A 243,650-nucleotide genomic window follows, 5' to 3' on the forward strand; every position below is an offset into this window, starting at 1 on the left:
AAGCAGCTAGAAAGAAAGAATTCAAATGCCAAGGAATTGTAGTCAGGATCCCACATGATTTAGCAGCCACAATGATAAGGTGCTAAGTGTTTGGAATACCATATTCTGGAACACAGAGGATACAGGTTTGCAGCTAAGACAACTTCTCCAGAAAAACTAAGTATAATTTCATGTGGGTAGGAGGGGCCAGGGGGGAAATGGACCTTTAATGAAATATAGAACTTCTAAGTATACCTGTTGAAAAGACCAGAGTTGTGTAGTAACTTTTAAAGTTCAAACTTATGAGTTAAGAGAAACCTTAAAGATAAACTTAAATGACCATTGATAAGGACTATAAACAAAGACAATCTGCTTATATACTAATATAAGATGATATATATGCCCCCTCTGAATCCTATCTCCATTAGATGTCATAGACGGAGTCTAATTAGACATAATCTGAATAGTTCTATTATGTCTTGATGATCTTAAGAAAAGAATGGAAGGAGAAGGAAAGTGAAAAACAAGGTTGTAGTGGTGGGTGCAGGAGAGGCAGAAGGTTAGGGGGAAATTACCTCATATAATCCGAGTGTGAAAGTAGACAGCTATACAAAAACAGACAAGGGAATTAGATGACATTTGAACCTCACTCTCATCTGAAGCATTCAAAGGATGGAAACACACGTGCATGCGCACACACACACACACACACACACACACACACACACACTCCCTTTAATATATTTGGGCACCAAAATAGGTTTCACTCAACAGGAAATAAGAGAGGAAAGGGGGAAGAGGGAAGTAGAGGGAGGATGATTTAAGGGAAGACTTAAGTCTAAGTAAAGCAAAGCCACTAACGATATATAGAAGTATTTAAAGCTATTCTTGAGATGGCAAAGAATAGGAATGTCAGAGGGTGCTCTTAAATTGGGGAATGGTTAAACAAGTTATTGTATACAAACATGAAGAAATATTATTATGACATAAGAAATGCTGAAAGGGATGGTTTCTTTTTTAATCTTTATTAATATTAGTTTTTAGCATTCTGTTTAAAAATTTGTATTTCGGATTCTCTCTCTCCTTCCCACTCCTCTTCCACCTACTAAGAAGGCAAACAAAATTATATCAATTATATATATGAAATCATGCAAAACATATTCCCAGATTAGCCATTTGAAAAAAACTAAAGTGAGAAAGTGCTTCAATTTGCACTCAGATTTTATCAGTTGTCTTTCTCCCTTTCTGGGGGTGAATAGCATTTCTTCATCATGAGTCCTTTGGAATTATCTTAGATTATTGTATTGATTAGAGTAGCCAAGTATTTCATAGTTGATTATCATAACAACATTACTGTCACTATGCACAACAATCTAGTTCTCACTTCACTTTGCATCAGTTCATATAGGTCTATGTTTTTTTCTGAACCACCCCCCTCATCCTTTCTTGTAGCACTATAGTACTCTATTATAATCATATGTCACAACTTACTCAGCCATTTCCCAATTGATGATCATCTTGTCAATGTCCAATTCTTTGCCACCACAAAAAGAGCTGCTATAAATGTTTTTCTTTGATCTCTCTAGGATATAGATCTAGTAGTGGTATTGCTGGATCAAAGAGTAAACATAGTTTTATAGCCTTTTGGGCACAGTTTGAGATTGTTCTCCAGGATGGTTAGACTAGTTCACTAGTTCAACCAAGAGTTCATGAATTTTCCCTAATTTTTTTTCCTATTTTCCCTAATCCTCTCAAGCATTTGTCATTTCTTATAGTTGTGAGGTGGTAGCTCAGAGTTGTTTTAATTTGCCTTTCTCTAATCCATATTGATTTAGAGTATTTTTTAATATGACAACAGATAGCTCTGATTTCTTCTTCTGAAAACTGCCTGTTTGTATCATTTGACCGTTTATCAATTGGGGGATGGTTCTTATTTTTGTAAATTTGACAGTTACCTATATATTTGAGAAGTGAGGCCTTTATCAGAGAAACTGGCTGTGGTTTTTTTTTAATATTACTTCATTGTCTATATGACTTTTTAGCAAAATGTAGTTTGATTATCTCTTTCACTTGGGTCTATTTTTGTTTTTGCTTTGTTTGAGATCACAGATGTCACCTCTGCCCTCTTCACCTCAGCTGAAGCATAATAGATTTTGCTCCAGCCCTACATTTCAACTCTGTGTGTGTCTTTCTGTCCCGAGTGTATCTCTTATACAACATATGGCTGGATTCTGATTCCCAATCCACTCTATTATCTGCTTCTATTCTATGAGTTTGGCTCTTTCCATTCAAATTTGTAGTTATGATTACTTACTGAGTATTTCTCACCATTCCATTTTTCTCTGCTTATCTTTCTGTCTTTTATTTATTCTGTCATTCTTCAAAAATGACTTGCTTCTGACTACTGTCTCCTCCAATCTGCTCTCCATCTTATCATCCTCACCCCTATAATTTTTATACTCTTCCCCTCCTATCTCCTATTAGGAAACATTGATCACTCTATCCAACTGAGTGTGTATTATATGTGTATACATACATACATACACATATGTACACATATACATATACACACATATACATATATATTGTCCCCTTCACTACACAAAATTTTTGCTGTGCTTCTCCTTTATATGAGAAAATTTGCCCCATTCTATTTCTCTCTTCCCCTTCTCACATTGCTTCCCTCCCTCTCCCCTATAATTTTTTTTTTAGATCATCCCAATGTAATTGATTCAGACCCATGTCCTCTGTCTATGCAGAGTCCTTCTAACTGTCCTGATAAAAATAAAGTTCTTAGGAGTTACACATATCCCTTTCTCATATAGGAATGTAAACAGTTTAACTCCATTGAGTCCCTTATGATTTCTCTTTCATGTTTACTTTTTTGTGCTTGTTTTTTTTTTTTAATCTTGTGCTTAAATGTCAAATTTTCTATTCAGCTCTGGTATTTTCATCAAGAATGCTTGGAAGTCCTCTACTTCATTAAATATCCATTTTCCCCCAAAAGGATTATACTTACATTCACTTGGTAGATTATTCTTTGTTATAATCCTAGTTCCTTTGCCCTCTAGAATATCATTTCCAAGTCCTTTATTCCTTTAACATGGAAGCTGCTAAAGCTTATGTGATCCTTATTGGCTCCATAATATTTTAATTGTTTCTTTCTGGCTGCTTGCAACATTTCCTCCTTGACCTGAGAGTTTTCATTTTGGGATCTTTCAGGAGGTAATTGTTGGATCCTTTCAATTTCTATTTCCTCTCAATCTAAAATATTAGGCAGTCTTCCTGCGAAACAACTTCTTGAAATATGATGTCTAGGATATTTTTATGATCATGGCTTTCAGACAGTCCAATGATTCTTAAATTATTTCTCCTTAATGCATTTTCCAGAGCAGTTGTTTTTCCAATGATACACTTCACATTTTCTTCCACATTTTCATTCTTTTGACTTTGTTTTATTGTTTCTTAAAATCTCATGAAGTGATTAGCTTCTACTTGCCCAATTTTAATTTTTAAGGAATTATTTTCTTTAGTGAGCTTTTGTACCTCCTTTTCCATTTGGCTAATTCTACTTTTAAAGGAGTTCTTTTCGTCAGTGAATTTTTGTGCCTTCTTTACCATTAGGCCAATTATGTCTTTTAAGATATTTTCTTCAGCATTTTTTTTGTTCTTTTATCAAGTTGTTAATTTTCTTTTTATACTTTTCTTGTGTCAATCTTATTTATTTTTTACCAATTTTCTCTATCATTATTATCTCCTTAACTACTCCAGGAATTATTACTAGCCTTGGTTCCAATTCTCATTTTTATTTGAGGCTTTGCTTGTAATTATTTTCATATTGCTGTTTTTTTCTTAGCTTATGTTCTGGTCTTCCCTATCACACAGTAGTTTGCTCATTTTCACAGCCTATTTCTTTACTTTGAACTTTATGTTAAAATTGGGCTTTGCTCACCTGGTAGTGGGATGGCACTGTGCCAAGATTCATGTTTTTTTCCGGCTGCTATTTTCAGAGCAAGTTCTGAGGATCTGCAAATTTTGGTGCTTCAAAGGCAGTGAAATAAATCCCAGGAAAGCTAGGGTCACTGTTCTTCAGTCTGGTCTTACCCATGAAGTGCCTTTGCTCAACTGAAGCCACAAGTACTAGTGCTCCTCTTGGTTCTAGAACTGTAAACTATAGCCTTTGCTTCCTTGTTTCTAATCAAAAGCACCCCTTTCTATCCTGGAACTGCTACCCAGAATTGTTTATGGGCAACAGAGTTGCCAATCAGTGCCAGCTGCACCCAGTGCCAGCAAAGGGTCCTCTGTAATCTACTTCTGACCAGTTGTCTGACCCTCTTACCATCTCTAGGCTGAAAGCTCCTAAAGTTGCAGGTGATATTATTGAGATCCTCTTCAAAGCCCACTGCTGGTGCTCTTACTGAGTTCTGTGCCTAAGCCCACTCTAAAGTTACAGACCTCTCCTATAAACCTACTAACTTGTCTTAGGCTGGAAAAATGTCTCCCTCTGACTATTTGTTTCCTCTGCTGCTCCAAAATTTGATTTGAGGTATTATTTTATAGTTGTTTGGAGGGGAACATTGGGTGAGTTCATCTGGGTCCCAGCCTGTACTCTACCATCTTGGCTCTGGCCTTGAGATGGTTTCTTATATGAAGACTTATATGAACTGATGTAAGGTGGAATTAATATAACTAGGAGAAAATTTATACAATAGCAATATTGTAAAGACAAACATCTTTGAAAGAATTAGGGACTTTGATGAGTGTAGTGATCAATCATGATTTCAGAGAACTAATGATGAAACATGCTAGCATTCGGATAGAGAGGTAAAAAAAATGTTTTGCTTGACTACAAATCTATGTAATGGGGATTTTGTTTTTCTTTCATTTTCAGTGGGGGGGGTGGAGATGAGAAGGAAAAGAGGTGTATTTTTGCTGATTAAAAAAATGAAAAAGTATCATTGAAAATTATGACCAAAAAAGAGTCTAGACATCACATATCAAAAAATCATAGAAGAAAATTGTCCAGAGTTCTTAGAACTTGATGGCAAATAGTAAACAGAATCCATTAAGAGGTAGTTATCTCTTGGGAGTAACTGTAACATAAAACCTCCTTATATAGCCAAACACTATAGCCAAAATCCAGGGCTTATAGGCAGATAAAAAGAATGAATTAAAGTACTAAGGAACCACAATCAGGATCGCACAATTTAGTAATTACAAAAATGAGTGAAGCTCCTGGAATATGATATTATAGACAGGAAAAGGAAAAAGAACACGCTCAAAGAATAAATTATTTAGCAAAACAGTACAATACTACAAGGGGGAAAATGGATTTTTAATGAAATAAGGGACTTCTAAATATTCCTAATGAAGAAACCAAGGTCACAAAGACACTTTGAAATATAAACACAAGAGTTAAGTGAAATATAAAAAGGTTAACATGAATGAGCAATCCTAAAAAGATTAAGCATGGATAAACTGTTACATTCTAATATGAAGAGGTGATATACTTATTTGAGGGAACACATGTTCTCTCAGAACCCTAACATCACCAGGGGATGTAGTCTAATAAGACAGAATATCTGGGAATGTATTTATTATATTTTAATAGTCTTAAAAGATTAATGGAAAGTGACAAAAAGGAAGAGAAAGAATTGGAGAAATTACCTTATCTAATTGGGGTACATAAATAGAAGTCTTATAGATGAGTAGAAGACAAATGAAGAGAATAAGGTATTGGGAGCATTCAGCACCTGAACCTCTCTTTCTCTTGAACTAGTCAACAGATGAAAGAATACATACACACACATTTGGGTACAGAAATACATTTTACTCAACAACAACAACAACAAACCTGAGGAAAGGAATAAAAGGGAAAGCACAATAAGGGAAGGGGGGAAAAAACTCTAAGTAGGGTGGATCTTAAAGAGGGTTTAACAAAAAAGAAAGAAAGGAAAAGAAGGTTTGATTGGCTCTGGGTCAAAAAGAGAAAAGGGAAGGAAACCCAAGACAGATTGAAGCAAACCTAGAGTACTAGTGTTAAACAAACACATTCTTTCTTACCATCCTCTTCTTTTTAAAGACAGGGTAGGAATTGGCAAGCAGGAAAAGTGTAAGAGAATAGATTGGAAGGAAATATACAATAATAATCTTAACCATAAATGTAAATGGAATTATTTGTTGTTGAGTTGCTTTAGTTGTGTTCAACTCTTTGTGACCCCATTTGGGGTTTTCTTGGCAGAGATACGAGAGTGGTTTGTCATTTCCTTCTCCAGCTCACATTATAGAAGAAAAAAAAACCCTGAGGCAAACAGGGTTAAGTGACTTGCCTAAGGTCATACAGTGAGTGACTGAGGCTAGATTTAAATTCAGGAAGATAAGTCTTTCTCACTCCAGGCATGGCACTCTATCTATTGTGCCATCTAGCTGTCCAATGGAATTAACTTAACCATAAAACAGAAGAGAATGACAGAATGAATTAGAAACCAGAATGTAATAGCATGCTGTTTAGAAGAAGGACAGATATATCATAAAGATACAGAGTGATAAAATAAAAGGCCTGAACCAATATCTTTTACAATTTTATTGAAAAAAGAAAGGGATAGCATCGATGATCTGAGACAAGGTAACAGCAAAAATAGGCCTAATTAAAAGGGATAAAAGAGAAAATTGCATTTTGCTGAAATGTAACACAAATAATGACTTACTATCAGGAGGAAATATAAATTCAACTAACATTTAAATTCTTTAAGGAAAAGATTCAACAATGGAGAAAAAAGTAGCAAAACTAGGATAATGTGGGATGTCAATGTTCCAGTTTCAGACCAAGATAAATCTAAATCAAAACAAGAAAAAAGTTAAGGACCTGAATATAATTTTGAAAAACTTAAATATGATAGATGTCTAGAGATAATTGAAGGTGGATAGAAAGGAATATAATAAATTTGTCAGTTGTGCATAGAACATTTATAAAAATTTACTATGCATTAGAGTATAAAATATTCACAGAAAAAAATCAGAAAAGCAGAGATATTAAGCACATATTTTGTGGCCCACAAAACAATAAAAATAATATTCAATAAGTGGGACATGGAAATAATAACAATGTAAATTAATTAGAAAATAAATAACAATTAAAACTATATTCAAATATTTCTAATGAATATTAGTGCAAAAATTTTAAAATATAATTTTAGCAAGTAGATTTCAGTAGGATATCATAAATATTATGTACTATGACCAGTTTGGTTTTATACCAGGAATTCAGAGCTATTTCAATGTTCAAAAAGCTATAAATATAACTGATATATTAATATCAAAACTAGAAATTATATGATTATATCAATTGATATGGAAAAGACATTTGAGAAGATAAAATTCCTATTTTCCCCCCACTTAAGGGTAATTATTTTTTCCAATGACATGTAAAAAATAGCTCAGCAATCACTTTTATGAGATTTTGAGTTTCAAATTTTTACTCCCTCCCTCCTCAATATGGAAAGTAATCTGACATATAGTTTATACATGTACAATCATATTAAATATATTACTATATATCAATATATCATATATACACACAATACTATATTAAATATAATAGTATATGATCAATAAATATTAAATATAATAAATATATTCATGTTGTGAAAGAAGAATCATAACAAAAGGAAAAACCCCCAAAAAAGTGAAAATAGTATGATTTAATCTAAATAGTATGATTCGATCTGCATTCAGACTCCACAGTTCTTTGTCTGTATGAGGATAGCATTTTGAATCCTGAGTCTTTTAGAATTGCCTTAGATCATTACATTGATGAGAAGAGCTAAGTCTATCATAGTTCATCATGGCACACGTTGCTGTTACTCAGTACAATGTTCTCCTGATTATGCTCACTTCACTCAGCATCAGCTCATGTAAGCCTTTCCAGGGTTTTCTGAAATCCATCTGCTCATTATTTCTTATAGCACAGTAATATTCCATCATAATCATACACCCTAACTTGTTCAGCCATTCCTCAATTGTTGGACATCCCCTCAATTTCCAATTCTTGGCCACAGCTGCTATAAATATTTTTGTACATGTGGGTCCTTTATGATCTCTTTGGGATACAGACCTAGTAGTGATATTGCTGGATCAAAGGATATGCACAGTTTTATAATCCTTTGGGCATAGTTTCAAATTGGTTCTCCAGAATAGTTTGATCAATTCACAACTGCACCAACAATTCCAACTTTCCGACATCTCCAACATTCATCATTTTTTCTTTTCTGTCATATTAGCCAACCTGACAGTTGGGAGGTGGTACCTCAAAGTTGTTTTAATTTGCATTTCTCTAATCAATAATGATTTAGAGCATTTTTTCATATGACTAGATAAACTTTAATTTCTTTGTCTGAAAACAGCCTGCTTATATCCTTTGACCATTTATCAATTGGGGAATGACTTCTATTCTTATATATATAGTTCTCTATATATTTTAGAAATGAGCCTTTATCAGAAACACTGGCTGTAAAAAATTACTTCCCAGATTTTTGCTTTCCTACTTATCTTTGTTGCATTGGATTGTTTGTGCAAAAACTTTTTAATCTAATGTAATCAAAATTATCCATTTTGCATTACTAATGTTCTCTGTCTCTCATTTAGTCATAAATTCTCCCCCTTTCCATAGATTTGACAGGTAAACTATTCCTAGCTCTCCTAATTTGCTTATATCACTCTTTATGTCTAAATCATGTACCCATTTTGTCCTTATTTTGGTACACAGTGTGAGATGTTGTCTAGACCTAGTTTCTGCCACACTATTTACCAGTTTTCCCAGCCGTTTGCCCCCTGGAAGGTGGGATCTTTGAGTTTATCACAGAATAGATTACTGTAGTCATTTACTACTGTGTCTTGTGTAACTTATCCACCACTCTGTTTCTTAGCCTGCACCAAATAATTTTGATAACTGTCATTTTTCTTTTAGTATATCTCTCTGTCATTCCATAATTTTTTAAAGATATTATCCCGTCAATAGTCAACTCACATCTATGCCCTCTATGTATACTCGTTCTAACTACTCTAATACTGAGAAAGTTCTTAGGAGTTACAAGAATCATGTCACCATGTAGGAACATAGTTTAACCTCATTGGATCCATTAGGATTTCTCTTTCATGTTTACTTTTTATGCTTCTCTTGAGTTTTGTATTTGAAAGTCAACTAAACAAAAACAACATTAAGTAATCATGATAAAACATTCCCTTGATTTACCCATACATCTTATTGAAAAGGTCTCTAGTTGATGTCCTTTCCAGATAGTGCTGGCTTTTATTTTTAGAAATATATTAGTTATCATTCAAAGAAAAGGTTGTTTTACTCCTATTTTTTCTAGTGTTTTTAAGAAGAATAGGAGGGAGCCAAAATGGTGGAGAGAAGTCAGTAAGTTCTCTGAGCATTCCACAGTTTCCCTCAGAAACAACATTAAATCAAGCCTCTAAACAGATTTTGGAGTGACAGAAGCTACAAAAAGATGGAGTGAAACAATTTCTCAGCTTAAAATAACTTAAAAGGACTTCAGAGAAAAGGTCTGTCTCACTTGGGTAAAAGGGGAGTGCAGCCCAGCATAGACGGTATCTGGGCAAGCCAGGGGAAGGCTTTTAGCCACAGCAACAGATGAGCAACAAAGGCCCATTGCTCATGGTTCAGCAGGCCAGTGGCAGAGCGGGCCAGCTGTGAGGCCTATAGCCCTAGTACAGGAGGCAAACTGCCAGCCTTAGAACCCAGGCAACAACACCAGCAACTGGGCCAGGCCACCCCTTACAATAAGCAAGTGGCTAGCACCAGAGGCCACAGTGTGTAAAGTCAGTGATCAGGCCCCTAGCCCCAAATTCAAGAAGCTTTGGACTGTGCTTCCTGTGCTCAAGGAGCAGAACTCAACTTTAAAAGCCCAAAGTAGACAAGAAATGAGCAAGAAACAAAAAAGAAGCTTGACATAGAAAGCTACTATGGTGACAGGAAAGATCAAAACACAAACTCAGATGAGGACAGCATTGTCAAAATGCCTACATAGGAAACCTCAACAGGGAATGTGAATTGGTTTCAAGCAAAAAAAGCCTTCTTAGAAGAGCTCAAAAAGGATTTTAAGTTGAGTAAGTGAGGTAGGGGAAAAACTGGGAAAAGAAATGAGAGGTAGGCAAAAGAGAGTTAATAGCTTGGAAAAGGAAGGACAAAAATTGACTGAAGAAAACAATTCCTTTAAAAATGCAATTGGCGGTTCTGCTTCTGGGAGCCAAGATGGCAGAGTAAGAAGTAAGTTGCTCTCACTATCCCCTATTAACCTCTGAAAGCCCAGAAAATATCACCCCAGGAAAAACCCTGGAACAGCTGAGCCAGCAGAAAGATGAGGTACATCAGTCTGGTAGCCCAGGTAGCTTGAGGGATTGACAGGAAAGGCCCCTTTTGCCTTGGGGAATGGGAGCAGTACAGAACAGGAGGCATCTCCTCAAGCTAGTGGAAAGCCCCACCTCAGCATAACCAGGGGGAGATCCTGAACCCCAAGTGGTGGAGTAGGTAAATACCAACACCAGGACCCTGGAGTGCCTCAGTAAGGGCAGGAGAACCAGCAGAAATTGGCTCAAAAACAACCATGTGCCTCAGTGTTCCATAGCAGTCAAGTCTCCCAGTGCCTCAGCAAAACTCTGGGAAGTACTCCAACAGTTCCCTCCAGGTGGAGAAACATCCTGCGGTAGTGAAACATCTATCAGAAAGGAGTTGAAGAAAGCCAAAAGAAGAAAAGGTCTGGGTGAGCAGGCAACTTCCAGGGCCCAGGCTACCCAATCCTACCCCTAGAGTTCCAGTGTTGCTGATTCCAGTCCAACACCAGGTAAGCTGCCAGAACCCTACAGCCTCCGACTGTCATGAGTTGAGACCCCAGCACACAAAGCCAGTGACCAGGCCCTGGGCTCCCAGCACAAGAAGCTTGGGTCAGTGTCCCTTGATCCCCAGCAGGAGAGCTCAATCTTTTTAAAAGCCAGAAAATAAGCTAACACTATGAGCAAAAAATATTTACAACAAAATAAATTGCCCAGATTAACAGAAGAGTAATATACCTAAAACCTTCAGCAAGCATCATATGTAATGGGGACAAGCTAGAAGCTTTTCCAGTATGATCAGGGGTGAAACAAGGCTGTCCATTATCACCACTGTTGTTTAATATCGTACTGGAAATGTTAGCTTTAGCAATAAGAGAAGAAAAAGAAATTGAAGGCATTAGAATAGGCAAAGAAGAAACAAATCTATCATTCTTTGCAGATGATATGATGATATACTAAGGGAATCCTAGAGAATCAAGTAAAAAACTACTTGAAATAATAAACAACTTCAGCAAAGTTGCAGGCTATAAAATAAGCCCACATAAATCATCAGCATTTCTATATATTACCAACAAAGCCCAACAGCAAGAGACAGAAAGAAAAATTCCATTTAAAGTTACTGTAGACATTATAAAATATTTAGGAGTCTACCTATCAAAATAAACCCAGAAACTATATGAACACAATTACAAAACACTTTCTTCACAAATAGAGTCAGATCTAAATAATTGGAAAAACATGAGTTGCTCATGAGTAGGCGGAGCTAATATAATAAAAATGACAATTCTACCTAAACTAATTTGCTTATTCAGTGCCATACCAATCAAACTACCAAAAATATTTTATAGAGCTAGAAAAAATAGTAAGATTCATTTGGAATAACAAAAGGTCCGGAGTTCAAGGGAACTAATGAAAAGAAATGCAGGGGAATGTGGCTTAGTAATTCCAGATTTTAAATTGTATTATAAAGCAGCAATCATCAAAACTACTTGGTACTGACTAAGAAACAGAGTGGTGGATAAGTGGAATAGGTTAGGTATGCAAGAAACAGTACTCAATGACTATAGTAATCTACTATTTGATAAACCCAAAGACCCCAGCTTCTGGGATAAGAACTCACTATTTGACAAAAACTGCTGGGAAAACTCGAAAAGAGTATGGCAGAAACTAGACATAGACTAAAATCTCACACCATATACCTAAAAAAAGTCAAAATGGGTCCATGATTTAGATATAAAGGCTGATATTATAAGCAAACTGGGAGAGCAAGGAATAGTTCACCTATCAAATTTATGGAGAACAGAAGAATTCATGAGCAAACAGGAGATAGAGAACATTATGAAAAACAAAATGGTTAACTTTGATTACATTAAATTAAAAAGATTTTGCCCAAACAAAGCCAATGCAACTAAGATTAGAAGGAAGGTAGAAAATTGGGAAAGAATTTTTAGAACCAATGTCTCTGATAAGGGCCTCATTTCTAAAATATACAGAGAATTAAGTCAAATTTATAAGAATACAAGCTATTCCCCAGTTGATAAATGGTTAAAGGATGTGAACAGACAGTTCTCAGATGAAGAAATTAAAGCCATCTATAGTCACATGAAAAAATGCTCTAAATCACTATTGATTTGAGAAATCCAAATCAAAACAACTCTGACTACCACATCACACCTATCAGATTGGCCAAGATGACAAAACAGGAAAATGATAAATGTTAGAGAAAATGTGGGAAAATTGGAACACTAATGCATTGTTGGTGGAGTTGTAAAATGACCCAACCATTTTGGAGAACAATTTGGAACTATGCCCAAAGGGCTATAAAAATATGTATACCCTTTGAGTCAGCAATAGCACTTCTAGGGTTGTATCCCAGAGATCATACAAATGGGAAAAGGACCCACATGCACAAAATATTTCTAGCAGTTTTTTTTTGTGTGTGTGTGTGGTGGCATGCCCATCAATTGGGGAATGGCTGAACAAGTTGTGGTATATGAATGTAATGGAATATATTGTGCTATAAGAAATGCTGAGTAGGCGGACTTCAGAAAAACTTGGAGAAACGTGTATAGACTGATGTGGAGTGAAGTGAGCAGAACCAGGAGAACGTTGTACACAGTAACAGTCATGGTGTGTGATGACTAATGCTGATAGACTTAGCCCTTCTCAGCAACACAAGGATCTAAGACATCTCTAAAAGTCTCCTGATGAAAAATGCTATCCATAAAGAAGAAAGAACTATGGAGTTTGAATGTAGATTGAAGCATACTATTTACTATTTTTTTCTTCTGTTTTATTTTGTTTTCTCTTTCTTGTGGTTCCTCCTACTGGTTCTAATTCTTCCTTACAATATCGCTAAGGTGAAAATATGTTTAATAGGAATGTATATGTATAGCCTATATCAGATTGTGTGCTGTCTTGGAGAGGGAGGTGCAAAGGGAGGGGAAGAAAAATTTAAAACTCAAAAGCTTATGGAAGTGATTGTTGATAAATTAAAATAAATTAATAAAAAATGCAATTGGCCAAATGGAAAAAAATCCAGTGGAGAAAACAATTTCTTAAAAAGTAGAATTGGCCACATGGAAAAAGAGGTACAAAAGTAAACTGAAGAAAATAATTCCTTAAAAATTAGAATTAGGCAAGTGTGAGCTAATGACTCTATGAGACATCAAGAATCAATCAAACAAAATTAAAAGAATGAAAAAATCAAAGAAAATGTAAAATCCCTCATTGGAAAAACATCTGATCTGGAAAATAGATCCAGGAGAGATGATTTAAGAATTATTAGACTACCTGAAAGTCATGATCATTGAAGTAAATTTTCTCACATAAAAGTGGCATACAAAAGAGCTTTTACAGTACATGAGAAAATGTGGAGGTGGTGAACTATGCTTGAACCTTACTCTCCTCAGTATTGGCTCAAAGAGGGAATAACATATATTTTCAGTTGAACATAGAAATTGATCTTACCTTACAGGGAAATAGAAGGGGAAGAGAATAAGAGAAGGAAATTATCTAAGGGAGGACAGATTGGGGGAGGTCATTGTCAGAAGTAAAACACCTTTGAGGAATGACAGGGTGAAAGAAGAGAAAGAGTAGGATAAACAGGGGGAAAATAGGATGGAAGGAAACACTCAGTAATCATAACTATGAAAAAATGTTTACAATAGATTTATCTGATAAAGGCCTCACTTCTTAAATATATAGACACCTGAGTCAAATGTATAAGAATACAAGTCATTCCCCAGCTGAGAAAGGGTGAAAGGATATGAACAGGCAGTTTTCAGATAAAGAAATCAAAGCTATCTATAGTCATATGAAAAAATGCTCCAAATCACTATTAATTAGAGAGATTCAGGTTAAAACAACTGTGTGGTACTACTTAACATCTGTAAGTTTGGCTATTGACAGAAAAGGAAAATGAAAAATGGAGTGGATGTGGGAAAATTGGGACACTAAAAGCACTGTTGGTGGGGTTCTGAACTGATCCAACCATTCTAGAGAGCAATTTAGAACTATGTGCAAAGAGCAATCAAACTGTGCATATCCTTTGATCCAGCAATATCACTACTAAGTCTATATCCCAAAGAGATTTTTTAAAAAGAAAAAGAACCTACATAAACCTATAAGTTTAAAAAATGAATGTTAAAAATTGTTTTTATGTGTCATTGGAAAAATTAAATTATTTAAAAAATAAAGTAGATGCAATCCAAAATGTAAAAAGAAAAAAGAAAATGGGCAGCATGGTTTCTTATAATGAAGTGAAAGGCTAAATAAAAGCTCCTTTTAGTTGTTATTTACTAGCCCTTATTTTTTCAAATAAATATAAGACTTCAGAGTAAGTATAGATGGAAGAATTTTTTTTAATTAATTTTTAGTTATTTAGCTGGAACAGTACTACAAACTGGATAGTAGGAGAAATTCAGAGGATGTTGTCTGTAATGTGGGGACTCTTTCTGTATCTCTGCAATGTGACAACATAGCACATACTTCAGCAGTGTTCAGTAATTCTCTGAGGACTCTATAAGTTGCCTGCACCATGGAGGAATACTGAGTTGTGTCTGGTGTTTGTTGTAATGGATTCTTTTCAATGATCACCAATGAATAAATCATTAGAGAGGTTAGGGCTCTGCCCAGGAAACTCAGCTGACTGCTGGTTGAGAGCATTCAGCTTTTATGGACAATCTGTTATCCAAATTCCTTCAAACTGGTTCTTGAATAACCCTTCTGAGAACAAGTCAGATATATGTGAGTGTGAATGAGAATTATAAGGCCTCAGGTAGATTTGCCCAGGGTGCAATCTAGATTTTAGATGTTGGTGAAACACTTAGGAAAGCAAGTTACCATTTAGAAATGTCTTGCTTTTGGATATACTAAATGACATTCTTAATGACTAGCAAGAGTTAACAAGCCTCACAAAGGATTTGATTTAGAGCCAGGGAGTAAGGACACACTGGTAGTTCAATCATAGTGAATAATAAATACTGCCTGGGAGTATGAATGCACTCTCCACACATAACAGGGCTTGGTAAGCTCTCCCAGACCACAAAATACAATGCCTCACCCAGATACAAAATGACTGCAGAGATGAGATCATCTTCTTTCTATTTTATTATCTTACCCTTTCTTCAGTAAATGTAAACCACTGATGTATTTTCTCTGCATGCAGGACTGTGCCAATAGCTTATCAGTTATCTAGGCTATTTTTTTTTCAGATTTCTCACTATTTCTCACATCTCATCTCCTATGTTCTCTTGTGACTTAGTAGTTTTGAAAAAATGTCACCTCCTAGCTGTACGTAGCCCTGAATCCCTTCCCTCTTCGGTGAGAATTTTAAGAAAACATAATTAGTTTATATTGGTTCTAGTAATGATAGGTTCCAGATTCAGAACAAGAGATTCTCAAATCATGTGATATACATGTATATAGGCTTCTAAATATTTAAATGGTTCTGTGATGTAAAGTCCTTCCAAAATGCAGCTTGCAACCTATTCATTCTGGTCTATCCTATATGACTCATGTCCTTGTCCTCTCATAGGTTTTTCATAGAGATTCCTTTCAATATGTCCAATGCCTTCTTCACATCTCCCCCAGAAAGATGAGGTGACTTGCCTGAGATTACACAAATAAACACATATGTACCAGAATTGGAATTCAAACCCATGTCTTTTGAAGCCAGATTGGTTCTCATTTCTCTACAACATAGCTGTCTCCTGAACCCAATTTAGTTCAGTCTGTTTTCATAAGGAGCTATCATAACAACAGATCCTATCTCTGATGAGATTATAGCATGAGATGGGACATCTCTCTTCTCCTTTGTGATCCAGAAAAGGTAACAGCAAAGGCAAAAGCCATATTTTATCTTTTTTTTTCCACATTTAAAAATTCATAAATTGTTACCTCATTAGAAAAGAAATTAATTTAAAGGATTTCTGCTTACCAAACTTTTTAAAATGGTGAGTAACATAAAACATCAAGTAGTTGAAATTTTAAAGCAAAGAGTAGACTGAGAAAGAATTCAAAAATTCTTGAAGGAACTCTGATAAGAATCCTTCATTTTATTCAAATTATAGCCATTATTGTCCCCCAGAATGTTGCCAGTCTCCTCCATGAGTCATTACCCTGTTTTCCGGGAAAGGAGAATTTTGACTTATTGGGCTCGCTCTGATGAAGAGGAAATAAGAAAATTGCAACTCCTTTTTTTTTCTTTTAACTAGCCATATACCAAATATAGCAAGCAGGTGGATGCTAAATCAGGCTTTCGCCTTTAATTAAGACAAGAGGGGTTGAGATATATGACTTCATTGTAAATAAATACTCCTGATCAAAAAGCCATCTTTTAAAGCTAATTTAAATAGGTATCCATTTTAATTAAGGTGAATATGGAATATGAAAATAACTTCCCTTATTGCCTTCCCCTCCCTTTTGGGTTTCACTGCTGCCACTTAAATACTTTCCCAAGGTATATGGAAAACCAGTATCTGGCAAATCCTTGTCAAGGCTGAGATGCCAGATGTAGGGCCATTGTGTTCCCAACACCTTCCAGGGACAAAGCAGGGCAGTAAGGAAGCTGAAATTCTGATTAATGGGCTATGGCAGTTTAATAATTTATTAAAGCTCCCTTAATTACAAATCTACCTGACTCAGCTCTGTGGAGGAAGTGTACACTCTCTAATAGAATTGAAACCATAATTAGAAGGACTCAGAAAAGTTTGAAGTTTTACAAAGCACATTATTGGAGAAAATATTTTGCTCATGGTCTTATCAAATTTTCTCAGAAATCTTGAGACATATCTCTTGAAATGACAGTACTGTCTATCTGGGAAAGGACCTAAAGAGAAGCCATTTAGTAGTTTACTAACAATGAAATAAGCCTCTGCCTGACATTACTAAATAGAAAAATCAACAATGAAAGTCAGGCAAAAATCATCTGGCCATGAGCAGAGGCCTAAAGATTTTAAAAAAAACTTTTTCCTGGGGCAAAAACAATACTGGAAGACAGTCTTCTCCCTCTTCTATCCCTCATGACAATGTGCAGAATCTCAGAATTTTAGATGCAGAAGAGACCTCAACAGAATACCTCAAGTCCAATCCTTACCTGAAGGAAATATCTACTATAATGTAGCCAACAAAGGTTATCCTGTCTCTACTTGAACACTTCCAATGGGGGAACTCACAACCTATCAAGGCAACTTACTTTGGACCAGCTCTAATTGTTAAGTAGCTTTTTCCTCACATGATGCACAATTTCCAACAATTCCTTCTGTTTCTGCCCTTTGGGGGTTAAGAGAACAAATCCAATCCTTCCTCTTTTTCTTTTTCCCTTTAGAATATAAGCCTCTTGAGAGCAGGGATTGTCTTTCTTTTTGCTAGTATTTGTAGTTCCAGTGCTTAACCTAGTGCTTAGAACACACTAAGTGCTTAATTACTTAGCAGCCCTTCAAGTTCTTGTAGACAGTTATCATGTACATGAAATCTTTTCTTCTCCCAGCTAAACATTCCTAGCTTTTTTATTTTTAACCAACAGCCATATGATGTAAACTCAAGACACTTCACCATCCTAGTTTCCTTTTTCTAGGTGCTTTCTCTCACTTTTCCTTTAACTAAGGGCTTTAAAGTAAAAAAGGATGGGGGAAGGAGACTTGCTATTTCTATTCCCCAAGTTATATAAAGAAGGAAGACTACCTTAAGAGGAGGCAACATCCAAGAAAGAAGCAAAACCCATGGCATCTTGTCTTCACATAAATTCCCAATGTTTAGGCAACAAACAAGAAGAACTAGAGGTCCTTCTTAACACAAGGGGGCAATTGTGACCTCATAGGTGTCATTGAAACTTAGTGGAATGAATCTTATGATACCTTATCTAAAAATTAAGATAGGTAAAGAGGTGTAGAATGAGGTAGCATATGACATTAAGAAGGTACATACATATGAGTATATCCAAAAACTAGAAAAGGGAAGCATTACAGAGAGTATTTGGGTAAAGGTCAGAAATGGAGAAACAAAAAGTACACTTTTATTGAAGTATATTACATATCAACTGGACAGAAAGAAAATAATGAGGAGCTTGGGAAACATAATGAGGCAAAGAGACATGATATAGTAGTGATGGGAGATTTCATTTATCCAGACATCTCAAAACACTGTACCAAAATAAGAACATCGAATGACTTCTTGACAGGTGCGAGTGATAACTTCATTCTTAAAAGGCAGAGGAGCCAACAAGACAAGATTCCATTCTAGAACTGATTCTATACAACAGAAGGAAGTAGTTGCTAGGGTGGAAATGATGGGAACCTGTGGGAAAGTGACTACTCCACTGCAAATTTTGTGACAGAGGAGAGGAAATCTGGGTATATTTTAACATGCTTCCTAGATTTTGGAATAGCAAGAGAGTTCATAAAAACGATAGATAGGATCCCACAGACTAAAGTGCCTCAGGAAATGTCAGCCCAGGAGGGATGGAAGATGTGCAAGATTGAAATTCTGAAACAGAGAAGCAATTCTAATGATAAGAGGGGAAATAGATTTGTTAGAAGAAACTAATATAGACACCCAGGCTTTGACCTTCACTCAAAGACCTTCTGTCATACTTTCCTTTTCTAGTTCCTGGATTTCCTTATATGTGTATGCCTTCTTAATACTCTATGCTACTGCACTTCACCTCCCTTACTTCCCTTATAAAGTATATCCATTTAGAGCCATAGTCTAGTCATGGGTTTCATCCCATGAAGTCTCAGTGATATCTTTGAGGTCAAATTTATCTATTTTGTGCTAGGACCTTTAGTTCCTCTTGTTGGTTGCCTAAACTTTTGACATCAAATATGGAAGATATTTTTTTTTCTCTTTTTCTCTTCAGTGTCTCTTGAGCTTATAAACCTATTCAGGTGTCTCTAATCCCCAAAAGAAGGCCTTTCTTCATTCTTTCCAAACCATTTCAAATCCCAATCTATTTCTTTCTCCCCAACCCTAACCCCTTGTAGTTTATTTATGTCCCTAAACTTAGTCAGCCAGTTAATCAGAAAACATTTTTGTGCACTTACTATGTGCAAGGGACTATGTGAAAGAGTGGCTATATAAAGAAAGAGAAAAACACACAGTTTCTTCTCTTCAAAAGCCCACATTTTAGTAGAGAAGAAAATATGTGAATAACCAAGTACATGAAAAATATATATATATAGCATTCATGGAAGGTAGAGGAAATTGAATTAGTTGGGACAGTATGGGGAGGAAAGGAGAATGCCTCCTGCCCAAGGTGGAATTTGAGTAAGTCTTGAAGGAAACCAGAGAAGCTAGAAGTCTGAAGTAAGGAAGAAGGGAGTTTAAGGCATTGAGGGTAATCAAAAGCATAATTCAAAGGTACAAAGTTGGGAGATGGAATGTTGTGAGTTAGCAACAGCAAGTAGGTCAATGTGCTTGGATTGTAGAGTGTGTGATAACAAAGTATAAGAAAACTGAAAAGGGAGAAAGGGACCAGGGTATGAAGGACTTTAAAAGCCAAATATAGGACTTATATTTGATCCTGGAAGTGAAAGCAGCCACTGGAGTTTACTGAGTATGTATGCCTGGAGGGGTTAAGGGAGGAACATGGTCAGAACTGTGCTTTAGGAAGTCAAGCATTTATTAAGCACTTATCCTGTGCCAAGAACCATGTTAAGAACTGGGGATACAAGGAAGGGAAAAAAGACCACCTGTGATCTCAAAGATTTTAAATCCTGTTCTGATGGGGAAGACAACATGTAAACCACATGTTGGTGGGTGTTCCTCTGTGTGTGTGTGTGTGTGTGTGTGTGTGAGAGAGAGAGAGAGAGAGAGACAGAGACAGAGAGACAGAGAGAGAGAGAGAGAGAGAAGAGAGAGAGAGAGAGAGAGAGAGAGAGAGAGAGAGAGAGAGAGAGAGAGAGAGATTAGAAATCTTAGAGGGGAAGGTATCAGCAGCTAGGAACCTAGAAAGGTAGATGGGATTTGGGTGGAATTTTGAAGGATGTCAGGAAAACCAAGAAGCAAAAGTAAGGAAGGAGAGCATTAGAGACATGAGGAACAGCTCCAAAGTCATGGGAGATGGGAGATGGAGTGTCATGCCCAGAACTGAAGGCAGACCAGTGCTGCTCGAATGTAAAGATTAGCAAAAGAGACTATAAGGTAGAAAGGGGCTAGTTATGAAGGGCTTTGAATGCCAAACAACATACTTGTTTATATTTCATTCTGAAGGTGTTAAGGAGCCACTAGAGATTAGTAAGCAGTTAGTGACACAGTCAGACTTACATTTTAGAAAAAGTCATCTTGGCAGCTGAGTGGAGAATAGGTTGGAATATGTAAAAATTTGTGGCAAAGAGAACAGTTACAAGGCTATTGTATAATAGCCTTGTATGATGAGGACTTGAACTAGAACTATTGCTAAATGAGCAGAGAGAACAGGATACAAAAGAATGTAGAAATAACAAGATCTGATAACTGATTGGATATGTAGGGTGAGTGAGAGTGAAGAGTGGAAGGTGCAAACTGTGTAAATGAGTATAGTGGTGCCTTCAATAGTAATAGAGAAGGTGGAATTGGAGATCGTTTTAGCAAAAAAAAAATAATGTATTATATTTTAGAAATGTTGAGTTCGAGATTCACGGAAGACACCCTGTTCAAAAGATGTCTAAGAGACAACTGATGATATGAACTCTAGAGTTCAGGAGACAGCTTAGGGCTGGATGTGAGCTATCTGCATAGAGATGAGATAGTATAAAGGGAAAAAGAAAAGAAGGTGCAGGGCAGAATCTTGGGGAATATGGTCACTGTGGTGAGTGGGAAAATGAATTAATTAGGGAGGTGTAAAATGACTGCCTTGCTATATTAAGAGTTCAGTAACAAATTTGTAGTGCATGTTTCTAAGATTTTTTTGTTCTAGCTTTGTTCAGTAGCACATGAATAGAAACAAAAAAAGCAGATAGTGGGAGTAATCCAAGATTGGGTTTTAGCAAAGCATGTTCAGTGATATAACAAGGAGGCAAGGAATTACGGTTTAGAAAATAGTGGCTTTTTTTTCCTTTCACATCCTTCATATGCATGAGTTATCCCATTCTGCCCATCTCCTCCAGTAGATTGCCCCCTTTATCACCCTTTCTCATTCTTTATTTTTATTTATTTCTTTTTCTTCATGTCTCTGTAGCCTTTGACTACAGAAGATCACCCTCTTCTCCTTGATACTCTCTTCTCTACATATTTTTCATGACACTACTCAATCTAATTCTTCTCTTTTCTGCCTATTTCATCTCAGTCTCATTTGCTATATCTTCATTCAGGTCATACCCACTAACAAAGATTCTCCCCAACCTCCTCCCCAAGGCTCTCATTTGGGTTCTCTTCTTTTCTCTTTCAATATTGTTTCACTTGGTGATCTCATTAGCTCCTATGGATTCCATTACTGCCTCTATGCTAACGATTCTCAGATCTACATATCCTGCCCAACTTCTGGACTCATATCTTCAACTCCTTACTGGACATTTCAAACTGAATGTCTTGTAGATATGTAAACTGAACTTGTCCAAAAATAAATTCATTACTTTTTCCCCTCCACCCTATGCATCCCCTTCTTGGTTAAGGACAACACCATCCTCCCAGTTACCCAGGCTCCCAATCTAAACGTCGCTCTCAATTCCTCCCTTCTCTCACACCCCTATCTAATCTGTTGCCAAGTCTTGTCAGGTGTATCTTTGTAACATCTCTCATATATGCCTCCTTCTGTCCTTTGACATTACTACTACCCTGATGTAGGCACTCATCACCTCATCCCTGAACTAGCCTGCAGATTGATCCCCCTGCCACAAGTCTATCACCACTCCAATCAATCCTCCACTCAGTTGTTGAATCAATCTTCTTAAAGTATATGTCTGACACTCGTCCTACTCAATAAATCCTAGTAGCAACCTATTAGCTCCAGGATCAAATATAAATATGAAGTCCAATATAAAATCTTCTGTGTGGCCTTTAAAATCCTTTATAATCTGCCTCCTTCTATTTTTCCAGTCTCCTTGTACCTTAACCCAAGTAGCCTGTGATCTAGTGACACTGACCTTGTTTTTCTTCAAACATATTACTCTATCTCCTGACTCTGGCCATAATCATTGTCATCTTCTTTTTCCAATCAGGATTCAGTGACTTACCCAGAGTTACACATTGGTGATGGGGGGTGGAGTTGGAACCCCAGGGGGGCATCTGGCACCTGGAGGATTGGGAGGGAGTGTGTACAGGGCGATATTCAGTAAAATGTTGGGGTAGAAAATCAACAAAAGAGGGTATAGAGTGATGGACCGTATAATCAGGGACATAGTGAGGGAGGGATCCTACCACAGGGCAGTGTGCTTTTTGACACCTCCAATAATTAGCATTGTTTTGATAGTAAGGCATAATGGAAAAGAGGAATCCATGAAGGAAGCTCTATAAGGCAGTGGAAGAAAGTACCTAAAAAGCAGAGCCTAGAATCCATACCTTGCAGGTTTTGATTACAATGAAGAATACAGAGAAAGGGGAGACCAGATAATTATAGGAGTCATGAATCAGAGAATGAGGCTTTAGAGTAAATGGAAAGAGAAAGTAGATAATGAAGAGAATGAGAGAACTCCTTTTTGGAAAAGGGAGCACAAAAATGAAATTTAAAAAATAAACAGGATTAGCTAAAAGAAAGGACAGGAAGAGGAAACCTACTTGATTACCTTAAATGAAAAATGAGAAGAAATAAATATATAGCCATATAATAATAGAATAGAAAAAGGAACTAATAAACTATATTATTAGGGAAAGTGGTAACAAATAAGAAGAGGGGATGAAGGGCAAGAGGAAGAGAACCAAGGGGAACAGGGCCACATTAAAAAAGATTAAAGTAAAGTAACTGAAAGAATAAAATACTGTGCTTACACTAGAAGAGGAAAACCATAACTTAAAAAAAATTTGGAGACAATTGGAAAAAAAAATGTAAACCTAACTAGAAGTGAATGGATTGAGGAATCAATAAAATAAAAAAGAGTGAAAGGTTGGTTAAGAAAACAAAACCGTACAATCTATTCCTTACAAGAAATATTTTTGGGGCAGCTAGGTGGCGCAGAGGATAGAGCACCGGCCCTGAAGTCAGGAGTACCTGAGTTCAAATCCGGCCTCAGACCAAACACTTGACACTTACTAGCTGTGTGACCCTGGGCAAGTCACTTAATTTCAATTGCCTAAAAAAAGAAAGAAAGAAAGAAAGAAAGAAAGAAAGAAAGAAAGAAAGATTTTTAAAACAAAGGCATACACAAAATAAAACTGAGAGGATGGAAAAAAATTAACTATCTACCAACTGAATCCAAAAACGCAGGAGTTACCATCATGGTATCACACAAAGCAAAAACAAATATTTTTTTTAAAAAAGGGATAAACATGGAAACTATATTATACTAAAAGAAACAAGAGAATGAGGGTCTAGAGTTAACAGAAAGAGAAGGTGGGTAAGAGTGAAAGAAAACCTTTTTGGAAAGGGGAGTAAAAAATGAAATTTAAAGAACAAACAGGATTATCTAAAGGAGAAGAAAGGAAGTGGAAATCTACTTAGAGCTATATAACCAGATTATAACAGGAGCCAAAAAGGTACTAATAAATCCTTTTATTGAGGAAAATGGTAACAAATGAGAAGAGGGAAAAAAAGGTGAAAGGAAGATAAACTTTCTCGTAAGAAACAAATTTGTATAGAACAAACCAATATCAGTAATAAACTTATATGCTCCAAATGACTCACAATCTAAATTTATAAAAGTGGTATTAACTTAGCTTCAAGAAGACATAGGTATTGACAGGAGACTTCAATATCCCTCAATATTTGTATAAATCTAATAGAAAGATAAAAGGGAAACATTTAAAAAATGCTGGAGAAATTAGAATTAAAAATGCCTTCTAATGGGACAGCAAAAAATGCATATTTATCTGCACCTTATGGAACTTAAAAAAAATTAGCATTTACTAGAGCACAGAGGTATTTCAAACAAATGTAAAAAAGCAGAAACAGTTAATACATGCTTTACAGACCTTAATGTAATAAAAATAGAAGTTGGCTCTGAGACCCTAAATTAAAGATACAGACCCAAATGGAGACTTAACAGTGAAATTTCAAGTAATGAAGGGGTAAAACAACAAATCATAGAAACAAATAGCAACTATGAAAAAAAATAATGATGACGAAACAACATACCAAAACTTCTAGGATGCAGCCAATGCAATCTTTAGGGAAGGGGGGGATCATAAAATTAAAATCATGTATTAACAAAATGAGAAAAAAACTAACAAATAAACACCTCTCAAAGAACTGAAAGTACTCACAACTACATGAAAAATGTTTCAAATCATTAATAACAGGAGAAATGCAAATCAAAATGACCCTGAGGTTTCACTTTATATCCTGAAAATTGGCAACAATGACAAAAAAAAAATGAGCCTCAGTCAACGTTTGAGGGGTTGTGGAAAGTAGAGAGACTAATACATTGTTGGAGAAGCTTTGAAATGGAACAAAGACAATTTGGAATTATGCAAACAAGTGATTAAAATATCTGTAGCTTTTGAACAAGAGGCTCCATTACTAGACATTTGTTCCAAGGAAGTCATTGATAAGAAAGAAGTCTTCATATACAAAAAATATTTATAGCAGAAATTTTTGTGATAGCTAAAAACTGGAAACAAAATAGACGCCCATTGTTTGCAGAATGGCTAAACAAATTGTGGTACATGAATGTAATATAATATTACTGTGATATAAGAAATTGTATATGTGATGAATACAGAGAAGCATAGAAAGACCTATATTAACTACTGCAGAGTGAAATAAACAGAGTCCAGAAAAAAATATATATATATATATATAGTTACTACAACAACATAAATGGAAAGACCAATGACACACAAAAATAAAAAATAAATTTAACAAAATTATTACAACCAAACAGGACTAAAATGAAGAGATATGAGAAGAAACCCCCAAACTATACTTTCATGTAAGGTCCCTTCCAATTCTGTACTCTATGATGTCCTACTTACTCCTTTGCAAGGCTTGAGATTGAGTAAATCAATTAAGTCACTCCATCCCATCTAAAGTAATAAAATGTTACACCAACAGGTGCAAACACACACCAATTAATCAATAAATCAATCATAGGCTTTAGACTAAGTGTGAAAAACTTCTTGATCAATTATCTTTATTTTTCCCCTCCCCAAAGAAGGCTACAATTAAGTGTGTGTGTGTGTGTGTGTGTGTGTGTATACACACACACACACACACACATATATATATATATATACACACACACATACGCATATATACACATATATACACATATATGTGTATCTATGTTATGTAGAACACAGATATACACGTGTCTATATATAATATACAAAAATATATACATACATGTATGCAGATATCCACAAGCATACACACATACACTCAAAAGCATATATGTAAGATTGTATTATGCTTATTTCCACTTGTCATCTATTTCTCTGAAGGTGGATAGCATCTTCCTTCATAAGTCCAAGTCTTTCCATAGTTTTCTAAATCCACCAGCTCATCACTTCCTACACCACATCAATATTCCAACACAATCACATTCTATCTGGGAGATTGTCTATTTTTCCCCTAATTTTCTTCATTCCCTCTATTCTTGGCTACATAGGTTTTATTCATACAGGAAATATTTTATTTAAAATAATCAACATTATCCATTTTACACTTCACCATTGCTCTCACCTTATAATATGATTTAAGGTCTGATACAACTGAATTTAGTTCCTTTGCATCTTTTTCTTGGGTTTCCTTGAAGTTCCTGAACCTTTGTTCCTCCAAATGAACCCTGTTATTATTGTTTTTTTGGACTCAGTAAGATAATTTTAGTAATTTAATTGGGATGGCATTACATAAATAGAATAGTTAGGTAAAATTGTCATTGTTTTATTACATGATCTTTACCTACCCAGGCACAATAAATATTACTTCAATTATTTAGATCTAACTTTGTATAAAAGGTATTTTGTGTTTATATTCATATAGTTCCTCTGTCTGTTTTGGCAGGTATACTCTCATTTTTTTTACTGTCTAGTTATTTTATACGGTCTAAAACTATTGATTAATATGGCTGACACTTAGTGTAATTCCCCTATTTTTCTCTTTTGGGTAAATCTGATTTTAACTTGAATTTTGTCCAAGATCATGATTACTACCCCTGATTTTTTACATAATAAATTCTACTCCTTGTCTTTATTTTGTATTTGTGTGTATTTCTTATTTTTATAGCATTTCCTGAAGGCAACATATTGTTGAATTCAAATTTTTAATTTGCTGTTAGTTTCCATTTTATAGGTAAATTCATCCCATTCACATTTTAAACTATAATTATTTGTTGTGTATTTTCCTCCTTCCTATTTTCCTCACTATCCTTCTCATCCTATTCCTATCTCTCCTCACTCCTCTGCTTTACTTCTACCCTCTACCTTGCCCTTCTATTCCTTAACCTTCCCCTATTCCAAGAATCCCTCCCTTATCCATTCCCTCTACCCTATCCCCTTACCTTATTTCTTTCTGAATATAGTAGATTTTTATGCCCTTCTAAATATATACATATTATTCTCTTTATCCCATTCCCATTAATCTACACACCCTTCTACACCTTCCCCCTTATCCTATTCCCTATCCCTCCTTTATCCTCCTCCCCCTTCCCTATACCTTTACCTTCTTATTTCTCTCTGAATTTAGAAGTCTTTTCTACTCTTCTAGATATATATGTATTGTTCTTTCCATTCCTGATGAAAGTAGGGTTCTAGAACTACCCACCCTCTTCCCCTAATTCCTCTGTATCACTTCTTCCTCTTGTACCTCATTTGTATGAGATAATTACACTTTTCATCTTTGCCTAAATCACTTTGCTTTTTAGAATCACATCATACTCAGCTCTACCCCATTCCTTCTAAGTACCCAATTACTGACAATCTATATATAAAAAGTAAACAATTTGTCCTTATTGACAATTAATCTTTGATGCTTACGTTATTTCTTTGGGATCTTGTATGACAAATTTTCTATTAAATTCTGGCCTTTTTGTGATAAAATCCTGAAAGTATTGCAATTAATTGAATTTCCTTCTTTTTAATTCAGGATTTAACTTATCTTTGCTGGGTATGATATTTCAGCTGTAACCCCAGTCCTTTTGCTCTTCGATATATAGTACTCTAAAACCTTCAGTCTTTTAGTGTAGATGCTGCTAGGTCTTGAGTAATTCTAACTGTGGCTCTGCCATATTTGAATTTTTTTTCTTGTTGCTCATAATATTTTCTCCTTAACCTGGGAGTTTTGGAATTTGGCTATGATATTTCTGTAGGTTTTCCTTCTGTAGGTTTGATCTCTTTCAGGTGGTGATCAGTGGATTTTTTCTATTTCTACTTTCCCTTCTTGTTCTAACACTTCAGGATAATTTTCTTTAATTATTTCTTGTATTCTTGAATCTTTTTTTGATTATAGCTTTCAGCAGTTATATTATTCTAATGTTTTCTCTTCTTGATTTGTTCTCCAGGATCAATTGTTTTTCTTATAAGATGTTTCACGTTCTCTTACATTTTTTCATTCTTTTAATTTTGTTTTATTATTTCATGGTCTCTTATAACTTTGCTGGCTTTCCCTTGCCCAATTCTAATTTTCTTCCTTCAGATTCTGGATCTCCCAGTTGATTGACTTTTCATAATCTTCTTGTGTTTTCTTGGAACTTTCATACTTTTTTTTAAATTCCTCAATCTCTCTTATTTGATTTTTAAAGTCTTTTTTTGAGTTCTATGAATTCTTTTTGGGCAGGTGACCATTTGACATTATTCTTTGGGGAAAGGGAGGCCTTTTTTTTGCTTCAGTATCCTCTGAAGATGAACCCCAATCTTCTCTATTCCCACAGTAACTGTCTATGGTTGGGTTCTTTCTCCTTTACTTCCTCATTTAAAAAAAAATTCTTATCACTTGTTATTACAATCACCTCTAATCCTGGGGTATGGAGGATGGTTCCTCTGGTCTTTCTTGCTCTTATTTTTTGAGCTTTGTCCTGTGGCCAACCTCTGGACAATATGCTGGAAATACTCTTGTCCCTGAGAACCGTCCAGTGGCTATGACCTTCAGTTCTCTTCTCTGGCCTGGAACCAAGAACAAGAACTCAGATCTTCTTATAAGTGCCCACAACCAGCAGGGTCCTTGTACCAATGTTTCTGCACTCAGCAGGCATGTGCTGGTTCCTTCTGGCAGCACTGCTGGGTCTGGTGTCCCTTGTAAGCAGAGGTTCCCTCAATCTTCCCCCACTGAGACACCTTACTCTGCAACACTTTTCCAAAAGTGAAAATTCTTGTAGCTGAGGTTGAGGTAGCCTTTCAACTCAGTTGCCTCCAGGGCTCCTTGCTTGTCATTTCAGCCGAGTTAGCCTGGAGGAGTTTACACTTCACTCAGGCTGAACCTCTATCCTGGGATCTTTCTTGGGATCTTCTCCATCATCCCAGGAAGACCACTTCTCTGCCCCAACTCTTGTTTATTTTTGCCACTCTATGTTCACCCTGAGGAGCTATTTGTCTTGTTTGTGGAGGAAACTTGGAACGCTTAGAATTTTCTGACCTACTGTGCCATCTTCCCAGAATCCTTTCTCCTCTTTGATCAACTTTCATGACTTTACACAGGAAGGATGTTTGGATTGGCTGAGGAAACTTGATAACACCCTTTGGATCCTTGATGCAATGAGGGAGCTAATTTGTAACTCAATGTGAGGCTGGGTATCCTGGACAATTCGGATTAAAGATTGGTTATAAAGAAAAAAATCTTATCAAGGTACATGTTAGGCTTAACACTAGGCTCAGAATAAATTAATAAAGACTAATAAAAGTACTAAGTCATATTTAGTTGATTTATTTTTAACTGTAAATTTTAAATATTTTAATAAATATATGTTTTTAATATGTAGAAGTCTAGAAATTTTATGATTGAATACGGTGGGTTCAAAATCTTTTTACTTCAAAATGGACATACATTTCTTTTTTCCAACCACATGCCCATGAAACTGTACCTCATAAAATAAAACCTCTAATTCACATTGTATATTTATTTAGAGATTGACGATGCCCCTGGAAAATTTTAAGAGATAGTTGTTGTCATTTCCATTTTACAGATGGAGAAGAAATTGAGATCTCCCTTAAATCTCAATCTATGGTTCATTCTATGAGAGTCATCCATTAAATAGAGTTGAAAGAACACTTAAAAAGCTGTTTTAAGCTCCTGGTAGTGCTTTGATCATCCCAGTCTATTTTTATAGCCCCTCCTGACAAATTAAAGGTATTGCTTATCAACTGACTCGTACTGTGTATAGTGAAGACTAAAATCAGCTTCTAATAATAAGTCAATTCTTGCTTAGCTGCATGTACCCATTTTTTAAAAATTCAGGCTGTTCAGAAAGGTGTTTATTTTGATATGCAAAATCCAGAGATGAGAACCAGACATTTTATTCTCTATTATACATCATAGGAGCAATGCTAATATTCTTCCTTTTGTTTTCAAGAGATAATTCAAAAGTGGCTTATTAAAAATTACAATTGTTCTACATGTAATTGTATACTGCCATGAATAACAAGCACTTGTGCTTATATGTGAGCAAAATATGCCAAAGGAAGATAAGTCACAGTCAATCACGAGAAATACTAACTGAGCTCCTGAAAAATTTATGATTGGAAAATTTGCACTCAGGTGTGATTGCTAAAGAACTGACTAATTAATAAAGACTGAGATATTACTTTTTAAGAAGTTTGAGTTGTAACAGTGACAACTACTTTTAAGTGTTCCCAATACTGTAGACCTCTTCCTGTCTTGAATCATTTGATGAACTAGCCATTGCTTCAGATTCTTCAGATGGAGTCTGCCAAGGTAGTACATAGGGTTTGGTTGTCTTGTGTATTTTTTCTTCCCTTCTTTTCATCATTGCTCGATAGTGCTCTAGCTCCTCTTTTCTTTTTTGTTTTTTTTCTTGGGCCAGAAGTATCTCTTCTTCCTGAAGTCTAATCTGCTGGTCCTTCTCCCACTGTTGCACATAGAAAATTTGCTTTATTTAGGAGATTGATATAGGTGCAAGAACTATGTCAGAAAAAACTACTTTCACATTAAATGAATTATTCTCTGAGTATTTCTCAGACTATTAACAGTGACAGACTGGGAGGAAAATTTCCCTATTTTCAGAGCATAGGTTCTAATAATAGAGATTGACACTTGAGAAGGTGACACTTTTTGACAGTAAATGGGGATGTTTCAAGTGAGAATGAGTGCATTTCTTTTCTTTTCTTTCTTTCTTTTTTTTTTTTGAGGCAATCAGAATTAAGTGACTTGCCCAGGGTCACACAACTAGTAAGTGTCTGAGGCCAGTTTTAAACTCAGGTCCTCCTGATTCCAGGGCCAGTGCTCTCTATCCACTGTGCCACCTAGCTGCCCCTGCATTATTTTGATTTTAAAAAATCCTAGTCAATTTTAGCTTCTGAAAACTTTCTATTATTTTCTTAAGGAATTTTACACAGCACTGCACTATAAAAATTAAAGCAAGTTTAAATTTGGTTAGGAAAGCATCTAGATGCTTAGAAAGAGAATTCATTTTTTACTTTTTGTAAAGAATGAAATCATTCAATGGAAAAAAGCTGTATTTGGTAGAGAGTGGCAATTTTATATTTCTATATCCCAAGCCTTAGATAGCGATTTTTCCTATTTTTTTCTCAATGGTAATACTTGCCTAGAGGGAAACCCGGTAGAACTCATAAAAAATGTTGAAAACACTAATCCAAGTGACAAAGTAGCACCTAGTAGTACATTAATATGTAATGTTGAAGAGAAAATTGTAGAGCAGAGCAGACCTATATTTATTTCTCAACAACTTTGTTAAAGCAGCCACTTGGGATCACTTCAGTTGGTTACATACTTTTTATTGACAGTTGCAACCTGGCTTCTGGAAAATCCTTTGGGAACAAGACATGGAACAAGTATTAGACAGCAGAACCTGCACTTCGTTCCCAACATTGGGAAAAGTTTCTTTAAAAATGGATTTGTTGGCATCTTCTGTTTTTATTTCACTTTCCTTTCTAAATATATCCTTCCCCCGCCCTCAACCAACCCTTGTAACAAAGAATCAAAACAAAAAGGATAAAGATGAAGTTTCACAAAACCAACAAACGCAAAACCCAAGTCTGACAATATGTGTATTATTTTACCACGGTAGACACCCAAACATAACATTCTACAATGGTCTTTCACCTCCACAGATAAGGGAAGTGTATTTTCTCAACTTGTATCAAAGTTCCTTTTAGCTCTGAACACCAGGTTGAAAGGAGGAATGACTAATCCTGAGGGTTAGGGGTTAGACAGGCTGCATGGATTTTCCTGATAAGTCATGGGGAATTGGTCATGACCCTGGTTTTTGGTGACTCTCCATCCAAAATATCTAATGAAAGTGGGTCCATGCTACCTTGTAGTGAGAGATGATATTAATCAAATTGAGTGTAATAACATGGTCCTGAATTAAGTTAATAGGAATATATTGGTATTTCATTGTATCCATGAATACTTTTTTATAATTATGGTTACAATCTGCAATTTGGGAGATCCTTTCTTAGTATGCAATCACACTGTAGCACTGATACATAGCAGAGAAGAAAAATTTCCCTAGCTCACAGCTAAGTGCTAGGAAATGTTTATTATCTGAATTGGCTACTGGATGTATCCATCAACTCATCTTAATCAAAGTGACTAGTTAAACACAGAATCATCTGGAAGCAAAGTTTAAGGATAAGAGAACAAATTTGTTTGGGGCAAACATTGGTGGAATCAAGAGGCTCATACTTGGAGTATGAGTGATGGGACATTTAGGTTATAGTATACCTAGTCTAAATGGAAGACATTGCTAGTCCATCAAGAGCTGAACTAGTCAAAAGATTTTACTCAGAAAATTTACTTAAACAGAACAGCTAGAAATGGAAAGATAATAGGGCAAACAACTTCTAAGAGCTACCGAGAGGGTGAGGGAAATCCTAAGGCTTGAAACACGATGGAGGTAGTTTTGGGTCTAACATTGGAAAGATTATTTTCTTGCTAACAATTTGTGGACAGACAGTATAGGACAGAACATTTCAATATGATCAATAGGTTGAAGATGGAACACAATATGACAGAGCTGAAGGAACTTAGGGGGACATGCTTTGACCCAGGGTTTTGTATGCCATAAGGGCTAAGGAAGTAGATTTCAGAAAGGCAGTTGATGCCACCTAGTTCCACTAACAATAGGACTAGAATTGAATTGCTGTAAAGGTCCAAACTAAAAAGAAGAATGTGAGGTAAGAGGGAGATAAAGAAAGGGACAAATTTCCTACAACTGGTAAAGGACCAGAGTCAGATTCTAAAAAAACTTTGTAAATTATGGAATGTTAACCTTTTCCACCTGCCACTGTCCTTATTCTTCAGCATCCCACCCCTCTGTAGTATCTATCTCTAGAATGCTTTATAGAAAATACTAGTAAAGTATTTGGGACATTGGTATATTATTGGGGAGCAGAGGAAGGAAGAAACCCTGGGAGCCCTGTAGAATGAAGGGTTCCTGAAGTTTAGAAAGGCTGTTAAACAAGTACAAGGAGTCTCAGCTTAAGAACCTAAAAGAAGACAGTCACAAGCCAAGATCAAGACTTCTTGGTGGAAAAAATAGTGGGCTTACAGAATAGAGAAGGTTTCTCAAGTTCTACATTGACCTTATTGATTTTACTTGTGATTGATTAGTTGTAATTGATTGAGAACTCCTGCTTTTGAGACCAATGATGTAAAAATATTATTCATATACCTTTTTTCTGGCATGTATAGAAAGTCCTAAAAAAGACAGTCTCCTTCCCTCTTAATCAATCAACCAATCAATATATATTAACCACCTACTATGTGCTAGGTACTAGATTTAGCCACCCAAAAATAATTAATCCTCTGAGAGAGAGAGAGAGAGAATGATAGAGAAACAGAGGAAGATGGAGAGATAGAGTGCCAGGGGGTTATTGATAAGAGACAAGGACAACTTTGTTTGAAATATAAAGAAATTGAGGCCAAAATAATCAAGAAAATTTAGATGCAACTTGAAAGTTATGCTTCGTGAAGAAGCTGACAGATTTTGTGACATGCTTTAAATTATCTATACACACACACATACATACACAATCTATATCATATATAAACATTCACACATATGTGTGAATATAGGCTATATAGAATCTATATAAATATATTATTGATCTTACAGTATTTCTTTGATTGAAAGGACTTATTAATGTTAAATATCTAATGAACTCATAATATTTTGTTTTTATAACCAAAAACAATAATGTGTGATGATAACAGAACCTGTCCATAGAGAAAATTCAGACTTTAGATTATAGGAAGATTTCAAAATAGTTAAATGGTAACTCAGAGTCAAAATGGCAGTATGAGAAGAAGCAGTATAGCCCAGCTCCCCATCGTCCCTTCTCTACAACATCTGGGAAAGTGAGGAAAAAGTCACAGTGCGTTATTTTTCCAACCACCTAAGGTGGTTTAGAGAGACAGACAGAAGTCTATAGACACTGGAGACAAGGTCTGGCCAGGAGTACATGTAGAATACACGTAGTCTGGAGCGCTGTAGTTCCTAGGGGACTGAAAGAGGTTTGAGACTAGCAACCAGGGCAGGAAGTACAGGGCACAAAGAGATCCCAGAGTATCTCTAAACTGGCACTGGGTGCACAAAAAGTACCACCCAGCCACTCTTGTCTCCCACTACTCACTCCTAGTCCCAGATCCAGGGTGAAGAGCAGTGTTCCCAAGCATGGGCCCTGGCTGTGTACTGATCAAGAACAAGTTCCAAAACTTAGTTGTGCGCTCTAATCCCAGGAGCAGATCCACGATTCAGCTCTAGCCTTTCAATCAGCATGTAAGCCTGGTGCAATAATCAGGGATTGCTAGAAGAAGGCAAAGATGCTTGGCCTAGAAAAAGGAAAGTAAAGAAACATAGATACTTTCAAGTATCTGAATGGATGTCTAGTGGAAGACAATTTAGACTTCTTTTTCTTGCCTGAAGAATAGAGCTATGATCAATAATAGAAATTGCAGAGAGGAAGATTTCAGACACACTAGACAGAAGTATTTTCTAACAATTAAACCTGACTAAAACTACCTGAGGAGATAGGGAGCTCCTTATCATTGGAGGTCAAGTGAAAGCTATTAACTATTCATCAGGGATGTTGTAGAGGGGATTTCTATTCAGTTATGGGTTGGACAGAATAATCTTTGAGGTCCCTTCCAATTTCAGGATCCTATTATATAGAAAGCTGAGGAGAGAAATATGGGAAAATGAATAAAGTCTTGGCTTGGGGAAAGTAACACTACCAACAGCATTTCCCTCCCTGACAAAAATGCCTAGGAAACCACAAAGAACATGAATAGTGATAGAAATTGGCTTGGTGAGCTACCTGGTTAAGCATCAAGGTCCATCAGTAGCTCTTACTTTCCTAATTAGAGATCCTGGACCTTTTGGAACAAGTAAACAGCATACAGGTAATTGTAAATAACTTTTATAAAATGTTGTTCAGAATAAATTGCTATAAATCCCCTCAAATTACTGCTAGTCATATAAAGAGACCAAAAATGAAACTAATGATATAGGTCCTGGGGTGGGGAACTTTACAGGAAAAAAATATCCTGCCTTTATTATTTATAAAATAAATAGATCCACAACACTTGCCATTATATGTGGATAGTGTATGTGCCCAAGAAGAAAGAGAAAATATGTGGTTATTGGAAGCCACTGGTTTCTAATTGACCCGAAGATACTGGCTCTGATTTGAACTGGCTCTCCCCTGCCTCTTATACCCTCTGCATACTAAAGCTGTCTCAGTAACTGATTTTTGGCAAAATGAGGTTAGCCATTTTTATCTTTGACAAGTTTATAACATTACAAAAGTGTAGAGATCAACTGAAGTGGATGTTATATATTATATTTCATGGAAGCTAAAATGTCTTTGAAGAACTTTAATTGGAATCATAGTGAAGGGGTCTAACCACTCATATTCAGTACATGAATCTCTTTTTAGTTACAAGGTCATCTAGTCTCTGCTTAACTTCAAATGGTATCTAATCCCATTATTGGACAATTGTAAATATTGGGGAAATAGTGATCAGGTTAAACAAAGCTGGAGAAAATTTAAAAAACAACATGCTGATTGGCTCCACAAAGTACTGCTTTTATACCTTCCTAACTAATTCACTATTCCACTCACTACAGAACCTTTTCCAAAGCTTTTCATCCTCTTCAAAACTTCCACAGATTCCCTTAAACTCCCTTTCACCTGAGAACTTTGTCTTTTGTTTTACTAAAAAAACTAAGGTCATTTACCAACAGCTCCCTCTTCTCCACTCCTCCTCTTCCTATATCACTCAGATTCCTTTTGTCACTATCTTTAGACCACTCCTTTTCAGGCTCATTTGCTGGATCATCATTCAGGTTATACCTGCTGAGTGTCCCACAAGGCTCTGTCCTGGGCCTACTTCTTTTCTCCCTCTATACTATTACACTTGGGGATCTCAGCAATACCAATGGATTCAACAATCATCTCTGTGTTGATAATTCTCAAATCTACTTATTCAGTCCTAATCTTTCTGCTGATCTAGAGTTTCATATCTCCAACTGCCTTTCAGATATCTTAAAATTGGATGTCTAGTAGACATTTTAAACTCAATGTGTCCAAAATTGAACTTATAGTCTTTCTCACCCAAATCTCTCCTTGTCCCAACTTTCCTATCACTATGGAAAGTATCACCATTCCCTCAGTCATCTAGGTCTCAACATAGGTGTCATCCTTGACATTTCACTCTCTCTTTACCTCCCTCCACCCCATATCCAATCTGTTGACATGGCCTGTGGGGTTCACCTTCATAACATCTCTTGCATACATCACCTTCTCTCCTCTTACACTGCTACCACCTTGGTGCAGGCCCTTATAACCTCATGCCTATACTATTGTAGTAGCCTGCCATATTCCTACCATAAATTTCTCCCACTCCAGTCCATCCTTCACTCAAGTTATCCTGAAATTAGATAGGTCTGACCATGTTACCCACCTCCCCATTCAATGAATTCCAGTAGCTCCTTATGATCTCCAAAATGAAATATAAAATCCTCTGCATGACATTCAAATCCCTTCATAACCTGACACCTTTCTACCTTTCCAGTCTTCTTACACTGTATACTCTGCCATGGATCTATAATCCAGCAACATTAGCATTCATGATGTTCCCTGAACAAGACACCCTCTCTCTGTATTCTGGGCATTTTCACCCTCTGCCCTCCATGCCTGGAATGCTCACTCTCCTCATGTCTGCCCTCCTGGCTTCCCCGGCTTTCTTCAAGGCCAAGCTGAAATCTTTCCTTTTCCTATCTCGCTTAATTCTAGTTCCATGTCTCTATTGATTATTTCCAATTTATCCTGTACAGATCTTATTTGCACAGAGTTGTTTGCAGGTTGTCTCCCTCACTAAACTGTAAGCTCTTGAGGGCAGGGACTGCCTTCATTTTTCTTTGTGCTCCCAGTGTTTGGCACCCTGGCACATAGCAGATGTGTCATGACTGAGCTAGATGATTCAGTGACCACTCTTTCACTATCTCCTTTACTGGTTCTTCACCTAGGTCATGCCTACTAATTGTGGGGTCACCTAAGGTTCTTTCTTCAACCCTCTCCTCTCCTTGTTTTATATTATTTTCCTTGGTGATCCATCAGCTATTGTGATTTCAATTTTCATCTCTCTGCAGATGACTTTCAGGTCTGCTTTGTTTAGCCCTAACATCTCCCCTGATCTACATTCTTGCATCTCTAACTGCCTATTAGACATCTCAAACTGGATGTCCTCTAAGTGTCTTAAAGATATCTTAAACTCAACACGTCCAATGTTATTGGACATTATCTTTCCCCCCCAAAATACTATCCTCTTCCTTACTCCCTATTACTGTTGAGAGTACCACAGTCCTCCCAGGTACCCAGCCTCACAATCTAAGTGTTATCCTGGACTACTTATTCCCTCCCTTTATACGTATTCTGATGTCACATCCTGATTTTCACCCTTAGTAATCTTATAAACACTCTCTCTTTCCTCTCTCATTGCCATCACTTTGGTACAGACCCTCATCATCCCAAGCCTGAATTATTGCAATAGTGTGCTGGTTAGTCTCCCTACCTCATCTCTCCTCACTCCAGTGCATCTTCTACTCTGCTGTTTAAAACACAAATATGACAATTCCAATCTCCTATTTAATAAACTCCAGTAGCTCCCTATTGCTTCCAGGATCAAATATAAAACCAATTGGTTGGTTTTTTTTATAGACCTTTATATCCTAGCTGCTCTCTATTTACCCAATCTTCTTATATCTTACTTCCCTCCATGCATTCAGCCATTCAGTGACACTGGCTTCCTTGCTCTTCTTTGAACAAGACACTCCATTGTCTGATTCTAAGCACTTTCACTGGCTTTCCCACAAACCTGAAACTCTCCCTTATCTCAATCTTCTGGCTTCCTTATATTCCTTTAAGTCTCAGTTAAAGTCTCACCTTCTGTGGAAAGCCTCCTTAATTTTGGTGCCTTGCCCCTATGACTACCTCAACCTTTTCCTGTATATATCTTGTTTGTGTAAAGTTGCTTTGCAAGTTGTCTTCCTTATCAAACTGTGAGTTCCTTGACACTTGGGACCGTTTTATGTTTTGTTTTGTTTTTGCTTTTCTTTGTATCACCAGCGTTTAGTAAAATGCCCAGAACATGGTAGATGTTTAATAAATGTTTTCTGACTAATTGAGGATGCTATCCTTACAGGACTCATGATGATTTTCTCAAATTGGTCACTTGGGATTCTATATCTAATGCCTATTCTTACAGTAGGCTGCTAGGGAAGTAGCTCTATAGATTAAAGTATAGCTAAATCTAAATGATGTGGATAAGCATCACTTTGGTTTTTATCAGTAAATGCAATAATTTCTTCCTTTCTTTAGGAAGATGAACACAGTTAAATAAAATAAAGGAAAATATTAACCAGGGTCATAAGGTTGTGACTCCACAGCTGATACTATTCTGTTGCAAACCTCAATTTCCAAGTATTGTAGTAAGAACTTACCCATTATAGTTACCACTGTGCCTGTAAGTGCTTTAAAAAAAAAAAGCTAATGAACATTTTCTTCCCTCTTCCTCTGCTCCAAACCCCTATCCCCTCCAGAAATAAATTTTGGAGAAACTCATATACACATAGCACAATAGACAAATGCACTGATTTAACAGTTAGGTCTTTTTCTTCCCTAGCCCATTACATCTTCCAGGGAACAAAATGATTAACAACCTTTTTCATCTGTCAAGGACAAAAGATGGTCACCAGGCAGCTTGTTAACTGTTAAGGATTGGTATTTAGTTCAGAGGAAATCAAAAGAGTTAAAAAATTAGATTCTTCTCATAAATCAGTGCTAATTCAAGAAATAGAGTATGCTAGTATTTTACAAATACAAAAAGGCAAACTTTTCCATAATTTAAGAAATATATTAAAATGTATCAGTAGTATTGAAAAACAATTAAATTAGTAATGCATCTCCATGGTCAGGTTTTGTAATCCCAAATGTTTTCTTTATGTGGGCTGCATATAAAGTTTCATGTCTTAAAACTATACTTTCTCATTCAAGTCACCTTTATAGTACATACATACATACATATATATATATATATATATATATATATATATATAGATATATACATACATATATCTATCTATCTATATCTATATCTATATCTATATATCTATATCTATATCTATATCTATATCTATATCTATATCTATATCTATATCTATATCTATATCTATATATATATATATATATATATATATATATATATATCCATTGCTAGTTTAAGAAAGTGAATATTACCTGCTTTTCAACAATAGTTCTCAATGCCAGATCTGCACAGGTAACGATATCTGGATAGGGATGGACTATTTCTTTTTCTGGATATTTTTCCCTTCAGACACAAAACACAAAGCCCATGAATGTGCATATGCATTATTACTAGCATACTTCTCTGAACTATAACTCACACCTTAATGTTTTAATTACATAAAATAGGTATGAAGTACTTAGTGAATACAGTGTATTCCACTAGACCACAGATGTCTTGTTCAATCCAGTAGCTTCAAACTTTTTTCTGTCCTTATTTTTCTTTCATTATTAATTCTGATATGTGTGGTTTTTGCATTTGACTTGAATTAAATGACAATCAAAAGTAAAGCTCTTAAATATCTAGAAAAATATATACAAATTACCTAGATTTACAGAAAAATAAACTAAATAACCCAGTCTCAGAAGACAGGAAGTTGAATGAGACACCAGTGAACCACCAAAGAGAAAAAAAAAAGAACATATGGATTTATAACTGAGTTCTATCAAGCATTCAGAGAAAAAAAAACAATTGCAATAATATTGTGACTACAAGTAAACAAACAAAAATGGCTGTTGACAATTCTCCTAGTACAAGATCTTTCTTAGTCATATTATAGGATTAAAAAAATGATATCCTAATCAGTTCTGACAAGGTGATAAAAAGTTTTAAAAAGTATAACAATTATTTGAAATGAGGATTTATTTATGCTATTATTAGTGATGAGCCTTGCCCTAAGAGTAAATTTTGCCAGAGATATTAGATAATAATTTTATGAAGCCATCATGATTAGCAAAACTTTTACAAAACTTACCTTTATTGTTGAAAATGATATGTTTCCTATAAAAATTTTATATCTATGAACTAATAAAACTTCTAAATATAAATTTCTGAGTTATTTTAAAATCAAAGAGTTTAAGTGAGTTTTGGACTCATTTCTTTTATTCTTAGATTTTGTAATTTATTTTAATATCTTCAGAATTTCTCTCAGTACCCTCCCCTAATCTCTTTCCAGAAAGCTAGCCTACAAAAATATTTTTAAAGAAAAAAAATAGAGTAAGAGAATAAAAAACCAACAAAAATGATCAAAATATCAAAAAAGCTTGAAAATATATGCAATGTACTACACACATGAACCTCTCAACTGTGTAAAGGAGTAGGATTTTTATGTCTTCTCATATCTCTTCTTTGGAGACTCTTTAACTTCACAACATTCACTGTTGAATGTCCTGTGGTTATTCTTTCCACTTACATTATTATAGTCACTGTGTGTAATGTTTTCTTGGCTCTGCTTACATCATTCTGCATTAGATCATGGAAATATTTCCATGTTTCTCTGTATTTATCATATTCATAATTTCTTTTAACATAGTAATATTCCATGACATTCATATACCACAATGTGCTTAGTCCATAAACAAAGATAATCTACTTTGTTTCTAACTCTTTGCTGCTACAAAAAGTGTTGCTATAAACATTTTGGTGAATATTGGCACTTATTTTCTTATCAATTTCCTCCTTGGCATATAAGTCTGATAGTTAAATCTCTGGATCACAGAATATGGGACATTATTGTCACCTTAATTATATGATTGCTAATTGCTTTCCAAAATGGTTCTATGATTAATAGTTCCATCAATATCACTTTTTTTTGCCTAGCTTCCCTTCCTCTTTAATATTGACTATTTCCATTTTTGGTCATCTTTGCCAGCTTTCAAGGCATGATTTTTCTTATTCCTGATATTTCTGGTAATATTAGCCTTTCCCCTTTTATCTTCCTATTGCTCACATTTTGACTCTTTCCCCTTTGATTACAGGTCTCCTAAGAGCTGGACCCCAAAACTGTCTTAGCCTCCTTTCATACTGAAGAATTCACTTTTCATCATCACTTGTCTTAGCTTGCAGCACCTTCCAATAGCTTACAAAACAACTGATTGACATGAGAGAAGATGAAAGTCTATTAGCCCAATTTCAGCTAAAAACCTTTCCATAAATTGATTGAAAGAAGGATTGTTATTTGGTAGGAGCATTTAATTATCACTTTTTGCTTTTTATTTGTGTTTCAATATTATTGTGTTCTATCTTTTTCAGCTATATCATCATTAAAACCAGACTTTTAAATATCATTTATAGTAAGCACTTTAAATTACAATATTTGTTAAAACAAGCTTTTTCAAAAATAATGGCACATATCCACATTGCTCTCACTAAAATATTAACTATTATTAACATATTAATTTGGTTTAATTGTAAGATAAACTTACTTTAAAATACTATTATTATAGTTTAGTGAGAACAAAACATATTTGTGCCACCAATAAGAGAAATTAATTTCAATAAAATTTTTAAATAAATTCGTTTAAAATGTTATTTATTTTAGTTTTATCTCAGCTTTTGAAAAATTCTTGTATATGTTTATAATGAATGAAATACATTTTTAAATAGTACATTGCATAATTAATGTATTTATATATTATGTATTTTACGTGGATGTCTGTGTGTGTATGTGCGTTTGGCGTGTGTACTCAGAAAAGTTTTAATAATGCAGGTGCACAATTGAAACAGTTTAGAGACAACTGATCTAAAGCATATATTATATTCTAATCTTGTGCAGAGGAGATTGAATTGTATACATTGTATAAATAGCCACATTGTATTGCATACACAGCATATATTGCATACATAGCCACATCGCTCTCACTAAAATATTACCTATTATTAACTAATCTTGTGCAGAGGAGATTGAATTGTATACATTGGACTTCAAATTAGTTCATTACAACATACAGAGTATTATTTTCTAGTATAATGTGATAAAAATGTACTCCCTTGGAAAAATAACCCAACTTTTCTGCATTTCTATTGCCTTATAGGCAACAAGGTGACTCCTTAGTGCACAGAAGTCGGCCTGGAGTCAGAAAGACCAGATTTCAAATATGGCCTCCAGCACTTCCTAGATGTGTGTCCCTGGCAAATCGCTTAAACTTCTGTCTGCCTCTGTTTCTTCAACTGTAAAATGGGCATAATAATATCTCCTATCCCTCATGATTGTTTCAAGAACTTAATGAGATATCTGTAAAGCACTTAGCACAGTGTCTGGCACATAAAACTATACAATAAAGTCTAATCATTTTGGGGTTAAAAAAAGACCTTAGAGATTATCTAGTCTAACTGCTTCATTTTACAGAGGAATAAATTGAAACTCAGTGAGTCTAAGTGAGATAAAGGTACAAGGATTGCATATTCCTGGTAGGGGCTGTAAGGACCATCCCATAGATCATACACTGGAACTTTATTGACAACTTCTGGGGATACCAAGGTCTCAGCACTGAAAGACTTGGTACTTTGAGATGATGAACCAATTCACCTATTGAGCAGAAAGGGTGGCTGACACAAAGAACCTTTCAAATGGAGTCACCCCACCTTTAGTTCTTCTAAGCACAGAGGTAACCTTCAAGCACGTCCCTACATGGATGAAGACAGGGTTGGTGCCCTTTCCTGACCCTGGCAAAAGTAAAGGGAATAGGCATAGTAACTAAAAGTATGTGTGGACTTAAACAAGCCTGAGCCTAGGCCTTGGACTCCTGGATACTGCTTCTGTTTTATTTCTTTTTCAGTGTAGGGGACTGAACTGCAAAACCAAAAGAGAATGTATCCAGTTTTAGAGGCAATCTTGTAAGTTTGAGATGTCCAGACACTCTGGGTCATTTGGCTGGAGCTGAATGGTAGCAGAGGAAGTTTCTTCATCGGAGAGGGTGATCAGAAACAAAGAGAAGGAATTCAATCCATGACCAAGCTTACCAAAAGACATGGGTAGAGAAATGAAAAGGGAATATGTATTTGTTAAGCACCTACTCTATGCCAAGCATTGTGCTGTTGTTGTTGTTGTTGTTTGTGCTTCATTCTCAAAGAGGACCATGGTAGCAGGAAGGGTGATGCCATGACTTGCAAGTGAATTAAATTTAAGCGAGGGAGGGCAAAGTCACCATCCTCACTTTCTCCTCCAGAGCCACCTGGGTCCTGTGGCAATCAATAAATCAGGATAACTGGAGATGGTCCCGGATACAGTGAGAGACGTTGGCCAGCACTTTAAAAATATCTTATTTGATTTTCATAGTAATCCTGTGAGGTAAGTGCTATTATTATTCCCAATTTACAGTGAGGAAACTGAGGCAGACAGAGTTCATGACTTGACTAGGGTCACAGAGATAAGAAGTGTCTGAAACGAAATTTGAGCTCAGGCCTTCCTGACTTCAGGTCCAAGACTCTACCCACTGCCTATGGACTTTAGGGGAAATTATTTGGACAATGCAGAGATGAGCTGCTTATTGAGCAGTCCTAAAAATTTCTACATGCTCTGAAGTTTAAATCTCAACCACCTGAGAGAGTATAACAGTAGTAGTAATTTACTACACACTATTTTACATCTTTTATCAATGTACATATGTGCATCTTTATGTTAAATGTTTATTTTATATGGAAGAAATAAAGAGCTATTCTAATGTAGATTTGTAGTGTATATTGAATACTTTTCTACTCCCCTTTTTGGGGAGACCTTTGATATGAGCCCTAATCTAAGCTTTAAAGAATTTTCCCTGGGTCTTCAAGGTGGGGGTGAAAAAAGTCAGAGACAATGGCAAGAGACTAATGCCTCTCTTTGGAAGTCAAGCTCCCCTAAGAGGGAACCCAGTCCTTTTATGAATGGACCAAGGTTAAAAACATATCCTGGATGGAGAGGGAGAGGGCACAGCAGGCCACTTCCCCTGAACCCAGATGTAGGTTATTGTTACATAAATTAGGAAAGTTTTCTATTGTCAATCATGTATAAAGAGAGGATGTTTGGGAAATTTTTCCAAGTATAAAACAAACTTTAGTAAAAGGGTGGTAGTGTTGTTCATAGGTAGCAACTCTAAGTTTTCTTTCACTTTATAAATTAAAAATGTTTAATTTACTTGTTAAATTTCTAGGGACCCATTTAAGTCACTTTTTCTAAATTTCTCTTTGCTGATTTTCTAACTGGATTTTATATTAGTTTTTCCTGAATTTATTTGATTTTTTAAACTTTATTTTCCCAGGGTTTTTCTTTGGTTTCTCCCTTTAAAAAATCTAGTTTATTATTATAAAGTTAGTTATATTTTGCTTGTTCTTATTTAATTGGCATTTTCCTTCCTTCTTGATTTATCTCATTTAAGTTTCCCTCATTTAAGATTTACGATCGTTTATCAGTGCTTTTTCTATAGCTTTTTTCCTCCTTAGTCATTTTTTTGTAACTTTGCTGAACCTGGTGGGCTAAAATAGTTTTTAAGTCATAAATAGGCGTGAGTGCTATTTGTTTTTAATTATTAAGGACTGCTATTGTTTCTTGATTATCTTTATAACTGAAAGGATTTTATTTACATTGAAATCATCAATTGTATCATCCTGTCAAATGTGCTGCTTTATAAGAAATACACACATACACACTGCTTCAAGTGTTGAAGAACTGCAGGGCTGAATAATATACTACAGAATGAAATGTAACATATTGCAAAAATACAAGGAAATGATGAATTCCTTTAATAACAATTTCTAGCATGTTAAGATTTGCAAGCTGCATTACAAAATCATCTCATTTTATCCTCACAACAATCCTGAAAAGTATGTGTTATTATTGTTGTCATTTTACAAATGAAGAAACTGAGCTTAAGTGACTTACCCAGTGACACATACCTAATAAGTGTTTGAAGTCAACTCCAGGTTCAGAATTCAGCCCACTCTGCCACTAGATGCCTACATTCTTTTGCAGTAGGACAGATGAGGAGGGCAAGACATAGATTTGTGCCATCAAATTCCAGGCAGAAAAAGACAGTAAGTAATAAACCACTGAACCATCACTAATTATTATGTGCATAACATTTAATTTCTTTTTATTTATGTGCTGCACATCCTACCATACATAAGAAGAACTTGGGTCTTATTGTCTGACATCAACTTTATTGATTTTTCATTGACCTTATTTATAGTTTCACATGTTCCCTGGCTACTGTTTTGTTATTAGGTGGCTGTACTTAGTCAATGTATTTTGTCTTAAAGAAGCACATCATAACATGTAATACATATCATAATACATACTACCTCTCTTCTAGAGAGATAACATGAGAGGTATTTAGAAAAACAAAAAGCTGTATGTTTCAAGGACTTCTAACAGTTTCGTCATCTTTTGTGATGTACTTCATATTGAAGATAGTGAACATTGTCTTGATTAATCATATAATCCCTATTTAATGTACAATTGCACATCTTCAAAACTTACCTTTAAAAATAAGATCTGAATTAGCAAAAACTCGTTTTCAAAACTTGTCTACTAAGAAAAAGTTCTACTTGCATAGAGAAAGACATGATGAATATTCCCTGGGAACTTAGTCACACTGCTCCTCTTTCATTCCCATAGAAATACACTATTATTTTTCCAGACTATTTTACACAACTGGCTATACCATCATTAGACTTAATCAATCCCCAGAACTCCACTTTCTAAGTTTGACCTGAGATGCTCTTCAAATCTCTGTTCACTGACTTTGCATCACATAAGTTTGTCTGGCCTGCCACTTGTAGATAACTGAACTGCTGAGGAGAGAGAAGCCTGCAAGCATAAACTTTGAAATTCATACAAGGACAATTACCTCTTCCCTTCACGTAGTATTAAACGAGGCTAGATTTTCCTTATGCCTATGGGAGTAAGCTACATTTGGAAATTTTAGAAAGGAATCATGAGAGACCAGATACTGACTAGTCTGGCATCATGTGAGTGTTCCCAGGCTAATTTTCACAGGCTAGTCATTCCTGCCTATGAGGGGAAGAGAGAGATGGCAAAATATCAGTAGATTTTATTTTCTCTACTCTTCTCTTCTGTTCCTTAAAAGCCTAATAACACCACCACCATGATACAGTGGAAAGAGTAGTGGATGTGATTTGTAGTCAGTGGCCTAGGTTCAGTGGCCTGTTTCTATTACTTTACAAATGACCTTTTCCTCTCTGGGCCTCTCTGTAAAAACAAAGGGTCAGAGGTCTGAGGTCCATTTTACCCAGGAGTATATTGGAGCCAGCTCAACCAGTCCAGGAGAGTTAATTGCTAAAATTTCAGTGTGAGCATTTACACCTTGGAAATCAGAAAACAATACAAATCAGGGTACAACTTGTTGTTTTGTTGAAGTCAGCTTATTTGTGCATCTCCAAATTGTTTTCCAAAATGGTTAGGCTAATGATTCACAGCTCCACTGAAAAGACACTTTGTGTATATACCCCTTAAACTCCTCTAAGATTGACTATTCACATCTTTGTCATCTTTGCTAATTTGCTGGGTGTGTGGTGAAACACTGGTGTTTTGATTTTCATTTCTCTTATTATTAGTGATTCAGAGCCTTTTTTCAAATGGTTGTTAATAGTTTGTAATTCCTTATATTCTTTGACTTTCTTAATTCTCCGGCCTTTGATACCATGGTTTACCTTCCTTCTCCTTCTACAAACCCCTCTTGTTTCATTATTGAGTTTCTCCCAGAACGTCCATTTTAAGAAAGAGCCCAGAATATCCATTCTTCATTTTCTAGGCATTGCGACCATGCTTTTCCTCATGAGTTTCTCCCCTCCCTGCTTTTAAGCTGTGCTATTTTTTTTATATATGCCAGCCTCCCCCATTAGAATACAAGTTCCTTGAAGAATTTGTATTTGCATCCTCAGCACCTAGCACAATGTCCATTACAAAGTAAATATTTAATAAACACTTTTTGACTTGACTTTACCTGTTTATCTATTGTGGAATGGTTTTTGGTTTTAGATATATATGTATAATTATCATGTAATGCAGAACATTATTTTACCATTTAGGTAGTAGAACCCTTTAGGCCATGGAAAACTCCAAATTCCTTAGCAAGACCCTTATCTGGCTGCTCAGGCTCCAGCCCTCAGATCATATCTCTGGACACCTCCAAATTCCTTAGCAAGACCCTTATCTGGCTGCTCAGGCCACAGCCCTCAGATCATATCTCTGGAAGCCTCCATTGTGAGAAAGTTTGCAGAGCATTATCATATCTAGATAGAGGGAGAGGGGTGTCCTTGAAAAAAAAACTCTTCCTCTTGCCAGACTTCAAAGATCCATCCCCCTCCCTGTCCTGTATACTCCCTATATAAACCCTGGCTTGACCCCTGATGAGGGCTGCTTGATTTGGATGTGAATATCCCTGGCAGCCACTCGCTAATATAATAAAGTCCACAATTTAAAATTAGTCTGGGTGGTCAACTCGCTAATTTCTCGGTATAACAATCAGTTCTCTAGAATTTTCTAAAAAATATTGTCATCAATAAACAGGGATTTTATTTCCTCTTTTCCTATCTTTACATCTTTAATTTCTTTCTCTTCTCTTATTGAATTACTAGTATTTCTAGAACTATACCAAATAAAAAAGGGAAAATGGACATCCTTGCTTTATACCTGAACTCATTCAGAAATCTCATGTGCCTCATTGTATATGATACTTAATTTTGCATTAAATAGATACTTGAAATCCTTTTATTAAATACATATTCTTTTATACCTATACTTTGTAGGGTTTTTTATATTTTTATTTCTTTTACCATAAATGAGAACTGTATTTTATCAAAGACTTGTTTTACAACCACTAAGAAAATCAGGTGGTTCTGGATGTTCTTTTTTTTAATATATTCATTGTGTTCTTAAGGTTGAACCATTCTTGAATTCTTGGTATAAATTCAATTTATTTATAATGAAAGATTTCTTGAGTTATTTGCTATAGTCTGCTTCACAAGATTTTATTTTAAAATCATGAATCAATATTCATTAATAATAATGGCCTATAGCTCTCCTTTGCTCAGCCCTTCCTCAGTTTAGGTATTGAGACTACATATATATTTGTCTTAAAAAAGGAATCTGATAAGTTTATTTTCTTTCTTCTGAGAATAATCTGTGAAACATTTGTATTAATTGTTCTTTAAAACTTTGAAAGAATTATACCTTGAATCCATCAGGACCATTAGTATATCCTTCCATTTTCCCTCCCTTCTCCTTTCCCTCTCTTTCTCTCTCTCTCTCTCTCTGTGTGTGTGTGTATCTGTTCACAACTACCCTGGGAGATAGGAACTGTTTTGTACTCATTTGCAGATGAGGAAACTGAGGCCAAAGTTAAGTGACTTGCTCAGAATCACATGTCTAAGGCCAGATTAGAACTCTTCTTACTGACTACAAGCCTTGGGTTCTATTCACTATGCCTCTTTCATAGTTCCATTACAGCTACATCTATTTCTTTTTCTGAGATTGAATTGTTGAAGATCCCTATTTGGTATTCAGTTATTTGACTATTTTATATTTTTGAAAGTATCTTTCTTTTGTGTTCTTAGTTTTGATAGCACATAACTGAATAGTAGGTTCTGATAATTCTTTTTTTTTTCTTGTGATTTTGATGTGATTTCACCTGGGTCATTTTCTATTTTGTTGATTTAACTTTCTCTTCTACTTAATCAGATTGGCTAAATGTTTTTCAATTTCGTTAGTTTTTGCAAAGAACTAGCTACTAGTTTTATCATTTATATAATCTTTTTGATTTCCAATTCATATTTCTCCTCTACTTTTAAATACCTTCTCTTGTGTTTATTCTGGAATTTTAATTTTGCAAATGAATATTCAGTTCTTTAACTCTCTCATTTCCTATTTTGTTAACATATGTTCCCGGGGAAATAATATTTACCCTGAGGTCTACTTTAGTTGTGTGCCAGAAATTTTGACATATTATTTCATCATTATCATTTTTTCATATAATTATTGTTTCTAAAATCTGTTCTTTGACCTAATTGTTCCTTAGATTTGCATTGTTAAGTCTCCATTTGGGTTCATGTTTTTTCTTTGTGCACCTAGATCTATTTATTATTGTGCTATGGTCTGTAAATAATATGTTTACTATAATAATTATATGTAATTATTATAATAGAATACACACAATTATAGTGCCTTTTTATATTTATTTTCAATAGCTCTGGACCTGAACATATGGCAAATTTTTGTCAAGGTTCCAAGTGGTGGTGCTGAGAAATACATTTGTACTTTAGCAGAACAACTTAGATAATACCACAAGTTTTTTAGCTTTAGTTTTTCCAGTAATTGGTTCAATTCTATATTTCCTTTTTTTTAGATTTAGCCAAAACTAAGAGAAGTACATTAATGTGTCCTGCTGTTACTGTGTTGCTACGTCTTTTTATAATTTAGTTAATTTTTTTCATTTTGAACTTAGATGCTATAGCATTTGAAGCCTATGTATTTAATATTCATATTGGTTTGTTGTCTATGGTTCCTTTCAGCATAATTTAATTTCTTTATTTCTATTTATGCTGTTAATTTTTGTTTTTGCTTTGTCTGATAGTATAACTATAATTCCTACTTTTTTGATTCATCTGACGTAATATTTTATCAATTCCTTATTTTAATTCTGTGTTTGTGTTTGTTTTTAGATGTGTTTCTTGTAAGCAACAGATTGCGTCTTTTGGAGGATGGAGTTCTTAGGTTATCTGTCACTCACTTTTGTTATACTGGATTGTTTAACTGGTTCACATTTAAAATTATGACAGTTTTATAATTTCCTCCATTTCTGTCTCTAGTATCGAAGAGTCTTATTCAAGTGGGCTTCGAACTGAAGGTTCCATATTTTCAAAAGCTCTAGAGTTGTTATTGTTCATTTCTCTCTTTCCTGTGAAGAGAGGTATACTACCTTACCTTGTGACCTTTTTTATATGTATATTTCAACATCATTTTCCACAGGTGTTTCAGCATGATTTACAAAGACTCAACAAGCATTTATTAAGCACCTAGCATGTGGCAAACACTGTGCTAGTCCCCCAGGATACTAACTCATAGAATGAAATTATCCTTACTCTAAAGGACCATGTAATCTAATGGTCACTTCAAATTAGGATTCTCTATGTTCCTAATTCCTGAAAGAATTATATGGTCTAGGGTCACAAGATTTAGAACTTAAAGAAATACTTGGTGTCATCTGCTCTAACTCTAGAAGGCCTAGAGAAGTTATGACTTACCCAAAAGATGACAGGTAGTGAATAGCAAAGGAAAATGGATTAGAGAGCAGAATCTGATAATGTTACCAGAAACACATTTGAAACATAAAGATGTATACAGAGTTAAAATAAAGTACTTCAGTAAAATCTATTATGTTTCAGGTGAATTCTCAAAAGCGAGAGTAGCAATCATGATCTCAGGTAAGATAACACAAAAATAGACTCGATTAGAAGAGATAAATGGGGAAAATACTTTAAACTTAATGGTACCACAAACAATTCTTAAAAGATATGTACCAAATTGTGTAGAATCTATTCTCTAGCACTACCTCTGATTGCTAGGACAATTCCTCCCCCTCCTTCTCACAACACACACACACAAGTGAGGGATCAGTGAAAAGCTATAAGACTGGATTCTGTCTTGCATAACATGTTTGAATTTTGAATAGTGGCCTTCTAAAGTATCTTGTTTTCTGTTTTGGAAGAAGGTATACCAGGAAGGTATTCCTCCATGAAATAAAAGCATTACTTAAATAGTAACAAGAATTTTCCTTTTTCTTATTTGGGTTATTAATCTTATCTCCCAAGAAAGGGAAGATTTCAAGGGGAGAAAGCAAAATCTCTTAGCCTCTCTATTAGGCTGGGTAACATGAACTTCATACACGTGAAGATGAAAAATGAGCCTACCATTTCATAGATAACAATGTCCAGGTTATTAATTACACATTTTCTAATGTAAAGGTAATGAATTGATTAGGACTCCTGTGATCAATTGACTTCTGCCCCTATCTTATCCTTCAGCCCAGTTGATCAAATTACAGAAGGTAACAGGGACAACAATGGGTTAAGATCTTAACTGAAATGCAAAATGTCTATATTTTGTTACCAACTTATGAGATGAGATTTTTCTAGAATCATAAGTTAGGACTTGAAGGGACTTAGAGCTCATCAAATCTAAGTTTTTCATTTTGAAAATGAGGAAATTGAGGCTTACAGAGGTTAAGTGACAGGGCTAGGATATATAACTCATGTCTGAGGCAGGATTCAAACCCAGGTCATCCTGTCTTGAAGTATAGCATTCTACCCATTATACCGGTAATGTTTGATGTTAATAGAGGACCTAATGATCTGACATACCTCTGGTGGCCTTTTAAAAAGCAGAACACACTTTCAGTTAAGGCAAGAGGTCTGTGAACTTTGAGTCATTAAGAAAGCCATTTATAGAAAAAGGACACAGCCCTTGAGAGGAAAATGCTTCTTGATTCTTGGAGAAGAGATTTCTTTTTTTTTTTCTCCCTATCTACACTGCCTGTAGCATCTTGCAGTGAAGCTATTCACACTACCAAATAGGCCCAGCTGGTGAAGGCACAAGACAGAGGAACTCTGTTAGTTGAGAATTAGTGCTTGCTTTGGGAAGCTGAGCTGCAGGTCCATGAAACCCAACTGAATAAGCTCCCCAGGAGACACAATGTGAAAAAGGAGAGAAGCATGAGTACATTACAAGAAAACAAAGAATAGCAGGACCCTGCACAGTGTGAGCTACGTGGTGTGCTCTATTATGAGTGCTCATTTTTCTCACTGATGCTGAATGTATTTGTGAGAAAATTTGCCCAGATTGGTGAGGAAATATTTTGCTACTTTTATTCTTACAAGGCCATCTCACTATCTTTTCTTTGAGCTAATAGTATATACTGACTAACAGTCAGTGGGATTCATGAATTACAGTTTTAGCAAAACCAAAAGAGTACCTTGACACTTGAGGTAACTGTTCTTCCCTGGGGACCCAACCCATAAGAAGAATTTTTTGGGGGGTGGGGTGGGAGATTGATGGAGTGGGATACTATATAAACAAATCATCTATCTCTCCTTAAAAAAAATTGTGTGATTGTAATTAAGTAGGAGTAATCAGGAATTTTGTGGATTTACAAAATTTTACTGCCTGAAGGACTAAGACAACTATTCCAATTTAACTGGAAGACATTAAATTTTGATGAGATCTGAAAGAGATTCATATGGTGAACAAATGAGTTTCTTGTGCCAAAAAAAGGGGGAAAAAAACCAGATATAAAGTCATAGAATCTTAGAGCTAGAAGAAACCACATAGATCATCCACCAGGGGTGGGGAACCTGAGGCCTCAAGGCCACATGTGGCCCTCTAGGTCCTCAAGTGAGGTCCTTTAACTGAATCCAAACTTCACAGAACAAATCCCCTTAACAAAAGGATTTGTTCTGTAAAACCTGGACTCAGTCAAAAGGCTGCACCCAAGGACCTAGAAGGCCACAGATTCCCTATCCTTGATTCTAATTTGACTCCCTCATTTTATAGATGAAGGAATAAAAGCTAAAAATGGTTTAAGATAATATAAGGAGCTAATGACAAATCCAGGACAGAGTTCTGGATCTCCTCATTCCCAATCCAGTGCTTTCCTCCCTTTCATTGGTATCTCACTAGAAGGATATTTTCACCTATACTGTCATTTTATCAGGATAAGGAAGAAAAAAAAGGGAAGTAGTGCAAAAAAAAAAGGCTAAGTAATGTTAAAAGACAGGAGGAATCACCTGAAAAGAACAAAAATGAATGATGTCTTCGGAGACAGGGAATGCTGAAAATGGCAAGATGGAGCATATTGTATGACTTATCCTCCAAGCTACTGGATATTTAAAATATAACTCTAACTATATATACATACCAAATTACTATACCTCACTCTACTAAACTCCATATAAACAACTGGAAGGATCTTTTTCAAAGGAGAACATAAATAGAAAAACTAAATCAAATTTGTCTCCTATATGAACATTTTTTCCTTCTATTTTATATTTAACGATTTTGGCTGGTAGCAAGAGCATTAAATCTGTCATATCTAATGTAGAGAGCTGATATTTTTTAAGAGCTGGTTTCTGTGTTCCTCAGACTTAGAGTCTGAAAGATCCTCCCCAATAAGTTCAATTAGGAAGGATTTGGATCTTAGTTCCAGATTTTGAAATTGTTATTTCATTCATCCATTAAACAAATATTTAGTTGAGGCAATTTTGTGCAATTCTCTGTCTTGGATATTATACATGGTACAGAATTATAAGTAATGAAATGCCTTCCTTCCACGAATAAGAGATAAGATCCATGACAGAGGGTATTTAAAATTGTTTCAAAAATCTTATTAAGAGTTAGACTGCATCACAAATAGGCATATAATTATGGGATTCAGAGCTTGTTGGGAGGATTTAGATCACCTAATCCAAGCACTTCATTTCTAAAGATAAAGAAATTGAAGCTGATGGAAGTAATATTGAGGCTCAAATTCACAGAGTAGCATCAGGATTCCAATCCAGGTCTTTATTCCAAATCCACAATCCTCCATTATATGCTGTCTAGCATTATTAAAACCAAGAAGTTTTTTTTTTGCTTGTTTTGTTTTTGCAAGAGGTTCTTTCATTTATTTGTTTGTTTGTCTGTTTGTCTGTTTGTTTTTGAGAGGCAATTGGGGTTAAATGACTTGCCTAGGTTATTTTTGTAAGAAGTTCTTAAACATGATGCTCCGACACTGACTTGTATGTGGCTTTGGACAACTCATTTAACTAGTCAGTATTTCAGGGGTTTTTTTATTTCATAAAATTATAATTCAAAGGAAATATTAACATAGTCATGAAAAATAAAACCCATTATAAAAATTAATAAAAAATGGATTTAGGAATCCAATAAGATCTTGACAGGCTTTTAGAATAACAAGCTAAATCTAATAACATGACATCAATATAGATGAAGGTAAAGTCTCTCTTGGGTTCAAAAATCATCTTCACAAGCACATTAAGGGGGTAGTAAGACCAAAGTTCACCTGAGGAGGGCAACCAAGATGGCAATGAGCCTTGAGCCCATATCATTTGAAGATCAATTAAAAGAACTGGCTATATTTAATATGGAGAATACTCAGAATACCTGTGTCACTGTTATTGGATACCTGTCAGGAAATTTAGGCCAGTGTCATGGAAAGAGTATATTTTGGGGAGTAAGTTGTAAAAATACTGAAATAATAGGAGTGGGCTAGGTTATAAAGGGCTTGAATGTCAAACAGAATTTTGTATTTGATCCTAGAGATTACAGAAAGCCACTCAAGTTTATAGTTGCACCTACACTTTAGGAAAATCACATTGGCTGGAGGATGGACTGGAATGAGGAGAGTCCTGAAGCAGGCAGATACAAGCAGGTTATTGCAATAGTTCACATATAAGGTGATGAGGACTTACATTAGAGTAGGGGCAGTGTCAGAAGAAAGAAAGGGGCCTATTTGAGAGGTATTGCAAAGGTGAAATTTACTGGCTTTAGCAATATATTAGAAATGAGGGATGAGAGACAATAAGGAGTTGAAGACGACACCTAGGTTATGAGACCAAGGGACTGGGAGGATAGTGTTACCTTTGAAAGTAATAGAGAAGGTAGGAGAGGGGAGGTTTGGGGGAGAATGATGAGATCTGTTTTGGATATGTTGAGTTAAGATTCTACTGGACATCTAGCTCCAGATGTTTGAAAGCCAATTGAATATGAATCATCAGAGTTCATCAGAGAGGCTGCAGCAGGACAGGTAGACCTGAGAAGCACCAGTAAAGAGTTGTTAATAAATCAATGAGAACTGATGACATCTTCACATAGTAGTAAAGAAGGAGTATAAAGGTAGTTTAGAGGAGAAGAGAGCTCGGAACAGAAACGGAAGGGACATCTATGGTCTGGATGAAGATCCAGCAAAGAAGATAAAAAGAGTGATCATACTGGAAGTGAGTGGTGTCACAAGAGAGAGTGGTGTCCCAAAAAAACCTAGAGAAAAGAGACTGTCAAGGAGGAGAAGGTGATCAACTGTGTCAAAGACTAAGGAGAATGAGGAATGAGAAAAAGTCATTGGATTTGGCAACTAAAAGATCATTAATAACTTTGGAGAGAGCAGTTTTGGTGGAATGATATGGTTAGCAGTCATATTTTAAGGGTCAACTTGAGAAAAGAACAAGAGGAGAGAAAGTGGAGGCACCTATTTTAGACAGCCTTTTAAAAAATAATATTTTATTTCCCCCAATTACATGTAAAAAAGCCATTACATGTACAATGTTTAACTTTTAAGTTTTGAGTTCCAAATTCTATCCTTCCCTTCTCTCCCCTCTCCCTGAGACAATAAGCAATCTGATATAGGTTATACATCTGCAGCCATGTAAAACATTTCAATATTAGTCATTTTGTAGAAGAAAACTCAAATGGAAAAGAGAGAGGGGGGGGAGAGGAAGAAAGGAAGGAAGAAAAATGAAAGAAAGAGAAAATGCTTTGATGTGTATTCAGACACCAACAATTCTTTCTCTGGAAGTGGATAGTATTTTTCATCATGAGTCCTTTGGGATTGTCTTAGATCATTGTTTTGCGGAGAATAGTTCAGTTATTCACAGTTGTTCACCATACAATATTGCTGTTACTGTGTACAATTTCTCCTGGTTCTGCTCACTTCACTATGTATCAATTCATGTAAGTACTTCCAAGTTTTTCTGAAATTATCCTGCCTGTCATTATTTATAGCACAATAATGTTCATTACAATCATATACCACAAATTGTTTAGCCATTCCCCAGTTGATGGGCATCCTTTCAATTTCTAATTCTTAGCCACCATAAAAAGAGCTGCTATAAATATTTTTGTACAAATAGGTCACCACCCCTTAAAAAATCTCTTTGGGATATGAAACTAGTAGTGGTATTGCTGGGCCAAAAGGTACACGTGGTTTTATAGCCCTTTGGGCACAGTTCCAATTGCTCCCGAATGGTTGAATCAGTTTACCACTCCACTAACAATGCATTAGTGTCCCAGTTTCCCCACATCCCTTCCAACATTTATCATTTTCCTTTTCTATGTAGATGGCCTTTTTAAGGAGTTCAGCTACAAAGTATAAAAGAGTTATAGGATGATATTGAGTGGAGATGGAAGGATAAAGAGAGGTTTTTTTTTTCAGAATCAGGAGAGATGAGGATATTTGTAGGCGTAGGGCTTTGAATTCTGTATTTGATCTTGGAGGTAAATAGGGACCCAGTGGAGTTTATTGATTAGACCTGTACTTTAGGAAAATCATTTTGGTAGCTGAAAGGAGAATGGAGGAAATGAAATGGGATGGAAAGAGATCATTCAAACAGGTAGAGGAGCCTTCATAAGTAGCAAGGCTATCTCATTATGTGAGACAGGGATGAAAAAGGAGATAGTAGCAGAAGGCATCTAAGTGATAAGAGATGAAAAAAGAGGAGAAAAATGAGCTCACAGCAAATGGTTTCAATTTTTTTTCCTGTAAAATATGATGCAAGGTTCTCAACTGAGAAGGGAAGGGAAGGGGAGCCATGGAAGGTTTGAGAAGGGAAGAAAAAATTTGCAAGACCCATTATGGAGAGTGAGATAGAAAGTTGATGACATAGTTATAGGAGGATTGTCTAGCAGTAAGGGCCCAGTTGAAGCTGTGTAGCAAAAATCTGTCATGGACTAAGAATGGCTGAATGATTTTCTCCAAGAGCATTCAGCAGCAGATGAGTAGGAGCAAAGTGAGAGTGATCTAAAGCTGAGGTTTGGCAGGACATATTTGGCAAAAATGATAAGAGGAAGAAGGATTTAAGAGAGGAAGACAGTATAGAGTTGAACTGGTTCACCAAGGGGTCAAGATGGTGGAAAAAAGAAGAGAGAGGCTAACACAAGAGAAACAGCCTGGGACATAACTAAGGCGGTCAAGGAATTGGAGATCACAACATAAACAGAATATAGGATTTTGTAAGGGAAGATAGAGGGAGAGGTTAAAAAAAGCCAACAGACTGACAAGTATTTGGAATTCTTGGACATGGAGGTAGCACATTTGTGCATGATGACAAGATCAAAATGACCATCTTTTTGTGTGACTGAGGTTGGGGTGGAAAAGTAATTCATGGAAAGTGAGTAGCTTGAGGAACTGAGTAGTTAGGGTGTTTGAGGGAAAGTCAGTACATGTATTGAAATCTCCTAGTGTGAGGGCAGGAGTTGTAGAGGAGAGAAAAAATTGTGATTCATGTACCTAACTCATTGAAGAAGGAAGGAAAGTGACATAGGAGGTCTATTGACAACAGCTACCAGGATTTTGATTGGGTTGTAGATATGAATAGCATGAACCTCAAAAAAAGAGAGGTTACTGAGTGACAGAGGTAGGGAAAGAACATGGAAGTGGCAATAGGGAGCAAGGAATATTGCCTTGATCATTGAGCCAAGGAGAATGAAAGTATAGCCAGTGCCAGAAAGGGTGGCCAACGAGGCTGTGTCATCTCTGGGGATCCAAGTTTCAATTTAGTAAGTAAATGCAAGGAATGAAAGAGGTAAAGATTTAGGATGAAGGGAAGTTTGCTGCCTATGGAATAGGCATTCCAGAGGGGACAGTGGAAGAGCTGGGTTGTGTTTGCTTGAAATTTTGGGGTTGGTGGGTTAAGGGGGTAGGAATAAAGGAATTAGAGGATGGGGAATGGGATTTGGATGATGACTTAAAAGGGTTCAGAATCACTGAGAGGTGAAGAGGATGACCGTGTTTAAGAACATTCATCACTGAGTGGAAGGTATCACTCTTCTTTCTAAAAGAGGCTAGAGATGGGACTGGTTACAAGTGCAGTGTGAGACAGGAGGCAGATGGTCAGATGGGAGGCCTTGCTTCACTACTCCTCTTCATTCTAAAACGTAGAGATTAGGAAGGGTTACAGAAGGAGATGAAGTCAGCAGGAAAAATAAGTGCCATTTCCCACCAACTTTCTTTTTCCTCTTGCCTTAAAAGACGGGCACATCAGGAGATGAAAGGCTTGAAGTCAAAGGGAAGCTGCTTCCCTCTTTGCACTGGAGATTCTCTATATCCCTGTTGGGAGATTGGATTGGCAACAGGAGATAGAAGTTGCCTTGTGCTGGCACAGATGAAGTCATTGCTTTGGCACAGATGGAAGGTGATGTACAGGCACCTTGTCGCTTTCCCTTAGGGAATATGCTGCACCCAGCAGAAGATAAAAGACACAAGACTCGCGGTTAGAGGAATGTTTGGCTCCTCTTTTCATCTGAAAGAGCAACTTCTGTTGCATATAGTTTTAAAGTTAACATTTAAAATAACATACTAATAATAAAATTGCCTGGCTTATCTGTCTCCTTCTGAATTACCTTCTACTCCCTTGTGTAATTTTTAAATACTGTTTCCTTTTTTGCCTCAATATCACTATGCATGAATTTTCTATGCTTTCCTTAAATTGAAGTCCTCCCATGTAACCAGTAAGTAAACATCGTCAAGCAAAACAAATCAACACATTCTCTGTCTGAAAAATGTATGTTTTATTATGCATCTCTAGTTCATCACCTCTCTGAAAAGAAATGGGAAGCATGATTAGAATTCTGAAGTTTTTTCCCAAAATTTTCTTTACTGTTACTGTGAACTTGACAAACATAAACAAAATTAACATTTCCAATCAAAGAATGGTAAACAAATACACACATACAAATGAATTCCATTATGTTCACGTTATTCCTTTATTAAAAGTGCATTTTAAATTTAACATAGTACTTCCTACACTTCTATGATTGTGTTGCTTTCTGAACTTGTTGTGTGAGTATTTTAAATGTTTCATTAACAATTTCTTTCCTTTCAGTTTGAAATCACTCAATGTTGTTTTCTTTTACACTATTTTGGTCATTGTGCAAACTGTTCTAGTTTGACTCAACTTGTTCTAAATCAATTAATATTAGTCTTTCCATGTTTCCATTATATGCATCATCTCTAATTATATAATATTATTCCATTATAATTATATACCATCATTTATTCAGTCAAATGGAATTTTCCCTTAATAATTCTTCTGTAGGGCATCCTGAACTTCCCAAACTATTCAAATTTATTTTGTGTGATTGTACTATTCTGCCCAAATAATTATTTTTAATTATCATGATTTGACTAACAGTAAGTTCAGAATTAGAAATTATAATATTAGCCAGAATATTGATCAAACCTTTCTGGGTCTATCAATGATAATATCATCCAATGGCTATGTTATTATGGTACGATAAATGATATAATAAATAATATTAAAATAAGATACATAATATGTAAGTATATGAAATAATAAATAAATTGCTGTATAATTATTACATAGTTGTCATATAATAAACATATATCCAATGGTACTTGCCAAATTTTAAAAAGCCACTGTTTAAAAACTGTTTGCCACTTTTAAAAAATGAAGAATGTGAATGTAATAAAATTCATGTTTTTATATAATCCTTTCCCACTCTTTGTTTGGAAATTTTCATTTTGTTGAATAAATGAGTAATATAAAAGTAAATATTATTATTCACTTAAGAAAAAGACCTCAACCAGTCAGAAATCCTAAAAAAAATTATCATGAAAAGTTCTGTCTTCTAAAACATCTGTATTTTCATTGTTAAATAGCCCCCTTCGCCCCCCAAAAAAACCAATTTCATAATGATGACAAACCACTTTCAGTTTACCATACCAACACCCATTAAATGAATATATTAGAGCTACATGCTCATTTGACTTAATAGAAATAAAATCACTGTAATAAAACATTGTCATGGGATTAACATTTTCTGCTCTGAAAACAAACGTCTTTGGCTTGGTATTTTATTAAGCAGCAGGAGACCATTATCTTGTGACAACATTCTATTTCATTGGCATCTCAAATATATTCTTAATACCCTTTATATTTATGTTTCTGTAATATGGGAGGATTAGGATAGGCATTATTCTCATGAAAAGTAGTTATTATTGCATCCTGAATAGCATTCCAATGTGCATGCTTCAGTCATAAGAAGATATTGACAAGGTTTCCTATTTTTTCTCTATTTACTCACAACGAAGCTGGTTCTGCACCATACCTAGGGCTTTGCTTATTGGAATCATAAGCTTCAGACCAATTTTTGTTTGTTATTGTTGTTGCTGTGCTAAGTCTTACTTCCATTTGTTTATTACAAATCTGATTTCTGAAATCCTAGTAAAATATTTAACAGTGGAAATAATTTTCTAGATTTAATTTGAAATAATAACCATTTATCCAAACTTATTCCTGCACTGGAAAATAGATTCCATTCTTTAATTTAGGAAGTATTGTCTTCAATCTATCAATGCTAAGCACATGCAATGTATGTCTAAATACATACAGGCTAAGTAGAAAACTGACACAGTTATCCACAAAATGGGTAAATGAAAACCACTTTTGTTTGAAATACTCACACAACTGAGGCAAAAGTTCATTTTCTTTTGGCTTGAATTATCTAGATAATGTCCTCAACTCTCTGCTTCATTAAGCCTGTATAGAAATAGCTTCATTGTGTATGCTGAATATTAAAAGAAAAGTGTAAAAAGAAAAGGAAACCTACTTAATTTATTTTTATGGCACTAACAGTGAAAGTCTATGTAAAAGACAAAGTATTAAGGTAGTTTTACAATGTTAATACCATAGCAAGATGTTTTGTTTCCATTGAGGTCTTTCCCTCACTTAAATCCAATTGACTTGCATGTCATAGCATCATCTCCCTGATGCCATGTCCTCTTCAAGAATGAAGGACAAATAACAACAACAGCAACAGCAACAACAAAGTGACAATGTTTACTTTAGTGCATATTATTGAACTGTTTGCATTATGACACTTAGGTAATTAATTATTTTGTCCACTCAAGTTGTAAGCAATTTTGTCTATGCAATGGTAAACATTTTGATTAATCAGAGAACAATAGTGGAATTATTGATTTTTATCTTCATTTATTTGTGGTTTATATCCCAGAGTTAGTGAAATGAAAAATTTGTGGTGCCCCTAGATGAGAATGGATTCAACTGATGATGAAGGAAAAGATCAATGAGGTTCTGGCAGAGTCTATGGATCACCATAGAATTCAACATGACTGAAGGATTTGGCAGGCACCATTTGTCACCACAAGTACTTATGATTATGTAAATAGAGGCAAACCAAAGTGTCATTTTTTTTCTCATTGGGTGTGGTTAGTTGGAATAGTCAAATCTTTTGGTCACCCTGATTCTGTCTCAGTACAATCAGATGCCACCAATCACAGAGGAAGGAATCTATTTTCACCTATTTGTGTTAGATGTTTCCCTCCAGCTATCATTTAATTCCCTTAAAAACAACTGAACTCATTATCTTCTTTCCCAAATCTATTTTTCTTTATATCACTCACATTCAAAATTTGTCATTTGTGATACTCTCTGACATCTCATATGCAGTTACCAAGACCTATTGACTTTACTTTGACCTCTTGTATGTGTATGCTCCTTTCCACTGTCACTCCTCCCACTATAATTCAAGCCCTGATTATCTCTCATCTAGATAACGCATAATAAGTCTACATCCTGACTTGCTTTCTCTTTCAGTCTGTGTTTCTTCCATCCTTTATATTGCTTCCAAAGTAATCCTGCTAATGCACTGATCTGCTTACATTATTACCTTGCTTAAAAATTGTCAGTAAATCTCCCATTACTTTTAGGATAAAATTTAAACTTATCTTGGCATTCAAGGCCCCCACAACTGGGCATTTAATTTTCTTCACATTCTTTTCTTCTCTCTTGTTTTTGTGCCAAGAAATGCTACATACAAAAGGGTCTCATCTAGATTATTGATGGATTTCCCCCCCACACTACTTGCCTTTACACATTCTATATTCTAACAAGCTGGGATTATTACCTATTCTCCCCAAACCATCTTGCCTTTTCACACCTTTGCCCATTTTTGGAAGCCATCTTCAATGTCTGGAACAGAATATTTCCTTATCTTTGCCTGATGATAGCCTTCTTTTAGTTTGAGGTCCACCTGAGGTGCCACATTCATGTCAGGAAGGCTTCTCTGATGGTATCTAGCAGGAAATGATGGCTCTCTCCTCAACTCTCTTCCTCTTCCTATGCTCATTCTGTTTTTATTAAATTTAATTGTGTAAATGACAAGTCCCTCTACTAGATCACACATTTCTAGATGACAGGGAGTACACCCTATACATATTTGTATTCCCAATCACCTAGTAGGTCCTGCTTAATAAACGTTTGCTGAATTAATTTGAATACAATGCACAAGTGATGAAACATTCTCAAAACTTGTTAACATGAATCCAGTAAAATTTTTATTAACTATAAATCCCATACTTTGTAACTGGTCAAATGCACCATCCTGAAATTAGAGTGTTAAATGGTTCACAAAAATGCAGAACTTATATTTCAAAATCATTTAGTTCATAACAGGCTTTCTAATTCTTAGAGATTAAATTACATAGTAATTTCAAATGTATATGATTTGTTTGCAACCGAAGATAAAAAAAAGTAAGAATTCTACATTTTTCCTCTACTTTGCATAAAAAAATCTGGGGGGGGGCAGAGCCAAGATGGCAGAGTAAAAGCAGTGACTAGCTCGAGCTCTCCCCCAAACTCCCCCAAACTACCTGTAAAAAATGACTCTAAATAAATGCTAGAGCAGCAGAATCCACAAAAAGAATGAAACAAATTTCCAGCCCAAGACAATCTGGATGGCTGATGGGAAAGGTTTATTGCACTAGGCTAGGAGAGAAACACAGTTCAGTGTGGGCTGCATAGGCAATGACGAACCTGGAGCAGGGCTCAGGAGACTGAATCACTGACAGCTCTAGTGGTTTCTAGACTTCTCAACCCACAAACACCGAAAACAACTTAGGTCAGTGGGAAAGGTCTGTCGGACCTGGGTGAGAGAGGAGTGTGGTCCAGTCCTGGCCCTAGTATAGCCCCAGGGTGGTGGCAGCTGGTTGTGGAGTTCTTGGATCACAGAGAGTGCGGCAATCAAATGGCTGATCAGAGGAGGATTGCAGGGAGCTTTTTGCTAGTGCTGAAGAAGAAATCTCTTGCTTTGCCTGTGCTTGGATCTGGGTTGCAGTCCTGCATGGTGGTCTTGGTACAAGAAGGAGCACTGGCGTGATAGAGCTTGTGGCAGTGTGGAAGAGGTAATCCTCCTCAGTTCCAAGGCAGAAAAGAGTGCTTGTGGTCACTCATAGACCAGGGCACAGGCCAGGAAAGGAGTAGACACCTCTCCTTTGATCCAAAAACCCTAGAAGAACTGAAAATTTATAAGTCCCTAGAAGCCTCTCTGAAAACAGCTACACAAAACCCCTAAAGCTTGAGACAGTACACCCTCCAAACTGGAAACAGAGCCCTACCTTAACAAAGAGTTTAAAACTCAAGAAATTGGCTGGGAACATGAGCAAACAGTGCCTAAAAGTCAGACCACAGAATCTTACTTTGGTGACAAAGATCAAAACATACAACCAGAATAAGACAACAAAGTCAAAGCTCCTACATCCAAAGCCTCAAAGAAAAAATATGTATTCACCCCAGGCCTTAGAAGAGCTCAAAAAGGATTTTGAGAAGTAAGAGAAATAGAGGGAAAACTGGGAAGAGAAATGAGAGTGATACAAGAAAATCACGAGAAACAAGTCAACAGCTTGCTAAAGGAGACCAAAAATTAAAAAAATACATGAAAATAACACTTCTAAAAATAGCCTAACCCAAATGGCAAAAGAGGTCCAAAATGAGGAGAAGAATGCCTTAAAAAGTAGAATTGCCAAAATGGAAAAGGAGGTCCAAAATGACACTGAAGAAAATAATTCCTCAAAAATTAGAATGGAGCAAATGGATGCTAATGACTCTATGAGAAATCAAGAAATTATAAAATAAAACCAAAAGAATGAAAAAAAAATAGAATAACATGTGAAATATCTCATCAGAAAAACAAATGACCCGGAAAATAGAACCAGGAGAGATTATGTAAAAATTATTAGACTACCTAAAAGCCATGATCAAAAAAAGAGCCTAGACATCATCTTTTAAGAAATTATCAAGGAAAACTACCCTGATATTCTAGAACTGGAATAGAAATTGAAAGAATCCACCAATCACCTCCTAAAAGAGATCCCTAAAAGAAAACTCCTAGGAATATTATAGCCAAATCCAGAGTTCCCAGGTCAAGGAGAAAATATTGCAAGCAACCAGAAAGAAACAATTCAAGTATTGCAGAAACACAATCAGGATAACACAAGATTTAGCAGCTTCAACATTAAGGGATCAGAGGGCTTAGAATATGATATTTCAGATGTTAAAGGAGCTAGTATTAAAACTAAGAATCACCTACCCAGCAAAACTGAGTATAATCCTTCAGGGGAAAAAATTGGATATTCAATGAGATAGAGAACTGTTAAGCATTCTTGATGAAAAGACCAGAGCTGAACAGAAAATTTGATTTTCAAATACAACACTCACTCAAGAGAATCATGAAAAGGTAAACAGGATAGAGAAACCATAAGGGACTTATTAAAGTTGAATTGTTTACATTCCTCTGTGGAAAGATGATTATTTGTAACTCATGAGACCTTTCTAGTATTAGGTTACTTGGAGGGAATATATAGAGGGCACAGGGTGAGTGGAATATGAAGGGATGATATCTAAAAAATAAAATTAAGTGGTGAGAGAGGATTGTACTTGGAGAAGGAGAAAGGGGGAGGTAAAATGGAGCAAATTATCTCACATAAAAGAAGCAAGAAAAAGCTTTTACAATGGAGGGCAAGAGGGGGGAGGTGAGAGGGAATGAGTGAATCTCATTCTCATCAGATTTCGCTTATGGAGGGAATAACACACACTCAGTTGAGTATGGAAATCTATCCTACCCTACAGGAAAATAGGGAGGAAGTAGACAAGAGAGGAGAGGGGTGATAGAAGGAAGGGAAGATTGGGGAATGGGGTAGTCAGAAGTAAATACTTTTGAGGAGGGACAGAGGCAAAGGAGAGAACAGAATAAATGGTAGGGGGCAGGATAGGAGGGAGGGAAATATAGTCAGTCTTTCACAACATGATTATTATGGAAGTGTTCTGCATGACTACACATGTATAACCTATACTGAATTCTCAATGAGGGTGGTTGGGGAGGGAGAAAGGGAGAGAATTTGGAACTCAAAGTTTTAAAAATGAATGTTAAAAATTGTTTTTACATGCCACTGGAAAATGAGATATACAGGCAATAAGGTATAAAAATCTATCCTGCCCTACAGGAAAATAGAAGAGGAAGAGGATAAGAGAAGGTGGGGGTGGAGGGGTTGATAAAAGGGAAAGCAGATTGGGGGAACTGATATTCAGAATGCACCCATGTTTGGGTGTGGGGAGGTGGAAGATGGGGAGAAAATTTGTAACTCAAAATCTTGTGGAAGTGAATGTTAAAAACTAAAAATAAATAAAGAAAAAATATCTGAAATGAGCCTTCTATATAGGTTAGCTTAAGCCACACACATAATGGCATCACAATTTATTCAATCAATCAAACATTTATTAAGTATTTACTATGTACTAGACTCTGTATTCTTATCTGTGTAACTCTAAATGACAGCTATACCCTATGTTTACATGTTATAAGTGTCAACATACAGAACTATAGGAGTTATGAATTTAAATACATAAGAGTAGCCTATTTCTATCCTCTTAATATAATTAGCAGTGGAAAGAGAATCTCTATACATCTGATTCATAGGAGAAATGTTCTCCAAAGATTAGGAAATAAAATGCTCTTTTATTTTCTTATCCTTGTATTCAAATACAGGTAAATAGATCTTGTCATTTCTAACTTTTTAAAATTTTTTAATCCAAAGGGAGATTTTAAAGTATTATTTCAATATAGCCAAACCCAGAACATTGTAGTGTCTCCAAAATGAGAGTTGTAGTAACTCTTAAAAAATTGCCTTAATTGTACACACAGGAAAAAACAAGCAGATGAAAATGAGTATTATCTGATAATGACATGTATTTTGATGTGCAAATGGATAAGTTAAAGAACTTATACATTTAGGGCAGCTAAGTGGCATAGTGGATAGAGCTCCAGCCTTGGAGTCAGAAGCACCTGAGTTCAAATCCAGCCTTAGACATATGACACTTACTAGCTGTGTGATCCTGGGCAAGTCATTTAACCCCAATTGCCTCACCAAAAAAAAAAAGAAAGAAAAAAAAAAGAACTCATCTATTGGTGCTATCTATATCTGGATTTAGATACTACAAGAGCTGAAAATGAAAAATAAGATGGGCTTAGAATTTATTATAATGGATTGCTTTTTTTTGGTAAATAGCTGGGACTTTTAATGACCACAAGCCTGAAACAGTGACCCATCCTTTGAATGTCAATATTCTTATGGTAATTACATTAGTATAATAATATATGTAATTTATATTATTATATATATTATGATTATATAACAATGTATGTAATATAATAAAATACTATATATCATATGACAATATATATATACACACACATACACCCTATGGTGTTCCAAGACTCAGCCATACAATATGATATGATATGATATATAATACGTAGTATTATATAGTACACATAATTACATATTACATAACATATAGATAGATAGATAGATAGATATAGATATAGATATAGATATATATAATATTGTATGGCTGAGTCATGGAGCACCACAGTCTCTGAAAAATTGCAGTTTAGGATCACTTAAAAAGTAAGAAGGAAAATTCTGAGAAGATGGTGGAATAAGACAGGAAATATTGGGCTTTCCAAAATTATCCCACAAACAAGTAAAATATTGCCTCAAAGTGAGATTTGAGTAGCAGAAGAAATTAAAAGTAGGGATAAAGTAGCTGTCTTACTTGAGAAGACATTGGGGAAGACCCAACCTCCTAGGGCAGAAGTTTGGCCTGATAGAAGAGAAAACACCTCCAGGCAGACTCTGCTGAATCAATAAGGAGGTATTGGGGCTGCCACAGCTTCAAGAACTTTCGTCTCATAGTGTGAGAGTCAAATAGCTGAGCAGAGGAAGATTGAAGCACCCTCTGGTGTCACCTGGACACCAGGCCCAGATGTGCTGACCAGATGTAGTCCCACATTGTGGCAGTGGATGAGGAGAAGCTAGCTCATGCCTGGTGAGTGTGGCAGTAGTGGAGTGGAGACCCTGCTGGCTGCGATCACTTGTAGGAGAACAGAGTACCTGGCTTGGTTCCTGAGTAGAGAAGTGAATACATTCAGATTCCATCAGTTCTTTCTCTGGAAGTGGATAACATTTTTCATCTTAAATCCTTTGGAATTTTCTTGGATCTTCCTATTGCTGAGAATAACTAAGTCATTCATAGTTGATAATGGTATAATATTGCTGTTACTGTGTACAATGTTCTTCTGGTTCTGCTTACTTCACTTTGTACCAATTAATGTAAGTCTTTCCAGTTTTTCTGAAAGCATCCTGCTGGTCATTTCTTACAGCACAATAATATTCCATCACGATCTCATACCACAACTTGTTCAGCCATTCCTCAATTGATGGACATCCCTTAAATTTCCAATTCTAGCCACCACAAAAAGCACCATTATAAATATTTTTGTACTTATAGGTCCTTTTCCTTTTTGTTTGTTTTTTTAAAATCTGTTTGAGATACCGACTCTAATATTTTGATTATGTTTCACATCCTGTCTATGTTATTTCCATCTAACCTACTGATGCACCCTTGGTACCACATGAACTCCAAGTCCCTTGGGGATATTGACTACTCTGCTTTGGAATTAGAGCCATGAGGGGGCTAATAAGTGGTTGAATACAAACTGGCAGAGTTCATTATATCTAGGAAGCCTTAGGTCAAGTTTCACATCTCTTCTAACGTCCACTTCAGCCATCTTCTTGCCATTTGCTCTGGTGCACATTTTCCTGTCTCCTCAACTTTCCACTTCTTTCAGTAATCATACAAATCCTATCTTTGCTCCAGGAAAGGGTATGGCAATTGATGGTCCTGTGATTCCACTCATCCTTCCTGTGACTTCCTAGACCAAAAAAGCTCTCTCTATCTACCCATTCCCTTTAGGTGTCAACTACCATGATTGCAATCTAAGTGCCTTAAGGGCAGTGGCTGTCTTACTTGTGTATTTGTATCTCCATTCCATAACACAGTGCCTGACACATAGTGTTTAATAAAAGTTTTTCATTCTAAGCATATACTTGGAACATATATTTAAAATATGTATGTGGTCTGATATTAGGTTTTTTAAAAATTGCTGTTATTTTTCATTTTTATCTGACAGACCTGTGATTTCATTGGTATTAGGAGCTACAAGTGAGGTTTGCCCTTACTCTGTACTTTGTAATGTTGGTGAGCTGCCCGAGCAAAAGGGTTTCAAACAAGTTCCCAGGGTGACATGGTCAGTATGTGTCAGAAAGTAAGACCTGAATCTAAGTCTTCCTGAATCTGAGATTGCCCCTCTAATAAGGTTAAAATGACTTTTTAAAGTAACATACTTTGACAATCCTGAATTTTTTGTTGTAGTAGTTTTGCTTAGGAATTCACCATCTCTGATATTTTTAAAAAATCTATCTTGACAAATATCTATTTGGACAATTGATTAAAAAGAAAGCTATTTCAGAGTAGACTAAATCAACCAGAAGTATCTTTTCTCTAATCCTTGACTGATCAGTATTACAATGTTAGCTAGCAGCTGTTCCAAATGTAGGAATCACATCTGTTTGAGATATCTTTGTTCCATTTTTTAAAGTAAGGAACTACTACATACTGTTGTATCTTAAGTAGCTAATTACTATGCTTCTGTTGTCTGTTATTCTCTGTTGCTAATGAATGGCTCATTATTATTTTATGAAACAGTTGTTCTAATTTTAGACATCAGAATCAACTGAAATGACTCTCCAATCTCATCTTTCTGAATAGGGATGTGTAGTCCTTTCTTGTTTGATTTCAAACGCTAGCTTGCAAAACAGAGCTATAGTAATAGTTTTCTAGAAATCTAGTCTTTTAGAGGCATGATAATTTTCTGTTATTCCTACAGGAAACTTTTCCCTATCCCTCTTAATTCATATGTCTTCTCTCTGTTATTTCCTATTTATTTTGTAAAGAGCTTATTTGTACATAACTGTTTGAATGTCGTCCCCATTAGATTGTGAATTTCTTGCAGGCAGCAACTACGTTTTGCCTTTTTTTTTTATTCCCCCATGTATAACACAGTGCCAACACATAGTAGGTGCTTAACACATGCATATTGGCTGCCTGACAGTTTGAAGGAATAGAATATTAGAACAATAGCAACGAATTCTCCTAGCAAACAAAACAAAAACAAAGTTTTTAGACTGTCACATTACCTTGAAGGAAATAACAAAATCTCTTATTTTACCTTAAACTTCATATGGAGATATTAAGCAGGGCCTGTGTTGTATCTTTGTATCTCAAGGTTTAATACAGTATCTTGTACATTTGATGCTTAAAAATATTTGTTTATTGAATTTAATAATGTACAAAGAAATGAACTAGATTATAAATAAAGAGACCTGGGTGCTATTCTTGGTTCTGCCACAAAACACTAAAAAAATTATTACTTTAGAAAGCAGTATACATTTTGCTGCCAGTAAAACACTATTGGAATTCTTTTGGGGGAACTTTTAAGTGAATGTGGCCTAGAAATGCAATGTTTCAACATCCATTAATTAATTGCATCAGAGAAGCAGTGTGGCATGGTACAAAGTGCACCATCAGGAGGTTGAGTTTGTCATTCTGGCCTACCCACTACCACTATGGGCCAGTTAATTATGACCTCTCTGAGTTACAGCTCCCTCACCTGAGAAATGAGGGTATTTGGCCAAGTGATTTCTAAGATCCTTTTCTACTCTAAAATTATATCAAGTCATCATAAGCAATCTTTGGACAAATACAAACTTATTCATTTTAAAAAATCTCAAAACGGGATTTATTCAATTGTAATGAAGGTACTAGAATATGGCAATTAAGTACAATGGATACACTGAATTTGCTATTAAATGAATCAGACTTTCTAGATTTGAATGCCTAGGTAAAGAAAAAAAGATAAAAAAAATAGGAAATAAACAATTTAAAACCCTCACTTTATTATTTGTTTATGGTTCTGTCAGTCACAAGTTATATTGCCTCAATATAAACTAGGAGAATATGTAGCTTTTATTCAGAGGTTTACTTTATAAAAATATATATAATACTATCATCGATGTGGCTATAGTACTTCCATGCCTATCATGGTCACTTAGGTAGTCATTTTTCTTTTTGCCTATGGCATATTTCTGATGGCCCTGTGATTAGCTGAATCTATATTCAGATTATAATCATTTATAGCACATGCCATATATTAAGCTTTAGAAGTTCATTCATGGAAGCCTTCAGCCATTGCTGTAGTACGGCTATTTCAATCTTCGACATATATTCTTGTTAATGCTGTTCTTAATTATAATGAAATTGATTAACTGGTAAGTTTATTTTTTGCTTTTGTTGTTCTAAAATTCTATTCCTTCAAACTGTTAGCCAATACGCATGTGTTAAGCACCTACTATGTGCTGGGCACTGTGTTATACATGGGGGAATTAAAAAAAAAAAGATAAAACCCAGTTCCTGCCTGCAAGAAATTCACAATCTAATGGGGAGATGACATTCAAACAGTTATGTATAAATAAGCTCTTTACAGAATAAATAGAAAATAATAGAGAGAAGGCATATGAATTAAGAAGGATAAGAAAAAGTTTCCTATAGAAGAGCAGTAAGTCAATAAGTAAGTGGGGATGGAGGTGGAGGGGATGAAGAGGAGGGTTTTGAAGGGCTTTAAAAGCCAAACTGGATTTTACATTTCATCCTGGAGGTGATATGCAGCTGTTTACTGAGGATGGGGATGACACAGTCATACCTGCACTTTAGGAAAACCACTTTGGCAGCTGAGTGAAGGAAGAACTAGAGTGGGGACAGACTTACGAGAAGCAGATCAACAAGCAGGCTACTGCAGCTCCAGGTGTAAGGAGATGAGAGTCTGTACCAGAGTAGTGGAAGTCTCAGAGAAGGGAAGGGGGCATATTCAAAATATCATGCAGTGGGCATATTGATGGGCCTTGGCAATAGATTGAATTGGAAGAGGGGGGAATTGAAAGATAATGAGGAGTAAATATCTTGTCAATTTAGCAGTTTCTAAAAGAAACTAGTCTCTATAGCTGATTGTAATTATTAATTTTATGATAATAATAATAATAATAATAATAATAATAATAATAATAATAATAATAATAATGGCACTGACTTTAATACTTTGAAGACCTGTGATTTCATCAGTGTAGGCATTACCTTCTTTGACATAAATAACAAAAATTCCACAATTTAGGAGATTATTTTCAAGAGTTTTTGGGTCCAAGCAACCCATTTGGTGATCAGTCTCCTTGGGCTTAGTTAAACTAGTCCTTGAACAGCAGACACATATTCTAACACTTGAAGCATTTTTTATCTTAGTAGAATCTGCAAGACAATGTACTTTGTTAGCATGTCTAAGGTCACTTTCCATGCCATTATGAGATATCAGAAAAGGATTTTAATGAAGAAACAGTAATTGCTGATATTTCTTTCCCAAAAGTCCCACACTAATTCTTTTTCATGGAGTAGAGGTAACTTTGGGTTCTCAAAATCTATCAGTGGAGCACAAACTGTGGAAGACATGGTCTTGGCAAGCAGGATTAGTCTGAGTATGGAGAAGTGTGTCACTAGTATGATGGACACTAAGTAATGAATTCTCTAGACATAGAAAAAGACAAATGGCCCTCAGTTCCATATGGCTCCTTCCCATTTTACAGATAGCAAAATGGTTAGAAAAGGGAGAAGAGGACTTCCAAGAGCCAAGATGGTGGAGTAAGCAGGAAATCACCTGAAGTCTCTCAAATTCACTAACAATAACTATAAAATAGGGCCTCAAAATGAATTTAGGAAAGGCAGAACCAACAAAAAAAATAGGGGAAAACAATTTCCACCCTAAGACAACTTGGAAGATTGCCTCACTTGGGTAAAAGGGGAGGGCAGTCTACCACAACACTGCATTAGGTGAACAGCTAGGCCCCTCAGCAGGCCCCAGTGAAGTACCAGCACACACACACACACACACACACACATACACACACACACACACACACACACACACACACACACCCCACCCTGCCCCACAGGACACCACATAGCACCAGGTGAGCAGCCATCCTGTAGCCCCAGGCCCACCAAGAAGATAATTAAAGCTTTGGACATTCTACAAAGAACTTAACAGGATCCTCTCAACTAAATCAACAAATACTTTAATGCTCATTAGAAAAGGAGAGATGAAAAAGAGAGCAGAAAAATATGTATTGCAAATTATAAGTTATGATTAAGAAAAGGAAAAGTCCAAAATCTTGTAGACTTCAGAAAAAACTCATCTGTAAAACAATTGTTTTTTTTTTTCATGAAAAGTGTTGGGAAGCACTGAACATCACAAATGCTCGATAAACAGTACAGAAAATTCAAGTGGGAGAAACCTGAAAATACTATATATATGAACATAATAGAATATTGTTATTTGGTAAGAAATTATGAATGTGAACAATTCAGAGAAACTCAAGAAAATCCAAATGATTGTAAGCAGAATGAAATAAACAGAACCAAGAGAATAGTATACCCAATGACTACAACAATGTACATGCATAGATCACTAGAAGGAAGTCAAATGCTGAATAAATGAAAAAAAAACACCAAAAACAATACACATCCTCCTTCCTCTGCACAGCTTAGGAAATAGAAAGACTAGTAAGAAGAGTAATGTTTACTTCGTCAGATTCTCTTACCCATCAGATATTTATGCTTAATTGCTCAATCTGGAAGATGGGATGGATGTGGATTGGGTGGTATTGGAGAAATCACACAGTACTTAAAACTACCCAAACCTTCCAATAAAAAATAAGTCTTTTAAATACCTATGCTCTTCCAGCAACCAAAAAACAAACAAAATCCCTTGAAACAGTAACAATCTACAAACAATCAAAGTTGTAAGGGTCACAAAGAATGAATAGTGGTCACAAGATGAGCAGTGAATAAGCAGAAGCAGCATATGAGAAATTGCTTGCAAGAAATGGCATGAAGGATAGCATCAATGTAACATTTGACCGGAAAAGGACACTGGTTTGGTCATGTGGCTAAAGCAAGGGAAAAACAGATGGACAGCGTGCCTCCTATGTCCATGTAATATTGAGGTGAGGAGGATTTGGAGGAAGGCCTCAACCACATTAAGAGGACTTGTGAGTGCATGTGGAAAAAGATGGGCTGTGATCCACACATAGTATTCATACTGATGTGACCATAGATTCATTAAGTTCATGATGTTGAAATAGAAATTGAATTTCATTTAATGTTTTATGGCTCGCAAAGGACATTACAAATGGTAATCTGTTTTGATCCTCACAACAACCAATGTAGGAGCTGCTGCAAGTGTTACTGTGCTTATTATTATCTTTATGATATAAATGAGAAATTGAAGTGGAGAACTTAAATGAGTTGCCCATTTTCACACCTACCCTAAGTAATACTGAAATTAACTCAAGATATATCTAAAATGAAATACAGAAGGCTTTATGTTGGAGAGAGGTAGTGATGGGGAATGGAGTGGAGGAAGAATTTGAGTTATGTCTGGAAGCACGAGAACAAAAAACTGATAAGATATGGAGGTTGTATAAGGAAATGTGAGGTTTGGGGTGTCAGGAAGTAAAGGGAATCATGTTCTGTTTTCTTTCTTTCTCGTCTTCCTCTTAACAATTACACTTTAGAAAGCAAGAGTTTAACCAACTAAATAGTATTAAATATAGCTGAGAAAAATACTTTTTTAGCCTGGAGAAAATTTGGATGGAAATGAAACTCCTGGCTGAAGAAAGATGAGAGCATAGCAAGTATCTGGTTTGTTTGTTTGTTTGTGTTTTATTAAATCCAGGAAAAAGAAGGTAGTAAATCTGTGGCTCTTTGAAGTTAATTAAGCCTAAAGTCAAGAAGAGGTTGAAAGGTAGATGAGGATAAACCTCCAGGAGATGTTTTCACAGGTTAAAAAGCGAAGAAAGTACATTATAGAGATGAACATTTCTAATCAAGTTCTATGCACAAGATTAAGATAAGATGTCATCAAAAATTAGACTTTTTAAAAGGATTATTATGTATAGTTTACAGTTTTTACATTAGTGTTAACTTTACTCTAAAAAGTAGCATCTTGAAGATACTGGAGAAAAGGCAGGGGCTAACCTGAGCCTTCCCTAATTCCCCTCCCAACAACTTTTTAAAATACCTCAAAACAAATTCCAGAGTGGCAGAATCCACAAAAAGGACAGCGTTAAACAATTTTTTCAGGCTAAAACAACTTAGAAGGTTGGCAGGAAAGGTCTGTTATACCAGGATGAGAGTTGATTGCAGTCCAGTGAAGGCTGTGCCCCAGTAAATCATCCCAGCAGTCCTTTAGGGCAAATGAATTAGCCCTGGCAGTGATGGCTTCTGACGTTCTCAGGCCACAGACAGTTAAGGTGGTCAGACAATTAGAAAGAAAGAGACAACAGAGGTCCCTTTGCTGGCATCTGTTGCATTGCCTATACTTGGACCCAGATGCAGTACTGGGTCTCAGTCTCAGGATGAGGAGGACCATTAGCACACTAGAGCTTTGGCCACCACAGGGGAACTGGGACCCTGGCCACAGTTCCACAGCATTAAAGAGTGCTCGTGGTCACTGACAGACCAGAGTACAGGAGGAAAGCAGTAAACACAGCAGTCCTTGGTTCATACCACCTTGGAAGAACTGAAAACTTATAGTACCCCTTTCCCCAGAGCTAGCTCTGAAAACAGCTGCACAAAGAAACTGAAGTTTAGGAGAGTGCCCCTCCAACCCAAGAGCAGAACCCAAACATAAAGTTAAAAGTAAAGAAATAGGCTGGGGAAATGTGCAAACAACAACAACAAAATAACCTGACCATAGAAAGTTAGTACGGTGACAGAGGAGATGAAAATACAAACTCAAAAGAAGATAATGCTATCAAAACTGCTAGATCCAAAGCCTCAAAGAAAAATGTGAATTTGTCTCAGACCCAAAAAGAATTCCTGGAAGAGCTCAAAAAGGATTTTAAAAATCAAGTAAGAGAGGTAGAGGAAAAATTGAGGGGAATATGACAATGATGCAAGAAAATCATGAAAGTGTCAATAGCTTGGAAAAGGAGTCACAAAGATACTGGAAAAAAATACTTAAAAAACAGAATAGGCTAAAAGAGGCACAAAAATCCACTGAAGAGTAGAACTACTTAAAAATCAGAATTGGTCACATGGAAAAAGATATACAAAATCCGATGAAGAAAAGAACTTCTTAAAAAACTAGAGCTGGCCAAATAGAAAAGGAAGACCTGAAAACCATGATCAAAAGAAGACCCTAGGCAATACCTTTCAAGAAATTATCAAGGAAAACTAATTTGATATGCTAGAACCAGAGGGCAAAATAGACATTGAAAGAACCCACCAATTACCCTCTGAAATAGATTCTGAAATGAAAACTCCCAGAAATATTAGAGACAAATTTCAGAGCTCCCAGGTCAAAAGAAAATATTGTAAGCAGCCAGAAAGAAACAATTCACACATTCTGTAACCTCAGTGAGGATAATACAAGATTTAGTACCTTTTACATTAAAAGATCAGAGGGGTTGAAATATAATATTCAAGAGGACAAAGGAGCTAGGATTACAAATAAGAATCACCTGCATAGCAAAATTGAGTATAATCTTTCAGGAGGAAAAAAAAAGGATATTTAATGAAATATGAGAATTTGAAGAATTCCTGATGAAAAGACCAGAGCTGAATAGAAAATCTGACTTTCAAATACAAAACTCAAGAGAAATACAAAAAAGTAAACATCAAAGAGAAATCCTAACAGATTCAACAAGCTTAAACTTTAACATTCTTACACGGGAAGATGATTGTAACTTCTAAGAATTTTCTCATTATTAGGGCAGTCAGAAGGAGTATACAGGCAGAGGACACAGGTATGAGTTGACTCTGATGGGATGATATCTTAAAAAATAAAATTAAGGGGGGATAAAGGAGACTGTGCTGGGAGAAGGTGAAAGGGAAAGGTAGAATGGGGTAAATTATCTCACATAAAAGAGATATGAAAGGGCTTTTGCATTGCAGGGAAAGATGGAGAGGTGGCAGAGAATGCTTGAACCTTACTTTTATTGGAATTGTCTCAAAGAGGGAATAATATATAATTATACAGGAAAGTGCAAGGTAAAGGAGATAAGAGATTGGGGGAGGCTGATAGAAGGGACTGGAAGAGGCAGTGTCAGAAGCAAAACACTTTAAGGATGGACAGGGTGAAAGGAGACAGAGTATGATAAAAAGTGGGGAAATAGAATGGATGGTAATACATAGTAATCATAACTGTGAGAAAAATTTTATAGCAAGCTTCTCTGATGAAGATTTCATTTCTCAAATATACAGAGAATTGAGTGAAATTAATAAAAATAAGAACCGTGCCCAAATTGATAAATGGTCAGAAGTTATGAATAAGCAGTTTTCAGATGAAGAAATCAAAACTATCTATAGTCATATGAAAAGATGACTACTGATTAGAGAAATGCAAATGAAAACAACTCTTAGTACCATCTCATACCTGTAAGATTGGCTGATATGACAGAAAAGAAAAATGATAAATGTTGGAGGGATGTAGGGAAATTGAGACACTAATGCTCTGTTTGTGGAATTGTGAATGGATCCAACCATTCTGGACAGCAATTTGGAACTATGCCCAAAGGGCTATAAAATCATGCATACCCTTTGACCACCATTAGGTCTATATCCCAAAAGATAAAAAACCAAAAAAAGGACTTATATGTACAAAAATATTTATAGCAACCTTTTTAGTGTTGGCAAAGAATTGAAATTGAGTGAATGTCCATCAATTTGGGAATGGCTGAGCAAGTTGTGGCATATGATTGTGATAGAATACTATTGTATTATGAGAAATGATGAGCAGGATGCTCTCAGAGAAACCTGGAAAGACTTACATGCACTGATCCAAAGTAAAATGAGCAGAACGAGGAGAACATTGTACACAGGAGATGCAATATTGTACAATGATCAACTGTGAATTACTTAGCTATTCTCAGCAACTCAATGGTCCAAGAGAATTTTGAAAGACCCATGATGAAAAATGCTATCCATCTCCAGAGAAAGAATTGCTGGAGTCTGAATGCAGATGAAAGCATACTTTTTATTTTCTTTCCTCATTTTTCTTTTTTTTGGTCTGTATTTTCTTTCATCACATGACTAATATGGAAATATGTTTTGCGTGACTGTACATGTATAATCTATATCAAATTGCTTGCCTTCTCACAGAAGTGGAAGGGGATGAGAGAACTAGAAACTTGAAATTTTAGAAAATGAATGTTAAAAGTGCTTTTTCATGTAATTGGGGAAAAATTAAAAAATTAAATAAAAAATAAAAAGCATCATCTTTAAGTTTAAAATTTGCTTAAATGTAGAGTTCTAAAAACTTGCATGCAAATACAAAAATATATATTTTATATGTGTGTATGTATATATGTATTTATGGTATGCAAATGTGTGGTTCTGAATCCAAGTTTACTTGAGTTGAGAATCATCATCTTGAATCTGAGGAGCATATGTCCAGGAACTCTGGACCAAGGAAAATCCTTTTCATCATAATAAGCTTACAGTGGAATATCTTGAGAACAATGTGTTCTTAAAATTTCCTGAGTTCTAGAATTGTAAAAACATTTGTCATGCAGCAATAGCTTTATAAAACCCCACAATCTGGGTTTTATATTTCACTGATACCGTTGTCTTGATAAACATCCTGAGCAGGGTAGTATCGGGTAGTATCAGGTAGCATCTCGAGCACTGTAGTATTTCATCTCAATGCTATTTATTAGTACTACCTGTAAATATTTTGGCTGAGATAATAAAATGAAAATTCTTAAATTACATACAAATGCATAAAATTACCTGATTTCAAATTATTACAGTGTCAAGAACATAATAGGCACTAAAAATTATTATTGATTACATAACTTTATAGCTGGAATGGAATTTAACAATCACTTGGTCTAATTCTTTTATTAGGACACAAAGGCAAATTAACTTATTCAAGGTCAAACAGATGTTTCAACCCTTTCCAGAACTCTGCAAATCTCTATTGTTGATTCTCCCTTTGAAAACAGCTTGCCCTCTCTTTGTTAAAAAAAAAATACAATGTAGCTTTATTGAACATGCAAAATAAACCAAGAGAACATCAGGGACTTAGAACAAAAGTTTTACGCCCAGTGGTGAATATTCATGTTGTATTGTTTCTGATCAAGAACAACATGCTCTTTATGCAATTTAAAACTACACTTTGTGATAAAATCCAAAAAATTCAGTCTAAAATAGTTAATTAATAAGAATTATTCTTGAAAATTCAGAGATTCTATTAGAACCCTTTGTTATTTTGCTAGCTTTAGATGCCAATAGTTAGTCTAAGGGAAAATTTCCATTTTTTCCATGCCAAAAATTAGACAAGCATGTTAATTTTTGAATAATAGTTATAATTTTGGATCCTTAAGACATTGCAAAATATTAATGCTTATAATAATGATGTACAAAACGCTGCCCTGATTATTTCATTAAAATGACTGACATGTTTTCAAATTGGACTCTTAAGTAACTAAAAAGTATTTTTATGAATCAAGGCTCAAGAACAATGTTTTTAATTTTTTTAATGGAAGATTGATTTAGGATGCCATCTTGTGGCATATTCAATATTTTCAAAATGGTAAAGCATATTGCAGTGGAATATTTCTGACCTACAACACTACTGTCTTCTCTTACTACAGTTTAGTTCTTTTTAGAATCTTATGAGAGCAAAGTGTCATCCTTTTCTGAAAAATATCTACTCATCATCAAAGATACCAAGGGCCACACTCCACAAATATCTAAATACCACTTCAATTTGGCTGTCCTAAACCTTTGAACAAGGTTCAAAGAACAGAATAATAACACCAATTTCTGGGGGCTTCTTAAATTTGCCTGCTGAGAACCTCATTCCCTTATCATATGAATAGGGCAGAGAAGAAAGAAAAAGTGTAATAATATGAGGAACAGTACATAAGTAGGAATGAAGAGGAAGAAGAGACCATAAAGGAGAGGGAGTATTTAGAAAGGCAGAACAACCAGGACTATGCAGAATCACAGAAATCAAGGAAGAAAAGAGTTTCAAGAAAAAGTTGGTTGCAATGTCAAGTGTAGCAAAGAGGCTGACAATGAGAGTTAGATAAAGAAATCTGATTTGATAAGAAGGAGCTCACGGGTAACCTTTGAAAGAATCAATTCAATAGTGTTGTCATAAGGAATGCCAGATTGTTGTGGGTTATGAAGGGATTGGGTAGTTACAAAGGCAACAGTGTCTTGAGCACTGAATAATAAGTTTTAACATAATACTTATTTATACTTCTTTAACTTTTCCAAGGAGATTAAGAAGCTGGAGATGGATGTCTACTGGTTAGGGTGGTCGTCTCAACATTTCCCACACCTTGATTCTCCCCTGGTGGAATAATCATCCCCAGGTTAGGCAAACTCTTCAGGGAGATCCATTTCCAGGCCCTGATCTCCTTGGCAATATCAAGACAGTGCTATAAAAATCTATTTTATTTTTATCTTAGATATGTTGGTACTTCTTGAATTCAACATGCAAATCTTATGTTGACTTCACACAAATCAAAATTTCTCAAAAATATAGTAACTTGACTATGCAGATTCTTCCATCACTGTGGAGGAGGGCTTTAGAGCCAACCTGTCTGATTGTGTCAATAAACTCAGCTTATGGTAACTCAATGGGTCCTTGGTTTGTATGACTTCATTTGCCCTAAATACCCAGAGAATGTTTATTCATATTCTTCTCTTACTATTTGTGGATCAGCTTAATTTTTGGCCTTCAAATATGTAAAGCTATTAAAAAGATAACCTTAAGAGAAAGGAGCATTTTTTCCTGTTGCTTCCTTTATTAGGCAATCAACCAATATTTATCTAACACAATATTTTATAAATAGCTTCTCTCTAGTTGAGATGAATATTGGCATATGAATATGTATGTATATATACATATATCTAGATATATGTATACGTATATATTTATACATGTACATATTCATACATGCAGCTAGGTGGTTCAGTGGATAGAGCACTGGGCCTAGAGTCAGAAAAATCAGAATTCAAATCTGAGCACAAACACTTACTAGCTGTGTGACCCTAGGCAAGTCAATTATCCTATGTCTGAATAGAACTGGAGAAAGAAATGGCAAACCACTCTAGTATATTTGCCAAGAAAACCTTGTTGGAAATAATCTATGGTGCCCAAATAAACACAGTAAGTTAGACAGACTCAGGATGAGTGAAGCAGTTGAAACTTTTAATACATTTCCTGCAGGAAGCAGGTGTGGAACTTGAGAAAAACACACACCCTTCATAAGTGATAGCAAACCTTATATTCCTATTCCTGGACACAAATCCCTCCTAGCTGACTTTCATTGGTAGAAGTCAGCATAGGTCACAGACTTCCCCAAACACCCACCACATGTTCCCCTTAGTATGTTTTCTCTACTTTTTCAAACATCGCATGTTTAGAAAACGGCATCTTAACCCTACCTGGAGATGGAGAAGCTAGTATTCATGAGCCTATTGTAAGCACACGCACTCTATGAAAAGCTTAACCTTTGTCCTACTTCTAGCCTCTTTAATCAAACAACCAGCTTCACCCAATTTTAGCTGGTTCTAGAAGCTCCTGACCCAGAGCTACTTTCCTTTCAATTTCCTTATATGGAAATATAATCGTTTCTTATTTCTCACAACCCCATGGACAGTTGGTCCACAAGGTCATAGAGTTTGACATGACTGAATGACTTAATAAGAAGAACAATATGTTTATACACACACACACACACACACACACACACACACACACACACACACATATACAGCAAAGGATAAATGTTAAAATAGTGATACAGACTACAACTGAAGAGAACAGAATCATTGGAGTATATTGGTTCCTACATATTTTCAAAATACAATGACAAAACCCACATTGTGGAGGTGGACACTTAGTCCTATACATTTGTAAAATAATTCCAGGAAATATCATTACTGTTAGATATTAGATGGATGGTTCTTTCCTCTTAGGCAAAGTCATGGAAGGACTAACTGTTTCCACAATTTACCAAACTTTTCACATTTCCCTTTATACTAAGGAAAGTTACTCAAAGTATGTTCTACGGACCAGTAATGATTTGTAATTGTCCTGCTTACATACCAAATGGTTGTCTGCTAACCAGTCTTCTGTACTGTTAATATTTTCAGCATCTGTACTGTAGAGAGTCGATGCTTTGGGTTGTTTTTATGAATTAATAATTTACTGATGATATCCCTCACTGGTGTCTCCCCCAAGTAGTCTCATTCTTCCTATTGCCTCTGGCAAACAGAGATTGCTGGGCTGGTGCTTTTCATTTACTTTAACCCTAACAAACTAGTCTATCTACTTCACCTACCAAGCTAAACAACAAAATGCCATAGTGATATGAGCTAAAAACAGATGAGGCTTCTTGGTGATGCAGAACAGTGCTCAAAAGTACAGAACTTAGAGATGGATTCTCAAAATGGAGGTAGGGCAGAAGGTGTTAAAAACAAATGTTATGACTTTCAGGTAAGATAAACCATGAGGGTAACCAAGATCTACAACACAACTCCTGAAAATATCTAAAAAGTGCCCAAGAGAGATGAATAATACAGAAAATTCTCCAAAAGGCCTAAAAGGCAGTATAGACTGTTAGAGGTGCCATGCTTAGGAATCCCCAGCTCAAGCTCAAGTAACACAGAAGTCAATAAAGGAAGGAACAGGAATCATATCAGAGAAGCCTACACAAACTCCAGAAAATGTGCTAAAAGGTGGTGAAGGGAGGGAGTAGAGTTACTCTAGGATAGTAATCTTGACTACCTAGCAAAGGGATATGAAGCCAGCTTGTGCTCTGAAGAGGGGACAGGAGGCTGCAAGCCAGTGCAAAATCTAGCAACCTGTCACTTAAAGCACAATCCTGGCATTGGCTTGTCAGAATATAAGTGGGTACTGCAGGACCTAACCCTGTAATTCCTTGTAAAACTTAGAGCCACAGCAGGAGACAAGGTCATCTCATCACCTGGGTGTGACAGTGACAGTACCAGTGCTAGGGTCTAGGTTATACTGGAGCTTGAGACCAATATGATTTCCAATGTCTCCCTGGGGCCTATCAAGGGCACCGTTGGAGAAAGAACCAACTCCCAATTTGGGATTGTGAAAGGAAAAGGAGATAGAGATTTGCTGAAGTCAGAACCCACAGTGAACAGGAGATTGAGAGAGAAGAAAGAGATTGAGGAACAGGGTGAAACCTCATGCCAACCACTCCATTCTGATTGGGAACAGTAATGACATCTAAACTAGAGAAAGGACAGGACAAAACAGGTCTGTTCAATCCATCCATGAGTGCTGAAAGGGACTGGGCCGAGCACAAAATCCTAATACAAAACTAGAGACTAAATTTATGATTAAAAAAGAGGAAAAAATACTGAACATGATGAAGAAATGTAATGGATTAAAAGACATATAAGAGATGTAAATCTAGGAAAAGAATAATCTCACAACAATTGAAAGCAAAGTAAGAAGAAAAAAAATCTTGTATACAAGGACTGCAAAAATGGCTAGAAAAAATGAAGCAAGAGATAAACAATGCAATTATATGAGAAATCAAAATTCAGGAATTTTTAAAAAATGAAATAAGGATAAATGGTTTAGAATAGGAGATGGAAAATCATACCTAAATAGTCCTGCAAAATAGAAAGGAACAAATGACTGCCTCCATATTAAAAATAATTTTTAAAAACTAGAAAAAATACTTTTGTCTTTGTTGGAATGGGAAAAAAAATGATTCCAATTGACTAATGGAAAAACAACTGGCCTGGATGTGGAGCCAAGATGGTGGATTAGAGGCAGCAACTCAGCCAAACTCTCCCAATATTTCCCTCCAAACAACTTTAAAATAATTCCCCAAATCAAATTGTGGAGCAGCAGAGTCAACAAAATGTCAAGGTGAGACATTTTTCCAGTGTAAGGAAACTTAGGAAGTTGGCAAGAGAAGTCTGTGATACTGATACCAGGGTGTGGAGCCAGACCAGAGTGCATGTGGTGAAGCACCAGCAGAGGGCCTTGCTGATAGCTGTGATAGTGGTGATGACAGCAGCAGCTTCCAGGAACCCTCAGCCCAGAGACATTCTGGATTCATAGTTCTAAGGCAGAGAACACCAACCCTTGCATCTATATGAAAGCAGGGGCCCTAGTCAAAGTCCCAATGCCAAGAGGGCACCAGAGCTCATGGCTACAGGGGATCAGAGGCCTTTCTTGGGTAAAGATGAGGACAGAGACCAGAAGAGTAGTGACCACATCTCTCCCCAGATCACACCACCTTGGAAACTCTGAAAACTTGCAAACTGCTAGAACTCGCTCTGAAAACAGCACACACACAAAAAATGAAGCTTGGGACAGTGCATCCCCACAACTAGGTGAACAGACCCCTACTTTAACATAAAATGAAAAATCAGAAATAGACACTAGGGTGTCAAGGAAGATCAAGACACAGAGAAGACAACAATGTGAAAACCTCTACAATCAAAGCTTCAAAGAAAAATGCTAATTGGACCCAAGGATAACAACAATTACTGGAAGAGTTAAAGAAAGAGAGCAAAAATTGGGAGAAGTAATGCAAAAAAAATTATGAAAAGAGATTTAAGAGCTCATAAAGGAAGCACAAAAAATACTGAAGAAAAGAACATCTTAAAAAAATAGAATTGGCCTAATGATAAAAGAGACAAAAAGTCACTGAAGAAAAGAGCTCCTTAAAAAGCAGAAAATCAAATAGAAAAGGAAGTACAAAAATTCACCAAAAAAGAGAACTCCTTAAAAATTATATTGGGCAAATGGGAGCTAATGACTCCACGAGATGCCAAGAAAAAAATTTTAAAAAGGCAAAAGAATAAAAAAGAATGAATAAAATGTATAGTGTCTCACTGGGAAAACAATGACCTTGAAAAAATTGATTAAGGAGAAATAATTCAAGAATTATTGGACTGTCTAAAAGCCAGGATCAAAAAAAAAGAGCTTAGACAGCACCTCAAGAAATCATATAGGAAAACTGACCTGATATCTTAGATCCAGAGGGTAAAATAGAAATTGAAAGAATCCACTGATTACCTCCTGAAAAAGATCCCAATATGAAAACTCCTAGGAATATTACAGCAAAGTTCTAGGGCTTCAAGGTCAAGGAGAAAATACTGCAAGCAGCCAGAAAGATTTAGAAACCATTCAAATATCATGGAGCCACAGTCAATACCCCACAAGATTTAGTTGTTATGTCCATGTTAAGAAGCTGAGGGCTTGGAATTGGTCATTGTCCATCATTCTCAAAGAGTACTAAAATGATATCACTATGCTAGAGTCAAGTTTTAGCATATCTGACTGTGGCTAATCAGACCAATATGAGCTTGGAATGTTCTACCACAGGTCAGGAACAAATAGTCCATGTAAACCCTTGGGGTGAATTCTCCAAATTTGCACATCTTGTGTTTCTTTTGAGCAACTTCAATTCTGTTGAGTGGTCCTGTGCCAGTGTCTCCCATGTCACATGATTAATTCCAAAGTTCTTAAGAGAGACCTTGAGAGTGTCCTTGTATCACTTCTTCTGACCATGATGTGAATGCTTGCCCTGTGTGAGTTCTCCATAAAATAGTCTTTTTGGCAAGCATACATTTTGCATTCAAATAACATGGCCAGCCTACCAGAGTTGTGCTTAGTTTGAGAAAGGACCTCAGTGTCTGATACCATATTCTGACAGGTGATCTTCAGAATTTTCCTAACACAATTCAAATGGAAGTGCTTCAGTTTCCTGGCATGGTGCTGGTATACTGTCGAGGTTTCATAGGCATACAGCAATGAGGTTAGCACAATGGCTCTGCAGCCTTTCAGTTTGGTAGTGGGTCTAATACCACTTCTCTCTCACACTTCCCTTCAGAGCCTCCCAAACACTGTGCTAGCTCTGGCAATGTGCATGTTAACCTCATTATCAATGTGCACAAACCCTGAAAATACAATAACAAGGTAAGTGAACTTATCCACAACATTCAAAACTCCATTTGCTATAACTGATAGTTCCACATATGGATGGTGTGGTGCTGGCTGATGGAGCACTTGTGTTTTCTTGGTGTTAATTGTTAAGCCAAAATTACCACAAGCAGCACAGAATTGATCCATACTTTGTTGCATCTCAGCTTCAGAGGCGGCATTGAGTGCACAATCATCTGCAAACAGAAAATCATGCACCAATATTCCCTCCACTTTGGTCTTGGCTTGTATCCTTTTCAAATCGAAGAATTTACCACCAGTGTGGTAGCTGACCTTGATGCCCTATTTGTCCTCTTTGAAGGCATTTGACAACATAGATGAAAACATCATGCTAAAAAGCATGGGAACAAGCACACAGCCTTGTTTCACTCCACTAGTGACAGGGAAAGCATGAAAGCACTGTCCATTAACCAGAATCCAGGCAAGCATGCCATCATGGAAATTGACATACAATACTGATGAACTTCTCTGGGCAACCAAATTTTGACATAATTTTCCATAAGTCCTCATGACTGACAGTATCAAAGGCTTTGGTCAGATCTACAAACATTGTGTACAGACCTCAGAGAGAGGAGGGGGGTTTGGAATATCATATCCTGGAAGGCAAAGGTGCTAGAATTACAACCAAGAATAAGCCACCCAGCAAAACTGAGTAAAATTCTTCAGGGGAAAAATGAATATTTAATGAAATTGAGGACTTCCAGCAAGAGCTGAAGAGGAAATCTGATATTCAAACACAAGACTAAACCATAATAAGGTAAATATGAATGAGCAATCATAAGGGACTGAAAAAGTTAAACTGTTTACATTCCTATATAGGAAAATGATACATGTAGCTCCTAAGAACTTTATTATCATTGGGGAAGATAAAAGCAGTCTAGCTAGTCAGAGGGCACAGGTGTGAGTAAATTACATTGGGATGACCTCAAAAAATTAAGGGGTAAGGAAGAGGAATGCATGTTAAAAAGAATGTTAAAAAATAAATAATAAATCTTTTTAAGAGTTAAAACTCGCTTGGAAAACAGGTCAAGAATAGTGTAAGAATTATTGGGCTACCTGAAATTATGTCTAAACAAAAGACCTGGGCACTGAATTTCAAGAAATTATTTTAAAGAGTATCCAGATGCATTAAAATCAGAGAGCAATGTGAAAACAGAAGGAATCCACTGATGAATTCCTTAAAGAAAACCCAAACTGGAAACACCCAGGAATGTCATCCAGAATTTCCACATCAAAAAAAAAATGCTGCAAAATCCAGAAACAGAATACAATCATCAAGGAAATGCAATCAGGATCAAACAAGACTTAGTAAAGAAGAGGAAATCATGGAAATTGGCATTCTAAGATTCAGAATATAAAGGCTTACAACAAAGAACTTACTTACAAAAGTGAATATACATAAGGAGGAAAGAGGATGCAGTGGATAAGTATCCCATGATCTTGTTCTTGTCTAAACTAGATAAAAGAGAGTTGAACACACACTCACACGCATAATTTAATACAGATTAACATTAAACTAAAAAAGTAAACAGGTGGTAATGGAAGATGTAGGAAAAAGAGGAAGGGCAATATAAGAGATCAAATAGACAAGCAAAATAAATTTCAATTTTGAAAATTTGATCATAAAAAGAAATTGAAATAGAGATTCAGGGCTGGACTTCATGAAGAAAGGAAGATCAGAGGAATAGAAACAGACTAATTCAATTATATTTTATTAGGAATAATTAGTTTCCTTTTCTTTCTTGACTGCCTTCCTCTTTTTGAAGAGGAAGAGAGGAAAAGAAAATGGATAAAAGATTATTATATAAGGAAAACATAAGTTTAGCAATCATAACACTGAGTATGAATAGGATGAACTCATCCATAAAATGGGAAGGATCATAAATCAAAATGCTGTAGAAAGAAGCTGTTTAGTAGAATCACATTAAAAAAGATTCACAAAATGTTAAAATGGGGGACTGGAACAGAATTTCTTATAATTGAGGCAAACGTTTTTAAAAAACAGTGATTTAAAAAATTTTTAAATGTGCTTTAAATATCTCTTTAATCAGGGAGAGTGCCTTATATTTAAAGGCATCATAGATAATAAAAAATATAAATACTTTATATATGTTAATTATATGCACAGATTGGCATAACATCTAACAGTTAATAAAACTATAGGAAGAAATAGAAATAAAAATTTTAATAGTGAATGGCAAAGAACCCCTTTCATCCATAGAAAATTTTAATAAAAAGAGAAATAAGAAAAAAGTTAAAGATATGAAAATAATTTTAGAAAAGTTAGATATATCTCTGATAACCACACAATGATAAAATGAAGGAAATACATATCTCTCAGTTGTGCATGGCATCTTCACAAAAGTTGACTATATAGTAGGAAATAAAAGTATCACAGACAAATGCAGAAATCAGAAATATTAAATGTTATATTTTCTATAATAAAATAAATATTATAGTCAATAAATGGACTTTAAAGAAGGTATTTAAATTTAAATTGAGGCTAAACCAATTAACCCTTAAAGATTGATGGGTAGAAGAACAAATCATAAAAATAATACATAATTATATTTTTAAAAAAGACAATATACTAAAATTTTGAGAATACAGCCATTCTTAAAACTTTAAAACATTTTTATCAATGGAGAGGAAAAATACCACAACCAATAAACTGGGCATGCAACTGAAAAATTAGAAAAGCAGCTGTATGGCATAGTGGAAAAGAAAAGAAAAAAAGGCTCAAAAGCCAGGCCTATTTATCAGAGGTCTTGTGTTCTAGGGGTAAAGGGAAAAGAAAGAGGCTTTATGGCTTTTCTCTGTTACTGCATGGTTTTCTAACTGGAGACTATGAAGTAGTCACCATGCTCCCTCAGATGGAAATACTTCCAAAACCCCGGCTCAGACCATTTTGAAGGCACCAATGATTCTCACTATGCAGTCAGTGATAGAAAGGTTCTCACAGCTATGTGATAACCAATGTAGAATATCCATGCATGTTCTAGTACTCATGACTGGAGAGTCTGGAAACATGACTGGAAGCAGTTACAACCTCTCCACATGGAGAAATATCATCTTTCCATATACATGCATATTTTTTTTTTGATATGTTTTTTGGTGAGCAACAGATTATGAGGTTTCCTTTTGTTACCTATTCTGTCCATAGATATGTAAAGTTATGACAGTTAAATTTATTTGTTTCATGTCTGTATTATTGCTTTTAAAAATAAATGAATACATATATCTATATCTATGTGTGTGTGTGTGTGTGTGTGTGTGTGTGTGTATAACTCCCTTTCTACTTTTAAGTCAGTACTTTGTCTCTACTATTAGTTCTATATGAACTATTTTGATACTACCCTATTTTCCACTGGCTTCCTTTTTTACCCTCATTCCCACTTCAATTTGTCAACCTTCCCCTCGTTTGAGGATTTTATTAAAATTATTTTCTGTCTTTTCTTTTCCTCTTTTTAGTTGTTTAAAATCCACCCCCTATTTCACTCTTTTCCTTCATGTGTATGTGTGTGCATGCATGCATGCATATGTGTGTGTGTGTGTGTGTGTGTGTGTGTGTGTGTGTGTGTGTGTGTGTTTTGAGGCAGGGAGGATTCCTCTATGTTTTTCTAATAAGAATTTCTTTAGTCTCATAATTCTCTTATCTTATTTTGTATACTGGAATTTTATCCTCAGATTTTGTGGTTTATATTCTTATATTTTTCTCCTTTAAACTCTTTGTATTACTGGGGGTCAATAATTCTAAAGCACTCTCTTTAGCTCCTTCTTGCCAATTTCTATATTATTGCCTTTATAGATAACTGGTATACTGTCTTTACTTCTGTTACACCTCACTCTCAGAAGTATCAGTTCATTAGCAAAGTAATGTGGATAGAAACATCTCACCATCATAGAAATTAAATCATATCTTAAATTTTGTAAATCTATGCTCTATCCTGCCTGGTATTATTCTCCTTCCCATTCCTATAGCTTCTCATCTCTGGATGGCACCATTTTGGGTACTAGATACACCTAGGAACTTACAGGTTATGTGTGGATAAAAAACCCTTACTCAAATAAGGTGTTCTCCTAATGCAATTCCCTCCAGAATAATCCAGCATTGCAAGAGGCAATCTCCCCTTATAGACATACACCTCTTACCTCATAGAATTGCTCTTCATTGGGATTACCTCCCTCCCATGGGGCTGAGTTCCTCTCTTTTCATTCCCCCTAGTTTCAATCCTTCCCTTTGGCCACCTCTTCCATTCTGCTAGAGTCATTTTTCTTGCTAAGAGTATAGATTATTTCTTCACTGTGCACCAATGGACTTGATAATAAGTTACACCACAAATCCTGCTCTGTCCTATACGTCCCCTTTTCTCAATTTATAGGTTGTCACTCTCTAATTCTGTCCTTAAAAATACACTGATTCACCTTAAGGAATTGTGGGAGTTTAGCCAATTAAGCTTCAGACCCACTCCTTCACTCACTTACACTTCTTCCATTTTTTTAAATCACCTTGTATGTTATTAATCCCTCTTTTCTTACCCCATATGTCAGTCTTTCTTTTATTTCTTTGCCTAAAGAACAGACTTCTAAACATAGAGAAATTTATTTAATTATTCTTTCCTTGGTAAGTGTAATTATATTTATTGTGTTTCTCTTGCTTGGGGATATTTGAATGCTGACCATTTTGACGAAATCTGATTTTATTATTTTTTTTTTGGTAGGGATGCATCTAATGACTCCATTTTGTTGAATGTGTTTCGTTTTCTTTTAATGCTTTTGCTCAGGTTTGCAGGGTGTGCCATTTTGGGTTGCATCTTGAGCTCCTTTTTTTTTTTAATAGAATATTCCTTTCCGTTCTCTGGTTACTAGTGAATATGAAATAATCTTGTTTTATTTGTTTATCATTTCTTTTATGTGAAGGTCTTTCTTTCCCCTGGCCTTTTAACCAATTTGTTATTTGCCATTTTCTTCAATTTTCAATGATCATATCTCATGGAGTTTGAAATGTAGGACCCTTTTTTAAAGTGACCTGTAGATTTTGTCAATGTTGGTTTGATTTCTATATGCAAAAATGCAGGAATGTTTTCTTGCATATTTTCCTTCAGTATAATCTTGAGATTTTTGATTTGTCATATTAGAAAGTTGTAATATCTTTCAGTTCTCACTTTAGTGAATCAGTCAGATGTTCTCATCAGGACAAAAACTGGCTTTGTCAGTAAATCTCTAGTGCTATTGTGGACAATGGCAAAATGCTTCACCTATAATATAACTGAAATCTTAGTAAGTGAATGATTTAAAAAAACATACAATAAAAAACGTTTTATTTCATTAAGCATTTAGGATGAGGTTAGGTTTTCTGGGGCCCAGTGGCTAAATTCTAGCAGAGAAGGGTTGAAATGGGGAGAGTCAAAAAAAAAAAACACCACCACAAGAAAAATAGTTTGGAAGTAAAGGAGAAATTGGATGAAACTTTTTGGTTTCAATTTAACACATAAACTTATAGTTCAATGTCAAAAGAAACAGCAGGTTTCTTCCTCCCCCTTTTAAGAGGCTTCTTTAGTATACATTTACACTTTTAGTTTTCTTGATATTTGATCGGATATATTTAGCTTCCTACCATTTCCCTGAGACAAAAGGCTGAATAATGTGTCACAGAGTTTAGCACCGCCTGTCTGTATGTAGAGATGTACTTTGTTTCTCCCTTTGTATTATAATGAGCATGTGGTATATTGTCAGATCATCTAAGAGTAAAACTACTACCATGCACATGATGTAGGCCAATATAAAATGTTCATACTTATACCAATCCTATTTCCCAGGAACAGGTCCTTGGGGGTTTTTTTCTTATGAAAAGCAATAAGGTATCTTTTAAGTTTTTCCTTAAATTTTTCCTTTGACTTAATTTCATTTTATAAATCCTTCTCTTTTTTATTAGTTCCTAATCTATAGTATTCAATTTCACCATTTTCCTCTTATGATTTTTTCTGTTTTCCTTCTTCAAACTCAGTAACTCTCTAAACCATGCTAAATAATCAGACGTAAAAAGACAAATTCTAAATGTTTTTCCATCATGAAATAATAATAAATATGCAAATATTTGTCATTTCACAGATCAAAATTTAGGATAATTCTTTGACTTATTCATTTTTTTACTTGATGCTTTAGAAATATTTGCAGATTTTTTTTCTTTTTTTTCAATTTGGCTGGATTATGTCTCCATTTGCCAATTGATTATAGTATTGTAGCATAAATTAGACTTTAAAAACTTTAATGAATTTACTGCAGCTACTGCTTCAGAACACTGAAATGAATGGTTGTCAAGCGATTGAATATCAATGAGGAGAAAATAAAGGTGTTAGAAGAAAATAATTCCCTTGATTTCCCAATGCCAAAGGAACTGGATAAAGAGTTAAAGTGACGGACTTTTCAAATGTCACTATTTTTCTTTCACTTTTTTTTTTAGATGTCAAACCCCAGATGCTACATAATTTATAAGCCTGAAGCAATCAGGTAATTTGGAAACAGATTGCCTGATCTATGCTTGTAACCATAAACCAAAATATCTACGTCTAATTTTAGATTTAATCATCTAGACAATGTCACTTCAGTGACTACACATTTTGTGTATTTCCATCCTGTGACACAGACATTTTAAAATCTCCTTTAAAAGGTAGAAATCATGGGGTGGCTAGATGGTGCAGTGGATGGAGCACCGGCCCTGGATTCAGGAGGACCTGAGTTCAGATCTGGCCTCAGCCACATAACACTTACTAGCTGTGTGACCCTGGGCAAGTCACTTAACCCGATTGCCTAGCAAAAAAAAAAAAAGGTAGAAATCATGTAACACTAACAACAAAAGGGAAGTTATAATTGAAAAAATGCTTATAATGCAGATGATTGAATTAAAGGAATGTTAGGACAGTTTTTCTTTGTAAGTTGAAGAAACAAGTTTCAAGGCAAGAGTTGAAAGTGATGAAAAAGTTGTCTGCACTGGATAAGTCTATTTCCTCATAAACCACTCTCTCTTAAAACCCTAAAATCTGGGCACACACTCCAGGCACTCCACTGAAACTGCTCTGAGATCTCCAATGACTTTATAATCACTAAAAATATTTATTTTTCAGTTATCATATTACTTGAACTAAATGCAGCATTTGACATTGCTGATTAGCCCCACGTACCCATCAGATACCCTTTTGCTCTCTTGGCTTCCGAAACACCAGGTTCTTCTGGGTTCTCTTACTCTCTCTCTTAAATAGTTTTTCTGTCTCCTCCCCTTGATGAGTGTTCTCCAAGGATTTATCCTTGATCCTCTTCTCACTCTTCATTTTCCTTTGATAATCCTAATCATTCCCTTGGCCCCATCACTTTTCTGCAAATAATTCCCAGATTTATTTCTCCAGCTCATACCCCTCTTCTAAACAAACATTCAACTGCCTATTGGATATCTTTACTAGTCTCACTGTGATCTCATATCAAAACTGAGCTTATTTTCTCTTCCCCAAAATGTACTCCTTTTCCTGATATCACTGTTTCAGTAGTACCAGTATTCATCTGGTTTTCCATGTTCAAAAGTTTGCTATTTTCTTTTACTCTCCCATGCAATCAATTACCTATTCTAACTAATACAATTCTTATGAATTCTATCTATATGACACCCTCTCCTATTTCCATTGCATCCCCTTATGGAAGCATATCAAAACCTCCTTTTGTGTTCAACTGAAAACATTAAGAAATAATATTTTTCCCAACTTAAAATACATCCCAGACTTTTCCATTTAGGAAAATAAGTAAAACCATTGTTTATCAAGGGTGATGACAAAGCTTACTTAACTTGTCTAGATAAGATCATTTTCTTCCCACTTTCCTGAAGTTATTGACAAAAGGGGGAAAGGGGCATGTGCTGTTAGTCTTAATCAACGTATTGCTCATCTGTCTCTAAGAAATAATCTTCATTAAAAGGTTTGGTTGTTTGTTTGGTTTTTTTGTATGTCAAAACAAAATGTATTTTTCATTTCAATTCAATAAACATTTATTAAGTGCCTGCTTTGTGCCAGCACTGTGCTAAGTGCTGGGGATTCAAAAAGAAGCCAAAGATAGTACCAGCTCTCAAGAAGCTTAAAATCTAATGAGGGGGAAGAGATGGGGGGACACAACATGTAAGCAAATATATACAAAATGAGCTATATAGAGGATAAATAGGACATAATTAACAGACAGAAGGCCCTGGAATCAATAGGCTTAGAGTAGCAATATCATCCACCACTCAACTAGGTCACTGGGGCTCTCTATTCAACCAGGCCCTTCTTACCCATGTTAGGCCATAGTGAAAGCATTCCTGGATTAAGCACAGATATCCTGGCATATACTGCTTCTGGGCAATGTAGATAGAGAGGAAGCATGGGTTAGTAGAAAAAATGCAATCTGAGTTTGAATCTTATCTCCATCAATTACTATATGTGACTTTGGACAAGTCACTACATTTATCTTGGCCTGTTTTGTAAAATGAAGTAGCTGGACTAGGATATCTTTAAATTCTCACTAAGTTTTGGCATCCTATGGTTTCCTTCCCTAAATCTTTATCAGGAGACTTCCTGGAGAATAATCAAATGAAAAGAGAGCCCTTCTTGATTTATGAGAGGTGAGAAATATTTTGAAAACCCTTTCTGTGATTGGTCTGGAAGAGATAATGCAACTCTATTAGCACAGAGATACCACTGAAAGAAATTTGGGACAATGAAGCATTTGTTATTCAGTTGTGTCTGACTCTTCAAGACCCCATGGACCAGACTGTCCATGGGATTTTCTTGGCAAAGATACTGGTGTGGTTTGCATTTCCTTCTCCAATGGATTAAGACAGAGTGACTTGCCCAGGGTCACACAGCTAGTGTCTGCGGTCAAATTTGAACTGAGAGCTTCCTGACCCCAAGCCTAGTACTCTATCCACTGAGCCATCTAGCTGCCCCCAATGAAGAATAAAGCATGTTAAATGACTGATGGCCATTGACTGGTTTTGTATTGAAAAAACATACAGCATGTACTGAAAATCCACAGTGGCTTGATGCTACAGAGAAAAGAATTTACTGTCATCTCTGCATGGTGGATTATCTGCGTTTGTTCCATTCTGCCAGTTCTTTCATTTTCAGCTTAATAGTAGCATCCCTCCTTTTATCTCTGAAAAAAGCAAAAGGCTAAAAAATATAAGAAGCAGTTTCCGTTTGCTAGAGAAGAACTATTAACTGCATGGGCTTATTATTTTTTATTTGTTTTGATTGACCTATGCATAACACCCCACCTCAGGGTTACCTCTCTCAACTTAAATTTATAATTTAGGGTTTATTTAAACTCACAGGAAGGTTTATTTCCTGGGGTTCAAGGTTTTCTGTTGGTCTGCATTCCTAAAACTATAGTATAGAAACTACAACTGATGTGCCTTCAATAATCAGGTAGCTGACATTAACTGAAAGCAAAGGTATTGCCTAAAATGACATAGAACAATAGCAGCATATGCATCCAAAATGATTTTTTTCATTTGCTTTTGTGGCAGCCACAGTAAATGCCCATATGAATGCAGTTGTCTCTTTTGAGGGCTTTCAACAGTTTATTGCATAGCTGCTGCTGAAAGTACCTGTAGGGAGGTGGAATCATGATGGTAGAGCAGATGGAAGAAAATAGCCTAGCTCCACTAACATACCTCCTCCACAAAGCTCTAGAAAATAGACCAGACCAAATCCTAATAGGGAGCTAAGAAACACAGTAAATCATTTTTCCAGCCCAGATCAGCACAGAGAGACAGGCAGAGGTCTGTGGACACTGGGGACTGGGTCCAGTCAGGAGAGAGTCATGTAGAGAATTTCAGTGCCCAGGGAACTAAAAGAGGAAAGAGGCTGTGTACTGGGGGAAAAAAGAACCTGAGCACAAACAGGTCCCAGAGGATCCCTGAACTAGTGAAGGGTGAGAGAAAAGGTGCCATTTAGCAGCTCAGTTGCTCACTGCTGAGTACCTCATAACAAGGCCAAGGCAGACTAAGAAGGAGATATACCCAGATATACCCAGATGGCAGAGAGGAACATTTGTGGTCTCAGGCCCCACCTGTGTACTGAAGTAGAAACATGTGAAAAATAGTTTCATGGCTTTGACCCCAGGAGCAGAACAGGGGCTCAGTTCTAGCCTCTAGGCCAGGTTAAAACCTGCCGTGGAATAACCAGGCAGCAATTCCAGACCAAAGAGAAGCCTGAAGTTAAATTGCTCTGAAGCTGCAGAGCCGTGATAACAGCTGAGTATAGGAGCAGTCTACTGGGAACATCCTAGCGAGGACAAGCCAACAGGCATCTTGCTCAGACACTAATCTGGGTCTGCAACTTGCAGATCTCAGAGTAGAAAGGCAGAGAACAGTGAACATTAACCACAAGTCATATCACCTTGAGAGCACTAAAGCTTGCAGGTCCCCTACCTGAGCTGTCCTACAGATCCTGAAATAACACAACATCTAATAACCCAAGAGAGCAGTAGAAGGACCCAAGAGTTAAGATTAGCTCAAACATACATCAATCCCAGAAGTAGTCAGAGCTCAGTTCTAACATGAAATCCAAAGTCAAGAGGCAGGTGAGAAGATTGAGAAAAAAAAAATCCTGTCATAAAAAGCTGCTATGTTGACAATGATTCTTAATACACCCCCTGAAGAAGAAAATGGCTAAAATATAAAGAAACAAAGTGTTGAAGAAAAGTGCAATTTGGATACAAATTCAAACAGAATTACTGGAAAAGTTAAAACAAGAGTTTTAAAACAAATGAGAGTGGTAAAGGTAAAAACAGGAAGAGAAATGAGAGCTATGGAAGAAAGATGTGAAAATTAGAATTGATCAAATAGAAACAAAGGCTCCAGGAAAACTCAAGAAATATTAAAAGAGTCAAAGGATTGAAAAAAAAATAAAAGAAAATGTAAGGTCCCATAGCAAAAATAAATGACCTGAGAAACAATTTGAGGAAATAATTCAAAAATCACTTGACAATAACAAACAAACGAGAAAAGAGGCCTAGACACATTTCAAATCAAAAAAGAAAACTGGCCAGATCTCTTAAAACCAAAGGGTAAAATAGAAATTGAAAAAGCCGACCAGTCACCTCCTGAATGAATGTCTAAAATTAAAACTCCCAGGAATATCACAAACAACTTCCAGAGTTCCTAGATCAAAGAAAAAATATTGCAGAAGTCCAGAAAAACGTCAAGTACCACAGGGCTACACTCAGGATCATACAAAATTTAGAAGTTGCTATAATAAAATTCTGGGCCTGGAGTAAAGAAGACCTGAGTTCAAATCTGGCCTCAGACACTTACTACATGTATGATCTTGGGCAATTCACTTAATCTCTGCTTGCTTTAGTTTCCTCAACAACAAAATGGAGATAGTAACAGTGACTACCCCACAGGGTTGTTGTGAGAATTAAATGAGATAATATTTGTAATGCACTTAGTACGTTGCCTGGCATATAGCAGACACTATGTAAATGCTTATGCCTTCTATCCCTTCCCTAAAGTAACAGAAAGCCTGAAATACAATATTATAGAAAGTAAAAAAAATGTAGGGAAAATGGACCTCTAATGAAATAAAGGACTTACAAAAATTCCTAACTAAAAAAAACAGAACTGAGTAGAAAATCTGACATAAAACATAGTCAAGAGAAGTATAGAAGGACAGACATGAGAAAGCAATGATAAGGGACTAAACAAGGATAAACTATTTACATTCTTAAATGGATATGATATATGTATCTCCTCAGAGTGCTAGCATCATCAAGAGTCATAGAGGGAATCCAATTACACATAGGGTCTGGGAATGATTCTGTTATGTTTCAATGGTCTCTAAAGAAGAATGGAAAGGGAGGGGGAAAGAAATACACAAAGAGAGGGAAGGGAGAGAAAAAAGGAGAAAATTATTTCACATTATCAGAGTATGGAAGTAAAAGTTGTTGCAACCAAAAAGAGGGAGTGGGGCAAAACTTGATCTTTTCATCAGAACGGGAGAATAATAAGGAATAATAATCTGAGACAAAGCAACAGCAAAAATAAATAAAACAGACCTAATTAAAAGAGATAAAGAGGAAAACTATATTTTGCTGATAGGTGCCATATAGAATTAATTCAAATAAACACTAAATATATGTGTACTAAATAGCATAGCATCTAAATAAGTTAAGTGAGTTACAAGAAAAAACAGAAAGTAAAACTATGATAATGGAGGAAACTCAATTAATCGTCTCTCTGATTTAGATAAATCTAAACCCCAAAAAATGAATAGGAAAAAATACTAGGATGTGAATAGAATTTTAAAATAATTAGATATGATAGATTTCTGATACCTACCTCTACAGATATTGACCATATGTTAATGCACAAAACTTCAGAAGAAAATGTAGAAAAGCAGAAATATTAACAGCATATTTTAGTGATCATAATTCAATAAAAATTACATTCAATTAGAGGCCTTTGAACTTAATCCTAAACAATAGGTCGATCAAAAAAAACATGGAAACTATCAATAATTTCATTAAAAATAAGAACAACAACACAACATGCAAGGATTTGAGGATTCAGCCAAAACAGTATTTTTGGGCAAAACTGATATCTCTAAGCACTTTTATCAATAAATGAGAAATAACTGATCACCAAATTGGGCATGCAAAGAAAACATTAAAAAACCACAAATTAAAAACGCTTAATTAAAGCATCAAAATAGAAATCTTGACAATCAAAGAAGAGATGAAGAAAACTGAATTTTAAAACCTTGAATTAATAAACAAAACTAACAACTTTTTAAAAATTAAAAATAATAAAATAGGTGAAGCATTTAGCTAAATTGATTTTTTTCAAAAAGAAGAAAAGTAAATTGCCAGCATCAAAAATGAAAAAGTTCATAATTAATGAACAAGAAATAAAAGAAACTATAGGAACTATTGTGCCCAATTCTATACCAAATAAATCTGACAATCTGGAAGAAATGGATGAATATTTACAAAAATATAAAATGCACAAATTTATTATGGGAAATAGAATACTTAAATAAGTTTATCTTTGAAAAAAATTGAACAAGCCATAAATGAGCTCCAAAAGAAAAAAAATACTCAAGATCAGTTTGCAAGTACATTTTATCAAACTTTTAAAGGAAAATTACTTCCTATACCACAAGAATTGTTTAAAAAAAAAGGAAACCATGGTGACCAACCCAATTCCTGCTATGACACAAATATGGTTGAGATAATTTAAACAAGAAAGTAAAAATGAAGAAAACATAGACAAATATCTCTAATGAATATTAATGCAAATTTTTAAAGTAGAACATTATCAAAGAGACTAAAGCAACATATAATGTAAAGTATAAACTATTACCATGCTGGATTTATACCAGAAAGGTAGATTTGTTCAACGTTATGAAAACTATAAACATACTTGACCATGTTAATAACAGAAATAACAAAAATAATTTAATTATGTCAAGAAATGCTGAAAAAAAACTTTTGGTAAGATAAAATACACATTCCTGTTTTTAAAAAAAACACTACAAAGTATATGAATAAGCAGACTTTTCCTTAATGTGATAGGAAGTATACATCTAAAGTTAATAACCAGTATTATCTGTAATGGAAATAAACATTCTAATAAGATCAGGGATATATAGCAAGGACATCTCTTATCATTGTTACTATTAAATATAGTCCTGAAAATGTTAACAGTAGGAATAAGAAAAGAAAGGGGAATTGAGGAAATAAGCAAAGGCAAAGAAGAAACAGCTACCACTTTTGCAGGTGATATAATAGTTTGCTTAGAGAACCCTGGAAAGTCAACTAAAAAGCTAACTGGAATAATTAACAAATTTCCAAAGTTGCAGGATATATAATAAACCCACACAAATCAACAGCTTTTCTGTATGTTACCAACAAAATCTGTCAGAAAATGATAGAGAAATTTCATTTAAAATAACTACAGACAGTTTAAAACACTTGGGAGTCCACCCACTAAACACACACACACAAGAACTATGTGAATGCCATTACAATACACTTTTTACACAAATAAAGACTAATCTAAATAATTATTGAAATGACAATTTCTCATAGAGAAACAAGTCCAATATAGTAAAAATGATAATCTAATCTAAATTAATTTGCTTATTCAGAGCCTTGTCAGTCAAATAATCAAAGAATTACTTTATACTACTAGAAAAATAACAAAATTCATCAATACTAGATTTCAAACTAGAATACAAAGCTGTAATCTTTTAAACATTTTGCTATAGGGTAGGATATAGAGAAGCTGATTAGTGGGACAGATTATATACACAACATACAGAAGCAATATGGGCAAGTAGGTGGTACAGTGTATAGAATGTCAGGCCTAGAGTAAAAAAAACTCATCTTTGTGAGTTCAAATCTGGCCTCTGACACTGACTAGCTGTGTGACCCCAGGCAAATCACTTAATTATGTTTGCCTCAATTCCTCAACTGTTAAATAAGCTGGAGAAGGAAATGGCAAACCACTCCAACATCTTTGCCAAGAAAATCCCAAATGAGGTCACAAAGAGTCAGACATCACTAAAAAATGACTGCAAAGCACAATAGCTTAATATCTGATAAACTCAAAGATCCCAATTATTTGGAAGAACTCATTAATCAACAAAAATTGTTGGGAAAACAGGCAATCAGTCTGGCAGAAATTTCATAATAAGGAACATTTCACACCATTTAAGAAGACAAGCTTCATAAGGGCACATGATTTAGATATAAACAAATCAGAGGACCATGAAAGAAATAATGTATCAGATCTATGGCTTCAGAAAAAAATACAAGACCAAATAAGAGACAGCGGTTCATAGGAGGTAAAATAGACAATTCTGATTATACAAAATTTAAAACTTTATGCTCAAGAAAAACCAATACAGCTAAAATTAGAAGAGAAGCAGGAAACTGAGGAAAATCTTTGCAGCAAGTTTCTCTGATAAAGGTCTAATTTCTAAAATATATAGGGATAAGTCACAAATTTTTCAGAATAAGAGCCATTCCCCAATTGATGATAAAAATATATGAAAAGGAGTTTTCAGAGGTAAAAATAAAAGCTATAAACAGTCATATGAAAAAATGTGCTAAATTACTAATAATTATAGAAATACAAGTTAAAACAACTCTGAGATACCAATGCACACTCATCAGATTGGCAAAGTTGAGAAAAACAGGAAAATTATAGACACCAGAGGGCTGTAGTAAAAGTTAAATTAATGCACAGTTGGTAGAACTATGAGTTGGTGGTCCATTGATTCTGGGAGGTGATTTGCAACCATTCCCCAACAGTTACTATATTGTGCATACATTTTGACCCAACAATACCACTACTGGTTTCATACCCAAAAAAATATAAAAAGAGGAAAAAGACCCATGTGTACAAAAAATATAACAGCTTTTCTCTGGGTGGGAAAGAATTGGAAACTGAGATAGTGGCCCCTCAATTGAGGAATGGATGAAAAATTTATAGCATACAAAAGTGATGGAATACTATCATGATATAGGAGGGGATAGTTTCAGAAAAACCTGGGAAACTCATATGAACTGATGCAGTGAAATGAGAACAAGAACAATTTAAACAATATTAACAATATTGTAAAGAAAAACAACTATGAAAGAGTTAGGAACTCTGATCAACATAATTACCAACTACAATTCCAGAGGACTGAAGAAACATGTTACCCACCTTTAGAAACAAAGGTGATAGACTCAGGACAGAGTAAGGAATCTTTTTTTTTTAATGACTAATGTAGGAATTTGTTTTGTTTGATTATATATATTTATAATGGTTTTGTCTTTCTTTTTCAATGGGGCCAGGAGACATTGGCGAGGAAGGTAGGGGGAAATAAAATTGAATTTTAAAGCTTTTAAAAATACACAAAATTATCTATAGATTGGGTACAGCACCTCTCATATTTTCAGCTCTCTTTTATGGGCTAAATTCTCCAACTAGAAGGTAAACAGTTTGAAGGCAAAGGCTAATATCTTGCTTATTATTTGTATCCCCAGCACTAAGCCTACTCCATTGTAAATGTCTAATAAATGCCCTGTCTATCTATCTAACCACCTACTTTAAACAAGGTATCTTCCCATTATAAATGCCTCAAGCCTCCAAGACTCTTATGCTACAGGGATGATTCTGAAATCCAAATGGGAGCACCTGTACCACTCCTGATGATATCAGCTTCTTGATAAAAATTCCCACAAGCTTTCTAAGGAATATTAGCTGAAAGGAAGGAAGCTTTTCTCAGGCTTGAAGTTTTTCTTATTCACATCCTCTCCCCATTATTTCAGGCTGAGGCTTTTGTGGATCCATCTTCCCATATACCACTCTAAGGCCAGGGTTCTGTTATAACAGCAGGAAACCATTTTAACTCTGAGTCAGAATTGGAGATTAAGCCTACCATCCCCATGGCTTAGAAAAGCTCATCCTCACCGTAGACATATGAGATGAAAATAAAGCTGTAAACTGGATAGCATGTAAGCATCTTAAGTTCAGGAAACATTTCACTTTTGTCTTTATATTCCCTGATACATAGTTCGATTTCTTGCACACAGAAGCCACTTAAAATGTGTGTTGGTTGACTGATTAAGGAAACGTCACCTTTGAGTTTCTAGCTCATTTTTGTAACCAAACCTAAACATCTGATATTTGTATCACTATCAACTTGAAATGAGTTTTGGAGCCAGTGAAGCTCCTGAGAAATCAGTGCTTATAAATTACTAATGAGCAAAGAAAAGGACAGGAGCTCATAGCTTCCAATGATCATTAGAGCTTTCCATCAGTCTCTCCCTACCGTATAATTTTTTAGCCTATTCTAACTCTCAGCCAGCTGTTTAATTAGTTTTGAAAATCAAGCTGATCAAAATAATAAAGATAGAGAAGCACTGAGAGAATTGAAGTCTTGATGAGGACAGGAGGAAGTGGGTTATAAAGAAGGACTGAGACTTTGGAGTATGAGACACTTAAGAGAAGGCAAGATGATGATGATGATGATGATGATAGCTAGCTTTTATAGTGCCTACTCGGTGTCAGGCACTATACCAAACACTTTACAAATATCTCATTTGATCCTCAAAACAACCTAGGGAGGTAGATGCTATTATTATCCCCATTTTACAGTTGAGGAAGCTGAGGCAAAGACACATATCTAGTAAGTATCTGAGGCTAATTCTCAACTTCCTGATTCTAAGAATCAGTAGTCTAGCCACGGTGCACCTAGCTGCCACAAGACTGGTTGTAGAACCACAGATGAAAATCTTTGGTAGCAAAGAGTGAATCTCAGGGCATTAGGATTCTAGAACCTGAGAGAAGACAGAATAAGGTAGGAGATGAGCAAATAAAGAAAGGTTTAGAAAAAAAAGCAAAACAATAAACTTCAAAATTCTGTTTTCTTCCAATGCTCGTCTTCATTTTTACCTCCCAGTCAACTCTCCTCTGTTCTCAGACTTTGGCACTGTTCTTTGAAAAGAAGGGAAGGCTAATGACATGATTTAAGGGAAAACTCCCCAAACCCAAAATACTTCCCCTACACTGACTGAAATCCAACCACTTATAGATGCTGGATTATTGAGCAAACAGTTCTGAGAGGGATTGAAGAATGCAACATCCGTTCTAACTACTTGTTCCATCTGCATGAAATTCTAAGCATTATTTTGATTAATAAAATCCTCCAAGAAAAACCTCTTAACACAAAAAACACACTCAAAGATATAGTTTCATATTTAAGTCATTCCTGCATTCACATGTGGACAACGTGTTGAATCTAAACTTTTGTGCATGCAAGAAGCTAGCTTAGAAAGCTTGTCTGCAGAAAACCTCAGAAACCAAAGTGCTGTTCTAAAATGACATCTTCAAAATGTGTTGGTCCAAAATTCTTGGCCCAGAAGGAAAACTAAAAATATCACTGACAAGGAGGACAGACAAATTCTATACTATATTTAAGTAACATAGTTACATCACACACCAAATTTTATAAATCGTTATTTTATGTGACCAATAAATCACCATGATGTTTCTTTTTCACAAACTGATTCTTTTTTAAAAAGGTAATTTAGCTCAGAAGTTCTTAATCTTTTTTGCATCATGGATCCCTTTGGAAGTCTGATGAAACTTATGGACCCCTTCTCTGAATAATGTTTTAAATAAATAAAATACACAGAATTACAAAAAAATCACCTAAAGTGCAATGCAGTTGTCAAAAAACTAAAGAAACAAGTTCAAATACTATGGGAAAGTTCCTCAATTTAGAAAGACGAAAATGTAGATCAAAAAGCCCAAAACAACCTACTTTGTGCTAAATACTATCCACATCATATCCAAGGTAAACTTTCTGATATCAGAGCACATTGTACAAATAATAAAATTACATATGAGAAAACAATACCCATCAAGTGGGGAGTAGGGATAGGAGTTGGCAAACATTCACTGTCATCAGGGAAGTTCCTTTCTTTCTTTTTTAAGTTTTCAGATTCCAGAATTAAATAAATATGCCTTAGGACTTCCAGACAGCAAGTACAATATGTTTTAGCCAGCTAATTTTTAAGCATGACTTCTTTCTTTATCTTCTGATAAATGGTGTGCTCTTAGCTTTCTTTTAAATTGATGGGGGGGTTTTTTAATGTGGGAATGAATTTAGAACAAGTGATAAGACATTATCAGTGGAAGCTTCTAAAGAGTAAAAAAAGGATCAAAGGCCCATCCACACCCTTGGACACAGAAAATCCACTATCAAGCATAAAGCCCAGGTAGGTTACTGACAAAATACTTAGAGTAGGGTTGGTTTGTTTGTTTGTTTTTGTAGCAAAGAACTGGAAACAAAATGTGGTTCATGAATGTGCTGTTCCACAAGAACTGATTAAGAATGATGAATACAGAGTAGCAGTGAAAAACTTACAGAAACTGAAGCAAGGTGAAGTATGCCAGGACAGGAAAAATAAGATACACAATAACTTTAACAATGTAAATGGGAAAACAGAAGCAGCAACAATAGCCACAAAAGAAAAGTGTATGTTGTAAAAGTATAAATAAGCTTGCCCCAAAACAACAGATATGAGAAGATACTTTCCCAGATCCTGTCTTCTACAAGATGCCTTTTCTAAACCCTCTTAATTCCGGTGCCTTTCATCTCTCAATTATTTCCTTTCTCCTGAATACAGACTGTTTGCACATTTTTATTCATTTTCTCCTACATTATAGAATGTGAGTTCCTTGAGGGCAGGGACCATCTTTTGCTTCTTTTTATATCCTTAGCACTTATTATAGCGTCTGTCACATAGTAATTACTTACTAAATTTTTACTGACTGATTATTATTATGTATTGTTCTGGGGTGCCAAAATATTGTGGTGGATAATTAGTAATAATGGAGAAAACAATCCAAGCTATACCATTTAGTAGCAAAACAGGGATAATAAATGGGTCAATAGACTCTCCAGTTAGTCCAAAGGTCTGAATCCAGTGAGACAGATTTTTATGTATTAAAAATAATCAAATAAGACCAATTAATCAAAAGAAAACAATTAACAGCATACAAGCCAGGATACAGAATTAGTTAATCTGATTTCTAATTTGAGGAAAAATTAGAGGTTTTCCAAGTTCAGGAAACAGCGAGTTTCAGGTAAGTTGTGAGAGGGCAAGGTGGGTTTTAGCATCTTATTTTCCCTTGAATTGAGAGATGCTGATTAACTGTATCCACCTGCATTTTTTAAACAATAGATGGCTTATACCATCTAATCTCCCATGGATGATTTACAAAAACTTTTTTAAAAAAGATGGAGGCTAATACATGTGGCAGCACAATACAGAGTCAGTGTTCATGCAATAGAATCTAATTCCCATGCTAAACCAACTCCATTTTGTAACTGGTTGTCACTCCATTCTGTCAATATAAGAACATTGATAAGGTGAAGGCCATCCAAAGGAGAGCAATCAGGGTATGAAGGAGCCTGAAGCCAATGCCAAACGAGGATTGGTTTGAAGAACTATGCATTTTTAAGCCTGAAGAAGAGAAGAGTTGGAGCAGATAGGTGGCACAGTAGATAGAGTGCCAGCCCTAGAGTCAGGACCACCTGAGTTCCAATCCGACCTCAGACACATAACACTTACTAGATGTGTGACTCTGGGCAAGTCACTTAACCCCAATTGCCTCACCAAAAAAGAGAGAGAGAGAGAGAGAGAGAGAGAGAGAGGAGAGAGAGAGAGAGAGAGACAGACAGACAGACAGACAACGAGAACAGTAATGGGGTTCTAAGTTTGACTACTACCAAACTAAGAAGAGTTTGGCTTGTTTGACCCTACAAGAACTTGGAGTAATTGGTAAAAGTAACAAAAACAAATTTGAGCATGATGTCCAGAAAAACTGCCTAGTAGCTAGCCAAAAGTGGAATGGTAAGCCTTGAAAGATGATAGTTCCCCGTTCCCAGAAGGTCTTTGAACAAAATACGTGTGATCCCTTATCAAATATGTTATGGTAGGCATTCCCGTCTAGTACGAGTTTGACTAGATGGACTCTTAGGCCCTTTCGTATACTTCTGAGGGACCTTCTATCTCTAAATTCTAAGAACTTCCTAAAAAAACCTAATCCAAAGGCTTTTTTCTTAGTCTTCATCTTCCTTCACCTAGCTAAAATATTTGACATTGTTGACTTCATTAATACTTACTCTTCTGGCTTCCATAACATTATATATTTCTTTTCTGTCCCTTCACTTGTTCTTCTTTCTGACTCCTTAAATTAGTATTTCCCAAAATTCTGTCTTCAACTACTTTTTCCTGATTTGATTTTTACACAGAATTTTGGATCTGGAAACTGACAACTATAATACTTGTTTGAAGGTCATTTGAGGTTATACAGTTTGTCCCAAAATCTTAGTGCAGTTTTAAGTCTTAATAACTTCTAGAGTATAAAAACTAAAAACTTAAAATGACAAAAATTGAAAAGTTAATTACTGATATTTTAAAATTTTGTTTCTTATTGAAATTCAACATAATCATCATTTTTTCTGCACATCTCTCTAGTTAATTTTCAAACTTTGCAAAATCTCATCAGCTAAAAGGATTGCATTTGTAATATTAACCTTAAGATCTTCCAAGAATGAGGTGTTAGTACATACATGACAGTTTTTACATGACCTCAATCCCAAGAAAAATTATAATGAAGGTAGATTAAGTGACTGAGTTGGCCAAGCAAAAGGACCTTCACTATTGATTCAACAGTCTGAGAAAGTGTCATCCAGAAACTGTCCCACATGCAATGTATAATAGAGGGTGCCCCCATAATGATAAATTAAAATTTTATTATTCAAAATTCACAAAACCAAGAAATATAAAATAAAAATAAAATTTCAAATGATTATTTATGTTTGTAGCATTTATACTTCTGAAAATATTAAAGCTTAAAACTACACTAAAACTATTGGAGCACCCTGCCTATATATGTTTTTTACAACTCATTTTCTATTTTTTATCTGCATTTTCCCCTATTAATGAATTTATTTATCCTACTACTTCAATTAATACCTCTATGTTGATAAATACAGTCTACATATTCAACCATGTCTTTCTTCTGAGTTTAAAACCATCATTCTCAACTATCTCTTGAATATCTCCATATGGATTATAGTTAATAAGCATTTCCTAAGTGCCCACTATGTGTCGGATGCCTAAGCCCCACCCCTCTACATAGTGGCAGCCCCAGAACCTTGCAAGGATGAAATCCTGGTTGGGTTCAATATCTAAAATGCCTCATCTGGTCAATCCTGAGGTTGAAAATTGAATCCATCCAGGTAATTGTGCCACTAGAGAACCTTTTTTACTGGATAAGCCCTACCTCATGAGAGGCTTGGCTACACAGAGGCCTTGAACTTTGTTCCTATATGTGTTCTTGGATTCTATCTGTTGAAAGCCCTGTGGAACTGGGTTAACCATTGGCAATTCTTATATACAGCAGTAGTGTGGTTTTCACATAAGGTGATCAAAGGTTCAGGTGGCAGATGGTAGTTAAAATATGTTATTATGTATGGCCCTTTGATGTTTCTTGAACTAGATGTTTTTCTGATGTCTCCTAAACATTACCTTACTATTTGCAATCTATCTCCTAACTTTGGCTTGTGACACAGTTTTAATTTGCTGTAAAAACTTAATAGTTGACTTGCTAAAACACCCTATGCCTTGGCATGCTCTTACTATCTACTACAATAGGTTACCGTCTCTGGCAAAGAGCCAACATTATCAAGGTGGCCCCCAAGCTAGATACTGGGTGGTCCTTCACACTCTGCATCTGGAGATAAGGCTTAGGGCTCAGATGTTCAGAGGGAAATTACCCATCGACATCAAGAAGAAATGCCCTCCTGTTCACCATAAAATGAGAAAGAATGGATCATCCCCATCCAGATAGAGGAAGGTTCTAGAAAGGGTAATGCTCTAGAAAGGAAATACCCCTATGTAAACCCCACTGAAACCCCAAGGCAGCAGAACAATCACTGACAGTGCCAGTACTGCTTTGTTGTTTCCCACTCTCAGTCGATTGGAGTATTAGATCAGAATACTCAGTACTTGTGGTTAGGCTATGCCAATTTATTTAAAAAAAAACACTATTACTAAAGTTAAGTTACACTTTTAATGCCAATCAAATCATCAAGGGGATATTTTACAGAGCTTGATGAAATAATTTTTAAAAATTTGAAAAAAAACCCCAAAAGATCCAGATTAATAAGGGAAATGACAACAACAACAACAACAACAACAACAACAACAACAACAACAAAAACACCTAGGGATGAAGCGGTAATAGCACTTCCCGACTTCTATCTATATTATAGCAGCAGTTGTCAAAACCATCTGGTAACAGTTAAAGAATAGAGACATGGCTCAACAGAACAGACTACATCAAGACTCAGAAACAAAGGAACTCAATAACCCCATGTTTGATAAATTGGGAAAGAATTCCCTTTATGATAAAAACTGCTAGGTAAACTAAAAAGCAGTCTGGCAGAAATTTGATTGAGACTAATACTTTTCACCATATTCCATTATACATTTTAAATGGACGTGTGACCTTATTTTCATAGCTCATACTATAAGATGAATGAGAAGAACAGCAGATCATATACCTCTCATAGCTATGAGTAGGAGATGTATTCTTAACCAATCAAGGAACGGAGGTAATTACAAAAGATAGAACAGACAACCTTGTGTGTTCAAATTGCATTTTGTTCTGATCCTCCTTACCACTACCACCCCTTTCTTAATCAGTATAGTAAGTTTATAAGTAGTCAGTATAAAGGAGCAATATCAGGAAATAAGATTGCAAAGGCGAACCTGGAAGTCATATACAAACTATCCCAGAGATGAAAGGAGCATAATCTACAAATTTATCATTTATTAACCAAAATTCACATCCTGTTAATGTATGCCAAATCAGTACTGCAGGGTTCTGGTCCTAGGATATGTAAATTCCAGACAAATTCCAGACCCTCACAGTTCCAGACCAGCAGAACATCAAAAAGGTGCTGATAACCTTGAGATAAAGTGGATATGTTAACTTTGAAGTTTGAGATGATTTTGGATATGTTAATGAACTAACCCCATGGTGGCAGAGATAAAAATTAGTCTGTTCCCCTCAAAACCTTACAAAAATGAGACCTCAAATTCCTCCTCCCTGATAGTAAACGCATAGAATTCATTTCCCAAAAAGTTATTCATGCTGACAATGGAAGAAGATTTTTATAAATTCATGGGTGATTTACATAGAATAGGTAATGGAAGATAAGATTATTTTGAATTTGTCTCTAGCCTTTTGAGACTAACATACTATAGTGTAACTATCATATTCTTCCATAATATTCCATGATAACATTGTAAATAGCCAGGGCTTGGTTTGAGTGATTCTGTGGCTATTGCTATGTTTTTAAATAAAAATTATGTGATACAATAATTATAATGTAATACAAATAATAGTAAATAATATCTAATTAAATTAATCAATGAAATTGAAATGAAAATTTAAATAGTTTAAAATACTTATTGGCCAGATTGGCACCTATTATGAATAAAAACTATGAAACTATGAAAAATGACAGAGGACATTGTCACTTGTGAGATATTTCTCCTTAATTTCTACCTTCAGTAGTAATAGCATCTATAAAGTTCTCTCAGGAGATTTTACGATACTAAATCTAAAGAGGTTACTTATCCATTTACAAATCATACCAATGATCACATTTCTAACAATGCCAATGCCACATATTAGAGTGTTCTTCCATCTTTCTACTTGACATAAAGTCTAGATTTGGCAAGATATTCTACTACACAAAAAAGGTAACAGGTAAATGCTAGAAAAAAAAGAAATGACTTTTGTATTTAAATTAAAGGTGATTGTAAAAAATTAAAAACAATTTGCAATAGGATAACTTTTCCTATATCTTTGAAAATAATGAATTTGAAAATAAAAAAAGGAAACCATATGAAACTAATAGCAAAACTATGTGGAAAAAAAACAGCACTATTATTAAAAAAATAGAAACTATGCATTTACTAGAGAATGGTTATATTTTGTTCAAGCACCTTTAAAATACAGCACATAAAATGACCAGAACTATGCAAGTTAAATGAGGCTTTACTATACCTGAAAAAGATGCGTATAACTTTCTTTTCCATCTGGTATTGTTTTGGTGTTTGATACTTCATCTGATTTTGCTCCTTTCCATATCTCTTTAGAAGAAGACTACGTGGGCCAACAGGTGGTAAAAACAGTTTGGAAAGTGCCTGGGCAAGTCTAGATCCTATATACTGGAAGAAAGTTTGGTTCCTTTCAGCTTTTACATTTGAACAAATGAAAGGATTTATGGTGTCATTTAGTTCAGCCTATTGAAAAAAAAAGAGGAAAAATGAGATAGACATCAGTGAAATTATTTGAACCAATGTAACAATCACATAAATTATCAAGAACTATAATCCAGAGAGAAAAGAAGAGAGAGAGAGTTTTGAAGTATGGGATATGTGTTAATGGAAGTAGCACAATGGAGTGGACAGAGAGCTGAATTGAGACCAGAGAACTTGTCTTAGCCTTTTATTAATTATGACCTTGAGCAAATCACTTAATCTCTTGGACCTCAGCTTCTTCAACTATTAAATGAGGACTTTTAATTAGATCTTTAAAGTCCCTTTCAACTTTAAAATCAGGTGATCTTTGCTACTTATAAGTTTTATATATACATATATATGTATATATATATATAATTTACATATAATACTTATATAAATATGAACATTTTTAAATTTTTAATTTTTTATTAATTTTAAGAAAAGCTTTATTGCTATGCTTTTTAGTGTTTTTTTAATTTTATTTTTAGTTTTCAACATTCACTTCCATAATATTTTGAGTTCCAAATTTTGTCCCCATCTCATCCCCCTACCCACCCCAAAATGGCATGCATTCTGAATACCCCTTCCCCTAATCTGCCCTCCCTTTTATCTCTGCCTTCCCCTTCCACTTTAATTTTCCTGTAGGGCAGGACAGATTTCTATACCCCATTGCCTGTTATTTCCCAGTTGAATGTGAAAAAAATTTTTTTTATTAACATTTGTTTTTAAAACTTTGGGTTCCAAATTTTCTCCCTTTCTTCCTCCCCACCTACCCTCATTGAGAAGGCAAGCAATTCAATCAGGTTATGCATGTGTAATCATGCAAAACACTTCCATAGCAGTCATGCTGTGGAAAACTAACTATATTTCCCTTCATTCTATCCTGCTCCCTATTTATTCTATTCTCTCTTTTGACCCTGTCCCTCCTCAGAAGTGCTTGCTTCTGATTACCCCTTCCCCCAATCTGCCCTCCTCTCTATCATCCCCCTGCTCTCTTATCCCCTTCCCCCCTCATTTTCCTGTAGGGTAAGACAGATTTCCATACCCAATTGAGTATGTATGTTATTCCCTCCTTAAGCCAAATCCTATAAGAATAAGATTCACTCATTCCTTACCTTCATCCCCCCCTCTCCTCCACTGTAAAAGCCCTTTTTTGTCTGTTTTACATGAGATAATTTACCCCATTCTACCTCTCCCTTTCTCCTTCTCCCAGTATAATCCTCTCTCACCCCTTAATTTTATTCTCCAGATATCACTCATTCAACTTCAACTCATTCTGTGCCATCTATCTATCTATCTATCTATCTATCTATCTATCTATCTATCTATCTATCTATATCATACACATATTTTTTCCCTCCAACTACCCTATGACTGACAACAGTCTCATGAGTTACAAATATCATCTTTCCATGCAGGAATGTAAACAGCTCAACCTTAATAAGTCCCTTATGATTTCTCTTTCCTGTTTACCTCTTCATGTTTCACTTGAGTCTTGTATTTGAAAGTCAAATTTTCTTTTCAGCTCTGGTCTTTTCATCAAGAATGCTTGAAAGTCCTCTGTTTCACTGAATGACCATTTTTCCCCCTGAAGGATTATGCTCAGTTTTGCTGGGTAGGTGATTCTTGGTTGTAATCCTATCTCCTTTGCCCTCCAGAATACCATATTCCAAGCCCTGCAGTCCTTTAATGTAGAAGCTGCTAAATCCTGTGTTATCCTGATTGTGTTTCCACAATACTTGAATTGTTTCTTTCTGGCTGCTTGCAATATTTTCTCCTTGACCTGGGAACTCTGGAATTTGGCTACAATATTCCTAGGAGTTTTCCTTTGAGGATCTCATTCAGGAGGTGATCAGCAGATTCTTTCAATTTCTATTTTATCCTCTGGTTCTAGAATATCAGGGCAGTTTTCCTTGATAATTTTTTTTTAGGCAATTGGGGTTAAGTGACTTGCCCAGGGTCACACAGCTAGTAAGTGTCAAGTGTTTGGTCTGAGGCCAGATTTGAACTCGGGTCCTCCTGACTTCAGGGCTGGTGATCTATCCACCACACGATAATTTCTTGAAAGATGATGTCTAGACTCTTTTTTTTTATCATAGCTTTCAGATAGTCCAATAATTTTTTTTTTATCATAGCTTTCAGATAGTCCAATAATTTTAAAGTTATCTCTCCTGGATCTATTTTCCAGGCCAGTTGCTTTTCCAATGAGATATTTCACATTGTCTTCTATTTTTTCATTCTTTTGGTTTTGTTTTACAATATCTTGATTTCTCATAAAGTCACTAGGTTCTAGTTGCTCCATTCTAATTTTTAAGGAAGTATTTTCTTCAGTGAGGTTTTGGACATCTTTTCCATTTGCCCAATTCTGCTTTTGAAGGCATTCTTTTCCTCATGGCTTTTTGGACCTCTTTTGCCTTTTGGGTTATGCTATTTTTTAAGGTGTTATTTTCTTCAGTATTTTTTGGGGGGTCTCCTTTAGCAAGCTGTTGACTTGTTTTTCATGATTTTCTTGCATCACTCTCATTTCTCTTCCCAGTTTTTGCTCTATTTCTCTTACTTGCTTCTCAAAATCCTTTTGGAGCTTTTCCATGGCCTGGGACTGATTCATATTTATCTTGGAGGCTTTGAATGTAGGAACTTTGACTTTGTTGTCTTCTTCTGGTTGTATGTTTTGATCTTCTTTGTTACCAAAGAAAGATTCTATGGCCTGACTGTTTTTTTGCACCTTTGTTTGCTCATGATCCCAGCTAATTACTTGAGTTTTAAACACTCTGCAAGGTAGGGGTCTGCTTCCAATGTGGAGAACGTACTGTCCCAAGCTTCGGGGGTTTTGTGCAGCTGTTTTCAGAGACACTTCTAGGGACCTACAAGTTTTCAGTTCTCCCAAGGTGGTATGATTAAAGGCGAGGTGTTTACTCCTTTCCTGGCCTATGCTCTGGTCAATGAGTGACCACAAGCACTCTTTTCCGCCTTGGAACTGTGAGGAGGATTTCCTCTTCATAATCACTACAAGCTCCACTACGCCAGCGCTCCTTCTAGCATCAGGATCACCACCCAGAACTGTGACCCAGATCAAAGCACGGGCAAAGCAAGAGAATCCTGCCTCAGCACCAGCAAAAGATCCCTGCAATTGCCCTGTGATCAGCTACTCGATTCCCCCTCAGTCTGTGGGCCAGAAGCTCTGGAAATAGCTGCTGCCCCAGGGCCAAGCGCAGAGACTGGGGCTGGGACCTAGCTTCTCTCTCACCACAGTCACAGACTTTTCCTACTGACCTTCTAAGTTGTCTTTGGCATTCATGGGTTGAGAAGTCTGGAAACTGCCACAGCTGCCTGTGATTTATTCCTCTGAGGCCTGCTCCAGGTACACTGAGGCCTGTTTTGCCTGTGTGCCCATGCCGAGCTGCATTCCTCTCCCAGCCAGGCATGATAGATCTTTCTAATCACCCATCCAGGTTGTCTTGGGCTGGAAATTTGTTTCACTCTGTCTTTCCATGGGTTCTGCTGCTCTAGAATTTGTTTATAACCATTTTTTTACAGGTATTTGGAGGATTTGGGGGGAGAGCTCAAGTAAGCCAGTGCTTTCACTCCACATATTTATATAAATATATAATTACATATTATGCATAATACATATGTATCTTTTAGTCTTCAATCATGTCATTCTGGCCACCTGTCACATATACACATTATATACTATATAGATATAGATTCATAATATATAGGTGGCCAGGATCACAGGATTGTTGAGTAAAAGCTTGAAGAGACCTTAAAGATTTATACACATAATATACACACAGATACTATATACATAAACGTATGTATATATGCCTTGCATTTATGTTTTCATGTTTTCTTCTACATTGGCAAACACACACAATACACACACACACACCCCTGCACTCACACACACACACACATTCACATACATATGCCTAGATCTGTGACTGCATTGGTATTGGAAGGAACTCTCTTTACTAATGGAAATTAGCAGCTATTCTTCCCTTTATAACCTTACAGAGTTGCCTGCAGACATTTAGAGGTTAAATGACTTATTCAGGGTCACAAGGATAACGTGTCAAAATATATACTCACACTCATGGCTTTCTGACTCCAAATTCAGCTCTTTACTTCTCCATTCTAATGCCTTCCTGTTCTTATATAATAAGTAAGACATTGTGTAATATATACTAAAATATGCTACCAATTAGCATTTTTGTATTTTTATGTTTTTAATCCTAATATATGTATATAAAAGTAAAAAATAATACCACATATCAAATTTGTTGTTGTTGTTACATCTTTTTTTTAGCTATGTCCAACTCTTTGTGACCTCAGTGGGATTTTCTTGGTAAAAATACTGATTTACCATTTCCTTCACCAGGCTTCCCATTTTACAGTTTACAGTTGAAGAATCTGAGGCAAACAGAGGTTAAATGACTTGCCCAGGGTCATATAGCTAGTATGTGTCTGAGGCTGGATTTGAACTCAGGTCCTCCTGACTCTAGGCCCAGCACTCTATCTACTGCACCACCTAGTGTCCCTACATAACAAATCACACACACACACACACATCTTTTGGCATGATATATGATTTGAATAGGCAAAAATCCTGACTTTGTCTTAACAAACACGAATGTTATAACCTTTTTAAAATGCAATGGCCACCAAGGTGCCTTCAAGCTCTAAATCTGCAATTACACTCTTATGACGGCAGATCTATTATGATAAATTAACGCATTGCCATGTATCTCTTTAATTCTTAGTTCTTCAACTCAGAAGATCTGAGTAAATCAGAATTTACAATTAGAAAAGAAACAAAGAATGACACAGAAATGGATGACTTCTGTTTAGGCCCAATCTAAGCTATTCCCAAAGAAGGAAGAAGGAGGAGGAAGAGGAAGAGGAGACAGAGGGAGTGGACGGGGAAAGGGGAGTGGAAGAGAAGGGAGAAGAAGAGTGGAAGGGGGAGGAGGAGGAGAGAAAGAGGAAGAGGAAGAAAATGAAGATCATGTTCACTTGATGGGAGTCTTCTTCTTTCTTTCTTTGGCAGATGTCCGTAACTTATTTTTAAATTATAATGCATATTTTATTGTGTATGACACAATCATCATAACCTGAGTAATTATTTTTAAAATGTCATCTAATGTTCTAATGTATGTTTTTCATGATTATAAAATAATCTACTTACAAATGAATTGCATGCTTCATTCTGCCACCTCAGATTCAAAATGTCAAAGACTGAGTATTAAATATATATTCAGCCTTTTCCCATTCTGTCAGGCTTCATTTTATATTGTCATCAATACTCATCATCCATTCCTGCTAACTACTATCCTGTATCTCTTCTGTCCTTTATAGCAAATCTCCTGGCCATCTACAATAGGTGCCTCTACTTTCTTTCCTCTTCTTTTTCCTTCTTTTTAATCCTCTAATGATCCAGCTCCCAACGTTTCATTCCTCTAAATCCACTCTGTCCAAAGTTATTGACGATGTCTTAGTTGCCAAATCCAAAATCCTTTTCTCAATCCTCATTCTCCTTCATCTCTCTGTAGCCTCTGACACTGCTGATGACTCTTCCACAAAATTTTTTTCTCCTTAGGTTTTCAGGATATCTTTCTCTCTTGGTTTTCCTTTTACCTATCTCACTGCTCCTTCTCAGTCTCCTTTACTGAATCCTCTTCCAAATCAGACCCTTTAACCATGTGTTCCTTAGCATTCTGTCCTGGGCCCTCTTCTCTCCTGTCTGTACTTTACTTTTTTACTTTAACTTTACTTCACTTGGTGATCTCTTCAGTTCCCATGGACACTACCATCTCTGTGCTGTTAATTCTAAAATCTACCTATCTTGCCTCAAATTCTCTGCTGACCTCCAATCTCACAGCTCAAACTGCCTTTCAAACATGTCTAATGAGATGTTCAGTAACATCTGAAACCTGACATGTGCATAACAGAACTAATTCTCTTTCCCCCTAAACCCTCCCCTTCCCACCTTCCCTATTACTGTAGAGAACAATATCACTCTCATAGTCTCTCAGACTCACAATTTAAGAGTCATCTTTGACTCCTCACTATTTCTCCTCCCCATATCCAATCTTCTTGCCAAGGTCTATAGGTTTCACGCCTAAAACATCTCTCACATATGCTCACTTCTATGACACTGCCATCACTCCAATGAAGGTCCTCATCACTTCATGCCCAGATTATTATAATAGCCTGTTGGTGAGTCTCTCTCCACTCCAATTTGTTCTCAATTGAACAACTAAAGTGATTTTCCTAGAGCTCTGTTATCCTCTCTTCCTCAATAAATTCCAGTGGTTTCCTATTGCTTCTAGGAACAAATACAAAATCTGTTTGGCATTCAAAGTCCTTCATAACCTAGCCCTCCAGTTTTCTTACCCCTTACTTCCCAACATGGACTGTTCAGTCCAGTGACACTGGTCTCCTGGCTGTTCCACAGACAAAACATTTCATCTCTTGTCCTTGGGTATTCTCTCCAGCTGTCCCTGATGCCTGCCTGGAACACTCTGCCTCTTTGGCTCCAACTACTGACCTCCTGGCCATACTTATGTCCCACTTAAAATCCTATCTTCTACAGGAAGTCTTCACTAATCCCTCTTAATTTCATCACTTTCCCTCAGTTATCTCCTATTTATCCTGTAAGTGTGTTGCTTTGTAAATGTTTGTTTGTACATTGCCTCCACTATTAGATTGTAAGCTCCCTGAGGGCAGGAACAGCCTTTTGCTTCTTTTATATTCCCAGTGCTTAGCACAGTGTCTGATACAAAAGAAGTGCTTAATAAATATTTATTGATTAAAATAGGAAAATATTCTTTCTTTATGAATATCAACGATACTCTCAGTGATTTTAAGATCTGCTCTCGGAAAATGTGATTATTCATATTACTAAAGTGGTTATCTAATTAAATTGATAAAATAATGTATAGTATAATATACAGATAAGATAATGTAGAATATAATAAGCATTTGAAAAGTAAAAGCTGACAAAATAAAGCAAATAAAAATTGAGAGAAAAATAGCTTAAGTAATAAAGTCAAATAAGATGATTTAGTACTTTCATCTTATTTTATTGTGAGTCATACAGTCAAAGGCTTTAGACAATAAAGCAAAGTAGATGTTTTTCTGGACCTCCTTTGCTTTCTCCATAATCCAGTGAATGTTAGCAATTTGGTCTATAGTTCTTTTGCCTCTTTGAAAACCAGTCTGCTCTTCTGGTAATTCTCAGTTCACATATTGCAGAAGCCTAGTTTACAGAATCTTAATCATAACCTTGTTGATGTGTGAAATAAGCACAACTGCTCAGTAATTTGAACATTCTTTGGCATTGCCCTTCTTTAACACTGGGATGTAAACTGATCTTTTCCAATATAGTTGGAAATAAGTTGCTATAATCCTTTTCTATTTTTTTTCAATCTCTTTAGGGTGTAGACCTAGTATAGTCTTTGGGCATAGTTCCAAATTGTTCTCCAGAATGGCTGGATCAGTTCACAACACTAACAGTTCATTAGTGTACCTATTTTACGTCATCCTTTCCAGCATTTGTCATTTCTGATGGGTGTTGGGTGGTACTTCAGAGTTATTTTAATTTATTTTTCTCTAATTAATAGTGATTTTAGAGCATTTTCTTCATATGACTATAAATAGTCTTTTTCTGAAATATACTTGTTCTTATCCTTTGACCACTTATCAATTGTATAACAGCTCTTACATTTATAAATTGGATTCAGTTCCCTATTTGAGAAAAGAGGCATTTATCAGACAAATTTACAGTAATTTTTTATATTACTTCATTGACTATGGTGTCTTTTATTAAAATCTAGTTTGCCTAATTATCTTTTAATTAGGTCTATTTTTATTTTTACTTTGTCTGAAATCATGATTGCTACCTCTACCTTTTTTGTTTACTTCAGCTGATGCATAATAGATTCTGCTCTATCTCCTTATTTTAACTCCATGTGTGTCTGTTGCAAGTGTCTCTTGTAAATATCATGCAAAATGAGTTGTCTGAGCACTAAGCAGAATTCACTTAAGTGACTTGTCTAGGATTACAGCTACAAATTTCAGAAATAACACTTGACTCCAGGTCTTTCTGACGCCAAGGCTTCTAACCATTATGTCATCCTGCCTTTCTTTATAATACATTGTAGAGGAAAGATGCTAAATATAGAATCAGAGACCCCTGGTTCAAATCCTAGCTCTTGCTATCTTTATGACCATGAGTAAATTAGGTAATCTATCTGGACCTCATTCCCCTCATTTAAAAATGAATGGATACAGGTAGATTACCTTCAATGGCTAATGTGAGTTTCAAAATAGAGAAAACAGTAATAAAATCCTCTTAGAAATAAACAAAACCAAGAATATCAGTGAATATAATGGGATAAAGAAAAATTACTATTATATTATAAATATTAATTATCAGTACTATCTTATACTGGGCAAAAAATGGAAAAGTAGATCAACAGATTTTTTTTTCAAATGAGGCTTAGAAACGAATGTTCCCAATAGTTTTGTGCTAAATAAACCTCTAAAAACAAATTGTGAGGAAAAGGACTATTTATTTTACAAGAATTACTGGAATGGCACAGTGGAGTACTGGCTCTGGAGTCAGGAGGACCTGAGTTCAAATCCAGCCTCAGGCACTTACTAGCTGTGTGACCCTGGGCAAGTCAGTTAACCATGAATGACTTTAAAATAATAGTAATAATGATTTTAAAAACCTGCTGGGGGACACTGGACACTAATTTAGTAGAGAGTAGATTTAAATCAAAATCTAGCTATAAAACACACATAAAATTATGTGCTTTAAACTATAAAACAACAATAAAACACAATAATATAAAAGTATATATGTATAGTATACATATAAAACTATAAAACACTATAAAACACAATAACTGAATAAGAAATCTAGCTATAAAAAAGTAACAGTAAAAAACACTTAGCAGAGAATGGAATCTAATACTTTTCACAGCTGTAGATATAGGAAGAATTTATAACCAGACACAACGTAGAAGAAGTAATAAAAGACAAAACAGAACATTTCTGCTTACATAAAATTTGAAAATTTTTCATAAAATCAATGAAGTTGGAATGGGAAAAAAATATATGAATGGGGGAAATTTGACCACATCTAAAAATACAAAATGTAAACCAAGCTATTTGTAGAAAACAATTCCTACAACACTTATTCTAAGCCAGAAAAAAAAAGTGTTTTTGTCGTTGCTGTTCAGTGATGTTGGGACTCTGTGACCCTCTAAAACATAGTCCTTCTCAGAACAGAATGCTGAGCCTTTGGATTGCCATTCAATAAAAGCTGGTACAAATGTAAACATCATTAACTTAAAGCTGTCATCTCTACTTTTTTAATCATGCACCTCCATTAAAGGTAAAAATTTTTGAGAACTAACTGCCAACATACACACAGACATATGCATAGACACATTTAAAAATTACACAATGTATGTTAACATGCATATTATAAATAATACTTAAGATAGAAATTTTAAAGCATTCCTTCAAGCCAAGGCTTTGCTAAATTGTCTCTGAGGTCAGCCTGACCGCTGCTGCAAACTTTGGGTTACACATTTTTTCTAGCCACATTAAACTAGGTACAAATAATATTATTAAATAATAAATAATGAAGCATTTTCTCCAAGTTCCTGCCTAGTGGAACTTTTAAAAGCCCAACATTCTCAAACTAATGGAAGCATAATTACAGAAATAGAGAACTGGGTTAATATCTCAGAGAACATTCATTAAAATAATCCAATTCATTGGAGACATTCTCTTCACTCCCTATTTTGCCTAGAGCTTCAAAGAATTCCTTTAAGGAAGGGTAGAGGCCAGATTGATGACAAAATTTTCCTAACTTATTCTGGTCAGAGGAATCAATTTGAGTAAGCCTCTTGGGCTTAAACTTATACAAGGAAACAAGCATACTACACAATATAGGGAGATTGCCCAGACATTGAAAACAACAGCAGAAAAGAAGGCATATGTCCATGAGTATCACAAAAAATCATAATGCTTCCTTCAATGTAATAAAAATTGAACAAACTTAGTTAAGCAAAGTCATAATCACATATGCCCTAAGGAGAAAAACCTTGTTAAGCAGACTCTTTAGGAAAACTAAGTCATGTAACAGATTAAATTACATTTAGAGGGTTCACAATGGACAGAGTGGGGAGATTTACATATCACCAAGATAACAAAGAAAACTAGGCTGAGCTAACAAATAACTAAGTTATTTTGGGAAGCTCAAACTTCCCACTTCTGTCTGAGGAATATCAAATAGTTAACATTATTTTTCCATAAGTCAGGTTTTGGTCAGGTAAGGTTAATATTAACAGAAGACAGGGTTTTAGTTAATCAAAGCTGCAGAAGGTATGGTCACGGATTCACGAAAAATAAATAAAATGGACTTGAGCATACCCCTCTAGAAGGCAAACAGAAAACACTAAAGCGAGAGCAAGACAACAATGATCATCAGTATTAAATAACACAGTCTCCTTGTTCCTGGCAACCCACTTCAAACGTCCATTTAATTATTATGTCTTATCCTGAGTGCCAGCTGTTTGAGTCCTAGATATATAGACATGTAGCTGTCTGATTGGCTCCTCTGGTTTCAAGTCAATTGCAGGGGTTCCTTAGGTTATGCTGCTAAAATCTAAAAGCCAGCTCAAACTTTATAGAACTAATCTTATTAAACATAGAGCCATGAGATCATCAAAGTAGGAACCCTTAATTCACCTAGAAGTTCAGAAAATTTCAGTTTTCATATTACCACTTGTTTTTCTATCTTTACCTGAACTCTGTATGTAATATGAACAATGCCATCTACAGGTTGAAGGAAGAATCTTAAAAAAAGATCCATGAAGGTCTGATTTGTAAAACGAGCTCTTCTGTCTCTCAATATTATGAAACAGGGAAAAACTCATAATTTAAAATTTTCCTTACACAACTACTATGGTAATTTTATAGGTAAAAGCATTAATCCATTTTTGAGAACTTATTACTAAAATATACTCAAAGCCTTTCCTATTTGATTTCAGGCAAGAGTAATAGTTAACCTTTATTTTGGAAAATTGAATTATGCAGCAAAGTTCTATGGTATCATAGTCAGGCTCAGACTAGGTGGGAAAATAACCTGTTCAGAAAGGAAAGAACCCAGTGGAGAAACTGAGTCAAGAAGCTCCTATCTTAACCTATGCAAGACTGTCTCCTCAACTTTCCTAGGCACAGATATTGACTTGTAAGCAGTTCTCAGACTGCACTCCCTTTGGGCAGTACATGACATTTCCCTTGAATGATGGATTATTGACTTAGTGACAATTTAGAAAATCATACCTGAAATCAAAACTCAGAAAAATATCAAATTACTGTCCCAAGAGATTTCATCTAAAACAGCAAGTTCTACTACTCACAGCTTAGGGATACATTATTATTAGTTTTCTCATGTTGTTGCCATAACAGGTAAAAATAAGCAATATAAGGCCTTATCTTATTCATCCTTTTTCAATTTAAATCCAACCTAGAGCAGAAATCAATCATTAGAAATTAATAATAGCCACATTCTGGAGTTGAACACATACAATGAACATGATAGTTCATTCAAAAACTGAGAAAAATGCTGGCTACTTACTGTAAACCTCCAGACTAAAAGATAGCCATTTTGCCTATTAATCTCTCAGGCAAATACAAAATGTTCAAAACTAGGGTCTGTTGATACAAAATTGTCTCAAAGATGAAACTTCAACATATACTACTCCAGGTACAATTTCATTATTTTCATAAGCAATGACCAAATAATCTTTCAGAACAAAATCACTTAAAAAAAGAACTTATAAGTCCTTATGACTTGTAAGCTATGAGACATTCTAGTTTCTCATCAAACCACTTCATTAATTTAGAATCTCATAACCTGCTGCCAGTAAGGCTGATAAGATCTTAGGACCCTGCCCAAATACTATGTCCCAAGGAACCTCACAGATAAAGACAATTTACAGGTCTGTGGTACTTCCTACTCTCAACCCCCAACAATAAGTTATTATTATCCATTTTAAAATAGTTAACCATTTTCAAGATATGACCACATTCTTTATCAGCTCAATTCTCATTCTAATGGTATTAATTAAATACTTGGTACCATTAAATACTTAACAGTTTTCAAATATTGTGACCATATTCTTTAACAGCTCAATTAATAATCTAATGGCATTAAGAGAGAAGTTAATTTCTAGTGATACAATGGTATCACCCTCTGGGTATCATTTTTCAAATTAACAGCATTCTGACACAATGATTTCTCAAAAATTACAATCAAAGAAAAATTAAAAGCTTAACAATAACATAAATAATAATAATAATAATTGCAGATCAGATAGATAGATAGATAGATAGATAGATAGATAGATAGATAGATAGAGTTTACTATGTTCCAAGCTTGGTGCTAAGTGCTTTACAAGTATGATTTCATTTGATACTCACAACAACCCTGGGACATAGGTGTTATTATTAGCCCCATTTTACAGATAAGGAAATTGAGACAAACTGAGGTCACTTGTTCAGGATCACACAATTATTAAATGTCTGAGACTGGATTTAAACTCAGGTTTTCCTCACCAGTGCAGTTTCCTAGAATATAACCTTAATGCTAAATATCAAGTATATTTTGCATTAAGTTCTGATATAACACAATTATCCTAATAGGAAAATACATCTCATTTTAAATGAGACCACATTACAATTTAGTTACAGGACAAACTTCAACCATTTCAAAACTGGATTTATAATCACAAATGGTAGAATTCAAAATCTCAATTTTCCCAAAGCTCATTAGCTGCTAACACTTCAAATTACAGAGCTTACTGTTTCTGTTAGTTCACTTTCTTTCTTTCTTTCTTTCTTTCTTTCTTTCTTTCTTTCTTTCTTTCTTTCTTTCTTTCTTTCTTTCTTTCTTTCTTTCTTTCTTTCTTTCTTTCTTTTTTTTGTTAGTTCACTTTCAAAGAAACATAGTGGCAGTGTCACATTCCCATCTGCCTCTTTTGTAATCCATAAGGCTCTAAAGATTAGGACACCCTTCTAAGGTCTTTCAAGGACAGAATTTTAGCATGCTATACTCAAATAATTCATGCTGCAAATTTATTTCTATGGTTTCTATTTGGTAAACATTATAACTTGATAGAATATCATCTATCTGAAATTGCTACCACGCATTTCTCCAAAAAGCTTCTCATATTCTTATCTCAATGAGATAAAAAACCCCAAACCTCTCTTTCCCACTCCAAACCCTTATTTTACATTATCCTCCATTCACACTGTCAGTGCAAACAGACTTCACCTTGAAGTTTCTATCCATTCTACTCTTCCAAAAAATCCACTAAGGTATTTCAGCAGTTACAAAGCCTTTAAACCATATATTGAACATTTATAGTAAATATATTACATTTCAGTTAAAATTTTAGTCTCTAGTTTATAATGTTGTAAATTTCCATAAACCAGGAAAAAGATTTACTTTCTTTTCTGTCTTTTATCTATACAATCTCCAACCTGACTAGGATAGTGAAAGCAGAGAAAAAGTAAGTATCTTGTAGTTTTTCCTCCTTATCTCCCCCTGAAAGTCTAATCAAAAGATCAGTGAGAATAAGTCCCTGTTCTTTACATTACACATTATCTGGAGATTTGTTTTAGGCATTTGGCTTAATCTTTTCCACCCTTTAAAGCTCCCTTTTCTGTGCTTTCTTTTACTGCAATCTTTAAGGCCAACTGGTTGTCCCCCTTCAAAAATCCCCAAGAAAACTTCTGAAGCAGAAACCCACCTTAAATTCATTCACTAATCTGGGGTAGTCCTAAGTGAATGAGTGAACTAATGCTGGTTAGCCAGTATGACCAACTAACTAGGACAAGACACAGACATCTGAAAAAGCTGGGTCCCAGTCCCTTTCCTGCAGGTCACAAGGTTTAACTGGTGGTCCTTGCTGGATCATTATGCCATCTCAATGTGACTAAAGACCAGGTTATCATAAAAGAGTTGAGAAGAAACATAGGACGAAAAAGGAGAGAACTTTGTCAAATGATCAGCCTAATTTTATTCAGATTTTAATTAATTGAAGCTGTTTATCAAATCTTCCAGCAATCAAGCCAAGCAGATTACTCATTTGTAGATCAGAGTGACCTGGGCTAATTAACTCTTCCTCAGCCTTTCCCTGGGCTAAGGCCAAACACAGCCCCTTAACATTCTGGACACTGGAGTCTTCGGTCTTAATCTGAGGTCTTGACTACTTCTGACCTGAACTCCAGAAAAATCACCAGTTCTCACTGTGTTTGATTTCATCTTGTGTTGTTCAGGCCCAGCCCATGCTCAATCCTGAGATCACAAAGACTTAGCTTCTGTGATCTCAGAAAACCTTTAAGTTTACTGGGGCTGACCACCAGGGATCTCACTTTTGATGCCATAACTGTGGAGAACAAATACCAAGATGAAGGACAGAAAGGAAGGAATGGTAAGCAATGATTATCTCTACTTGGCCAGATAGCTTCTTCTCTTTTCCTTTTCATCTCAGATTAATTAAAGCAGCAATGATGACAAATCTGAATAAATATAGATATAAATGCAAGAGAATCAGGTGAATTACCTCCTAAGAAGTCTGAGAAGAATCATGCAAAATTATTTTAATATTCTTGAGATAGCTAGCAGCACAGTCTAAAGAGGGTTGGACCTGGAGTTAGGAAGACTAAATTCAAATCCAGTAACACACAAGCTATATAGTCATTAGCACTGCACTTAACCTCTCTTTGCCTCAGTTTCCCCATCAGGAAAATGGGGATAATGATAATAACAACTACCTCTCAGCATTTTGTGAAGATCAAATGCGATATCTGTAAAGCACTTAACACAGTGACTGGCATATAACAGGTGCTATGTAAATGTTGTTTTTATTGTTATTATCATTATCATCATTATTGCTATTTCATCTCCAAGATTAAGACTCAGGCAATGGAAAAGAGTAAACCCACTTTACAGTCAAAACTTGAAAGCAAAATTAGTATCAGGGGATCAGGGGTGCTTCCCCAGTGTGTTCATATTTTGAGTGCTCTCAAGTAGCAATGAGAATATTACAGTTTATTAAAATGTGACTAGCTTTGCATAGGTGGGAAGATAGGAACACTGCTAGTAGAGTGATTCTCATTGGGATTCAAATTTTGCATTTTGACTTAATTCAAAATCTTTGACTGGATTTTTTATCAAGATGACAGCACTAATGAGCTGAGACCAAACAACATTATCCAAGTGAATGTCAAATATAGATAGATAGATAGATAGATAGATAGATAGATAGATAGATAGATAGACAGATATATATGTTGCCACACTAATGATATACCCACAATTTCTCCTTTAGCAATAAGAAATAAATATGCATATCTATTTCTCAAAATGGGTATGAGATTTATTTCTGATTTTGTGGAACAATAATATCCTTTAAATTACTGGATAAGAATTTTTTTCCCCAAAGGGCATAAACATAAGATTATTTAACTATTTGTGCCACTTTCATGTCTCATCACTATTCTACTCAGACACATAGCCAAAAACACAGTTAGACTAAAAATAGAGGGAAGGGATGATCCCTTATCTGTACTTCTTCTAGAAACAGGCTACTTAACAAACTTAACTAGCAAGGATTATGGTTATTCCAAAATTTTTGCTTAGTATTTATGAAAAGCTTCAGTGAAGAGAATATTCTCTTCTTGAACCTAAGACAATTCTGAATGATGAATGAAAATAAATGCTAACAATGTCAGTAAATTTGGATTCAGTTTTGGTGTATGGATAGTGTTCACAGTGGTATCATTTTCACTGCCAGACCCTGATAAACAGGCAAATAAATATTAATGAATGATAACACAAACATATGAAATTGAGAAAAGTCACAATCTGTTTCATCTTTCACCCACAGTATACAAGAAAAGACAGAAAATTCTAGTGTAATTGATTTCTCAAAACACAGGCTCATGTGACCTGTAATAATTGTGTTATGATTTATTTTGTGTCAAAGCTTTCTCTATCCAGTTATATGTTTAATATTTACACAGGGAGATCTCTAGCCATGAAACACATCAAAGCATTACATTGAATTAAAATATAGATGTAAAGTATAAATATTTCAGAAATGAAACTAAAGTAGAAGAACTGAGTGGTACAGGCAGCTATAGATATTTAAATGGAAAAATCTGGCTCATAACTTCCCTGAAATATTTGTAATTTATAAATTCTTAAAAGTTTTAGGTATCACACTTTATCTTGTTCATATTAGGACTGCCTTTTTTTAAGTCATTTAAACACAAATGTAGCCAGGAGAAGGAAAGACTAAATTTCTTTGTGCTTAATCCTACATACTATGATAGAATGATTTGTTGAGAATATTGAACATATCCATGCTAAGTAGAAGCCCTGGAGCACTCCCAAAGGGGATCCAGAATAGCAACAATTTTATCTTTTTTGCCTGCTTTATTTTTTGAACCAACTTAAACATCTCACTGGCAGAAAGAATCATCTACTTCTGAAAACAAAAATTAAAAATTTTCAAGTTTTAGTGTAAAGGTAATTAAATTGATGCAAAAGATTGAGTATTAACTTGATAGAAGTGTTGAAAACAATTGTTACATGTGTTCTTTAACATTCTCACATGCTAAAATAAGAAAATAGCAATTGAAAAAAACCAAGCTGTTAAACATATACATTGAAAGCAAATAAACAAGGAGACACAGAAAGATGTCTAGTAATTCAGATTATGGGATTTTTAAAAAGTTACTCTTCAGTAAGATAAATGTTAGTCCTTACATCTGTAAATGCAGAAAAACAAGAACAATAATGTTACATTCATATTCAGATAGACAAACCTAAGTCTTCCAAAGTTATATGTCCTTACAATATTGTTGCTATTTTATTATATAATCGTTCTCCTGGTTCAGCTCATTTCACTTTGCATCAAATCATACAGATCTTTCCAGGAATCTCTGAAACCATTCCTTTCATCATTTCTTACAGTACAGTAGTATTCTATCACATTCATATATCATAACTTTTTCAGCCATTCTCTAACTGATGGGCACACTCACAGTTTCTAATTCTTTACTTCCATGAAAAGAGCTACTCTAAATATTATTGTCTATATGAGTCCTTTTCCTTTTCTGCTAATCTCTGAGATATGACCCTAGATTGCTAGCTCACAATTTAATAGCTTTGGGAACATATTTCCAAACCACCTACCAGAATCACTGAACCAAAAGTACATTAATTTGCCTGTTTTCCCACAGCCCCACTCATATTTGTTTTTTCTTTTTTAATTTCTGAACTTTGCCAAATATGATGGGTATATGATGATACACTGAAGTTGCTTTAATTTGCATTTCTCTAATTATTAGTGATTTAGAACATTTTTTAAAATATGGCTATTGACATATTGGATTTATTCCTCTGAAAACTGCCTTTTCATATCCTTTACCTATTTCTCTATTGGGGAAAGGTTCTTATTCTCACACAGTTAAATCAATTCCCTATGTATTTTAAAAATTTGACCATCAGAGAAATTTGCTGCAATTTTTCCTTATTGTTAAGCTTCTCTTCTAATTTTAGCTGAACTGTTTTTCTTTTGAAAAAATATTTTTATGTAATGAAAATTGGCCATTTTACTTCCTGTGATGCTCTCTATCTCTTGTTTGGTCATGAATTCTTCCCCTATCCATAGATCTGATATGTAATTTCTTCCTTGCTCTTCTAATTTGTTTATGATGTCACTCTTTGTGTCTAAGTCATGTGCCCATTTAGAGCTTATTTTAGAATACAATTGGAGATACTGATCTGCTTTCCAGTTTTTGCAATAGATTTCGCTGAATAATGAACTTTTGACCTAATAGCTCGGATCTTCAGTTTATCAAGCACTAGGATATTGCTCCCATTTGTTTCTCTATATTGCATACCTAAACCGTTCCAATGATAAATCTATTTTTAACCAATACCAAAAAGTTTGGATGATTATAGCTTTGCAGACTAATTTGAGATGTCACAAGAACCTGATGCCATCCCACTTTTTTTTCCAACAATTCCCTGGAGATTCTTCGGCTTCTGTCCCTCCAGATAAATTTTGTCATTCTTCTCTAGCTCTATAAAACAATTCTTTGGTAGGTTTCTTGGTATGACACAATAAATTAATTTTAGTTGCCATTTTTATTATATTGCCTCAGCGTACCTATGAGCAATTGATATTTCTCCATTTACATGTGTCTTTATTTGTGTAAAGAGTTTTGTTAATTGTGTTTATAGTTGCTTTGTGTATCTTGGCAGGTAGACTCTTAAGTATTTTATATTTCTATACTTATTTTAAATGAAATTCCTCTTTCTATTTTTTCTTCCTGGATTTTGTTGATAAAATACAGTAACACAGATGTTTTGGGTGGGTTTATTTTATATCTTGCAACTTATATTTTGTTTCAAACAGTTTTCAACTGACTCCTTAGGGTTCTCTAAATAAACTATTATATCATCTACAAAATGTGATCATTTTGTTTCTTCTTTGCTTATGTTTATTTACATAATTTCTTTCTTTTGTCTTATTGTTATGATTAGCATTTGTAGAACCATATTAAAAAGAAGTGATGATAAAGTACATATTTGCATTGCCCTTGATCTTCTTGGAAAGTCCTCTAGTCTATCCTCATTAAATTTAATGCTAGCTTTTGGTTTTAAATGAATACTACTTAACATATTAAGGAACGATCCATTTATTTCAATGCTTTCTAGTGTTTTTAAAAAATAAAATGGATTCCATCTTATCAAAAGTTTTCTGTAGTTATGGATGTAATCATATGGTTTTTATTACTTTGTCAATATCATATGGTCAATTATTTTTATATTTTTCCTCATATTGAACCATCCCTGTTTTCTTAGTATAAATCCAACCTGGGCACAGTGCTCACTCTTTGTGATATGTTGCTGTAGCCTCTTTGACAGTATTTTACTTGAATTTTTTGCACTGATAATCACTAGGGTTATTGGTCAATAGCTTTCTTTTTCTGTTTTGACTTTTCCTGATATAGATAACAAGACTATATATCTATCACAGGAGGAAATTAAAAGGACCCATTTCCCCCTATTTTTTCAAGCAGTTTATGTAGTATGAGAATTAAGTTTTCTTTAAATACTTAATAAGATTCACTTGTAAATATATGTGGTCTTGAAGTTTTTTTTGATTTAAGAATTTATTTACATCTTGTTAAATATCTTTTCCTAAGACAGGGTTGGTTATTTAAGTATTCTACTTCATGTTCTGTTCATCTGGGCAATTTACATTTTTATAAATATCCATCATGTATCATATTATTATTTAGATTGTCAGTTTTATTGGCCTATAGTTGGGCAAAATAATTTCTCTTATTTCTTTTTCATTTGTTATGAAATAGCTTTTTAAATTTTTGATAATGACAATTTGGTTTTCTTTTTTAAATTCAAGTTAGATAATGGCTTCTCTTTTATTTTTCAAAAACAACTTATTAGTGGCAGCTAGGTAGCACAGTAGATAGAGCACTGGCCCCAAAGTTAGGAGGACCTGAGTTAAAATCCGGTCTCAGACCAAACTTTTGACACTTACTAGTTGTGTGACCCTAGGCAAGTCACTTAACCCCAACTGCCTAAAAAAGAGAGAAAAAAACCAAACTTATTAATTTTTTTTTCAATTTTATCAACCTTTTCTTTTGATTTTCTGGATTACTATTTTGGTTTTAAATACTGGTTTTCAACTTGATTTTTAATTTTAATTTTTAAATTTCATACTCAATTCATTGATCTATTCCTCCTTTTACTGATGAAGATGTTCAGAGACAATTTCTTTTTTACTAAGTATTGTTTCAGTTGCACCCACAAAATTTTGGTGTGTTGTCTCATAGATGCCTTTACCCTAAATAAAATTAAAGTTCCTATGTATTGATCTTTGACTCACCCATTCATTAAGATTGTTATTCTCCAATTAATTTTGATCATTACATCAATATCACTTTGTGGAATATGATTTTATTGCATTTTGGTTAGTAAAGTATTTGTTTTATCATCTTTTTTTGGTTAGGTTTTTATGTCATGATATATGGCCAATTTTTGTGAAGATTCCATGCATAGCTAAGAATAGTTATACTCCCTTATATTCCCATTCAATTATTTTCAGAGGTCTATCACATCTAACTTTTAAAAATTCTATTTTAGGCCTTAATTATTTTTTTCTTCATTAGATTTGTCTAGGCCTGATAAGAGGCAAGTTGAGGCCCCTCAACATTAGAGTTCTACTCTAATTTTTCTTTAAATATTTAGATGCTAGGCCATTTGGTGCCTATATGTACAGTAATGATATTAATTCATTGCCCATAGTACCTTTCAGAAAAAAAAATGTAATTCTCCTGTTTATCTCTTTTAATTATGTCTTCTTTTATTGCTGCTTATCTGAGATCATAATTATTACTATCTTTTTTTTTAATTTTAGCTGAAGCATAATAAATTTTACTCTAGCCACTGCTCGAAGAAAGCATTCTTGATATAAAAGCATGTCTTCCATATAGTTTATAAGTCTTTGACCTCTTCTCTTTTCTTACTCTTGAATCATACTTTCCAGTGCAATTTTTGCCATCTTTCCTTACACACACTTTTGCATTTAAGGCATCATGTATTAAAGCATATCTTTATTTAATTTGAAGTCTTATCAAGTTCTTCATAAAATTTCTCTTTCCCTTATTCTCTGCCACAGAAACTGGTACATAATCTATAATTATTGTAATGGTGATCTTGAAAATGTTTATCAATTTATCAGGTTATTTACTCTCCACCTTCCATCAGTAGCTCGGCTTGGTTTGGACTATATGGAGCATTATGCCTCCCCTAAGATAAACTGATCACTTAAAATCTCATCACCATGCAAATTTTATCATTTTTGATACTCAAAACACCTTCTCAGTTCTCTCATTTGCCACTCCCCTCTAACTGGAGGTTTGGAGGGTGGAGTATTAAATTCCTCCCAAAGTCTTCCTTTATAGAAGGCTCAGAACTTCCAAGGTAATTGCATTTTTCATCAGCAGCTCTGCTTGGTTTCAATTTCATAGAACAGCATGACCCTGTATCCCCATCAGGGTACCGATTACTTGCCTCTCCCCCTTAAAAAACTTCTTTTTGTGTTCTAGATTCCCTCATTAAGTTATGAGGGACAAGGCTTGCCTTTCTTTTTTGCTTGTTTGTTTTATCCCTAGCACAGTGCCCAATACATAGTGCGCACCTAATAAATGTTTATTAAATCGAATTATGTACTAATATTCACAATATGAGATGAGAAGTTCCCTTGGAGAAGCTGCCAGGACAGAAGTTTTGCCAAGTGAAAGTTTCTACTATGACATGCTAATGCTCTAATGAGCTCCTTTAGAGCACAGGGGAAATATGGATCCTAAATTTCATGTGGTTTGTTCCTCTGTGGCTTTAGGGAGTTTATTTCGGGGGGGGAAAGCCATAAGTTCAATCACAATCACTCCAAACCTTCCAGTTATAAATAATTTATTTTTTTTTAACATTTAAGGAGAGATTGGTCTCTATGCCTGAATTTACATTTTTACTCTTCTCTGGCTAATCCCTGGCTTCTTTGTGGTTGAAACAATATTCAGGTTGCCAAAAACATTTTGCTAATGAAAAAGATGATTTAATGTCAGACTCTATGGATAGAAAGGCAACAGTTAGGGAAGGAGAGGAGTTCCTGTCTCAGGACTTTCTTTACAGGAAAGTCCTTAGATAGGGAGTTGCCCTGGTGGTGTCAGATCTTCTGCAACCAGATGTTATAGAGCCAAAGGTTTTCCTCTTTGGCACAACTCAATCCAACCTTTTCCTTCTCATTTTGATGGTTGCCACAAAGCTGCCAGGAACTGGTTTACCTCTATGTGACTCCAATCTTTCCATTCTACTTCTGGCTCACAGAAACTGTGTCTACTTCTGAATTAGCTCCTTCCTTTTATATAGGGCAAGACCAAGTCTCCCAGCAAGGTTTTGATTGGTGGAAAGAGGTTTAGACCACCTAGGTTTTAACTGATTGATTCAAACACTGAACAATTAACAAAAACAATTACTTTTAATAAGGTAGGATAACCAATAGAGCCATACCTTTAAATTATTTTAATTATTCTTGTTATCTAGGAGCTAAGATCAGTCGTTTCTCTGATACTGAAGGAATGTGTATATAATCAGCATCCTCTAAACTTCCGTGCTCTGGTCAGAGCTGTAATTATCCTAGCTATATATTTGAAATCCATGCATACTGAGTCTCCCACCTATTCTCAGTTCCTGAAGAAAAAGCTAGCCTTACCATGGAATCTTTTTTCTAAATTTTATACAACTATAAGTTTAAAAAATAAGAACACCTGATTTTTCTTTTAATATTCTTTGCATTAAAAAAAAGCCACACGAAGAAAAGTAATTGGATCTAGTTACTCAAGAGACATTATACTTGTTCTGAGTGGGCAATATTGCCAATAGTTTTTGAATGTTGTCAAGAACCTTTACATAAGAGGGGCAGCTAGGTGGCACAGTGGATAGAGCACTGGCCCTGAAGTCAGGAGGACCTGAGCTCAAATTCAGCCTCAGACCAAACACTTGACACTTACTAGCTGTGTGACCCTGGACAAGTCACTTAATCCCAATTGCCTAAAAAGCAAAAAAAAAAAAAAAGAACCTTTACATATATGGTCAAGCAATGCTTGTTTAACAGAGTCATGTCAATTAGGTAGATTGATGCTCAAATTATAGTTATTCTATACTTGGAATAGACAGGTGGTTATTAAATGGTATGTGAGAGCAATATTATATAACAATGGTTTTGGGAGTTGAGTTCATAAACTTGCACCAGCAAAGGTCCCTCTCCTGCATATTTTCTATTGCGCCCTCATGCCAGCAATATACAGACAGATTTGACCACAGGTCAAAAATAATACAGAATCTGGCAAATATATTCTTTAGCAGAATAAATTTAAGAAAAACACGAATGGAAGTAAGGCTGGGGTAAGTCAGGACCCAACCATTGTTTTGTTTTAGCTCCTGCTCAAGAGCCCTCAATAAACCACAGTCACATATACTCCTTGTCATGTCTGTTCATATGGATGTCACCTCTTATGATCTTAAAGAAAGGAACTGCAGATGTGGTGGGCACCAACAGGAGCAGCTGTTGCTATATTCTCCTGCTGTTGCCACGAAAGAATAGCCACCTCTCCCTCTCTTTTCTCCTCATTTTCCTCAAGAGTTTCCAAAATTCCAGGCAAGTTCTAAATTTAAAAAATCCACCTTACTCCCACTTCCCATGCTCAGGTTTATCTCACTTTACTTTCCTCTCTTTCTAAACTGCAAGGAACTTCAAATCCCAGAGTATTTTGAAGTCAGCCTATTTCTTTTCAGAGGCATTTACGTTTTACATTAGTCAGTAATTTGAATACTGAAAACTTATCTGTTAGATTGGTAGCTCACATCTCATGTTTTACTTCCTCAGGTAATCTTATACTTATAGTTTTTCTGTTATTCTTTTTAAAAACTTCTCCCCAAAATTCTGATCTTTCTTGAGGACAAATGTTTTCTTTTCACAGTTCATAAACACTCAATTTCCTCCCACCTTCAACAAAATTTTCATTTAGCAGAAATCAACAAGGCTTTTGTTTCTTTTACTTCTTTTTGTTGCATGCAAATGAAGTCACATTTGTGCCTGTAGGAGTTCTGTTATAAACAATAGGAGAATCATGCAACTGTTTTACTAGAAATATCTCAATGTAAAAAACAAAAAGGAAAAGAACCTATATGTACAAAAATATTTGTAGCAGCTCTTTTAGTGTTGGTAAAGAACTGAAAATTAAGGAGATGTCTATCAATTAGGGAATGGCTGAACAAGTTGTATATGATTGTAAAGGAATACTATTATACTACAAAAAATGATAAGCAAGATGCTCTTGGAACCTAGACTTACATGAACTGACACAAAGTGAAATGAGCAGAACCAAGAGAGAACTGCACACGGTAACAACAATATTGTATGATGATCAACTATAAATGTCTTAGCTATTCTCAGCGATACAATAATTCAAGACAATTCTGAAGGACTTATGATAAAAAGTGCAGTCCATCTTCAGAAAAAGAGCTGAGGGAGTATGAATGCAGAGCAAAGCATACTTTTTCTTTACTTTTATTGTTTCATTTTTTTCTTGTTTGTTTTTTGGGTCTGTAGTTTCTTTAACAACATGATTAACAAATATATGTTTTGCACGACTGCACATGTACACATCACTCCCGCAATCTGGAAAATCTGTGTAAAAATTCTTGGCCCTCCCTTCATGCCAGAAAAGAAGTCTGAATTTTTTTCTTTTTCTTGTATGAGGTATTTACAGTACCTTATTGCAAAATTTGGGTTGATATTAAACAATATTATACATACATTTTATACATTTCTGAGTTTCTAAACTTTTTCTGTATTATCCACTGGCCTTTGCATATCATTTGTGGCTTCAGCAAAACTCCCCCAAAATTCCCATTTAATTTCTTATGCCAACTGATGATACATTGAAACTGTAAAGTCATGATGTGGAAGAGATAATTGTATAACCTGTATCAAATTGTTTGCCACCTCAATGAGGGTGGGAATGGGAGGGAGAGAATTTGGAGCACGAAATTTTACAAAGCAAATGTTAAAAATTGTTTTTACATGTAACTGGGAAAAATAAAATAATAAATCTACTTTTTGTTCCACCACTTATTAACATTATGGCCTTAGACAAATTACAAAAGCTGTATGAGCCCATTTTATTATCTATGAAATGGAGATAATATTGTTTGCAATAAGGAATGAATTTGGTCAGTTGTAAAGCAGTATATAAATATGAGCTACTGTTAATGCAATTTTCACCAAAAAGCTGATAGTTCTTCCTTATTGTAAAATAATATTATTTCAATGTTTAATTCTACAATTACATTAATTGTATATTAAGTCATATCTTCAGATGTGAAAAATCACAAATTCCTTACAAATAGGTGTTAAGAATAAATGATCATGCAAATCAATTAATCTATTGGACTTTAGACCTACCTCAGCTATATCCATAGCACTCAAGATCCTCTTATCTTTCTCCTCATCTTTTATTCCCTGTAAGGTTTTCCACAATAAATTTCTTAGTCCATCTTGCCTCTCATCTTCATAGAGTTCTCTGGTCATTTTCACTAGATTGTACACTAAGCCATAGTAAACAGTCCAGGTCATTTGACAATCTATTAAAAAAAAAACCAGAAACTTCTTATGTGTCATCTTAATTATTTAAAAGATTATATAAGTGAGGAAAATAAAAAAACTTTACTGTGAAACTTCTATGGAGTTTGCAAATCTATAATAACTATCTGTAGTTTTTTAAGTTTTTTTAACATAATATTATAAATAATGTTTAAAAATAGATATAATTCTCTTTTTGTTGTACATAGAAATAAATATTTGAAACAGGAGAGAAAAGCTGCTTAAGAACCTTTAATCTTTCCCTCAAAATGATGGAAATTCTTCAAAAAGAATCAAAACTGCTAAAAATTCTCAAAATAAATTTAAAATTATTGAAAGGAATAAGCAAATCAAATAAGATCCCTAACACAACGGGAAAGAAAAATATTAAGAAAAGCAGATACCTGGAAAAAATGTTTATCAACAATATCAACAGTAGCATCAAAAATAAAGGTACACTTTTTTTCAAGATACAATAAAATTGATTATAAATACAATGATGTTTTAAGGAAAAATTTTAAAAAATGAAATAAAGAATAAGGATTTTACAATTGTAAAAAGAAATTGTTAAGAGAAAATCTTGGTTTGGACTAGCCTTGGTCAATAAGGCAAACTAAGGAAATAAGACTTACGAGTTTATCAGCACAACAAGGCAACAAGTGGCCTGTGATTGCTGCTTTTTATAGAGAGGAGTAAACAGCTTCCATATAAGGACAATTGTATTTTGATTGTGTTATGAATTATTGCTGCCTCAGCTCCTCCCTCATTACGGTATCATAGGAGATGAGATTAGTACACATGCACAGGAGTATTTCCAGACCACCACCTCCTGCAGGTTGGCTACAAATGCACTCAAAGTCTAAACAAGGTTTAAAATAGAGTCACTCAGACTGATTCTGCACTAGTAGCAGACTTTGCACAACCCCCATTTTGTGCTCATACTCATGTCATAGCATCACAAGTGAACCTATGTTGTTCTTCTGCCCTCAACTACATCATCCAATTCCCTGCTGCTTGTAATTTGGGAGTTGTTTTGAGAATCAGTTCTTTGTATCAAGGGAGGCACTGTAAACATAAGCAATACACAATCCCTGTGAGGACACACAAAAGCTAAGAGGTCAGCCATTCCCATGGGGCCCAAGGTTCCTTCCCATCCTCCTGGAATTTGTTCCAGGCTTTCCAAACCAAGTCCATAAGGGCATGAATGTTATTGAAGTTGTCAAGAACCCAGGCGCATCACTCTTGATCTGCAAAAGTACATAATAACCCTTTTCTCTCTGCCAGGAAAAATCTAAAGCCAGCATATTTTGTATGGCCACAGTCCCAACCGCGTGGACCTCAGCATTTATGTCTTCCACTGAACCTACAGTTTCATTAACAAATACTTGTAAATTTTTGTTCATTTCATTTACTAGCACTATACTGTGTCCAGTCTCATATAGAGGTGACATAATGGGGGGAGGAGGGAAATATGTTCAGGCTCTCCCACTTAAGGGGCAAGTGTAGCAGAAACTTAACTGGCTTCATACCTGCCTTGCAAGTGTATGCTAGAAGGTGGGGTAGGTGTGGATAGGAGGCCAAAAAGCACCTCCTTTAACTCACAACTGCCCCATCCAATTTGAGGGGAGCCAGTAATAAGCTTTTCTGTTACACAGAAAATATATTCCCTGTGAGGCTATCCTAAAAATCTATTCATGTATGCCAGGCCTCTCAGCTTAAGAAAAATTCTCAGAAGGCCCTTTCCATTCTGAATGGTCTCGTTTCATTTCAGGGATAGGTTATAATTACCTCCCCATTTTCCTGACCTTGCCTCCTTTTTGCTCATAACAAAGAACTGGCAACTTGCCAATATGTTGCAAACTCAAGAGGGGTGATAATTTCAAAAGGTTAGTGATCTTTTCTTAAAGAAAAGTGAATGAGTGGGAGGACTCATTCTTCCAGCCCACAACAGCACAATTTGGTGTTGTATCTAATTTTGCCTTATTGACTGCAAAATAATAATCACATGAGTCTTGGTTTTCTTCCTCCAGGCCCATCAGCGGCATCCCTTCTCCCAAGGACAAAGGGGCATGTGAACATATTCATAGCAGATGGCCTAGTTAAATGCATGGCTGGCTTGCTGAATCAGATGCATATAAGTTTGGGATCCCCTTGTCTCCCAACCCCAAGAGTGCAAGTGCAAACAACAAATGCATCTAACTAACAAGCAGCCAAAGATTACTGATCAGTGTTGTGGTCCTTTTTCAGATTACTGGGTCCAGAGGCTAATCAGGGGTTGTTTCTGCTGGGCTGAAGTCAATCATGGCAGGCTTCACATGGGAGTGATGGATCCAGGTCATCTCTTCAGCATCCTTGGTGGCAGTGTGTCTTATCAGCAGCAAAAGTTTCTACCCAATGGCTCAATTGATCTCTGCACACCAAAATATATCCATAGCCAATAAAGTCAGTCTGAAGGTGTTCAGATGGTAGTGTCCTCATTTCCCCCCTCTTTTTCATAGTTCTCTTCTGCAAGGATTTACGCTGTTGACAAGAAAGGCAGCTGGAGACCACTCGATGGTCCTCTGCGTAAACACTGTGGGCAAACCATGCCTGACAACCTTGCAGTACAAGGCTCACAAGTCAGTGTCAGCCCAAGGAAAAATAATAAGCAACTTACAGAAAAAGTAACAACACAGAGAACTAATAAAACAAGCAGGATTACAATAGGATGAATAAAGAAATCCAGCATAGCTATAGCTTACAGGGATGTCAAGTCTTTGGGCAGCATTCATGATCTTCAGGATTCTGGAAAGCACCTCCTGTGCGTTTCTCCAGCACCTATCTATGCATGGGTCAGGGCAGGTCTGAGGAGGTACTTCCTCATTCCATCTCTAGATTCCAAGTCACTTGTAGAAATCCCCTAGGTTATGCTACTAAGCCTGCTAGTGATAAGATTTAGTATAATTTTGTAAAATGTGACAAAATTAACAACAGATCTATAAAAAGACCCCCAAAGTAGGAACCCATAATTTCCCTAAAACTTCAGAGAATTTCAGTTTTTATATAGCATTTGCTCTTTTTATTTTTACCCAATCTCTGTATCTCTTATGGATATGCCATCAACAGGCTTCAGGAGGAATCTTAGAAAGGATTCATGAGGGTATGACTCAAAAAAATGAGTTCTTTTGTTCCTTAATGTTATCAGAAAGAGATTTTGGAATAGAAAAAAAGATGATTCAAAATTTTCTTTACAATTATTAATGCAATTTTATATGTAAAATCTTTAATTCAATCTTGAGAACTTATTAAAACATAATCAAAATTTGCAATTCCTATTAGAAACATCTGGAAGTTAATCATTTATATCTAACAGCCTAATTTTGTTATTTTCTCAAAGTTTACCACTCCATTAAATTAAGAAACTTTTTTTATAGCTTATCCCTATCCCTCTCTTTTGAGGATACACATAGACACACAACACACATATAGACACACAAACTCACACAGATACTTATATCTATAGATATCTGTATTTCTCATATCATCCTAAAAGAATGAGATACTTCAAGGACCTAATATTATACATGAATATATAACTAGTAGCAAGGGGATGGCAAATCTAAGAACTTATTTCCTTAGCTGCTTAGGATATGGAGTTGACCACAATTTCAGATTAAAAATAGTAAGATCGGAGCAGCTAGGTGGAGCAGGGGACTAGCTGTGTGCCCCTGGGCAAGTCATTTAACCCCAATTGCCTCACCAAAAAAAAAAAATAATAATAATAATAATAGTAAGATCTTTCATTCTGCATCCCATGATAGTAACTCAGATATTTTACTATTAATCTATTAATTGATAGATTTAGTATTGCAACAACAGTCTCTTCAAGGGCATGAACTGATCTGACATAAACCATTAAAGGGGAAAATCTCCCTTAGCTCTGTTTGATTCCAGGTAAGAACCATAGTTAATAGTCAATAATACAACAAAGTTCCACATTATTAACAGGGTACCATAACCAGGCTCAGAATTAACCAGGTGGAGAAATTTTCCTGTTCAGAAAATAAATACCACAATGGGAAAATTGAGTCAAGAGAATCCTAACTTTGCCTATGGAATGTTGTCTCTCAGCTTTCCCAGGTAGAAACATCCCCGTGTAGTAGTTTTCAGACTACATTCCTTTTAGGCAGCACATAATATTCCCTCAAATAGTTAACTATTTGTTGGTTTACTGACAATTGAGGCAATCATGCCTGAAATCAAAACTCAAAATAACATCAAATTATAGTCTCAACAGATTTTTCATCAAATAGCAAAATTTCACTAATCCCAGCTCAGGAACGAGATGTTATTATTTTTTTCATGTTGTAATATCAATTAACAATGAGCACATATGAAGACATCTCATTTATTCCCTCCAGGAATCTCTTAGGGAAGAGATCTAGACTGGTGAACAGATAATTGTCCAGTGTGGGAGGTGGCTAAGAATCTTTCAAATACAGCATTTAGAGAAAACATCATCAGAAGAGAAAAAGTCAGCAAGTGAGAAGGGGGAAAAAAATTCTAAAATCTTTTTTTAGTCTACACTATGAACTGCTTTTTTCCAAAAGCTGTTTTCAATGCACATGTTATAATCATGCAAAACTCCCTAAAAGGACAAAAGCATTTATTAAGTACCTACTATGTGCCAGGGACTGGGCTAAGCACTTTAAAAATATAATCTCATTTGATTCTCACAATAACCTTGGTGCCATTATCCCCATTTTATAGTTGAGGCAACCAAAGCAGACAGAGGTTAAGTGATGTGCCAAGGTCAGCTAGTAAATATCTGGGACCAGATTTGATCTCTTAATTTTAGACCGAGTACCTGGGCTCCCTTATTGCCTCTAACAGATGCAGCTACAGAAAGAGATTCATTCAATACTCCTCTGGTCAATAACAAACAAGTAATAAGCAGCAGAAACATACTCACAGCCACAAAAAAAGGACAATTTTTATTCCAGTTAAATTTAAACTTTCTCATAAAAAATTTTTGATTTTACAACTTAAATTAAATAGTGACAAATTAACTGAAGCACATCTAAACTTATTGAAATTTGGTCAATTATTTCAGCCTATTTAGAAAAGATCTTTGGGGCTCTTGACTCTGTCATACAATTTTCAAGGCATCTCCTCCAAGCTTGTGTCATCTGGAGAGTTAACTAGCATACTCTTTATAAATCCATCAGTCTTTAATTAAAAATGTTAAACACAATAGGATCCTATGTTGTTATATAACTAGAGAATGTTTTATAAAATTAAAACTCTTTTGAGTACTCTGGTTATTAAATTAGTTATAAATCTACCTAACTGGATTATAATCCAGTTCACATCTCCTTTTCTTTTCTCTTCCTTCCTTCCTTCCTTCCTTCCTTCCTTCCTTCCTTCCTTCCTTCCTTCCTTCCTTCCTTCCTTCCTTCCTTCCTTCCTCCCTCCCTCCCTCCCTCCCTCCCTCCCTCCCTCTTTCTTTCTTTCTTTCTTTCTTTCTTTCTTTCTTTCTTTCTTTCTTTCTTTCTTTCTCTCTCTCTCTCTCTCTCTCTCTCTCTCTCTCTCTCTCTCTCTCTCTCTCTCTCTCTCTCTCTCTCTCTTTCTTTCCTTCTTTCTTTCCAATGAGAGTTAAGTGAGTTGCCCAGAGTCACATAGCTGGTAAATGTCTGAGGCCAGATCTTAACTCCAGTCCTCCAGGCTTCAGGGCTGGTGCTCTAACCACTGCACCACTTAGCTAGCTGCTCCTCATACCTTCACATCTTTTTTTCCCCCCTTGGATAACCTAATCACTTGGCGTCTTTGATTTCTATTTTGCCCTCTGGTTCTAATATATTTGGGTAGTTTTTCTTCATAATTTCTTGAAAAATGAGGCCAAGGCTATATTATTGACCGTGGCTTTCAAGCCTTCTATTAATTCTTGTGGTTTTTGTTTGTTTGTTTGTTTTGGTGAGGCAATTGGGGTTAAGTGACTTGCCCAGAGTCACACAGCTAGTAAGCGTTATGTATCTGAGGCCACATTTGAACTCGGGTCCTCCTGACTCCAGGGTCAGTGATCTATCCACTGTGCCACCTAGCTACTCCCAGTCTATTAATTCTTAAATCATCTCTCCTTGATCCACTTTCTAGGTCCCACCCTGACCTTTTGGTGACAGTGTCAATATAGAATTCAATTTGATGTATTATATTAAAATTGTTTGGAGGGGAATGTTGGGTGAGTTTGGTTGTGTTGCTACCTTTACTCTAGGCTTCTAGCTTTCTAGGCTCCACCCAAGAGGAGGAGTTTAAAGGTGATTAACATCCTCTACTTCATATTGTGCCTAGAGTCAATCCTGGTTTCAGGAATTAGGATTATATTCATAAAATATCTAAAATATTTTGTGTTTTTTTTCCAATTAGATGTGAAAACAGTTTTTTACATTCATTTAAATTTTTTTTTTAAAAACTGAGTTTCAAATTTTGCCTCTCCACTTCTTACCCTTCCCTTTCATTGGGAAGACAAGCAATTTGATATAGGTTATACATCTGCAGTCATACAAAACATCATGAAAAATCCTGATTGATGTTATTGCTAAATGTTTTGTACTACAAGGACTTTAAAATTCTCATTGTTGGAAAGTGCTTATTTTTAAATATTTTGGAAAATTCTACCAAATTCTCTTTAGAACAATAACATGATATTGATTAAATTTTCTCTATCACAACTGTTTTCAAAAAGCTAAATTGCATATGTCAATGTACACATACAGATAAATACATATAAATTTGCAGCTTTTTAAACTAATTGATAAGATACAAATGCTTATACTTACAGTTATCTGATATTTGTGAAGAGAAATACTTTAAAAGGTCTAAAAAACTTGCTGTCTTTAATTCCACAGGTTCTGTTGATTCTGTGTTTTTTAGTTCTAGATATTCTGAGAGTTTTTCACAGTCACTGAAGCCCATGAAAGCAATTTTCCGTAAATTGGATGTAGTTGCATGCAGACAAATGTCTCCAAGAATAGTTGTATACATGTAGGCTATAATCCACTCCCATGAAGAGTCATTATCCTTGTTTTCTTCCTAATATGCAAAAAAATTCTTAGATATCTTATTTGTGGTTTATTAGGATTGAGATTTTAGCAAAATAACTACACATAGGTATATATTAAAAAACATCCTAGAATTTTACATGACAAATTAACTACAATATTTGGTACATTTGGTTGGTTGGTTTTTGAACCTTCTTGAAGAGGACCAAAATGACATTATTATGTTGGAGTCAAGATATAGTATGTCCAGCTGTGGCTGATCAGGCCAATATGAGCTCATAAGGCTCTGCTACAAATAGTCCACGTGAATATTCAAGGTGGAAATATCTCTAAATTTACACATCTCATATTTCTTTTGAATTACTGCAATTCCGCTTCACTCAGAGAACACAGCACCTTCTTTGATGTAGGCATGCCTTACTGGGCAGTCCTTTGCCAGTGTCTCCCATGTCACACAATAAATTTCAAAATTTTATAGAGAGACCTGGAGAGTATCCTTGTATCATTTCTTCTGGTCTTCATGTGTGTTTGCTTCATGTGGTCATTCATCTGTGAATGCTTACCTTGTGTGAGCTCTCTGTAAAAGTCTTTTAGGCAAGGGTATATTTGGTATTCAAACAATGAGGCCAGCCAATAGAAGTTGAGCTCTCTGCAACAGAATTTGAATGCCTGGCAGTTTAACTCAAAAAAGGACTTTGGTTTCAGGAACTTTATCTTACCAGGTGATCTTCAGAATCTTCCTAAGATAATTCTAATAGAAGCAATTCAATTTCCTGGCATGGCTCTGGTATGCCACACAGGTTTTAAAGGCATACAACTATGAGGTAAAGACAATGGCTCTGTAGACCTTCAGTTTGATAGGCAGCCTAATACCTCTTCTCTCCCACACTTTCCTTCAGAGCCTCCCAAACACTGGACAACCGATTTCCTTTACCTTTATAGAAATAGACAGTGGAGCCATCTTTTAACTCCTGAAGGATAACCTCCTCTTGCCATATAATCCAGAAAATTTCAGTCAGCTTTTGTATGAGCAGTGGACCCTCTGCCTTGTAAATCTCAGCTGGAATAGAATCCGTATCAGGTCCTTTGCCATAGGAAAGAATCCAAAAGACAGTCAAAACCTCTTCTTTAGTTGGAAGTTTGACTGGAGAAAGATGACTTCAACCTGAGGTTTACAGAGAATGGCTTCAGTACTGATTGATGAGAATCCATTGAGAACACTGTGGAAGTGTTCAGCCCATCTCTCCTTATTACTAATCAATGTTGACTCCAACAGCACTGAATAGCTAAGAAACACTATAGGTCTTTGGCCCATAAATAGCATTCAGGGCATCATAAAAGCACTTTAGATTGTTACTATCAGTGTAAAACTGAATTTCATCTGGCTTCTTACTGATCTAAGAATTCTGCATCTCTCTGAGCTTCACTTGCAATTTGCTTTTTGATGGAGTTAAACATTGCCTTCTCAGAGACAGGTTAACAATCCCGCTGGTAAACCCTGTTGAGTTCTTGTTTTTTTTGTTTAGCAGTTTCTGAATTTCCTTATCATTTCTGTCAAACTAATCTTGATTTTTGCAAGTGTTCTGTCAGTACTGTACACTAAATCTCTGAAAGCTACCCCTTCCTTTTCTTCTCCACCGTTACCAACCATATGTTGGCTCAGCCTTCCTTCCAAGTTAGCAATGAACTATTCCCACTTGGAGAAGTGGGAACTCTAATCTGCTGATATTAAGTATTCTGGTTATTGTCTTACTCTGGGGTTTGCTGCTTTTGTTGATTTTGAATGTTCAGCTTGAGGAGGACAAATCTACGATCAGTCCAGCACTCTGCACCACATGTTGCCTTCATCATTCACACATCTTGTCTGTCTCTTCAGCTTTCAATGACATAGCCTATTAAATGCCAATGTTTGCTGTGAGGGTCATGAAGTTTTATTTCATTTAGGTAAATGGAAGACAGTGTTGGTGATGAGAAGATCACGAGATGCCCAGGTCCTCAGTAGTGAGTGATCATTACTGCTGCTGTTCCCAACTCTATTCTTCCCATTCCTACTCTTGCATTAAAGTCACCCAGAATTATAAGCTTATCTTCTTTCATCGCATTGATGTTGAAGGTCGCCAGATCTTTATAAAAATTTTCTTTGACTTCATGAGGGTTCGTCACGGTGGAAGCATGGAGCTTTCTTGCAAGTGGCAATCACATTGTCATAAACCTGTCTTTTGCTCCTTTTGGTAGGCATACAAGTTGGCTGGCTAGTTTGCTTTTGATTGCAAAACCTATGCCAGCTTCACAGTGTTCCCCTTCACTGTGGCCAGCTTATACTGCTGACTTTGATAAGCTAGCCTTCATTTGCTATCCTTGTCTCACTCAAGGCTTCTATTTGGATGCAATAATTGCTGAGTTGTCTCACAACAAGCTCTGTTTGTCTTTTTGATCTGCTGGATTTAATGATGTCCATAAATGTGTGCATATTCTATGCACTGATGATGAGTTGAATCATCTTTGCAAAAGTTTTTGTACATTTTTTTGTGTTTTGACCACAGGATTTTTTTCAGAAAAACCTAGAAAGATCTAAAAGAATTTATGCAGAGTGAAGTGAGAAGAACCCAAATCCATTATACTATTTATTTTGTAAGGCCCCCAAAAAAGTCTTTTACATTTTAAAATAAAGTTAATTTTGTTTTCAAATGTTAAAAACCATTCTTAGCTCAGGGGCCTAGAAGAATAATATTTGGCCCTGAGGCTCTAATTCACCAACCCTATCCTTAGGGCAAAATCTTGAGAGTTCCTACAGAAGGACTCACCCCTTTGTCTTTTATACTCTCTCAGTCCCAGTCCACTGGCCCCAGTACTTATGGTAAGAGGAGGGGTGGGGAACGTCATTCACCAACTGTATCCCTGTAGCAAATATTTATTTCTTAAAGCTAATTATATGTGGCTGACTAATTGAAACCAACTAATATTCATGGGGGGAGCACACTAACAGGAACTATAGTTGTAGAAAACCCCCTTGATCACATTTAAGTTAGCTGTTACCTGCTTCTGAGGAGACATACAGCTTGAAATAAAAAATTTCCCAAGATTCAGGAAAACTTTTAAGCAGGAGGTGTTCAATTTTGCAGCATCTCCAAGGATAAACAAACCAAGGATTGAATCCAGCCTAAATAATTAAAAAGCAAAGCCACTAAATTCTATGAAAAATAAAATGTCAGTTCATTAAAAAGTAAAAACAATTAGATAGTCAAAGGCAACTCGTAGTTCCTTTTTGCCTAATGCCTATAGAATCAATACATGTTTGCCTTTGTTGACACCAACTTAAGGCCTACTTGAAAATATAAAATTTTTATAGAGATTTTATGAAGTACAGTGTATGAATTTACAAAAGCTCTATAAGATGAAAAAAAAATGATCACATATTATTGTATCCACAACGAGGAATGATCACAGAATTTAGAGTGAAAAAATAACCGAACAATTATATAGGCCAACCTCTTTATTTTACCAGTAAAGAAACCATCTGAAGAGTGACAGGGCCAGCTAGATGATACAGTGGATAGCGAGCTGGGCCTGGAGTTAGGAAGATCTGAGTTCAAATTTGGCACCAGACACTTATTAACTATGTAATCCTAGGCAAGTCACTTAGCTTTGTTTGCCTTAGTTTCCTCATCTGGGGAAGGAAATGAGAAACCACTCCATTATCTTTGCCAAGAAAATCCCAAATCAGGTCACAAAGAGTCAGGAATCCTTCAGATTTCCAGAGATGGTTTTGATAATGAGGTGTTGGGTGTGGGGTGTTACCTAATTCTGCTCTAATTGCAAGTTGAATCTACTAGTTCTGAGATACTTCACAGTCTGGCCTCAGAGGTGTGGGCATATATCTCCAAGTGGCTTAAAATCAACTGACAATAGTGGGGGAAATCTTTTAAGAGAAGTCAGACTGCATCCTGCCTTAAGGATACATATTACTGCTGTTCATAGGGGCAACAACAACAACAAATAATTAGAAAGTGTGATTCTCTTTCAGGAAGACAATCATTTTTTGGAGGGCCTTTATACACAAAGATCGCTCTATGAGTGATCATCTACGGCCATTTTTCTGCCAATTGCCTCATTTTCATTCTTCCTCCCTAGTTCACCTCAAGTGGTCTTCTGAGTTTGATTTAAAGCTTTCTTTTCCAATTGAATATGCAAGTTAATGTGAGTTTTCAAAACCATGTTCCAGAAAGGAAATAATGTTCACCATTCAAGATTCGTTTCTTTTTTGTTATGCTTCACAAAACTTTTTTGAAAATATATTTATGTGAAGAATGATATATGATATTTCATGCTCACATTTACTACATGGAAAATTAAGGTGGTTTAAAATGCTGGAATTGAGATGTTATCAATAACAAATTTTAGTTAAGACAAATTGCGATGCATGTCATGAAGATTTTGCAAAAAAAAAAAAGCTAAAAACAATTTATGGAGAAAATGAACTAAAGAAAAGTATATAAATGGCCTCTGGTCTTCACACTGTGATTATAAATTATTTTCATTGCCAGATAAGGTGTGATTAACATTTAAACAAAAAGGCTGTTTAATATTTAAGCACAAAAGTTGCTCCTGTGTTCCAACAGGTTTAAAAGAGAACCCTTACCAGAATTTTTCCTGAAGCTGTCCTTTATGCATGAGGAGATGTTCAAGTACTTCATTTAACTGAGACCTGTGGCTCTGTACACAAGACCAAACAATAATGCAGTGCCAAAGAAGGTGACTCACTTCCTGTTTTTTTGAATAAGGCTTAGATTTGTGTCTCTGTGATTTAAAGAGACATGAAAAGAATATTTTTAAGAATTCTTTAAGTTAAAATCAAGATTTATTTTCTAGTTCTATTCAGTTTTCACAGTTAAGTAATTTTCGCTCCATCAACATTATCTTAAGTACATTTTAGATAAACTTGCTACATGCACCCAGTTAAATGCAAGTCCATGAATCCTCAAAAGGACCCACAGGATGTAGCAAATAGCTGTGCTTTGAGGGACTCCGTGGTGCTCAGTGCTTAATGGCATGCAAATTGAGGAAGGAAAGGGAACTGGTAGGACACAACACCTACAGCTGCTCTGACAGATTTACATTTCTATTTTACACACAAAAAAGCTGTTTTGATGTGCTGGTTTCTATCATATAGCGTATTCTAAGCACCCTTTGATCTGGCCAAGAAAAAAGGCATTACTAGTATTTCTTTGAGTTCTGCATATATCTTGAATGTGCCTGGTTATTTAGATGCTGTTTACCTCATTATAATGTGAACACCTTAAAGACAAGGGCTGTTTTCACTTTTATCTCAGCATTTAGCACTGAGACTGGGACACAGTAAATAGTAAATACTTTTTGATTGGCTGACTGTAGCATTTTCTGGTCTTACTATTTAACAATGGGGGAAGGGAATAATCATTTATGTAGTACCTACTAAGTGTCAGGCACTGTGCTAAATGCTTTGTGCAAATATTACCTTGTTTAATCTTCACAACAACCCAGTGGGGTACAAGCTTTTATTATCTCCATTTTACAGTTGAGGAAACAGGGTCCCATAGCTAGTAAGTGTCTGAGGCCAAACTGATCTCAGGTCTTCCTGACTCTAGGCTCAGTACTATGTCACCAGCTGCCTTTAATAATATATTAACAATAATCAATGAACTTCTGTGAAGAATTAAGTGTTCTGAGAATTGCATTCATTTTAAAAAATTACTTTTAGAACTGATCATCAAAAATTACCATGAGTTCACATATTATGCTTCTATTTCTCAAAAGTATCATTTTAACAGTCTTAAGTAGTATTAAGGGATAATTGCATGAAAGAAATAATGGCTAACAATTATGTACAATTTTAAAAACTAGAGGTCTAGTTCATAAGCGTTAATTAAAGAGATTTAAAAAAGTGTCAAGTAATGTCACATCAAAATATCCAAATGCAAAAGAGATTTACTGTTAGAATTGTTAATTTGTTAGAAAACTGAAAAAAAAAGAAAAAGGATCAGGACCTTGAAATTTTTTACTATTAAGGATAAGGGTTCATTTGAATATTCTGTGTTAGTAAAGAAAGGATCTGAATAACTGGCTATAGTAAATGCAAGAGGAGAGGAGAGGGAATCCCATAGTATTTATCATTTAACTAACAAAAGAAAAACAAAAATATTTAATCTAGAGAACAAAACTCTGCCTTGAAAATTCTCCTTTTAATAAGGTGCTTCTCATAAAAATTATACAAGATTCCTTGAAAAATGACATTGTTCAATGACCTTCATTATTAATATAAAGTAAGGCATAAAATAGAGGCATGAGATCACTAAAAGTGTTTGACACTATCAAGGAGGATGTGTAGTACACAGTCAAAATTAATGAAAGACTCATACATAGCAAGGTCCTCCAGATACTACACTTGCAGATGACATTGTACTGACTGAAACAAGACCCAAAATATTGCAGAGCTTCATAAAGAAGATATATAATTGTTCAAAAGAGTTTAAGCTATCTATCCACATAGGAAAAACCAAGCAGATAACAAATATCTCTATTGTTCAGACTAGGATAGGATCAAAAGGACACGGATTCAAAGCAGAAAGAGACTTCAGAAGTCATCTAGTCCAGCTCCCTCCTTTTTACAGATAAGGAAACTGAAAAAAAAAGAAACAAAAGAATCAAAAAGGAAGCAAAAAACTTGCTCAGGGTCACCCAGACAATAAGCAGCAAAGCTAAAATTTGAACCCAGGTTCTCTAATTCACAATCTAGCACTCATGAGATGGACGGATAACCTATAAAGTTTATCCACTAGAATTTCCAATATTTTGGAAAGATATTGAAAATGGTAATAAATGGAGGCTCAGACCTTGCCCCAATGGAATGTAAGCTCCTTGAGGACAAGGTACATTTTATTTTGGGTGTGTGTCCCCAGTGCCCAATGCTACTTGACAGCAACAAATAGTAAGTGCTTAATTAATGTTGACTGGTTTTTGCCATTTTTTAAAGAGGTTTCAAGCATAAAAATAATTGCCATGAGAGAACAACAAAATCCCCAAAAACACACCTAAACCAAATAGACACTCTGATATCTTTGCCAACTAGAGAGACATTGGAAGGCAAGGGTAACATTGGTTTAAGATATATGCTGTCCTGTGCAATATCTAAGAGGAATATGATAGAAGATTAGAAACAATATCATCTCGGAAAACAGTGAAAAGCAGTGTAAGGGGAATCAATAGCTTCATAAAGCTTGGCATGAGACTCAAATAAGTCAAATTATTGCATAAGCATTAACACCTCAAAATAAAAAGAAGGTAAACAGAAATGTCTCTATAGTTATCTATACTAATCATTAGATAAGTATCATCAGATAATAGAACTGCTATATTTCCACTCAAAACCACAGAAGAAAAAATAGTACTGAGAAAGCAGAAGTTTGGAAAAGAGATTGAAGCTATGTAATACTTACCAGAAAAGGAGGTGAATTGATTTTTCAAAGACCTGGAATCAATGAAGCCTCAAACATTTTCAAGTATATCATTTATAAAAGATTTATGAAAGGACCTAAAGAATTCTATAACATGAAAAGATAGAAATGGATTTTGATCTCTTACAAAGGTGAAGTCACAGACCCATTGAAGTATCAGAGTAAGTATCCTCATTCTCTACTATATTCCAAATTATTAAGGTAGCCTGATAAGTGACATAAGAATAATAAAAAACTGGTTTCTTTGGATGTCTTCCTGTTGTTAGGTCTATATCACTTCTGACTAATTAAATAGAAAAAAGTATAAGAGGACATCACTTATTGATTATGAAGACCAGTAATCTAGTTCCTAATAATCCTTCAAAAATTCTGTATACTTCAATTTGCAATATGTAATTTGGGGTATGGGGAACAATAAATCACATGCTGATTTGTAGTAATTGTGGATTCCAGAGATTTAAATGCTCACACTGGAAATTTAACAATAAGCTCTCATTAGTTTGAACTGGTTCTAGCATAGACCTGGCTATTTGTAAGTGGACTAAAAGGTTATTAAAGTGTTCTTCAAAAACATGAGCAGTTTTTCTCAGTATTTTTCACTACTGCATTTGCCAAGAATGATTCAGGTCTTGTTACCAGAAAGAAATTCAGATAGCACAGTTTTTCAATTATTCTTATTATCAAGGCACCTTAACACTCAAGAATATAGCTGAGAATGAGGGTATTTACTCTGATACTCGGATAGATCTTCTCCTAAAAGCACATCACAATCCATTTCTGCCTTCTCACTGTGGGATTCTTATATCTGTGTCTTTTCATAAATCCCCTATAAACATTATACTAAATATGTTGAGCAGCTAAGTGGCACAGTGAATAGAGTGCTAGGCTTCATCTTCCTGAGTTCAAATCTGGCCTCAGGCACTTAGCCTGGGCAAGTCATTTAACCCTGTTTGTTTCAGTTTCTTCATCTGTAAAATGAGCTAGAGAAGAAAATGGCCAATCACTTTAGTATCTTTGCCAAGAAAACCCCAAATGGGGTCACAAAAACAATAAAACATAGGTATCTTATACTTTCAAATAAGTCAGTAGCTGCAGGTATTGTATGTAGGTGTGTAGGGATTAGTGGTCCAGTTTCACAATCTAATGGGGGACAACAAGCAAACACTTATGTGCAAACACAAATAAATAGGAAATAAGCAACAGAGGGAAGATATTAAAATTAGGGAGAATTGGAAAAGTCTTCCTGTAGCTGGAGGAATTTTAGTTATGATTTGAGGAAGCAAGGGAAGCCAGGAGGTACAGACTAGGAGGGAGAACGTTCCAGCTAGCAAAAATTCCCAGAATTGGGAAATGGAGTGTCTTGTTCAAGGAACAGTAAAGACAGTGCCCCTGAGTAGAAGAGTACATGGGCAGTGTAAGGAATAAGATTAGAGAGATGATTCAATGTCAAACCAAGATTTTTGCAGATTCATTTCCCTCTCCATCACTTTGATGTTTTATGATTTGATTGCTACTCTTATATTTTACAAATAAGTTTACATATAGCGTTGACATTAGCTGTTCTCTTGCTTGGCAAAGTTATCCAGTGTTTGGTTGTGCAATGATTTTTTTGGTTTTGTTGACCTTCATATATAGAGGAAATTGCCTTATATGGACTAAACTTTTGATGATAGTCTCTGATGATGTTTTTTACTTTATCCATTTCCCATTTTGCTGTCAACAGCCTGTTTGGTCAGAGGGAAGATGTTTTAATTACCTTCTTCACATCTTTCTCATTCTAATTTGGTGCAGATATTAATTCTGCATAGACAGCTGATTAGGAAATTATTCACACATCAACAATCCATTATTTCCTATCTATTATTACATAGTCAATTTAAACTTAGAGTGACGTTTGATGACTTCAAAGTGCGACACAGCCTGATTCTCTTCCTAAAGAAAGTATTCATGATATACAGGCATGAAGCTCCTACATAGTCAATGAACCTTTGATATTTTTCATTTCTCAATCTAGAATGATATTTTCCAACATATTTTTAATCTTTCTTTTTGCCCATCTTCACACTAAAGTAACTGAAAACCACTGATTGATTTAAGTGTTTGGAGGATGCTGTCAAATGTCAAAGAATTTTTCTACCTCTCCATTCTCTGCAAAAGATAGATATTAGATAAGCTTCTTCACAAATCTTCAGTGTTATTTTGGCTTATGCTCATCATCATAAGCCCTGCAAAGAAAGATGACCAGGTGTCCCATAAAATTATGTATCTTGTTACTTTTAGACACATGATAGAACCAATTCTGCCAGTTCTTTTATTTATCTCTCCAAAGACAGGAGACATGCTCCCATTTTTGTGAAAATTTTAAAAATTTCATCTGGTTACACATGTAATAGCATTCTCATCTATATTTTTGATTATATTCAGGACATTCTGTGACTATATCAACTATATGCACTTATAAACATAGTAAGAAAGGCACTATCGATATATTTAAGTTTCTCTAGTAGTTTATTATTTTATTTGTTAATTCGCTGGTAAACTTGTTAGTTCTTGGTGGACCATAGTTAAGCATATTAATACATTAGGTATAGCAATAGTTAAATTAATGTCTCCCTCCTTTTCTATCACTCTGCCCCTGACATTGTAAAAGAAGCTACACGTGGCTGAGAGCTATTTTGAATTTTTGTTTCATGGACTGCCATAGATATTAGTGGCTTACCATCACAGAACTTACAGTATTTAGCTAATTTGATTTTCAGGCAGCAGACTCAATATTTCATAGGGACCATTTCTTAATTCTACTTCCAAAATATCTTTCTCAACATATTCCCCCCCTACCCATTTCCATTACCACTATCCTTATATGCAAACCCTTAATGCCACTTCAATAGCTTACTAATTATTTCACCATCACTCTCTCTCTGTTTGGGTCCATCCTTAGTTCTGATACCATACTAATATTCTTTATATAGAATTTTTTCTTGTCTGTGGATAGCTTTCATTATGTCTGATGCCAAGAGACTTGATCTTTGAGGGAAATTATCTATATTACACTTCCCAGAAGACTGTACGTAAGTCTACCACAGAGCAACATTGCCCAATGCATGCTCTGACTGGACGAGGAGAGTAGAATCAAGTGATATTTTTAGTGCTATAAAAGTCTCTCAAGAAATGCTGCAGTGTGATAAAGGTAGGAGTAGAAGAGAGAAATATAAATAAAAACCTGGCTAGTATTTTCCCAACCGGTTGAGAAAAAAGTTATGCTTCCTAGACCAACAGGGACAACTTAGAATTTTAAGCAGAGCAACTATGAACTCTTATGTTCAATACTACTGTTGTGAACAATCTGACTATGGCCCTTTCTTCCTATATTGGAGAGGCAAACAGATTTCCTGGGGAACTAATTAGTATACCAGTCCCCAAGAACTATGGAAGATGACATCCATTTGCTAGGGATATAGAGAATGTTTACTACTTGATTCAGTGTCTTCTGTAATGTAATATTCTGTTTCATTCTACTTTATGTTCTGAATTTATATGTCATGTGAAATGATCATAAAGATATGTTGTTATTGGAAGAGACGATAACACAAAAAGTGCTCTGAATGTTTTTTTTTTTGAGAGTGCTATTAAACATATCTAAATTGATCATGTCATTCTTCTACTCAAAACATTTCGGAAGTCTCATGTTGCCAGCCAAATGAAGCCCAAACTACTTTAGTCAGCATTCAAGACAAAACAATCTGGTGCCTTTTTCTTTCCAATTTTATCTTTCCTTGTCTCTCTTCATAGGCTCTACACTCCAGTTCCACAAATTTCACTCTAGAGTGTGGAGAAATTACACTTCTCTTTGTTCTCTGAACATACCCTATGCTTTTCTACTTTCATGTCCCAGGAATCACCACACTGCTCAGAGAGGAATGAGGCAAAAGAGGCTGAAACTGATAACAACAGGCCTTTTGGAATGCTTCCTCAGATTGTCAAAGGCCCTCCCTTCCAATACATGCTCCTCCATAAGGCATTTCCCTTATACATCATCACACTTCTCCCAGAAGTCTCTAGCTTCTCCATATGGAGAGATGCCATCCTAAGTACTCAGTGTATGAACCAGAATATTCTATTATATAGAGACAGCATAACATATAAGGCTGAAAGTAAGGAAAAGCTCTGTTAAAGACTCTGACCACTATGCGACTCTGAGAAAACCCTTTAACTTTTATGTGCTTTAAGCAGCTCCCTAGAATTTTTCTACTAAGTAAGTCACAGATTGGCTACAAACAATTGGTAGATAGAATTCTCCCTTAGAAATTTCTTATGATGATGAAATCATAGATCCTCCATGTTTTCATATAATTGCTGTATATGTGTCTCACCTACCTATGAGACTATAAATTCCATTAATGCAGGAACACTTTCATATCTAAATTTGCATCTCACCTAGTGCTTAGCACAATTCCCTATAAATAGTAAGCAACTATAATCATTTAATTGATTATGTAATCTACCGAAGTCGTAACCATGAATCAGTAAATATATCTTAAATTATATCATTTTACTTTGAATACAAAATCTATCAAAACATAGAGACACTTAGTGTAATACAAAAGACACTGCCCAGTTTGTAGCAAATGAAAGAGGGAGATGCAGGAGCACTGCCCACATTCTGCAAAGTTGAGATATCTCCCAGCTGACAGTTGGTGGCACAGGGGATAAAGCACTAGGCTTAGCATCAGGAGAACCTGAGTCTGAATCCAGCTTCAGACACTGGCTGTGTGACACTGGGCAAGTAATTTAACCTTTGTTTACCTCAGTTTCCTTAACTGAAAAATGCACTTACCTGACAAGGTTGTTGTGAGGATCAAATGAGTTAATATTTATTTTTTTAAAATGGCATAGCACATAATAGGTGCTATCTAAATGTTTATTCCCTTTTCTCTCTTCCTCCTTCAGTTAAGCCCACAGGGGCTAAAGTATATGTAAAGGTTCCCTCAAGTTAAGGTGACCCACATAGTGAGATGATACTCCTCAAGGAAAGCCCTACTCTCAAGTGAAAATTGGTTTGGGTAAAACAAAAGATTATTGGCAAAAAATCCAAAGAGGAATCATATTAAGGTATATATGCCCAGTAATGAATTCCCCTTTCCTCCAAATCTTTTCTTCATTGTTGCCCCAAAGGCTTACTTATCTCTCCTATGTCTAGGGATTTTAATTCACTTTAGGTTATTAATCTATTTAAAATTCTCTCGTATTTATAAAAACTTAAGCTGGCTAAGGAATATCATCTCAATAGGCCTATAATGAGTTTGTGACCTTTAGTGGGAATCACCATCTCTGTCAGCTAACCTGTCCCTCAAGCTGCTACAGAATGCTTCTATCTACCTTTTTACAAATCCATACCTTTCCCAAAGTGCTATTCATGCTATTAGCACCGTAAGGATTGGTGGCTTTCTATAAAGAGGAATAGAACGAAAGAGGAGAGAAAGAAAAAGTAGAGGGAGGACAGTCCACTGAATATAAACAGGATGCTAACTAAAGGAGAAGAAAAGACTGTATTTTGCTTTTAACTTCTCCCCCCTTATGGGAAAGAGGGAGAGGGAAAACTCTGGAGGAATAAGGTGAATGAAGTGGTAGTTGTTCCTGTCTCTGTTGCAGAGGCAGGTGGGAATGAAAGACATATCTCAGCCATCACTCCCGGCAGTTCAGAACAGTCTCTCTATTGCCCAACTTCATCAGCATTAGTAGCAGAAATCAGAATCCCCACAGGGAAGAGCTAGGGAGCACGTGAGTTCAGTTCTCAAACCTGTTCTGTCCATGAGACCCTAAGACGGAGAACACACTGGGGCTACATGGAAAGGACAAGGTTGAGAACTGAGAAGAGTATGCGCCCTGGCTCTTTCTTCTGGGGACTCTGCTGTTACTAATGCTGATTAACTTGTTGGGATTCAGACTCAAACATTCAATCTAACATACCAAAGTCCAACTATCTACTAGTACACAATTTTTCTAGTTTCCCTTTCCTAGGAATCCTCTAAAACACTCAAAGAAGTCCTAGCTTCAAAATGTCACTAGGATGAATTCCAGGATAATGTCTCCTCGAATATCTCTCATCTCCATAGAAATACAAGAGTTACATAAATTAAACACACACACGCACACGCACACACACACACGCACACGCGCGCACACACACACACACACACACACACACACACACACACAAAATCAACAGATCCTTGACACTTTCAGGTGTTCCCTCCAAAATGGGGAGACTCATAACTCCAACAGTATATTATGCTAATAATCTCAACAACCAAAAAGGAATGGGAGAAAATGGTGGAGTGGGGGGGAAGACAGTGAAGGGTGATAATTATATGCTTGGATGAACTGGAAAAGCTACAATGGATTAGCCTGCACTGGGGAGCCAGCTCTGAATTCAGAAGAAGCTGAGGTTATCAAATTAGACCTTATATATTAATTTGCCATGGTAACTTGAGGTAGCAATTTTCCATTAAAACAGTGATATTTACACTATAAAATGGGGTTGTAATTATAAGACTAAATAAGGTGGATCAAATTCAGTCAAAATGACATAAGGTCATAGAATTTTGCAGTTGGAGAGCTCTTAGCTGTCATATAATACAACCGTCTAATCTTACAGATGAGGAAATTGAAGTAGTATGAGTAATTTAACTTTTTTAAAGTATAAAAAATTATTTCATTGTACGAAAGTATCATTACAACATATACTATTTAAAATAAGTGAGCACTTGGTTGAACTTGAGAACGGAAGTATCAATCAATCAATCATCATTTATTAGAAATGCCTACAGAAGTAGCTAGGTATCACAGTGGATAAAGCACTGGGCCTAGAGGTAGGAAGATCTGAGTTCAGATTTAGCTGCAGATGTTAACTGTGTGATCTTGGGTAAGTCACTTAATCTCTATTTGCCTCAATTTCTTCAATTGTAAGTGAGAATAATAATAGTACATACTTGCCAGGGTTGTTGTGAGGGCTAAATGAGATAATACTTGAAAAGCATTTAGCACAGTGCTTGGCATACAGTAGAAGCTTAATAAATGTTTGTTTCCTTCCTTCCTACTCTGTAGCAAGCATTAGGGATATAAAGATAAAAATGAAATTGTTCCTGCCCTAGAGAAGCTCACATTCTATTAAGGAGCCAACATATACACATATAAGCATGTGAAAAATAATTATATACAAAACAGATGTAATTTTTAAAGGAGAAAACATTAACAATTGTGGGGATCAGGAAAGAATTCACCCATTGTAAAAAACAGTAGCAAATAGATTTGTAGCCCCAGCAGGGCTGAATCAAAGTATATGTATACCACACGGAGACTAAGAATAAACATTCTTCACTTCCTATTACCCTCATTTAAAAGATGGAGAATCCAGATGAAGAAATTAAAGCCATCTATAGTCATATGAACAAATGGTCTAAATCGTTACTGATTAGAGAAATGCAAATCCAAACAACTCTGAGGTACCACACCACACATATCAGATTGGCCAACATGACAAAACAGGAAAATGATAAATGTTGGAGAAGATGTGGGAAAATTGGAACACTAATACATTGTTGGTGGAGTTGTGAAATGATCCAACCATTATGGAGAACAATTTGGAACTATGCCCAAAGGGCTACAAAAATGTGCATACCCTTTGATCCAGCAATAGCACTTTTAGGGCTATATCCCAAAGAGATCCAACAAATGGGAAAAAAGGACCCACATGTACAAAAATATTCATAGCAGTTCCTTTTGTGGTGGCAAAGAATTGGAAATTGAGAGGATGCCCATCAACTGGGGAGTGGCTGAGCAAGTTGTGGTATAAGAAATGATGAACAGGCTGACTTCAGAAAAACATGGAAAGACTTATATGGTCTGATGCTGAGTGAAGTGAGCAGAACCAAAAAGATTTTGTACACAACAGCCACATTATGCAATGACTAATATTGTTAAATTGAACTCTTCTCAGCATTACAAGGATATAAGACATCTCCAGAGGCCTCGGGGATGGAAAATGCTGTCCACATCCAAAGAAAGAACTATGGAAGTCAAATCGCTATCATTTATTTTTACCTTCTGTTGAGTTTTGTTTCATCTTTCTGATGGTTCCTTCTATTGCTTTTAATTTTTACTTACAACTTCACTAATGTGAAAATATGTTTAATAGGAATATAAATGTAAAGCCTATATCATATTGTATGCCATATTGGGGAGGGTGGGGGGAAGAAGAGGGAGAAAAATTTTCAACTCAAAAGCATATGGAAGTGATTGTTGATAAATCAAAATAAATTAATAAAATTTTAAAAAAATAAAAGATAGAATCCATATAGTGCCATCTAACCATGGCTATTACCAAACTGTCCTGGAACTACTTCTTTTTCTACACACTCTTTCATGATGACCTCAACAACCTCCAAGTGGTCAACTGCCTATTGGGCATTTCTCATAAACTCAACATCTCCAAAACAGTCCTCATTATATTTCATCAAAACCCATACTTTTTCCAAATGTATCTATTACTTTAGGGCACCACCATCTTTCCAAGTCAATCAAGTAATCAATCTTGGGATCAGTCATCTTTGATTACTCAGTCTCTTTCACACCAACTATCCAATTAATTGTTAAATCTTAATAATTATGCTTTTGAAGCATAATTCTTTATTTTTTCCTTCTGGTAGGAGGAATATCTGCCAGAGTCCTCCATTATGTCAGTTTGTGTATTCCATTCCTTAAAAGGTACAAAACCATAGTGGACACTTAATTGGCTCAGGAGAGTAAAGGCTTTTGATGTAGCTCTATCTACCGTGCTGCCTAGCTACCCCAAAACCAAATTACCAGTATTAAAAATAAAACAGTAAATTCACACCAATGAAGGTGAAGTTAAAGCAATTATTAGGAGCTATTTTGTCCAATTATATGAAATAAATTTAATAATCTAATTTAAGTAGATGAATATTTATAAAAATATAAGTTGCCCAGACTAACAGAAGAGCAAGTAGAATACTTATATAACCCTATCTTAGAAAAAAGAACTGACAAACAATAAACTCCCTAAGAAAAAATCCCCAGGACCAGATGGAATTATAAGTAAATTCCACCAAACACTTAAAGAACAATTAATTGCAACACTATTAAAAACTATTTGGAAAAATGGGCAAAAAAAGAGTCCTACCAAATTTCTTCTATGATACAAATATTGTGCTCATCTTAAACCAGGAAGATGACAAACAGAGAAAGAAACATATAGACCAATTTACCTAATGAATATTGATGCAAAATTTTAAAATAAGGTACTAGTAAGAAGATTACAACAATATATCAAAGAGATCATACATGAGGAAAAGGTGACATTCATACCAGGAATGCAAGGCTGCTTCAATATTAGGAAGACTATCCAGAAAACTGAGCATATCAATTAAAAGAAAACACAAAAATCAAAATTATCTCAATAAATGTAGCAAAAGCTTTTGATAAAATACAACATTCATTACTATCAAAAAACACTAGGATGTAAAGGAATAAATGGAACTTTTCCTTAAAATGATAAGTAGTACCTACCAAAAAATAAGCATTATCTGTAATGGGGATAAGCTAGAATCCTTTCCAATAAGATTAGAGATGAAGCAAGGATGCCCATTATCACCACTATTATTCTTGGGCATCTACCTGCCAAGAAAAACGTAGGATCTCTATGAACACAGTTACAAATCACTTTTCACACAAATATAGTCAGATCTAAACAACTTGAGAAATTTTAGTTGTCATGTGTAGGCTGAGCCAATATACTAAAAATGACAATTCTGCCTAAATTGATTTACTTATTCAGTGCCATACCAATCAAATTACTCCTCCAAAAATTATTTTATAGAACTAGAAAAAAATAATAAAATTCATCTGGAAGAACAAAAGGTCAATTATATCAAGGTTATCAATGAAAAAAATTGTGAAGGAAGGTGCCTTTGCAGTATCAGATCTGAAACTGTATTACAAAGTGGTCATCATCAAAACAATTTGGTACTGGCTAAGATACAGAGTGGTGGATCAATGGAATAGATTAGATATATAATACACTGTAGTACATGACCATACTAATCTAGTGTTTGATAAACCCAATGATCTAATATTTTTGAACAAGAAATTATTATTTGATAAAAACTGCTGGAAAAACTGGGAAGCAATTTGACAGAAACTCCATATGGACCAAATTTCACAACATACACTAAAGATAAGGTCAAAATGGGTACACGATTTAGAATTAAGTGTTATAAGCAAATTAGAGAAGCATGGAGTATTTGCCCATTGGATTTATGGACAAGGAAAGAATTTATGACCAAACAAGAGACAGAGCATTATGGGATAATTTTGACTACAACAAACTAAAAAGGTTTTGTACAAACAAAACCAATGCAAAAGATTAGAAGGAAAATAGGAAACTGGGGGGGGGGGAAATTATAGCAAGTTTCTCTGATAAAGGTCACATTTCTCAAATATAGAGGAACTGAGCCAAGTTTATGAGGATAAGAGCCCTTACCCAATTGATAAATGGTCAAAGGATATGAATAGGCAGTTTTCAGAAGAAGAAATCAAAACTATCTATAGTCATATGAAAAAATACCCTAAACCATGACAGACAAATGTGAATTAAAACAACTCTGAGGTACTACCTCATATCTATCAGGTTGGCTAACATGACAGAAAAGGAATATGACAAATGTTGGAAGGATGTGGAAAAACAAGGACATTAATTCACTGTTGGTGGTGTTGTGAACTGATCCAACCATTCTGGAAAACAATTTGGAACTATGCCCAAAGGGTTATAAAACTGTGCATGCCCTTTGACCCAGCAATATCACCACTAGGGCTATACCCCAAAGGGCTCAAAGAAAAAGAAAAAGGACTTGTATATGCAAAAATATTTATAACAGCAATTTTTGTTGTGACAAAGAATTGGAAATTGGGAAATGGTTGAATGAGTTCTCATATACAATTGTAACAGAATATTATTGTGCTATAAGAAATATCAAACAGGGTGGTTTCAGAAAAAAAACCTGGGAAGACTTATGTGAACTGATATGAAGTGAAATGAATCAGGAGAACATTGTACGCAGTAATAGCAATATTGTATGAGCAACTGTGAATGACTTAGGTATTCTCAATATAATAATCCATGTAATATAATGATCCAAGACAATTCCTGAAGGACTTATGATGAAAAATATCATCCACTTCCAGAGAGAGAAATGATGAACTGTGAATGTAGATTTAGGTATGCTTTTTTTGTTTCTTTATTATTTTTGCTTTTTTGGTCTGCATTTTCTTTTGGAACATAGTTAATATGGAAATGTTTTACATGACTACATATGTGTTATCTATATCAAACTTCTTACTTTCTCAAAGAGGGGGTTGGGGAGGGAGAGACAGAATTTGGAACTCAAAATTTAAAAAATGAATGTTAACAATTTTGGTTATATGTAATTGAGGAAAAAATTAAAATTAAATGTAAAAAAAAAAAGTGAATGCACCAGCCTGAATCTTAATCAAGAATATAAGGGAAAAAAGTCACAGTGAGTCATTTTTCTAATCCAGGTAGGCACAGAGAGACAGACATCTATAGACATTGAAGAGAGGAGCTAGCCAGGAGAGACACTTGAAGCCTTTTAGTACTAGAACTAAATGAAAACACGTAGTGGTACACTAGGAAAGAAAGAGGTTCCAGATCCAAAAGATAAAGATCTTTCATTGTACAGAGAGCAGAAGAGATTCCAATCTGCAGCTCAATCACTAATTATCCAGAGTTCGGTCATAGATCAAGACTCGGGAGAGGACCTAGAACTAAGTGTGATAGAGAAGGAACAGCTGCTGGGACTTGTGCCTTGGAGTGGTGAGCCAGGGCAAGGGTGGTCTCGGCCTGATGCTATCTACAAGCAAGAAATAGGAACTAAAGCTAGCAGCAACTGTGTGACATGGAGGTTTCAGATGTAGCACCCAGCTCAGTCTGAAGCTTGCAACCGATAACCAAGGCACTGAACTCAGACAGATGGGGAACCTTATGTTCTGTTTTGCTAAACATGCAGAGCTTTCCAGTGCTGAAGTTGGGTTCAGCATCAGTCTACTGGATCTCTAACCAAGGTCAAGTGTACAGCTGTATTGCTGGATCCAAATCTAGGACAAGAGCCTTTAAAGTTCAGACAGGGAGACCTCAACCAGACTTTGCCCTGAAAGAGATCACAGTGGACTCACTGAAATATTGCAGGTCTTCAGCCTGATCTGTCCCTGAGATCCTTGAGGAAACACTTAAAATCTAAAGAAAGTAGCAGCAGGATTCTGCTTAGTCCTGTTTAAGGGACTAAGCACCACCTAAACATTCCCACAAAAATGTCACAAAGCATGGCCCTAACACATAGTCTGAAGTCCAGAAATAAGACTGGAAAAATGGATAAACAGAAAAGGAATGCATATACAAACACATATACTATTCAAAAACACTCTTGGCTAAAATTTCAACCAGAAAACTTGAAAGAAATGAAGCCAGAATTTCTGTTAGTTTGGTTTTTTTTTTAAGTTTAACGTGATTTTATAAATGAAATAAAAGAGCTAGAGGAAAGAATCAAAAGAGAAATGAGAGATGTGGAGGAAAGACTTAGAAAGAAAATAACAGCTTAGCGCAAAAAGATAAAAAATTTTACCCAAGCAACAGATGACTTGAAAATTAAAATGAATCAAATAAGATAATTCCATGAGAAAACAAGAAATATTCAAAGTCTGAAAAAGTATAAGAAAATAGAAGATATTTTCAATCAAAAATAAGTGATCTGGAAAACCAGTCAACAAGAGGTTATTTAAGAACTACTGGACTACCTAGATACTAAAATCTAAAAAAGTTTAGATGTCATATTTCAAGAGATTATGAAAAAAAAATTGCCCAGATGCCTCAGAACCAAAGAACAAAAACTGAAACCTCTCAAAAGAAACCCAAAATGAAAACTTCTAAAAGTGTCACTGCCAAAATCCAGAGTATCTAGGTTCACGAGTGGGGAACCGCTGGCCTTGAGGCCACATGCGGCCTTCTAGGTACTTGGGTGTGGCCTTTTGACTGAGTTCAAATTTTACAAAACAAATCCTTTTATTAAGGGGTTAAGTTTGGATTCAGTCAAAGTGCTCCACTTGAGATTCCCCACCTCTGTTCTAGGTCAAAGAAAATATACTGCAATTTGCTAGAAAGAAAGCTGAAGTACTGTTGACTCATACTTAGCATTACATAAGATTTAGCAGCCACCATGATAAAGGAGTAGAGAGCTTAGCATATGATATTCCAGGAGGCAAAACATATAAAGACTAAGAATAATTTTACATAGCAAAACAGTATAAATCTACAAGGGGGGGAAAACAGACTTTAATGAAATAGAAGATTTACACATATTCCTGATGAAAAACTGAGTAGAAAATGTTAAATTTTTAAAAAAGAGTTAAAATACTTAAAAGATTAAACAAGAAAGAAGGTCCTATACGTCCAATAACCAGTTTAACCAGTTTCATTTAGGGAAAGTATGATGTGCATGCAAAGACCTCCTGATCATAATGTCCTTGCAATAACGAGGGTTGTAGTTAGGCTACCTGTCCGTTAATTGTCCCTAAGATCTCTCTCCTGAAAGTTCCCTGTGAATCTGTGCACCAAGAGTAACAGGTATAAGGATAGAGACCCAGAATTATGGGCTATCAACCAGGTTGTGCATCCACTGTACAACAAGCCAGTCCACATTTTTCCCTTAACCATGGGGCTCAAGGGCTGGGGAGCTGCATGCTTGCATGTCTATCAGCAATAAACTGCCTGATTTATTATCATTCAGTGTTTATGTTCCTCCTCAGTATTTCACCCCATAATTTCCACATAAAAATGGAGGCACTAGTTGTAGATAGTAGGTGGTGTAGTGGATAGAGTTCCAGGTCTAGAGCCAAGAAGACTCATCTTCCTGAGTTCAAATCTGACCTCAAACACTTACTAGCTATGTGACCCTGGGCAATTCATTTAACTGTTTGCCTCAGTTAAATGAGTTGTAGGAGGAAATGGCAAACCATTCCTGTATCTTTGCCAAGAAAATTCCAAAGGGGGGTTACAAAGAGTCAGACACAACTCCACAACAAGTGAGTAACTTTTCAAGTCCATTTCTTTTTAATCTGTAGTATCAGTGCTTACAAGAGCGCTTGAAGCATAGTAAGCTCTTAATAAATTTTGTTCATTCACTTGTCATTACGCTACCAAAGTAATAGTTATATTAATTTTTAAACTAAAGAAATTCTAGAAAATACATTCATTATAATTAAATATTTTGGATCACTATATATTAATAACTATTGTGTTTATACAGAGTCATGGAAATTTGTCCAGCTAAATATATCTTTTATTAATCCTTACTAAATACCAAGCATGCTTTTTAAATCATAATAATGCTGTCTGATGTATTAGATGATACCCACCATGCCAGGAAAACCCAGATTCTGCTTTGTATTAGGGTCTACATATGCTTCAGGAAACCTTTTTGGACTGCAAATGACTTCACCAGTCTTCTGTATAAAAGCCACGCTCGAAAGGATGTTGGGATACTTACAGTAGGTGATTTCACAAAAACAAAGTGCTATTGTATAAAAAAAAGTTTCCAAAACATCATTATTATTTTACATTTAATTCTGCCTTTTACTTATTATACTATATTTAATTTCAATACTTAAAATCTGACATTTTGAAGTCATTTATGAATCTTTGTGGGGCAATATAATATTGCAATGTAAACAAGTCAAAAGCCATACAGATAGTTCATTATGACTAAATGACCAGTTAAACAGTTATTCCTCAATTACGTACGGAGGCTACCAATTAGACATAAAGACAGGATAGATATGTAATAGATGCATAATCAATACACAATAATTATTATATGATTAACAACTCCAATCCAGTATTTTTAGCCCAACCCTTTCTAAAATACTGGTATTAATTGATGTCATTCAAATGCAGACTCATAGCACACTCACTATCTTCCCTCTAATTGAAGCTTCAGACTCATTACATACTTAAGCTTGGCTGCCTCCAACAAGTCAATCAGAATACTATTAACTTTCAGGAAGATACAGTGTGGAATATTATAGAACTGGTCTTGGAATCAGGAAGACCTGGATTCGTGTGACCCTGGTCAAGTCATTTAATCTTTCAGTGCCCATAGATAATTTTCTAAGGTTATAAATTTCCAAGAAAGTTCAGATCCATGTTAATAAAGGAACTTATTTGTCATGAGCATGCTTAAGAATAACTTTATGAGACACCCTCCACACCCCCATCAAGGGAAGCAAAGGACTTCCAACAACCCAAATCGTCCATGTGTATTCTCTAAACTTCAACCTACTTTCTCCTGGGCTTTTATATACTTGTAGGAGGACAGGTCATAGACCCTATAAAGGATAATTAAGTCTAGCTAACTGAAATAAATTGATAATTATGGGGAAAAGTCAACAAGCCATAGCATTAGAAAGATAGTCCAATAGCTCTGGGTTATCCCTAGAATCCTGAGGGGAGATGAAACAGCCATCGTTTGGGGGACACCTACGAATCTAAGTATGGGTTAAAAGAATAAGTGCAAGGCATGTAATGTGCTTATATATGTACACATTATCTCCTACTATAAAATATAATCTCTATGAGAGCAGCAAATGTTTCTTTTTGGTCTTTGCCTAGGCCCAATGGCTAGCACAGTGCTTGGCACACAGTAGACACTTTAATAAATGCTTACTGATCAATGGGCCTGTTGTGCCTACAAACCTCAAGGAAAGCATTCCTATTGGTTCTATCTCTCTTCAGGGAAATGCTTTAAAGCAAATTAGAGATCTTAAGACATGAAGGTGAGGGAAAGGTACAAGCACGTTGTCTGATTCAATCGTACATTATATCAAATGTTGAGAGATTAGCTAGAAGATAAAGAGAGGTAAGGAACATATGGTTTTTAAAGTCTAATACCATGAGTTTTAATTTTATGTAAAAGACTACAAAATTGTAAGATTCTGAAAGGCATGTAAGATGATCAAAATTCCACTTGAAGATGACTCTTGCTGCTTTGCTTTTTTTTTTTTTAGGCAACTGGGGTTAAGTGACTTGCCCAGGGTCACACAGCTAGCAAGTGTCAAGTGTTTGGTCTGAGGCCAAATTTGAACTCAGGTCCTCCTGACTTTAGGGCCAGTGCTTTATCCACTGCACCACTTAGCTGCCCCAATTCTTGCTTCTTTGAAAGGATAAATTAGAAAAAGAGATGCCATCAAGGTGAAATGACAGAATAAGAGAATTTCAATCATGAAAGAGATTTCAGAAGTCATCTAGTCCAGCCCTTCCTGAACAATAATTCAATCCATATCTCCAACCAGAAATCATTTAGCTTTTGTTTGAAGGCCCTCGGTGAGGGGATACCTCCAAATGCAAGCTAATTCTACTTTTGGATGATTTTCAATTTTTCAGGAAGGTTTTCCTTATTTCAAGCTGAAATCTACCTCTCTCTTCAACTTTCACTTGCTGTTCCTTATTCTGCCCTCTGTAGCAAAGAAAACAATTTTAATAACTCTTCCAATATGAAAATCCTTGGAATACTTGACATTTTTTTCCAAAGTGTTCAGGATAAAAACCTTTATTTCTTTTCACTGACCTAAGCCCCATATGGCATGATCTTGAGACCCTCCTCTGTTTTTATCATCTCCCCCTTCAGATACTTATTCAGTCTAGAAATAAGTTTTAGAAAACGCAGCAACCCAGAAATGACCATATATGACACCAGATGCTCTCTGACCAGAGCAAGACATAAGAAAACAACCACTTTTCTAGTCCCAAACACTCTATGCCTCTCTCAATTCAGCTTAAAATCATAGCTTTTTTGGGCTGCTATGTCAGTATTGCCTCATACTGACCTTGCAGTCTACTCAACCCTCCAGATTTTTTTTTTCTTTTTGGTGACTTGCCCATGGTCACACAGCTAGTAAGTGTCAAATGTCTGAGGCCAAATTTGAACTCAGGTCCTCCTGACTCCAAGGCCAGAGCTCCATCTACTGTGCCACCTAGGTGCTCCCAACCTTCCAGATTTTTAAGACAAATTGTAGTCTATCCATGCCTTCCACATTTTGTACTTGTGAAAGTGACCTTCTGAACCTAATTTAAACTCAACATTTTCCTATCATCTTGAGGATCAATATAAAATTCTCTGGCATTCAAAGCCCTTCATAATCCACATCCCCTCCCCACTTTCTAGTCTTCTTATATCTTATACTCCCAACCACATCCCATGTACTCTGTGATCCAGTGATACTGTCATCCATTCTGTTCCTCGAACAAGACATCAGGCATTTTCACCGGATGGCACCAATATCTGTAATGCTCTCCTTCCTCATTTCTCCTTACTGACTTTCCTGGCTTCCTTTCAGTCCTACTTAAAATCCTATCTTCTACAGGAAACCTTTCCCAGTCCAGATGAATTCTAGTGTCTTCCCTCTGCTGATTATTTCATACTTATCTCATATATACCTTGTTTATACATAGTAGTTTGTAACACTGACCTCCTGACTTTTCCAAGAACAAGACATTGCATCTCTCAGCAGCGGGAATTTTCTCTACTATCTCCCAAGCCTGGAACACTCTCCCCACCCCCACCCCCGATCTGACTACTGACCTCTCTGGCTTCCTTTAGGTCTCAATTAAAACCCCACCTTCTCTAGGAAGCTTTCTCTGACCCCTCTTAATTCCAGGGCTTTCCTTCTTTAAATTATTTTCTATTTTTTCCTGCATTTAGTTTGTCATGTATATATTTATTTGCATGTTGTCTCCTCCATTAGATTGTAAGATCCTCTAAAGCAAGGACTGTCTTTTACCTCTTTTTGTATCCCCAGAACTTAGAACAGGGACCAACACATAGCAGATACTTGATAAATGTTCATTAAGTTGAATCAATAAGTAACTTAAAGATATAAGGGGACCATGTTCTGTAAAAATGGTACAGGATGACAGGTCAGAAATGGAAAGATATTTTTATTAATGACTTTTCTCTACTGACACAGACCTCTGTGATGACATAAATAAAAATAGGACATAGAAAAGATTGCATGGAAATCATTATTTCAAATTTAGCTAGAAAAGTCTTTCTCTATTTTTGTGTGATTTCAAATAAACAGCAGCAAAATGAGTAATGTTGATAAATAAGGACTTATAAGAAAGAATTGGTAGTAAACAATGTTTTTTTTTCTAAAATCAACAGCTACCTTCTTCATGTGCATATTTAATGTGGTGATACATTCAATGATAACAACAATATTTCAGTACTTTTCCATCTTTCTAGATTCTTGGACCTAGAGTATCAGCCACTGATGGATTGTATTCAATGTATAGCCATAGCCAAATTAAAAAAATACATATAGCATCACAATATTCAGCATTGACTCCATTTGAGGAATTGTATCACCCAAAGAGAACCATAAGAACATTACAGTATGAGAGATAGGGGCTAGAACTGTGATTTCACCGATATAAGGTATTCTCAGATGAGGAAACTCACTCTGTCACCTTCTCTACATCTTAGAACATTAGAGAGTTTCCTAGAGCACTGAAAAGTTAAATGATTTGTTCAAAATCACAATGCCAAAATTTATATGAGTCTTCCTTGCTCTGAGGCCATCTCTTTATCCATGCCTCTATATCACATCTCTTTACAATAATAACTTTCAGGTTTTGTAATACACTCATTGTTTGTAATACACTTTCATTCTAGTATACATCCAATGAAATTTTTCTAGATGATCACTATACAAAATTATATATAAAATATGCCTACATCATTATGTGACAAAACACTATTACTCATATCCAAACACTATATACATTGAAGATGCCTACTATTCTTATTCTTCACTAATATTTAGTAGGACTCTCTGAAGTGAGAGAGAAATACACATATTTCAGATATTTTTTGGAAAATATAATGTTCATCATTTTTTAAAATCAATGATATCTTTTGTTTTTACATCATCTTTGTTGCTGAATATATTCCTTTCCTGTCTCCTACGGAACAATTCTTATAACAAATTAAAAAGAAAGGAGAGAAAAAAGCAGTTCAGTAAAACTAACCTATCAACAAAGTGTGATATATATGCAATGTCCTCCATAGTCCCCTGCCTCTGCAAAGTGAAGATTAATTTTTTTTTGTTCCTTATCTAGGGTAAAACTCTGGGAGTAATTGTTATTATACAACATTCATTTTCATTCATTTCCATTTTCTCTAAAAAAAGTTCCACTTGTATTTACATTTAATTTAAGAACAGTTCAATAAAATGCCTTACGCTTGTTCTGATAAATCATTTCCCTATGTAAGCAAATATAATCCAGGATTATCATGATAATTTTGGATTTTCACTATGTAACAAACCATTTTACATTTAGTAAATAAAAAGAGATTCTACCATATAAATATGGCTGAAGTCTAATTAAGTGTTCTTCAAAATCTTCCAGATTACCATACAGGTGATAAACAGAAAGCCGTAAAAATGTCAAAAATCCAATCTGTTAAAAAAAACAAAACAACACACACAGAAAAACAGAAAGTGAATCCATTGGTACACTGAATCAAATTAAAATACGAACATATTATTTGGAAAATTAAAAAAAGAAGAATGTGTGAACCATGTGAGAGAACTGTTACTCAATCAAAAGTATTTTTCAGTTCACATTAGACTTGAACAGTACATGAAGTTGGAGATGTAGGTTCAATTAAATGGTAAGATCATGTTGAAATGTGCATGTGTGTGTGTGTATGTATATTATATGTATATATTTGCAGTTGTATGTAATATAAAAGTTGAATTATGGAAAATAATATATAAAATACATGCCTCCCTCATTTGCACATATTTTTATAAATATCAGGAATCATTAATGCAGTAGGATATTTAGCATTTTATTTTCCCCCAACATGTAAAAATAATTTTTAACATTCATTTTTAAAACTCTGAGTTCCAAATTCTCTCCTTTCCTCCCTCCCCACCCCCATCCCCATTAGGAATGCAAGCAATTTTATATAGCTTACACATGTGTAGTCATGCAAAATATATCCATAACAGTCATGTTGTGAAAGAAAATATAGATTAAAAAAACTTAAGAAAAATAAAGTTTAAAAAAAGTATGCTTCAATCTGTATTCAGACACCATCAGTTCTTTCTCTGGGGAGGGATAGCATTTTTTGTAATAAGTCCTTCAGAATTGTCTTGGATCATTGTATTGCTGAGTCATTCACAGCTGATCATCCTACAATATCACTGTTCCTTTGTACATAGTACATTTAACTGTGTCTCAATGTAGTAGGATAAACAGTAAAAGTTATTGCTGCATCATTTCCAAGAGGCAACAGAAACATAAGCCATGTAAACTGACATATATACAAGATACAGTACTGCAGTTTATTGAAATGATTGCAAAATTCTTCAACCGGAAATTCATGAATTAGCTGGGGGTTTTTTTGTTTTTAATTTTAGGTTAATCCAATTTATTTATTTATTTTTTTGGAGGCAATTGGGGTTAAGTGAGTTGCCCAGGGTCACACAGCTAGTATGTGTCAAGTGTTTAGTCTGAGGCCAGATTTGAACTCAGGTCCTCCTGACTTCAGGACCGGTTCTCTATCCACTGTGCCACCTAGTTGCCCCAATCCAATTTATTTTCAATTATACAAAGAATGTAACCCAAGAGAACATCAACAATTACTAACTTATTTTACCAGCTATCTAAAAAAATTAAGATTAATATACATGCCCATTAAGGGTATTCTTGTTGAGGTTTTTTCAAAGTAACCATTCCATAGCAGACCACATCTGAAAGTTGCATTGTGCTTATTATCTGTTGCCTATTTTTCTAAAGCATTTGATTTGACAGCAGAATGCTACGTGTAAAGACTCTCCCCCAACAAGATTTCTCCTATGCTATGTCAAAATTATACAAACTGCTTTAAAAGACATGATGACAGAGATAACTTTCTTTGAAAACTTTGTGATCATTAATGTCAGGTGAGACACAAAACTGAGATATATGCCAAAGGTATTAGCCTCTTGTCATGGAAAAGATCCAAGGCAAAATTCAAGTTGAAGAGGGATTTCCCACAGATAATAAAGTTTTTCAGATGTTTTTATTTACAAATGACACTTGGTTGGTTGCATTAAGCCCTGGTAGTTCAAAACCTGTCACAAGACAGCTATGTGGCACAGTGGATAGAACAGCCCTGGAGTCAGGAGGATCAAAGTTCAAATACGACCTCAGATACTTACTAGCTGTGAGACCCTAAGCAAGTCACTTAACCCTGACTGCCTCCAAAAAAACCCCCAAAGAAATAACAAAACAGTCACAAAGAGTTTGCCCTAGCTACCAATACAGGAAAAACTAAATGGATGAAGAATACCTGTTTTCCCAGATCTACAGAGCTTGTCCATAGATTTGTGTATATCTTTCCATACAGGTATGTGTGTGTATATGTCTATCTGCATGTGAGTATATGGAACGCATACACATTTATGTATGTGTATACACACATTAGGTATATACATATATCTATATCTCCACAAATCCATCTCTACATGAAATTTGAAAATGAACATAATCCTGAGGAGAATGGAAAGATTCATGGTGGATGATTAATATCTTACAAGCAGGGCATTATGAAAGAGTGGTAGATTAAAGGGTATCTTGAAATAATCTATGAGCAAAAAAGATGGGATGTCAAGAGTGAAGGAGAACCAACAGATAGTCCATTTACTTCTTGTTGTTGTTGTTGTTGTTGTTGTTGTTGAGTCATTCAGTTGGTTCCAATTCTTCTTGATACCATTTGGGGTTTTCTTGGCAAATATACTAGAATGGTTTGCTATTTCCTTCTCTAGCTTATTTTACACATGAGGAAACTGAGGTGAACAGGTTTAAATGACTTGCCCAGGGCTGGATTTTGACAAAGCTTGTGTACTCTCAACATAGCCTTTGAGAACCCACATGAAGATGAGGTATAAAAATAAGACTTTCACTTAAGGTATTAACCTTGATAGGAATAAGGGCAAAATATTATATTTGCATTCAAAACATCAGCTGTCAAGTACAGAATCAGAGAGACAGAAGTTGGCAATAGTTCAAGTAAAAAACGATCTGAGGATTTCAGTAGACTAAAAGTCCAAAATGAAACAATAGTGTAAAATGGTAACAAAAAAAACTAACAGAATACAAAGCTAAATTGAAACATATAATACCCAAAAGAAGAGAAACGATAGTCTTATTGTACTATGTCTTTTCCAAATCATATATTTAATATTCTGTTAAATTCTATGATCCAAATTTTAAGAAGAACATTGACAAACTGGAGAGTGCTCACTGGAGAGTGGTCAGGGCGGTGGGAAGCCAGGAGGCCATGTTGCGTGAAGATTAGCTGAAGAAATTATTTGACAAAGAGAAGTAAAGTGTGAGAGGGGACATATACATCTGTCTTCAAGTATCTGAAGGCCTATTAAATGGAAGAGGAACCAGTCTGACTATGCTTGGCCCCAGAGTGATTAATCAGAAGTTATGAGTTGAAGTTGCAAAGAAACACATTCTAGGTAATATTTTTAGGCATGCTAAAGCAAAATTTAGACTTGATTAAAGGAAAACCACCCTAAAAATTAGAGCTGTTCAAAAATGGAATGGGCTTTTTAGAAAGCAGTGGATTGCCCTTCACTGGAAGTCTTTGAGCAGAGACTTATTTTAGAAATATTGTAAAGGAGATTTCAGTTTAGGTATAGGTTGCACTAGATGACTCATGATGTCCGTTCCAAAGTTGGTATTCTGTGAATCTTTCCTTCAGTAATTCAGTGGAAACAGTAATTTGATATACTTGCTGAAAGTCTAAAAAATATTTCTTTTATGTATTCCTTAAGCTGTCAAACAACTTGGTTCCTACAAACTTTCAGATAACGTATGTGATCTTCCATTGATAAGATGAACAAATCTCCTACATACATTAAAGATACTCAATTCAATGTTACTATTAATAATTTAGCAAGTATTTAATATTTAATGAGTATATATGCTGCAGTAAGATAAATAAGACATAGTCCCTGATCTTAAATATCTTAGTTTATCAAAAAGAATAATGATATATTCATTAATTTATTCAACACATTTATTAAACACTCAATATGTACAAGGCACTTTCCTAGGCATTCACTATAAGATATAAAAGATGAAAAAGTTACAGTCAATAGTCTAAAGGAACTTTAAAAATAGTAAGGGAACCAAGACAAATGCACAAATTCAAGGCAAACAGTAATAATTGCTAAAAAGGAGGTATAAGCCAAGCACTAAGGGGTTTTAAGGAGGCTACTGCAAGAAGTAATGAAGACCTCAATTAAAATGGTGACAGTAGAAATAAAAAGAAAAAGACACATGTGAGAGACTTTGTAAAGGTTGAATTAATAAAACTTGACAATTGACTGAATGTTGGTTATAAAGGAGGGATGAATAAAATAATAATTCTGAATTATGAGAGAGGTGATTAAATGAATGACATTACTAATAACAGAAACAGGAACATTAAGAAAAGGTACAAACTTTGGGGGAAGGTATGATGTGTTAGCATTTTGATTTTGAGTTGTTGGGTCATCCAGGAAAATATGTCCAGCAGGTAGAGTGCAGTAAAAGCAATATCCTAAAGCCCTGTCCCTATAGATTACGCTACTTTCTATTTAAATGGCATTAAAACTATTTCTGAGTCACATCAGCATGACACAGCTCTGTTACACAATAGAACTCTGGAAGAGAATGGAAGAACAGAAGGAAAGAGGGCAGCAAACTGTGTGGTACTACACTAAGCTGGAGGAAAAGAGTGTTTCATCCAAGTAGAGTCAGTTCTGCCCCTGCCCCACAAAAGTTAGTAAGCCATGAATAGCTCCACATCAGGGTAAGCTGAGGGATTCTGAGATTTAGCCCTCAGGGAAACCACCATTAAAAGGGAAGGAGTTAAAAAATAAGCTATAGGGGAGGATGGGGAGATGGGAGGAATAAAATCATCAAAGATCTCAGGAGGAAGAAAATTTAAATAAAGACTTTGAGCATAAGCAGATAAATTAACAAGGAAGACACTAAGGGAAAAAAAAAGGTAATGTGGCCTCCAGATCAGGCAAAAAATTCAGGCATCTGTGAATAAATATTGCAAGACAAAAGAATATGAATCAATACCTGATGATTCATAAAGACAATGTGGATGCCCAAGAGACAATGGAACCTGAGGAGAATGTTCCTGAATGGGTTAAAAAAGAAATAAGAATTGTGAAAGTAGAATTTTTGGCCTTCACAGAAGAAATAATTTGCTGAATACAAAAACTTGAAGTCAGAATGGCAAGTCTCACAAAAGAAACAAAAGAAAAGATAACTGATTGGGAATGGAAATGCACTAAAATGAAGATCAATCAAGGAAGAAGAAGAGGAGAACAAATCAATAACATAAAAATAAATATGATCATCATATAAGTGAAAATATATTGATCTTAAAGATATAAGACACAGAGACAAATGAAGGATTATCAGTCTCCCAGGAGAACATGGCAAGTCAAAAGATCTGAATATCATATGAAATAATACACAAAATCTGTCCAGAACTTCTGACACAAAAAATAGAGTGCTAATTAAAATAATCCACAGGTTACCTCAGAAGAAGAAACAACTTATGCTGCAAAATTTGAAACAAACGGTTCCCACTAACAAACAACAAATTCAGCAAGTGATTAGGAGAAAGACCTTTAAATAAAAAGGAAAGGAAATTATTAAAAAAAAAAAAAAGACTATTCTGCATACTCCAGAAAAGAGGGACCAGAAGAGCTCAAGTTGAGACCAAAGTGACCTGTCTACAAATCTGAGCCTAAACATTAAGAAAAAACTAATAATAATAATGATTATGATGAAAAAGGCATTCAGAACATTTCTAGAAAGAAAATGAGAGCTTGTACTTGCTTCTCAAATACTCCAAAAATAAGAAATTCAAAGAAGGGTAAAGAAACACAGCAACCATGGACAGCAACACCAACATACCAATGGAGATACCAGTGATAGATTTCTATCTAAATACACACAAGGAGACAAGGCTAAAAGCAAAAATCAAATGGAAGTGATGGTATAGACACGGATCCAAAACATCATGAATATAACATTGTGCCTTTTTTATGGTACTAAATCACAGAATGGGAGAGTGCATAAATGGGGGCAGTGGAGGAAGAAGAGAGAAAAATGTGATATTCTCTAATTAAATGATAAGCTAACAGTAAAGGGAAAATCACACCTGTAGTATCACAGGAAAAAGAGAGCTTACAGGAGAATGTGAGGAGTGAGGAGATAAAGGGAAAGATTAGGAAGAGGGGCATAGAGGAGAAAGAAAGAAAAAATTCTTGTATTAGAGCAGAGAAATAATATAAGCCAATGTAAAAGGGCTAGAATATTAAATAGATCCTTAATAGGCTACTATTAATGAAATAAAAGTACTAAGAAGAAATTACAAGTAATAGATGATTTCATTAAAACTAATGACAGCAGTGAAACAACATACCAAACTTTTTGAGATACAGGCAAAACATTTAATACCTCCAAAACAATTTACAGGCAATAAACATGCAATTTATAAAAGTAATTCATGTCTCTAAATACCTTCACCAAAAAAAGGACTGCAAAAACAGATCAATGAATTGAAACTGCAAATGAAAAAAAAAACTAATTACTAATTAAAACTAATTAAAACTAATTTAAAAAGCCCAATTAAAATCCAAAATAGGAATTCTGAAAATCAAGTAAGTAATAAATTTGGCAAATGTATTATAATTGTATAATCTGTATATATCATATAATTGTATAAAAATAAATATTGATAGCAATAAAATTGAAAAAAATTGAATTTATTTAATAATACTAGAAACTCTTAAAAAAAAAAAACAGTGGCTTTGTAAAAAGATTAAGACCAAAGACCTTGTGGAAAAAAATGAAAAAAGTAGATTCAAAACAAATGAAGAAAAAAAAAATTAGAAACTATTTTGCCAAATTATACAGTAAAAAAACTGACAGCAAATGGAACTGATACATATTTACAAAAATACCAGACAACCAGATTAACAGAACAAGAAACAGAAAACTTATCCCATTCATAGAAAAAGAAATTGAACAAGCTAAAAGTAACTCCTATAGGCAATAAAAAGGACTAAATATATTTATGAGCAAATTCTATTTAAAATTAAAAGAAACAATAAATTCTAATATTACACAAAACAGCAGAAATGGAAGTCCTACCAAATTTCTTTTATGAGACAAATATAATATCAATACCTAAACCAATGAGAGACAAAGTAAGAAAAAGAAAATCATAGACCAATATCACTAAAGAACTAATGAAATGTAAAATTTTAAATTAAATTATTAGCAAAAAAGACTACAGCAGCATATCACAAAGATTATACACTATTGCCAAGTTGGATTTAATACCAAAAATGCAAGATTGGTTCAATATTATGAAAATCAGAAACATAATAAAATATATTAGTATCAAGAAAAACAGGATATACTTATGTCAACAAATGTAGAAAAAAAAATTTGATGGCATCTATACATTCAATAACATTTTTCTAAAACCAAGAGTCAGTCTTATGGGTAATGGGGATAAATCAGAGACTTTTCTAGTAAGACCAGGGTAAAGCGAGAATGTCAATTACCACAACTAATATTAAATATAATGTTACAAATAATAGCTATAAATAAAAAAAAGAAAAAGAAACTGAAGAAATATACATAGACAAAAAAGAAACAAAATTACTGCTTTTTGTAGATAATATAATGGTTTACTTAGAGAACCCCAATGACAACTAAAAAAACAAATGAAACAATAACTTCAGCAAAGTTGTAGGATATAAAGTAAACCAACACAAATCATCAGTATTTCAGTATATTACTTCCCATCAAAAATCAGAAAGCGATAGAAAAGAAAATTCCATTTAAAATAAATACAGAACGTATAAAAGAACTGAGGCATGCATTGGATTATATGACAACAATTATAAAATGTTCTTTACATATATAAAGACAGATTTAAATAATTGGTGACATATTAATGCTCACATGTGGACTAAAACAATATAATAAAAAGACAGAAATACCTAAATAAATTTACTTATTCAGTGTCATACCAATTATACTATCAAAGGATTCAACAAAAACTGGAGGAAAACAATTGGAACTATTCTGGCAGAAATGAGGTAGAGATCACTATTTCATATCATGTGCCAAGATAAGGCTTGGATGGATATATTACTCACACATAAAGTGTGTCATCATAAACAAAACAGAAGAGCAAGATCTATGGATAGGGGAAGACTTCATGACCATACATAGAGAGAAACACAGAAAATTCAATGGACAATTTTGACTACATAAAATTTAAAATATTTTGCACAAAATCAAATCAATTTAGTTAAAATCAGAAGGGAAATTGATAACTGGAAAAATGTTTTCAACAAATTTCTCTGATAAGTCATTTCCAAGATATACAAGGAACTGACTCAAACTTATAAGAGCCATTCTCCAACTTATAAATGGTCAAAGCATATGAATAGGTAGTTTTCTCTGGGAGAAATCTAAGGTAGTAATAGCCATATGATTAAAAAAATGGTCCAGATCACCAATAATTAGAGGAGCTTGGGGGAGAGCTCAAGCAAGTCACTGCTTTTACTCGGCCATCTTGGGTCTGCCCCACAGATCACTAATAATTAGAGAAAGGCAAATTAAAAGCTACTCTGAGGTTCTATCTCATCATCATAAAATGGCTAAATTTGACCCAAAAAAAGGAAAATTACAAAAGTTGGAGGAAAAAGACACTTTGATACACTATTCACACAGCTTTAAACTGATCTAGCCATTTTGGAAAACAATTTGGAACTATGCCAAAAGGGTACTAAATTCTGCAGTACCACTAATGGCTCTATATCCGAAAGAGATCAGACAAAGATAAAAATGACCCACAAGTAAAAAGTAAAAATAAAAACAAAACAACCTGTTAAAGAAGCTCTTTCCGTGATGGCAAAGAACTGGAAACTAAGAGTATACATCAAATGGCAAACAGTCAAACAAACTGTGATATAGAAATGTAATGTGTGTTAATAAGTGATAAAGGGGATGGTTTCAAAGAACCCTGAATACTCGTATAAACTGACTCAGTCAAGTGAACTGAAACCAGAGAACAATCTATACAATAACAATATCATAAAGACAAAAACTTGGAAAAATTTAAGAATTTTGATCAATGTTATGATCAATTATGATCCCAGAGAACTAATGATGAAACACGCTAACTCTCTCCCAACAGATCAGTGATGGACTTACAATACAGATTAAGGCATATTGTTGGACATGGTCAATAAGGGGATTTTTTTTTTTTGGCTTGACTACATATCTTCAATGCAGGGAAGGGAAGTGTTTGGGAGAGAAAACAGATTTTTGCTAAGTAAAAGAAAATGTTAAGCAAATTTCAAAAAATAATCACTTTTGAGTATCAGAGTGACTGATATCACAAGATTATTAGGGTAGCATATGAAATAGGGGCTAAAACCAAAAGAGCATTTTCACATTTTATAGTTTCTCCTCCCACCCCCCCAAAAAAAGATTGATACTAATGGAATAATTCACTACATGAATATAGCTATTAATTTTCATGTTAGGAAAGAGAAGATTTAAATATCAAAATAACAAAAGACTAACTATAGAAGAACATTATTAAAACTAAGATTATCCAAGTTTGTAATTATGTAGCAAAATATACTACATATGGGGAGGACTAGTGTTTTCATCAGTTTAGTGTACTACGTGATGGGAAGCTCTCTCTACCAACAAAGGTCACTACTTTCTCTGCAGTCTTAGGTTTCCCAGAGGTTAAATCACTTTCAGGGTCACACATCCAATATTTGACAGAGGCAGGATTTCCTGGTTTGGAGGCTACTTCTCCATTCAAAATTCTGCCTCTTTGTGGGAGGATAGAGATAGAGACTGAACCTGTGATTCCTTTGGTACCAAAAAAGGCCCTTAGCTGAGGAAATACATTCTTTCAAAACAGGTTGGAGCTTTCTCTGCAAATTATAATCTTAGATAGCTGCCGAGAGCACTGAGAGGCTAAGTGAATTGCCCTGTGTCTGAACCCATGTCTTCCTGGCTTCAAGGCTGGCCACTATGCCATACTACCACTCATGGCTCTGGATATATTATATCAAACAAGAAAGTATGTATTAAAGAAAGGAAAAGAAAACTAAACCACAAAAGGAAAATTCATCATAAAACAGAATAACCCATTTAGGTCCTAAAATAGATACCATGTGGATATATGTAGCAAATGAAGGAAAAAAATGGCAATTTTAAAGTACCTTTGTCAATTTTATTTCACTTGAATATAAATATGATTTCTGGGATGCATCACAGCAGATTCTATACAAAACTGATTCAGCAATGAAAAACAGTGTTGTCAGGTGACTGCAATTCAAGGAGGCATGATCCAAAGAAGCACAAAGCATATTTAGGGCTTCTGAAATATTAAAAATATGAAAATGAGTACACATAAAATCTTGATATTGTTTTAAAATTTATTATCTTGTACCTTAATTTGGTCTTGCAAACTGTTACTTGTTTAGTCACCTAAGTCAATGAATGATTAAAGATAACAAACACTGATTTGAATCATCTTGTAGAACTTCACCTACCCCTGAATTATGTGGAACAATTGGAAGAAGTAAAACATTTGAGGATGGCAGAGTAAAGGGAGCATACTAGCCATGCTTTCCCAACATTCCCTTATAATCAGTTTAAAAATAATGTGTCAGACTGAATTCTAAGACAGCATAGGCAACAAAAGGTTGAGGAAACATTTGTCTAGTTCAGAAAACTTAGGAGGATGAAAGGAGAGGCCTGTGGCACTGGAAAGGTGTGTGGCTAGTAGCAAAGTATGGTGGCAGTGACACCAGCTGTGGGTCTTGGGAGCTGTGCTGGGGATAGGAGCAGCAGCAGAAGTACTGGCAGCTCTCACTGCTGAGAGCTAGTAAGGGGATTGGACACCTGTTCAGAAAGAGATTCCAGGGGACCTCTGTGTTAGCACTGGGTGCAGGACTTGATGTTGTTTGGTAACTCCACTGCTCGTTACCAATTCCAGGGCAGAGAGAAGTACAGTCACAAAGGAGCAGGGGCCTTAGTTCCAAGTTTTTAGTTTGAGAACCTGGGTAAGGACAAGAGTAAAGACCAAGAGACCAGTGACCACAATCTTCCCCAGATGACACTACCTTGGAAGCACTAAAAACTTACAGATTTTCAAAATTAATTGTGAAAATATCAGGGCAAAAAAACCTGAAGTTTGGGAGAGTGACAAACCCTGTCCATCCCCCAAATGAATAACTCCAACATAAAGTTCAAAGTCAAGAAATGAGCTGGAAAAATGAGCAAACAAAAAGAGTACCTGACCATAAAAAGCTACTGTGGTGACAGGGAAACTCAAGTAACAAACTCAGAAGACAATGATATGAAAACATCTATAAACAAAACCTCAAAGAAAAATGCAGATTGGACATAAGACCAAAAAAATTCATACAAGAACTAAAGAAAGATTAAAAGATTTTAAAAATCAGAGTGATAGAGGTAAAATGGGGAAAAGAAATGAGAAGAATGTAAGAAAATTCTGAAAAGAGAATTAACAGCTTGGTAAAAGAGGCACAAAAATACTCAAGACAACACCTTAAAAAACAGAACTGGCCAAATGATAAAAGAAATACAAAACCCGACTGAAGAAAATATTTCTTTAAAAATTAGAAATGAGGAAGTAGAAGTTAATGATTCAGTGAGACATCAAGAAACAAATAAGAAAAACAGTCAAACATATGAAAAAAATAGAAGGAAAGGAGAAATATCTTGCCAGAAAAACAACTGACTGGGAGAACAGATCAAATAGAAAGTAAGGAAAATAGATATGAAGAGCGAAGGGGGAAGAAATATGGGGGAAATGATCTCCACATAAAAGAGGCATGCAAAGAGCTGTTACAATGGAGGGGAAAATAAGGAATGGGAAACATTTGAACCTCACTCTCATCAAACTGGTTTAAAGAAGAAGACTGTATATACAAACTCAACCGGGTAAAGAAATCATCGTACTCAACAGTGAAGCAGGAAGGGAAGGGACTAAGAGAAAGGAATGGGTGTAATAATGGGAGGACAAAATAAAAGAGGCTAAAACAGACTTTAGAGAAGAAAGACAGACAGACAGAGATACAGACAGAGACACAGAGACATAGAAGAGACAGAGTGAGAGAAAAGAAGACAGAATGGAGGGAAATGGCAATCATAATTGTGAATATGAACGGGATGAACTCACCATAAAATGGAAATGGATAGCAAAATGGATTAGAAACCAGAAGCCAACAATAAGCTGTTTCTTGTAAGAAAAACAATTGAAACAATAAAACACAGAGAGTAAAAATAAGAGGCTGGAGCAGAAACTATCATGTTTCAGCTCAAGCAATAAAAAATCAAGGTAAGAGCAAAATTAGACCCAATTAAAAGAGACAATCATGACACAAATATGGTTTTGATATCTAAATCAAGGAGAGCAAAAACAGAGAAAGAAAACTACAGACCAAATTCTAAAATGAATATTGAAACAAAAATTTAAATAAAATATCGGCAACAACATTACAGCAATATATTACAAAGGTTCATACAATATGAGCAGGTGGAATTTATATCAGGAATACAGGGCTGGTTCAAAATTAGGAAAACTACTAGCACAATTAACCATAGCAATAACAAAAACAACAAAATCATATGATTATACCAATAGATGTAGAAAAAGCTTTTGACAAAATACAATATCCTGTGCTAGAAAGCACAGGATTAAATGAAGCTTTTGTTAAACTGACAAGTAGTATCTAACTAAAACCAAGTGTGTGATAAGAAATGATGAAGAAGATGGTTTCAGAAAAACCTGGGCAGACATATTAACTGATGCAAAATGAAATGAGCAGAACCAGGAGAATATTGTTCAGAGTAACAGCAATAAAATAATGGTAATATTCTGTGAAAGACTTAGCTACTCTCATCAATATAATGATCCACAACAGTGTCAAAGGACTTATGAAGAAAAATGCTCTCCATCTCTAAAGAACTGATAAACTCAGTGCATACTGAAGCATAGTTTTTTTCATTTTATTTTTCCTCACCTTTTTGCAACATGGATAATATGGAAATATTATTTCACATCTATAATTGACATTCTGCTTCCCTTCTCAATGGTTAGTGGAGGAACTGGAGGGAGGAAGATTATTTTGAACTCCAAATTTAGAAAGAATATAAAAAATAAATATTTTTAAAAGAGATAAAATATTTTCACCTTAGAATCTGAGACTATTGACAATCTGGTTTTAGATTTTTCTTTTACTCCTTTTAACACTAAATATTTACCCATTAACTTTGCTACCAACACAATGGTGAGAAAAAACAACATGATACAACACAAAGCAATAATGGAATTACATGGAGTCAAAGAAAATGGATATAAGGTGGAGGTCTGAATCTAGGTCATAAGTGGTTCACAAAATGGCTGTGTTGAGACAAAAGAGGCTGAGGTTAGAAAGAAAAGCAGGCTTTGATTAAAATGTCTTTGGATAACAGGATGAATATAAAAGGAATAAAATCATATTAAGACAGCTATTATCAATGAAAATGGACAGTGAATCTCTTCTCAATATATGGAAATTCCTGAAGAATGATGTCCAGCTCTCCCAGATATTTCTCAGCCAGATAATTAAGTAAGCCACAATCTGATGGGATATACAGAATAAATAATCATAACAATCATATTAAAGTCATCATATGAAAAAGATATACTCACATTCTAACAGGAAAATGAGGCAAGAAAGGCAGGCAGTTAAATTTATTGTTTCTTTTACATTTTAACATTCCTTTTTAAATTTTGTGTTCCAAATTTCCTCCCCTCTCCTTCAGTTCCTCCCCTCCCCATTGAAAAGGCAAGCAGTATATTAATTATACATGTGAAGTCATATACAATATTATTTCTATATTAGCCATATTGCAAGAAAAGCAAGAAAAAATAAAATGAAAAAAATATTTTCCAATATACACTCACAGTTCATTAGTTCTTTCTCTGGAGATGGAAAGCATTTTTTTTATGAGTCCTTTGGAATTATCCCGAATTATTGTATTGATCAAAATAGTTAATTCTCTCATAGTCGATCATCATTACTGCATTACTACTACTGCATACCATGATCTCCTGGTTCTCCTCACTTCATTTTGCATCAATTCAAATAAATCTTCCTTGGTTTTTCTAAATTTAGCTCCTTTGTCATTTCTTACACAATGGAATTCCATCACAATCATATGCCACAATTTGTACAGTCAATCTCAAATTGATAAGCATCCCCCTAATTTCCATTTTGCCAACACAAAAAAAGAGCTGCTAGAAATATTTCTGTACATATAGGTCTTTTCCTTTTCCTTTGATCTCTTTGGGACATAGATATAGTATTGATGGGTCAAAAAGTATGAATGGTTTTGTAGCCCATTTTGGCATAGTTCCAAATTGTTCTTCAGAATGGTTGGCCCAGTTCAGAGCTCTACTAACAGTTCATCAGTGTCCCTATTTTTTTGCATTCCCTCCACCACTTGTCATTTTCCTTTTCTGTCACATTAGCTAATTTGATAGGTGTGAGGTGGTATATCAGAGTTGTTTTAATTTGCATTTCTCTAATTATTAGTGATTTATAGCATTTTTTCATGTGACTATTGATAACTTTGCTCTCTTCTACTGAAAACTGCCCTTTTGTATCATCCTTTGACTATCTATCAACTAGGGAAATATTCTTATTTTTCTAAGTTTGGCTCTGTTCTCTATGTATCTGAGAAATGAAATCTTTACCAGAGAAACTTGCTATAATTTTCCCCCAATTTCCTGTTTTCCTTCTAATTTTGGCTGCATTAGTTTTGTTTGTGCAAAACCTATTTTAAATTAATGCAATTAAAATTAACCACTTTGCCTCCTGTGATAATCTCTACCCCTTCTAGGTCATAAACTCTTCCATTATGCATAGATCTGAAAGATAATATTTTCCATGATTCCCTAATTTGCTTAAGGTGTCAACTTTTATTTCTAATTCAACTACTCATTTAGATTTTATCTTGGTATGTGGTATGAGGTGTTGGTCTATGCCTAAGTTCTGCCAGAAAGCTTTTCAGTGTTCCCAACTGTTTTTGTTGAACAGTGAATTCTTGCCCCCAAAGCTTGGAAACTTATGATTTATCAAACACTATACTACTGTATACATTTGCTTCTGCATATTGTGTATTTAATCTATCCCACTGATCAACCATTCTATTTTTTATCTAGTACCAGATCATTTTCATGATTTCCACTCTGTAATATAATTTGAGATCTGGCACTGCTAAGCTGCCTTCTTTCACTTTTTTTTTCATTGATTCCTTTGATATTCTTGACCTTTCATTCTTCCAGATAAATTTTGTTATTATTTTTCTAGCTCCATAAAATAGTTCAGTGGTAACCTGACTGGTACAGAATTGAATAAATATTTTAATTTAGATAGAACTGTTATTTTTATTACATTGGTTTGGCCTATCCATGAGTAATCAACATTTCTCCTCTTGTTTAGATTTGCCTTTATTTATGTGAAAAGTATTTTGTAGTTTTGTTCAAATTGTTCCCGGATATGTCTTGGCAGGTATAATCCCAAGTATATTTATATTTTTATACTGCAGTTATTAAATGGAAATCCTCTCTCTCTTCCAGGGGCTTTTCTTGGTAATCTATAGAAATGCTAATGATTTATGTGGGTTTATTTTATATCCTCCAATTCTGCTAAAGTTGTTGTTTAAACTCATTTTTAGTTGATTCTCTAGGTAACTCTAAGTATGCCATCATATCATCTGCAAAGAGTGATAGTTTTGTTTCCTAGCCCCCTGTCCTTTTTTCCAATTTCTTTCTCTTGTCATTGCTGTCGCTGGCATTTCTAGGACAATACTGAGTATTTGTAAAAATGTAAATGCTTGCTTCACCCCTGATTTTACTGAGAAGGCTTCTAGTTTATCCCAATTACAGATAAGGCTTGCTTTTGGTTTTAGATAGATACTACTTATCAGTTTAAGAAAAGCTCCATTTATTCTTCTATTTCCTGGTATTTTTAAAAATCCAAATGAGTACTATATTTTGTCAAAAGCCTTTTCTGCATCTATTAGTATAATCATATAATTTTGTGGGTTTTGTTACTGATTTGGTCAGTTTTGCTTATAGTTTTCCTAATATTGTCCTACAATCCTGGTATAAATCCCACCTGTTCATAGTGCAACATCTTTGTGAAATATTGCTGCAGTTTAATTGCTAATATTTTATTTAAATGGTTGCATCAATATTCATTCAGGAATTTGGTCCATAGTTTTCTTTTTCTGTTATTCCTTTCCCTAGTTTAAGTATCAGAACCATTTTTATGTCATGGAAGGAATTTGTTAGGACTCTTCCTTTACCTCTTTTAAAAAAAATAATTTATATAGTAGGAGAATTATTTGTTCTTTAAGTGTTGAGTAGAATTCACTTGTAAATCCATTCTGGTCCTGAGGATTTTTTCTTAAGGAGTTCATTTATGGCTTGCTTAATTTTTTTAAAGGATTATATTTCCTTTTCTGTTAATCTGGGTAGTTTTTTGGTATGTATTTAACCATTTCATTTAGATTGTCAGTTTACTGGCATATAATTCAGAAAAATAGCCCCCAGTCCTAAGCACAGTGCCAGCAGAAAAATTCTCTGTAATTTCTTTCTGACCCAGAAACCAAACCCCTTTCTGTCTACGGGTGGTGAGAACTCCTGGCACTATTGTTGCTGCTGCTGCTGCCACTGCCCTTGATGTACTATCTTTCTGGCTAGCCCCCAACCCAGTGGCACAGACTTCTTTGAACCTCCTAAATTTGCCTGGCTTGGGAAAAAATGTCTCTTTCTGATCATTTGTTATTTATGCTGTTCAGAATTCAATCTGAAACATTATTTTAAAATTGTCTGGAGGGTAACATAGAGAGAGCTTGGCTAGAATGCTCCCTCTATTCTGTCATCTTGACTCCAAGCTGGCTGTTAAATTAAAAAAAAAAATTAGGCTAGCTACTTAGCACCAAAGAAGGTCTAAAAAAAAGAAAAAAAAATCTAGAGGCCATAGAAAACTTCTTTAAAGTGACAATGTCAGTGTCATCTGCTTGTCTTTTCTCCATATTAACAAGAAATTCCAAGAGTATGTAGTTTGCTGAGAGTCGGCAATAAGCCACATAATTCATTCCATCTGTCAGAATTAGTCATCAAAACTTATCACAATTTTAGACTTTGGGAATAATTAACGCGATTTATTGTAAATCTGAAGGTAAAGGCAGCCACCCCAGAAAAGATTATAGGATACCATGAAATTAGAAGGTAAGAATGATATAGAGTCACAGAAGAACTGGGTTCTCAGTTTGGGTCTGCTACTATTTTTCTCCTCTGAAGTCAGTCACTTAACCTGTCTATATCTAAGATTTGTTGCCCATCAAATAGGGATAATGATACCTGCCCTATCTCACAGAACTGTTGTTGGAATTAACGTACGCAAAAATGTTTTGACAGCCATAAAGCCCTATACAAATGCAAAGAACCACAATGATTTATATTTTATGCGACCTAATAGGTTAATTCCATTTGTTATCTCATTCATGTTCTGTCTGTGGATCTGGGAGGCTTGCACTGCTGTCTCTTCCTATTTATGGCCTGTTTCTCTTTATCCTGTTCTGCAACATGGACAATTCTATATGGAATTCCTTATCCCCTTTATGAATCAAGTACATAGTCTTTTTGAGGTCTTCTAGGGGTTTAAACTATCTGCTAAGAAGAAATAATACAACAAAGCAAGAGGAAGAGAAATTACAGTATCAATGAGCCTCACAGTAAAAGCTATTCCTGACATTCACTAAAATATCAAAGGTGTTAGGTTCTCTGGTCTTTTCTCAGTTAGTTCTGTACTTCTGCATTGCCTATTAATTATTAGGGCTTTCTTCCTTTTATCTAGCAAGAACTCTTGACCCTGGGCATAAATTCTATTCCCTGGAGTTTTTCTGCCTTAATCATCTTGATTTTGCTATTGTTCCTCCAGGCTGGAAGAACAGCAAATATTTAATCACTACATTATAGAGGCCAGGACAAGCCAAGCCAGACAGACCAGGTTAGACCAGACTCCTGGATCTTCTTTTTAATAAGCCACTTTTTCATAAAGGAGTTAAGTATAGAATAGTTCAATCTTGTAGCTGTTACAAACTGAGATTTCTCTCTTTCTCTCTCTCCCTTTTGCCCTTCCTCCCCGCATTGTCGTTCTCAGCAAAATCCATCTCTGGCACACAACTCCTCCTCCTGAGGTAGGTGAGCATTGTAAGACCAGGCCTGGCAGAGGAAAGATGTTTGAGGAATAATAGCAAGTAACTATGCCTTTGACTATATCAGTACTTGCAGTAATAAAAGGAAAGAGCTTATTATTTTATTTTCATTCAAAGGGGGAAATCCTCCAACAAGAGTAGATGAGAATGGATATTTCCTGAGGCAGACTGGTAGGGTGACATTCTGGATACAAGTTGGTAAATGCATAGCCTACTTTCATCATCTTCAAAAATAGTTATTGTCTAGTCATGAATACCTCTGTCCTAGATGCTGTAAATATAAATTATTACAAAATAAACATATGGGCATAGATAGTCCTTATTCTCAATAATCAATCATCTGATACAGCACATTAAGGTTTCAAAGTACTTTTTCTTCATTAGTTCATTTTAGCCTTATAAAATCCTACTAAAGTAGGTAAATATATGGGTATTATCATTTTATAGATAAGGAAAGTGAAGCTCAAATCAATAAATCAGTAAGGACTTATTAAATGACTTGTACATTGTCACATAGTTATTAAGTGTCACAGACAGAATTTGAAACTGTCTGTCTTGACTGCATTCATCAGTGTTTCCACCACACTATGTTGCCCAATTCAGGTTATATTCTAAAACTACAGAAATGAATTATTTCAGGAGGTTTTGGTAAAGTACCTCTGTGCATAAAGATAACACGAAAATATCTGCATTGTATTGGCTTTGCAGTCACAATATTTTAAATTTGGAAGAATCAAAATTAGTTTGACTGAAAAACACTTAAAGTGGTTACATAATTAGAGTTTACAGTACAGTACCTTCCTGGATTTCTCCTTTGCACTGAGCTAAATAAATTGCCTCAGTCCATGCAGCAGGAAGATCTACATGACTACCCACACCCAGGCTGCTGAGTCCTAATCTTCTCTGTTATGGGGAAAAGAGTAAAATATGAAATGTGAAAAGTTTGTTTTAGGGGGAGGTCAGTCCACCATGAAAAGTTACGTAATTAACAATTATATCCACAAAACCTTTCAGAGCTTTTCACCCCAAAAGAACAAAAAAAGATTTATTAGTGTTTATTATCTATAAAAATTATATTTTTACAATAGTTTACTTCTTTGAAATAATCTTTGATAATCCCAGTTAGAAATACTGATCATGTGCTATATACATATACTTGCCTTTATTATTTTTATTTTATGAATTTTCAATATACTTTATTAGTGCTAAAATCTAGATAATTAACTCTCCCTATTTTGAAAATATCAGTATTTATTGTTAATAGTGATTTATCAAAGTTGATTATAGATCACTTAAATCACTGCAGACAAAGTACACTTTGAAGTCATTAAGCTTCCTTTTGAAGCTTCATTAAGGTAAATTATGCATTTGTTTTCATGTATTTACACTGAGTGTTGTTAAAGCACTTATCTTTTCTTAATGAAATATTTTGGGGGAACACTCTGAATGAGAATTAACTACTAACATAACAAGTGGCTTAAAAGTTCCCTGTGCTTTCTTAAAGATCATTAAAAAAAAAAACTTGATAATTCCTTTCCTACTAATGTTGATAACACTTTCTTCTTGATTTTAGACACAAGTTAAATGGAAATTTTACCTTTGGTACTGTAACATAAGCTTAGCCAAATCCAAGTAGCTATGTGACCACGGGCAAATAAATTTCCCCTTCTGTGTAATGAAGGGTTTGGATAATCTCTGAGATCCCTTCCAGAACTAACATTCTATGATAGCAATCGTTTTCTTTTAAAAATTTTTAAAAATTTTAAAGGATTTGTTCATTCTTAAATATAATTTTAGGATAATCCAGGTCTATCTTATCCCCTCCAAAAAATTGTATCTGTCTTATTATAGAAGCTAATGAAATAAGAATAAAAAATTCTTTTCATTACAAATTTAGCTGGAAAACAAACATATGAAGTGTTAATTACCACTGTGGAATAAATGTCAAAGGGATAGAGAAAGGTAGTAATCCAAACCGGAGCAATTAAACTGTCCTAGAATGACTGCAACTCTCATCAATACCCTACCCATTTCTTAGATGCTCTGTGTTTATCATATTTTAGCCAATATATTAGAAATGAAAATGTGAAAATAGGTCAAAGGCACAGATGTTAGGTTAATTTATTGTAATAAAATGAGGTAGTCTCTTGCTCATGTGAGTTGGAAGTTGACACCAGGCAATCCAAACAAAGGTCAGAATGAAAACAGAATAGAGATAGAGATAGAGACTAAAACTCCTCACTTAGGCCAAGCAAGCTGAGTTTCAGCTGCATGACAGGAAAGATAGTGATGGATCAAAAAGGTAGATTAGAATCCAACAAACTGAAAGGGTAGGAATCCACAGGTGGGTGTCAACAATTAGGACCAGAAGACTTTGAACTGTATGAGATAATCTTGTCAAATTTCCTTACAGATAAGGAAATTGAGATCCTAAGAGGTCATGTTAGCAGAGTGAGAATTTAAACCCAGGTTCACCAAAAATTCCAGTGATCCTTTCCCATTACCACATTGAATTGTACTAGGAACGCAAGCTATACCAATAAGTTTCCCTGTAAATGCTGTTTTTCTAATAAGTAACTCGGGTTTCTTCAGATAGTCCTGATATGAGACAGCCTGGTATTAGGTCAATATCTTTATTTTCCTAGTTCAAGAAGATGTAGAAATATCTCTACAACTTCAAGAGATCTTGGGAGCTTTCCTAGGACCCCAATGAATACAATCTCCCTCAAATTCTTGATTGATCTCCAGGCCTTAACTGAACTACTTTTGAGTTTAAGGAAAATCTATTTTTCCCCTAATAAAAACTATTTTTTTGGTAAATTTTCTTCCCAAAAATGTTGTACATTATCAGTGATATGTTGCTGTAATATTGCCATAGTTATATATATATATATATATGTGTGTGTGTGTGTGTGTGTGTGTGTATGTATTTATATATAGATATATAGATAGATACAGATAGATATAGATAGATATATATATCATAGGACCATAGATTTTAGAGGTAGAAGGGATCCCAAAGGCTTAGTTCAATGCCCATATTTTAAAGTTAAAGAAACTACAGATGAAAGAAGAGGGATGACTTGGTAAGTAGTAAGTAACAGAGCTAGGATTCAAACTCAAGACCTTCATATCCATAGCTCTTTTCAATGAACAATAAATCTCAGAAAAAGACATGATGGCCTAAATACAAAGGAATTTTTTCCAGTTGCTTCTTTGAACTAAGTAGCTATGCTACCAATGGATATATTCTCATGTGGTGAACAAGATTTTGTACATAATCTTTGTGCTTTTTATAGGCCTGGGCTCCCTTTGCCAATCATGTGCTTAACTTTGGACATTTAGAGTTAATGTCACTAATAGATTATATCCTGTTATCATTTCTGTGGAATTTGCATGTCATTTGATACTGAACAATTTAGTTACAATCTTTAACTCTGATCTTTATTCCTGACAATTTATAATGAAAACAAGCCAATTATTATTCCAACTTTTTCTGCGAGGCTTTAATCATAGATAAGCTGTCACAAAATGGAAGAAGAAAACCAAATAAACATTATGAAATTACCTTGCATCTAAATAGCATTTTTGTAGCTTGGTCCTGTAAGAGCTTCTTATCCTGTGGATTTTCTGTGTTATTGAATTTGTTGATGAACTCTTTTGTGATTAACAGAGGTTTTCTACACAAGTGAAAAATGATTATGGTTATCATTGCTGATTTCTAAATAATCAAGTTCAAACTGTTAAACATAACATATTCCTAGAAAAAATGTTTTCATTTACCAAAATAAACTCAAGGAGATCAATAATCTACAATTACAAGTCATTAAAATTAAAAGATAAAGTAGTTTTAATGACTGTAAAAAGAGAAAATTTCTAGTCACTCCTGATTTAAGAGAAATTACAAAAGACTAAACAGATTAATTCAAACATATGAAAATAAGGGGTTTGTACAGCAAAAAGAAATATGCAGGGTAAGAATGAAACAGACTAGAAAAGAAAAAATTAGAATAAACAATGCAAAGTAGTAAAGGATCATAGTAATCTAGTGGTTGATAAACTCAAAGAGCCAAGTTTTGAGGGTAAGAATTCAACATTTGACAAAAATTACTGGGAAAATTGGAAAGCAGTTTGGCAGAAACTAGGCATAAACCAACACCTCACACTGTATACCAAGATAAAGTTAAAAATGGATAAATGATTTAGACATAAAGGATAATGTCATAAGTAAATTAGAGGAGCATGGAAAAATGTATCTGTCAGATCTATGGATAAAGGAATAGTTAAGGACCAAACAAGAGATAGAGGAGATTACAGGAAATTAAATAGATAATTTTGATTACATGAAATTAAAAAGGTTTTGCACAATCAAAATTAATGCAGTCAAAATTAGAAGGAAAATAGGAAATGGAAAAAAAATTTGCAACAAGTTTCTCTGATAAAGGCCTCATTTCTCAAATATATAGGAAACTGAGCCAAACTTTGAAAAATAAGAGCCATTTCCAAGCTGATAAATGGTCAAAGAATATGAACAGGCAGTTTTCAGCAGAAGAGAGCAAAGCTCTGGAAAGCCCCATGAAAAAAAATGCTCTAAATTACTACTAATTAGAGAAATACAAATTAAAACAACTCTGAGATACGACCTCACCTTTATCAGACTGGCCAACATGACAGAAAATGAAAATGACAAATGGTGAGAGCAAATGTGAAAATAATTGCAACACTAATGGTGGAGTTGTGAACTAGTCCAAACATTATAGAAAACAATTTGAAATTACATCCAAAGAGCTGTAAAACTATACATACCATTTGACCCAGCAATACTCTAGGGCATGTATCCTAAAGACATCAAAGAAAAGGAAAAAGGACCTATTTATACAAAAATATTTATAGCAGCTCTTTTTATGTTTTCTAAACAATTGGAAATTGAGAGAATGCCCAACAATTGGAGAATGGCTGAATAAGTTGTGGTATACGATTATGATGGAGTCCTCTTGTGCTATTAGAAATGAGGGGCTGGAGGGCAGAACCAAAATGGCAGAGAAAAAGCAGGAATTCCCCTGAGCTCTCCCAAATTCACCTCCACACAACTTCAAATGATACCTAAAAACAAATTCTGGAGAGCAGAACTCACAAAAAGGGTAAACAATTTTCCAGACCAAGACAACTTGGCAAGTTTGTTGGAAACTTGGAAGGTTGGCAGGAAATGTCTATCACACTGGCATGAGAGTGGGACATGGCCCACTGCAGGCTGTACCAGCACAGGCCACAACACAGGAAACTACCAGCAGGCCTTGGGGGTGACTGAATCTGCAGTGACAGTAGTTCTTCAGGAGCTTGCAGCCCATAGGTAGCAAGAAGATAAGACAATTGGTCAAAAGAAGATTATATGGGTCCCTTTGATGGCACTAGGTGCAGGAGCATGGGTCCAGACTGCATTCCTGCATTCCAGTCCCAGGGCAGGGAGAATCACTAGCATACTACGGCTTGCAGCAGCAGAGGAGAAGGAATCCTGGCCACAGTTCCAAGGCAGAAAAGAGTGCTTGTGGGCATTCATAGACCAGAGCACAGGTCAGGAGAGTCGTAAAAACACCTCTCCTTAGATCACACCATCTTGGAAGTAGTGAAAGCTTACACACCTCCATAACTAGCTCTGAAAAGTGCTGAACAAAAAACCTGAAGCTTGGGGTAGCGCCTGCCCCCTCTCCAGGCTGGGAGTAGAGCCCAACTTTAATATAATGTTAAAAGATAAGAAATAGGCTAGAAAAATGAGCAAAAAAAAAAAACCAAGCAAAAAAAAAAAAGATCCTAACCATAGAAAGTTACTATGGTGACAGAGAAGCTCAAAACACAAACTCAGAAGACAATAAAGTCCAAACTTTTTCATTCAAAGCCTCAAATAAAAATGTTAATTGGTCTCAGACCTCCAAAGAATTCCTAAAAGAGCTCAAAAAGGATTTTTTAAATTAGAGATGTAGAGAAAAATAGGGAAAAATTCAGAAAATTGGGAAATGACAGTGATGTAAGAAAATCATGAAAAAAGGGTCAACAGCTTGTAAAGGAAACACACACATACAAATACTGAAGAAAATAACATCTAAACAAAATTGGTCAAATGGTAAGAGGCACAAAAATACAATGAGAAAAAATGCCTTGAAAAACAGAATGTCAAAATAAAAAAGATGTACCAAAAATCAATGAAGAGAAGAACTCCTTAAAAAGCAAAATTGGTCAAATGGAAGAAGAGGTTAAAAAATTCTCTGAAAAAAAAAAGAACTTCTCATAAAGCAGAACTGGCTAAATGGAAAAAGAGGTACAAAAGCTCAATGAAAAAAATAATTCTTCAAAAATTAGAATTGGAAAAAATGAAGTTAATGACTCCATGTAACATCAAGAACTATAAAACAAAGTCAAAAGAATAAAAAAAATAGAAGAAATGTGAAATATCTGATAGGAAAACAACTGATCTGTAAAATCGATTGAGGAGAGACAATTTAAGAATTATTGGACTATCTAAAAGTTATCAAAGAAAGACCCTAGATATCATCTTTCAAGTAATAATCCAAGAAAATTACCTTGATATTCTAGAACCTGAATGTAAAATAGACATTGAAAGAATTCACCAATCATCTCCTGAAAGAGATGTCAAAATGAAAACTCCTAAGAATTTTATAGCCAAATTCCAGAGCCCCCAGGACAAGGAGAAAATATTACAAGCAGCAAGAAAGAAACAATTCACATACTGTGAAGTCACAGTCAGGATAACACAAAATTTTGGAGCTTTTACATTAGAGGATCAGAGGGCTCAGAATATGATATTATGTAGAGCAAAGGAGGTAGGATTACAACCAAGAACCAATTATCGGGGCAGCAAGGTGGGGCAGTGGATAGAGCACTGGCCATGAGTTCAAATCCAACCTCCGACCAAACACTTGACACTTATTAGCTGTGTGACCCTGGGAAAGTCACTTAACCCCAATTGCCTTAGGGGGAAAAAAAGAATCAACTATCCAGCAAAACTGAGTATAATCCTTCAAGTGGAAAAATAGATATTTAATGATGAAAATGCCAGAGCTAAATAGAAAATCTGACTTTCAAATACAAGACTCATAACAAGTATAAAAAGGTAAATAGAAAAGAGAAATCATAAGGAATTTAGTAAGGTTAAACTGCTTACTTTCCTACATGGGAAGATGATACTTGTAAATCTTAAGTACTTTCTCATGATTAGGGCAGTTAGAAGGAGTATACATAGACAGAGGTGTGTTGAATATGATGGGATGTCTGAAAAAATAAAATTAAAGAGTGAGAAAGAGAAATTCACTGAGAGAAGGAAAAAGGGAGAGATAAAATGGGGTAAATTATTTCACATAAAGGAGTCATGAAAGAGCTTTTACAGTGGAGGGGAAGATGGAGGTTGCAGGAGGAGCACTTGAACCTTACTCATCAGAATTGGTTCAAAGAGGAACAATATACACACTGGGTACAGAAATCTATCTTATCCTCCTGGAAGGCAAGAAGAGAATGGGTTGAGAACAGGGTCGCGGCTGATAGAAGGCAGGTGGATTGCAGGAAGCACTTGTTAGAAGCAAAACACTTTTGAGAATAGACAAAGTAAAAGGAGAGAGAGAATAGGATAAACAAGGCGGGGGATAGGATGAAGAGAAATACAGTTAGTAATCATAACTTTGAAAAAAATATTTACAGCAAGTTTCTCTGATAAAGGCCTCCTTTCTCATATACATATATAGAGAACTGAGTCAAAATTATGAGAATACAAGCCATTCTCCAATTGATAAATGGTCAAGGGATATGAACAGGCAGTTTTCAGACAATGAAATCAAAGCTATTTACAGTCACACAAAAATGCTCCAAATAACTATTGATTAGAGAAATGCATATTAAAACAAGGTGCCACCTTGTGAGGTGCCACCCCACACCTATAAGATTAGCTAATATGACAGAAAAGGAAAATGACAAATGCTAGTAGAAATGTGGAAAAATTGGTACATTAATACACTGTTGGTGAAGAAAAGGCTAGAAATAGGCTAGAAAGGCACTTCAATTAATTCAACCATTCTATAGAGCAATGTGGAACTATGCCCAAAGGTCTATAAAACCACATATACCTTCTGACCCAGCAATACCCCTACTAGATTTGTGACCCAAGGAGATTAAAAAAAAGGAAAGGGGCCAATATATACAAAAATATTTACAGTGGCTCTTTTAGTGGTGGCAAAGAATTGGAAATTGAGGGGATGGCCATTAACTATGAAATGTTTAAGCAAAATGTGGCATATAATTGTGATAGAATACTACTATGCTATAAGAAAATGATGAGTGGGGTGCTGTCAGAAAATATTGTAAAGACTTACATGAACCGATGCAAAGTGAAATGAAAACAACCAGAACAACATTGTACATAGTAAAAGTAACACTGTACAATGATCAACTGTGAATGACAGCTCTTCTCAGCAATAAAATGATCCAAGACAATTCTGCAGTCTTATGAAAAATGCTATCTATCTCTGGAGAAAGAACTGATGGGGTGTGAATGAAGATTGAAGCATACTTTTTTTTATTATTGGGGTTTTTGTTGTTGTTGTTGTTCTGTGTTTTCTTTCACAATATGACTTTTTTTTTTTACATGACTGGACATGTATAACCTATATCAAATTGCTTGCCTTCTCAATGAGGGGGCAGGGGAAGGAGAAAAAAAAGAATATGGAACTCAAAAATTTTTTAAATGTAAAAATTGTTCTTATATGTAATTGGGGGGAAATAAAATGTTCAATAAATAAATTTTTAAAAAAGAAATGACAAGCAAGATGATTTCAGAAAAGCCTGGGAAAACATACATGAACTCATGCAATGTGACTTGAATAGAACCAGAACACTGCACACAGGAAGCACAATATTGTAAGGATGATAAACTGTAAAAGATAATGATCCAAGAAAATTCCAAAGGATCAATGATGAAAAATGATGAACTCTAAATGCAGATAAAAAATCATTTTTAAAAAACTTTTAAAAATGTTTATTGTGTTTTCTTTTCCAATATGGCTAATATGGATATGTTTGGCATGACTTTACTTGTATAATTGAAATTTAAATGCTTGTCTTCTTAAGGAATGGGGAGGGTGGAAGAGAGGGAGAGAATCTATAACTCAAAATTTTAAAAAACGATTGTTAAAAATCATCTTATATGTAATTGAGAAATATTTAATAAAAATTAAAAAAAACTCCAAGACTGTTATTCTAATTATTTTGGCCCAGCTGTTGAAAAATATCGCAAGAAAAACAGTTTAACATTCATAAAGCATAATGTTTTTCGATAGTGTACCAAGTCATCCACCTCACTGGCTCATTTTGTAAGAATGTGAATATGCAAATTCACTTTGATATAGATAAAGCTCTGTGCATCTACCAATGTGTATATAAAGGTTTAAAGAAAGAGGAGACAATTCAGTCTGTACTTACTAAATTATTTTAAACCACAATGACATTTTCATCATATCATCTCCATATAAGCTTATTTGTAGCTACAATATTAGGTCATTTTTAAAAATTTAAATTTTGCTTTTTATAACTACTGTATTATTTTGTTCATAATAATCCTGAATCAGAAATAAATTTTTATTCTTTGATATTATATTATATTAATTAAAAAACTATTTTTAAAACATTTAATTGCATATGCAACCTTTGGTTCAAAGGGCCAATTGTATGAGACATTCTACTCATTGATTGATTACTTAATGCCCTGTGCCTGCATAAGGAGAGGGCCAGATTTGGTGAAAGTGGGAAAGAAGAGAGATTCAGCTTCTTCTGGCTTCCAGATTTGAGAGAGATGGCCATTCCAATCTTTTGTCAGGTCGATAAAAGGAGAGAAAGACTATAAGAGGTAGCCATCATGAAAGGAGCTGAAGTCTCTATCATAACCTTACCCACAGCTTGCTACACACTGGAAATTTCTGGGAGTTTCTCCTGGAGAAACTAATTCTCACTCTAGATTGAGCTGATTTATCTTCCTTCAAAGGGAGAGTTAATTCAATCATTCTTATCTGATATACATTCTCTAATGTAAACTTTCTCTGATTTTGCTATCAACTTCAATAAATGTGCTTCTTTGCTGTTTACTTATGTGTCCATTGTGGAACTGGAATTTGTAGAACAGAAGTCAACCTCCTTTCCCCATTAAGAAAACAGTGATGAGTAGCTGTAGCATGAACCTAAAATTTTCATTTCTTAGACTAATGATATTTAAGGAAGTAGAAAGATATAATTCTAACCTAGTAAACTACTATTCTGAGGAAATCTGAGTATACTGCCTCTGGACCAAATTTTCTGCTATCTCTCCTAGAAGTAATCAAAGTCAAGTCAGCCACATTACAAATATTTCCACTGGGCTGGGAACCATACCTACTTCCTGGACACAGTCCCAGGGCAGAGAAAAGCGCTTTAGGTTGCAAGGATGCAGGGGCCTTAAAGAGCAGTATCACTTGCAGGGGAGCAGGGACACTTCCTGGGTAAGGATGTGTACAGACAAGGATAGGATAGGATTTTATTTAAACATTTTAAATAGATATTTATATATAGAACCTTTCTTTTCTTTTTCTTTCACTATTTAGATGTTAATTGTATATGTTTCATATGTTTCATCCTCATATCTTTCTCCAATTTTTCTCTCCTGGAAATTCTTGTTGAGCTTGTGTCCAATTCACTTTTTTTCCCTTTGAAATTTTTCTTGTAGCTGTTTTGACATTGTGGCCTTCTTCTAAGTTTGTGTCTTGATCTCCCCATCACCACTTTTTATGGCTTTTTATACTTAGGTTATTTTCTGTTGTTGTTTACCTATTTTCCTAGCCTATTTATTGACTTTGAAGTTTAAGTTAAAGTTGGCCTCAGTTCCTGACATTCAATTCAGGATAGGGGACTATGCCAGACTTTAGGCTTTTTCACAGTGTCATTTTCAGAGCTACTTCTGGACTATAAGCAAAACTGAGCACTGCCAATCAACACTTTCAGATTTTGGTGCTAGAGAAGACTTTTGAGAGTCCCTTGGACAGCAAGGAGATCAAATTAGACAATACTTAAAGAAATTAATTCAGACTATTCACTGGAAGGTCAAATATTGAAGATGACATTTAAATACTTTGGCTACATAATGAGAAGATGAGGTTCACTGGAAAAGACCCTGATGTTGGGAAAGATTAAAGGCAAAAGGAAAAGGGCATGGCAAAGGGTGAAGTAGATAGATAGTGTCATGGATAGACTTCAGGAGATGGTGGAGAATAAAAGGGCTTGATGGGTTATGGTCCATGGGGTCACAACGAGTCAGACATGATTGAACAATTTAACAACAACAACAAACTCTTATCAGGTTGTTCTTTTTAAATCATTTCCCTCATCATTTCTTATAGAAAATAGTGTTCCATCACAATCATACACTATAGCTTGTTCAGCCATCCCCCAATTTATGGTCATCTCCTTAATTTCCAAATCTTTACCACCACAAAAAGAGCTGGTAGAAATATTTTTGTACATATAGGTCTATTTCTCTTTGGGATGTAGACCTAATAGAAATATTGCTTGGTCAAAGAATATGAACAGTTTATACCCCTCTGGGTTTAGTTCTAAATTTTTTCTCCAGAATGGTTGAAGAATAGGAATGCATAATTGCACTAAATGCATTAGTGTACCTATTTTTCCATATCTCCTCTAGCATGTGTCATTTTTCCTTTTCTATCCTATTAGTTAACTTGATGAGTGTGAAGTGGTACCTCAGAGTTGTTTTAACTTGCATTTCTCTAATTTTAGTGTTTTAGATAATTTTTATATGACTATAGATGGCTTTGCTTTCTTATACTGAAAACTACCTATTCATATCCTTTACCTATTTATCAACTGTAGAATAGCTTTTAATTTTTATAAATTTGGCTTGGTTTCCTATATATTTGGGAAAAAAGGCCTTTATCAGAGAAACTTGATGTAAATTTAATTTCCTGATTTCCTTCTAAATTTGGCTTCATTAATTTTCTTTGTGTAAAATATTTAATTTCATGTAATTAAATTTACCCATTTTGCCTCCTGTGATCCTTTTTATCTCTTATTTGGTCATAAACTCTTCCATTATCTCTAGATCTGACAGGTAAATTATTCCATGCTCCTTTAATTTGCATATATCACCTTTTATGTCTAAATCATATATAAATTTAGACCTTATCTTGGTATACAGTATGAAAGACTAGTCTATGCCTACTTCCCTTATAAGCAGACTGCTTTCTGATTTTCCCAACACTTTTTGTTAAAATAGCAAGTACTTGCCCCAAAACTTGTATCTTTGGGTTTATCAAACACCATATTACTATTGTCATGTATTATTGTATATTATGTGCCTATTCTATTCCACTGATCAACCACTCTATTTCATAAAAAATACCAGACTGTTTTGATGATTACTGATTTGTAATACAGTTTGAAGTCTGGTACTGCTAGGCTGTCTTCCTTCACATATTTTTTCATTGATTCCTTTGATATTCTTGACCTTTCATTTTATTTAAATTAAATTTATTTGTTTTTAATTTTCAACATTAACTTCTATTAGATTCTGAGTTCTAAATTTTCACCCCCTCCCTCTGCTCCCCCCTTTCCAAGATGGTGTGAAATCTGATACAGGCTAAATATGTACAATCATATTAAACATATTTCCATATTAGTCATGTTGTAAAGAAGAATAAAAACCAAAGGGAAAAACCACAAAAAAGAAGAAACAAAAAAAAAAAGAGAGAGAAAATAGTATGCTTTGATATGCATTCAGACTACACTGTTCTTTCTCTGGATATGTATACCATTTTCCATCATGAGTCTTTTGGAATTGTCTTAGATCCTTGCATTGCTGAGAAGAATTAAGTCTATCAAAGCTGGTCATTGCACGATGTTGCTATTACTGTGTACAATGTTCTCCTGATTCTGCTCACTTCACTCTGCGTCAGTTCATATAAGTCTTTCCAGGTTTTTCTGGAGCCTACCTGCTAATCATTTCTCATGGAACAATAATATTTCATTACATTCAATACCACAACTTGTTCAGCCATGGTACATGTGCATGTGCGTCCTTTTCCCATTTTTATGATCTCTTTGGGATACAGACCTAGAAGTGGTATTGCTGGGTAAACAGATTTTATAGCCCTTTAGGCAGAGCTCCAAATTGCTCTCCAGAATTGCTGGATCAGTTCACAACTTCACCAACAATGCATTAGTGTTCAAATTTTCCTACATCTTCTCCAACATTAATCATTTTCCTGTCCTGTCATATTAGTCAATCTGATAGGTGTGATGTGTTGACCTTTCACTCCTCCAGATGAATTTTGTTATTTCTTTTTCTTCTTCTGTAAAATAACTCTTTGGCAGCCTGATCGGTATGGCACTGGATAAGTCAATTAATTTAGGTAGAATTGTCATTTTTACTACATTGGTTTAATCCACCCATGAGCAAGTAATATTTCTCCATTTGTTTGGATCTGTATTTGTGTGAACAGGTATTTGTAATTGTTGTCATAGAGTTCCCAGGCGTGTCTTGGCAGAGAGAATCCCAAGTATTACATTTTGTCAGCAGTTATTTTAAACTGAATTTCTCTTTCTCTCTCTTCTTGCTGGGTTTGATTGGTAATATGTAGAAATGCTGATGATTTATGTCCTGAATCTTTGCAGTTATTAGTAATTTCTACTAATTTTTTAGTTCATTCTCTGAAGTATACCATCATATCATCTGCAAAGAGTGATATGTAGGAGTGTTTCCTCATTGCCTATTCTTATTCCTTTAATTCTTTTTTCTTGTTCTATCGTTATAGCTAGCATTTCTAAATTAAAACTTTTTTTTTTACAAACAAATCCAATGCACCTAATATTACAAGGGAAAAAATTAACTTGAAGAAATCTTTCTTATCAAGTTTCTCTAAGAAAGGTTTCATACCTGACACACACAAGAAAGTATTCAAATATATAAGAATAAAAAAAAACTCTAAAAGAATTAAAGAAAAAATGACCAGTTGACATTTAAAGGATATGAAGATAGTTATATATATTTTTTATGAAAAGTTCCAAATCACTAATAAACAACTAGAAAAATGAAAATTAATGTATCTCTGAAGTCCACCTGAAACCTATCAGATTGCCCAAATTGACAAAAAATGAAAATGGCAAATGTTGGCGGGGCTATTAGGGTGAAACTACGAATTGGTCCAGTCATTCTAGAAAGCAATTTCAAATAATGCCCCCCCAAATTAATAATTTTTGACTCAATGATACCATTAGTAGGTCTATAGCCCAAAGAGATCTAAGAAAAAGTAAAAGGTCCTACACATACAAAAATAGCTACAGCAGTTCTTTCTGTAGTGGCAAAGAACTAGAAACTAAGAGGATACCTATAAATTAGGAATATCTGAAAAAAATCTGTGGCATATGAATATAAAGGAATATTATTGTGCTATAAGAAACCATGAAAGAATGAAATCAGCAGGCTAGTCATTTCAGACAGGACCCTTCCCCTGATGGCTAGAATAAGAACTAGGAAAGACAAGCCAGGGCTTTTGTTTCTGGTATAATAATACCATTTTTACTGTTTCCCTCTTGCATAAAAATTACAAGCTTTATGCAATGAAAGTTCTTAAAATCTTATCAACTTGTAGTTTTAAATCTGATAGCCAAGAAGAGGTTCCTTACTAATATAAGTACTCAAATGCTTGAGAAACAGTATGAATACTTTGTTGTTGTTGTTACTGTTTAGTCTGACTTTTCGTGGCCCCTTCTAGGAGTTTTTTGGCAAAGATACTGGAGTTATTTGCCATTTCCTTTTACCAGTTCATTTTACAGATGAGAACACTGAGGTAAACAGGGTTAAGTGACTTAGTATCTGAGGCCAGATTTGAACTCAGACCTTCCTAACTCCAGGCCCAGCATTCTATTCATTGCACCACCTAGCTGCCCATGTATGACTACTACCCCTCACAAACACTACATTTGAGCTAAAATGGCCTAGTAGACTTTCCTCAGAAGCAAAATTTCATTTTTTGCCTAGTGCCTTTGCACATTCCATGTCTGGAATGTTCTTTCTTTTCAAATGTGTCTCTTGGAATCCTTAACTTACTTTAAAGCTCAGTTTCAGTGATAGGAAGTGATAGGAAAACTGGAGTTTTAGTACAGGGTGACAAAAATCACTTTGGTGGATGAATGGAAGGTAGATCAGAGTGGGGAGAGAGTTCAGGCAGTCAGATTTTCCAGCAAATTATTGCAATAATTCAGGCATGAGTTGACAAAGGCCTGCACTAGAGTGCTGGTAGTGTCAGAGGAGAGAAGGTGGTATATTTGAAGAGACATTGCAAAAGTGAAATCAAAAGGCCTTGGCAATATATTGGATAGGGAGGAGGTGAGGAGGGCAAGAAGGAGAAGAGACAGTGCGGAATCAAGGATAACTCTTAAGTTGCAAGCCTGAGGGACTGGGAAGATGGAGGAAGATGGTATTGCCCTGGGCAGTAATAGAGGAGTTAGGAGGGTTTAGGGAGAAACATAATGAGTCCAGTTTAGGACATCTTGAGTTTAGGATATTTACTGAACATTCAGTTGGAGATGTTTGAAAGGCAGCTGAAAATGGGAGACTAGATGTCAGAAGAGAGGTTAGGTCAAGATACACATTTTTGAGAATCATCAGAATAGATATATATTAGGTGTACAGACAACATACAGATATATATATATATATATATTGTATGTATAGTATATGCAAAATATATCTACATAATGTTATGTAAATACAGGAAAATATTTGTATGTAATATTTTATTAAACATATAAATGTCTGGCATACCTATAAAGAGAAAAACTTCAAGTAGAGTAATATTAATATACTGAAGATGAAATCTCTGTTTATAAAAGATATCTGAGAATTTGTGAGGGTAAATGTAATCATATAAATACCTTCTTTAAATACATCTAACTTAAGATTACTTAGAGATGGGGGGTACAGAAGGCCTTGAACAATAATTGGTATAAAAAATACTAGAGCTGACAACTCCATCCTCTGATATAATAAGCAACTCTTCAGTCACAGAGATATAATATAAATCCTAAAACAGAGTGAACAAAATCATATTCAGTTTTTTACTTCCATAATCCAACACCCCTGCAAAAGAAGGAAGTGAAATCTCATATGTCTTCTTTGGGGTCATTCTCGAAGGTCATAGTGACACCTCAGTTAATTTCAGTTTTTTATACTTTCTCTTTCCACTTACATTGTTATGTTCCTTATGTATACCGTTTTCCTGGTTATGCATACTTCACTTTGCATCAGTTAATATGTCTTCCTATGATTATACATTCTTTATGTTCACCATTTCTTATAAAATACTAATATTCTATTATACTTATTTACTCCAGTTTTTTAGTCATTCTCCACTTGATGGACATCTACTTTGTTCCCAGCTCTTTGCTAATACAAATCATGCTTTTACATATACTTGTCAGTGTATCATTTATCTCTCTGGGGTACAAGTCAGTTGTGTGTGGGATTTCTGGATCAAAGGAACCATGGCAGAACGGAAATCTTAGTTCAAATCCCACTCAATAGTCACTATTTGTTTGACTGTGGGCAGCTCATTTAACTTCCTTAGACCTCACTTTCCTGATCTGTATCTAACATTTGTGTGTGTGGGGGGGTGCATATTTGTGTAAATAGGTCCATCTGATCTGGTAAGGTGAGAGTTAACTACTTCTTACTGTTGGCTCTCACCTTCATCTGGGCACTGCCACTCTTCTCTAGCTCCTCCTTTTCATAATGACTTTCTGTCTGGTCAACTCCTTTATCACCATGGTTAGTAGCAGATAAATCATAGACAATTTCTGGACTTGCAAGCAGTAAGGCCTGAACTCAAATATTCCCTCAGACACTAGGTATGCAATCCTGGTCAAATCATTTTAATCTCTCAGCCTCAGTTTTCTTATTTTCAAAATTAGAGGGTTGAACTAAATGACCTCTAAGGTCCCTTCTAACTCTAAATCTATGATCTTATGGTATAGTTATCTCCTATAATAATTGTCTAAGTATGTACTGCCATAGAAAGTTCCAGTCAGATAGTCTAGAACTAGCAAGCCTGTTCTAGCTATTCAAACACACGTTATAAATGCATGGCATTATAAATATATTATTATTATTTTGAAACAGTGATGAAGTAAAGCATCCCATAAAGAACCTTAATTCTAAGATATTTACATGGTTTATAAAGTATTTCACATACAAGAAAGTATTTTATAATCATTTTAGCTCTTGAATTCTCAGTGGGGAATGAGTAATATTTTGTCCAACTTTCTTGAATTATGTGACCCTTCTTACCAGAACAGTAACTTATAAAGCTTGATTATGTCAAAAGTCGATGGCTCTGTTTACAACACAAGAAATAACAAGGTTTTTAAAATTCAAACTTACCTTGGCTTTTTAATATTTACTTCAGTTATGTTCTCTGAACTACGTTTCAAAAGCTCTTCATGGTAAGAGGCTGATATCACTCCAAATCTGTTTATAACAGGCACCCTGGTAATAGGCATCTTCTCAGGTAATCAGCCTAAGGTAAAATAAGAAAAGATACCTGAAATATGAAGATGAATGTTCTACAGGTGTACATGATTGGGATAGGGACTAGTGTAAACCACCGATGTAACTCCCCATGTGAAATTGACCGGAACCTGCTTCTAGAAGAGTTGTGATCATCCATTGTTCAGGGCTTCTTAAACTGTGGGCTGGGACTCCATGGGGTTGTGACATGCAGTTTAAGAAGAGCTGAAGGGGTCACAAGTGGAAAAAGTTTAAGAAGCCCTGATCTATACTATAAGTGTCTCAGAGAGATCTCGGCGAATGCCTGACATTCTTTAACTAGTGCCAGTCTATAAATGCCAGAGGGCTCACTCTTGGCACAGTTTCTACATCATCCATCCCCCAAGAATAGTATTAAGATGCCAGATTGACAGATGAACCCTCATCTCAGCTTTGTCCACTGATGCTAAATTGGCTACAAAACCCAGCATCGATTCTGACTCCTGAAATCTCAGACTCCAAGACTTACACTCTCCTGGCATTTATAAACTCACCAAGTTGAAGCCTCTAGACTCCTTCCTTGATCTTCTTAAGTCAAAAGAATAAATGCCGAGGTAGGCAAAGAACTAAAGCCCACATTCATAGTGTTAGAGTTTGACGTCAGAGGGAAAGAGCCAAAACTCTCTTGAGAAACAATGATATCTCCCTAGATGCCATCAATGAAGGGGTCATATCAAGGCAAAGAATGTGAGCAGACAGAAAGAATGAGGCTGAGGCCAACAAAGGTTTTTTGAAGGCATCTCTGAAGTTTTGGTTTTACAACCGCAGCAGTTTACAACTGCTGTCCACCAGGTGGTAAGCAGACCAGAACCAGTTACAGAATCTCTACTCTCATGCTCTAAGTTCCATTCCAAATCATAACAAATCTCCTTGAAAGTAGACTCCTGAGAGCCTTTTCAACATAGGAAGTTGCATTAGTGGCACTTTACACATATGCCATTCCCTACTACATATACATACATATATTTATATGTGTACATAAATATACACGCATGTATGTCATGAAACCTATATGTAGAGATGTATTAAAGTTTTCATCTGTATAGTTTCTGAGCACCTCTAAACTCCTACTCACTGGTTCACTGTGGCACCGAGATATCACAGGGGTCCAGGTACATGAGAAACATGGCGGAGGACTAGACATGTGCTTTGATCCCCTTGCTCTCTCAAACCTCTCCAAAACATAAATTACGCTCCAAAGATAAAGAAACTTAAGCTGTCTTCAAAATTTGAGATACCCTCAATCCAAAAGAGGACGTTAAAAAAAAAATACTTCTGGGGCAGCTAGGTGGTGCAGTGGATAGAGCACTGGCTGTGAAGTCAGGAGGACCTGAGTTCAAATCCCAGCCTCAGACCAAACATCTGATACTTACTAGATGTGTGACCTTGGGCAAGTCACTTAACCCCAATTGCCTAAAAAAAAAAATAATACTTCTACAGTGAGCTCACTCAGCTCCCCTCCCCTCACACTAAGGGTGAGGCTACATTAGCTGACCCACACACACCCACACACCCCTCATTCTTTCCAGTGCTGTGGAGATCCCAGGGACAGACTGCAGTCATAGTTAAAAAAGAAATGGGAATTATGAGAACAAAATTTACAGATTGTACAGCAAAAACTAGGGGCAGAATAGAAAAATTGCAACGGCAACTCTCACTAAAATAAAGAAAAGGAAAAAACAATACATTGGGGATGCAAATACATAGAAATGATGGAAAATATAGAATAAAAAAAGCAAAAAGGAGTAATGTTCAAAAAAAGTAATATGCTCACTATGCAAGCAATACATTTAGATCTTCAAGGTCTTAAAGATCTTAAAATGCATAGAAACAGCCTAAAGATCACAGATCTCCTAGAAGAAAACGACTGGACAAAAATCCTTATCATCATAATGCAGGAACTAACACAAGTGAATTGCTCAGAATTTCTAAACACAGAGAATTAAATGTTTATTGAAAGAATTCAAACATTGTTTTGAGAAAAAAAACCCCAAGGCTGCAAACTTCAAGACACTTAGTGGTTAAACTGAACAATTTACTTGAGAAACAAGATCTGTAAGTAATCAGAAGACCTTCAAATATAAAGGAAAGGAAATTTGAATAACTTGTGACTATTCTGCTCCCATCAGAAAACTGCCTGAGGGAATGTAATAAGTTCTAAAGAGCAATGGAGCTCAGGAGGAAGCCCAGAATGACCTACCCTGTAAATCTGAGGTCAACCATAAATGGAAAAAATGAGGGACACTCAATAATAAAAAGTCATTTTTTCTTCGAAAGAAAATTAGGCCTAAAGAGATTATTTGCTTCTCAAATGCCTAGACAATAAGAATGAAGAAGGGACAAATGAATACAGTAGCCAAGGACAGCAACAGCAACAAAGTGACAGCAGAAAGACTTCTAAGAGACTGCCCTCTAAATGTACACAAAGACAGAGGAAAATATGTCAGGTGAGAGTAAGTCAAGAAATGGGCCTGGGGCATTGTGGATAGAAACTGGCTATGTTCTGCCCATAAATAAATCAATGTGCTTGTTTGTTTTTTCTCTTTTCAATTTTATTTTTTTGTGAGACTACATTACAAAATGGGAGAGTGAATGAAAGGGAAGGAGGAGAGTAGGGTGATAGAGAGGAATACTAATGTGCCATGGTCAAATCAAGAGCTAACAAAGAGGGTAAGGTGATTCTATCAGTCTCAAATAGAAAAGAACTCGGGAGTGGGTGAGAAGGTGACAAGAAGGATTGAAAAGGGAGAGGGAAAACAGGAAGGTCTTGCTTTAGTGGCAGAGAGTTCCAATGACCACCTGCCCTACCTTGGGACAAAGTGAAGTGGATATTCTGAGGACAATTGACACCTGAGGGAGTGGGGTACACATGGACTCAGGGAGATTTTGAGGCAAACAGAAAAGAAGATAACAGTGGGGAGGTATATATCAAAGGTGGGGAGAGAGGGGAGAGAGGTCCTACCCTAGGGTAGTGTTTTCTCTGTCACTTGCAAGAATTGGTGATTTGGCTTTGTTCAGGAGTGAGGCCCAAGGGAAAGGAGGAATACATGGGGTAGTCTCTACAAGGCAGTGGCAGATCCTGTAGGATACAGGGGAGATCTTGGAATGGATACTTTGGAAATTATGATTCCATGAGGAATACAGAGAATAGAGACTAGGTAATTATAGGGACCAGGAAAGACAGGCTCTAGAGTAGACAAAAGAAGAAGATAGTGAATAGAGTGAGAGAAATCCTCTCTGGAAAGGGACACCAAAAAAAAGAAATTTAGAAAATAAATGAACAGGACTAGTTGAAGGTGAGAAGAGGGAGAGGAAATCAATTGACTGACACCGAGGAAAAAAAGGGGAAGAATTAAATAATCAGATAAAATCAGGAATTAAAAAGGAACCAAACAAGCAAAACTCCAAAGGGAGAAAGGTAACTAAAGGGAGGAGGAGATGAGGGTTAAGGGAAAGAGAGCCAGGAGGAACAGAGTCACCTTAAAAAAACATATTAAAGTAAATAACTGATGAATCATAGTACTATCTTTACAATAGAAGAGAGGAAAAACAATGACTTGAAAAAATTTTAGAGACAGATGATGGAAAATATAAACCTAATAACTCTCTTAATTTTAAATGCAGATCGGTTAAACAATTCAATAAAATGAAAAGAGTGACAGATTGGATAAGAAAACAAAGTTGTACAATCTACTGCTTTCAAGAAATGTATTTTAAAAACAAAGACCTCACGAGGAGATGGAAAAACAATTTTACTATGTATCAAATGAATCCAAAAAAGCAGGAGTTACAATCATGCTATCTGACAAAGAAAAAATAATATTTGAAAAATTAAAAGGGCTAAAGAAGAAAATTACACTATGATGAAAGAAACCATAGACAACAACATGGACTAACATTAATAAACTTCTATATTCCAAATTCCTTAGCATACAAATTCATAAAGGAAACATGAACTAATCTACACAATATGGTAGTGACAAGAATCTTTATGGCATCTTCTAAATGGCGAAATATATATTCTCAGTGCCACATGGAACTTGTACAAAACTGACCATATATTAGGGCACAGAGATATTGCAAACAAATGTAAAAAGGCAGAAATAGTTAATACATCCTTTACAAACCATAACACAATAAAAATAGTCCAGGGATCACAAACAAAAAACACAGATCTAAATGGAGATTTAACAATGAAACCCTAAAATAATGAGTGGGTTAAAGAACAAATCATAGAAACAATTAACAGTTATGTGAAAGAAAATGATTATGATGAAACAACATGTCAAGATTTCTAGCGTACAGGGGAGATGTCACTAGATTTGTGAATGCTATGTCAGAAGAAAATACTCCAGCTTCTTAACCTCTAGCAAGGTAAACTTCTGTCTTCAACTAAACAAGGCAAACTTCAGAGAGTAGACATAATCTTTTACTGGACCCATAATCAAATTTACCTAAATACGGAGAAGTTAATCCCCAGCAGGCTGACCATCAGGTGATTTCTTTTGCCCATAATTCAAACCATGAAGGAGATGAATGCAGTACCTTGCTTTCAAGTGCTGCTTTAGAAATAGAAACTCAAGCAGACCAGAGTTCAATAGAGGGTGAAGCCTCACAGGAAATCAGTCCCACATATGAAGCAGTTTCCTGTAAGCAGGGAAGTGACTGATCCACTGACTATGCCATATCCAGAATTGAACTCATTTGGGGAATAGGCAAAAATTTTAAGTTTGGGTCCATTTTCACCAGGTACCAACATGGTGGAGGAAGTGGGCTCCTGAATTGGGAAATTTTCATACTTCTAGTCTTGCTATATATTCTCAATAAAATACCTTTATAAAAGTTAATCCATATTAATTAGTCAATTGATATGAGGGAGATATTGAGCTACTTTAAGGTTCTTCACCAGGCTGGGCTGTTTTGACTAGCGTTATAGACTCACATTGCTGGTAGCTCTTCCTAAAAAGTTCACATGGTCATAACCTAGTCTGTCTCTTTCCCCATCTGGAGGTCCTTAGTATTTTTTCCTTCCTCACTCAAAAGCTTCCAGGGAGGAGGCATAAGGAAGAGAGAAAGGTGGGTGTTTAGGGTAGGGCGTTGGTGCAGGGAGAGAAGACAAGAAAATGGGAAAGAGTTCCTCTGTTCAAGCTACAGCCAGTTAAAAAGCTTTTTGGCACAACACAGTAAGCTAACAGGAAACAGTAACCAGCCACTGATATGGTGGGAATGAACTGGATAGGGACTCTGAGTACTAGAGAACTCAACCTTACACCTCAGGGATACCTTTACAATACTACATAGTAAAATAGCATTGCTTTGCACCCAACCTGCTAGCAGAGCATGGTCAGGAGAGTGAGCTCAGAGTCCTTATGCTTTGTATTAAATATAATAGAAAAAGAAAAAGAAAAAAGGAAATTAAGGCACAGGAGATAAATGTATTCAAGCATAATGTGTTCTGTTCCCAAGAACTGTCTTTATCATTCTGTCTTAACCATAACCATTCTATTTTATCCATAACCAGCAGTGAAAATAGAATTAAAAAGTAAACACACACACACACATACACCTATATACATGCATGCATACATAATTACAAAAAATGTCTAAGCTATTTAGCAGTTAAGCTTCAGAATCTGGGTGGTAAATTATATGACCCAGTTGAGGGGTGAAATAATCAATAGGATGAAATCAGGCAGAACATTTGATTCTGTGGAAAAATGAAGCTGAAAAATAGCTAAGAGACCCAAGTTAATGTGATTCTATGAATCACTGAATTTCAAAGTTGGAAAGCCCCTCAAAGGTGACGTGATCGAAAACATACCTGAGCAGGTGCTGCACTCTACAACATCCTGGATAAGTGGGTATCCAGTTTACATCTGAAGACTTTGTGTAATAGAGACCTCTTTATCTCCCATGGCAGCACATTCCACTTGTGACAGCTCTAATTCTTAGCTGTGAGATACAGCAGGAAAAGTACTGGGTTTTGAGACAGAAAACCTGGTTTTGAGCCCCAGCTTCAACATTTATTAGTAGTACAAACCTGTTCAATGGAATATACCTAGGCCCAAACACCAAGAGCTGAGTTTGGGCAGCACATAAACCTAGAAAGGTTAAGAAAAAATAGCTAGAATTTATATGGAGCTTTGTTTGCAAAGCACTTTACATGTTATCTCATTTGATGTGCACAGGGACTGTGAGGTAGATGCTATTATTATCCCCATTTTACAGATGAAGAAACTAAGGCTAAGAAAGGGTAAGCGACTTGTCAGGGTCACACAGCTAGTAAATGTCTAACATAGGATTTGGACTTAGTTCTTCCTGATTTCAACTGCAGCACTCAGTCTTATTGTTGAGTCATTTCTTACATGTCTGACTCAAATGAAATTTATCTAGCCCAAAACTAACAGATCACGATGCAATATCTGGCCCAGAAAGGACTGGGTTGGATAATGTTGCTATTGTTCAGTTGTTTCAGTCATGTCCTACTCTTTATGACCTCATTTTGAGGTTTGCCTGGCAAAGATATTGAAGTGGTTTGCCATTTCCTTCTCCAGCTCATTTAACATATAAGGAACTGAGGCAAAGAGGGTTAAGTGACTTGCCTACAGTCACACAGCTAGTAAGTGTCTGAGGTCAGATTTGAAGTCAGGTCCTCCTGACTTCAGGGCTGGTGCTCTATCCACCGTGCCACCTAGCTGCCCATACTCAATCTACTGAACCATCATCATCAAATGAAATTTACCTAGTCCAAACCTAAAGATCATGATGCAGCATCTGGCCCAGAAAGGACTGGGCTGGATGATGCCGTTCAGTCATTTCAGTCACACATCCGAAAATGTGGTACCCAGAGCTGAAAACTATGCTTGTTCTTCTCTAGTAATTAGTAATTAAAACAAGTGCTTATGGAAGGACTTTTCACTGATTTCAGAGAGAATCCGTAGCCTCTTATGAGGCAAAGCCCAGTGGGAAAGAACTCAAGGTGGGAGGAAGGATAGTGGCTTTAGGAAAGCAGTAAGTCATTCAACCAAGTTACAAGCCTCGTTTATGGAAGAAAAATGTTGGACACAAGTTGATGTAAGTCCATGATGTCACAATTTATCTTCTGTGCTAATTTGTCAAGTAAATGTTTGCATTTCAAGTTTACATTTATGAATAGTTCACCCTAACCTATCAGATTCTAATTATAAAGACATCAAATTTCATCATAAAGCAAAAAATAATATTTGAACTAAATAAATGATCTAAATAAACCTCCAGAGCTAAAATTGGGAATGTTGTTTTAGATAGACTGAGAAACCTACCAGATATACCAAACCAAATCTAATACAGAAAACAAAGTTTGACCCAGCACATAGCCTTAACAGAACTAAACTGCCTAATAATTAAACAAAAAAGCAATATATGAACTAACTTTAATAGCTGACTTTTATATAGTGCTTTAAGGTTTGCAAAGTGCTTTTCATTTGATCCTCACAACAACTCTGTGAGTCCTATCACCATCCCCTTACCATTCCTGACATTTTACAGTTGGTGAGACTAAGTCACTTACATGTATCAAGTGTCTAAGGCAGGAATTAAATTCATCTTCTGGATTGAAAGCCCAGCACTCTTGTACATCGTGCTGTCTCCTCAACTACTGGCAATTTTTTAAAGGCCTACATTACAAGAAAGAGGTTTAACTACAACTCATAATTAACATCTCTAAAAAAATTAGTCATCCAGCCTCCATTCTACTTTATATGGAGTATGCCTTCCTACAACTTCTACCTATTGCTTCCAGCTCTTCTTTTTTGGGACTAAGCAGAATAAGATGAATTTCTCATCTGCATAATAAGCTTTCAAGTATATGGAGATAGCTATCATGTCCTCCATAAAATCTTCTCTTCTCTTGGCGATACATGCATAACTTTTTCTGTGTTCTTTCTAAAATGAAAATACATATGGTCTGACCATAAGATACTGTCAGATGACCGCTTCTTTCATTCTTGACATGAAATCCCTACGAATCCAGGAATCCTAGAGTAGCATTAGCTCATATGAAGCTTGCAATTTACTAAAACACATAGGTATTTTTGGTGTATAGTATAGCCTTTTCTCGTCTATCCTGTACTTTTTTTTTTAACCCAAGCACAGGACTTCAAAAGCATAATAGGAATAACCAGGAGCTATCAATGGATTAATTATTTAGATGTTATCTTCCCCATTATAATGTGAAGTCTCTGAGGACTGGAACTGTTTTTGCTTTTCTTTGTATCCCAAGCACTTAACACGGGGCCTGGAACATAAGAACTTAAATGTTTGTTGATTGACTGTTTCTGGTTAGAGTTCATCCCACAATGCACACTCAAGAGCTGAGCTCCTCCCAGTGACACATATGCTGTCTATGGATCTGGGCCCCTTGTGGTGACATCTCCCCAAGACCATTACAGTTGATTACATGTACTGGCTCCAAGCTAAAAGACTTGGCACTTTGAAATGACTGATTTACATGGCAATAAAACTAAAGACATGTAACAGATGAACTTCTATAAAAGCATATAATTCTATAAAATATAAAAATACACAAATTAATAAAATGGGAAAGCAATAAACTCCATAACCTGATTTCAGATAAAGGAACTGAGCAAAATAGATGTCAACTCTATAGAACAGAAAGAGAATGGGGACTGACCTGAGCCTCTGTCTTTTACATCCTTCTGCTGCTTTCACCTCTCAGTTTGGAGACCTGTAAGTTTTAGGTGCTTCCAAAGTGGTATGATCCATGAAGATGTCTGTTCACTGCCCTCCCAATCTCTGTTCTGCACATTCCTGAAAGAGTTTCGGTCTGTTGGCTTGTGTATGGTTGAGTTCCATAGACCACTGTTAGCCCTTGAGGAGGTTCTGTAGGTTCAGGGTGACTGAACTACTGGCACCCCATTGGTTTTGGTCTCCTGCCCTAGTTTATTCCACTGCAGACTTATGTGTGGGGCTAAAGGTTAGAATGGAGTCCCTACTCAGTTCCTGGGCTCAGAGGGACACAGCTATGTTTTGGCAACTTGTTTCTTGATTCTTGCCCAGGTAGGGCTCCTGCTCCCTCACAATTGCACCTGCTCCTTTCTAACTTAGAACTCTGAGCAGGAACTGAGTGATGGACAAAAGAATGAGCAGATAGTAACTGCTCCTGCTCCCAGTGCTAGTAAGGGGCTACCTGGGATCTCTTTCTGCAAAGTTGTTAAGACCCCTTATGATCTCTGGGTGCTAGGCTACTCTCTACCACTGCTGCCAACTTCACAGACCATTGCTGCTGTGCTATGCTGCAGGCCAATCTCTATCCCATTATCTAAAGCCATTTCTGCCTATCTTCCTAAGCTGCCCTGGGCTGGAAAAATTATTCACTGTGATTGTTCCTTGGTTTTCCCAATCAGAATTTGGTTGACACACTTTCTAGGTTGTTGTAGAGGAAGATGTGAAGGAATTAAGGCAAAATTTCTACCTCTCACTCTGCCATCTTGACTCCACTCCCCCTTAAGTCTTTGTCAATGACTACTTGTGAGTCTTTTAAGTTTTAAATATTTTTTTCTGCATGGAGGAAATAAATAGAATGGTTGCCCTATTCCTGATCTACACTGCACACAGAATACTTTTCTACTTCTTTTTCTAGGGACATTTTGGACATGAGCCAAACCTGCTTTAAGTGATTCTCCCTGAAGCTCTGGAATAAAAACCTAAAATAAAGTTTAAGAAAAAGCATCTGACCCCTCTCTCTTTAAGCCAGGATCCCCAAGAACTAAAGCCTTTTGGAGGGAGAGAGAAAGTGCTATAAGTCCACTGTGCTCAGCAACGATTCTACGTTGTAACATGTGCATGTGTACACATACATACGTGTATATATACATATACGTATGCATATACATCTATATGTATATTTGTGCATGCTTCAGTATGTGTTACATTTTCATTCAATTTCATCTTCTTGCTCTATACTTCAACAGATCTATGACCTCACTGATTCAAAAATTTCCTCTAATAATGAAGATCAGAACCTACCTATGCCTACCCTTCCTATTCATTCCTTGATCACGTTCTCCAAAAAGCTTACCACAGAGAAGCCTCCTTTAATCTGATTAAAAGACATAAACAGAGGCACAAAGCAAGGTGCTCAGAATTAAACAGGTTATGGTATAAGACACTGGCATCCTTTGCCTGCATCATCAACTACCTACAGGACCTTTCAGAGCAGTTGCCCTAATGACTCAGTCAATTAACAAGCATTTATTAAACACAATTTCCAAGGAATGATGTTCAAACTCGACAAGTCCAAAACAAAATTCATTATCTTTTCCCATAACCACATCTCTTTTCTGAACTTTCCAATTATTATTGAGGGCAACACCATCTTTCCCATTCTCCAGATTAACAGCTTTGGTATAAGCTTCGACTCCTAACCCTTGCTTACATCACAAGTCCAATTAGTTGCCAAATCTCCTTATTTCTATCTCTACATCTCAAATGTGTCTTTTTCTCTGCACTTACTCAACCACCCTCATTCAGGGTCCTTATTAAATTTTTACCTATACAATTGCAATAAACTTCTAATTGGTTTCCCTACCTCAAAGCCTCTCCATACCCCAAATGGCACACACTCTCCAAAGTGATTTTCCTAAAGCAAAGGAATGATGGTATATTATACCAAATAGTTTATTGTAATTTGTTGTTCAGTTGTTTTTCAGTTGTCTGACTTTTTGAGACCCCATTTGGGTTTTCTTGCAAAGACTCTGGAATGGTTTGACATTGTCTTCTCCAACTCATTTTACAGAAGAGGAAACCAGAATTAAGTGACTTGTCCAGGGTCACACAACTAGTAAGTGTTCAGGGCAAGAATTGAACTCAAGAAGATGAGTCTTCCTGACTTATCTTGGGTCTAAGCCTAAGACTCTATCTACTGCTCCTCCTAGCTGGCCATAACAACAACAAAAAATTCAAAGCCTCTTCATACTCCATTTCATCTGGCATACATCCTCCTCAAACAAAGGTACAATTATATGATCTCCCCCCACACTAGATAAACTCCATTCCCCCTATTATCATTTGTTTGTTTTCAGTTGGGTCTCACTATTTGTGACCCTATTTGGGGTTTTCTTGGCAAAGATACTGGAGGGGTTTGCCATTTCCTTCTCCAGTAGATCACCTTTTGTCAGAAGTCTCCACTATTACCTGTCCATCTTGGATAACCCTGCATAGTATAGCTCATAGTTTCATTGAGTTATACAAGGTCCTCCACCACAACCTTCTATCTGGGAGATAGAAAATTGGCAACATTTGCTGGATTATGGGGAAAGCAAAGGAGTTCCACAAAAAACAACTACTTCTGCTTCACTGATTACACTAAAGCTTTTGACTGCATGGATCACAACAAAATGTGGCAAGTCCTCAAAGAGATGAGAGTAACAAATCACCTTATCTGTCTCCTGAGGAACCCATATGTAAGCCAAGAAGCAACAGTTAGAACTGAACATGGGACTGGGTTAAGATTGGAAAAGGAATACAACAAAAATATCACTTTTTTCAAGTTTACTTGCTTTGTTCCCTACAAAGTTTTCCCTTATAAAGCATTTTACATTTCCAGCAAGAGATTCTCAGCTATAGGTGCTTAGCTTTTCAGAACAAAAAATAGGGTCATCTCAACTAGCTAATACCCTTAGGTTTTGTCTTTTCTTTTTACTCAAATTTCTGGTCCAGGAACTTGGTCAGCATTCCATATACCTCCAAATTTTAATCTCTGAAGACTCTAAATCTGGTAAATATTTATTTATCCAATGACTACCAGATGGGTTTGGTGACAGGGTTCTCCTACTTTCCAAACCTAAACCCTTATCATTATCCACTGTAGATAAATTGACAGGCAAAAAAAAAAAAGGCAGAGAGACAAAGCTAAGTCCAAGGGATAATATCATTGCCTCTTCTATCAGTTTAGCAATGAATGGCTGTGAGAATTGGACTATAAGGAAAACTGAGCATCACAGAATCAATGTTTTCATATTATGGTACTGGAGAAGACTTTTGAGAGACCTTTGGACAGCATACTGTGTTTGCTCACCATGCAGCACTGTTTGATGAAGACATGCCAAACCACCATCTCAGAGTGAGATATACAGCTTCTGGCTGGAGAGAATCTTGTTGTGAGCACCAGGACATTTTCAGGAATCAAATTAATTTATTGCACCAAGAATTGCTGATTTGTTCCTAGAGGGGTTGATGTTTGTATTGCTGAATAATTGTAAGCTCTAGATTAATACAGTTTCACTTCATGCACTGATGAGGTTAAATCTGAATTAGCACATCAGCATAACGTAAGCCAACTGGGTATGGGTACTGTACCTAATCCAGTGAGAGACAAAGCAGAGAAAGAAAACTATAGACCTAATGAAAATCAATGCAAAAATATTAAGTAAAATATTAAAGAAATTACAACATATTCAAATAATCATGCACTATAGCCAGGTTGGATTTATACCAGGAATGGAAAACTAAATGTTCATAATAATAACAAAATTAATAAAAAATCATGATTATATCAATACATACTAAAAAGGCCCTTGATAAATTCTTATACCTACTTTTGTTAACAAACATTGCAAGTTTGTTGATAAATTAGATCTTTCAATAATGTGGAAAACTGTATGTATGTAAAACCAAAGTGAACATTATACATAAAAGCTAGAGACCTTTCCAGTAAAATCTGAGTAAACCAAGGTTGCCCATTAATCCCCACTATTATTTAACATAATACTAGAAATGCTAACAATAGCAGTAAGCAAAAGAAATAAAGGGAATAAATATAGTCAAAGAAGAAATTCAATATTTACTTTTTTCACACACTATAATACAAAGCAGTAATCATCATAATTATTTGGTTCTTCTTAAAAATAGAGAAGGTCAATCCAGAAGCCAATGAACATAGTGGCATACTGTAATAAACCCAAAGATTTCAACTACACCCTTTAGAACTCATTATTTGCCAAAAACTGCTGAGAAAACTGGAAAGCAGCCTTGGCAGAAACTAGTTATAGACTAACTTCTTACTCCATAAACCCATATAAGCTCCACATGAATATAAAGTCAATAAGAGGTAGTATCAGAAACAAATTAGGGAAGCAAGAAAGAAATTACCTTTAAGATTTATGGACAGGGGAATCAATCATGATCAAATCAGGGAGAGAGAAGATCACAGAAGACAAACAATTTTGATGACATAAAATTATTGAGTGTCATGTCCTGATATGGCATGATTGCCAGATGAGTCTTTGTCTTAGCTTCTGCTGGCCTGGGTCTACATGGTTACTCTGGAAGGGACATCAGCGCTGGACTGGCCGCAAAATCTGCCCTGAACTTGTACTTTCAGATTCCTGTGGCTGTGTCTCCAGAGCTTTTGAAATTCCCAAAGTCTCTTTACCTAGAATGGAAAAGAACAAAGAGGCTGGAGTAGCAAGGTGGCGCAGTGGATACAGCACTGGCCCTGAGTTCAAATGAGGCCTCAGACACATAACACTTACTAGCTGTGTGACCCTGGGCAAGTCACTTAACCCCACTACCTAGCCAAAAAAAAAAAAAGAGGCCAAGGACAGAGGCCCATTTCTCAGGACTCTGTGGCTTCAAAGAAGGCCCCAAGGCCTCCCTCCTTAAAGCATGATCTTTCACTGCACATCTAAAGAAAGCAACTATGAAGAGGGCAACCAAAAGAACTGAGGCAAGAGAAACACTGAAGAAAAGCTCATTAAGGCCTTTCAGATGCCTTCCTAGTCTATCAAAATTGCTTCCTATTCACCCTGTGGTTAATAGAATACAGCCAGGTATAGAACATCTGCAGATGATCCACATTCTCTCTGAGGCACTTTCCTTCCATGTCATTGTGACTATCCTGGAAGCAAGCTTCTTCATTTATGAAAGTCCCATCAGCTAATGAAGTTCATGCACTCTGACCATGTGCCAGACCCCCATCACATCTGTTATATCAAGAATTGGAAACTACTAATACTGATCTATTGCAGAATGGCTTAACAAACTGTAGTTTATGAATGCAATGGAATATTATTGTACTACATGAAATGATGAAAGGGGTGGTTTTAGAAAAACCTAGGAAGCTTTTTACGAACTGATGAAGTTTGTCAAGCAGAAACAGGAGAAATATTTACAAAATAACAAAATAAAGAAAAACAATTTTGAAAGATTTAAGAATTCTGATCAATGTAATGATCTATGATTCCAGAGGATCAGTGATGAATTACAATTCTAGAGAAGAGGTGTTGAATTAAGATGCAGAATAAAATGTATATTTTTGGACATGGCCAGTGTGGGTTTTTTTTTTAACTACTGGTTATAACTAGTGGTTCTTGACTATGCATATTTCTTACTGAGCTTTGTTTTTCTTTTTCCCCAATAAGCAGTAGGATAAGAAAGAGAGGGGATAAGAAAGAGAGGGGATAAGAAAAGAGTTAAAAGAAAGAAGAAAAAGAAATGAGGGTCACTAAAGCATATCTTAAAAAAATTAGACAGAAGACCAGAAATAACAAAGAAATTTAAAACACCTTTGTGTATTATAATGAATTTAATGTTACAAATTTATATTTAAATAAATACATACATTTCATATATAACCCTCTTTTTCTGTTCTGTGTACATGGAAATGTTGATTTCATTTTGTTTATTCAACTCAGAATAAAAATAAAATTAATAAAAATATCTGGCCTCAGACCTATCTTCTTCCATCTGATCTCATATTCTTCATGTAGCTGCTTCAATGTTCTTAGCATCTACACTACTCAGTGCCTAGACTGCCCTAGCCAGAATCTCCCCCCCTCTCAATGACTACCTATTGTTGAAGGCCTAGCTTAAATATCACCTCTTCCTGATTCACTAAATGGAGATGATCTCCCATCTGATCTAAAAGAGTTCTGTTTGTTCTTATGCAGTTATCATATTCTAATTTTATTCCATTTATCTGTATGTATTTCCCTAACATCTAGTAGTACTTCCTTGTGAGTAGGTCATGCCTTTATTTTTTTTCTCTCCCAAAACTTAGTGCAATGATGCATCTAATGCTGAAGGAAGGAAGGAAGGAATGGAGTGAATAAATTAAAAAAAAAAAATAGTGTGCCTCTGTGAAAAAACCTGACTACCGTTTAGGTTCAAAGATGAGAGAGCATTGTTTTTTAACTCAGAAGGCTTGGGTTCTTACGCAGGCTACGCTATCTATGATTTTTGTGACTGAGCAAGTCACTTCATCTTTCTAAGCCTCAGATTATCAGTTAAATGAGGCAACTGTGCTAGATGAGATCTATATAAGGTTCCTTCAAGCTATAAAACCTATAAAAAAAGCCTCGATGCACCCACCAGACCCACTTCGGAAGGACACGGTTACACTTCGAAAACGCGGAAAAAGAAAAGTTCTAAATGGTCCTTATATAGCTCCTAATACTATAACCTATACCTTAAAGGCCTTTATATTGCTCCTAATACGACTTTGCTTATGCGGTTCTCGTGGCTTGGGTCAGCCTGAGCTGCGCTACCCTTCCCAGGGCGTCCAAGCAGACGCGCATTCCCTCTCCTCCCTCGGCGGGGAGCCCTGGGCAGTAGGTAGACGGGGACCGAGGTGGAAGACGGACTTCGCCCCGAGAAAACCTGAGCCAGCCCCTCTGTCCTCTCAGTGCCTGTCGACCTAAGTGATTTCGGTGGCTGGCCTAGGAGCCCGTAGTCTGTTTCAGGCAACCTTTCTTTTGAATAATCCTTCTGCTCACCTGTGGGGTTTCCCATTCACGAGCTCCAAGCCTGGTTGCTAAGGACGCCGTTCGTTCTGGGGGAGACTTGTAGGGGCGGGGCAAAGAGGGAACTGTTCCCTGCCCACGTGACCAGGGTTGTGTCTGGGGAATTAGAATGCAAGTTTTATTTCAGAGCGAGGTTCCTCTCCCCTGCTGGGTTTCCTACCCGGCTTCCTTATCGGCTTTTATCCTAGGGTAAAGAGAAATCCGGCTCACCTGTCGGAGGGATATAAATGCAGCTCACCTTATGACACTGGGCTTCATTACCCTCCCTTCTTTCTCTCAAACCCCCCCCCCCCCCCCCCCCCCCCCCCCGCCCTTAACTTTTTGGTACCAGAAGCCTTATAATGGCTTCTTTGAATAGTTTTTGAATAGTTAACCCGTGTGTCTAACATGAATATATGTTGGAAAAATGCATTTCCTAGATTAGTACTCCCTTCAAGGTGAGTGGGATTGAGACCACTTATCCAAATAAAAACTCAGAGGTTTCTCCAGGTAGAAAACAAAAGGTTTTATTTTAGCAAGTCTGGAAAGAAAGTTGGACATCACCTACCCAGGGTGAACTGGAGTAGTGAGGCCAAGCACAAACAGCAGCAAGCAGATATATACTCGTAGACAAATTACTCCAAGAAACCCCCCTTCCCACTTGTTTGTCTCAATCTCTTTATCCTCATTTGTTGAGGCAAGAGACCTCACAGTCTATATTTAGAGCCCAAGAGATACCTTTTACTCAAAACAAGCTTGGGAGTTGGAGGATTGCCTTATTTGGTAAAGATAAGGTACAAAACAAAAGAGGGGGTGGTTACAAAACAAGGGAGGGGGTGGGCAACTGGTACACAACCCCATTTCCCAAAAACAAAAGTGAAACTTAGGCCCAGCTCATGCTGAAGCCTTACTACATTTTTGGAGCATAGCTTACCTCTTACATGAGAAGCTTTCACTTGTACCACACAAAGGTTACTTCCCCAAAACCCATAGGCTTTGGTGGGAAAGACCCAAGTTGCTGGTGACTACTTTTCACTGTTATTCTAGGGAGGTAACCAGGGAGAGCTGAGATGAAGCAAACACAGTGTGCTTTCCATTGATTATCAGATTTAATTAGTCAGATTTAATTAGTTTTAGAAAGTATTTACTAAGCAAGTACAGTTGATACATAAACATCCCGCTCACATCCTCTTTTAGCTCCCTTTTATGTGTCGTCTTCCTGTACTAAAATGTAGGCTTCTTGAGGGCAGGAACAATTTTTATTTTTGCTTCTTCTTGTATTCCCAGGATTTAGGATAGGGCCAAGTACATAGTAAGGATCTAATTAGATATTTGTTGACTAGCTGACTGACTTCAGGACATCACTGGCCTGCCTCTAAGAATGCCTAATTCTTTACTGGCTTGTTATACACAAGAAGATAGTCATGCCTGATTTTTTCAGCCAAAAGGCTATGAGGATCATCTGTCTTTTTCCAATCATCAAAGCACTTCACTCTTCCCAAACTGATTAGGACTTGTGCCTAACCCCTTTGATTAATTGATTGATTATTTGTTGAAAGTGAATTTTCAGGAGAACATAACTGACTCCATATTGTTCTGTATTAGCCATTTTGCTGTCTATGGCTCCCTTGACAACTGCAAGACCACCTGCAGCAACTGGTTTCCTTCATTGTCTTCTTCTCAACTCTAACTGGTACAAAAAGACTTAATTAATGAAAAGGAGGATTTCAGAGGCTCTGGAATGCCCCCCTCCTTTATTTAGTCTGACACTTAGTTCCCTTTGATTTAATGAAACTAGTTATAGTGTAACAAGGACATGTTGTTTGTGAGAATAAATCTCAAAATCTGAAATAATTTTAGAAAGAAATTTATTGGGCCATTTGATAGAGAAACTTAGCCAAAAAGAAGACATAGCTCCCTCTCACCAGGTTCTGGAAGGTTTACATTATATAGGATTTTGACAAGGGTATCCACACACAAATCACACACAATTTACCTGAAAGGAGCCCAATATAGGAGCCAAAGCGAGTCCTGAGTGTAAGGACCCATATCAAGAATGCTCTGGGTGGATGTAGGACCTGGAAGAAGCTCCCAAAATTTGCAGCCATCTCCAGCATTCCTAGAGAGTTATTGAGGTCAGGCAACATTCTGGGTACAAGCAACCTCTAATCACATAAAGCTGGATTTAAACAGTATAATTTTTTCCCCCCAAACAATATAATTAGTCATTATTTCCAGAATTTCTTTCTTTTGGGTTTTTTCACCCTCAACATTATTATACTAGCGAAAGCATTATTACAGAAGCAAAAAGGCTGGGTTAGGGTATCAAAGGGGGTTAATTAACATAATCTGAATCAAAGGAAGAGTCCTTATGATCCACTTTGTCTAAAGCTTGACATAATTCATCTAAGGAGGGATAGGACTGATGACAAACTTCCCCCCCCCCCAGATGTCATGGTCTCATGAGAGAGAGAGAGAGGGAGAGTGAGAAGGAGGGAAGAAGACAGAGGATGGGAGAGATAGGGAAGGAGGGAGAGTGGGAATTAAACACAGAGGAATTAAACTGAGTAAGCATTAGTGACTATAAATTAAGGAACTTAAACTTTCACTAGGAAACAAGTACACTACAGCCATGAATATCACACAAAAATCCTAATCTTATGTTTCCTTCAATGTCATAAAAGTCCAACAAACTTAATCAAGCAGAGGTATAATCTCATATATCCCTTAAGGAGACGAACCTCATTAAACAGTAAATAGGTAAATTGTCGGGTTACAGATGAAACTATTTAGAGGGTCCACAATGGACTGATTTGAGAGGGGAGATTTAAAAGTCACCAATTAGCAAGGGTAGTTGAAAAAGAATGAAATACTTTAGGAAGCTCAAATATCCCTTTCTCAAACAGTTACTATTATTATTCCTTAAGTTGAGTTTTGGTGAGGTATGGTTAATAAAAACAGAAGACAGGCTTTCAGTTAACCAAAAAATTGCAAGGAGGAATGGCCTTGATTTCCAAACAATTAATAAAAGGAATTTTAACATATCTGTCTTGTAGGCAAAGATAAATACCACACAAAAGAAGTCAAAGTGATAGAACAAAGATCATCAATACTAAATAGCACCAAGTCTCCTTCCTGGTAACCCACTCCCAATATCCATGTAGTAAATATATTTTTGTCCCAGATATCACATGCAATCATCTGATCCCTGGAAATATCTTCCCTTGGAAATTCTGGAACAGGTCACTTTCTCAGGGCAGCTCTGGAGGGAGCTCTTCCTAGTAGATCCACTTCTCTGGTTCTAAGTCACTTGCAGAGAGTCTTTTATGTTTCATGGTAGACATTTCATCAATTTCCAATGATTTGCCCCACAAAAAGAACTGCTATAAATATTTTTGTACAAGTAAGTCCTTTTCCCTTTTTTGCAATCTCTTTGGGATGCAGACCTAGTAATGGTATTGCTGAATCAAAAGATATGCACAGTTTTATAGCCCTTTGGGCATAGTTCCAAATTACTTTCCAGAATGGTTAGATCAGTTCACAACTCCACCAACAATTCATTACTGTTCCAATTTTCCCATATCCCCTCCAACATTGATCATTTTCCTTTCCTGTAATATTAGCCAATCTGACAGGTATAAGGTAGTACCTCAGAGTTGTTTGAATTTTCCTTTCTCTAATCAATAGGGATTTAGAGCTTGCTTTCACGTGACTATAGGTGGCTTTGATTTCTTCCAAAAACTGCATGTTCATATTCTTTGACCATTTGTCAATTGGGGAATCACTTGTATTCTTATAAATTTGATTCGGTTCTCTATATACTTGAGAAATGAGGCCTTTATGAGAAACACTGGCTGTAAAAATTGTTCCTCAGCTTTCTACTTTCCTTCTAATCTTGGTTGCATTGGTTTTTGTTTGTGTAAAACCTTTTTAATTTAATGTAATAAAAATTATCCATTTTGCATTTCATAATGTTCTCTATCTCTTCTTTGGTCATAAATTCTTCCCTTTTCTGTAGATCTGACAGGTAAACTATTCCTTACTCTCCTAATTCGCTTGTGGTATCACCCTTTCTGTCTAAATCATGTACCCATTTTGACCTTATCTTGGTATATGGTGCAAGATGTTGGTCTGTGCCTAGTTTCTGCCATACTATTTTCTAGTTTTCCCAGCAGTTTTTTTGTCAAATAGTGAGTTCTTATCCCAGAAGCTGGAGTCTTTGTGTTTATCAAACAGTAGATTGTGTACCTAACCCATTCCACTTATCCACCACTCTATTTCTTAGCCAGTACCAAACAGTATTGATGATTGCTGCTTTACAATATAGTTAGATATCTGCAACCTTCCTTGGCATTTTTTTTCCATTAATTTCCTTAACATTCTTGACCTTATTATGTTCTTCTAGATGCATTTTATTATTTTTTCTCTATATATAAAATAATTGTTGGTGGTTTGATTAGTAAATAATCACTGAATAAGTAAATTAATTTAGGTAGAATTGTTATTTTTATTATATTAGCTCAGCTCACCCTAGATTAACTGTTATTTTTCCAATTGTTTAGATCTGACTTTATTTGTGTGAAAAATGTTTTGTAATTGTGCTAATATAGTTCCTGGTTTGTCTTGGCAAGGTAGAATATCAAATATTTTATATTGTCTATAGTTACTTTAAGTGGAATTTATCTTTCTATTTCTTACTGCTGGTCTTTGTTGGTAATATGTAGAAAAGCTGATGATTTATATGCATTTGTTTTATACCCTGCAACTTTGCTAAAGTTGTTGTTTCAAGTAGGTTTAGTTGATTCTCTAGGATTCTCTAAGTATACCATCATACCATCTGCAAAGAGTGATAATTTTGTTTCTTTTTTGCCTGTTCTAATTCCTTTAATTTCTTTTTCTTCTCTTATTGCTAAAGCTAACATTTCTAGTACAATATTGAATAACTGTGTTGATAATAGACATCCTTGTTTCATCCCTGATCTTACTGGAAATGCTGCTAGCTTATCCCCGTTACCTATAACACTTACTGATGGTTTTAGATAGATGCTATTTATCATTTTACATAAAACTACATTGATACTTATGCTTTCAAATGTTTTTAATAGGCATAAAGTGTTGCAATTTGTCAAAAGCTTTTTCTGCATCTGTTGACAGAATCATAAGATTTTTGTTGGTATTGTTTTTGATCTGGTCAATTATGCTGATAGTTTCCTAATACTGAACCAACCCTGAATTCTTCATATAAGTCCCACCCGTAATAGTGTATGATCTTTGTGATGTATTGCTGTACTCTTTTTGCTAACATTTTATTTTAAAAGTTTTGCATCAATATTCATTAGGGAAATAGTCCTATAATTTTCTTTCTCTGTTTTGGCTCTTCCTGATTTAGGCATCAGTATCAAATGTGTGTCCTAAAAGGAATTTGGTAGGACTCCACCTCTTTTTTTTCTTCACTTTTAAAATTTATTTAGTTTTAGTTTTCAACATTCACTTCCATAAGATTTTGAATTCCAAATTTGCTCCCCATCCCCACCCCAAGAAGAAGTGCAATCTGATATAGGCTCTATATATACATTCATATTAAACCTATTTTCACATTAGTCATGTTGTAAAGAAGAATTAGAACTAATGGGAGAAACCACAAGAAAGAAGAAACAACAACAAAAAGAGAGAGAGAGAGAAAGCAAATAATATGCTTCCATCTGCATTCAGACCTCACAATTCTTTCTCTGGATGTGGATAGCATTTTCCATCATGAGTCTTTTGGAGTTGCCTTAGATCCTTGCATTGCTAAAAAGAGATAATTCTATCAAAGCTAGTCATCGCACAATGTGGCTGTTATTGTGTACAATGTTATCCTGGTTCTGCTCACTTCACTCAGCATAAGTTCATATAAATCTTTCCAGGTTTTTCTGAAGTCTGCCTGCTCATCATTTCTTCCATTACATTCATATACCACAAGTTGTTCAGCCATTCCCTACCTGATGGACATCCTCTGAATTTCCAATTTTTTGCCACCACAAAAAGAGCTGCTATACATATTTTTGTACATGTAGATCCTTTTCCCCATTTTTATGATCTCTTTGAGATACAGCCCTAGAACTTGTATTGCTAGGTTAAAGGGTATGCACAGTTTTATAGCCCTTTGTCTCTTTTTCAAATAGTTTATATAGTGCTGGAATTAATTGCACTTTAAAGGTTTGATAGAATTCACTAATAAATCCATCCGGCAGTGGAGATTTTTTCTTTGGGACTTCATTGCTGGTTTGTTCACTTTCTGTTTCTAAAATGGAGGTAAGTACTTTATTTTCTTTTATGTTATTCTGGCCAATTGATATTTTTAAAAACATCCATGCCATGTAGACCTTCAGATTTATTGGCATACAGTTGGGCAAAATAGCTCCTAATTATTGCTTTAGTTTTATTTTCATTGGTGGTGAATTCACACTTTTCATTTTTGATTTGGTAATTTGATTTTCCTCTTTGGTTTTTTTTTAATCAAATTATCTATTTTATTGTTTCCCCCCCCATAAAACCAGCTCTTAGTTTTATTTATTAGTTAAATAGTTTTCTTTCAATTTTATTAATCTCTCTTTGATTTTCAGAATTTCTAATTTGGTATTTAATTGTGGATTTTTAATTTGTTCTTTTTTTAGCTTTTTTAGTTGCATGCCCAATTCATTGATCTCCTATTTCTCTATTTTATTCATGTGAACATTTAGGGATATAAAATTCCCCCTAAGAACTGCTTTGGGAGCAGCTAGGTGATGCAGTAAAGAGAGCACCGGCCCTGAAGTCAAGAGGACCTCAGTTCAAATCCAGCCTCACACCAAACATTTGACACTTACTAGCTGTGTGACCCGGGGCACTTAACCCCAGTTGCCTTAAAAAAAAAAACCCTACTTTGGCTGCATTCCATAAGTTTTGGTATGTTGTCTCATTAGTATTGATTTCTTTGATGAAATTATTGATTGTTTTTCTGATTTGTTGCTTACTCAGTCATTATGAGATTATTTATTTCCAATTAATTTTTAGTCCATCTTTCCAATTTTTATTGCATCATGATCTGAAAAGATTGCATTTAATATTTATTCCTTTCTGAATTTTGATTATGAGGTTTTAATGCCCTAATACATGGTCAGTTTTTGTGTATGTGTTATGTACCACTGAGCAAAGGTATGTTCCTTTCTATCCCCATTCAGTTTTCTCCGGAGCTCTGTCATATCTAACTTTTCTAAAATTCTATTCACCTCTTTAATTCTTTCTTGTTTATTTTGTATTTAGGCTTATCTAGTTCCAAGAGGGGGAGGTTCAGGTCCCCCAGTAGTATAATTTTTCTATTTCTTCCTGTAACTCATTTAATTTCTCCTCTAAGAATTGGATGCCATGCAATTTGGTGCCTATATGTTTAGTATTGCTATTACTTCATTGTCTATGGTACCTTTCAGCAACATGTAATTTTCTTCTTTATCTCTTTTAATTAGATCTATTTTTGCTTTTGTTTTGTCTGAGATCAGGATTGCAACCCCTATTTGGTTTTTTGTTTGTTTGTTTGTTTGTTTTACTGTAGCTGAAACATAATATATTCTGCTCCAGCCTTTTACCTTTACTCTGTGCATATCTCTCTGCTACAAAAGTGTTTCTTGTAAACAACATATTGTAGAATGCTGGTTTTTAATCCACTCTGCCATCCACTTCCATTTTATGGGTGAGTTCATCCCATTCATATTTAGAGTTATGATTACTGTGTATTTCCTTTTCCCCTTTATACTTTTCTTTCTCCTTTCATCCTGTCCCTCCTCAGCAGTGTTTTGCTTCTGACCACTTCCTCCCCTCAATCTATCTTCCCTTCTATCAGCCCCCTCTCCCCTTTCCCCTTTCACTTCCCTGTAGGGTAAGATAAATTTCTATATCCAGCTGAGGGTGTATGTTATTCCCTCTTTGAGCCAAATCTGATGAAAGTAAAGTTCAAAGGATGCTCACTCCCTCCTTTCTTTCCCTCTACTATAATAGGTGCCTCTTCATGTGATATAATTTACCCTAGTCTGCCTCCCCCTTTCGTCTTCTCCAAGCACAATCTATTTTTCACCCCTTAATTTTTCTTTACATCATCACATCAAAGTCAACTTACACCCACACCCTCTGTCTATGTATACTCCTTCTAACTGCCTTAACGGAGATGCAGCTCTCAAGAGTTACAAGTTATCACCTTCTCGCGCAGGAATGTAAACAGCTTAATCTTGTTGAATAACATTTTTCCCCCTGTTTATCTCTTTATGCTTCTCGAGTCTTGTATTTGAAGATTGAATTTTCTCTTCAGCTCTGATTTTTTCTTTTTTTTAAATTTTTTAAAAAAATTTAATATAAATTTATTTATTTTTAGTTTTCAGTATTCACTTCCACAAGTTTTTGAGTTCCAAATTTCTCATCCCTCTCCCCACCCCAAGATGGCATGCATTCTGAATACCCCTTCCCCTGGTCTGCCTTCTCTTCTATCTCTCCCCCCTCCCTTCTCTTATCCCCTTCCCCTTCTATTTTCCTGTAGAGCAGGATAGACTTCTGTACTCCCATTTCCTGTATTTCTTATTTCCCAGTTGCATGTGAAAACATTTTTTTTAAACATGTGTTTTTAAAACTTTGAGTTCCAAATTTTCTCCCTTCCTCCCTCCCCACCCACCCTCATTGAAAAGGCAAGCAACTCAATATAGGTTGTACATGAGCAGTTATGCAAAACACTTCCTTAGCAGACATGTTGTGAAAAACTGACTCTATTTCCCTTAGTCCTATCCTGCCCTCCCATCTATTCTATTCTTTCTTTTGACCCTGTCCCTCCTCAGAAGTATTGCTCTGATTTTTTCATCAAGAAAGTTTGGAAGTCCCCTATTTCATTGACTATCCATCTCCTCCCCTGATAGATTATTCCCAGTTTTGTTTGGTAGTTGATTCTTCGTTGTAATCCAAGCTCCTTTGCTTTCTGGAATATATTCCAAGCCCTCAGATCCTTTAATGTAGAAGCTGCTATGTTCTGAGTAATCCTGACTGTGGCTCCTTGATATTTGAATTGTTTCTTTCCAGCTGCTTGCACTATTTTCTCGGCCTGATAATTCTAGAATTTGGCTACAATATTCCATGGAGTTTTCATTTTGTGATCTCTTTCAGGAGGTGATTATTGGATTTTCAATGACTATTTTACCCTCTGGTTCTAGGATAACAGGGCAGTTTTCCTAGATAATTTCTTGATCCTTGTTTTAAGGTAATTAATTCTCTCTTAAATTATCTCTCCTGCATCTATTTTCCAAGTCAGTTGTTTTTCCAATGAGGTATTTTACATTTTCTTCTATTTTTTCATTCTTTTAATTTTGTTTGACTGATTCTTGATGTTTCATAGAGTCATTTACTTCCACTTGCCCAATTCTAATTTTTAAGGAATTATTTTCTTCAGTTAGCATTTGTACCTCCTTTTCCATTTGGCCAATTCTACTTTTTAAGGAGCTCTTTTCTTCCATCAATTTTTGTCCTTCCTTTTCCAAGGTGTTGACTCTCTCCTGCATTACTTCTCATTTCGTATCCCAATTTTTCTTCCACCCCTCTTACTTGATTTTAAAAATCCTTTTTGAGCTCTTCCCAGAAGGCTTTTTGAGCTTGAGACCAATTCATCTTCCCCTTTGAGGCTTCACACGTAGGCATTTTGACATTGTTGTCCTCTTCTGAGTTTGTGTTTTGGTTTTCCCTGTCACCATAGTAGCTTTCTATGGTTAGGGCTCTTTTCTATTTTTTGCTCATTTTTAAGCAGTTTTAGTGACTTTAAAGTTGAGCTCTGCTCCTGGGGCACAGGGGCCACTGTTCCTAGCTTATGGCACTGAGGCCAGGGATGTAAGAGAAGAGGACAGAGAAGAGTTAAACTGGTTCACCAAGGAATTGCCATGTGGAAAGGCTGAGTAGACAATGCAGAGGTGATAGCCTAGGAAAGAATTGAGGATGGAGGATTCAGTGAGGGCAAAGAACATTGTTAAGAATTATGATGGCACAGAACGCAAAAGAGCAGCATTGCTATAACTCATGCTTTGCAAATGCACCTGCATTTTCTCTTCTTCTGTGACTGAACAGCTTAGATGCTTTAGTTATCCTATAGTGAAAGTGACTACATGTTGTCTGTTTCCCACTTTCAATTATTTCATGTTTGATCCTATATAAAAATGGATATTCAAGAGAATTAAATTTATTTTTTTCATCATGGGACAAAAATTGCTTGGAATACATGGATAAACACTTGGATACATGGATAAACAATTCAACTCAGTGGATAGTTTACTCTCCAGAAGATGAGATTCAACTACTGAAAATGTTTTTGGATTTTGATGATAGATGAAGGTAGGGTTATTTGAGGAAGGGGGGAACATGGGCTTGTTTGTACGCAGTAGGGATTCAGCTAGTAGATAGGGAGACATTAGAGTAGAGAAGGAAGAGAAGGCAATCTGTGTGGAGAAGCCATATGGTGGGTATTTTGTTGTTGTTGTTTTTAATCTTCGTTTTTCCTCCTATTAGGTCCCATCCTCATGTCTTATCATGGCAAAGGCTATGATGATGGAGTACAAACTTTCCTTCAGGAAAAACCTAGCAATAAATTATAAATTTGTCCAAAGATTAATACAGTCAAAAGCAAAGGACATGGTCATCAGGTTAATCATAAGGTGATGAATATTTTTGGATACAGTAATATGTGAAGATATATTATTATGTCATAAAGGGTTGTAATTTGTGTTGGGAGGGAGGAGGATACACATAGAAAAAGAGGCAATAGAGTATCCTACATAGGGCATTGGATAATCGGAGAACTACATCTTGTTAAAAGGTACCATAGACAATGAAGTAATATTAATACCAAATACAGATGCCTAAATGATATAGCATCCAAATTATTAAAGAAAAAATTAAATAAGTAGCCAGAGGAAATAGACAGTAAAGATATACTAGTAGGAGACCTCATTTTCCCTATCTCAGAACCAGAAAAAACTAATCAGAAAGTAAACAAGAAAAAAGTTAGAGAGGCAAATAGAATTTTATAAGAGTTAGATATGATAGACCTCTGGAGAAAACTGAACGAAAATAGAAAAGAACCTTTTTCTCAGTTGTACGTGACATCTTCACAAAAAATGACCATGTATTAGGGCAGAAAAACCTCACAACCAAATGCAGAAAAATAGAAATATTAAATGCAGTCTTCTTTGACCATAATGCAATAAACTGTAATAATCAATAAAGGGCCTTAGAAGCATGGATTAAAAATCATTGGAAACTAAATAATCTAATCCTAACAAATTACTGGGTCAAAGGATAAATCATAGAAACAATCAATCATTTTATTAAAGATAATGAAGCCATGAGACAAAATACCAAAATTTATAGAATGCTGCTAAAGCAGTAGGGGAAAATTCATATCTCTAAATGTTTATATCAATAAATGAGATTAAGAGTAGATCAATGAATCAGATATGCAACTAAAAAAAAATAGAAGAACAAATTAAAAATTTCCAATTAAACACCAAAATAGAAATCCTAGAAATGAAGAGATTGATAAAATTAAAAGTAAAATAAAATTGAATTAATAAATACAACTAAGAGCTGGTTTTATGAAAATACCAATAAAATATATCAATCATTGGTTAGTTTGATTGAAAAAAAGAAAGAAGAAAACCACATTGCCTATGGATAGCTTTAATTTCTTCCTCTGAAAACTGCCTGTTCATATTCTTTGACCATTTATCAATTGGTCAAATGACTTGTATTCTTATAAATTTGACTTAGTTCTCTACATATTTTAGAAATGAGGCCATTAACAAAGACACTGGTTGCAAAAATTCTTTACCAGTTTTCTGCTCCCCTTCTAATCTTGGATGCATTGGCTTTATTTGTGCAAAAACTCTTCAATTTAATGTAATCTAAATTATCCATTTTGCATTTTGTAATGTACTCTATCTCCTGTTTGGTCATAAATTCTTCTGTTCTCCATAAATTTGACAAATAAACTAAAGAATTATATTTTTAAAAATTCCCTAAATCGATAATGATTAGACAAATGCAAATTAAAATAACTGAGGTATGACCTCACACCTTTCAGATTGGCTATTATGACAGAAAAGAAAAATAGTAAATGCTAAAAGGATGGGGGAAAATAGGGACACTAATGTACTGTTGGCAGAGTTGTGAACTAGTCCAGCTATTCTGGAGAACTATTTGGAATTATGCCCAAAGGGCTATAAAACTGCATACCATTTGACCCAGAAATACCTCTACTAGGTCTTTATCCCAAAGTCATCAAAGAAAAAGGAAAAGATCCTATATGTATAAAAATATTTATAGTAGTTCTTTTTGTAATGGCAAAGAATTAGAAATTGAGGGGATGTCCATCATTTGGGGAATAGCTGAACAAGTTGTGGTACATGAATGTGTGAAATACTATTGTGCCATAGTAAATAACAAACTGGGTGATTTCAGAAAAACCTGGGAAGATTTATGAGATAATGTAAAATGCAAAACTAGGAAAACATTGTACACAGTAACAGCAGTATTGTACAATAATCAACTGCGAATGATTTAGCTACTCTGATTAACACAATTATCCTAGACAATCCTATACTCATGATAAAAAATGCTATCTATATCCAGAGAGAGAGAGAGAGAGAAGAGAGAGAGAGAGAGAGAGAGAGAGAGAGAACTGATGAACTGAGTATAGATTAAAGCATACTTTTTCCATTATTTTATGCTTCTTGCTTTTTATTTTTTTGCAATATGGTTAATATGGAAATGTTTTGCATGATTTCACACGTATAATTTATATCAAAAAAGAATAAAAATTTAAAAAAGAAACAAAAGATCCAATAGATGAATGACAATTGAATATATAGTTACATAATTCCTTTTCTGATTCCAAAACTCGTTTCCAGCATCACTAATGTGGCCATACTTCAGCTGTTATATTTCTTTTTAATCAACTGACTGAATCTCAGTTAAGAAAAATGAAGCATTTTTATTATTTCCTGCTTAGCTCTCATGGTGGTCAGGAAATAACATTTATTATATGTATTGTATTAAAATACAAGGGTTGAATTAGGGATAAAAAGGGGAAAAAATAAAAGATATGTTTTCTGGTCCTAAATCTCATTGGGTAAATAAGACATACACAATTAAAACAGCACAAAGTAATGTCTCAGGAAGTACAAATTCAGATAATACATATTGAGTATATATGTTCAGACAGGATAAAAAGGAATCATCTGTGAACGAGTTGTGAGAGATGATCTCTCAGAAGTGAAGCCTCCTCAGGGAGTCATGGTTCTTGTTAATAGCTCCTGATTGTTGCTTTCAAAACCCTCCCCTGCTCAGACCCTGTTTTTAAGCCCTGCCCCCAACCTGAACTGCTTGCCCTTGTAAAGCTTCCTGCCTTTTCTTGTCTCTGGGCAAATTTGTGTATAGACTGTACCCCTTGAAAGCCCAGCCAATGGGATAAAGGGAAGGAAGTTAGGGAGGAGGAACTCGAGTTAGCGTATAAATAAGCCTTGATTTCCCTACCGAACTGGTACTCTCCTGGACCACAATGGCGACTAAGGGGGTACCCTTTCTCATGAGAAAGCAATAAACTCCTTTCTACTTTCAAGGTATGGAAGTTTTTGTTTTTAATTTTGAGTAAGTGGTCTCTGTCCCACGCAAAGTGGTAATAATAACAACAGATGATATTTGAATTTTTTTTAAGTTTTGTAAAGTGCTTTCCATATCTTATTTCATTTGCTCTTTGCAACATACTGAGGCTCATCAGAACGTAAACCCCTTGAAGTTAAAGATCATTTTTGCCTTTCTTTGTATTCCCAACTCTAAGCAAGTGTCTGGCACACTTAGTAGCTGCTTTTTGATTGATTGTTTGAAGTTAGAGAAAGTTTCCTAGAAAAAAATGTGTAAATTCTAACACTGAAAGAATGGTAAATAGAGACAGAAGGGATGTGCACAGCATAAGCAGTGTATAGTGTGCCCCACAATACAGGGCAGGGCCCAAAATAAGAAATTATTGTGCAGGATAGGGGGTGGAAAGCAGGTTGTTGAGAAATGTTTGGTAACAGAGGAAAAGGAGAATTCAATTTGCAGTACTAGAGCATCTACTATGTACCAAAGCTTTTCATATGTAGGTACTTCCATAAGCAGTAGTAGCTGAAGTAGAAGTAGTAGTAGTAGAAGTAGTAGTAATAATAACTAATATTTGTATAGTGTTTATTATGTGCCAGGCACTGTGCTAAGTGCTTTATAATTATTATCTCATTTGATCTTCATAATAACTTCCTTTACAGAAGAGTAAACTGAGACAAGCAGAGTTTAAGTGCCCTTGCTCAACTAGCAAGTGTCTGAGGCTGAATTTGAGCTCAAGACCTCCCACTGTACCAGCTGTCTTGTAAAATGAAAGAACTGAAAAGCCTGGGGTTGCTTTGAAATTTTATCATCAAAACTGCTGTTTTATCCCAGGCGATGTTTCTTTACTTAATCTCACTTTGTTAAAAACCAAGAGAAACAGATAAATCTCAATATCTACAATTTCCCTATTTTTTTTTTTACAGTTAAATGCCTGTCCAAGACATTCCAGCAAATTTAGCTTTCTAAATAGTTAATCTCAACAATTCAGGTCAAGAAAACAAAACACATGTGCTCATTTTATAATATCTACATACATATATAAGAAAGTAGAATTTTTGGCATAAACTCTCCAAAGTCATAACTTTACAATCTTTCTTGTTTTTGAATTCAGATGGACGAGTTCCTGGTTGGCTAGTTTGTTGGGTTTTTTTGGTTTGTTTGTTTTATTTTTGCACTGTTTTTCTGAAATACCCAAGGGGAAGAACTTGAACTTTCGGTGAGCGGGACACACACCCACATCCCCCACACACCCCCTCCCTTGAGCATGCGCACACATTCTTCCCTCCCCTTCCCCCCAGCACTGCTCTAGGGGCTTTTTGGAATTTCTAAATCTCACACCCGCTCTCCCCGGTCTTTTTCAATGCAGCAAAGAGTTCAGACTGATGCCTCTCACTCATAAGGGAGGCGGGGGATGGGAATATCATGGCAGCACTTAATTTGGCCAAGATCCTTTCCTGGTGGGTCTTCGCATATCTCTCCCCCAGCCCCCCATCCTCTCCCCTACTTCTTATCTCCCCAACCAGTGCAAAAGCCTGAAAATAGTGAAAAGGCTGATGCAAAGGGACTACAATCACGGGACAGCACAGTGGCTGTGAACCAGAACTCAAGGAGGAGCGGCTCAGTGCTAAAGGAAGGGATTCCGATGGTCCCTCCTAAACCTTCGCATGCACACCGCTGAGGCGATTGCCTTTACTGTGGTAGGCTTCCTTGAAAGGTACTAAGGGAGAACTGAGCGAAGCTGATTACTTCTTTGGTCTCTTAACTGTCTTTTCTGTCTCTTTAGTTAACTAGTAAGTTGTTACTCTCGTGTGTCTCCTACTATTGCTATCCTCAGACATATCTTCAATCTCCTGTTCTACCCCAAACCACCTCTTTCCAGCCCCTCATTTTCCTTCGTCATTTTCTCTCCCGTCGATATGCACCAATCCGTCCTTCTAAACTCTTCCCCCCCCCAGATTCCCATTTCTTCGCCAAATCTTTTAGCTCTCCTTGGTTTCCTCTCCTAGCCACCGCTTTTCCCAAGTTCATCTCTCCTTTTAATCCCTCTCTCCATCCCCATCTCTTCTTGATTTCTTTTTCCCTCCCCCAACCTCTCCATCCTACCCCTCCTCCGGCCCCGCGTATTTGGGGCTGCACTCCTGGACCCCGGTGACTGCAGTCAGCCTTGGCTCAGATCCCTTCTTCTCCTCCCTCTCATTCTCTGTCCTGGCTCTTTGGCGTTCCTGCACTGGAGCATCATTAGGCTTCGTCCGCTGCCCCTGCTGCCGTCCGGATAGTGCAGCAAAGAGGATTTATTTGATTCCACTTGTGGAGCCTTTTATAGTCTGAAGACGGTTTTGAACATTTCCCTCCGGTTGTTGTTGTTGTTTTCAAACACTGTCTCGACTTCGAGGAAACTAATTGTGCCTGTCTCCTTGTCCACTTCTTAATTTTTAGCTTTAAGCGTTTTAGAATTTTTCTTTTTTTCGTTTGGTAATTTTTATTCTACAGCTGCAATCTATCTCTGTTATTTTCCCCTCCTCAGGTGGTGGTTCTTTCGGGTTTTATTGCTGGGATGATTATCCTCTAGGAAGGAAAAACCAACCAAGAAGAACTTGGCCAGGGATTGACGTGTAAGTGAAAGTTATACAGAGCCTGTTCTGAAAACGAAGCGAAGCGGGGTGAGGGATGGCAAGATAGCTGTCGCACGATTCACTGCCCCTGTGGAAGGAAGGGAGCTCGAGCAAAAAGGCCCTGGGCCCAAGTCACATTGCTTTCCTTGGAGCAGAATGATTACTATACTTTTTTTTTTTAAAGTAATCGTTGGATTTTTATCACTCTGTCGTCTGGCCTCCCGTGTTTCAGCACTTTGCGTTTTCAGAATGGGGGGACGACGGTGGTTCTGTTTGCAACCTTGTTTTGTGTGGTTGGGATTCGTTTTGGACACAGGGTGCAGTTAGCAGGAGGCGGCACTTGGCAGCGACCGCCGCTGCCACCTCAGAAACAACCTCGGCATCCACCTCCACCGGTGGGCTCCGGGCTGGGCTTGACTGCATCCACCCTGCCCTGGAGTGTTTGGAGGAGGGCGCGGTGTTTCGTTCCGGAGACCACTGGAGTCAGAAGGCGAGGCCAGCCGGATTTGCTCAAAGGGTAGGCAGACACCACTACACCTCTGACGTTTTGTCCCTTGGCCCCCCAACTTGTACCAGAACGTTAGTTTGGTTTAATCTTATCGTGCTTCTCCTCTCTAGGTCCTCGACATTTTTTTCCTTTCTGTTGCCAGTTGTTCTGTCCGTCTTTCCTACACTTCAAAGTAGTTCATATGGAAATTCTCCACCTTTCATTTCCCACAAACAAATTTAGTGTTAAGTGGGATGAGTTTGCTTGGAATAAATAGCTTCTCCCTAGGTTATTGACAACATGTGCAGAATTTCAGTGGGAATAATAAGTACAAAATGCTCCTTCTCCTGGTTGTGTGCCTGGTAACCTAAGGGAGAGTGAAGCCTGGCGTTACAATGTTAAGGTTGGAGAAGATGTACGTCTGCTTAATATTAAGAGAAGAACCTTGAGTCCTACCCTAGTTCTCTCAAACCCTACTCCCTAACCTTTTTAAATAGAGACTTTTGCAACCTCAAACATCTTAAGTTATTTTAAACCCTTTGGCTCTCCGTTTTTAAAATGTCATTGAGACAAACAAGGAAAAGCAACATGATGAGAAAGAAAGATTGAGTTTTGCAGTGAGGAATGTTTGCCTTTGTTCTCTTCAACTGGGGACTGGAGCAGCAACAAATTAATATTTTTCCATATCACATTCATTTTTTTTTTAAAAGGAAGAAGTAAAAGAGATGAAAGGACATGTTTAGAAGTTTCTGGCTCTCTTCTCACCTACGCATTGATTCCCACCTCCAAATCCTTTCCCTTCTTGTTAATATAAAACTATTAGTCTATGATTACAGCTGTCTTCATGTATATTATACTTACTTGTTTCCTACAAGCTACATGTATGTGGCTCTAGATTCCAATAATTCTGCTGTCCTGGATGGAAACATTCCCAGGAGGAAATCAGTGGATTGTTTGTAAATGTCCTATGGCATTTACAACCTAGGAATAGCTAACCCAAACTGACTGAGAGTTTTATTTTCTTAGTCATTGTTAAAAAAACATCGTGGGAAAGTTTGATAATTCTGGTTGTGGGTGGGAATAAGTAGGCAAATGGGTTATGGCTTCATGTTAGATTTGAGTAAGCAGTAAAGCAATTTCTATTTAGAACTCTAATTCTTTACTCAAAATTCAAGTGAAGAACAATAAACATAGTTAAGTGGCATTTGACTTTTCGTGACCCCATTTTGGGATTTTCTTGGCAAAGATACTGAATTCTTTCACCATTTCCTTCTCCAACTCATTTTACAATTGAGGAACATGAGACAAACAGGGTTAAATGACTTGCTCGGGGTCACACAGCTAATAAGTGTCTGAGATTGGATTTGAACTCAGGATGATGAGTTTTATAACTGTAAAAGTTTCAAATGGATAGCTGGAATTTTGAACTCTGTATATTCAGTATGCAAAATGAAGTTGAGAAATGAGATAATTTTATTGAGGTTCTTCAAATCACATATCTAATAAATGAGATATGAAATCAATTTTTAGCTGAATTATCTTAAAAATAGTCTTATTTCATTTATATGAAGCCTTCCTATGATGGAATTTTCTAGAAAGTGTAGGCTTACTTGCGTACCTCATTTTTCTGTCCCTACTCTAGTTACATTTTAATGATCTACCATAGATAGGCAAGATTTATTCTATTGGTCATACCTGATATTATACAGACAAGCTTTATTATTGACCCAGGTTGTCAAAACAAAGAACAAAAAATCTTCTGAATAATCTACATTTCTGTTAATAAACTTTTGAACTGATTTTTCTAACAAGCCAACTCCCATAGGTAAGTCTCCAAAGTATGTCTCTTTGAACTTAAGTTTTTAATTAGATGACACATCTACAGATGTAACATTAACTATTTTGAATTATGATTTTTCACTTGCCAAAATGCATTTTTTAGCATTTCAATTTTAATTTGAGAACTCATTTTTGTATATACAATGTGCTATTATGCAGTGTTTTGTTCCCATAAGTCTATAAGTTAAATCAAAATTTCACCAAATCTCTTTGGTTTTATTATTATAGTGTGGACAAATTTGTCATGTTCATTCATGGCAAGATGTACTGAATGCAATATATTCTTTTAGAACCAATCTTGATTTTAGATTTGACCTTGACATTCTGTAAGGAGAAAAAAATATGTGTGTGTGTGTGTGTGTGAATGAATGAGTAAGTTTGTAGTGATTTTAAGGCCAGATTCTGACATGATTTTGTTACCTTTAACTTTGACCATTTCAGATGAAATTTTTGATGGGACAATAAAATTCTTGATAATGTTCTATTTATTAATTTATGACGACTGTACCTATCAAAATACTGGGGGGAAATGCAGAAATGTTGAATTCTGCACCTTCCTAATAACTCAGTCAATTAAGTTAATATGTAGGATCAGTAAAGTATCATTTAAGAAAATGGGAATTGAGGTAACATGATGACATGTGCTTCGTAAATGTGTTTGTTGATTAACTGATCTAGAGTTAAAGCCTAGGTTAAACTTTAGACATTTATTTCATTTATTTATTATTTTTTGCATCAGATTTGTGGTTTTATTGATATAGTGAACCCTCACATAGGGAACTCTCAAATGAGGAACTCTGCCAATGCAGAGAAAAATCTGTTCTACAACTGTCAAAATGATGATATTAAAATAAACACACTATTTAGATTTAGATAGTTTGGTATTGGTGAGTCTTCAGAAAAATTAACTAGATTTTGAAAGAAAAATATATCTGTTAAAATTTAGAAAGTTTTTATATACTAGGATAGAATGGAATTTCCGAGATCCAATACTCTTACTTATAAATGAGGAATTAGGCCAATGGTGTAACTTGATAACGAGACAAAACTAGAATAGGAACCCATGTGTTGTGACCCCTATCTCATTATTCTTTCGGTATTTCTAAGCTATCTCTACTTTTTAAGATTTCTTTTCTTTCTTTTTTTTTGAATGTAAACAGTTCAACTTTAATAAGTCCTTTATGATTTCTCTTTCCTGTTTGTCTTTTCATGCTTCTCTTGAGTCTGTTATTTGAAAGTCAAATTTTCTATTCAGCTCTGGTCTTTTCATCAAGAATAGTCCTGTTTCACTGAATGCCCTTTTTCCCCTTGAAGAATTATACTCAGTCTTGTTGGGTGGGTGATTCTTGGTTGTAGTCCTGGTTCCTTTGACCTCCAGAATATCATATTCCAAGCCATCCAGTCCCTTAATGTAGAAGCTGCTAAATCTTGTGTTATCCTGTTTGTGTTTCTACAATACTTGAATTGTTTCTTTCTGGCTGCTTACAATATTTTCTTCTTGACCTGGGGACTCTGGAATTTGGCTATAATATTCCTAGGTATTTTCCTTTGGGGATCTCTTTCAGAAGGTGATAAGTGTATTCTTTCAATTTCTATTTTACCCTCTGTTCCAGAATATCAGGGCAGTTTTACTTGATAATTTCTTGAAAGATGATGTCTAGGCTCTTTCTTTTTTGATCATGGCTTTCAGGTAGTACAATGATTTTTAAGTTATCTCTCCTGGATCTGTTTTCCAGGTCAGTTGTTTTTCCAGTGAGATATTTTACATTGCCTTCTATTTATTCATTCTTTTGGTTTTGTTTTATAATTTCTTAATTTCTCAAAAAGTCATTAGCTTCCATTTGCTCTATTCTAATTTTTTTTTTTCAGCCAAAGACAAGGTTTATTAGAACATCCATCATGTTGGGCAGACTCTGAAGGAGTCTGAACCACTGCTAGATTATAAGAATCTGAGCAGTGGCTAGATTTTAAGAATCTAAGGCCAAGATTTGTTTTCTTAAAAATATAGTTGGCCCCACTCCAATTCCATTTTTATTTTTTGTTATATTTTTGGAAGGTAAAGCAGTTAACAGTAATAGCTATCGATTTGTATGTGTTGAGACATTATATGTGTGCTATTTATGCATTTTACTCAGTAAAGGAAGAATGCTCCCAAGCTATTTTAGTGACTCAGAAGTTGTGTGCATAGGTGCTCTTGTTACCTGCTCCTATTTCTCTGTTATATTTACTCTGTAATATTATGTGAACAAGAGAGTTTGGTGATAAATGCTAAGGATGTGAAATTTAACCTGTATTAAGGATGGGATTACTCTTCAGTATGAATGGGAAGGTAATAACTAACAACAGAGAAAACTGAATTGCTCAACACTTAATTTGCTTCTTTTTAACTTAAAAAATAGTTTTTTTAATTTTTCAGTTAACAAGCATTTTCCACAATTTATTTATTTATTTTTAACATTCATTTTAAAAATTTTTGTATTTTGAATTTCAAATTCTCTCCCTCCTACCCACCTTTCCTCCACCCATGGAGAAGGCAAGAATTATATTACATATGTATATGTATATGTATATGTATATGTATATGTATATGTATATAAACATTAAATAAAGTGAGTGAAAATATTATGCTTGAAACTGTCCTCAGAGTTCCTCAGTTCTCTCTTGGAAGGTAGATAGCATTTTTCGTCATGAGTCCTTTGGAATTGTTTTGATCAGAGTAGTTATTAAGTCTTTTGCTGTTGATTATCATTACAATACTGCTGTAATTGTGTATGATGTTCTCCTGGTTCTTCTCACTTCATTTTGTATCAGTTCATGTATGGCTTCCTAGGTTTTTCTGAAACCATCCTGCTCATCGTTGCCTATAGCATAATATTATTCCATCATAATCATACACCACAGCTTGTTCAGCCATTCCTCAAATGATGATCATACCCAAGATTTCTAATGCTTTGCCACATGCAAAAAGAGCTTCTAGATATATTATTATACATGTAGGTCCTTTTCCCTTTTCTTTGATCACTTTGGGATACAAACCTAGTAGTGGTATTACTGAGTCAAAGGGTATTTGGGACACAGACCTTAGTAGTGGTATTGCTAAGTCAAAGAGTAGGTATAGTTTTATAGTCCTTTGGATATAGTTCCAAACTGTTTTCCCAAATAGTTGGACCAGTTCACAACTTCACCAGCAGTATATTAGTGTTCCTATTTTTCATATCCTGTCCAGATTTTGTCATTTTACTTTTCTGTCATGTTAGTCAATCCCATAGATGTGTGGTGGCACTTCAGAGTAGTTTTATTTTCCACTTGTCTGATCAATAGTGATTTAGAGCATTTTTTCCCGGATAACTATTGATAGATTTGATTTTTTCTGGTAACTGCAAGTTCATATCCTTTGACCATTTATCAATTGCAGAATAGCTTTTTTTCCCTATAGATTTGGCTCAGTTCCCAATGTATTTGAGAAATAAAGCCTTTATAAAAAATACTTGCTGTAAAAAGTGTTTTCCCTGTTTCCTACTTTAATTTTTATTTAATTGGTTTCATTTGTGCAAAAACTTTTAAATTTCATGTAATCAAAATTATTCACTTTTCCTCCCATGTTCCTTTCTAGCTCTTGTTTGGTCACAGATCTGACAGGTAAAATTTTCCATATTCTAATTTGCTTATGATATGGACCCTTTATGTCTAAATCATGCACCCATTTTGAGCTTATCTTGCTGTATGGTATGGGATGTTAGTCTATGCCTTTGTTGTTTTTATTCAGT

General features: G+C 35.5%; 1 protein-coding gene across 1 annotated transcript; it reads right to left on the reverse strand.

The window, feature by feature from the left end:
• Positions 1 to 29,346: 29,346 nt before the first annotated feature.
• On the reverse strand, positions 29,347 to 205,456 carry TMEM232 (transmembrane protein 232). Its single transcript, XM_020968819.2, has 13 exons — positions 205,325 to 205,456; positions 191,414 to 191,525; positions 188,643 to 188,748; positions 179,763 to 179,920; positions 169,782 to 169,881; positions 164,781 to 164,938; positions 147,425 to 147,582; positions 145,822 to 145,945; positions 142,564 to 142,816; positions 135,572 to 135,750; positions 110,176 to 110,414; positions 39,334 to 39,424; positions 29,347 to 30,419 (listed from the first exon to the last, which is right to left on the reverse strand). The coding sequence occupies exons 1-13, from the start codon at positions 205,441 to 205,443 to the stop codon at positions 30,174 to 30,176; spliced, it is 2,043 nt and encodes a 680-aa protein (XP_020824478.1). The 5' UTR covers positions 205,444 to 205,456; the 3' UTR covers positions 29,347 to 30,173.
• Between the last annotated feature and the right edge of the window lie 38,194 nt (positions 205,457 to 243,650).

This window comes from Phascolarctos cinereus, unplaced genomic scaffold (assembly GCF_003287225.1).
Source record: "Phascolarctos cinereus isolate Bilbo 61053 unplaced genomic scaffold, phaCin_HiC Scaffold_4;HRSCAF=312, whole genome shotgun sequence".
In the NCBI taxonomy this organism is placed as follows: domain Eukaryota; kingdom Metazoa; phylum Chordata; class Mammalia; order Diprotodontia; family Phascolarctidae; genus Phascolarctos; species Phascolarctos cinereus.

Bases quoted from the DNA above. Each gene is read 5' to 3' on its own strand.
- TMEM232 (XM_020968819.2), bottom strand. From the start codon at position 205,443: ATGCCTATTACCAGGGTGCCTGTTATAAACAGATTTGGAGTGATATCA. The intron at 188,749-191,413 runs GTAATTTCATAA...TCCCCATAACAG, and splicing joins AAATGCTATTTAGATGCAAG to AGAAGATTAGGACTCAGCAG. The intron at 135,751-142,563 runs GTAAGTATAAGC...TTTTTTTAATAG, and splicing joins TTCACAAATATCAGATAACT to ATTGTCAAATGACCTGGACT.